The sequence below is a fragment of the Solea solea genome, chromosome 10 (genome assembly GCF_958295425.1).
Source record: "Solea solea chromosome 10, fSolSol10.1, whole genome shotgun sequence".
In the NCBI taxonomy this organism is placed as follows: domain Eukaryota; kingdom Metazoa; phylum Chordata; class Actinopteri; order Pleuronectiformes; family Soleidae; genus Solea; species Solea solea.
The window spans coordinates 20497818-20782176 of NC_081143.1; the positions used below are offsets into that span (position 1 = coordinate 20497818).

Genomic DNA, 284359 nt, shown 5'->3' on the forward strand with positions numbered 1-284359 from the left:
AATATGAATCACAACCAGCAAGTGCAGAAATGTTCTTTACTATCCTCATATTATCTGATATCCACGCTGCTGTTAATAAATGTTACCTTTGTCATATTGGTGGTGGACGTTTCAATTGTAGCTGCTTATATGGTATTCTCCATATAAGCAGCTAGCACCTGCTTCAGTGAAAGGATTCATATTTGGGAAATGCACATGGAGGTCAGAAGTAAGATGCAACAGCAATTCAGTGATAAATGTAGCTTAAGAAACTGTGAACCTGTATCCCATTAAAGTTTAAAAATACCTATTGGCTTCTCTACACCAAATCATAATCATGTTAGAACAATGTGACAGTTTTTGCATGAAGTTAATGTACATGCTGAGACTGTTCTATGGTGAAAAGGAGTTGGACACAATGAAAACCACAAACTTTCATTTCCTCTTTTTTATTAGTGTATGGATTAGATAAACAAGATAGGCCACAGCACAATGATCATGGTGTTTGTTGAAACATATATAGGTTTATGAGGAAATGAGCCATGTGTTTTGACGATGACAGGGATGTGATGGACAATTTTTATAAGATTGGTCACCCCGCTACTGTTGCCACAACCCGCAAATAATCTTTACAAACAATTTCTCCAGATTATTTTAGCCTCTGCCTTTTCATTATCGAAAACAAGAGGAAATCCGTCAGCGACAGGAAGGTTTCCCTTTTGTATAATACTGTTCCAAAATGTTGTGCCAAAAACAACCTGGAATGCGGTCAAAACAATGTAAGGGGACAAGCTGCCCGCATGGTTGATGTGTGTTTACCAGGATCTGATATTGCTGGGCAGTTGGTCATCGCAGCATCATGCAAACCACAGTGAGCAGTGGCCTTAGTTTAGAACTCTACAGGGAGTGAGCCAAGCATGACGGTATGCAGGTTGCACGGAGATAAATGCCTCTTTGGGAATACACAATGGTCAGGCATACTTAAGAGTATTACACAACAGGCTTAAAAAGATGCATGTGCCTTCCTATATATTGTTAATGAGTAATGAGTCACAGTAAAGCAGCCAAAATGTTCATAAACACAGGAAAGTGTATTGAATATAAAAGCAGTGATGGAGTCAAGGTCAATGCAATATTGTTGATCATAGGAAGCTCGTCCCGGTTATTAACAATGACAAAACAAACAGAGGTGGGTCTGTTAGTTGGACATTTTGGAGCAAGACAGCAGCAAGTAGAAGTCGGTCCCTGCAGAGCCCTTGAAGACATGAAAGAAGCTATCAGTGCTGCCAGAATCTCCTTTCAATACATAGGGGTTTTACCGAGGAAAAAACTCCACTTCACTAGCTTTGTTCCTTTGTTCGTGTTCTCAAGTGTTCCTCTGGGAACCCATTGGTGAACTGAGGGTGTTCTCGATCAAGGGTGTGACTGCAACTACACAATAACAGTCCCTATCAGGTGGATGTTTCAGGTTCAGTAGACGTATCGATCAACAGAGCACAGCGATGCAAACAGCAGGTCATGGGGGGCAAAATATGACAGTGACACGTAAACAATACAGTTCCTATGCATTGTCTGCAGGTGCCACAGCAGGAAATGATGGACATGTCTTTGTGTTTATGAGCTCATGCAGAAAAAAAAACAAAACAATGAAAAGAAAATGATGAGGTAATTGATTTAACTCAAAGTAACAATCATTAAGTCATGCCAGGTGTAAAGGGAACCACAGATAAAGGTAGTAGCATCAGAGCTTGGTAAGGTTATACAAATGTACAGCACATAACAGCGGTTTGAGTTTGTAAAATAATTACCAATGACCTTCATGACATTACCCAACAGCATTGCTCCATTCTATTTTATGTCCAGGATTACTAACTAACATACAAGCAACTCAAATAGTTGTAGTATATTAAGTGGAGTCTAGGGACATCTAGTGGTCCAAAAACATACTACACTACAGAATGAAGTGATGAGCAGGGACCAGTGGGTGGGATCAGCAATAGCAAACTATGATTAAAATAGTAATTCTGGAGGTGGTAAAGTTTACATCTCATGCTCTCTGGTCCTGTGCTTTCAGACAAAATAGGGTAAATACTATAAGCAGATTTAATTTTTTGTTTCACACATTCAGTCACTAGTTACTAGACCTATTGCCAAAACATCAACAACAGCCATCAACTGAAGTTAAATTAAAAAAATTCTGCATCATTTAAACACCTTTTCAAAACCCAGTTGGTCCACCACACGTCCATAATAAGTGGAGAAATACATAGTCTGTGAATTGCTGTATCGCTTCAGTTTCAAAATTGTCTCTTTTGTCGAGTCCCCAGTGTCCGCAATGGTCATTACATCTGACACAGGGAGAAAGATATCATTGCGCTGGCCCCAGAAAGTGAGGTGAGACACTTTGAGTGTAGTCTGAGACGGGTCCAGGTACATGATCCCCACAACCCTCCTGAAAAAATGACTGGCAGTGTACAGCATGGCACCAGCAAACAGTGCCATCCCTGTTGTGTAACTGACTACGGAAAAGGATGCAGATCCCTGGAGGTAGAGGACATATACTGGGGGCAGGATGACCACAGTGATTGCAGTTTGCAGGAGTTTCAGCCTGGAAATGGCTCTAAGGAGCGTAATGTGCGGCAGGGTGTAAATCATGGTGTACTTCTGTGAGGACAAGTCTGAGTATCTGACCAAAGCTGTAATTTTAGGCGTAAGGGATGCATGGAGGCTTTGCTGGAAGGCTGTGTGACCAGGAAGCAGCTTAACAAATGGTGTTCGTCCCACTAGTAGATGTGATCCTCTGGTATAGGACAGGACATAGGAGGTTGATCTGCACAGCAGTACTGATCTGATCTGTAGAAACACAACACCATTTCAGTCAATTGGACACAGGCCTCAGTCACACCATACATGCAAGATGTAGAAAAAGCAAAAATAATATATAGTATATATAGTACATCTGTATAAAAACCTTTATACGTGTTATCTTAATTTTATGGGTCAAACAGGATTTGCGGATGCAGATTTATTTTATTTGGGTGGAGAGGGGACAAAAATCACTCTTTTCATCCTAAAGCAGGGGTCTCCAATGTGTAACTCGCTAGCTACCTGTAGCTTGCCAAAGTTTTCAATAATGAAACATACCCCGTTTACATTTTTATCCAATCACACTCAGAGGTGTCCCGTCCCCTTCTGAAAATAAATTATTATTTGCCAAGTAGTTGTCAAACAGTTGCGCTGCTGTCAGCTTGATGAGTGTATGTGTGTCAAATCAAAGTTCAGACTGTCTATATATTATATATATTCCATTGTCATCTCACTAAATGAAAATACCCAGTATACATCATACATACAGCTGTACAGATGGACACCCTTGTGAAGTCACACAGTGACATGAGGGCAGATAACAAAATGAAAAGTGAATAAGACAAAATGCTGGTGCATTTGTGAATGCATTGTTCTGTTTTGACAAAATTGATATTTTAATTCAATAGTGTGTGAGATATACTAGAAAGAAATGCATCCAGAAATACAAAATGCACAGGGAGCTGATTTGGACACTATTTTTTGTTATGTTGATTGCAAAATGTGAGTTGTAGCACCCCATTATTTTGTAAATGTTCAGGCAAAACGAGCTTTTTCAGAGTAGCTCTCCGCCATTTTCATTTTGTCAAAATACCTCTCAGAAGAAAAAAGACCCCTGTCCTAAATGGACTGTCATTCACTCCAGGCACAGAGGCCACTAGCAGCTAGCTTATGGGTAGCTATACAACTTAACTTTCAATCTTTCTTTGACAACTTGCACAGTAAGAGTGAAAGAAAGGAAGAGGTTTACCTTGACCAGCAACATAGTGAGCAGAGAGCAGGGATAAGCGAGTAGAAACAGTCCAGACACACGAACACTTGCACTTGGCTAATTTGAGGTCCTGAGGTTCACTCCTTCCTTGACCCGGAAGTACTCAACAAGTTTAATTCTTTAATTCTTTAATTCTAATTCTCGTGGCTCTCTATGGCACACTTACAATATTCAGCTACGGTTTCACTCATTTGAAATGCCGAGTCAGCATTACTAGCTGTTGTTTTCCTGTTCTCTTTCATCGCCATGTTCGCCGTCTGTATGCGGAACCTGTGGGAAAGCAGCTGTTTGTTTCCACAGGAAAATGATATGTGACACTGCGTCCCGTCAGCTCAGCTGAGTCTCTCTTCCTCCTTTTCTCAGTGTTTTTGTTTACATTGTCGGTCAGTTATTATCATCGCTTTCCTAAGGAGAGCATGACCTTATCGAGACATTTAGTGAAGTTAGCAGGACGAGTTGTCAACGTCAGGTAAACGGACAGGCGATTTGTGAGAGCGCGCGCGCCAAGGGAAACGATGCTGCAGCTGGGGGAACAAATCACCCTGTACTCGGTCGTCTTCGTGGTGGTCCTGCTGGGCACTCGGAGCGCGGTGTGGTCAACCGTCCTCGCCGTCTCCCTATACATGTTTCTGGCCATGTTCCGGTTCCCTCAAGTACCGGCCAGTCGAGTCCAGCAGGTGCTGCACCCAGCAGGTGCGGGCAGCAAGGTGTCTGTGGTCGCTCACCGCGGTGGTGGGCACGACGCCCCGGAGAACACGATAGCTTCCATCCGGGAGGTGAGAGGAGGATCACAAATCACATCTCCGTCAATGACACGCCTGAAAAACACAGTACAGACACATTGTGTGTAACACATAGGAGGATTTATTGGCTGGAATCGCTATAATACCTGCATGTGCATAAATGTTGTTTGAAAAGTGCTCAGGAAGTGATTTGCATCCCTCATGCTTCCCAACTCTGCCACAGACACCTTCTTTTCTACTCTGTCCTTCTCTCTTGACTCTCTGTCCACTTACTTCACGGCGGGTTCGTAAGTCCTCCCCAGCCCCGTGGTTGTCTGGCCGATGTCTGACCCCGTGCTGAGAGAGCCACGATACGGGCAGCAGAAAGGAAATGGAGGAAATCAAAACACCCTGACGACCTGCTTTCTTATCATTCTCTTCTCTCCATCTTCACTGCCTCTATCTCTGCAGCCAAACAATCTTTCTATCAGACTAAAATTCAATCCTCTTTCTCTAACCCCAAAAAACTTTCCTCGATCTTCTCTAACCTCCTTGCTCCTCCACCACCCTAGCTGTCTGAAGTAAATAGTTACAAACCTGCCTCTCTTCTTCCTTTTCTTTCCAAAACTCTGGAGCGTGCTATCTTTAATCAACTCTCATCCTACCTTCACTGGAACAACCCTCTCGATCCTCTTCAGTCGGGTTTTAAGGCAGGTCACTCGACCGAAACTGCACTTCTTGCTGTCACTGAGCAACTCCACACGGCCAGGGCTGCCTCTCTCTCCTCTGTGCTCATCCTCTTGGACCTTTCTGCAGCGTTTGACACAGTTAACCACCAGATCCTTACTTCCCCCCCTTCAAGAACTTGGTGTCTCAGGCTCTGCACTTACCCTACTCTCATCCTATCTTCAAAACCAAACATACAGAGTAACCTGGAGAGGATCTGTGTCGGAACCCTGTCCTCTAGCTACTGGGGTCCCTCAGGGTTCTGTCTTGGGCCCTCTTCTCTCCACCAACTCTCTTTGTTCTGTTATTCACTCTCATGTTTTTTTTTAGCTCTTCTGTACCCAAATGTTTAAATTCACTTATTGTAAGTCACTTTGGATAAAAGCGTCTGCTAAATGACATGTAATAAAATAGAGGAAACACAACAGCAACATTGCACTAGTAAAGTGAGATGACAAGTGAATTCTACTGCAAAGGGAAATACGGTAGGTGTTTTTGCGCGCTGTGCACAGACGTATACCAGGGCCTTTAAGTGTAGGTCATGTAGAGGCACTGACAGTGTTGTAGTAATTACTCAGTACTCCTCAGGGGGGCAACAGAAGTTACAGACTGGAACTTTAAGCTGCTTTCTGTGAGAACACACCCTGGGTACCCACAAAGGTTCACAGACCTGGTCAGTCCTCACACAAATGTGAAATATTCTAAAGCTGTAACATTTTCTGACCGACAAAGTGAACTTGTTCCACAGTATGTTGTCTCTGGATGACGGAGCATTTTGACTGAAGGCAGTTTGTCTTCATGCCACCTCACAGTCCCTACTAACAGCTGCACCTGTTGTTCCAGGAGTGGACTAGCAGATTCTTTTTTGATTGATGTATTTTTATGTATTCAGCATTTGTGTGAGGTTGAGCTACAATTATTACAAACCCTAATGAAATACTTGACTTCCACCTCTCATATATGCCCGTTCTTCACCAGGCCAGTAAAAATGGGGCAACCGGCGTGGAGCTGGACCTGGAGTTCTCAGCAGATGGTGTCCCAATACTTATGCATGATGACACTGTGGACCGCACCACTGACCAGTCCGGACCACTCAGCCAGATGAGTTTCTCCGAATTGAGTAAACTGGACGCAGCTGCTAAACATCGACTCAGGTAAGAGAAGGAAATGTATTTAAGTTAAGGTTATACTAAGAATATTAATAAATGGTTTATTGTCCTGCCACCTGCCAACTGTATCAGTCAGTGATGAAGAGAAGTGGTGAAACATGTTGGTGTAGTTTTACTAAAAGGAGTTAGTGCAGTTTACGTGGTATAGCATGTTTAGTGGAACAAACAATTTGGAGGTGTGGTAGCAGGTTAAACTGGCTGAAAGGAAGGAAAGAAAGAGCAATTAACATAGTTGCACGATGTAAGTGCACATGAGACATGAGAGTGTAAGACATGTTACAGGAGTTTGAATTTGTGAGGGATATAAAAAATCGTCCTGACAGTGTCTGACAAATACTGTTATTACATAACATGTGTAATGTATATTTCAGGGTGTTCAGGACAGTTGTTGAAGACATCATTTATGATTTCTTTGTAGATGTAGGAGAAGTGCTCTTCACTAACAGTGGATATTCAACAGACAGTTATAGAGACAAGCCATATTTAAGGGAATAAGTGTATTAAAGTGTGTTTGCACACATCGGTTTGTCACCAGGGAGAAGTTTGCCGGAGAGAAGATTCCGACTCTGGAGGAGGCAGTGGAGGAGTGCATGAAACTCAAACTCACCATCTATTTTGACGTCAAAGGTCATCCAGATGAGGTGCAGCCAATAAAACCAACAAACAAATCAAAATGAGAGTTGGATTATGTGCACAATCTCTCTGTGCTACTATGTTGATTCAATTGATCTGCAGCCAGTCATCACTACATAATGAAGAGAACATGTTGTTGTGTTTGTTATGGTCCAAAGATAGTGTTTAAGTACAAAGTGACCATTATTTATCAGCAGGGGTTCAACGAGATTGTGTAAATGTTGTCGGTTTTGAAACAACTGGTCATTTAATTCATCAACTTTATAGGGGGGAAAATAGTCTAATTAGATGTATTATTTGCTAAAACTCCAAAGGAAAGACAAAGGCAAATTAATTATTAATTTTTCCTTGTGAAATTAAAACCAAAATATGATATACTATTGCTCTACCGCTCAAAACGAATGAACTAACACCAAACACTAAAATTAATCGTGGCAGCTTATCAGGCTATTCATTGAAACCTCTAAGAATGAACGGTTGGTTGCTATGAAACATGAATAAAACACTGCTAGATTGTTGCTTTTTATACCAGTGGATCACCATTACTTTGACAAGCACAGAGAGGAATATAGCATGGGTCGAACAAAGGCATGAAACAAACCAAAAGCCCCCACACATTGCACCACCACTAGATTTGTGATGGATTTGTATGTAATTTACTTACGTTTTGTGGAATAATAACAGAGACCGCAGTGCTTCTAGTTGCATTAAAACGCAGCATCACTGAATAACCACTACGTCTTGACTAAACACAGTTGTAGGTGAGTTAAGAATGCATAGCTGTTGTGATGGTTGTTGTTCCAGGCCCTGACATTCTTGAGTTCAGGGCCCGCAGCATTGCGTCTACACATGCACAGCTGTTGGTCCCGTCCCCCGCCCACGTGGTCACACAGGAACACAAACACATTGGCATGAAGTCTCACAAACACTGAACTGACCTGTAATAACCACATTTCTCTGCTCTCCTCTTAGGCAGCCGCAGCCCTTAAAAAATTGTACAAGAAACATCCTGTTCTCTACAACAGCAGCATCGTCTGCTCGTTTGAGCCTAAAGTCATCTACAGGGTAAGAGGAATATACAAAAGTCAACGAGTGATGTTAATAAATCTATATACAAAGTCATGAAAACAATCAACCATTAAATTAATTGACATTGATATTTCAGAATCCAGTAGGGGTAGGTAAAAATATCAATTTGAAACAATCCTGCTCTGATTTGATTCCTCCGTATTGTCATATGAGTATTGCAGTCCATAAGCTATTGCATGCGCAAAAACAATCAACACATTTACACATTGCATCCCTTACTCATGTTGTGCAGATTCTAGAAAATGTAAAAATGAGAAGACAAAAAGAGAGGAAACGGGATAGCTAGCTTTAGATAGTTTATGTTTTATCCTTCCCATGGTTTCATCATTAACATAAAGTGAGATGTTTCTCTATGCAGCAGCAGCCATGGATTCACTTTCTTCTTTTCTCTCCTGCCCAGATGAGACAGAGTGACCCAGATGTGGTCACAGCACTGACCCACAGGCCATGGATTCTGAGTCACTTGGGAGATGGTGCCCCACGTTTTTCGTCACTGTGGAAACACCACTGGATGATACTCATGGACGTTGTGTTGGAGTTCGGGCATCATCACGTGCTGTGGAAGCTCTGTGGCATCTCAGCATTCCTGATACAAAAGAACTCTGTATCACTGTGAGTTTCTGCAGCCGAGACCATGCACTCACATAGAGACCTAAAGCTAAATTGGCTGCAAACATTTTGACAGACCACAGTAGGACAATGGCAGGTGAAAATAATCAAAATAATGATGGCTGAGTTCCATGTAGCTTCCCAAGTTTTGGGGTGTTTACTGTTGCACTGTCCTGGTGTACATGACAAAGAACAGAGCCATTGTTAATGTGGTCAGTAACACCTGTGCTTTTCCTGCTATCATTTATCAAAATGGCTGCTGTTCAGAGGCCCCATATGTGATATGTGGGACACACTGTGGATGTATCATTTACTGAAAAAGAAAAGCCCTGATATACCCTGATTAATTTATCTTAACTCACCATTTTAAAGAATAGTAGGAGCAGTTTTTATTAGCTTTATTTAATACCACAGGATTTAAAAAATTATCTGTGAACTATGAAGTGAGTGAACTCTGATCTTACTTTATCCGAGATCGATCATTTGAGCTAATAACTGCGTAACAGTTACACATATGTAGTTGCTTTAAAATGGTCTAACTCTGTGCGTTTGCCCTGTGCTGTCCACAGGGACTACGTGCAGCACTGGGCTCAGCGAGGGGTGGAGGTTGTAGCCTGGACAGTCAACACAAAGGTGGAGAAAGACTTCTACCAGGAGGTGCTACAAGTCAACTACATCACCGACAGCCTGGTGGAGGACTGTGAACCTCATTACTGACACTCCCATGAACAAAACACACACTCGAAACAAAGACGCACATACAAACGTACATTTCTCAGCAACCTCGTGTAGAAGGAGGTAAGAGAACATACAATTATGTGTTATTTTCATGCACACGTCAAACTGTTCCAACTCGGTGCCAGACTAAATAACAAGAATGATGTTTTATTGTTATGATGAATTCACTGTAACATATTGATGCACCGGCATTTATCAGCATAATAATACATATATTTCTGTGATATCTGCCCATAATAGACCTTTATCAAATGTATTTACCAGCTCAGGAATGCAGTGATTTGTTTTCTTTGCCTTGACAGTAGTGTCTCTTTACTGTATATGCACCTTGTACTGTGTGTATTTCATACCCTACGAACATAGACTGTAAACAAAAATGGACGTAGTCTTCTGGTTTTAAAAGTGAAGTCCAGGAAGTAGGGTTTAAACCACTGGTTTAAAAAAAAAAGAAATCAGTTTTAATGGAAATCTCACTTGATTTATAACGTCAGTAAACATTTTCCAAAGGAGTTAATGGGTCTTCTTTAATAGTGCATGATATTAGGATAAATTAGGATATGATGTTCCCATTCAGAGGAAACTATACGATAAAGCACAGCACATAGGTGTACCGAGCAAAGTGGCCATTGAGAGTATAGTATCATTACCACACATTTAAGTTTTCATATTATTATTATTATGTTAATTTGTTTGTTTATAATTGTGTAATATTGGTCGTGGAGCTCACTGTCTCTGTGGAACAGGTAACAGTGACTCCAGTACATTCTTAGCTCTCACTGAATCTGACCATTTCTGTAACATACAAGCTGTTGTCAGCCATACGGAGGTGACTGTTGCCTTGCTGCAAAAAGACATAGGTCCTGACCCCTCCCACAGTCCAAAAACATGCAGAGGTCAACTGAACATTCTAAAATGACAGTAGGTGTGAATGTGAGCGTGAATGGTTGTTCCTCTGTGTGTGTTCGCTCTGTGATGGACTGGCGCCCTGTCCATCACATAGGATAAACCGATAGACAATGAATGAATAAATAAAATGCATAAGTTAATAATTCATTTCCAAGATACTGCAATTACAACTTTTGTTTTTACATAAATCCTAAGTAAAAAGGTTGGGTAAAAACAACCCAAACTCAACTGGGATCCGGTCTCTACTGCTGTAGAGGAACAATAAGCAACCAGGCGTAACTTAAACTGTAAGTAATAAGAAACCAAGTAAGTGAATGTGTGGAGTTTTTATGAAAAAAATTAACTGCAGTAGAGGCAAAAAAAATAAAGAAAAGAAAGTGTAATGAGACACTGAAGGTGACACACATGCTTGAAATACACAACACATGATACACACAAATGGTAAATAGACTGAAGCATGGTCTCGTCTGACCCAGGTTTCGCCTCTGCTGTGTTAATACAAAGCCTGGGGGTGTGGAATGTTGATGATTAGCCTCTTGGTCTGGAGACTCAGGTGATTGACCCAGATGGTGGGGAGTAGTGTTGGATATCATCCTGGATAAGCCCGTCTGAGCTGCTTCTGGTAACAACTGATCGTTACTTAGGCAAACTGTCAGCTGTCAATGATGTGATTTCACCTGAACATCACGGATGTTACTACAAGTACTCCGATCAATAATAAGCCCTCATGCACTGCATTAAATGCAGGACGTACACTTGGATGCAATGAAACGTAAAAAGAGCACTATGTGTGTGGCACTGTGAGGCCAATTAATATCAGATTACTTATTAGATTAGATTACAAATGACTTAAAAATATGTAGTGTATAATAACATTTTCAAAGTGCAGAATCATATGGAAGAAATGTCATTTGTAACGTCAAATAAAATCTAATTTATATTTAGCTCAAATTAATTATTTTTAACTCTTATTATTTATTTGTGTTTATGTTTATCTGTCTGGGTGAAAGGTGATCCCCGTCCTACAGAACCTCTTCTGAGGGGCGTGTAATGACGTCACTGAGAGGGGGTGCCCAGTTGCGTAAAATAGTGCAACCGGCGGAAATTAATAGATTCTGACACTTCAAAATAAAAGCCCTTCACGTGTTGGTAAGTAAAAAAAAACACACCCAAAATACTCTAACAGAGAACTGTGAGATTGTGTGGAGTATCTTGGCTGTTTCTAGGACTGTGCTCTTCTGACCTTTGACCTCAGGTAACTTGAGATCTGCTGGAGCTACTCGACCAGTGTGTGGCTCAAATATTGCATATATTGCATGTATTTGTACTGTGGGAGGAAACTGAAGAACCCAGAGAAAACCCACGCACATACGGGGAGAACATGCAAACCCCATGCAGAAAGGCCCTTGTTCCAACCTGATTTCAAACCTGGGTCTAGTGCTAACCACTACCACTAGTTATCAATACATTTAAAAGGTGTACAACATAAAAAGTGATGTAAATAATACCATGTGGCCCTGGTACCACATTATAATTCTAATTATTCCATAGACTTATATTCAAACTGAGTTCTTTTTTGAGCAGCAACGTCGCCCCCTGGTGACTATTCAATAAATATTGTTACTTAACCGACAAACCAGAAAACCGGGTCCAGTTTTTAGGCACGTTTTTTATTTTGATAATCCTTACCGGAAGTGCTTTTGTTAATCATGGCGAGCTTGACGCTGGCTCGTGGGATCTTCTTCGCGTCCTGATGCATAATCGCAGAGTGCTGTGTCCTTGCGTTCTGTCATAAGAGTCCAAGCATCGCCGGCAGCTCCGGACCATCAGCAGGAGAACAGAGGACAGAGTGTCCGACCAAGAGTGTGTCTGTCTCGGACACCAGGAAGCAGAGTTTACCCTCCTCTCTCTCCCGGCATGTGGAGCCGCTTTCTCCTTGGGTGACCTACACGCCACCTCTCTTCCCGTCCGTACGTCACAGCTCAACACCTGCTGGTCAAGAGGAGCGGAGGGTCAAGAAGACTCAAGTCCAACCGAGACTCTCCTGCAGGCTTCTTCAGGCCCAATGTGGAGCAGCTGACACCGGCCAACTACACCGACACTGACACGCTGAGGACACTCGAAGTCCAGTCGTGTCTGCAGCGTCAGGTGGAGACAAAGTGACAGGACAGTGTCCGTGTTTGCGTCTGCGGGATTTAAACAAAACGGACCAGAGATTTTCTTGGACTAACTGTCGTTCACATGATGTACACAATCACCAGAGGTCCCAGCAAACTTGTTACACAACGGAGGACAGGTGAGTTACGACGAGTGTGCGACCCTTCTCCACGCGCTGCGTGACGCAACGTCACGTCACGTCACGCCGCTGTCCGCGGGGCAAGCTTGACAGAGTCTCCACTTGTCGAAAAGTGGGAATAGTGGAAGCGATTTGTGTCTATTTAATTCCACTGTTGTGGGTTTTGTCTCTCAGGTCCAACACAACAGATCGAGAGCAAATTCAGCGACTTAAAGCTCAAGCCGACGACTTGGCTCGCGACGAAGTAAGTAGTGTGTGTGTGCGGGTATTCCTGTATGTGTCTCTTTGTGAGGACATTTGTGACAGCCCTAAATATGGCTTTTCAGGGTTAAGACCTGGTTTTAGGGTTAGGGTTAGGCACTTAGCTGTGATGGTTAGGGTAAGGGGCTAGTGAATGCATTATGTCAATGAATGTCCTTACAATGAATGCTTTACAAACACACATGTGTCCCAAGTCTTAACTTTCAAGTCTAAAGTTCTTGCAAGAAAAAAGTAAGTCAAGCCATATGACTTATGTCACATGTTCCACGTTTAAATCTGCTAAATAAAAGAGTCAGTCATTTTGAGTCAATCATTTGGGATACTTAAGGTTGAATGTGTTCAAACACTGACCTTGTCAGGACCAGTGGTCCTCATGGAGACCTAATTAGGGCAGAACCAACAAATCAACAAAAGTCAATGCAGTGTCTGAAAAACAATACAATCTCATGTTGTGTTAGGGTTAAATAACAACCTGATGTGTGATCCGTTCAGATAAAAACCCACTTAAATCCATTTTAACCATTCACTGACACAGCTGGTGTGGAGATGACACTCGAGGGTGTAATTCAGCATAATTTAACTGCAGCTATTTCTACTTATTCTTGCTGTTATACAGAATAAAATATGTTTTAAGCAGAAGGAAAAGGATCTATGCACAAGCAACAAGCCACCTTTGACCAGAATACAATACACTGTGGTTTTACTATAACAGAACATTAATTATCAGGTCAAAAAAAAAAAAAAATTCAAAGAAGCACTCCAAAGTTGAAATTTAAGAGTGGAAGCACGTAGGAAAAGTAAAACCAAATAAAATTTAGGTCAAGGGAACAGGATTAGAGTTTAAAACATGTTAAGAACTGTAAACAGTTTAAACAGTTTTAAGAAAAGCAAACAAGTTTTACAACAGGGCCTCTTCCTGTGAGGTGTCGAAGGGCAGTTAAAGAGCCAAACTCAACAGAATATCTCGCTGTGTACAAACACTCTTTGAACTCTAAAAACAGTCTCTTCCTCAGTGTAGTGTGCACTCCTTCACCTACAACCAGCACAACACAGGAGGCAGACTGAACACATGGCTACACTAGGAAAAACACACTCTGTCCACTCAAGTGAGACACATTGTCACTGCCCTCACACTTAGAAACTCTTGCCCCCCCCCCCCCCCCCCACACACAAGCAGACGATCTGTAATTAACCCTGTCCCGTTTCTGCAGCTCTCCGCCCCCAAAGATCGTATTCAACCGCCTCAACGGGAAGCGCTACCACAGTGCGGCCGCGCAGAGAGCCAACAGCCCCACAGAGGGATTCACTCCTGCACATGAGGAGAACGTCAGATTCGTATATGAAGGTGAGGCTCAGCGGGATCAACGGGTGGGAGGGCGATGGTGTCACAGCACTCAGAGCAGATGGAATGAAAGCCCAGGCAGACTGAAGATCATTCTCTCCAGGTTACACCCAAAAGTCAAATTTTAGTCGGACTAAGGCAGTAGTTTTCTTAATGTCATGTACACACATTTGTCCAACTAAAATCCAGCTTCTCTTAGTCGGACTAACATATCTGGATAATTCTGAACGACTGAAGCTGCTTTTCTGAGCCCACGACACAGACACAGACTAGGACCACATCAGCTGTAAAATTTTGTTTTGGAGAGTTAACCATCCACACATCTGCATTTTTTTTCGTCAAAATGCCACATGCGCCCTCCAGTGTGTGGAGGTATTACACAACAGCCAACGTTGATGGAAAGTCGTTGTTTATGTGTAAATATTGTGCAAAGACAATCACGTGAAGAACGCCACAAAAATGCAGCAGCAACATTTTCCCCAGAGCTCAACAGATGCAGCAGGCAAGAGATCCACTGCAGGCAAATAAGCCCACATTTCCAGTTCATTCCCATCATTTCTGTGGAAAGTTTCAAATTAGGAACATTTCCAAAATTCCTAAACTAACGTTTCCATGGAAAGTTTCTGGAAATTTACCAGAGATTTTCCGCCCCTTTGCAACCCTAGTTACCATGTCACTCTAAACATGTTAAAACCTTCAGAGGTTTTATTTTTCTATTTTCTCACAGCTCCTCAGTAGTGACAAACGTGGCTGAACGTGCAAACACACACAGCTGCACTAAAAGTTGTGTATATTATCATGTAAGTCATGTTTATCTCTAATGAGATGGACAAAAAAACAGAGTAAAAGAGCTGCTTTAACTAAAGTAAAAAACAACAACAATAAAAACAGTGTAAAACACTACTGTGCACCATTCAGTTTACCCAGCATGCCTCGGTGTTGGCGAACGGTGCAAATGAATGACATGTGAGGCTGAATCATGATGAAGTAGATGACTGTGTTACTGTTGGAGCGCTGCCAGCAGTGCGGCGTTCTTTTGTCACCGCAAAGTTCAGATCAGGAGAGGAGAGCTTTTTTCTTTTCTCTATACTTATTGTACGTGAAAAAGGCTCATTGTCTATGCAAACATTGCCTCCTGGCATGTTTGCATAGAATGTAACCCTCAGTATGAACACCTACACAATGTTTGTGTAATCAGTTCTTTAAATTTAAAATGCACATGTTGCACAAACTCTATGAAGTGTTTTAGGGTGCGGCTGGAAGTTTGTGAGCCTCAGCCTGGGGCTTATCTCGGGGTGAAGCAGGGGAAACAAACCTTCACCCATAGCTGATAAACACGCCACACCACTCTGCCGATGCTGCTGCTGAGAAGCAGCGGAGGATTTTCTTGGGGATGTTTCAGTTAAAAATCTTTTGGGGAAAAAAACAGTAACTACAACGTCCCATACAGACACTTTGAATTATTTAATCTAAAAACATGGCATTAAAATGCCCTAAATCACTTATTGAAAAGTCTTAAATATCTCTTTCTCTCCAACATTTAAAATGATCATCTCAAAATAATGATTAACATCTATTTATTTGAATTATTAAGTGGATGCCTCTTGTCGTAGGACTGTGCAGATTCAACAAAATGACATTTGTTGTCATGTTTTGTTTATGGTGGAATCTCATTTCAAGCAGCATTACATAAAAAGGTCTTGACTTGTGAGGAGCATGAGCCAGGGTGTCGTGAAGTAGGGATGCACCATATCACCGGCACGATGTCGACAGATATTGGATTCAAAATGTATTGCAGAATATTGTCAAACGCTCTTGGTTCACACGATTTGACTAATGATGAAAACGGCAGGCTGAGTAAGCGATTATCTATGCTACATAGAGGATAGGCAGGTCACGCCCCCTGGACGGGTCACCAGTCCATCACAGGGCCACATAGAGAGAGACAAACAACCATTCACTCTCACACCCACGGTCAATTTAGAGCGTCCAATTTACCTAATCCCCATATTGAATGTTTTTGGACGGTGGGAGGAAACCGGAGAACCCGGAGAAAAGCCACGCACACAGAACAGAACATGCAAACTCCATGCAGGAAGGCCCTTGTTCCGACTGGGTCTTGTTGCTGTGAAGGCAAGAGTGCTAACCATTGTGTGTTTTTTGTTTGTGTGCAGCGTGGCAGGAGGTGGAGCAGAAGCTGGGGGGCGGGGGCAGCGGGGAGTCAACAAACAGGCCGGGGCCCGTCCAGTACACAGAGAAGACCCCCAGTGCTGCGATGAAGAGTAAGTACCTGCGTTTTTTTTTGTTTTTTTTTTCTCTTTGAATTTGAATCTACTGTATGTAGCACACATTTTACAGAAAAAAACAACAGTCATCCTCCCTCGTCTTATCCGATCTCTCCCGTCAGTTTTACGGCCCTCTCCCTGCTCTGTCACCTCGTGAACCTTGAGCCTATAATCTCGCCCCTTTTTGTTAATGACCACAGGAGAGATGAATGGCTGCCCTCGTATGTCAGCTTTATCTGTACCTTTAATTTTTAACTCTTCTCTATAGTTTATGAGTTAATGAAACTGCGCCGCCGTCTGATTGCATTGTTTTGTCTTGGTTCACTCTCAAACCTGCCTGTGCTGGTTTCTTGTGTGGCTCTCTGATCCTAAAGGTCATCACACTCCAAATTGTCCTAGATTATCTTTAATTTTATTCCGAGGAGCCCAAAATGTCACATCCATTATATAAATACTGTTGGATTAATTACCATAAAACATTCAATTGTCCTGAATCAATCCACTTGACTGGAAGAAGCCACATTCTCAGTCATAGAACTGCACAGAACTCCTAATTCAGCTTTTCAATCCATATCAAGTCAAATTGCCACTTATTTGTTGCTAAACAACTTTTGTAAAAAAAAAAAAAAAAAACCCCATACAACAATTTTACTGTAATTATGTCTCATCATCACCCCTGTGTGTGAAATCTCTAAAGACAGGACGTGTTCTAGTGATATCAAGCGTCTTTTCAGACTGACTTTAGTTGGAAAAACACAAGCAAAGAATGACAGTTCAAGAGAGCTGGGGAACATGGCCCTAAAAGTCAGGTCCCCTATAAACGCTGTTTCCGTGTGGACGGAACACCTCACCCAGTTAAGAACTACTTTTCTTTTTTCTTTTTTCAATCTTACCCGCTCAGCCCTATCACCTTCACCTAGTCCCTCGTTTCTTAACCTAGACTTGAGTATTCATGACAAAAAATGAATAATTAATGAACAAAATGAATCAATCACAGCGAAAAGATAATGTTTGTTTGTTTGTTTTTGCCTCTGTGCAGACTTTGTGCCCATCGACCTGGACGAGTGGTGGGGTCAGCGCTTTCTTGCCAACCTGTCGTGATTGTCTGAGGCTTTAAATGTGCACAGGAAGCAGCAGAAGGAAGCAGTTCAGCAGTTGATGCTCCATCGGTGAAGGCATCACAGGAGCGAGGGAGGAGCAGAGTCCGTCCCCAGGATCTGTGGCGCGAGAGGGCAGTGCGTAATTTGGAATTAGATTTGAGGCAACAACACAGGCCTGACTGTGAACACAGCGCTGACCTGACTTTGTGCTGTGCTCTCTCTCCTACTACTGAACGACGTTTTGGATAGAAGTTATGAGATTGTGCTTGTTCAAGAATCTCCTCCTCCTCCTTCTTTCTCAAGTGTGCTCTGCTGTATGTTTGTCTTTGCTGATCTTGGAATTTAAATATACTTGAGAACAAAAATAGTAAAAAAAAAAAAAGAAAAATGGGTTTTCAAAAAATCTGTGTGGAATCATTTCTTCATTCTGATTTATACTAATTCCCGACTTGGTGATAATAGGTGGAAAAACTGCAGGTTAAAGATAAATCTTTGTACCAGATTAACAGATAGTGTGTTAACAGTTGGAGATGACGGAGCAAATTTTTTCTTTTTCCATTTTTTTTTATTTTCAGTTAAACTTTTAAAACAATACTTGACATAAAACCTTTCCTGTGTTTTCATAGTTTTAAACAAAGTAGTAAAACCGTTCCGTGTGCCAACAGCCACGCGGTCCTTTTAAAACTCTTCATAATTTAATTTGAAAATCATTTTAAGATGAAATGTTCTTAACACTGAACTAAAAACCACCGTTACCTGCAGCCACAGTGTTTTTTTAAAGTGGAACTGAGACAGCTTTTTTGCCGTTTGCTCCTCTTACAACCGTTGCCTTTGTCCTTTTGCCTCTCCTGCGGCTGGGAGCGGAGTGACCTGGCTTGGCTGTGGTGAAGGTGATGCACTGGGAGTCCAGGTAATCGACCAGCTTGGCGGCACCCAGGCGGATCCCGGCCGCCTTGAGTCGCCCTTGGAGCTGAGAGAGAACTAGAGGCTGGTACTGGAGGATCTGACTGTAGAGCGTGGAGTCTGACAGGATGAAGGCGCGCACTGCCTGGAGGCGATCCTGGTGGCGGGTCGCAGCCTGGGAGGCAGAAATGCCACCATCGCTGTCTGAGTCGCCATCGGTAGAGGGACAAAACTCTGGGTTGGACCTGATGATTGAGGCAAATTAATGAAGTTATTTCAACCAGCACAAAGTAAAACATCATTTGGCGCACGAATGCTTCTTGAACAAAGTATTTCTTAAACGTAAAAAGGAAACCTGTACTGATACAGGTCCCTGATAAGTGGTTTTCTTTAGACTACACAGCTGTTAGGTCCCAATCCTGTGTGGAAACGCTCTAAACTTCAATGTTAAACATTACTGTGAGTTCTCCATGTCATTGTATCATAATCATACCTTTCAGATTCTTCACTGGCAGCTGTTGAAGAAGTGTTGGAGCCCTGCGATGCAGACAGCGGCTCTCCCTCTTTCTCCTCCTCCTCTCCTCTGTGTTTCAGAGGGGAAACAGCAGCAGGTGCTCTGGGCTCCTTGAACGTCACAGTCTGGCTACAGGAGCCTGATTTGCTGCCAGTGGCTGCTGAACTGGTTTTAGGAGGGGGCTTTACTTGAAGAGTGCGTCTTGCTGAGGGTGCCTCACCGTCAGAGTCCGAGCTGACCACCTGATGGGTGTACTGGTGGATCTCCCTCAGTTTGAGGACCATCTGGCGCTTTGGTAAAGGCCGAACACCAAAGCTGTACAGTGGGCGAAGTAAGAAGCATTTGTGACACGTGGACAAACACACAGACGGACTGAAAGAAACGTCCGACACAAGAATCAAACCGAACAATGACAAACTGTAGATCCGTTAAAAAGACTTCAAAATCCTGAAAACATGCGCTAATCTCCAAGGAAATGTCCAAAATCTCAATATTTAACAGGAGTCTGGTGTATTTAGTGACAGCACTGCCGATCTTTAATGATCTGACCTTTTTTTGGCCATATCAATTTGTTTGTGTCCAAGAATGGATTCAGCCCAAGCCGTGTAAGCTGCCCATGCATACCTTCTTATACCTCATCTTTACCATGAGGACGGAGATGAGAGCGAAGGAACCCACCTGTTGAGTTTGTTCTTGAGCTCTGGCGTGTCCATGTCAGAGTAGTGAGGCATGGGAGTGATGGGCACCACGGAGCGACGCTTTTTATTGTGCGACGCTGCTGTTGAGACAGAACCAACACTGATGTGACGATCACTGAATGTTATTAGTCAAGAAAATAACTTGGTTTGCAACCTGTTTTCCTGAAGATTTATTCATCCACTGCACTCCCCCATATTTCCCAAAAAGGCATGAAGCCGTTGGGAATATAGACAAACCATAAAGCTATGTCATTATGAGTGTATCTTGCACTACCTCTATAGGTAGACACACTAGGTCTGCTGAAAACAAAGCACAACTTTTCCATCTATACAAAATAAATCAATGAAAATCACAGCAGTGACAAAAGCCAGAGGACCCAACATCTGACCATCTTCAGCCATTTCAATTTATCAACACAATGTTGCTCTTGCCTCCGTCTGTCTTGACATAAAACAAAACCACTTTGTGGTTTGAATGTAACAGACATTTATTTATAAGTTACGCACTACAGTTTTTAAAACAACTATAGTTTTACTGTGTTTTAAAGTAAAAACAATTAAATTAGGCTATGGTATGACTTCATACCTGGGGTTCTGAATTGAGCTGAGGGATTCACCCTCTGATTGAGAGGGAGAACCTCCTCATCTTCCTCCTCCCAGCTGTCCCATATTTTGGGGTCCATGAGGCTGTTGTTTATCTCTGGTGGTGATGGGGTGAGGGAGGGTTTCCTTTGAGCCTGTACGCTGGCTGGTGGTTGTGCGCAGTGGCTTTTAGATGCAGAGGACTGAACCACACTGCTGCAGCTCTTCCCCGATTGGATATGGTGAAAAGATGGTGCAGGCTGACAGTCGGAGGATGACGATTTGGCCGCTTCTCCTCGTCCGAGGCTGTGCTCCTGCTGACTGGACCCCCCACTGTCCTCCAGTCTCAGGCTGAAGCAGCCGGGGTCGGCTCCTGCGTAGGCGTCGAGGCCCCAAGAGTCGTTGAAAGCTATGGGAGGTTCGTCCATGAAGCTCTGCTGGAAACTGGACTCCACAACACCTGGTTCTCCACCTCCTTCACTCTCATCATGCGTGTCTCTATTTTTACACTCTCTCTCACCTTTTCCCTCCTCATCTCCTCCTCTCCTTTTGAGCTCAGCCCCTGTGTTTGTTCGACTGCTCGACTCTTCTGGGCATCGGCTGTCACTCGAGGAATTGTTGTGTTTCTGTGGACAATGAAGACCTTTGTTGTAAGACAAAGGAGAGGGTGGATCTGAAGGGTTGGATAAGGGGGAGAGATGAAAGCTCCCTAACTCTGTCTTTTCTAGGCTTTCCGATGAAGCTCTGTCCCTTCCCTGACTGATCATCCTCTGTTTATCAAGGCTACTGGTGAGTGGAGAGGTGCCAGGAAGGACAGGGGGCTGTTGGAGCTCTGTATGCAGGGGAGTGCTGCTGTAGGGCTGTGGCTGGGCGTGCTGCGGTGTATCCTGCTTTAAGGAAGCACTGAGGGGATGAGGCTTATGTTGATGTTGAGGCATTGAAGACATTTCTCTGTTCTTATTTACGCCAAAGCCGCTGGCACTTTTAGAAGAAAGGTTGGGATCCAAACCAGAGCTACAGGGAACGGTTTCTTCCAGGTTCAGCCTAGGAATGCTGCCCTCTGTTGGGCCAGTTTTGCTGGAAACTCGGGTTCCACTGCTTGAGTTGTGAAGACTGTAATGAGATGGTAGAGCGGGAGAGGAAAAAACTGAGGAGGGCGAGGAAATGCCGCCTTTAGGGAACAGCTGTGTCCTGCATGTGCTGCTTTTGGTCTGAGTGGAGCTGCTCTTGGTGCATCTTCCAGGATGCACTGGTGTGGACGGGATCAGCCAAGACACTTCTAGAGAACAGTCGACTGGACTCTGATCACAACCTAAACCTGGACGACCATCAGGAGGATCATTAGAACTAAGCTCTATACTACTGGACACTTTATTCTCCATGATGGTTTCACTAGGTTTTGATATTGACTGAGGTCTGATCTGGGTGAATGTCTGCAGCTTAGCACAAGAAGAATGTGGACTATGGGAACTAAGAACAGCAACATCCACCTCCATCTCATCACTGGAGTCAGACAGAACTATGAGCTCAGGTTCCTTCTTTTTCAGGCCTGAATCAGGAGAAGCGGGAACACAAATGCCACACGAGCCTCGGCTTTCTCGTTTCAATGACCGACATTCTTTAGGCACATCCACTTCAACAGCATCTGTTTCACCACCACCACCACCACCATAGTCCCCCACTTGAGCAGGAGACACACCTGCCACAGGCAGGTTGGATGTACTGGGAGGAGGGCTGGGTGAAAAGTCATCGACAATGCTTGGTGAGAACTGAAGCAACGTTCTGACAGGGAGTTCACCTAAAGGTTTACAGGAGGACAGTTGTTTCTGGGGTTGAGAGGTCTGTGTTTTTGATGGACCAGGTGAAATGTTCTCTTCCTCATAGACTCCAAAAGACTCTGAGAAGACGCGGTTGTAGCTGGAATCCTGGCTGGGATGTGACTCAAGTTTTGAGTTTGGATATAGGGGTGTCTTACTGATGCCTCTTTGAGATTCTGTCAGTTTTGTGAAGGAGTCTTCCTCATCAGCTAACTTTTTCTCTTCCTCCTCCTCTATGCTGTCGTTCTCCTCTACCCTCTTTCTCTGAGTGGCGGCAAAGTTGTAGATCTCCTCCAACTCCTCCTCGTTCACTTGTTCCTCACACAACTCTCTCTCGCCAGATGTAACATCACCGGTTTGACGATTATCTTCCAACACTCTCTCTTCATCTTTTCCGCCATCGGAATCTGTGCCCTCATCCTCCTCATCCTCCTCCTCATCATTCCACATGGAGCGCAGGAGCTCCATGAAGGCCTGGTCTGTTTGGTCATTGACATCCTCGCCCTGGTTTGCGTAGTCTGCCTTATCCCCTTGAGGTGGCGCCTCCTCTCCGTGGAGCTCACAAAGCTGGTGCAGCTCCTGCAAGTCAAATCTGAATGAAATGCAAAAGGAGAAGAATGAGGAATAATTGCAGAAATAAATGCATAATAAAAATCTGGGGTTAATAAAAATGGTTAAACATGAGAGGCCCCTCTTCCACAAAGAAAAACTACAGAAACAAACAACCAATTAAAGAGGAATACATGAGTGAAAAAGCTGGAAGATTAATAATACAGCTCAGCCAGAACAGGAACACACTCTAACCTGGATGCCAGCTCTTGTACATGAGGCCGCAGTGAGGATGGGATGGAGCAGTGAGCTGTGTAAAGGTACTGCAGTAGAGCAAACACTGCCTGTCCTGGGACGTCACTCATCAACACCCTCTGAGCTGCAGGCACTCCTTCCTCCTGCACCCCAAAACCACTTTCATGTACCTGACACAGAGACAACAGGTCGTGAATGACAGAGAATGACATAGGGGGCAAAATAAATGCTCAATTCAATATTTCAGATATTAGATTCAAATAAGAAAGACAGAGGTCAGCTTTATAGTGCATAAATGACTAAAACTTTCAGATCAATTGTGAACAACAATTCATTTATACCCAACTGTTCATCTCTGGTTTGTAACAGGGCTTCAGTTATGATTGCAACACACATCTCCACACACACACACACACACACACACACACACACACAGTGATGACTTTTACCATTTCTGCCAGCAGGGGGCAGCGAGCATACACCATGAAGGAATGGGCAAAGTAGACCTCTCCACTGTCAACCTGGAGCTGCACATCGCTGAGCTGAGGGTTGTTCACCATGCTGTTCAGGTCAGATGATAGTCTAGAAACGGCAACCTAGAGAGGAAACACTGGACTCAGTTCACTCTAAAGCACTTTGTGTTGCATTTTATATGTATGAAAAGTGCTATATAAATCAAGACTGATTCAATATATTTTTTGATGAAATTGTAGTATTTGAGGTCGGCCACAATCTCAAGACTTTCTTCAAGTTCTTGGTCTCATCTCGGTCAGACTTGGGATTTCCAATCATTATTTTTAATGAATTACTGCAGGTGGTTGGAAAACCTTTATCTTTATCTGTGATCATTAACATGGATAGAAGGTTAGAAATTGTCACTGATGACAGCTGTTAGGCCTCCCTGCTCCCATTTACTGTACATTAAGTAAAGTAAGGTTCACGTACACTGTGCGCACAGTTATTAATCAAGTTGTGTATTGCTGAGGATTAACTTTATTGTTGAACAAATACAGTACTCTCAGTCAATCTAAACTGTTAATAAACCTCAAACCTGAATATTCAACAAAGGAAAAGTAAGTTATGGCTTTGTCATCAGAATATCAATGTGTGCAAGATTATTAGGCAAGTATATGAAAAACTAAAGTCTTCCCATTTCACTTTATTTAATCAGAGCACTGACTGTAAATCCCACAAGTTCTCCATAGGGTTTGGGTCAAGTGAGGAAGGCTGGGGTCATGTCAATATTCTGTCATCTTTAAGTACTCTACTGTGTGTCTCGCCAGCAGCCTCTGCTTGGATGCATGTGCTGGAGCGTTGTCCTGCATAAAACATCATGGCCTTCTTGAATGATATAGACTTTATCCTGTACCACTGCTTGAAGAAATGATCTTCTAAAAACGGGCAGTAGGTGTGGAAGTTGATTTTAAGTCCATCTTCAACCCCGAAAAGTAGTTCATTCTTATTAATAGCAGCCCATACCGGTACCGCACCCCCATCTATTTGACGGCTGACTCTAAGTGGAGCTCTGTGTCCATTAGTGATCCAGGCACTGGCTCATCCAACTGGTCCATCAAGATTCACTCTCATTTCATCTGGCTGAAGTAGAATGCATTGCTGGAATATGACGGCACTGGGGGTTAATGGGTTCTTGGTAGCTTTATGTTTAATTATTCTAATGTCTTTAGCAGTTAATTTGGATCTTCTTTTCTCAACACGTTTCTTGTGACTATTTATATTTACAACAAAATGTTTGGCTGCGTGTCATTTTAAATTTTTTGACTTTTCAGAGCTTGTTAAATCTCTTTTTTGGCCCATTTTGTCTGAGGTAAAGAAGCTGCCTAATAATTATGCCCACCTTGATATACAGTGTTGTTGACTTTAGGTCACACACGTAATAATGTTTAAATCTAATCAGCATTTAAGTTCATATAGCTTGGAGTTATATAGCTAATAATTGAGCACGCAGTGTAGATGAGGAGAAGCTGTGTGTTTGTCTGAGAGCAGACGTGTTGCCACATTGTTTGTTATTAAGTTTGCTTTCCTGAACTGCAAGGAATTTATTCACATAACATCTGAAGCTAACTATCGGGCAAACACTTCACACTGTTTGAATGAGAAAGATTTGATGGCAGAGTGAAGATCCTCAATTTCTATGAAAAACAACTACAGCTTTTATGATTAATACAGGTCTTACTGATTGATGGCTGCCTCGTTTTTTATCTCCTTTATCTCCTCCTTGTGCCGTTTTTGTCAGGAAGTCACTCAGACACAGGTCAGCCTTCTCCTCCTCCTCCTCCTCCTCCTCCAGGACAAAGCCGCTGAGATGAAGGTTTGTAGACTGACTGGTGCTGCTCCGTTTGTCTAAGGAAGACAGACATAATGAAAACTTATGATCAGTTTGGTTTTTACCAAGCCTTAGATGTTTTGTACTCGTGATCAATATAAAGCAAGTACTTGATGCATTATTACAACAAAATACAAAAGAAATGCATTTTATTTGTGAAACCCATGAATGACAATATAATCTAATACATCATTAACATTTTTCTCTGACTCATTGACTCACCATGATGAAAAACTTGTACAGGTCTGTGTCCATTTTTGCATTAAACATGTTTAAATACTACACTGATATTTAATAATATGTTACCTTTAGCGTGGCCTGAGGCAGGGTATCTGCACTGTGTGAGGGTCATGCCGTCTTCTGCCAGCTCCATCAGGTCCCGTAGGGCCTGGCTGCCCACTAGGCGCTGCCCTGTCTCTGGGGTGGAGGTTGCTGTGTGAGTGGAAGATGGCAGGATGGAGGCCCTGGACCCTGTGACAGGAGTCCCTTCGCTCTCTGGTTGTAGAGACGACTCGGGCTTGTTACCAGCGCTGCAGGAGGCCTCATTAGTCTGAAGGTGGACGAGATGTTTTTATTTTCTTTATTTAACTCAGCCACTTCTTAAACAAATACTCAACACAAGTATCTTATTTTGCCCAAGATTCCTTTAGATATAATTTGTAAAGACAATTAATAGTACTTTTTTTAAACAGTCAATAAAATGCCCATTTTCCATCAATTTGATTCCTGTTACATGTCATGCATAGTTTTGTGTGTTAAACTTAACCACCATCACTAATCTGTAATGGCATCTTGTTCAGATTCACATGAGAGCACAGAGGAATCATTTTACTGGACGAAAGGGTTTATGACATGATCATCTGACTCTCTGCAACAAAATGAAACCTACACGTCCAAACCTACAGTTTCTGCTGACCGCCAGGAGCAGAACAGGCTGCAGAGAAATCCATATCCAGGTGTGTTAAAGAGGCGACTTAAAAAGTCAATACTGTAATGCTACTGTTGACATTTGTCCTGGTCATAGTGGGATAATTGAGTCTCCATGTACGGACACAGATTATGTCAATATCCAGATACCACAGACGCTGCTGTGTTTTGGTTGCACTGATTTTTGTACATGTTTTTTGAACACCTACTGTAATTGTTTTTTTAATGTGAACACTTTGCAAAATATTTCTCTTCCACAGACACTTTTAAAATTGTGCTGCGCAATTTTCGTTCCTTTGCCATGACCAAACGTCGATTAGTCTTATCTCCATTCTCCATTGAGTTCAAAAAAAGTGACGGACATAATTGTCACATGCCTCACCTTTGCCGTCTCCCAGGGTGTAATGAGCTCTCTGAGGTCTGTGGTGTAGAAATCAGACAGAGCGGTGGAGTTGCTGTTCAGCAGAGCACTTTTCTGCCAGAGGGAGGCAACACTGTTCAAACCACACAGCCTGCTCGGGCAGCGGGTCGGCGTTGGGGGAGAAGGCATCCGGTTACGTAAGAGGAGAGCAGAAACGCGTTCCTGCAGCCTCACCAGGGCCACCTCAGCATCCTGTACAAGGAGGATCGGAGGAGGACGAGGGACAACTCCCCTTTTCTTCTTTCCACGTCCTTTAGCTGCTGCAAGAGAAGAAGACAGGGGTTGATATGTTGTCCGACTCAGCGAGACTTGCTTGAGGTCTGTGAAGACACCTGAAAATGCCATGACTTGGAATAAACTGTTATGTCACATCTATAGATTTTTTCTGCACTGAAAGAAAAATTAAACAAGCTGTAGTTCTATTAAAGTTCCATTTTTTTTGCTTAGTTCACAGATAATAAACAGTTCTTGAACTCAAAGATTTTGATTTGTAATATGAACATAAACCAATGATCAATCTGAACTGAGGAACTTATAGTAAAATGCAAAATATACAACAATTAAAATAATATTAAAACAGTTTTCTTAGATAAGAATTAATGCCAACTTTGAATCAATACAGTACTTATTTTGATATGTATGTATGTATAAATGTGATGTGCCTAAGACAGTGTCAATATGAACAGAAAAAAACTGTTGTATCCTTGCATGTTCAACACTGAGACCTATAATTTTTCCACTAATATTATAACATTATTGATTAATGTTTTGATGCATACAGATGATGTAGTGATACTACAACTATACCTCCATCTGGCCTCCCCTTCAGTGCTGTGGTCACTGCAGTGTGAGAGACAGCAGGCTTGGTGTTTAATTCTCTGTGTGCCTCCTTCTCCTGTTCCAGCAGGGAGGAGGACAGAGCCAGAGCAACCATGGTGTCTTCATCCACAGGATCAGCCTTTTTCCTGGGCTTCTTCTTCACTGGGAGGCCTGGCTTCGAGGGGCCTTTCCTTTTCGTCCCTGCCGTCTGTGCACTATATGGAAAAAAACCCCACAATGGCTAGAATGAAATGTACAAGCTGGAGGACAAGTGGTGAAACATGACATGTCAACATTTTCTCTTTATTTATGAACCTGAAAATCTAACAATCAGGTCAAACACTTGGCATGCCATTGTCTTGTGGCTGGACTGAAATAGTGAGGGTGACTCACACTGTGTTGACAGTGGGGACATTTGGAGTCTCCTTCGCCTGTCTCTGCAAAGCTTGCAGCAGCACCGCTGGAGGTACGCCCATCTCCGAGGAGCAGCGCTTCAGGTGGGTGGAACGACTCTTTTGGGACTTGAATGTCTTACCACAGATGGGACAGTCAGGGACAAGAGGAGGAGGAGGAATCAGGCCACTGTTCTCACTGTCATCTAAACACCTACAAAGATGGATGACTCTCACTGTTAATGTGGCAAACAGGATACTTAGAGTGTACAAAGGCATGCGCATCCAAATTAAATAAATACTGGATGCTTGGCAGGATTGACAAAATGTGTCCACACAGGTGGACACATCAGGTGATGCTCCCAATAACTCCCAATTGAATACTGACTGGGAGACATTTCAGGCCAAAGCGCTTCTTCAGACGATCAGTTGGACCATCTCTTAAGAAATGCTTAGGCCTGACATAACACAAATACAATTGGGGAGCAGTAACTGGTGTGGAGACACTTCAACAGTCATCAAGAGCTGGTAGTAAAGAAGAGAAAAGTCACCATAAATCAAGTTAGAACGGAAGAAGCCTCTTGGATGAGATGAAACATCAGCTAAGTACTGAAGATGACAATGACCTGGATGTATGAGAACGTTCACAGATCCCATCAATCAAGCACCAATAATAGGAATAAAAATGTCCATACCTGTTGAGATGTTGTGTTCGTCCCTCAGGAGTCATATGAGACAGATCTCTGTAGCAGATCTGACAGAAGAAAAGACCTCCATCTTCCAGGTCGACCATCTCAGCCTGTGCTTCCTCCCTGTCCAGCTCCTGCTGCAGCCGCAGAGCCAGTGCCTCGTCACTGTTTATGTGGAGACCAGAGCTGCAAGGTTCTGGAGAATCTGCACAAAAAGAGCAGAGTGAACCCGATTCAAAACACATATAAAAGGGAGCTGCACAATATTAGGAAAATAATGCAATAACATTGTTGCTGGCTGAATTTTGATACATAAACAAACATGATATGGCGTCTTTCTGCTTTGGGTACCATTTGTTGACACTGAGGACAACCATGATATGACTGATTTTTCTTCATTTTTAATCAAATAAAAACCACTTCTGTGATTTTTTTGCTCCTCTATGACTGAATATCAGTAGTTTGTGGACAATAACATGAGTATATAGCCAATTTGTTTGGGAAACACTGGTCCACACTATATTTTATGGATAAAAATACCTGGTAAATAGAGAAAACTATCACCAGACTAAGTGATAGTGTTAATTGTTAGTTACAGCCATAAAAGATACATTTTGGAAAACATAAATATCTTACATTACAGAAGAGTTGCTGATAATTTGATGGCGTCTAGTGGCAAGGTTCCATGTTGTTTAAAATCTAGAACACTTGATTTACAATTATAAATCGCGTACATATTTAGGAGTTACAATACATGTCACAAAGATCACAATTGTATATTGTTACCCAAATCGTTAATTCCTCACCTTGTCTTTGTGGCTGTGGACCGTCTAGGTTCATCTGTTGTCTCGTGTCTCTGTGCGTCATCCTCGGAGGACTGGTTTTCTTGAACTGCTGCATTTTGAGGAGAACTTTGTCCTTTGCTGACAGACCTCTTTCAAATCTGGGTTCTGCTGCTGTTGTTGTTGATGAAGTGGCCGCAGCCAGAGGGCCAGCATCTCTTGAATCACCTCCTGTCTCTCCACTGGCTGCATGTTGGCCTGTTCCGGTGAAGACAGACTGGGTCCCAGTGACCTTTGAGCCAGAGTCTCCATCCTTCTTGTTTTTCTTCCTTCTCTTGTCGCCTTCACTTGTCTGAGTGGAGGGCTGATGCTCTGCACTCTTTGGCGGCCTGCTCTCACCTGGTTTCCTGCGGACTCGTTTCAGCAACTTAGAACAGAGGTCTACAAAATCCTGGTCCGAGTCATCCATTATGGTTCACTTATCCTCGCACTGGAAGGCGAAAGCGACATGTCCTCACTTGTCCAAGATGGACCAAGTCAGCTTCAGGGTCCACAAGGGGTACAACTTAAGTCCTTACTCGAAAACACAAACGATATCATTCATTTCACACGCGTGAGTTCTACTGTGATACTATTTCTTGAGAAATTAGCTTTAAACGCGTTTAGTTTGCAGAGAATATCAGGTAGTCAGCTAGCTGCTCGGTTTTGTTTTGTTTTTTTTAAAGTATTGGCTCTTCGGTTTAAGCTTCCCACATCACGGCGAGTCTGTTACTGTGGCGACTAATGGTAAAACACAACGATAACGTTATTTATCGTTCAGTTTGTGAATAAAACGGTCAGGTGTCTGACGAGGCTCGGTTTAATTTTAAAAACATCTCACTTCTTCATTTCGCGCTTCCGATCATGTGACGGCGGTTGAACCAATGCGGGGCTGTACAAAAGGACAGCAGCGTTGCACGTAAAAGGCTCGTGTTACACAAATACTACGTCTACTGTGGTCCTAGACATTCACCAAAAAGAAGAAAGCACATGAATGCATTTAAAATGAAAAATCTGTATAGAGAGACGGGGCCAGTTTGTCCAGAGATGTTAAGTAAAGCATATGCTCCCAGTGTGTTGCAGTGTTTCTGGAAAACTGGATTTTCTATGCCCGAATATGATATTGCACTTGGGAGAGTGGCCAAAAGTCGGCGTGAGAACAACTTGCCATAGTGAGCGTTTACTAATATCTAAAGTTTTTATCAGGTACACCTGCTTAAATGCTTTTCAACTTAAATATCTTATCAGCCAATCGGCTATCAGCACCTCAGTGATACCAATTAAGACGATAAGATCAAACCGAGAATCAGACTTTTGAACGTGACATAGCTCGTTGTTGCCAGATGGAATGGTCTTAGTAGTACAGAAGCTGGTTGGGATTTTCATGCACAAGTAGGGTCCAGATAATTCAGTGAGCAGCAAAAATACCTTGTTGATGCCAGAGGAGAATGATTAGACTGGTTTGAGATGATCAAAAGGCAACAGTAACTGACATTACCACTCATTATAATCAGTGAACCTAATAATGTGGCCAGTGAGTCTGTATACCCCTGTATAGTGGAAATAGCTTTAATAATTACAAGTCTGTAAGAAATAGCAAAAAGTAAATTGTAATGCAATTTCAATTTGTTCCTTATTTATCTCAATGCACATGGTTGATTTCAGCAACTATTTTAGTCCTGATTACTGCAGTGGAGAAGCTTTCCATATTACAGCATGTCATGTGAGAGAAAAACAAGATCATGTTGGTCAGAGTAATCATGTTTAAATTGTTAACTTTGTACATTTACCATTGCTCCTAGACGCAAACTTTAGTTATTGTTGTTGCATCAACATCCCTGCAAGTAACTGATAACAAAAACTTACAGAATTTACCTTTTTGTGAACTCCGAGAACCTCCGGCAAACTTGCATGCGATGTCCCACCTGGAGAGAAGACAAACTCAGCCATCTCACAACAAAAATGCTTTCATTAGAAATGTTTCTACAGTGTTTCTACCATTTGTTCTCACCCCCGTTGCAAATATTTCTTCTTACTGTTGATCAAACAGATGATTAAAGCACTGTGCAGTAGATACAAACAAACATAAACATGAGTGATGGCTCATTATTTAGTCAACAGAGTACTGGAGTTCTGTTGCACACAGTTTATTTAACAATATGGTATATAAGTAAGAAATGAGTCTTTTACCAGTTTATACAGTGATTTCATTCTCTCTTTTCCTTATATTTATAATATTTTGTTTAATAACTTGATTTACAATTGGAGAAAAAGTTAATCCCCCTAATTCAAGTTTCTGCGAGAGAGGAATGAGGGTTGTGGAACATTTCAATTTTCAGGGTGAATCTCAAACATGTCCTTCATCCCTAGATAAAACACAACTTAGTGTAAAATTTAGAGGATAGGGCATCATCCGAGATGTAGCCTACAAACAACCGGTGATCATTCCACCTCAGCTTAGGGGACTGGTCTTTTTCTCACACTCTCTTTACACTTTACAACATTTGTATGACAAAAACGTATGACAAATTCTTTTTTTTAATGTCAAAGCAACAATTTTCTACACCTGCAAGACAGATTTATTAAATTCCAGGCCACTGAGATGTAGGTTGCAGTCCTTGTGTCTTTGTTGGTGAAACCAGGTAAAGCTGTGTTTCTCTTAGTGACTGTGAGGGTTTGTGTCAGTGTCTTCATGTGTGCCTGCATACATGCCTGTGTATACACAACCTGGCGCAGTCCATTTCCTACTTTAATACAAGTGAGTGCTCTTCATACACACAAAGAGAAGGGAGCAGTCTCTGTCCCTGAACGCATCATCATCATGGAGTAATGATACAACACTAGATTACAACAGTTTGAGAACAAAAACCTGGCCCAATTCCCAGACAACTTATTTTACAGTTTCAACACAAAAATGCTTAAAGTCTTTTTCCAAAGGTACAAAATAAAAAGATATGAATATTATAATGAAATTGTACATTTTTGTTTTTTTTAAAAAAGGAAAAAAAGGGGGGGGAAATTATGCGACAGGCATGAAACATACCAATAACAAACCAAACAAAAATAAACTGATTATTGAACACATTTGGTCACAACCAAAAATATATTCTTTGTGATTTAAATTTCAATAAGAAGCCTCTTGCAAATTCCTCATCATCCTAAGGAGGAAATACCATTCCACAAACAAATTCCAATCCCTTGATGCATTGACTTTTTTTGTATTTTTCCGTGACCAAAATTTCTCTTTTCTTTTCATAACATAACATGTTTTACCAAGTAGAAAAACCGCTCTAAAACTGAAAGGAAAGGAACAAAGCTAACAGCATAACAAGTCCAAGGGAAAGGAGGAGTGGAGGATGGGTCCCTGGGAGCGAGACTGTGCTCTTCAGTTCCCAGCAGAAATGCTACAATCCCTCCACAAACTTCTCCAGAGTGTCACCTGTAGCATCCCCCAAGTCACTGTTCAGGCTCCCTCTACTGGGTGTGTTAAGCTGCGGGAGCATGGCACTCTGTTCTGGTGTCCCCAAGTGTCCCTGCTCCATGGACTGCAGTGAGCCCCCGAGTCCCGGGTGGGGGGAACCCGAGTGTGGTGGAGGCGGGTGTTGCGGTGAAGGTTGTGGCTGATTCTGGACCTGTGGTGAGGGACTGGAATGTGGTGGCTGTGGCTGCTGTTGCGAAGGCGGACAGGGGGACTGGACGGGTGCAGGGGAACGGACCTGGTTGCTGAGGGTGTTGGCAAGTGTGGACTGGCCAGCGAGGTGAGCTCCACCCTGGGGCTGTCCGGCCAGTAAATGTGTCTGGGGGCTCATTGGGTTGGGCTGGGCAGGAGAACCCATCTGCTGCTTGAGGACGGCCTGCTGCTGGGGAAGCTGTTGCTGCTGGAGCATTCGCTGATGAAGCAAAGTCTGGGTGGAATCTATCCCCATTCCAGGCTGGGACATCTGAGACATGGGCGGGAGCTGGCCCATAGGTCCTCCTGCTGCTCCTGGGGCCGTCTGCATGGCTATCTGCTGCTGCTGCTGCATACGGATCTGAGAGTATGTAGCTGCGGTACCCTGCGTCTGTGCAGGGAACTGGCCTGGATGGCCTTGTGGCATCACTCCTTGTTGTTGTTGTTGTTGTTGCTGCTGCTGTTGCTGTTGTTGCTGTTGCTGCTGTCTTAGGAGTTTCAGACGGTAGAGTTCCTGTATCTGGGTGTTTGTGTTGTGTGCCGTGTTCAGCAGCTGCGCTTGAGCCCCTAATGATGCCATGCCTTGGGCTGGAGGCTGCTGGGGATGCTGTGAGGGCATCCCCGGCCTCTGCACTGCCCCAACTGACATGGCCATGGCCTGCATTGGGGGCATGCCGGGCTGCTGTTGCTGACCTGCTTGTTGCTGCTGTGGCTGGTTGGCATGATACTTGGCTGTTCTCTGTTTGATGAAAGCAGCCATTAGCTGTGGGTTGGATTTGAGGATGTTTAGAACCTGCTGCTGCTGCTGGGGTGAGCTGGGAGACTTGAGGGTGCGTAGAAGGTCCTGCAGGGCATTGGGGGCTATAGCACCAGGTCTCTGTGGAGTTTGTGGCCGGATACCAGGCTGCTGTGGTATAAGCATCCTCTGGCCTTGCTGAGGTTGCTGCCCTGGAGGCATCATGGCTCTCTGCATGGTCATGGCCTGCTGTGGGGTCTGGCCTGGGACAAGGCCTGGCTGTTGAGTCTGAGCTGCCTGCATGGGGCCTGCAGCTCCAGGCCATTGTCCTGGAGCCATTCCAGTTGGCATGACCTGTGGACCCCGGGGCCCAGGCACCATTTGCATGGGTGGCTGCATTGGTCCAGTCATGCGCTGCTGTGGCTGCTGGGGGTTCATGGGCAAGCCGTTCATATTGACCCGGTAATTCTGTTGGTTCTGCTGGGCCTGCGCCATCATCTCGATGTGCCGTGCCATCTTGACTGCAGCAAGGGGAGGCTGCTGCTGTAGCTGCTGAGGCGGTTGGGATGGCTGAGGGAGAGGAGACTGCTGCTGGTGTAGAGGGGAGGCCTGGGGCCCAGGTTTGCCCTGGGACACTGGTGCTTGAGGCTGGCCATTGCGAGGTGCACTTGGAAAAGATGGGGACATGACGCCTGTTGAGTTGGGAGTCTGTGGCTGGTTTGAGAGAGGCTGCTGGGGGGTCTGGGGAGTGTTGGGCAGGCCATGGGAAGTGGGAGTACTGGGGGCAGCGGAGGCCGGTGGGGAAGGCAGAGGCATTGTTCTTCCTTGCATGGTCGCCATTCTCCTCCTCATTAGCTGTGCCTGCTGAAGCCTGTGCTGCAGCTGCTGCTGGCGAAGCTTGTGCTTAATATTTAGGCAGAACGGGACGGGACATTTGTTCTCCTGACAGTGCTTTGCATGGTAACAGCATAAAGCAATAAGCTGTTTGCATACGGGACAACCACCGTTGGTTTTGCGCTTGCATCCCTTGGTGTGTTGAACCACTCGCTTCATCTTCTGGCAGGAAGGCAGCGAGCAGTTGGCATTGCGACACTGACAAGCGTGGACCAGGGACTGGATGCAGCGTTGGATACTTAGCCGCCTGCTCTCTTGTGGGCTCTTGGAGGCCTCTCCACTTTGGCTGTTGCTGTCGTCATCCAGGCCGAGTCCCCACTTCACCATCTGATGCTCGTGGCCCTTAATGTTGTAACAGCTGATGCAAAGATCAAAGTCCTGAGAAAATAAAGAGAAAACAAGGTCATTTAGAGGAGTTTGAAGTAGTTTGATCATTTATCAGAAATTTAGAAAACTGCATCTTTGATCATCTCATTCCATCCCTGTTTTTCGGGACTTCCACTTAATTACTTACCAAACAATAAAATAAATAGCAGTAACTTACCTCACACACAGTGCAGTGCCAGCGTGTCTCCACATGGTGCTTACACTCGTTACAAGTGTAGACAAAGCGGTCCTGGCCCTGGTTGTGCAACTCGACCAGCATGCACATGGTGCTCCACTTGCACCTCCTGAGGGAGCTAAACTCCCAATGCTTGTCCCTGGCTAGAGTCAGGAAGGCATCACGCCCGTCCATTAGGTCACACGACAGCATAGGGTCTGGGTCAGCGATGGGCGGCAGGGTGTTCGCCATAGGAGCAGAGTGGAGGTGAATGACAAAGAACACCTTCAGCAGAAAGTGAAAAAGACACCATTGAGTAAAACAAATACAAACAGTGAAAAAAGTAAAAAAAAAGAAATCATTAGTAGCATTAGTATATTATTCATTTCAATCTTTAACTCTTGACTTACTATTCATCAAGGTTTACATTTCAATCAGTTTTGTTAAAACATTAGTTCTTGGGAGCAGGAGTAATAACATGAAATCACATTTGCCCACCTGTGCAGAAGTTTAAATACATTACATCATAAGCAATCAAAAGCAATGGATTCTGACCTCTTTGTGCTTCTCCATCGTGGCGTACAGCTTCTGGGATAAATCATTGGCTACATTCGGCATCCCAGGCTTCTTCTTACCAGCTCTGCTCAAACTGCTTTTGTTTTTGTTTGTCTTTTTGTTGTTCTTCTTTTTAGCGTTTTTGCTTTCACCTGGTGTTCCCTGAAGAAAATATGCAATGACAGAAATAAGAAAACAGCTCATTACTGGGGGGCATCGTGATTCACCAAATCCATGATTCAAATTTATTTTCAATTTTAAGGGCACTATTCTTTCCCCTCTCGCTTAGCGCAGATGGGTCTGCGATTTTTAGCCTTGTCTAGTCTAGTCTAGGATCATTAGTTTTACGTCATATACTAATTTAATTTTTTAATTCCCATTTCGATTGTCAACATGGTGTCATGAGTGATATAATGTCCATTTGCAATGTACCGCACTATGGCCTTGTCAAATTTAAATAATTTCTTAACAATATGAATGTAACCACCACCAAATAAAGTTGCATGTCTGATGCTACAAAAATGCCTATAGTGCTGGTTATCGCTTTAGCACGAGTTGAATTTTGAGGAAGTTCAGCTACAAATGAGGATGGGCGAGTTGTCTGTGTTAACGGAGTTGTTTTTGTCATTACGTCTACGTTCCTCTGATGCATGCGGAGATGTCCTGTGCTATGCTACACGCGGATAACATAGGTTACACACAGTGTGGTATTCTTGTCAACAGCGTGAACGTTGTAGACAAAATTTTAGTGGTAAGAGGAAACTGGGGTCGTGGTTAAATCCTCGATTCCACCTTTGCTTTTGAAGGTCGAGATTGTTACGTCGTTTAAATCAATATTCGGTTTAAAAACGAGATTGTGACACCCCTATTTTATTAAATAATTACATTTTCTCACTGTGTTGATGACAGACTCTCAAATCTGTCAAATACGGGTGAGGGTGTCAGTTCTTCATCTAAATGTATCCAAGTCAACTCAAAATGTGGTGAACACAATAGTCATAAATAAAGAGAATCATTCTATAAAAGAATATCTACTCTTGTACCTCATCATCAAATCCATTATGTAAATGTCTAACCTCAGGTGTTTCAGAAGTAGCTGTGTTCTCCTCTTTCTTCCTCTCTTCCTCCTCTTGCTCCAGCTCCTTGATGCTCTCCTCCAGCACGTTGGGCCAGAAGTCGCCTTCAAAATAAGGAAGCTCGTTGGCGCTGGTCAGTCGGTCCTCGGTCGCCTGTTTGAAGATGTCCTGAGAGTACGACAACATTCATTCGTGCTGTTACAAACGTATTTGTATTTCTTGTTAGTGACAGACATGTTAAGAGTGTGGTCTGATTAGAAGTGCTGCAATTCACACAAAAACAAGGATAAAACCGAGAGAGAGCTTTTTCTCCTCACCTTGTAGTCATGCAGGATCCTCTCAGCAAAGGCCTTGTCCAGCATCTTCCTGTACCACTCCTGTAGTCTCTTAGGCTTAGGGATCTTCTGATCAGGAGGATGGCAGTGGAAGATGTAGTCGTCTCCTTCACTTGGAGGGCAGGCCCAGATGTGGCCCTGGGCGTACCTGCAGAGACAGTGTAAGGATCAGGACATCTGTTTACCTAGAACTGGATCCCATCACCAAGTTCATTCCTGAGGAATTGATGTGAGGGGCTTACCCAAGCTTCTTGACATATTCTAGATAGCCAATGAGGATTTCATGGTACACTGCTGTTCGTAGAATCCGAGGTCTGAAGAAGTGAATACTGTCAAGGTATGATATGTAAACCCGTCTGCAGGCGTAGAGGGAAAAGTGGATAAAAGACACAGGTTAGATGCAAACTCAACTGCGTTTTTCATTATTGCCATACTGTATACACTGAATGTGTGAATGAGATGTATAGACCTAGTGTTGGGGAAAGGAGACTCGGAGCCATACTCCTGCACGTGCATGCCAAAGAAACAAACGTCCACGCCATCAATCTCCTCAAAGGCAAAAAGTGCTTTGGTTCTGTAGGGAAAGGTCTCATGCATTTCGCCTGTGTCCACAAACCTGTTGAAATGGACAAATGAGTATTACTCCCTCACAGCCTCTGACAGCTGGTTAAAAGCAGCAGTTTTCATCAATGTCTGATGCAACATTTACACAGTGAAATCTTTGAAAGTGTTGAGGACATTGTACTTGTTGTATTTGCATTCTTGAGTTATGGCCAAAACATGTTCCTGAGATGGTTTGTGTAACATGGCTGTCAACAGTACAGACATATTAAACAAATATCACAATGTGTGAAGGGTTACATTAAGGGTTAAATTAAGATTTAATTAACAGAAAAAGCTCATCTAACTTTAATAGAAATAAATTGTCTTGAAATTACAATTTGCACCATTAGGCCAATCAGTATTTCTTCGTAACTAGTCTTTTGAGACCTTATGCATATCAGCCATGGTGAACATCAATAAAGATTTTTTATTATTAGTGTTTTCATCATTATTAATGAGTTCTAACTCACAACATCAATCTGCTTTCACTGTCAACTGTTGACAACTAAATTTATACTTAAGATGTAGATACACTATAGATATGCAATGACAACAAAACAAGCTTTTTGGGGCATAAAGGCTCATGATTTTTTATTACCATTTCTGGCAGTGACACACAATTCTTTTTTTTAATTATCTACTTGGCCAAGACAACTCACACAAGTAGCAGATCTAGGTCTGGGATGGTTTTCCAGTTTAAACACGTCTACACATACAGTAGCGAGTAAAACAAAAACAAAAAAACAGATTCCTGTGTGTTTGAGCGGGGAGTCACACATTATTGATCTCAGAATACGGGGCGAAATTGAGGAGTACAGTAACGTCCATGCCTTTATCAACTGCAAACTCATTTTGTCAACCTGATGACATGTCGTTCTATGATTGCTGATCTCCTCACCTGGCTTTCATGCCTGGTTTGACCTCCACCATTTTGTCGGAGCTTGCCACCACTCGCACAAACACCTCTCCAGCCTCAGGGTGGTTCTGCCTTTTCAAGTATTTATTCACACGGTCCTCTATGTACATTCCCAATCGAGTCGACTGCAGCCCTACAATTAAATACAGGAGGAATGTTTCAAAACCATTATATTAAACTTTCCAGGATGACCAAAGAGCAACCAGCAGAAGCCAGAAAGTTATTAGACAAAACTGCATTATATAATAATACTATTAGACATGCAACCACTATTGTTTGCATAATATTTCCTTTATTTTAAAAGAAAATGTTAAATGAATAGGCTGCTTAGCAGCTCATTGTCATGTATATAATAAAAGACTAGGCTGCAACTAATGATTATTTTCATAATTGATTGAGTACTTGTTTGGTATATAAAATGTTGATGATGTCGAATGTCTTGTTTTGCCCACCAACCAATATTATTAAATTTTAGTGATTTCTTTGTAATATGGAGCAAAGAAACCAGAAAACATTCACTTTCAAGAAGCTGAAAAATCAGAAAGCTTCTTCTAATTATTGAAAAATCTCTCTTACTTTTTGCAGAGAACTTGTTTTCCTTCCGTGTTTTTCCACTCTTTTTCAAACAGTTGTCACAAATGAATCTAGACAGGGAGAGCAAGAGAAGTCAGACATAATGTTAACATCATATGTTTGTATTTTTTAAAAAGAAGATGTTTATCTTGGAGGGTCTTAGTTTAACATCTCACCCAGATGGCCAAATGACTTCGTAGTGTAGGACACATATCTGGTGCATTTTGCGTCCACAATCTTTACATTCAACAAACCTGAAAGAGACCACACATAAACAAAGACTTGGCATTGTGGAAGCAGTATAAAATCGAAAAGCAAGTACACCAGCCAGTTCCCTGCTCTGACATGGATGACACAAAGTGATCATGCATATAAAGCATCAACGCCAGACAATTGTTAAGTACTTATTTATCATTGTAATTCATGTTTCAGATTATTATTTGTATGATTGTTGATGTCTTCACTACTGAAACAGTAAGCAACACAAATCTCCAAATCAGTCTTCCTCCAGTGGTTACACACTTGCAAGATAGCCAATACAAGTGTGCCTTTGTTGGAAGTTAGGTAAGGATAGTAACCTGCATCTGATTTAACAATGGCACCATGAGAACGGTAATCGGTTCAAACTTAGGTTCTGTGCTTTGAGTTAGAAAAACTCTCATTGAACACACTGTTTTATGTTCCGCTCAGCAGGTGGCGTTGCTGAGTTGTCCTCGGCCTCAGTGAAACTGAAGCGATTGATCAGAGAGAAACTATGCAGACTGCACTGAATGTACAAAAACAAAGCCAGATGTGGGTGGCAGAAAATAACTTTTAAAGATGTGATTCGGCTCACAAAATTAGGAGACTGATGTAACACAACAGTTCAACAAAAACCTGCTTTGTGTTAGCTTCTCTAATTGTGGGGTTGGTGTGTACTTACGGTTCAGGGTCAAGTATGTCATTCTTCTTCCGTTCAAACTGATCTTTTGATATCATCCTGAAGTGTGCAGAGAGTAAAAGTAAAAGTCAGGGAAGAGTAAGAAATGAACACAAGCATGGGGATTCCCCTCAATTTATTGTGTGATTGGTCCTAAGGCTAATCAAAACATACAGACATGTTTACCGTCTTTGCAGAGAGACTTTTGCTGTGTTTGCTGCCATGACAAGGTTAACAGGCCCGACTGTTTTACCTCCTTTAAAGAGGTAAAACACCACCATGTCTACTTACGTTTGTGGTTGTGCAGGATCATCTCCGAGGGTCACACTCTCCCCCTGAATCTCATTGAAGCATTTCTCACAGAAATGGTACCTGTGAGAACAAACATGTAATGTTCAGCACATAGAAAACTACAAACGCAGCTAAACAAAAACGTTAATGCAGATGCTTGTGTTCTTTTTCACTGAAATGCAAGATTTATCGTTCAGACCGTTGTTTGCCTAATACAACTGTTTACAAAATAACACTTCACTTTTTGAGTTTTATAACAGAGACCAGGGAATCCCTGAGCTCCCATTGAGAGAGTAAATGGACTGCGCTGTAAGAGCCTCATGCTGTCGGTCAGGCTGTTCTGCTCTTTAAGTGCCTCTGCCGTGTGTGAAAAAATGGCTGCAGTTGCACTCTGCATGCAGCAGGGGGTGCAAGGGAACAGAGTGTAAACCGTTATCTGCCCGCTTTTGACTTGGGAGGAAAGGGAATGATGGGCAATGCTGTTGTGGCCTTCACCAAAGTGTGATATTTTCATCTGTCACACGAGACAGTAGGCAGCAAAACTGAATGCACTGACTCTCTTGGTAGACACTAAGAGAAAACCAATGAACAGTCTTGCCCTAACATCACTGCAATGCTGCTAGTAGTGTTTGATGCTTTTTTTGGTTTAGCATCTTCAGTGATTCTCTTTACAAGACTGGGATCCATTGCTGTAACCTGGCTGTTAATATATGTTGCGAGTAGCAACCATTTAGTCATAACACTCCGAGAGGCAGTGCCATTAAATCAGTTCTGTATGTGTCAGGATGACCTGGACCACAGTTTGCCTGTAGAGCTACAGGAGAACAGATCACAGGCCGTAGGGGATGGATACTATAGTACAAATAGCTGCATTTATTGTCTATCAAACGACAATAAGCAAATGTCCTTGCAAATGTGTGGTGTGTATGACATGATTTTGTAAGATTCGAATTACTACTTGCACAGTTGAGTTCATAGCCACCCCGTAGTTAGTAGCAAATAATAGCAAGTGGACGTGCACACACAAGCGCACCCATACATACCTGTTCTGGTAGCTGTAGTATGTTCCTCCAGTAGGTATTGTGCAAAGCTGCTTGCCATAGCAACAGAGGGTTTGAGGAGAGAACTCGTACTGTAGACACAAGTGAGACAACAAAGGAGGTCAAAACATTTCAAAGAAAATCTTTAAAGAAATCCTTCAGGAGTTTAGTATAAAAGGTCAGTATTTTAAGTTTAGTGCTTCAAAAAAACACACAATTACAGGGTGAAAAATAAAACATATGATCATACGTTCTGGCAGTTTTTCCAACAAAACTAGACGATTTTCAGTAACTTGGCAGCCTGCACTTCACAGCCTCTCAAACCTCCCAACATGAGACAATACAACACCTTCATGTTTTTACTGCAGTGTAAGTGTGCAATATATTTGTTATTTTAGAGTGAAATTGACATTTTTAATTTTGATTATACACATACACATACATACGTGTATATATATATATATATATATATATTCTTACAATGAATGAAAATAAAGTATCTAATCTCATTAATGGCTGACAAGGAATCAAAGCTTTTGCAGTCAGTAAAGGTAGATTTTTGAGACATCAAATGTTTTCTTTCAGTTTTTAAACTTTCCCATAGTCTGATCCCTCCACCTCACCTTCCTCCCACAGCAGTAGCCCAGGCCCTGCATGACGGGGTCAATCTCTGACTCAAACACCTCTGCCAATTTGGAGCAGTACTTGTAAACACGAGACGTCTTGCGGTTGTAGAGCCAAGCATTGTTGAACATCATCCAGACGTCATCAACATATTGCCAAGGTTCTTGGTATTGGCCGGTGTCGAGCTTTCGCTTTATTGTAGACAGATCTATCGGGTTCTTAACAATATCAAAGTAGTCCTAGAAAGAGAAGAGGGGATATTGATATTTGTACATCATACCAAAGAACTTCAACAGTGAATGTGAATTATGAAGGTCAAGGCAAGTCTATTTTATTTATATAGCCCATATCCACTGATACGTAAAAAGTAAAAATTAGGAGACAAATGTTAACGCTACTTACCGGGATACCAAGAAGCAAAGGGTCTACTGGTTGTCTAAAGGGCAGCGACTCTGGGTCCTGCCGGTAGAGCGATTCTAAAGTTGGCATCAGAGCCTGACGCAGCTCCTCGGGCTTAAAGACTGAAAAATAAGCAACAAAAAGACAAGTGTTCAATAGTAGCCATCTCTCCCATGAAACTCTCTGTCTCTTGTCCCTGTCCCACCATTTGGGGACAAAAAGCTACTTCTCCTTCACAAACACATCAGTGAGTTTCCTTATATATACACACACCTGCATTGTGGGATGTGTAAGACATTGCCCATTTCAACTGGAAATTGGAATGGCTCAACAAAACAGGTTTTCCATTTAGTCGGACTAATGCTAACTGTGTGGCACAATGACCAAGTTTTGATTACTACTTCAGTATCTTTTAAGTAGTTCATCCCGATTGGCAAGAATATTCCACAAGTAGTCAGAGAACCAATTAATTACAGTACTTAGTGCCAAGCAACTAATAATGTTGCTATACTTGTTTATTATAACAATACAGCTTTCTAGAAAGTCCTGTGAAGATCCAATGGTGATGTCAGTTGAGGAAAATGGTGCTTCTGTAGAAATTCTGGTAAATAGTGGCGCTACTACTACTGCAGTTTCTGCTAATGAGCAAGTGTGTAAGCCAACTTTTTTTTTAATTGGTTACTAAAAATTAGTCATGCCAGTTGGTCTCACAGTTGGCACAGTGTGGGTGTGTTGAACATTACTAATGACAAAACTGAGTGTGGCTTGTTTTGAGTTTGTCAGTCAAAGTTCTTCTTTTTTTATGTCTTGGCTTTAAACTCACTTTTCCTCCGTGATTGCGAGGGAGATGAGGATGTGCTGTTGGCTGCACCCTCTTCCTCTTCTTTGGGTTCTGTCTTCATTTCCGGCTTTTTCTCCTCCACTTCCATAGGCTCTGGCTTTACCTCTGGCTCCTCCTTCTTCACCAGTGTCGAAGCAGAGTCGTCCCCAGTCTACAGAGACACAGGCAGGTAACTCATTATGCCATTGTCATGTTATTAAATTTAAAACTCACGTATTTCTGTCATACATTCATGGTGTGAAAGATCTGTAAGTATGCTTCACTTTTCACTTGAGGTAAACAGTGTCTTTTCTTATCCTAATGCTATCTTGTCCACTGATGAAAAGATGGTTTGCTCCGCCCAACTCTTTAAAATTAATCAACTCTTTGGAATCGACTACTGCCAATGAGAAATAAGTTCATTGGCTCACATGCTGTTTAACAAGCACTTTCTTTAGAAGCATACGAACGCCTTTAGACTATGCAGCCTTGACCCACCTCCATCTTGGGCTCAGTTTTGCCGCCAGCGGCCTCAAACTCCTGTTGGTCGTGGTGCTTCTCTGCTTTGATCTCCTGGACAGGCAAGTCTCCAACATGCTGCGAGTGCAGGTCGGCACTAGCAGTTGAAGCTGGTGTGGGCACTCGGTTATCCAGACTGGCTCCTGGCTGAGACAGCTAAGACACAGAGGAAGGAGGCAGAGAGAGAAAGAAATAGAAATATTAGGTATGTGCAATAGCCTCACTGCTTTCTCGCATGCAAGAATGGAGCCAAGACTAAGATGAACACCTCCCATGGTTATTTTTATATCTAACGTTCAGATTGTAATGGATGCTGTAAAGGTGAATTTATGAGAGAGTATATGGATATGGATGGGATGGACTGACATATGGTAATCAGAGGGATGGGAGTTTACATGGGTGGGGGGAGTTCAGAATGCAGGGCATGCTTAGGGTCTTAGTCTCACCGGCGTAGTAGGGGGTTGAGGCGGGGGCTGCGTCTGTGCTGCTGTGGGGAGCTCCACCTGGGGTTGGGGCTGAGTGGGGCAGGGTGGGGTAGTGCCCTGGCCTGGGGCAGGGCCAGGGAGGGTGGGGGTGGAGCTGCGACTGGAGGACTGGGTGTGTGGCAGGTTAGTGGCCCCCCCAGCCGTGGAGGCAGAGGAGGCAGCAGGCGCAGGCGTGGAGTGCAAGGGGGTTTGGGAGGAGGCTAGCTGAGGGCCCAGCGAGGGGCCAAGTGCATTCATGGGGAGGTTAGCGTTCTGTTGCTGCTGCTGCTGCTGCTGTTGCTGCTGCTGTTGCTGTTGCTGGAGAGAAGGGAACACACAAAGGGCAGGTGGACACACACGCACACACACACACGCATACAAGAAGCAGACAAACACACAGTCATAAGACCAAACAGACAAACAACACCACACACAATTTGGGGATTACAGGGCACCGTGTGATTGATATGAGAACAATTTTAGAGCAATTAGTGCGTAGGATGATATGCAAAAGTTACTTGATTTAATCTCCCAGGAAGCTTGTTGTAATTAACACAACTTTGAGGCATCTTTATAAGCAAAATACAAATAAAGGACTATCTTAAAAGCTAAAAACAACTCCACTCCACTCCTCTCTTCATGTCTCACCTGAGTGACAGCAGCTTGAGCCTGGGGCTGACCCATACCAGGGCCCACAGTGACATTCATGGTGCCTGTTGCAGTAACTGCAGCAGAACCTGGAAGGAACTGGGTCTGGGTCAAAAACTGTCCCTGGTTGGCTGTCTGACCAACCATGTTGCCACCACCATGTCCGGCCATCATGCCCTGGGCTTGAGGCATTCTGGAGGGAGATAGGCCCATCTACAAGACCAAAAAAAAGGTGTTACAATGAGCATAGCCACAGAGATTCTTCCACGGGTTCACTAACAAATGACCAGTGCAAATGACAAAACATGTTCAATAAATAACGTCAGAAATTATTTTATATATAAAATCTAAATAAAATGGAGGAGCTTTCATTTTCTTTGAACTCATACAAGTCCTCTTACATGAGGTCTATTCTACAATTCTAAAATATTGACTAATATTTAGTATTGAGTTGAATCATTGAACACTGTTGACACATTTGTTGATTAATGACGGGCAACGTGAGAAGAGTAAAATCCTGGGTGATTCAGTATTGTTTTAGATCACAGATGAGTTAAATAATCCAACGGATTCTAAATTTAACAACGAAAAACCCAATTAATCCATGATCATTCGCATTTTTTTCACTAACCATTTTCTCTCATGACTTATTTTGGGTCCGTGTAAATGCATGCATGCGCTGTAGGCATACACATGTACTGTGATTGTGTGATTGAGTGCCCTTCTCACCGCTGGGACAGAGCTCATGTTCATTTGCTGTGGATGGTTCATAGGTGAAGCAGCTCGGGCTCCAATAGGTGCCTGGGAAATCTGGGCATTAGGCAGAGCCATGTGATTGAACTGGTTGATTCCTGGACAAAAGAACGGGCAACAATGTTTAACAGTGGACACACACAAACACAACACAGTAGTGTGGGAGTGGTGAACATTCGTAGTTTACCATTTCTCTTTTTTATTTTTTATATCTAAATTATCATTTATGTTTCACCAACAACACTCTTTATTCTATGCCTCGTCTCCCACTCGTCTTTTCTGGCTGCCAAATTTTTCATCAGATTACTCAGTAACTGAGCCAGTAATTACCATGGGCAAAATGTAAGACGTACCTTGTGAAACCTGCATGCGATTCATGATCTGATTTGGCATGTTTGGTAGAGGAACAGGTCCATCTATTAAAAATATGAACAAAGATACACATGAAAATGTTAACATAAATAACCACCACAAAAAAGCTGCAATTTTTATTTTATATAGTTATTCCAACTATACGTCAATGGCTAAACACAGTTGTTGGCGACATTGATAATTTTTTTTTATGCTAAAGCTGCTTGTTCAATACTATCTGGGTATTGTAAAATTAATTGAAACTGTCTTATGATACTAATGCGTACTCTGTGGCCTTGGGCCCATGGCATTGGGCTGGGCAAGTCCTGGCTGTTGGGTCCCTTGGGCAGCCAATGGTGCCTGGTTGATGATCTGCTTCTGTAGCCTAGAGCGCCTCTTCTCCTCCAGTTCCTTTTGGATTTTATAGATTTTCTCAGCCAAGAAATGATAGTACTCATCCTGTAGTGGAAGTAGATCGTTCGGTTACTAAACGTAAAATGTATTATTATTGTGTTTTGTGGCTTTGCTACAGTAAAATACGCCAATATGTTGTTATTTAAGTGTGGCCTTGATAAGATGAGTCAAGTAATTCACTCTTTAGTTAAGGACCTTTGAAAAACCTACCCGGCTGTTAGCCGACTCGTACATGTCTCCCTCCACCTTTCTGGCGTAGGCCACCAGGTTCTCCATTCTTCGGTCCTTTAAAGCTGCCGGGTCAGGGGTCGGGAATATGGCTTGAACTCTGCCACAGAGGAGGAGAAATTAGAACATCTCTGGAAATTACTACAGTTACTTCTGTTCATAATACAAAAACCAGAGGGGTTAGTAAATAAGAAAAGGAAAAAAAAAAGACTAGTTTCAAACTGCGAGATCAGGCAGGATAATGTGCTTACAGTTTGTGTACGAGGTGATTACGCAGATCCTGAGTGACATGCTCATGCCAGGCTTTCCTGGTGCCTGTGGCGGGGACAGGTGCTGCTGTGGGTGTGTTGCCCATTGATCCCACAGCTGATCCATCTGACAGCAGCTGACTGGATGTTGAAAAAGAGTTGCACAGAAGATTAAATAGGGCATAAAATTCCCCATCATTTGCAGTTTTAGTAGAATGAAATTTTGCTAAATTCATAAAACCATAGGATCCATGAATGCAAGCCACTGCTTATTGGTGGAGACTGACTTGTTAGTGTTGAGCGTGTTGGGGAGGGAGTCTGAGTGCAGATTTGTCTGGTCTGAAGTGGTCACACCCATGGCCGCACCTCCAAGAGCCATCTGGTTGCCTGTAAAACGGAACAATGTGACCAAAGAGCACTGCCTGATTTCAAAGTAAAACACAGCACATACGTTTTAATTTTGAATGGCCACCCTGTCTGAACAACAGAAAGCACATTAAAATGCCCATTTGTACAAGTTTAAATGATTCATTTTATGTCTGAACTCAGGATGGGCTTGATTTTTAAATATCTTAAATAGTTGTTGGATTATAAAATAAATGAAATAGTGAGAGTATCGTCTTAAAAAACACACAGCATAAGGTGTCACAATCTCGATTGTTAATCGAATATTTATCGAAACAACGTCACAATCTCGACCTTCAAAAGCAAAGGTGGAATCGAGGATTTAACCACACCCCCAGTGTGATGTCCTGCAGACGTGCCAGGGGGAAAACAGTGTTGTGGTTGTAGCCAATGTAGCACAACTACATGTTATCTCCTCCTGCTAACCTGAAGCTGCAGCCAACCAATAGTAACCATTGTAACTGCTAATTTGGGCGACACTTCGACCAAACATCCAACCCCCTCCCGATTCTCTGAAATCAAAAATGGCAGACCCATCTGTGCTAAAAAAGTTCGAGAATTGAAAGGTGATCTGAAAATCAAATTCAAATTGATTTACGAATTTAGAGAATTGTGACACCCCTACATGTGCATCCCTAATCTGAAGATATTATAGATTAAAGATACTAATAATTCAGTACTCATGAAGTATGTTCAAGACAAAGCAGTACATAGCATCCACAAAATGGGACTAAACCCCTATTGTGTGGCTTTACCAAGTGCATTGATGGGTCTCATCTGCTGAGAAAGCTGTTGCTGAGTCTGTGCGTTCTGTGGCCCTGCTGTCTGTCCTGGAGCCTGTTGGGCCTGCCCAGTGGCCTGACTGCTGTAGGGTAGCCCAAGAGCCGCATAGGCCCTCTGCATGGAGCTGGGGTCTATTGGGGCTGAGGTATTGATGGTGGGAGCACTGGGCTGACCCACACCAACTGAAGACATAGGGTTCTGGAGGCCTGTATTAGGTGAACTCAGCATAGCTGGAGAAAGAAAAAGAAAAACTTATCAGTCCAACACACTCCCTGCAATTGTACTGACTGTACAGTTAGCAGGTTACAGTGCTGAACATGTGGCATACTCAATTGCTACACCAGTTAGAACGAATAAACAATATGCAAATTCTGATGTTATGTGCCAAGCTCAAACAATACAAAAGAAATGTTGGTTTGGTAAAAACAGAGCAAAGAAACAGGTAAAGCAAAACACATGCATTTCAAAACAAGGACCTCTGGCAAAATGAAGTCATACCATGGCAGTGCATTTAAGGTAAGGCTAAATTATTTGAAAAGCAGTGGACTGAATAAATACATAAATCCCTCCAGGGGACAAAGCATTAGCATATTTTTCTGGGTTCCAGCATCAGTTGAGCTAAAATAGCACTCAGTTTGTGCAAAGACAAAAAACGGTGGAGGCAGAACACAGTAAAACTGTACTCTGTTTGCATTGGCAGGAGACATACAAGCTCCAGCATCATGTTCTTAAACATGGATGCCAAACGGGGACAGAGCAAAACTGGAATGCTCTAAGTGATGAAAGACGCAGCGCAGACTAGTGAAATAATTTAAAAAAACAACAAAAATGAGGGAGAAACCTTCACGCAAATCATGGAAATACTCTTGCAACTGATAAAAAGTAACACAGAGAGATGGTGAGGAGCATAAAACATAAAAGACTGTGTGTCCATGGCAACAGTTACATGGTGAGAGTGAAAAACAAAACAGAAAGACACACAGTTTTAATATAAGCAGACCGTGTTAAACTCAGCTCTGTTCTGTTCTAGCAAAGAGCCGGCAGCTAATGACTGTGCGGGACATCTCAAGCACATGCTCTCCATTTCCACCCTCTCTCCTTCCATCACACTTCTATCCCTCCTGTGTGTCAGATTACAAACCCAGCAGGACTACACTTACTAAATGAGTGCTTTTAGCCATTGGGTAGGAGAATATGCCAAGAAATAAACTGCCCGACTTGCATGAATGGCAAAATGTAAACACAATGCGCATTAGAACATCTTTGGTTTCAGGACAGTGATATGCATGTCCAATTATTGGTTGGGAAGGCTGAAGCAGCATTTCTCCTTATTATTATTATTATTATTATTATCATTATTATTATCATCATCATCCTCAGTCGCAAACATCGTCAATTTCAACACTCCAATTTTTACTTTTTCTGCAACTTTTTCAGGGTACAGGAAAAGCAGGCATGGTAGATCTTTGCACCATGCATGACTCAGCAGTCCCAACTGCATTTCTTTGGGGAATTATCTAGTTTCTACAGCTGGACTGCATGGGCTCAGGAAACAGAATGTCCTGTCAAAACTGTGATAAAGGTTGCTGTGTTTGTTGAACAAAATCAGAGGTTGAGATTTGCGCGACAGTGCACCAATGCCTCGTACTTACGCTGCTGAGTGCGCTTGTCACTGGCATTCTTAAGCGGCAGGCAGACGGGACAGTCGTGTCGCGTGCAATTTTTCCAGTGGGAGATAATCTGCCTGGACGACGCACAGTGAGCCACTAGAAAGAAAAACAGAAAGACAGAAAAAGTAAGCATCAAGAGATAAATATCATTATGCTGTCAACTTTCTATAGTAATATCAGGAATGGGCAATATTACCAGAAATCAATATAATGGTTATTAAATATAGTATTCAACATGTGAGCTGGTCTACTCATGGTAAATGACTTCACAAAAGATAGTCATGATTATCCAAAAAACCCTGTTAACTAAAACTCAAGAATGCCCTGTATCAACATGATTAAAAGGATAATAAAAGCATAAGGACATAAGCATATGCCAAGAAAGTGAGACAAAACATGAAAGAGAGCATTGAGAGAAAAGAAACATAACTGACCAAAACATAAAGATTTGGGTTTAGCATTAGAAGCACTGTCCATTCCAAGACTGCAACTTACCCTGGCAGGACTTGCCAGCCTGGCAGTGGGTCATGTGGTTAAGGACGTTCTTCATGGTGCGGCAGTGTGGCAGGGCGCAGGCCCTCACCTCCCCATTAGCCTGCTCCCGTCGCTGGCACTTGTGTGCGTGAAGCAGCAGGACCAGTTGCTGCTGGATCAGTTTGCGTTTCTCTGGGTCAGCTGTTGGTCCTGCTGAAGGCACTGCCACACCGCCACTGCCAGCCAGGGGGAGCATCGCTGCCTGCTGCTGGGGCTGCTGCTGGAGCTGCTGTATGGTTGAAAAGAAAAAGACAGACATTTCGGGTTCTCCATTTATTTTAAAACTTTATCATGAACTTCAATTTTGTTAACACGTACAGTATATCCCGGGTTCTAGTGGCAAATCAGACACTGTATATCGAACCTTTATTATTACATGAAGTAAATTCTTATCAGTTGCCCAAACTTTCAATAAAGTAGAATGTAATAAACTACTTAACTACAATTATACATTAAACAATCACAGTTCAATGCACATCAATCAATGCCAGAGTGGAAACATTTGGCAGTTTCTGAAACAATTGAATTAAAAAAAATATATAAATAAAACAGAAATAATTTATGAGCTTGTACTATAATTGTAGAATATAATCAGTCACTACTGGCAAAACTTAGCAGGTCAAGTGTCTTGATGACAGCAAAATGTTAGAATCGGAAAGCAATGTCTGATTATGCATAACAAGCACTAACCATATTTGGCACGCTGGTGACAGCAGCCCCTTTGAGCTCACTGGGGAACGGTGGCAGACTGTTGGCAAGGGCAGCCTTGTTCTGGAGCTGCTGCTGAGGGTTTAGCTGCTGGCCTGGTCCTGCGGCACTCTGACCATAGGGCTGGCTGCCAAATGGACCTCCATTGCTACCAAGGCCCATCTGCAAAACACAAACAAGTTCACAAAAATGACAATAAAACTATTTTTCACAGGAAAAGAGGTACCTTAGAACCCTAATTTTTCAAAGGCTTGACTTAACTTGTTCAAAGCAGTTGTATGTTTAAAGTCTTGATAATTCTAGATATATTCTTGAATGTAGGGGTTATGTTATGATGTCATTAAGTTTGCCTTTTTCCATCAACCCAAAAGTGTTTCTGTATTTTGAGAAGACCACATCTTACAGGATTATGATTTTCCTGTGTGATCTTAATCAGCTATATTCTGCCAAAACATGACTAATGGGCCAGCTAAAGCACAGCCACTAATTCAATGCCAATTTGTCATGACAAGACCCCCATCAGCCACAGCAGACCCACTGATGCTCTGGCACCATAACACCTCAGCATGACACCAGCTATTGGCAGTATGAACCTTTCCACCCTTCGACCATGGAAACATTTTCAACCTTTCTTTGTCTCCTTTTTCTTCTTCAACCAAGCACTTGTTTAGCTTTTTTTTTTTTTAATATTACACTTGAGAAAAACAGTTAATTTTTAGGAATGTCGAAAGAAGGCAAGGGATTAGATAATTGCATTTTACAGTACTGTGCAAACGTCTGAGGGCAGCAACAGCTCTGTTGTATGTCTGCAAAATTCTGTGACCATTTGAAAGATGTGACTCTGTTGGTCTTATATATTAATTTAACTCATACAACCAGCCACGACATTAGAAGGAGGCCACTTAAACCCGGCAGCGCGAAATAAGAAATTAAACTGAACTTCTGTAGCCTTCCCTGAATTACTCAAACCTTCCTCCTGCAGGGACTTAAACTTGGTGCCCACTTCAAGGGAGAGAGAGACTGCTGCAGAGGCGATTGTCATTAGGTCCCCTGTCTTTGACTCAGGGAGCTCTTCAAGAGAAGCTCTTCGTGAGAAGCTCTTTAATGCGCTGCTAGCACCCAGATAGCAAGAGGCATAGAGTAAGGTGCGAGGTCGGAGATGATGCCCAAATGCTCCGAGGGGAATATGTTTTTGGATAGATTTAAACTTAAACAGATTGGTACACTAACCCTCGTGTGTGCGCCCTCCCCCCACCAAACAGTTTTTCATATACCAGTCTTGTAGTATATATGAAAATAAGTACCGGTTTTCATTATGAACTGGTATACCGCCCAGCACTAGTTTGTTACATTCAAGCCAATGTCAAATGATTTCAAACACTGCTGATTAAACCCATGAGCTCCACGCCACTTTCTCTGTGTATTTTAGAGAAGCACTGTTTTGTTCTCATGTCACCCACAGGAGGTGACTTCTTTAACATCACAACTGATTTATATTTTAAAACGATGCCCAGCCATCATACAGTGATTTCGACAATACCGTCCGACAATAAACATTTATTAAAAAGGTATTTAAATTAAGGAGTTGAAATCTAAATAATACGAACATGCAACATGTATCATTTTTACCTTGTTGGAGTAGAACAAAGTTTTTTGTGTAAGGTGTAAAAAATATGTACAGAAATTACTGTGGAAAGGGAATTGACCATATTGCCCACATTCAAGAATATTAACATTACATTACATGTCATTTGGCAGACGCTTTTATCCAAAGCGACTTACAATAAGTGCATTCAACATAATAGCATACATTATTATGTGAGGTGCCAGGAGAATCCATGACTGCCATGCTTTACACACTGATCATCTTGCTACTCTGCTGGGAGACCAGACCAGACTCTGACATGCTAGGCCAAGCTGTATCCCCTCAGGCTGTTGACACCGCTCCAACAGACTAGATAAAAAAAGAGCCAGCTGATACGACCAGACACTGGCAGCCTTTCAACACAGCTGAGCAGGCGAGCGTACACACAAATACACGCTCCCTTCGCTTCACTGCTCCCATTCAACCCACCCTCCCTCCCACTCGGACACACTCCACACTTCATCTGGTAAGACAGTTGCCACCTATCACCTTGCTGCTTGGCTACCAGGCCAGACTTTTCAGTCGAGCTACAGCCTCTTTCTTCCTCACTGCACTTGTCCTCCGTCATTGTAACTAATTAAGTGGTTTACAATACCTGCCTTCCTCTACATGACTGACAGGGCAAGCAGCCGTCCAATAAGACAGAGAAAGTGAGGGGGAGTGTTCGCACAAACACTATCACAAAAGGAGCAAGAGGCATGAAGGAGTGACAAAAGCATCTCACTGACAAAGATGTCGAGAAAGAGATTTACAATCTGCGATTAAAGCACAATAGAGGAAGCCACTCACAACTATCAGGTCTTGTGGCTTTCTGCTCTTGAGCTGTTGGTGACATGATAATCACAACAGAACTGAGCTTACAACACACTCAATCACTTTCCTTCTTGACTAACTCACAGGCAGTGAAATAGATGGCTTTTTACTGATTTCCTGTGAAACCACAACAGTAGTAAGCATAGATATGAGAAGTCAACGCCTCAATTCTGTATCTCGGTTTTACACCCAATAACACACTTGGGGTCAAGTGTGGCGAAGAGAAATCTTAACAATGAGTGAGCAACTGACAGGCATGTTTATATAAATGTACTGTCTTCATTACAGTTTCAACCAATCATATAATTGAGAATAAGTGAATATTATCTGATTAGCTGAATAATCACTTCAATAATCAAAAGTCAACTGCTAAAATTGCTGTTATTTTTGCCCTCATACTGACACATGACCAGGCCGACTACTAGAAGGACTGTTGTTGACAGATGGCTCATGTTCATTTGTGTCCACTGTTATGTTTTTTCACTCATGCTCCAATAAACAAATCCTATAAATTATAAACTGTCAATTATATACAAATGACTGGATACAGGGCCTTATTCCAAATGATATGATACACTGCAGGCCCAACATCTACAGGCACAAACACTACACTGAAGACTGTTGATGGAAATGCAGCTGTAACTCACCTTGTTCATGTTGCCTGCTTGTTGGGCTGCACTGAGGGTGGCATGAGCTCCCATCTGCTGCCCTCCTTGGCTTATTGTCTCTGCCAAAGCACTAGCTGGTCCCCCTGGTCCTGTTGTGCCTCCGGGTATCTGTCCTTGATATTGCATGCCTGCTACTCCTGCTCCTCGTCCTCTCCCAGCTCCAGGTCCAAGACCACCGTTCATCACCTGCCCAGTTTGGGGCTGCCCTCCCTGTGTCAGTAGCCCAGCGTGTCCCTGGCTATTGTTAATCATGGCCTGGTTGAAGCTTGCTGTGTTCAAGCCCATTGTTGCAGTATTATTGTTGTTATTATGTCCTGCTATTCCAGTTGGTGTTCCTGCTTTTTGAGCCTGAGGGGATGGGTGGTTGTTGGGGGAGCCTTGGCCAAGGGGGCTCTTACCCAGCGGTGTGCCCAGCTGAGACCCCATACCACCTTGCTGAGGGCTAGCCGAGTTCAGTCCTGTGCCTGCAATACTGGAGGTACTACCAGCTCGAAGGAGCTCGGAGAGCTGCTTGTGCTTGGCGGCAGCATCTGGAACACCGGTGGTTCCACCACCACCAAGGCCAGCAGGGACACCACCTGGCCCGCCTGCTCCAGGACCTGTCCCACCATTTGAAGGCATCCCACTCATCAGGCTTAGATCTCCACCATTGGGGATAAGTTCGTCTGGGAGGTCATTCTCTAAATCATCCCAGGATAGTGATCCCAGATCTAAGAGAGAAAAAAAGATAGAAAAAGAAGTTTGTCACAGTCATTTCAATAATGTGTCAGTGGGTGAGGAACAGTTCCCTAAACCATGTGGTCCATGAAATTGGCGCTACACAGTGGCCCTAGACACAGTGTGATAATAAAAGTGCTGCTTCTGGTTGACAAATACAATGTGACAACGGAGACACATCCAGCAGCACTTGGGGTTCCTGCTGGGTGGTGGAGGATTATTTGTGTCACACAATTGAGAGGTGTGAGCATAATGTCGACTGCCTGTGGAGTCATGGTTTGTTAAAGAAAGTGATTGCAACAGCCAGAAAAATTGAGGTGTGCTCATCAGGGCTGTCCCCAAACACAAAAAACAACCTGTTTGACTAATCAATTGGTGGGACTTAATTAAAACTGTCTGTCTGGGTGCTGTTGTTTGTATTTGTTGTGGTTTGAACTCCATCATCATTTCTGTGAGTATTACCATTTGAATTTAGCCACACTGTGTACACCAATTGTGACCCCAATCACTGAAGTCTCTAGTGTGCCGGGAAAAAAACCATTTTGTGATTGGTTGGCCAACCGGTGTCTTTGCCAGACGTGACTGCAGAGCAAAATCAAATTGCTGGCAGACTTGGCTAGGTTCACCCAGACTAGCATCCCTTCACAGTCAACATCCATATTACATCAGTCATCTGCAGTGTTTGATTCCCGTTTGACCATTACTAGTTTTGGTGGGGTCATGTCACATTTGATTTTTAAATTTAACAGTAACAGTGCATTGAAATGTGTGCTCCCTACAATCCTCTGCATTTTAAATGCTCTTTTGTTCTAAATGTCCACAAAATTTGGAAATAGATTACATAATTGTGGCTCAATATGTACCACCAACGCAGCTGCCACAGTTTGTCTGCATGGGTCTGAATATAAGGTGGGGTCTGTAAATTCCATGCATTTTCCTTAATTTGTTGAATGACTTGAATGATAGTAGGTTAACCGTTAACAACTTAGTATAAACAGCATGTCTTTTTTTCGTAAAAATTTTAAACAGAACATTAGTGGCACGTACGTATGAGATAAAAAAAAAAAGAGAAAAAGAGAGTTTGTCATGGAGGACACTTTCACGATGTCGGTGCTAATAGATGATTGTGAAAAGTAGTGTTCCGCAAGCAGTTAGCCACACTTTCCTCTGCCCAAGTTGTGGTGCTGTGTTCCACCAAAAGGTGCAGCTCAGAGGCTGCTACAATGTTCACTGAACTATCAATAGCAGGTTCTTTCTCGTGAAAATTAGCATTTCTTTTTCTTTTCTCATCCACAATGTTAAAGACTGTGCTAAACAGTTGCTTTCATGCTGTCAGCTAGAAGTTTTTTTCGTCTTTGCCAAAGTCAGCTGCTTTGTCATCGTGTCTCGTTATGTTTGTTTTTTTTTAGCGTGATGCTTTTGGAGGAGCTTCATTAAGTTTGTAGTGCTGTATTTCGATCTGGCTAGTTAGTCAACATTGGGGCCAATATCCAATATCAATCAGATCGGGGCATCCCTAAATTACATTTTTGCTTTGGTTGATGTGCACTCTCTGCTGGTATAAGCTGAGGCCACACTGTATGCAAGGACCAGGGAAATGACAGAAGTTAGTTAATTAATCAATTCTTCATCAGTTAAATTTTTAACAGCAATATTCCTAGAGAGTTGCTTGCCATTCACCACATTTGCCTTGATACTATTTGAATAAGTTGGGTCCTGATCCTCAAGTATCGGATCGGAGTCAGTCTGGGTGTTTTTAACCCAGTGGTGATCGGCAATCATCTTCAGACGTTTCCATGTGGGGCAGACATTAATGTGGCATTTGTTTCATATTACATGTATTTCATATAACTGTCACAGTTCAACTTGTCCAGGATGTACCCAGACTTTTGCCCTATATGTCAACTGGGATTGGCGGCAGCAGCAGCCCAGCAACTCTCATGTGGAAGATGTAGCGATAGATAAAAGATGAATGGCCATATTTCAGGAGTGTCTCATTTTGATCTACTCCACTGTCTGCGCACACACACACACACACACACACACTAGGGACAGCTGACTGGTTGAGCAGTTGCACACTGTAGCAACTTGAGTTTACAACAATGACACTCCGTGTTTGTACAGAATATAAATGTAAATGCTCCAGTATCAAAACACCTTTTCAACATAAATCATTTTAGACACAGTTTAAAAACATGTACACAAACACAGGCTGGTTCAGCTAAAAAAAGAGCTGGTGATCCCCGCCTTTCTCTAGTAGCAATGCAGCAGCAGTGGTACAGATGACAGTTTATTCTTCTTTCTCTCTAAACCTCAGTCAAGAATTTTATTTTTAATAAATATAATTATATACTTTTAATAACAGTTTTCTAACAACAGTGTAATGTGCAGCTCTGTCAACAAGGCAATTTTGAGTATCAACTTAGAAATCAGTGTCAGTCAATCAATAACAAAATGATCAGGTAGATCAGGACATTACTAAGTGTGATATTTTTGCATGACAGCGCTACCCACACCTCAAAATTATGATGTTCTCAAATGTCAATACCAAAATAAGTTTTTGTTTATCCTCAAATCAAAGGCCTTAGAGCTGCAATTAATTATTTTCATAATCGATTAATTGTTTCAGCTCTTAAAGGCCTTTCACTGGTCAACAAATGATGAACATGGCTCTGGTCTTATGTTACAGGATGGGAGAGGTTAAAGCAGAGCAGGCAGAATGAGGCAGTCACTCTCCCATCTGCTGCTGCTGGATATCTTCATTGAGATTCAGTCTGGATCCTAACTTTTAATGAGGGTACTGGGCCTATGCCGAGTAAACACAGCCTTTAGGATCTGCCTTGCTACCCGCTGACTGTCCCGAGCATCGGGTAAAGCAGGTGCTCCACAATGTAGAGGCTTGCTTACCGATTAAAGAATCATCCATCATTTCCTGTCAGCCCTGTCCTTCTAGCCAGCAGTGTCATGAATGCGCATTGAGCAGAGGCAAGTACAGCCGCATGTCTTGTTCGAATTTCTGAATGGACACATACAGACACAAGTAAACAGCGTGTAACCTTGCCCCAAGGCTCCTTGGCTGGAGACCAGTAATGGAAAGCTATGTTTTGGTTAGGCAGTGCCACATGCAGTCAGGGGAACCCCAACCGAAGGGAGGGGCGGGGGTTTACAATTAATGCTCCAGCCTTATGCATGTTTTAAACTTAATTATCCACAATAACTGATTGACTGCCACAGGGCTCTGTAGTATTTCCTGTTATATCCCCCTGTGGCTCCTGTCTGAGTTAGTGGCTATAAATACCTGCAAACACAGCTCTAGCAGTGGTCCACAATGGAGACATCCATCATCTCGCCTTAGGCTTAGTGTCTGACCCTGAGGGACAGGTGCACCATGTAGCCTTTCACTTAATGTTCAGTATCACACTAGGGAGGGGATTTGGTTTAGGTGTGTGTGTGTATTAGGGCTGCCACTTTTTGATACCATGTTCAGATATCTGTTCGAACTTGAAAAGTTAAGTATTAAACTCAAACCTTTATGGCGTGTTTTCACCGGCTCGGCTCGACTCGATTCACCTTGGCGCGGTTACTTTTCGTTTCCACTAGCGATAGTACCTTGTAATCTTTTTAATACCTGCTCTGGCGAGGTTCCAAGCGAGCTTAGGCGATACTATGTGTGACGTTGACAGACTGCCGGCCACTGATTGTTCAGAGTGCCATCAGGTGCAAGACACCCGACACAAGAATCATGCTGAACAATGCTGAACTGTAGGCAAGTTAAAAAGACTAAACAATCCTAAAAATGTGGGTTAATCTCTAACAATTACCAGGGAATTTTTTTAAATCTCAATATTTAACAGAGGAGTCTGGTGTATTTAGCGACAGCACTGCTGCTCACAATCACGTTCATCATTTCAGTATAGTGACTGTGTAAGTATAGTCTGCCTGGGAGAAAATGTAATAGTTTGCTGGCATGTTCAACAAGCCAAACATTTTGACAGATGGCTGCCCAAAAACAGCACAAAATTTGTTGGATTTCCAACTAATAATACCAAAAAACTATTGTTAAAAGGACAGCATTAAAACCAAGAAAATGCATTCTATCAATAGCACAGACAAAAGCAATGAGAGACATCTAAGGAAATTACCACACCATTATCATCAAATTACCAATTAGACCATACAAGGTAGAAGAGTCAGTGAGTGAGCTACTTAATCCAGCAAAAAAGGATTGTGGGTAGTGATACATCACCCAGCTCCCTTTAAATACGCCTTTGCTCCACCTCATTTTTTCTCAGTGTTTTTCTGGTTGTCCAAAGACAGGAGCATAAATGGCTCACTTAGCGTGTGCGCCATGATCTTATGGTGTATTTCCACGTTTTTTAGAACCTGATTTGCAGAAAGTGTCGTCACTGGAAGAGTAAGAGCACGACATCCAACACAAACCGAACAATGCAGAACTGTAGATCAGTTAAAAATACTTAAATAAACTGAAGAAATGCTTTAATCTCCCACATATAGCAAGTCTAAAATCTCAACATTTAACAGGAGTCTTGTGTATTTGGCGACTGCACTGCCAAAAGCCACAATCACAATTTCATTAACTGAGTCTAGGGCTCTAGGGCTGGGCAATATGGATTAAGAATAATATCCCAGTATATACAGATATAAGTGCTCCTTCATTCTCATTCTCATCTATATCTCCAATCTTAATCATCATATATACTATATACAGCAAATCATCCTACAACTGTACTTCTGAATGCACATGACTACATTTTAACCAAAAACAGCCACTGTTCCAAGTACAACCTAGTGACTACAATGGCAAGACATCATGCACAACTAATGACGGGTGAAAGGGGAGTTTAGGAGGGTGACATATGGTCTTAAATGGAAGACAGGGAGCACGTGTTTGTTCTCTGCCTTAACAACAGAAGGAACCTCTCCAACACAAAAACATCACAGCCACCACATGCATATGGAATATGCTTCACAACGCACACAAGTATGCAAAGCACAAACACTGTGCTACACACTCCTTACACGAGGCTCTACTGCAAGAGGTAAAGGCCAAAGGTCGGGGCCATAAGGGTACAACTCCCAAAGCACCAAGCATGGCAGTAATGAAAGAGTCTAAGCCAGCTCTTTATCTACAGTAATTTACAGCTAATGATAGTGTTGCCCAGTGCTGTCCCACAGGATCTGTTTTAAGACCCAGTTGTAACTGGCAAAACCTATAAAGACCAGGCGGGGCAAGTTTAATGATTGATCACTGCAGCCATGTGGTGCCTTTGCCATACAGTGCGAGAGGTGTTATAATTTATTGTTATTGTGTCTGTCTGTTGAGAGGCTGTCCAGCTTTTTATTTCTTGTAAACAAGATAAAATAACTTGAATAAAATTAACTTGATCAAGAACATATTACTTGATAAACACAACACACATGAAGAAAATTAGCTTCGCTACAAATACGTGTTCAAACAAATATCTAATTCTGGGTTTTATACATGATCAGTTATGGGTTCTTCAGCCTTACAGTATTAGATATGGTTCAAAAAATACTTGTGATTATGTGTGAATAATGAGAATCCCATTATAATTGCAGCTACAACTACTAGGCTTAGCCACCATTGTCAAATTTGATGACTCAGACTCTAACTCAGGCAACAGGGACTTAAAACAGTTTTGCACAGTATTAATTAAATTAGTGCATGGTATGACAGTGCAAACACATTCAGTTGACTGTTGGTGGCAAGTGTGACACTGCGCTGGAGGCTGCTATCGGACGTAGGGCTAGACGATATGGACCAGAAGTTTTTTCTCTTTATTTTTTTAGCTGAATAGCGATATATATATATATATATATATCTCAACAAATGTTTTTCAGTTATGAAATAACAAAAAGACAGTTCTACGACAGTTGCCCAGTATCAACCAGTGTTGCCAACTCCTCACTAAGGAAAGTCACTATTGGCTGTCCTAGAGGTCGCAAAACGATGCCATCGCCTACTTTGCACAATTGGCCATGTATATGTAATTGTAATGGACACTGTAGGAGAGAGGAATAACTCTCTGACCAAAAATGTATGTCACTATATTTTTCAAAATGATATCTGTTTTACTGTATTTGACGGTATTTTCATGCACGACTGGGTGTTAACCTTATTTTCTAGTAATTTAGAGAATAGTTACTGCAGTAAATTGGCTTAGAATTACCTATTTTACTGCCATGAGGAATGAATATTTTATTCTTGTCGTAGGCAGTCCCCCTAGCAAACGTGTATTTGAGTGACATTTGACTTGTCTTTTGTCTTGCAGTGCCAACGTTACCTGCAGACATGGACAACGCAGATCTTAGTTTCATGCATTCTTGATATTCCAGGACATGATTGTGGCTGAGGTGGTGAAGCAAAATGCTTGTGTTGCCTTCTGCGGCTACAACTTTAACCCGACAACATTTGCAAAATATTGTTGTTTGATCGACGTCGGATTTTTTAAAGCTGAAGAACAACAGACACGGCTCCTCTTTTTGTTCTTCTATTTCATTGTCTACTCTTTCTGAATCTTCAGTTTCGGAACTTTCACTGTGTTTATCCATTTTGTTCACCGCTCAACATCTTCCGTACGCTCAACACAGACTGTGCTCTCACATGCTGCTTGTTTGGTGCAACTACTGAATAGCCCCCTCTCAAACAATGTCCCGCGGCATGACGTTCCACCACTCTGCGTTCGCAACGTTTCGTATCCTACACACTCACCAGTATTGGGGTATATATAAAAAAACATTGGTATTCAGTATGAAACGGTATACCGCCCAGCACTGGTAGAGGGGTCTGACTACTTGCTTCATATAGCAACAAAGTCTTTAACTTGGCAACACTGAAACTCTTTTCGATAAAAATGCTCCTTGATAAAATAAAATAAAGTATGTTATTGTCCTGTACAACAAAACATACACTGTATAAATAATGACGTAAATAATGTTCAGGTGCTCCTGCAGGGCTCTCTTGTCACACCCAGGGATTTTAAGAGGCAGCCCGAGGCCAAGTGGAAAGGGAACTTGGAAGCCGGAAGGTCGCCGGTTCAAGTCCCCATCAGGTCGAAAGGGCTGGGGTACCCCTGAGCAAGGTACCCAACCCTCATTGCTCCCCGGGTGCTACTCGGTGTGGCAGCCCACTGCTCCTAATTCTAGGATGAGAAAAAATTTCCCTAAGGGGATTAATAAAGTATATATTCTATTCATTCTATTCTAATGTGCCTCTCCCTCTGCAAAAATCCAGATTTTGTCTTTATATAAAAAAATATCTTTTAAAGAGTACTAAACTCAGTGAGTTTGATGTTTGCAACTGAAACTGAAACTTTACGCGACTACTGCTCAACGAGAGAGAGAAAGCAAACAAGCGAGACCAATATACTGAATGCAGAGAGCGTGAACCATATCGGAGCAGGGAATCAGACACTTAACACATTTTTCTTATCATTCCTCAGCGGTTATTGAGCATTACTAGCTCACCGGTGTCTGTGTCCGTCTCCATGTGTTTGCTACATGCACGACTTGTAGTGAGTGGGGGAGGGACGGGTTATGCTCACTGTTCAGGCTCAGGGAGAAAGTAGGAAAGAGGCAGGCCAGGCTGAAGTTGAATGTGAACCAGAGAGGGAGAGGAGAACTGGCTACTCTTAAAAACTTGATATACCATCCAGACCCAATTGGAAGTTAACAGAGCCATGTCCATTATGGATGACTTCATGGCAAGAGTTGCCTATTTTGTTTGAGATATGTTGATGTGGTGTCTGCAGTTATTGGGTGTACACTATCCAACAAAAACACCACAGATAGTACATCAAAATACAACAGGGTAAATGGCACACCTGTCAAAGCCTGAGTGGTCCACATCCACTGCAATGGTACTACAGAACTGGCATCATGGCACAGAAAGGACTACTAATTTGACTACTTAACAGCATATATCAGTCGCCACTTGCTAAAATGACAAAGCAAGTTACACAGGTGGAGGTATTTATTTAGTGGATGTCATGGCAGAGGCAGCACAACAACTGAAAAGGGTTATGGTTTTGTCGGGAGGAGAAAAAGAAATGAAAGCAGGAGAGTGATAAGAGTAAGAGGCTGGTGTGAATATTGGTTCGGCTTTCACTCACTGGGGTGAGCACAAAGAAGTAGAGTGATACCCGACCAATAACAACCTGGCACTGTTACTGTTGGACTAGTAAGCACAAAGTGTTTGCTTGCCAACTTCATCTAATGCTATTGAGGTGGCTGTGTGTCAGACCATGTTATTGAAGTCATCTATCTTCCATATAATATGCACATGACTACATCATTGCGCAAACAGCAATGTATTACAGTACAACGAGCAAAAGGTCTCACATAAAGCACTATTGTTCGCTTGTTGTTTTTTCGGGGTTAATTTTTGTTTTCTGATATCTTGACACATGATGCCATCATTTATTTAAAATGCTATAAAATAGGCTACTAAACATGATGTGGTTGTTTGTACATTTGAAGTCCTGCTTCAGAGATTGCCAGTATTGTTGGCTTGTCAACAAATGTATGCATTATCGTGGCAACAGACAAACCTATTTAAAATAAAACTCTAGGGGGACCCCAAGAGCAAATCCTACAATGTGTTACTTTAAATGCCAAAAAATTGATTTGATGGGCTAGTGCCTGTGCTGGAATATTTGATCAATGTGATTTAATTGTTAAGAGGAAAGCGAAGCAACAGATCCACAATGCAGTTCAGCAATGTGTGACGCTGACGCATTAAAAGAGAATCAGTGTTTCAGTTAACGTTTCCACTATGTATGCAAGTCCAACATCACACGCAACACAACCAGAGCAACAGAGAATGCTTTTCCTGTCTGAGGGAATGGCAGGTCTGTGACAACTTTGACTCTTTTACACGTGTCCTTTTGTTTAAAGAGCAAGTCAGTCATTAGGATCATGATGTGTTCTTTCCTTTATCCCTGAATTGCCAGGCAGGAAAATAAGCAGTTACTAAGCAGGACAACAGAGACATAGTAACACTAACCCAGGGAAGCTCATTTTAACTTCATCAGCCTTGTGTCGGATGCAAAAAAAAAAAGCCTGTTGGTTAGAGTGGTGTACAATTTGCACTCCCAGGGACCTGAGTTGCAATGTAGCTCACAGAGAAAGAGCATTATATGATTCTCTGTTTTGCATTGTTTACAAATTAAACAAATGTTTCTTGTAGCATCTGATGTAACAATTCAAATGTTTCTACCGTTATTACAGCAGAATCAAAGGTTTAACAAATTAGTGCAGTAAAATTTTTAATGTGCATAAGTCAATATGCAACTCTCTCTTAATAGATATTTTGACAATAAATTGACAGGACTTCATTTGGTGCTTCTGATAGAAAGATAGAGTGAATGTGCAAGAGGGAAGAGTGCTGCTCAAAGCTCTTCATTGAGGCAAGGACTCACAACACAAAGTTATAAGCCATGTTTCCATCATGATACAGTTCAGTGTTGGTGCAGTTGGGTAACAAAGTAACATTTCACCTTACTGAAAATTTCAAAGAACTGCAGCTATGTTAAATGGCACAGATGTGTAAAGAGGAAGTATGCAATGGTCCGACATTAGTGTGATTTTGGAGACAACTTTACAATAATTATGTAAGGGAGACCACATCATGAATGTTTTGCATGTGTCACACCAGTTTTGCTACCCTCCTGACTCTCTGCAGAACAACGTGCCAGCTTCCAACATAGGACTAATGATTACTTCTTCTTTCAGAACCAAGCACAAACTTTACAGAACAGTTGGCTTGGACAAATACATACTGTATGCTCAAATTGAGGTAAAGTACGCTGTGCTGAAAGTGAAGCAGGCTGGAGGAATAAACCCAAGCTCCACTAAAGCAGGAACTGTCAAAGAAATACGTTGCTTTTAGAATGAGGCCGTTTTAGTGGCTATTGTTTATGCTACCGTTTGTTAGTTGGGTTAAACTGCATTGCTTTTTTTAATCGTGGAGGTGGAAGCAAGACTCTAATTAAACCAGCTTTAATACACACCCAAAAGAAGTGTGCCTAACGCATAAGCATTTGAGTGTTCGGGGTAGGTCTTTGAAATGACATGCTCACCACAGAACCACAACACTGCAGCGAAACCACACCGCCTACAACCATCAAACTGAAATGATAACCCTCAACTGTGCAGCACGGTGGCCAATGGATTAAAGAACCAAGATGTAAAGCACATTAATAAATAATGCTGGTGTTTACATGTGTAGACAGTGTAGAGGCCTTTACCTTGTCCATCAGACGTTGACAGGGCAGGTGAATTCAGCTTCGGCCGCTTAGAGCTGGGAGGTCCGACGTCCAGCAGGTTTTCAGCCATAGTCGTTATCTTGTCCGACTTGTTATTTATGCTGATGCGATTATGATTTCCTTAGGACATGGAAGTCGTTCTGTCGACCCGAACCTTACCGACTAGCACATTAGCGAGTTGACAGCCTGCTAACGTTAACTAACTGGCTAATAGCTAGCTAATTGCCTGCTACTAGCTAAGTTAACTGTTAGCGTTAGCTACTCCTTGCTGCGAGAGTCTGTTTCTTTCAAAAGAGATGCAATAGCGCCCCGCTTCGCCACCGCCATTCACCCCATGATAATCCAACACCCAACACCCACATCATTATTGTTAAATGCCGCAGAATAAAATATTCCCCATGTAAAACCCGAACTTCAAAAGACAATCCGGTAACATCTGGTGTATTTCTGCACTGCGGGGGGGAGTCGTTATGTCTATATGTACAAAGTGCCCATTATGCGTGACGTAAAATTTCTTCATGCAAAAATCGCGCGAAGCACCACAAAAATACACAACTGCACAAAAACGTCGTATTTTTGCAGATCACTTCGAAAGTCACGGTCTTGTCTTCGCCTGTCCACGGTAAACAATACTGCTCCCAAACGGCGACAGGGGCTGAATCGCCGCACTCTGAAGGGGAAATCAGATATACGGAGCGTTTCTGCCCAACGACCACCGATCCAATTCCCGTTTTTTCCTCGCAAAATGTCTCCGACGCGATGTTTAGATTTCCTTTTCAGGGGAAGGACGCTCTCATACCGCAGAAATTATGTTCGATTTCTACGTTAAAGCCAGTGTTGGACCGAAATCCCAATTCCGAGCCACGACAAGATGGCGGCTGTTGATTCCTTCGATACAAAAAAGTTTTTTTTTTCTTTTCCAGATCGGCTGTGGAGGGGGAGGGGCCGCACAATCACGCCCTACGTGAAAACACCACTTCTGTTAACCACTGGGGGCGCTACTGCACTGTCACAGATCCGACCTGTACAGTCAGTGATGTGGAAATTATTACAATTTACATAAGAAATTATATATATATTTATAAGATCCTAAATATAACCAAAACAATACGTACATAATACAGTGCTAAATAAAAAAATATTTAGTCAAAACAAAATAATCAAATTCAATAATTATGGCAAGCACATTACAAAAGTAGAATTCTTATCATTGAGATTGAAGTAACTTAATTTACTGATTTCCTTTTGAATCGCATTACTGATTATTATTTTAGTGCATTCTATTTTTAGATAACACTTCTCAAATGTCTTTTTGTTTGCTGCTAAAAGGGAATAAATACAGATATCTCCATGAAGTTATTCACTTGTTTAGGTTCCAGCGAAGACTATTTTGTCATAATATGCTGAAGATTATCACTCAGTTTGCTGGCTGATCTGACTTCCATCCTCCTAACATTGAGGGAAATTCAGTCTGATCATCTGGCCGATGTGCATATACAGTTTCACAATGCACTTGAACGTTTTCTGCTTTGAGATTTATTTCTCTCATACTGGAAAGAAAAAGAGAGTAATAAAATAATAACACTCAAAAAGACACACATTGAATCCGTTTGATAATATGTGTCTCTTTTCATTGTTTTTTTCTGGCAAAATCTGACACATGCACATGTATAAAAAAAAATCATATGTGACATAAAATGACTGCATATGTACAAACACTGAGTGCTTTGTGCAAATGTGTACAGATTATGATCATGTGTTGATAAATGATACATGGGTAATGTGCACAAAACATACATAATACATTTCATCCATGAACTTAAAGCAAATACACAACAATTTAAAATCAAACAACTGTCGTCTAACTTCTGCCCCAGTGTAATTAGAAACACAGATTAATTGAATTGACTTAAAAATCTGTCAGTGACACAAGGTGGAGCTGTCACCATCAAATGAAATGACTAATTTTCTGTGATTCCTTTGACACGTGCCAATTAAACACATGGGAGACACTCAATTACTTTACTAATTGCTTATTTTCTTTCTTTTTTTTGTCATTGGAGCACAGCATGGACTTCTATGGGCACTTCTCTCCCTCTGCTAGACGTAAAACACATACACACACATCTGCCACGACACTGTGAGAAGTAGGACACATTGAAATTCAGACAACTTAAGTGATTTGAGGAATTCTGTTTTGGCTATGCATACTTTATGTGTGATATACTGTGAGTGTAGAGACAGAATTACACTGAAATGAAATTAAAGGCGGTGAGTATGGTGCAAAGTCAAGCTACAGACATAGTGTGTCCAGCAAAGAAGAAAATTGTTCATTCCCATGCAAAAAAAAGAAAGAAAAAGATCATACCTCTTCTTCTCCGACTGCATCACAGATCACAGAGCAGGCAGTGTTCACTTTCATATTTGTATTTATATGCGTGTACAGATGTGTGCTATTGGAGAGGCGGTGCAAGATGTGGATGAATATAGTGCAATAGCCAAAAAGGATAATCTTGTGATGTAATGTGTGCGTGTGTTGGGAGGGAGGGGGGCAAAAAACTTGCTTTTACAATTGATACATTATACTCTCATTTGTGTGCTGTTGTATATTAAGATTGGCCAACATGAGCACGATGACAATATTCAGATCAAGAGTAGAGCAAAATATGTGCTTGTTAAAGAATATTATTTTGTAATGTGCTTTTCCAAGGGCAGCGCCAACAGCCACATCTTTGGATTTACAGGATATATATATATATATATATATATATATATATATATATATATATATATATATATATATGTATATTTAATTCACTTCTTAAACCTTTTGGCAGCTCTTCTTTGTGTTTTCTGTCACACTCCAAACTGTTTTTTTTGCAGTTGTCTCACTTTACTAACACAACGTTGCTAATGCCTCCATCTGTCTTGACATATAACACATCACTTCCTGCGTGCAGCGCAGGAATGTCGCCAGGCAACACGAGATCGAAACACACACACAGAAGAGAGTCGTATGAAGTTGATAGACTTCATCTGTATTGTGTGATCTCGTGTGATGGTTTGAATGTAACAGACATTGGTTTATATATTAAAAATATACACACTATGTTTTTCTTTTTAAAGATGCGGTGGTGATTCACTTGCAGTTCATTAAATGATAATTGTACATCATTTTAAGGCTTTACTCCCTTTCACATACAACTCTGTGCATGTAATTCCCTTTCATATATAGCAGTGACAGCAAAAGCACAGTTTGTCAATGGTCATGTGGTTGATTGATTTCCTTTTGCAACAGTGATCTCTTATGGTTTACCAACTTGGTGTAAAAGTTAAATATTTTCTCTCTCTCTCTCACTCTCACACGCACACACACACACACACACACACACAAAGTAAAAAGGAAAAGGAGTTCTTTCAGGAGAGAAGACAAAGCATGAAGTGATAACAGAGAATTAAAGAGGTGCCAGGTATTTTGAGGGGAACACCACTGTAAAGTTCAGGCAGCCTAATGGACAAAATAAAGGAGGTTGGAAAAAGATGAATAACAGATGGAATTTTGTCCAGAAAATGCAACAAAACCTGCAACAATGAGCATGATTTCAACATAAAAACAATCATAATCTATCCTCATTATGACAAAAGCATGATTAAAAAAAACCCAAACAACTTTCTGAAAACCAAAGTACTCAAAAAAAAAAAGAATAAAGTCATAATTTTAGGCACCACAAAACAATCCGCTAGTTTAGGTTGCACTGCACCTACAGATCACTCAATTAAAGTGGCACAATTTAAGTGTATTGTTACAGTAGAGGCTCCTCTAAGTGAAGAGGCAATACAGACAATACTGAACGACTGAAAACCTCTACAATAATGGACTGACAGATGTTTGTTTTTATTCAGCAAAGAAGGCCAAGAAGGTTTTCCCACACAGTAAACTGCTGCTGCAGTTGATGCCTTAACCGAAGGCAACGCAGACCAGCCCACAATTTACCGAGAACTACACCGTGACTGTCCCTCTCAGACCTGAAATCTTTCACCCCACTGTAGATTTTAAAAGGATAAGTCTGGTGACATTCTTTATTTTTATCCCTTGAAAAGACCTACAAATAACCATGAGTCTTTATCAGTCTGTGTTGACTCCTTCATAGAACAAACCGGGGGGGGTCTGTCCCACATACACTGTCCCACTGCCGTGAATACACACTACCGGAGCAAATCCGCCGCTGAAAATAGTCCTCAACAAATACACTGCTCGCTGCCCTGTGGCCACAACGTCCACAACTTCCCAGACACATTTGTTGTGTGTTATTTCTGTCATCAACTCCATTTCCTGCTATGTTTTTATACATTATTGGTTTTGGTCTTTTCATGGAATTTCATTAGAATTTTTTATTACAAGTTTTTATCCCTTGATGGAGTTTTTAATGCAAACACAGTCCAATGCAGTGGCTCTGACCCAATGAAAAAGCACACACTGGACCAGTACTTTGGTTGAAAAGAAAAAAGGAATACATGCACAAAAGCAGAAAAGTGGATTATAGTGCAGGATTGGTTTGAGAAGTTTCCAATTTAACCAACATCAACCTACGTTGATCACAATTGCCATCTGTGTTTTCTTATTTGTTATTGTTTTTTTTGGGACAAACCTACATTTTTACAACCACCTTTCAGGCCTATGTGGGGTGAGTGTTTCTTACTGAAATGTAGAGCATAAGTTCAGGTATATTTAAAGTGCCTTACTGGTTTTTGTGAAGTGATGTCACTTTAAAAAGAAAAACATTTTTAACTCATAATTTCTTCTAAATCTATATTCCCTTATATTATTTGATTTTGCGCTTTTGATTGCACTTGTTGTGAAAGACAAGAACTCAAGAACTAAAAATCTTCAAAGCCTTCTCATGGTAATAACTACCAAATACAAGTGGTCGAGAAAACACTGTGCAAGACCTGTGCTTAACGTGTGCATTTAGCTGCTACACACAAACTAAAATCTATTCAGCCTGCTTTGTAGCATTAGACTCAAGCACAAATGAATAATGTATTAAGCCCTCATGTCAAAGCAGTCAAAGCAGAATACATAAATTAACACTGCTTCATGTGAGTCCCTCATCTTCCCTTAGTTCCCTGCTAAGCCCATCATGCTGCACTGGCACTTATATAGAATCTAAACTTATTTTCCCTTATGTAAGGTCAAGACTTTGATCAAGGTAAAACAAATGATATGGCACAACAATAATGATTTTTTTTTTTTTTAAAGAAATACTTGCATTGAAGATAAGAGCATGGAGTAAGAAACCACAGCACGTTCTGTGGCCTAAGATTGTTAAAACTTTGTTCAGCATTCATATTTGTTTGTTCACTGCTCTAGTCCTGAAGGCACTTGATAACAAAAATGAATACAAAAAAAACAAACAAAAGAAACCATCATCAACAACACCAACAAATCTTCTTTTCCCTCTTGTTTCCTGTCAGCCGGTTCCCCATAATAAACTGTGCTCAACACAGGCCGAACCTACCCCAACACTCAGGTAACATTCCCATTTGAGATGTTAGTAGCCATTTTCACAGCTGACATAGCCACGGTTGGTGTTGATATGACTCTTCTTCATCCATCTACAGAAGACACTTGCCTAATGGGAGGGACATCCTGCCCATACCTGCAATCAGGCCTGGAGAGGCAGCAGCTGAGGGAGTCAAGACAGGGGAAGGAAAGAGGAAGGGATCAGAGACGAGCATAAAACTCCTCATTGAGTTTCGTCAGCTCATTGACCTCCTCATCCTCCTCCTCCTCCTGAAGAGCGAGGGGAGCATGCTGCCCCCGGGGGGTCATTTGTGCGGCACCAGGTTCTGTGCCTTGTTCAGAGCAGGGAGTGGAGTGAAGGTCTGTGGCAGAGGACTGTCCAGGGAGGTTTGGAGCGTCCCTATATCCTTCCTCCCCCATCCCTGTGGACTTAGCTTGGACAGGCTCAGACCCTGCTCCTGATGGCCTTCCAGCACTTTGGAGTTGTAGAGGGTGTGTGGATAGAGAGAGGGAAGGAGGAGGAGATGAGGGAGGAAGAGCTGCTCCCTGGGCAACAGATCCTGTAGTCTTATTGGCTGGCAATGCCACGAATGAGGGTCCGAGGCCAATGGCCTCCTCCATGCGATCTTGACTTATAATTCCCCCACTTTTTGGGTATAAATAGGTCCTCATTTGACCTTTGCCTTTAACATTCACGGTACCTCTATAGTCAAACTCTAAACCCATAGTGCTGAGCAGAGCGTGGCTCTCCTCACTCACCTGCACCCGACACTCCACACCAGTGGAGTCCATGCGGCTGGCAATGTTTACCGTATCTCCCCAGATGTCATAGAGCAGCTTGGTGGTGCCTATCACCCCTGCCGTCAGCGGCCCATGGTTATATCCAATACGGAGCTTGAAACCAAAACCTAGCATGTTCTTGTTGAAGTCGTCCAGGACGCCCATCATCTCCAGGGCAAAGTTGAAAAGTGCCCTCAGGTGACCGTGGGGAGAGTCATCGTCGCTCTCAGCCGGCTGCCGGACATTCAGCCCCGACGCTGCCATGTACGTGGCCCCAATTGTCTTGATTTTTTCCACACTTTCGAATTCAGGTTTGCGAAGGAGCTCATCGAAGTCTCCGATGAGCTCGTTGAGGACACGGTAGCACTCTTTTCCACCTTCGTAACTCTCTTCATAGAACTCACTGAAGTTTACAATACTGGCAAAGATCACACCCACGCTGTCATGGTTCTTGGAGTAGCTCTGCGTGACCTGAAAACACAAAAAGAGAGCTATTTTAACAATTGAATGTGTGTAGTATTTAGCAAATATTTCTCTCTTGTCATTAAATTAAAAGTGGCTATGATGAGAAATGATACAATACTCAAGGTTTGCACCTTTGTATCCTTTATTAAAGAACTTAACAGAGAATATATGCATGATAAGTTTCTTATTGTTGCTTAAACAACAGTGAAAACCTTGAGCTGGTCAGCGACGTGAATGGGGATGATGTTTCCCAGTAACCACTCAGCCTGGTCTCGCATCATCTGAATCTTGGAGCGGTGTTTGTCAGCCTCCACGTTGCCATGGTAATGGAGACGGTAGCTGACCTCGAACTCGCGGTTGAGGAACCAGACCAGGAGAAGGAGCAGGAAGAAGGCCAGGACAGCCTCTGGGAGCAAAAGGTCAAGAGGTCGTGGTGGAGGGTCAGGGCCCAGTTCTGAAGCACCATCACTTGATGTGGAGATGTTCCGTCTGAGAGAGGGAACAGGCAAAGAATGAAACAGCAATCAGAGTCATGTAGGAATAAATAAATAATATGAACATGACGTCACAGGAGCAGGAGGAGATGCAGGTTTCCCCAGTGGCCTCAATAAATCAGACTAAATGTTTACAAATGTCTGACTAGATCGGAACATTTATACTATTTATTTCACTCATGTGTGGTTGCTTTCAATCAGTGACACTGGCGTGGAAGGTGGACGAGGGACAAATTTATAATCTTCCGTTTGTAAACACAGTCTTGTTATGCAAGCAAAGCAACAAACAGAACAATATACAATGCCCGGCCAAAGAAAAGTCACATACTTAAACTGTTAGTGTCTACTGTACAAGCATGTGTTACTTCACAATCAGGTTTAGCAACTGTACCAAAAAGGAGGTCAGCTGACCATATGAATGGCCAGTTTTTTTGGGGGGGCATATTCATGATGATGCCAAGAATCATCAGGTTCAAACTGTGAAAGAATGGCTCAGGGAGCACGAGGCATCATTCTCACACATGGATTGGTCGCCACAGAGTCCAGACTCTGCTGAAACTCTCCATTCATAAAGTGCAAGTGTGAGTTAAGTCCAAAAAATCAAGTAGCTAATTACAATTAACCGCCGTTATCTCATGTTTCAAATCCTATTACTTTGCAATTTTCTACAGCTTTTAGGAGCTTTTTTTTTTTTATGAACTTGACTTTTAGATTTATTTTCTTATTACAAAGCCAAAGAAGCACAATAAACCTAAGAGGTAACATGATGTCTACTTCAGAAATATTAATACAACAGCATTTGCTCTTTGCAGGAGTTCCAGTTAAGTCGCCTTCTTGTCTTCATACAGGCTGTGATTTAGGGTTGAGGACATGAATCTTAGAATCTTAGTGTGTGCCACACAACAACCACCAGCTGTTAACTGCATGCGATTAATACAATAAATAATAAAACGTGTTGTGGTCAGCCCTTAATTAATTGCAATAGCGCTGACAGCTCTCATCACTATTAATAAATAATGATTATTTATTAATAATCATTAATACACAGTGTATAAGCCTTTTAAATTTAAGAACCTGCAATAAGAAGAAGAAAAATTGCAGGAAAACTTTTGGTTTTAATAAAACTTTCCAGGCTGAGTAAATGCCACATAACTAGAGGTATAGTTATGAAAAATATAAAGGAGAGGCAGCGCTCATGTTAACCCTTTAAATGTCACTCATCCATCAACCCCCCCGTCTGTTTCCACGGAAACACTCACCCATGAACCTGCAAGCTGTTATTACCGAAACTGAAAGAGAGGAGAGCGGTGTGAGGAGAAACCGTTGGTGATGCAAACACAAAGACACACACTATATATATCATTTTAAGACTTCAGGTGGGTGGAGGTATGTCATAATGAACCACGTGAGTAAATTATTATTATATTATTCATTCATTTCTAAAAAAATAAATAAAACATATTAAGGACAAAGAGTAAAATATATTAAATGTACAAGCCAAACACAAGCCTGTTTTTGCACATTAGTATGTCTTTAAGTCCAACATTTCCTACATGCATCTAGATACGAGATAACTTTAAGTCGTACTCCAACCTGTTTGCACCCGTCTGCTTTACTAACGCAATGTTGCGGTTGCCTACAACATCTGTCTTGACGTTAAACAAATCACTTCCTGTGTGTTGCAGCTATAAACTGCAACCAGTAATCTCAATGATATGTAGTTTAAAAAAAACAGTGTCACTAATATCAGCTGCAAACCCTTTTATACAAAGCAAACAAAGGAGAAGCTGTGTTTTCGTCTGGTAATTGTCACAAATACCATTTTTAAATGGCAATGAAACCAAATCTAAGCCATGCAGGAGTGAAAAATGAAATGAAATCTGCCTTTCTTTCACATCTGGAATCAAATAACCTAACAGACAGAATCTGTTTGTCACAGGTGGGGGTTTTGAACCTAAGCATGCTCCTGCCCTTGCATTTCTATGTACTGTACATACAAACAACACGTGTTGAGTCACCTGTTCCTGTGTAAAGGGCTGTACAACAGCAGCAGCAGAGCAACTCCAGTAACAGTGGCCAGGACTGAACGCATCCAGAAACTAAGTTGACAGAAGTTACAATACTGGATGATGGCCAGGATGGTGGCGCAGCACAGGAACATGGTCACCTGGAGGGGAAAAAAAGAAAAATTCAAAGTGACTAAGAAACAAAGGGAACGATAAACAAGTGTGTTAAAGCTGTCGTGCGTTAACCTTTCAGTAAAAGTTGAGCTTCTAGCAGGCAGTGAGATCTGACTCGTATATGTATTTGTATTCAGATAAAATCTCACTTTAGACCTTGGTGCTTTGACATGTTAGTTGTAGATATGGTTAACTCAGGGTTGGAAGATTACTTTTTGCACTGCTGCTCACCAAGTCCCCCCCCCCCAGCATTGTTATTGGGGTTTTAACATCTTCAAAACGTCCACGTATTCTCCATGAGAGTACAGCTTTGATCTGTACGCCCAGGAGAGAGAACTGAGAGGGTGGATGATTGAGACGGAGCACGGTAGAAGAGAAGTCGATAGAAAAAAAAACGAGGTGATAAAATCCTTGAAAAACAAGATATCAAAACCCCGCACATCTTGCAAGCAGCCGTTGGCTCAGCGCTGTAAGGCGAGAGTCAATCTTATGGAGTTATGGTCTCGACTCAAAACAGCGTAACAAGAATACACTGCAAAGCATGGCTGCTCTCAATCTTCTCAAATGCAGGATTCATAGAAGGAGAAATGTCAACATTTCGGGTGCCAAGGTCCACAGGCAAAGCCGTCTGAAACCTCTGAGCTGTTTTCCTTCTACAGTTCCTATCAGCGCTGATGCCAGCTAATGGCTCTGCTAGATCTCTGGCTTCAGAGCCACCACGGGCAAGGTTTCAAATCGCCCAACTCCTCTCTGCTTACTTTAGCTTAGAGATATCTGTGAGGGCAAACTATTATAGCTTGGTATTAACACTGCCACAGTTAGCAGTAGTAGCCACTACAACAGCACAGTTGTACTAAGAATAGGAGTTCTAGTAGTTGTGTTCAGTTGCATTTAGTTTTATTTTGAGATATGAGGTTGTAAGAGAGATTTAAATACTGCTTCAACAACTCAACCAACAACAGCTGAGGTAAAAAAAAAAAAATATATAAATGATCAATTTTCTGATGAAAAGATGAAGGGAATATAAGTAGTGACGCTACAAACATGAAAATGTATTTTAATATTAGTATATTGAGTTTATTAAATGATTTCTACTCTGCTGGAGATGTGCTGTATTTAAATGTATAATAATACGTTCTATCATTTTCTAATAATTTATTTACAATGTCTATGTGAGGAGAGAGGGCCGCCCCTGGCTCTGAGCCTTCATGAATATTAAGTTAACCAAAAGCTGGACACAGTATATAGTATATACAGTATAGTATAACAGTATGGATGTATAACTCACAACTCTGTTATTGTTTTATTTATCTGGTTTTACTTAGATAAGACGAACACATTAAGATAAGATTGAGGAGTGAAAATATACACATGGTTTCTCACTGAATAATGTGAGACCAACAAAAAAAAGTAGCCATTGCAGGAGAAATAGATACAACGTTCAGTCAGATCAGACTCAATCTGGACTGGGCACTGTGAGCATGTGCCACAGTACTCTCTTCCCCAGCTCAAATCCAGAAATAATAGAAGAAACCAATATGCACAAAACGCACAGAATGTGGCAAAATTCAGGCCGGGTACATTTCTTTGGACTGAAGTTTACCTGGAGGGGCAGGTGGATGCTGTAGGTGAGGTGGGATAAGACCGAGACTGCTGGTAGGGACACTAACACGGCCCCGATCACATGACGGGGAACCCATCCAGAGACCACTAGGAGCAGGATACGGGTACAGTGCATCACCTCCTCCAAATAGAAGGCCATACTGCAAGAGAGGAGAGGAGAGGAAATCACACTATGTCCTCACCTCTCACTTACTTTGTCACCATGTTTATAAAAGAAAAAAAAACTTCAGCGGATTCTCATGTGTCCTAAATGAATTCACACCATTAACAAACAACTTAAGCTGCTCTATAACCAGCTGCAATGCAAAGATTTATAGTCCATTTAGGCCTGGCAATGAGAGAATATTAATTCATTTTGAAATAGTTTCCACACACCACAAAATAAATCAAAGACAGCAATTGCCAGGTAAATCTGACAAGGTATATTTAGCCAATGTGGTGTATGAGCCAACAAACACATACGATTATTATTATTATTATTATTGTTATTTTGATTTCAATGGGGAGTGCTAAACAGTGCTACACAGTGCTACATGATGGTCTATCAGTGATATCCCATATTGCACCACTGAGGCCCAGTTAAATCCAATTACAGCAGCCGATATGAACCAAACTCTTATGTGTACTGACGGCACAGGCTTAACCATTCTGCCAGGAAAAATGCATCTGTGGAAAAGTAATTATGTTTAAAGTTTGAGGCAATAAATATGTTGTTGCATAAATACGTCTGTCCGAAACCTCTCAGGTACATGGGGCTCCAACACACAGCAGCAAAACCACAAACGCAAGTCCATCTCAGGCCTCCTCACCGTATGGACAGCACCAGGGAGGCCAGCTCCAACAAGCCTGCCAGGGGAGCCAGGACCAGGGCAGCAGGAGCTGGAGGGCCCACAGTGGCTGGGCTCACGAGAGGTGGCAGGAAGCAGGCCAGGGTCAGGGCCAAGAAGACAAAACAGCTGAGGAGAACGTCCAAGAAAGAACTGAAGGTGGAGCTTGCAAATGTTTGCACCTGAGCCTGTTTTTTCACCTGGAGGGGAAGAGGGGTCATATTTTAACAGCACTTGTATGTCTACATAGTTATGCAGAAAGAAAGTTTTCATTTAAAAGACAAAAAAGCACAATGGTTTTCACACCAATACATCAAATGTATTTTGTTTTACTGAGGATGCCACCTTAGCCACACAATGTCTGTCTGGACGTTTTTGCTTAATTTAACCATAAAAGGACCAGAGAATGTCCTGTAACTGTGTCTTTGCACATTTTTTCCAGAATAATTTCCAACACGTGTTAAATTTGAGTTAAAAGCACATTTACAATAATGTTTTTTTGAGTGTTTGTCTCTCAGTGGGCAAAAACAGACCAACAAATGGAAACTATGTACAGGTGTTCTTCCAACTCTCTCTCAGATTTTGGCGAGTGGAACAACCACATTTTGGAGATTACATTGCGTCCTTGTTTTCCTATTTTCAGTGTGGCTGTAATATCTATCAAATTTGCAAAGTTTATCAACAACCCCATTAATAAAGTAAATTAGATGAAAAAAACCCTCTTTAAATTTCTTTATAACTTAATATTTCATCTGAAGCCACTGAGTTAGTATGTTATTTAGTTTTACTCCGTTTTTTTTTTTATATATCTAAATACTCAACAGTGAATTGTTTTCTTAATGTTAATTTTATCTCCTAAAAGCTGCTGTTAAAATGTACTTTTATTGTCGTCTATAAGACCTGGGTTTAAAAAAAGTCACACTGTCGACAAAGCTCGGTTTGCAGCCACCTCACAGTGGTTTGTCAGGCTTGTAGTAATACTGGGGTAACAGCAGAGGGCCATACGGCTGTGAGGTCAAAGCCCGGCCAACTGGACCTGGTCCCAGGTGTGTGAAAGTGTGGCAGCTAATGTGGCATAACATTTAAGAAAAAAGGAGGGAGATACTCAGAGAAAGCAACAAGAATCATGTCCTCATTTATTTACAAGCATGCACACAAACACTGGCTAAGAGCTTTAAATGTGTGACTATGATGTGATTTGAATCCATGTGGCGTTTTTTTCCCATTCATGTACTTAACAAACATCAGCACATGGATGGGAAAATCCTGAGCACTTCTCTTGCTTTCACACACCAGTGTGTCTGTGTGTGTGTGTGTGTGTGTGTGTGTGTGTGTGTCTCTGTGGGTGTGTGTGTGTGTGTGTGTGTACCTCTTCCTTGTAGCTGCTGCGATATGCCATTTCCAGAGGTCTCTCTAAGAAATTGAGGCTGATCTTGTTGATGGGTGGCTTGAAAAAGTAATCCTTCATCAGACTGTGAACCAGAAAAAAGACAACATGTCTGCAGGTAAATGCATGTGATTTAACTTTTGGAAATCAAACTAAAACTAAAAGATAATAACAAAATGCACAAACATTTTCATTGCAATAATTATTTTAATGAAGGTCAGGTTACTGGGAGTTTTCCTGCTAGTCTTTGAGTTTATGTGTGTGAAATTCCAAAGGTCCTTTCTTGGGTGAACCAGCTAAAGAAAGGTGATTAACACCATTCTACCCTGTGGTGTTGGTTAGGGTTACAGTTCACGCACAGCTATCCTTGCGTCAGCTGTGCGTGAACTGTGATGTCAGTTTGGAGGAGGAAGACAACGACAACACAGTGTTGAATTTAGGGCTCGGAATGAGCTTCCCCTGTTTCAAAGACCAGCGACCGCCACTGATCGGAGTGCATGCTGGAATACTGTAAGCTCCAGCACTGCAATCCTAAACATGATAGGGGGTTTAGAAAAATGAGTGGATACACACCCTGAGTAGAGAGGTTTATGTGAAATGGATGCCTGCCAAAGTAACTTTGGCGCCTTCTCGCCCTAATCCTACATGATCTGTCACGGGGCACAATCTGCCATAAACCTCAACCTTTAACTCTATGCTCACCTGTCCTCCCTGATAACATCCACAAAGTGGGCGTCGCTCTTTTCTCTGAAGTTCTTGGCACGCAGCTGGATGAGGGCGGAGTGGTCTATACCTGGACCCGCTGCCCCCGTGCCCCCAGTCATGCCTAGACTGGTGCCAGTTCCTGTGCTGGTGCTGGTCTTCTTCTCTTTCTCCTGGAGCATGTCACACAGGGAGCTCTGGCTTGCCTGCACTGGGTCTTCCAGTGGAGGACTCAGGAGACCATTGGCCGCCCTGGGGCTGTGACCCGGGATGAACTAGGGGAGAAAACAAAGAGGGAAATGAGTCAGGACATAGAGGAGGACAAGGAAAAGGACAAGGACAAGTTGAATAGTTCATTGACTACCCCTTGAGGAGTGCTTGTCAAGTGCACTTAAGCATGTGTGCTGTACCTTTGCACTACTAGTCTTGCGCTCCTCCTGGCAGCCATTCAACACAGCCACATCATCACCCTGCTCTGTTCCCACAGACAAGGCCACACTACGGGGCACACAGGGAGGCTGGAGAGGAGACGACAGTGACAGGTCACTATATTATATTTAGGATACATCCACACTACAACAACAACAACAACAACAAAACAAATTCGGCTCCAGACATGCCTGCTGTCCACACTACAATGACATTTAAGAGCCCAGAAATCAGCTGTGAACAAAAGGCTCTACTAAAACTTACTTTCTCTTTCAGTTTCACCCCATCATTGGTCTTGTAAGAGCACCCTTGTTGTTTCTTGTTAGTGACTCTTTTTGAAACTAAGCAGAGGAGAGAATCTGCCCATGTGACGTGTTCATGAATGGTCATGTGGTGCATGTTTACAGGTGTGTTACCGGTCATGATGTCACCCATAAGAATCTGAACTCCTGTTTTCGAAGTGTCCAGAATCGCAATCTGACTGGCATCTGCAAAATTTAGAGGCATGACCTGCAACCAGACTCCTATTGGACGATACCAGCTGTCAATCACAGTGGTGTCCACTCATATGTGTCATATTTTATCATCTATTTTCCCCTAAATGGGAACAAAATTTACAAAGTTGACATCATGTTCTATTAAAGAAGACCCGAAACTAGCCACTGATACCATACATGTATCATGGAAATGTTTACTGACATTGTAAATCAAGTCAGAAGTATGTTTATTTTCACATAGAGTTCTTTATGCAACAAATGAAGCCCCCAAATGGTAATTGAGTCTATTGCTACTTCTGGCTTGACTTCAGCGAGGATACTGGAAAGACCACATTCATTTGTTTTTATGCAGTCTATGGTATGGACACCGATGCAAAGCTCAAATGGTTTTCTGGACACGGATGAAAAGCTACACAAACGCACTATGATTGTCCTTATGTTGTACTGTGTGCAGTGGTAGAGCGAGCTGCCTTTCAACTCGAAGGTTGTGGGTTTGATTCCCAGCACAGCTGGTCTTGGGCAAGGCACTTAGCTGGGCTGCATGAATAGGTGAATGGCAAAAACTGTGGTGTAAAGCAGCTACAAGACCCTTTACTAAAGTTTTCAGTGTGTATGTTTCTATGTGCTCACTCATAAAAAGAACATACAAAGTGGATGTGAGTTTGACTTACATGCCCATGAAGCCACACAGAAAATAGGGACCAGTGCAACAGTAATCATCGTTTTTAACCTTTGACTTACCCCAATCCTGTCTGGTGGTTGGAGAGACAAGAGGGGCTCTGCAGCCTGTGCCCCACCAGGGATGAGGTCTGGTGTGTGTGGCTGAGGACAGGAGGACAGGCCGACCCTTCCAGTGTCTCCACCCGGCAGTCCCACCTGAGAACATTCACACTGCACATTGTGCTCCAACTTCCTCCCTGAGATCAGGTACGTCTGCAGCCCTGCAGAGAGCAAAGACAAAATGGCCTCTGCTTAGATTACATATGCAAATAAATCACATCAGTGAAATCAGTAGCTCTGCTTCATTATTCCAGCATTCCACTGTCGTCCACAGACATTTGATGGCTGCACTGAGATTTGCAATCCTTCCAAATATACAGGAGGCTTAATCATGATAAAGTTACAAGTAATGTATTTATTACAAACATTCACATGGAAACAAATCCTCTGTGTCGATTTGCAAACATTACATCTTCATACAATAAAGGAATATTTCACCGATTTGCATTTAGCTTTGTACTACTAGAATAGGGTTAGTATTTTTAATATCTTCATCTTACATCTTATATCTACATCTTATCTTCTAATATCTTCATTCTTTTTTTGTTACGTGCCCATCAGTGACACTTTGTCTGAGGCTTGAAACTGCAACGCTAATTCCACACTTTTTAGACCCACTCGTAGGGGGACGGGACCTCATTCCCAGAATGTAAACAGTGTCCGCCATCTTTGCTAACAGGAGAAAGTGTCACTGGTGGGCTCGTAACAAAGAAAAGAATGAAGATTTATCTCAAATTATCAAATGAAAACTAATTTAGTTCCCGATCCCATATCTAACTTGAAATAACAAAAATGAAATGAATTCACAAGATTTTTCGAAACATTTCAAAACTCACAGACAGCCCCTCACTCAGCAGTCCTTTGGTCTAGCGCCCTTAGTTTCTGCACACTCATGCTTACAAGTAGTTGGTAGTGCAACACTGTGTGTTTGACCAACCGTGTTTGCTCAGAGCTCTCGCTGTGTCCACACTGCCATAGGACCAACAAGGAAATACACAAACACTGGATTAAAGAGGTGGCCCATCGCCAGCCGCTATCAGCCTGACAAAACACACAGTAACCTGTGGAGCTGTCCGCTTTGATCAAACAGACTCACATTTTTGTCTGACTAGAGGCACAACTGTGGGCCATAAAGGAATGTCAAGGACTTTTTATGGGTTTACTGCGTCCAACTAATTGCTCATATATCTTACATTTCATGTCATGTGCACAATGTATTCAGAGAAGAAAACGCCTCATTTGGCATCCAGGGCTTCACTGACATCATGTGTTCCTACAAAACAACGATGATTTGCAACACTACAAAATAATTGACTGGAATATCACTTCTTTTAAACTTTTTGATGTGTGATATCCGGTCAATTGTCTGTTTTTATTCAACACAAATAGGAAAAATTAGTATAATGGCGTGTCAGCATATGTATATGTAAGTGTGTATGAAGGCATCACGTCTGATGAGGAGGTGTAAGCACCTTAAAATATGAAGACATATTATACTTATTACGTAACAAGTTTGCCTCTTATAATACAGTATATGCAAGTCCTTTCTCAGTGTGTAGTGACAAAAACGATCAACATTTTCAAGTATATGGCAGGAAAGGTTGGAGCTAGTGATACGACAGCGAGCAGGTACTGTCAGCATTTATTCTGAGATCTTTTGTCTCAGGGCCTCCTTAAAAATAGAGCCCTCCAACATGATTCAGAGAAGTCTTTATCCGTCAAATATATCACCAACACTTTCTTTACCCATTTTTATTGTGAAAGCAACAAGGCTTTTGTCTTGAAATATTTGAAGGAGGAGTAAAAGCATGACTTCAGACCATATCCTGGTATTTACTGTAGTTGAGTACAAAGGCGTATTTAAAAGTATATTTTATGGCATTTTTCAAAGCGGCAGCTCCACAGCAGACACGCAGCAGGCACACTCCCTGTGTAAACAACAGAGGTTCAGCAGAAATGCAACCCATACACACTCCACACGCACCCAGTTTGACCCCGGCTTTAGCATTTGTCCTCCTTGAGCAACACAATGGTGTTGAGCTCGAGATACAGAGTTTAAGGTACAAAAGATAACGACATCAGTAAGAAAAGTGGGGAGTTGGGGGAGGAAGAGCCCGATAACACTTTGGAGGTCACTAAGTTTAGCATGCCTCACATAACCCACATTCCTCGTCGTCTTCCATTTCGGCTTTCTAACTTTATCAACAGCCTCCTCTAAACTCTAAACTCTAAACTCTACACTCGACAACCAACAGGCCTCGAAATATGCGGACGTTTAAAGGCTTGAGAAACAGAATGTGCAGTTTCCTAACATTCCAGCGACGAAAGCGAATATGTGTACGCTCCAGTACAAAGGTTTGAGGTTTGTCAGCTTCCTTCGATGTACAATGAAGTGCCACATGCATCTTCTGTGTGATAATTCCCGCTCTAGGCAAAACAACACCATGAATCCATTTCAACTGAGCTACTGCATGTGTGTGTATGTGTGTTTGTGTGTCTTTGCATATTGATAGGACAGCACTCTAGGAAAGCAAGTGACAGCACTCTGAAGACTCAATATGGCTTTTATTGATATATTGATAGCAGCTGGTTGGAGAGGAGAGAGTTCACCTGAGCACGACTTCTATATATGACAACTGCTACTGCAACCACTACTATTACTACTAGCACCACAGCTATTACTACAACTATTAGCGTACTGCCTCGCCTTGTCTCACCTCAGGCTTGATATAGTACCTCCTCAACGTGGGCGGGGTCATCACTGCACGGCTGCATGAAACTGTCGTGACTTTGTTTTATACGTGACACACACAAACTGGTGACTAGTGACTTGTAATACAGTTATTTTCGATGTATTAAATCATTAGAATCAGTTAATTAAAAAAGATTTGTTCAGTTCTTTCTCCATGACTAGAGCACAGACTCCTATTTATTTCATTTAACAAAATTTTTTGTTTTCAATATTAGTTTTCGTTATTTTTGTTTGCTTTCGTTAACTACAATAACCTTGTTTTTTTTACCATGACAACGTTACTTATTCATGGCTATTTGGACGTGAAGAGGATTTCAACAAATGCCATTAAAACAAAATTATGTACAAAAATCTTTCTTTCTGACATTCCCACTGGCTGGTTTTCCGTGAGCTGCCAACATTTTCAACATAAGCAGCGCTGTATTAGACTAACTACATATGAGAAACTTAAGATGAGGTTGAACATTAGACCTGATGTAAAGTGAACAAGAATGAGTATATGGTCTATCATTTAATATACAAGACACAGAGGAGACATCAGACAGGTGTGTATTCATGTTCACGTAGATATTTGTGTCAGTGCAGAATAAAATCACTCCCAGTAATGACCTTAACTAAATACATACTCAACTCAAGTTTCACCCCAATTCATGAGACAGTCTGCACTTTAGCAGTTATAATCACATCACTGCTCAACCACACAAGTGCATCAAATAGCATATCAGAACCTTCTAACCCTACAAATCCAATTATGGCACAGTCTCTCGCTCTCTCTCTCTTTCTCTCTCACTCACTCACTAAAGTGGGATCTCATCCTCTCACACAGACACACATGCACTGTCATTATTTCATTACCTCTATTATGTAAGTCATATATCTATTTTCCATGTCATATAAAGAGTGTTTCTATTTGTACTGTCTCTTTACTAATGTATTGACAAGATGCACGTGATCTATATGCACAAAGTCATATGAAAGTATATATATATATTCTATATATAATATATATAAATATATTTTATATTTATATATAAATTATATATATGTATATAAATATACATATATATATATTTATTGAACATACAGTACAAAATACAAGGTCATTCTTCAGGTTTTAAATATTTTCATAAAAAACAGAACAACATAGGAACACAACACTCTCAACCCCCTGACAAAATAGGTGAATAAGAATAAATAACTATAAACTATATGAAAAGATGGATAAAGAAATGGAAGATGGAGGAATCATACTTCACTGAGCCAAAAATGGCTAGGAATGGGTCAGGTGCAATGGTCTTATGATATGTAGTCAAGAATAAGGGACCAGAAAGATGTCGGTGAAGGTTCTCAGTCATCCAGGTCATAATCTTCTTCAGTAGTTATCTGTGGGCAACTCAAGCAAGTCCAGACGGCCACAGCTACTGAAGAAGGGACCAGAAAGACAAGGTTTGGACAAGACCAAACGGGTAAGGATAGGTAGGGATGAATCTTCTGGGTAAATGTCGTGGCTTTAGAATAGTGAAATCTGTGGACCTTTAAATTGAACCAAGGAGAGTCTGGAGTTGATGGAGCTACTGTGAATTTGATCAAGAATCCGCTCCCAAACTGTTTCTGAAATGTCAATGTTAGGTTCCTGTTTCCAATGGTTTTGCAATTATTCAATAGGGACCACTATAAAAGACAGTAGTGTACTGTACAATGAAGAGACTGAGCCTCTGGAGAACTGGACTGAGCTGTAGAAAACTATGCAATATGTCATGTTTGTGCAAATGTGATCAAAACGTGCCCTGAGTTCATACACAACCGACATCCACCAAAAGGGCAAAGGATACACTTTCCAGGAAATACGAAGCTTCTGTCTGCCTCATACACACTGATCTGTTTCTCACACACACACACACATATAGCATTTTCTATGTGTATGACTCATCCTATGTAGTGCACTGCTGTGCCAATGTCTTCGCCCACATATGAGTGAGTCTGAATGAATGAATGAACAGAGGGAAGGATGGATGGAGAGGAAGCAAAGCTGACTCGTCAAATTCCACATACACATCTGAAGACCATGATCACATGTGAACACACCCCAAAATGACGTACCACACGCTCCCACCTTCCTGACACACTGACACACATACACATGGACTCAGGGTGAGATGACTGGTTAGAGAGCTAAGCGATTTTGCTGATTTAATTAAAAAAAAAAATATTTTTTCCAATTATGTGAGTGTGATTTCATTAAATTTTCAGTTTTTATTCAATATTTGAATGCATGAAAAAGTGAAGATATTCCATATTATAATTACTGAACCAGCATCAACCCTGTGTCAGATGAGCTGCACAACATAGATCTTAAATTTCGGCCTTTGGAAAAAGTGTCTACTACATACAAACCCTGACACGTCCACCACATATACATCGCTGCAGAACTGTAACAACACAAATTCAAACTCAGGGCCCTGCAGAGCCATGTTGCTCTATGAGCGTCTGGGTGGACATTTCAGATATTCTCCAGAGTGTAGATCCCAATCCGGACTTTGCAGTTCCTGACAAATGACCTGTGACCTGATGGCGGCTTCCAACCACATGATCAAAACTGACCCAGAGGTCACAAGCTTCCCTCTGATCCCACAGACAGAGCAGTGAACATGGGCATGAATATGAAAGGCAAAGGGAGGCCTTTCAACATTTACTCAAAACCAGTTCCACATCTGAATGTCTGGAGTCAACCTCATGACTGAAATAGAAAATGACATGGAAAGGACAGACAGGGACTAAACTTCCCTTTCTCTTTCTTCAAGCTTCATCTAACCTTCTCTCACATTCTTCACTTCCATCAGTCAGAAAATAAACAACCCCAGTACTAAAAATAGAGATCAGCATGTTTTTCCTTTTCTCAGATTTGGCCTTCCTGCTGTGCCCAACTCTCCCCATCTATCTCTAACCTTCATCTTTTGCTTTCTCTTTTTTGTCTCACTAAAACCTTGCATCTCCTGCCACCTCTGACTAACTCTCTTCATATCTGGCCGCTCTGTCTTATCTCTGCCGTCTCTGTTCTTTCAATGTTCAGCCATCTTCCTTCCACTTCCTCCCACCCACTACCCTCTGGTTTTCTCCCTGGTCAGTGGTAGGTCTTGACTACAGGCCTCATGACTCCATATTTGGACACGCTGATGGAGCTCAGGGATGAGCCTCTCACACGCTCTCATACGATCCTCCTTCGAAATAACCTCTCATTCCTCCCTGCCTCACATCCATCCATCCTTCCCTCCCTCCCCCCTTTCCCCTCTCTTGTGCCATCATTTCAGTCCTCCCTCTCTCTCCCTCTCTCTCTGTTTTCCCTCTACCTCATTTATCTGTCTTTTTTTGTAACTCAGACCCAGGGAAATTAGTGGAGCATCTATAAGCTGCCTGGCGAATCAGTAATCATCACATACAAATGTAACCATGGGTTTGTGGGTTTTGGTCAAAAACAATATCTTTGTCACATTAGCCCTAGAAAAAAGTCAAATATGAAAGAACTTGTTCTGAGTGGAACCAGCGACAAACTCCTGCGAGAGTGAAACACAATAAGAAACAAGGGCAATTAGTGGTAAACAGTTGTCTAAAAGTAAATAACATGACATGAACTGGAACCAGGATCCAATAACGACATGCTGATAACCAGATTTTATAATGTCAATAAATAAAATCAATCGTCTTCTGCTAATCTGTCTAATAAAGGCAAGAGGGTGAAAAAATACATGTCCCCTTTTCCAAACGTTTGCATCTGTATATCTGTGGCTTTACTCTCAGAAGGTCCGGTAAGTCTGTGTGTGTGTGTGTGTGTGTGTGTGTGTGTGTGTGTGTGTGTGTGTGACATGGAGAGCAGCGGGTTGACAAGAGCAGTGACGCACTCCAACTATCACTGCGTCACTCTCATAAACACACACGCTCACAGCTGTTAACAAGGCATTTTAGCGTCTCACTTCACACAGGCTCTGGGTTTCTCTCCGGGAGGCCGTTGCTCAATGGCAGAGGACAAGTCCTTGAACAAGAAATGACCAGCCTTGGTCCTGCCGCAAAGGGGACACTCGTGACGACTGGCGTGTCACTTTGTTTTATGCGTGTTCACACCCTCGGCCAAATATTAACTCTGTCGATATCATCATTTAGCAGTGCACCCAGCTAGCATAGCTAGTAAAGCCAATAAGGAGTTATGGTCGTGAGCAGCTACGATGTTGACGCCTTAACTATGTTAACATAATTATAGCGACCTACCTAGGTCTTATCACCAGCTCTGTAGATACCTTTGCTAACTTAACTTGTAAAGTTAATAATTAAGTCCAGCTGACTGTGATTGTTTCTCTCGTGCTTCGACTTGTACAGGATCAGATTTATGTACTGAAATAAAAATAATTTAAATGAACTTTATTGCCTCTATTTGAAAAATATCATATAACGAAAGGGAACAGTCTTGAGATGGGGCTACAATGGTCCGATCCTATAGAAATAACACAAAAACAGAGCACACATAGGACTATCAAAAGCCATGAGAAAGAAAGAAAGAAAGAAAGAACAGTGCATTTTCTATTATAGCCAGTCACACGCTGTCGGCACAGCAGGGGGTTGTGTCTTGCCCAAGGACACATTGGCATGTAGACTAGTGGAACTGGGAATTGAACCCACAACCTCTGAGTTTGAAAGACAACACGCTCCACCACTGACAAAACTGCAGGGTTTAATTTAAGTCATACAGTTGTTGCACAGAGTGATTCATTCTGCTGTATAGCATGGATTAAGGGGCAAACATGTCTAAATGCCATTTTTCCTGACAATACATCATGATGATGTCAGTTTCATATTGACTTTGTTTTAAAACAATACAGAGAATTACAAAATGATAACTACTCTCATACATTTAACAAAAGATTAAATTACACGTTTTAACTGGCGTGGAACAATAAAATATGTGATGATTAAACTGCACCCTTTGTGATTTGCTAATTGCCTTGTTACAATTAGTGATTTTGATTTGAAAACAATTAAGTGTTTAGCCCTATATGGATCAGTGGTGCTTGTCAATCAGTCTCTCGCTCGCTCTCTCTCTCTCACACACACACACACACATGCGTGCGCACGCACACACACACACACAAACCTCCCCCCGCTGCCCGAAGCTAAACTGTGGGAAATCCTTGGGAAAGGGTTATGACTAGAAAACATGCTCCTTCTTCTTTCTCCCTCCATCTCTTCTTCCCTCTAATGTCACACAGTTCTCTCTTTCCACAGATCACCAGGGACCAATGCTTTACACGCTTCTTTTTTTTCATAATGGGACTTAACTGCTTTCACTGCCGGGAAATGCAGGGATATCTGCACGTTACTGCGGGAGTGAGGTGTTACTGTAATTGATTAGTGTTTCATATAGACACTGATCAGATCAGCCACAAGATTTACTTTTTTTTTCACAGTTCTGGAATGAACTGAAAACAGGCCACAGATATTCACAGACCAGGCACAATAATAAAGACAGTAACCAGTTTTAATGTTGAGGCAGATCGGTGTGTATTTCACTTGAAACCAAAAAAGAGCTGTAGTAACTTTCAATGCATTTTTCTAAACAAATGTCTGCTACATGTTTAAATGTTTACATGCACAGTTTAATCGAGCTAAGGCCAGAGTCTGACTAAGACAAGCAACCGGACTACTTGGCTAGCCCGAATATACATGCGGAGGCTGGCCGTGTACATCTGACTCCGCCTTCATAGGTGGCGCTGTATCTCTGTATAAGCTAGTGCGTATCGAATCAGTTTCCTGTTGACCTTTACCTCACAGAAAACGATGGATTGTGCTGTGGTTCTGTATGTTTTGTACCAGCTGTGCATGTTAATGGTGATACAAATTAAATAGATCATGGCTCTTGTGGTTGCTGTGTTTTCCAAAGAAAGACGCTACCGCGGTGTATATGTCGCCTCCTTCTACTTCCTGGTCTAAGACCGGAGAGGAAATTATGAACGTCAAGTCTGACTCCAGTCCGACTAAGCATACATGCAAGAGTAATCAGACTATGAATCGTACTATCCAGGTATGTTAGTTCAACTAAGACTAGTTCGATATTAGTCGGACTTTTAAAATGCTCACATTGTCAGGGAAATGAGTTCACACAATGCAGAGAATATCCAGTTCTTTAAGGTGACAGAGCATACAATCGGTCTCCTTGTGAATTCAAAAGATTTACTGGCCTGAGTCGTATTGACTCATTCTTCTGTGTGCCAGCTTCTTTTTTGCTTTCCGCTAAAACAACTTACAGCAAATCAAATCGCAAACCAGGATATCTGTCACAAAATTCACACTTTGATAATTCCACCCAAACGTTTTGTGTCGTGTTCTTTGAAAACTTAGTATAAATTATTCATATTTACCATTCAACACGGAGACAGTCCAATGTAATGTAGTTGAAACCGATGTTCAAAATACAAAAACACACAGGGCACTAGAGACAGCCAGCTGCTGTTGCCACACTGACACACACAGCTGTCATTAAAGTGGAATTTGAAGGAGATGCCATTTTGCACACATTCACAGAAAACACAACTGCCAAGTAAACACAAGACACTCATGTGAAATATGCATGGCCCGGTGTGCTCAAACCTAAAATGTCTTGAACCACACACCCACACACAATCAAGTTTATACCTATTGTTATTATAGAGTTACGCATTAAGTACAGGCAGGTTTATTAGTAACAGTCTGGTAGGTGTGTCAGAAAGGCCTTTGTTCCCTGAAAGTAAATTACAAGGATTTTTTCCGACATTTGCTGACCAGTCATGTGCAAGACAAAGGCTGAGCTCAAAGTTTCAAAATCTTGCCCACTTCACTGCACATTTGGTGGCCTGAGCTACTGATTTCCATGTGTGTTTTCCAAACCTGTCCACACACACACACACACACACACACACACTGAGACAAACGTCAAACCAACCCACACTTGTTTGTCTTCCTCTGTTCTCCATGCTATGAATTGAAAGTTATACTATCTCTAAAAGTACTGACAGAACACAGGATTTTGATTGTATTGTCATATTCTCATTGTATTTATCCAAGCCAGCTTAACCAATGACTACATGATGATTCAATTATTATTTAAGTATTTGCGCATTTCCTTGCCAGGCCTAAAACTTTGGGTGGCAACTCAGAGTGAAGTGCAAGTCATCCTCCTGTGTGTAATAAAAATGAATGTGAGACGTGAGTGAATCCACTGTAATGAGTCACTTTTCAGTAAATCATTACATGACTTCATCTTGAGTGCAAAGAATATGTACGTGTGTGTGCGTTCAATAGAGGCAGCATCCACGTACATGTATAGACTGGAAGTAATGTGCCCAAACAGTGTTATGTAATGCTCAGCTTTCCATGAAATGCATTGTGCTATTTTTGGTAGAACTTGTGCGAGTGTGTGTGAAACAAATGTTAGACTCCAGACCAGTTAACTGGAGCTGTCTGGTTGGTCTGTGATTTTGAATAGAATGAGGTTTAAGTCAGGCAAATAATGTTTGTGGTTAGTCTTTCGGATATTAATGCAAGTCTATGCTATAAACCGTTTATGGGGTCAAATAGGAAGTGAAAATAGATTGAATAGCCAGACGTCTCCACTAGTTGCAAAAAGAAGTCAGTTTAAATGAAAATCTAAGAGAAAATGAGCCTTCTTGCCACACAATTTATTACATCAGTAAAAAATATTTCTGAGAAGTTAATGGTCTCAATTGCTTTGATGTTGATTTGGTAAATGATGTAGTATGGCAAATATAAGTGTGACTGACAGCTGGTTTTGTCCAGTAGGACCCTGGTCGCAGGTGACACCTGTAAACTTCCACTAGCAAAACGTCGCCATGGTGTTGACGGTCGTGACGTGTTGCCACTTCACTACACTCACCAGCCACTTTATAAGCAGTATGTACACAGAATACCTGCCGCCACCATTTGATTTTGACAACAACGTTAATCTCTTTCTACATCTGGGTGAAAAGACAGAGGAGGAAACGCCAAGTCTGACTCCAGTCTGAAGCGTACACATGCAGGAGTAATAGGACTATGAATCACATTATCCAGATATGTTAGTCCGACTAAGACTAGCTCGATTAAACAAACGTGTCTATATGACATTAAGAAAACCGAATTATTGTCTAAGTCTGACTAAAATCGGACTTTTAACCCACTGAATTACTGTTCCCTTTCATTTTGTCCATATCCCTAGCCAAACCCCTCTGACCTCTACCATCAACAAGGCATATTCACTAAATGGATACTGTATTCACTCTTTTTCTGACCATTCACTAAACCCTAGATGTTGTTGTGTGTGAAAATCCCAGTGAATGTGCAGTTTCTGAAATACTCTAGCCTGTCTGGCAAACTCAAACTCACTAAACACACCTTTCTTCCTATTGTCTTTCTGACAATGTCTTCACAACTCAACGGACTGCGTTGCCCCCAAGTGACTGGCTGATAAGATATGCTTTACCAAGTATATGGACAGCTGTACCTAATAAAGTGGCAGTGAGTGCACAATTATGTCTTCAAATGAGAACTGCGACAACATGTGTTTATGCACACGCCTCTAATCAGACTAGGACAGGGCTGGGCATGCTTATCAATTATGAACACACACACTCACACACACACAGGGTTGACTCAACACATTCTTTGGCAACAGGAATGACAAACTTGCAGTGAAACATGTGGCGTGGTTAAATAAAAGACTAAATGGGATGGCAGTGCAAATGCTTCAAGACTAGTGACTCAGGTGTGATTACAGGTGTATTAGGAGAGCAAGACCAAGACAGAGCACAACCGGATTACTATTTAGACTTTTCTGTAGCAGGTACTGCTTATAATTGCTGCGTTCCTCTCCTATATTTTTCGTACCATACCTTTTCTCAAGAAAATACATACTGCAATACTATAACATAATCAGCATGCACCCCCTACAAGACTATAATGTTAATAGTTCTATATCCACACGTGTAGTCGTAGTACAACAATAGAAAATCAGGTAGATCTACTCTGGAAGTTTGTTTGTGTCTTGGTGTGAAAGAGCCATTTTTTACTCCATCAATTACAGGTGAGGTGAATTTAACATTGTGGCAAGACTGTCAGACTGACAGTGGAGAGACAGTGACTGCCATGACTGTAGGATAAGACTAAATCTGTAGCAAAAATATTGCAACAAACTAAACAACAGTCTTATTGATCAACACTCATACAATCTGTTACATTTAAATGTTGTCATTTGGAAAAATGCTTTGATTCAAAGCGATTTAGAACATTTAAGGTTCCTCTTCTACCTCTTACTACCGTTGGGGAACCAAAAGTGAGAATAATCTGGTCTCAGATTACCTTGTGTGTAGGGGAGGACAGAGCAGGACGACTGTGTTGGCCACTCCCCTGTAGCCAACGAAACTTCAATGAAGCTTCTTTTTTTTTTTTTAAAAACACCTGATTAGGGGCTGATTGGTTACAGCTGTGTTGGCCACTCCCCTGTAACCAATGAAACTTCACACCTGGTGATGGTGATGACTCAATAGAAACTAGGTCAAAACAGCAGCATTCATAGGAGGTATGCAGTGGTCAAGAAGGAGCATAAGCCTGAATAGTCCAGTTCACATAATGTAGGTGCACACCCACTCTGCCTATGACATGTCCGCTTTTAGGTTGGTTTACGACCAGCCACACAGCTGTGTTCTTGATTATTTGCAGCGGTTTCACTGGAAATGAGAAGAAGGTCATTACAATAGTTGAGGTGGGGGATGACCATGGCCTGTACCAAGACTGGGTTTTCGTCTTGAGTCATGTTCAAGTAAGGACTGTTTTCTAATGTTGTACAGTGTGGAGCCACATGTCTGGACAACAGATGCAACATGGTCAGCATGAGACTATATCTTGGAGAGGTTGAGCAGAAGCATGATCCATCAGAGATCAGCACTTAGACTGAGATAAAGCTGTGTGTCAACAACATTGCAGGGGTATGAGAAACCATGTGAGCAGATGAATGCACCCAAGGAAGAAGTGTAAAAAGTAAAGAGGAGGGGCCCCAGTACTGCGCCTTGGGGGACTCCAGTGGGAAGCAGATGCGATGAGGCTGTAAAGGAGCACCCTGTGAGGTAAGATCTGAACCAGAATGGAGCAGTGTCTGAGATGACCATGTCAGACAGATAACAGGATGTATCAAAGTATCATACAAATGTATGAATCCCTATTAAAATAGTTTCATGTCTCCTTACTGTGAATGTGTATCATGCCCGGATTTCTGTTTTCACATTGAAACGTGCACTGTGACGATACTGGACAGTATTTTCTTGTCATTCTATTATCATACATATAGGGCTGCATAATTCATTTCAAAAGAATTGAAATTTAACCAAATTCTACAGTACTGCAGGAATTTAGGCCCAAAGAAAAAGTTTGGTTTGTTGAAAAAAAACTGAAAAAAGTATATCTTGATGACCATATTGTGCAGCTCTAATACACACCATGAGCCAGACTCACAGTGAGAAACACAGACCACCTACTACTACCTACTAGTGATGACAGTTAACCTTGAACCTTACAGTGACAGTACATCTGTAAATCAGGGAGGTAAAAGTAGCTCCATGATGGGTCACAGACCTGAAAACAAGCCTCCTCCAAACTTTATACAGAGCATCATAGCTCTCTCACAAATGCACTATGACAGACTGATTTGTTTTCAACCTCTGTGTCTGTCTAAGTCACACAGACTTAAATCAGTCATTTTCTTTAATATATTATCTTAATTATAAAAACACATCGCAGCTCTATGACTGAAGATCTGAAGAGGAGATGCATAATGCAGCAGAGAGAAAGGACACTTAAGCTGTGTTTTCATCATGGAACAGTCTGGTTTGGTACAGTACGGTGCAGTTTGGTTGGCGTTTTTCGACAGAACTTCCTTACATGATAGGCTTGGTACGTAGCGTGACGTTGTACCAGTGTACCCGACAACGAACAATGACATCGAACACAACACAGCAGCTAATTTCTTTCTGCTTAGTTTGTGGCTGTTTGTCTCAAAAATACACCAAACTTTGTATGAGAATAGACTGCAGGTGTTGAAGAAACACCAGTCGCAAGGGAGTCTCGGGTCTAGCTCCACCCTACATACCTTTACTCTCGTATCCCAAGGAAAGGGTACCCACAAAAGGAAATGGTTGAGCCAGTTATTTTGGTACTGCTACTAATGCAAAAGCAAACAAATGCATACCGTACTAAACCCTACCATTCCACTCAGTGGAAACACGCCATTAAACGCATGGAGCATTGATCAGCATTACAAAAACGCTGATCAGAAGATGTCAGCTGAGAATGTGGTCTCTAACCAACGTGAAACCATGTGGTTTTTGTGATCGGATCAGATCGCATTCAGTACGCATTACGACTGTTCAGACCTGTAGCTCGATACGGCCACGAGGACGGATGTTAATGGGGTCCACACTTCAAAAAAAAAACCCTGGGGTATCCAATTATTATATATTGTAGTGTTCCAGTAAGATAGTGAGTCACATGGATGTAACTCAGCCATTGCTCATTTTATTATATACACACACCAGTGTTTTATACTGTGACACGTCAACACGCTGTCTGTGAGGAAAAGTCTGAACAGTACAAGGCTGATGAGAAACGAGATAACAGACGTCCAGACAACCTGAGTCAAAGTCGGAAATGTATAAACATGATATGAATGAATGAGGGATTCTTAACTCTGTGCCTTGACCTACTAGTTTAATACACAAACTTGTGATTGCATTTCCATTACGTCTGGTACTTAGATCAGGGTCAGTGGACTTCTGCTAGTTTATTATGCTGATTTAGATGATGAATTTACTTTCCGTGACTTCCAAAGGAGAAAACAAAAGGATGTTTTCACTGTCAGGAACTTGTCAATCAATACACAAAAAAGTGATTAATCAGCCCAAGGGCATGAACTTCACACTACACCACACTGCGATGTGTTTGTTTCTACAGACAAAGAAGAATTACAATCTTGTGGTTGTTGGCCACCGCCAACTAGTCAAATTCCAGCGAAAAACTTTCAAAATATCTCGTTGAGTTCTGGATTATGGTTGAAACAATGGCAGACCTGCAAACATGTACTCAATTTATCATTCTAAAATATGCAAAAACTCTGATGACTCACAACGTGAAAACGAAACACATCTGAAGTAAATCTGACTCCCCAGGTTTTGAATTTTAAAAGCCTTTGAATTTCCATATTTCCATATCTCATTTTCACTTTTATTTTTAAATGTTAAAAATACGATTCAACATGAACAGATTTCTGTGGAAATAATTTACAGGCTTTTAAAATTCATCATCTGGTGAGACAGACTTAACATGACTGTCGCCAGCACAGAAAATGAATATAGGCAGGATTTAAAGACCAGCTAAACAAACACCAAGGGTAGAAAAGCCACCACCTGCACTCAAATATGTGCTTGTGAATAAGAGAGGATGGAGGGAATGCAAGAGTTGGGCAGGGGGGCAAGCAGCAGCCAGAGACCCAGGTGATTCAGAAGTGATCTGCATCCATACTGACACGCCGTATAAAGACATATATCACATCCACCCACAGGTATACCAGGCATGTGCATACTAGTAAGAACTGGATTCTTTTCTGCTCTGAAAGTACAACTAATGAGAAACAAGAGAAAAACAACACGCTGGAAGTGAAACTGAATGTAAGGTAACAGAGCTTTTCTTCCACAACTGATGGTCTCACCAAGGCCAATAAGAACCTATCGCAGACTGAATGAGCTCAACTGCATCGTTATTTCTAAAGGTCTCCAATGTTGCCCATCCAGACTAAAACTCAGTCCCACAATTCTTAAACTAAAACAATGTCAAGGTACTGTGGACAGCCGGCATATGGCAGTAAAGCAATGCAGAATCTATACATTTGAAAATGAAAATGCAGTAGTATGTATGTAGCTGCCACAGTGAGAGCACCAAACTCATCAGTTACCACATCAAATCCAGACAATTTACCTCTGAACAAGGTACCCAATCCCCATTGATTGGGATAATTGAGCACTCTCAATTAACCTCAGCCGCGGGGGCTACATCCAGTGTCCACCCAGTGCCGGTCCCAAGCCTGATCACATGCTAAACAGTTTGAAAACACACAGCTCACACTTAACTTCATTAATAAACTCATCTGTAATGTAATGTAATGTAATGTCTCTAGACTTCTGTGAGACTTTGTTATTTAAATTCCTCACTGCATAAATGCATAATTCACTAATTTGTCAACAAAGCTATGACTCATCCCTTCCATGTACTGCACCTTGATGGGAGACTTGTTTCATGGACCATTTAGATAAGATTGCACTTCAGACACAACCAGTACTGTGTCTTACACCATCTGGCAGATGTCATGGTTTGCTGGTTGTTGTTTAAAGGACAGGAAGGTGATGGGTGTTTAGAGACTAACAGAGAGAGAGAATGGTTGGAAGCACGTTGTCTGAGGCGACTCCATCAGTGTGCTGAGCCCTCTAGAGCAAATCCTTGTCCAAAGACAGACCAACAGCTCTAAAGCAGTGTTACACAACAGACCATATGCACAGACCTGGGTGACAGGTGAGAGTCTGAGGCATTAAATGTGATAACATAACCAGGATAATGAAAAGCAGAGGGGGGCACATGGCGTGTCAAAGGGACAAGGCAGTGAGAGCAAGGTGAAAAATGAAACTGGTGCATTAGCATTATTCAGCATTTCACTCATGTTAAAACTAAGCAAAGCAAAAGACAAGAGGAACAATCGGCATGTACGGCAGTTTCAAAACTGTCCGAACTTAAGCTTTTTCTAACTTCAGCGCAACTTCTTTTCTAATCAAATAATTGAGTGGTGATTTTGAGTTTCAGATAGAGGAGAAGAGGATGGAAAGAGATAGTGATGTTTTGTTTTATCAATGTGCATTTTACTGTACAGTACAGGCCATGGAGTGTAAAAGAAGTTAGACATGACAGTGGGTTTAGTTATAAGGTATCTACACAAAGGCTGAAATGTCACATGAAACTAGTGAAGAGTGTCCAGCAAACAACAGAACAATTCACAAACTGTGAATTGAGACACTTGTTTTTGAATGATAATTTTCTTGAAATGTGTCTATGGAGGCTCTCAGTTATCCAGGTCATCCTAACCTTGTCTTCAAGAACACTGAAGCAAGTCCAGAGGCCTACTATGTAGACTTCTGAGGAAGCTTGAAACATTTTTTTAAAGTTTTCTGTTGGTATGACCTATCCCTGGCAAACGGTTATAGTTATAATACAAATATGTATTCCCTTTAACTATTCACAAACCTGTAATACTGCAAGCTTCCCCATTAGGACTGTTACATCACTAACTATTATGATAATTATCACTGTCATGTATCTCCAGAAACCTGTCAAACCTCATTTGTCTTTGCCACAGAAACAAATATTCAAAAGGTCGCCTCTTGCTCTGAGCAGGAAACTGTGAGCCTCTGTTTCAGCGGGGAAACTCGATGCTACTCTCCCCCTTTTCTCTCCCTCAACAAAAGCTGCATGTCAATCTCTCACTCTGTTGCTGTTCACCAGTCTGTAAATAGAGAGTGATGGCACCATTTAGAGCCAAGTGTGAATGCACTCTGACATAAGGCCTGACAATAGAACAGACAGTCTCTGTTTGCAAGTGACCTAAGTTCAGGCGGCCCGCGAGGAATTCCCTGCTGGCAAGATTAGCTCCATTGATGCTGAGTATTGAGCCAGACTAAGTGTGTATGTGTTAAGACAAGCAAGCAAATCTTGGTATTTTAGTTACGGTACCCATCTCTGTTTTCTTTTTATTGTACTAAATGTAAGGTCCTATTATGTGTGCTTTTTTTTTTTTTCTTTAAAGTTCTCTCGAGTAAAGAATATGTTAACTGCATGAATTACTTAACACCACTAAAACAAATTCCTTTATTGCCACTTAGCAAACGATGTGCGGCGGGACTGAGAGTAGACTGCGGTGTCAAATTTCCACCCACATTTTCAAGCAACTGTCAATCTATTCTCTGCACCATCACACTTCTATTCTTCTAGTGATGGGAGCAATATGGTGATCAGCTGTTCAATCCAATGGAATCCATTACAATACCTGCCTCAGCACAGTAAAGCCGGTCAGCCCTCCTCTTATCAACTGTGATCTCTAGCTCCAACAACAAGCCACAAACAGAGACAGCAGGACAAACAGCCAATGGAGGTTATAGACTTAGAACTGGACGAAGAATATATGATATAATATAATATAAGGACTATATGAGACACAATCATATATCATAGCTATCCATGTAGTGTGTGTATATCCTTTCTATGCTATCCTTGTGCCAGAGCTGTCCATGAGTAGGCAAGTCCCCAGCAAGCATCTCTTAGGACAGGGGCCAGATTTGATAATGTGAAGAGATCCGGAGGTCTATGGTACATTCAGACCTTTTTTTTAAAAAGTACATACAATAAACTGTTTTGTAACAATTTAATTTTCATTGTCACAATTATCATTCCTAAATGACAATGTAACCAAATCTCAGGAGTGGAAAAAAACCTAAAAAAAAATAAATAAATAAAAACTGCCTTTCTTTCACATGATGGAGTCAAATAACATAATATGAGATGAGTGCATGAATCCGTCCGTCACAGGTGGGTTTTAAACCCAGGACTCTGGGTTCTAGGTGCAACTTTATTAGCTGATATAAAGGGGGTGACACGTGACTGAGGCCGATTTCCTGTTTGACTCCACCCCGGGCTATAAATAATACATACAAAGCCGGAGCTGCGGGCCGTACACAATCTGACCGAGGGCTGGACTTTGGACATGCCTGTCATCATAGTTGAATAGAACCTACTTTCTGTCCACTACATAATAATAAATTCATTATTCATTAAAAGTCTGACACAACTAACAGCTTAATTAGGAACCTTACAGAGCGGGTTACATACATCAGTGAGGAGAGTTCTATATCCGAGAATATCATTTTGGATTATTTACAGATCAACATAAATCATCAAAGGCAGTAGTAATTATTATATATTGACTGCTACTGAATGTTGAACGAGATCCAGCTGATATGAATCCAAACACACCGCTCTTCCTGGAGCTCTAATCTTATGTTGTTTCAACAGGACAAACTTGTCAGATAACATATTTCGATGCCGCCTCAGCATGTCGTGACCCCACACAACCCTGTGACCTTGTTTAGACAATGTAGCCCATCAACCTTTGCCCTATACACGTCTGAACAGCCTCATCGTTATCGTTTATTTGTAGCACTTGCTGCACTGTCCAGATTTTTATCACAACTTTGATGCTCAGCATGTTATCACAAACTCAGTAAACTTTCCTTTTTTTCCCTTTGATATGGTTATTAAGGTCAAATCAATGATTAGCGGAACCTGCATTTAAGACCAGTCTTTGTGACCATCTTGTGTCTTTACCGTCCAACTCCTGTAAAGTAAGGTTCAGTTCATTCAACAAACTCATAAACAAGTCAGAGGTGACCAGCTGACTTACCCTTGAGTTTCTCCACCACACTCTCCCCGGCTCTCTCCGCCACCCGCCCATCCTCCCTCTGGTAGCGGTCATCCAGGAATCGGGCAGTGGCCTCTGACAGGTGGACCTTTCCTGCCACGCCCAGCTGCTCCATCAGGTTAGCCAGATTGACATCGTTCGACCACACATCAAACTTGAAGCGTTTAATTCCCAGGATCCCACAGAGAACAGTGCCTGTGTGGACACCAACTCGCATGTTGACAGTCTCACGCGTCTCCTGACAGAACTGTTCGATGGCCTGGATCATGCCCAGACCCATCTCAACACAGCAGTAGGCGTGGTCCGGTCTGGGCTCAGGGCAACCTGCTACGCAGTAGTAGCAATCTCCCAGGGTGCTGATCTTCTCACAATGAGTTAGTTCACAGAGCCGGTCAAAACGTCCAAACAGGTCATTGAGAAGTCCCACCAAGGCTGGTGCTGACTTATTGGCAGACATTCTGGTGAAACCCACAATGTCTGCAAAGAGGATGCTCACAGGCTCCATGCGTTTCATGTTGAAGGGCCTAAATATTATCTGTCCACGGGGGATGGAGGTCTTCTTGCGTTTGTGATTGTTGTGAGGGTGATTTTTGGGGCTTGTGGTACTTTGGGCTTGTGAAGCTCCGCAGTTTCCTCCACCACCCACAGAGATGGCTGAGGCAGAACAAGCACCAGAGGAATAACGCTTGCCGGAGTTCTCCCCACCACCCTCATCGTCGCCCTGCTTCATCAGCTCGTCTGCAACTCTCCGTGGCATGACTGAGTGAATCATGCGTTCCTTCAAGGCCTTCTCCACCTCCAAGTCTTTGCCATGCATGATAGCCTGGCCCACTTTGAGGAAGGTGCTGCGGGAACGAACCTCTGACATGATAAACAGGTGGATGCCAATGACATGAGCACACAAATGGAGCAGAGCTTTGGCTGGACCAAGCCAGCGGAGTGTGTCTCCTTCCCAATCGGAGCCTGAACCCTCTGCTCCAGTATCCCTTCTGCCAGATTCATAATTGCTTTGAAGCAAGGGGAGCCATCCTAGTGCTTCAAATAAAATAGAATAGAGAAGCCCGAGCATCACTGAGGCATACAGACGGACATGGAGGACACTGTATAACAACAGCAGAACCTCCATGCACAGGGAGAAGGTGCCTACAGGGGAGATGCAGAGGGTTATAGTTTGTGGTTTATAGTTTATAGCATCTGGTGAGTGATATGAGGCATTCCCACCACCGGCCCACTCCAGCTCAGTGTAACCAGCAGTCTGTATCTGTGGAGCTAAGGTAATAGCGAAGGTGACCGCTATCAGGAGCAGGGAGGTTTGGTTGTACAGCCACGTGTAGGGCTGTGTGAATGTGAACAAAAAAAGGAGCACTAAAAAGACCAAAAAGGAGACTGTGGGTGCTAGAAAGGTCAAAGGGCTGCAGCGGGTATTATTGACCCCAAAGTACACCCCCCAGAGTACAGCTGCCACTGCAAGGTAGAACAGGACATAACGGAAACGCCTCTGTGTCTGAGGAAAACACCTCTCTTGACACGCCTCTTCCAGGATGGCTGAGTCAAATTTGGGGTCCCAGCATTGGGCTGCAGAGCGTTCAAACAACGGTGGTGCCTTCCTGTGGACCCTCAAAGCAGAGGTCACAGCTGGCCTGGACTCTGCCGAGCTGCAGCTGGAGGAAATGCTGTATTTGTGGGGGTCAGGGTTCACAGTACTCGCAGTCCCACAGCCTCCAGCTCCTCCAGCTCCACAGTTGGCAGCCCTCAGCGGCTCATGTCGATGCACGTGTGGCGCGCTGTTGTTGATTCGCACGGTCACGGCTCCGTCTCCGCTGGAGTCGCAGCTGACTTCGGTTCCACGCATCAGGAGCTGCCGGTGCTGTTGCAGAGTGGCCATATTGAGTGACGTGACGGGAAAACGAGGGGGCTGTTGAATATTAATAGTGTCTTCTGATGGCGCTCAGGCCACTACAGACGTGGGTGCGTGTGTGCACATGTGGCACGGCGAGGAGGAGAGAGGGAGAGAGGGAGAGACACAGACAGAGACAGAGAGAGAGAGAGAGAGTGCAGAGGTGCTTGCTGGAATGATCACACTGCATGAATGGTGAGCGCCGAACATACGTGACGTCTACGCACACAGCAGTCTCCACACTCACTCACACAACACGCGCCGTTCCAGTTTCTTGAGCAGTCCATTATCCGACCTCGGGTTTTGCGTCAGTACTCACATTACACGCATCCCTCTCTCCAAAGAGGCTCTGGGTTTGAGCCCGGCGTTCTCTCCAGCTGCGGTAAAAACACTGTCATCACTCTTTCTGCCCCCTGACTTGAACATCCTTCTCGGAAAAGGACTAGTTCGTGGTGATGCAACGTGTGTGTGTGCGCGCGCGCGCGCGTGTGTGTGTATGTGTGTGTGTGTAGGGGGGGGAATCAAGTCGCTCCTGACGTTACATGACTGGAAATGACCTCCTCTGGATGTGCGTGGTGTGTCGATGCTGCTGGCATCACACAGTCAAGACAGCTTCAGGGAAATACCCAGATTCTTTCTTCATCCCGAATTGTTGGCATGAGGCAGGAGGATAAAACACACACACACACACACACACACACACACGCGCGCTCAGGTCCGGGGTTTGAATGAATGAGCAGTTATTGATGCAGGCTGTCAACAGCTGGCTCCAAAAGTCACTATGTCCCTGTGTCTCCACGACGTGTTCCCTTTGTTTCAAATCCCCCCTAAAGTGCTATTAAAATATGAAAACCCCGCATCAAAACTACAAAAAGTAAAAATATATAGTCAAAAGTAATAATTTAATCACTTTGATGTAACATCGGTGTATAGCTGCTATATTGCGTGTTCTAAATTAGACTTAGTCTATCATGTAGATAAACTATTCATTCCGTTAATTATGTAAAAAGAAAAGAAAAAGTGTGTAATTTGAAATTCTGACCACTTTAACTTCCACTACATCCTTTCATGTATAACTTGGTGGGAAAGGGATTTTGCATTTCGCACCTTCACACACTCTTCTTCCATCTTTAATCCAGCGGGTCCTTGCAAATAATCCAGACTGAGTTATTTTGGAGTCCTGTCCAGTCCAGGAATGGGATCATGAAAGGCCTGACAGGCAGGCCTGTTCCCACGGATCCAGCCCCGTCCTTTCCTGGACTGCCTCTTCGGATCTCCACGGTTTATTCCCCCCTCTGCCTTCCAAAGAGGGGGTCGGCGAGGGCTGTGCGCGATCCACAGAAGCGTAATCCGAAAAGAGAAGCGCAGAAAATACCATCCACTCGCCCAGTTTAGCGAAGCTTTGCCTCTGCTGGGAGTGTCTGCAACTTGTTGCGCGCAGTTGGCAAAACATAGGCTACAGCTATGAGGAACAGCCTCGTTCGGGACAGGCTGGTCTATAAATAGTGATGATCAAAAACGCCTGCAATAACAACACCAACGGCGTGTTAACATCTAAACGCTCGTCTTCAACTCACTCTGTGAAACAACAGCAGCGCTTCATACAAATACAAACACGCGACACTTCAAAACCAAGTCGCAAAACGCGTGCAAAACATAAACAACTGTGGTGGGGGGGGAAGCCCCCTTCTCGTTTCCAAAAGCTCCCAAACTTTTTTTCCCAGGCCGTATTTCCTGCGTTTGAAGAGGAGACCCAGTTAGGAGTCTCTGGTTATTTGGAGCAGAGGCTGGATTTCCTGCCCTCGCATTCCCCCAGAGCAAAGAAGTAGAAAATCCCCAGAGCAATGCAGGAAAGCCCGCGGATATCTCCACAGTGAGATAATTAAAAGACGCCCCCCTCATAAACAGCAGTGTCTCCTTATCGCAAAGCAATTCCTCGGGTCTGGGCAGCACTAGTTTTCGCTGGCATGCATGTGTCCAACAAACACAAGGCTGCGCGCTCTGGCTGTGGTGCGTCCTCTTCCGTCCGCCGCTGGTTGCCACCCTTTCCCCTCTCACACTCAAGTCTCTCTGTCTGCTCCAGGGCTGGGGGGGGAGCAACAATAAAAGCCGAGCTGCAGCCGGAGTTCAACGGCTACTTTGTGCGTCTTCTCCGGGAGAATTCCTCTCCCTGAGCCGCCACCATCTTCGCTCTGACTGGGTCGGAAATCCTCCCCCAGCCACTTGCGGCGGTGTGGGTTGTTGGGACCAAACTGTCAAGTAAACCACACTTTGGAGAAACACTATTTCCGGTGAGTTAAGAGATTATATATAATCTCTGTGTGTGTGTGTGTGTGTGTGGTATTAAGATGAACCAATAATACCAAATAATTATTGGAACAAATGGAGGATTACAAGTGTGTCAGCGAACTACGGTGGCCTTGGTGTACCTAAAAGGATGTCTTACTTTGTTTTTATGGTATGCATCCTCTCTTCAAAATGCTGCACAAGATGGCAGCCTCCAAAAAGCAAGGCCCTTGCATAGTATAAAAACAAAAACCGTACTAAAACTATAAAAAAAACAAATTAGTTTTCAAATTAGTAGTACACACGCCTACAAATACACCTGTGAGTAGTATATTTCATTCCTGCCAATAAATCCTCATTTACATTTAAAATAATGCAACATATCAATGTTCAAAATGCATTCTTGCAGTCAAAGAGTAAAAACAAATTCCCTTGGACAGTTTTTATAGTAGAACACAATACAACGATGCACAATAGTAATGTGTATGTTATATTTTTTTTATTTGTACGCCAAATGATTTCAAACTTGTTGAAACTGGGACAAAATCAAACGAGGTACATTAATGTCGGGGGAAATATATAGATATATGAAGGGAAAATACAATAAAAGACTATAAGAATAAATATTTGGATAGAGTTGTGATTATTCAGTCTTTAAGTTCAAGCAGAAAAAAGTAAAAACAAAGAGTGTGCTTCGTTTATATTTCTAAAAACACTGTGTGTCTATGGAATTAAGTGATGAGATTATGATAAGCAGATGAATGAGAAGAAGATACATTGCTGATTCAGTGTGTGTGTGTGTGTGTGTGTGTGTGTGTGTGTGTTACTCCTTTGAAGAAGTAATAATGTTGAAACTCTAAATCCAATAAAACAAATAACCCCCCATTGAATTGTGTGTTTTTGCAGTGTGTGTGTGGTGTGGATCTTTTGTTGAAGAGCTTACAAGGGTCTGTTTGCAGAGTCGATAAAGCCACACTGATAAGTCTGTGTTAACAACACTGTGACCGAAACCTGGGAGTACTGCTGGTCACCTCGGCAAACACCGATCACACACGCTGAATATGAGCTCACATGCACATTTACGCTCGCTGTACATGCCTGAGTGTGTTTGTGTTGTGGTGTCATATTTTATTGATTGCTCTGGGAAAGTTCACTTCAGGGAAACCTGCAGGTTGTCGTGCACATATTTGATGAAATGTGGCTGAGGTCAAAGTTTTATAATATTCGGTAAAACTGCAGGTAGTGAAAAATCCATTGGATACTGCTGTATCCTCCACATGAGGGTCACTGTGCCTCAGCTGACATAGGATGATTGTTCACCAGTCCATCACAGGGCCATATAGAGACAAACAACTATTCACTCTCACACCTACAGAGTGTCCAATTTACTTAATCCCCATATTGCATGTTTTTGGACTGGAGGAAGCAGGAGAACCCAGAGAGAACCCGGAGGAAACCCAAGCACACACAGGGAGAACATGCAAACTCCATGCAGAAAGGCCCTGGTTTCGGGCGTTCTTGCTGCAAAGGCAAGAGTGCTAACTACTACATCAGCCGTGTGGCCCTTCCACAAACTATTGACGAGCAAAGCAGTTGTTCTGGGTGTAACCGAATCATTGGAGTCAGTTAATTAAAAACATTAGTTCAGTATTTCCTGCATGACCGGAGCACAGACTCTGTCTGTTACTAGACTGAAATACAGCTGAACGGTTTGTGATTTGGCTCACGATCGCAGGCTTTCAGCAGTGCTGTCGCTAAATACAGACTTCTCTGTTACAAATATTGAGATTTTAGACATTTCCTTGCCAAATGCTGGAGATTAACACATGTTTTCAGGATGTTTAAAGTCTTTTTAACTGATCCACAGTTCGACATTGTTTGGTTTGATTCTTGTCAGACGTTACGTATTTTATTCATTTATTAATTTAATAGGGAAATTGCAACGGACATTAAACTATTAATATGCCAGATTTTGGCCATCGACAAATGTACTGTTAACCTTTACAGTACATGGTTTCAACCTGAGATATGATATGATTTAGTCCATCAGCTGACAAACACAAGGACGTTTGTAAACAAATTAAGCAGCATTTCTTTGAGTCATATTCTGAATTCATAATTTATACGATTCTTCATACAGAACATCCTGAACTGTTTTGCTCAACCTTACATTGTCAAACTTATTTACCGGTCATTTTTAGATTTGTGTTGTCTCTTTCGCTCTGTGGGGCTTCTTCTCTCTATGGACTCCTTTCATATTTTTTTTAATCATATGGTCATGGAGATTTTCCACTAATAAATGCAGCTGTTATAAAGACATAAAACGTCTTTGTACCGTTCCCTGTTAAGCAGTCACTCCAATAGAATGTGCCTTCAATGCCGGAGAGAGTAGTTTCAGGCGACTACCGTTTGCGCCACCTAACGACGGTGTAGAAACTGCAGCATTTTTTTGTAAAGGGTTATTCCACCCAATCACCAACTCCATGATTTTGAAGGTTTATTAACAGCCAAATACTACGTTGTGCGGTACTACTTTCTTTATATATTTAAAGGTTTATTTCACCCAAATACTAACACTAATGTGACCCGATTTGTGTAATAATCCTCATAATTACCTAATTTTCAGGTAAAGTCAAAAATCATAAGCTATGAAATTTAGAATGACTTGGGTTTTTTTTATTTTACGTGAATGTGAAAATAATGACTTTAGCACTCCAAATGTTCATGCATTTGTTTTATTTGTTTATTTTTAAAGTGAAACAATCTACTATTGTGTTACTATTGTGTCTCTGATCTTCATTATACATTCATAGCCTACACACCTTTGTAAATTAGAAAACTCGTTTTCCCTCCGTTTTAACCAGAAAGAGCCACCAAACCTTAACCAAATATTGAATCATCTCAAATAACAATGTACAGGCTGTTCTATATCACTGTTTCAACAAATAACCAGAAACTCTGGTTTGGTAAGCACTTATTTAATTCGTTAAATGGCCGTTTTGAATTAAAACGATGAAAAATATCGTCCTACTTTATAACAAAGTAGTTTGAGTACCCTTAGAACAGCTTACATAAAGTTCCTCGTGTAATTCAAGCATTCATACCTCTTTTCACGTCGTCAATCCGGCATTAACTGCTCTGCTGGAGCAATGATAATTAAAGCGCTATATGCCGTCGTGTCCAACTGGTGGCGCTGTTAAGACAAAACGGTAACCGCCTGAAACTGCCGGTGCCTGAAACTACTGCCTCCGGCATTGCAGGCACCCTCCTTCTCAGTCACTCTGATTGAATAAAGACGCCTCCCCGTGGCTGTTTCTAGTCACTGCATGCAGGAGATATTTAACCAACAGATGTTATTTTTTTCCTCTAATGGGGCTTTTACTTTCCTTTATGAAGCTGTACACAGGCAGAGATGTACGGAAAATACAATATAATACAGTAAAGAAACAGCTGTATTTTCTTGGCTTCTGCACAGGTTGTTAGTTAAACTGAGTTGCTGATTTAAATCTGTATATTAAAAAAAAGTAATAAGATGTAATAAAATTATTTATGAATCAGATAATGAATGTTGTGAAGGTCATTTCACAGCCTACAGTTTATTTTTTCGTTTAAATTAAACGTTAAATCCACCTTTCTTGTTCTTTTAATATGGATGTCATAACATATGTCTAACATATTAGACATTTTGGAAACGTATAAACGATATAATAGAAAAAAAAATTATATTTAAGATAAATACAATTTGAATAAAGATGTGTCTATATTGAAGAAGTAACAATCCCAGCAATAATGGAGTTTTGATGAAAATACCTGTCGTACTATTCACAGAAGATAACAATAGTGGTTGAATCACTGCTGAATAAAAACACACAGAGTTCCCCTCTCTCTTCTTTTTATTGTTCCACCGCTGAAATACAGTGTGTGCCCACAGCAGATTCGACAGATTCGTCAGACTTTGCAAACGACACAGAAGACATAAGAGCATTTTTACATCTTCTGTGTTTATGTCTAAGGAAAGACACTTGAATAAATAATGTACAAACTTGAAAACAGACAAAAAACATAAAATAATACAACGACCATTCTTAGATTTCAGTAATATACTGTATCACAAGCACTCCTGTGGAAATAAAGGCTTTATTTTTATTTTTTTTTCTGAGATCAAAGAGTCTCTCAGACAACAAGAAAAAGTCAACTCTTCACACACTTTTTTTCTAAACTGTCGTCAAAAATACTCAAACTCTTTCCTTTGTTTCTTTGCACCTACACAAGTACTAGATAGCTGTCATACAGGACAGTGTACAATGTGTCGCAGATCGTTATACAGTCATAATAAAGTACGTGTCACCTTTTTCTAACATCTAAACTTACCACAAGTGTCCCACTGTGGAAATGGTCAATCTTACAGATAAAATACACATTCTTAAATACTATCTGACCCAAGTCTGCTTGCCACGTTATCTTTTCACATTTCACACTCTTTTCTCTCCCATTCTCTGTTCAGTCTCCCAACATCCACTCTTGGAAGTCACAACATGTGGGGATAACAGAAAGACCCTGTGGCTGCTGCTGCGGCTGCTGCCACCGCCGCCATCTGCCTCCTCTGTTCCTCCTCCTCCAGCTCACTGCCTCCTCCAGCGATTCTTGGGTTTCTCTTCACAACTGGGACCATCACAGGTGCCGGGGAGAGGTGGAGGGGTTGTTGGTACGGGTTTAGTTGGGGCAGGCGCGACCGTAGTCTTGCTGATGCCGCTGAGCAGAGCTGGGAGCTCGTGCGAGATGGCCTTCTCGATCTTCTCCAGCAGGCAGCCGCTGGACCAGCTGCAGTGGTAGGAGAGCTGCTTGAAGCTGGAAATGGGGTTCACGCCAAAGAAGTCCTGGTAGGCCTCCTTGTTGGGCAGATCGAACTTGCTGACGTTGGTCTTGGCCAGGATGGACTTGAAGATGTAGTATTTGTCTGGGTCATTGACAATGTCTTGGAACACCTCGTAGGGGTCGCTGAACCAGCCCAGCTTTTCGTAGTAGGTCTGGAGGTAGCGGTCCACCAGCAGGGCATGGATGCGCACACGGATGCCATGCTGGCGGATGAAAGCGATCTTGTTCTCCATCTGGTTCTCGATCACCTGCAAGAAGAAAAAGAGAAAAAAGGAACATATTAAGGAACTTAGCATACAGAGCATTCCGGCTGCTTTTCTCCATTTCTGTGTTTAAACATACAGTATATACATTGGCTATAAGAATGTGCAATAAAGAGTGTCTTACATCCTTTATTTCAGCACAACCTCGACCATCAGATGAAAAAATAAATACATTTTCACCAACTACATAAACACACCTGAGCAAAAAGTACTCCAAATTTGGAAATACGTCACAGTTCAAAGTTCAAAGTTTATGAACAAAAAGAAAAGAAAAACTCTAATATAAATGGCAATTTACCATGGGTGCACCTAAACACAGAGGGTTAAGCGAGAGAGAAACAGAGAAGCACACTCATAATAAAGCACACTCATCAATGTTTTTGTACCTGGTTGAGGTCCTCGAGCAGAGAGCTCTCCTCCTTCATGAAGAGCTCTCGGCTGGTGTCCGCAGCATAGTCTTGAGGCCAGAAGGAGCTGACGTAAACCCGAGGCGGCTCCGTTGCGTTGATTAGTGGTGCCATGCTCCAGAACAGGGCCCCGTAGACCCTCATCAGGTCCTGTGTGGTGAGACTGTCGGCCTTGTTGAGGATGAGGCGGATCTGGGACTCGCGGCCCTTCATCTGCGTGAAAAGCATTTCCAGCTCGCCACCCACGTCCAGCTTGGTGGGGTCAAACACCAGGAAGATCAGATCGGCTCGATCGATGAACCACTGGCATACCTCATTGTATGGGTAACCTAAGAGAGAGGAGGAATGTTTGTGTGTATGTGTAGTTCAGGTTTTCTCTTGTCCAATCAGCTGGCTGTCATGGGTTTAGCTTCACCCACACCGTACTCTTACTCCCAAGGGAAGGGTTCCAAAAAATGGAACGATTAGGGCCTTGTATTTTGGTAGTATACAAAAATAAATAACCGCTCCACTCGGTGGAAACACGCCAATATTCAGCACTGACTGTCCTGTCACACTGTGCTGAGGATTAGCAGAAGCTTGTGCTTGCCATTTAACAAAAGGTTCACCAAATAAAATGTATGGCAGCGTAAGTCTACGCTATCTTAAGAATATGTTTTCTACTCTATCTCACCATTATATAGCTTTTTCCCCCTGGAAATGAAAGGTTTGTGTCGCTTCGTTAACTGCTTGCTCCCTGCACCAAACTCCATAGAGAAAATCATTGATTTAACATCACTGTTGATCACACGGTTAGCTCCATCAGTAAGTATAAATGTGTTATTTTGTGATGTCTGTGTTTCAAATCCTTTGTTCAGATGTACGTAAGTGATGCACACTTTCCAAAACATGGCAACAGTAGAACAGCACCCCCTCTTGTAGACTTTACCTCTGTGAGCTAAAAACATGGACTTTGGTGCAGGAGTGTGGGCCATTTACAAACTTGTGTTTTTCGGTGGGAAAATGTTAATTAATGGCAAAATAAAGAGGCAAACATATTCTGAAGATATAAGCAGGTTTTTTATTCGATCAAATTAGCCTTTTTTAAGTGGCTAAAATCAGTTTTTGTGTCTTTGTGTCCTTGCAGGCGGACATGTTATCAATGAGAGCAAGCATTTGTTTTTAGAGCGGGTTTGCCAGTTTTAGTTTAGTTTAGTTTCTTTAGCTAGTTTTTTTTTTCTTGTAAATGCTTAGTTTTAGTTTTTGTTAGTTTCAGTGTTCATTTTGGGTTTTTGTAATATAGAGTATGCAAGATTCAAAAATCACATTTTCACTACAATTTTAGTTTGTTTTAGTTAATTTTACTAACACATCATTCAGTTTCAGTTAGTTATCGTTTTTCATTTTTATTTCAGTTAGCAAAAATGTTTTTTCAATTTTAGTTTTCATTATTTCGTTAGTTTTCGTTAACTATGATAACATTGGTTGGTACGTGATACAAGCACACTTCAAAACAGCTGAACCATCACATGGAGACACTCACCTCTTTCCTGCTGCTTCCTGTTTTCGATGATGCCGGGTGTGTCCACGAAGGTCACCCTCTCCAGCAGCTTGTGTGGCATCTCGATGCCCACCAGCCGCTCCAAGAAGCCTTGGCCAAACCTCTCCAGTGGAGAGAAAGACCGTGAGCTGTCTGCCGCCATAACAATGCCCTCTATGGTCCGAAACTTCTCGCCATGCGTTATGACGGTGTACTCAGAGGTGGTGGGCTCGGCACCTGGTGGACGCATGAGATTATTTATTTGAATAACTGTATTTATTTTCGAGAACAAAGTCATAATATTATGAGAATCAAGTCATAATAACTATTTAAGCAAAATCTCAGATGATCAGCTGCAACTACCTGCGTCAAGATGAGAAACGTGGAGCATTTCGTGAAGTTACATTTTGATTGGTTTTAATTTTAATTTCACAAATACAAGAAATAAAAGAAATACTACATGTTTTTGGCACATCAGCACCACATTATCTTTAGCATCAGCTAGTGCCACCACCAGGAGGCGCTGTTTTCAAAATGTACAGTTTTTGCATAGACATCTTCAACAATGGCCCATCATCGAGCATCGCAAGTTTGGTTGAGATTGGACCTTCCATTGCGAAGTTATACGAGTTTCATTGTGTGTTGCGAGAAATTCAAAATTTTCGCCAACTTTTCCAGCCCCGTTCTCGTACACCATGTGGCATTTTTACTAACCATAAGCATCGTAAGCTCCTGAACTTTTCCACAGTGACCACACCAAGTTTGAAGGTGATCACACAAAAGCTGTAGGACAAGTTCGTTCAAATACCATTGGTGCAAAAGGGCCAAAATCGCCTCCGATTTGGCGTGCAATCCAAGATGGCGGCCTTCCTGTAGGAGTCACAGGAAACTCGTCACTGACTTTTTTGACCTGTCCAGTCCTCTTCATGGCGCGTGTTTGATTACGTGTGGGACGCTAGAGGGCGACAAGTGCTTTTTTTTCAATTCAATTAAACTTTGTTGACTGCTTAAATGTTATGAGAACTGTGTGCGGTCGTAAAACCTCACCAAAAGGAACGGAGTAATGCAGCGTTTGGTAACGGAAACGGAGTTACTGAATTTAAAAAAACAACGCATTACATTATTAGTTACTGAATAAAGTAACGACATAATGTGTCGTTACTGTGTTTGTTTGGTACCCATGTTTATGGGTACCAGCACACATACGAACGAAATAGCAGACAAGGTGGCAAAAGCAGCAACAGGACATATTACAGATTTAGCAATAAAATTCAGCAAAACAGAAATGAACAGCATCATTTAACAAAAAGTAAAGGAGAGGATCAGATTTGGCCATACAGGATTGAACGACACATTATTTCTCATCAATAAACACAATACAGACAGATGTGATCACTGTGGGCAGGAGGAATCCATTCATCATGTTAGTGTTACAAGATATTACTTCAGTTTCTTAAAACCACAAAGTTGATTGGGAGGATATAGGATGTGTGTGTTTGTATGAATAGGTGTATGTATATGTATGCATATAAAGATGGTTGTTTTTTATGTGTTTTGTATTATGTATATCTGTATATATATACAATTATTATTTATTTTATTATTTTTACTTTTAAGTAATAGTTCAGTTACATGAACATTTCGATCCACACTCCATACCAGATGGTGGCGGTAATGCACCCAATCGTTGTTTGCCAACCGCCACACAGCACACCTTCTCGTCTTCACGCAGGTGGTTTTCAATCAGCTGATGACCGCTGATTGCTTCCTCCTCCTCCTCTTCTTATATGATCTCCCTCCAGCTAACACTTCCGTGATGTGTCTTTGAAGAGAAGCTGTACGAGCCGTGGAACGAAAAAAAAAGACGCGAAAAAAGTGTCGCTGCTTAACTACTGAAACTGTTCCGGGAGGAGAGAACTTGTGGCGGTAATGCACCAACCGCCATAAAACCTCAAAAAAGGAGGGAACTTTAAAAAAAGAAGAGGAAAGCTACCGCGGCGTGACGTCAGACGCCTAAAAGGTGGCCGCGTGCATCAGCTCCTGTATTAAGAACGCAGCAAGGCGCTCCAAGATGGCGTGTTCGACCTGGTCCAGATTGGTGGCCCGTCCAGAATGGTGAGTAACCTTTGTCAAGTTATCTTAATGGTGACTTGCTGAATTATATGATCAAAATTAGCCTTACCGCAATATATAGGCTGTGCCTCATTGTCAACCAGTAATCTGAATATTGGCAGCCGTTTTGTCTGGTTACAGCAGTTAAATGATTGGTTTAAATGGGGCTGCAACTAATTTCTATTTTCATTAACCTGTGATTTATTTTCATGGGCTACTAAAACTCAAGATACAGAATGGCATGAGATATATGTATACATTTATAATAGGAATATGACTAATATAATCCAATAATTTGAATAATTACAGGTTTAGTTTAAACAAGTAATAATTCAGTAGCCTGTATATTAATTTAGTACCTTGTGTTTGTATGTATTCATTATTATATGGTTATAATTATTCATCATGTAGTGTCATAATAACTACATCTCTGGTGTTTATAACAAACCAAACCGTTGGAAAATCGGTAGAAAATTGAGCAAGTTATGGTTATTTTAAAAAGTCCATGTACCACTACAATACGTGTTATGGGTGAGCGAGCGGACTGTGGCAAGATGGCTGCCAGTGCGGACGTTCGACTCCATTGGCCGGCAGCGCGGAAGAGACATCGAGCCTTTATATCTATGCTCAGGGCCGTTAGCAATTAGCTGGTCAGCTAGTTCTCGTCAGTCATTGCATCAAATGCATGTTGTTAGCTAGATAGCGTTAGCCCCGGGGGTTACTTCATCCTAACGCAGGGCTCTTAAGTCTCACGCACTGAGCATGGCAGTCAAGTTTTTCGGTCTTTTGTCACGTACTCCCGCCACACATTGTATTTCTCACGCTGAAAAAAAATTATAATATAAAGTTATCTAGTACGCCGGGACGAAACTGTTCTCGTACACATGTGCTTGCCCGTTTACTCCTGAGTGGTGCTCACTTTAGTTGGTACTCCATCTTGTGGCCAAAAGGATAAACCACACCTCTCTGTATGTGCTACTTTTCACCACAGAAACTGGAGCACAGATACTATTTTGTGAGCTACAATACATAAAAACTGGACATAATAACCTCTTAACATTTGAAATGAAATAACTTGTAACTTGCTATTTCTTCTCCTTACACTAGTGTAGTCATATTTCCATCATCTGTTTTTGATGTTGTTGTTTCTTTTCTTTTTGAAATAACAATGTGAAGTGCAGTTGCATATAGTCCATTTTAGTCAGGACGCTACATTTAGTTGTTATATTAAATTTTTAGATTTTACAGTACTGTGCAGAAGTCTTAGGCCACCAATCGATTTGTTGATTTAGCAATGCTATAAGGACAATAGAGGATAATTATTTCTATTTCACTTTACTGGAACACATCCAGAAAATATGTATGCAGTTTTTTGTTGTTTAAAAAAAAATAACATCCTCTACAGGTGTCAAGTATTTAGCATGGTCTACCCTTACACATGAACAATAACACAGCTCTGTTAATACTGGAGTGGAACCTTAATTAATGTTACTGGTAAATCCTGTGTTTGTCATTCATAAAAGATTGTTCCCTTGCTATGTAAATTGGGTTGCTATATCTGCAAAAGAGCAACGTAAAATATAAATGAATATAAACAGGGAGGATTATTTTTCATATATGTATACATATAAAGAGTTTTTTAAAGTGTCAGGGTCCTTGAAAAAGTTGATATTTTATCTTGAAAGTGCTTGAATTTTACTCTTAAAAAGCTGTATGAACCCTGTCATTACTCTTGAGTTTTTCACTGGAAAGACTTATTTGGTTTATTTGTTAAATGTTAAATGTTTAAAAACAGATTCAGGGTTATACATGTCTTTTATAATTGTAAACCTTTAATGTAGTCATTAAAATACAAACGTTTTTTTTTTTTTTTAAAGGAACAACCTGCTTCCTGCTCACGGAGACCTGGTCGGACCCGCCATATACAAAAGCCTGAGGCTGTCCAAAAAAAAAAGGTGAGTTCTTGAACTTAAAAGGCATTCCTTAAATCTAAATCAACTTCATCACTTGTGATTATGTTCATTTCTTTGTTTCACTGTCTTCATAGTTCAGGCTGTGTGAACCATGTCTGTACCTCATACAAACACATTCTAGAAAACCTTAACTAGATATTTTACACCTGTAACAATATGAATTTGAACATTGTCAAGGCTGGAGACTGGACTCTAACATTTTTTTGTTTTTTCCCCCAGATTGATTTTCATGAAGATCTTCAAATAGTAGGTGTCATGGTTTAATTCTGGGTGGCCGCCGTGTCCCCACTCTTTCTTGGCCGCTGTGCCTACATCTATCTGCATTCTCCAACATGGCCACGTTCTCATTCTCCTACTTTCCATCTGTCAAATAGCGCTTTTTTTCTCTCTCTCTTTTCCATCGTGGCCATTAATCTACCGTTAGCCCTAGCACGTTAAAATGGATCCTGGTGATCTACAAACACAGTACCTGGCTTTGAATGGCAGCCCTGCCATTGCCTTTGTATTGCCATACGTCCCTTAATGCAAGTAGGCCATGATCGCTAACTGTGCCCGCGCCTTCATAGCCTACTTGTGTCATTGTACGTCTGGCCTTGCGCGTATAGTCATTTTATATAGACAAACATGGGTGCCTTCCGTCGTCCATGCACAGTAAGTGAACTAACCTGTACTTTTCTTCTAGCATCAGTCAAGAGGAGCACCGACATCCCGGCATGTCCATCTTAATTAGATTGCGTTTTAGTTTAGGTAAAATTTCAAATGTTAAGTTCAGTTTTTCTTTCTGCTTGGCCGCTGTGCCATTACTATACCTGCTCTCACCTGAATCTTGACCTCTTCATGGCCACTGTGTCATGACTGTACTTGGTCTTTGTGTTATGCAGTCTATCATTTCTGATCTGTTTTTCCGTGTGTGTGTGATGTGTGTGTTGTATATGACTGAGTGTTTGAGTGTGTGTGTGTGTGTATATGACTGAGTGTTTGAGTGTGTGTGTGTGTGTATATGACTGAGTGTTTTGAGTGTGTGTGTGTGTGTATATGACTGAGTGTTTGAGTGTGTGTGTGTGTATATGACTGAGTGTTTGAGTGTGTGGTGTGTGTGTATATGACTGATGTGTTTGAGTGTGTGTGTGTATATATGACTGAGTGTTTGAGTGTGTGTGTGTGTGACGACTGAGTGTGTGAGTGTGTGTGTGTGTGTGTGGACGACTGACCTTTGGACCAAGACTAACACTCCAATTGACTTTACTACACCAGAAAGGTGAACAAAATATATGCTACAAGACTGACAAGGTGCACACCAATTAGACAACAAGCAAATTCAAATTCTTTCAAAAACAGGTAATATTTTTACCTTTCAGGTAAGTATTAAAGGCCTTTGCCACATGATCTTTGTGGGTAAATCATGTCCACTCAATTATTATAAAGTTAATTTGCATCTAAACATTTACAATGCCTGACACAATGGCATTTTTTGTTTTGCATTACAGAGTGCAAAGGCCTTTATTTACACACTGACGCATGCCAAGCTCTCTCTCTCTCTCTCTCTCTCTCTCTCTCTCTCTCTCTCTCTCTCTCTCTCTCTCTCTCTCTCTCTCTCTCTCTCTCTCTCTCCTCTCTCTCTCTCTCTCTCTCTCTCTCTCTCTCTCTCTCTCTCTCTCTCTCTCTCTCTCTCTCTCTCTCTCTCTCTCTCTCTCTCTCTCTCTCTCTCTCTCATCTCTCTCTCTCTCTCTCTCTCTCTCTCTCTCTCTCTCTCTCTCTCTCTCTCTCTCTCGTTGGATTTAGTCTCAACTTAAATGGATGATTATAAATTGATTAGTCTTGAGGCGTCTGATTTCTGCAGGAAATTCTGGTACTTTATTTGAAATGGCTTTAATTTAAAAATGTAATTTCTCAACTTGGACTGTTGACATACTGGGAAGCTGATGAATCATGTAGTAAATGCATCAAGGTTTACTGTAGCTTGTCTAAAGTTCTTTCAAAGTGCTGTAAAAATGGAATAATTGATTATGATGAGCTATACCAGGTCTTTATTCTCAACTGGTTATTGCTTTGATAAGATAACTGGTTCCTGATTTGATTATGAAGCTAAACCTTTGATTTATATGCAAGTGTAGTCACATTAGATTGTAGGTGTTATTCAGCCCATGGATTATGATATACTTTAAATCTGGCATTTGTTGGCACACTTGATATCCACTTAAGTCTTAAACTTTACGCACTGCCATCAGCCTTTGTAGTCGCTAACTGAAATCGAATTCAATATTAATGCTGACTTGTCTCACGCTGCCAAGTTTATTTCCCTCTAAGGAGTTGAACCTGTTTGTGTTCATAGTCTTTTGTGCGTCATGTTGGGAGGCCTCCCTGCAGGGATTCTTATCTTCCCCTGCAAAACTATACGTTACTCGCCTTAGGGATGCAGGCTATCCTGCATAGTTTCTTTCAAAAATTAGATTGTAGGTTGCAGGATTAGAGCGCGTTTCTTTTCTTTAGGAGGACACAAACCTGGCAGAGAGACAACTCGGATTATTTAAGTGAAAGTTTGCCAAATGTTCAAACTTTTTATCTTTCGATAAGATGACATGAAATAAAATCTTTATTCTGTTGGCTGAATTCAGACAAATCAGACAGAAGTTGGCTTCATGTTAAAGACTGTTGTGCAAGTACCCTCTTGTAGCAGAGTGAGCAGCTGCAGCTTTTTCATTTATTTTTCGTTATTTGATTTGTTTCTTGGATTGACTTGGTGTCTGGAGCTTTGTGGTTAACAGTGATCATGTAAACGTGTAACCGTTTACATGTCTTTTGCCTCTTATTGCGAAGCTGCAGCTGGTTGGATTGATAGGACCTAATGGCTTGCCCAAAGTGGGATTTTTGATAGAGCATAGGGTTAACACCTCACCATACACTAGGTATTTCACCAAACAAGTGTCTGTAGTCCGTTATTACCCATGACTTTCTTTCAAATTCACAATTTAGGCAGCTTGTAGAGTCATTAGGAAGATGCTTAATCCCAATGTCTTGGTTGGTTGCATGAGAAACTGCTATCTCTTAGATGTGTTGGCGAAGTTCCTCCTGATTTTTGTAGACTTGCCCTAAAGTTTTCTCTCTGCTTTAACGCTTGTTGAGCTATGCATTAAATGATTCCTCCAACTTGTCTCCATATCGAATTTTTTTCGCCCTGCAGCCTTCCACCACCCACTGCTGCTGTTGCATCTGCTAAAGGTAGCTGTATCCTGATTCACTGCGTCTTCATGTGTTGGGTAAGCAAGCTGTCATTAGACTATTAACAATGTAAACACCTTTGAAATGCTTGATCTAATTTACCCAAATGGTTCATCAGTTTAGGACAAGAAATCATTGAGTTTGACATTCTTGGGGTCAGTAACCTGACCTCTAAATGTTTGGGAAACCATGCAAAAGATCGCAAGCTCTCTGCATGACCCAACAGCACTGATGTTTGAGTTATTTAATTGCTCAATTTTTAAATCAGTCAAGATTTTATGAGCTGGGTCTTCTTCACACAACAGAGAACAAGGTAAATTGAGTCGACTCGTAACATGGTAAGGCATTTCGTCTTTCCCCTTCTTCTCTGTGTGTGAGGAAATCTGGCCACGGATCCTGACTGAGTGGCATACCATGGCTGTGCAGTTTCCAAAATCAGACAAGGATCCATCTGATTTTGTGACTCGCTTGTCATGATATGCATTTATCTTCCTCTGAAACAAAGGATTGGAGTGGACAGGTTTGTAGTGTAAATCACATCACATCACTTGTAGATGGTGAAGCATTTGTTTAAATTGAGATCAAGCATTTTCAGGTGTCTGCTTTGTCGATACTCTGGTGCCACGTCTTGCTAAACACACGAGAAGCTCTGAATTGTGAAACTGCTGCCTCTTGCAGATGTTACAACAGCAATGGCTGTTGAAAGGCTGCAGGAGAGAAATGAGATCTGAGGACAGGAAAGTGGATTTGATTTCATGCTTAGCAAAATGAGGGTTTCAGCAGAGGAACTTTTTGTGGCGAGGCTACAGAATCAGAAGGAACATATGTCTGGGCAACTGGGAGATTTTCAGTTTTTCATGCAGCCAACCAAGACATTGGGGTTAGCATCATCCCAAATGGCTGGCAAAGATTGCTTGTAACTGTCAGTGTAGGACAGGAAAGGCAGGTATAGGTTAGGGAGGGTATCCATCGGTGAGCTCTGACTGGATGTGAGGACCTGTCACACTTGACCAGGTGAGCTACCTGAAGATTTGTCATTTTACTTCTTTTTTTTTTTTTTCCATTCTCATGACTTATCAAATTCTTCCTTGTTGTGAAGAGATGAAGGCTGCAGCACATTCCTGGATCAGAGGACTCCATGTTGGACACCACGACCTGGAATAGTCCCGTCCTGGATGGCTGCGGTGATGACCTAGCCCAAGATGAACCGACCCTTCTACGATGAGGACTTCGCCCAAGATGAACCGACCCTTCTACGACGAGGACTTCGCCCAAGATGAACCGACCCTTCTACGACGAGAACTCCGCCCAAGATTAACTTTCCCACCTCTTTTCAAAGGGATGTCTTCAGGTACGTTCTTTTAGATGGTATGTTTAATCCATTTTTACTTAATACTAAAGTGTGCTGACTCTTATTTATTTTATTTTTTTGTTAGATGCTGGACCTTGCCAAACTGTACACATGCCTCAATGGCTGCTACGTCACTCTGCCCAACAGGACATGGTCATCGAGGTTTTCTTTTATTTTTTTTAAATGAACTTATCTGCATGACCCAACAGCATCGATGTTTGAGTTATTTAATTGCTCAATTTTTAAATCAGTCAAGATTTTATGAGCTGGGTCTTCTTCACACAACAGAGAACAAGGTAAATTGAGTCGACTCGTAACATGGTAAGGCATTTCGTCCTTCCCCTTCTTCTCTGTGTGTGAGGAAATCTGGCCATGACTGAGTGGCATACCATGGCTGTGCAGTTTCCAAAATCAGACAAGGATCCATCTGATTTTGTGACTCGGCTTGTCATGATATGCATTTATCTTCCTCCGAAACAAACGGTTGGAATGGACAGGTTTGTAGTGTAAATCACATCACTTGTAGATGGTGATGGTGTACAGACACTGCTACTTTCAGCCTGTAATGTTAGACATTGAAAACTTGTATTTATTGCCTTCTTTATATCAAGTAAAACTTTTGTTCTTAACTTTATGGTTGACTTGTATTTTTTCAGTGATTCTGTGATGAGTGTTATTTAATGTTAGTGCTTTGAACTTAAATATGTGGCATTCTTTTAAAATGAATTGCCCTGATCTGTTACTCGAGACTTGGCACCTTTTGACACTGCTCCAAGTGTTCGGTTGATCTTTACCAGAAAACTCAAACCCTATATGGATTTGTACAAGGTTTTAAAGGGAATATAATAAATTGGACTCTAAAGCAGGGAATGCTACAGTGGATGGTGATGCTGCTACTTGCCCCCATCTCATAACTTCCTTACTTCTAGCCACTAACACAATAGTTTTTTTGCGTCATTTTTTAGCTCTGCCCACTTTCATTTTTTGACGTGCATTGAATGCGAACCATAACCCGAAACTTGTATTTGAGTAATGACAATAAAGTTGAATCTCATCTCTCAAAATAGTATGTTATTCACAATTTCTGGCGAACTATGTCACAGTAGCTTGAAAACCGTTTCAAAGGTAGATTATTATTATTATTATTAGCATAAACTTTACATAAAAATGTGTGATTCAGACACCATACTCCAAATAACAAAAGAGGAGGAGGATTAGACAACGTGCTCATTCACTCAGAATGGAATAAAACCCCATTGCCTATGGCAGCCTACCTAAAGTACATATAAAAGACTTATTATAAGGCTCGAAAATTAAAAATACTTCGTATTCCACTGGAATAAAATGTCTAAATGTTGTATGTACTTTTGTTTTTATAGCTGTCGCTTGTGGATATGCTGTAAATGCTGCTGTTTGTGCAGTTATCGTGGTGAATAAACACGACAAATGAACAACTAACTTGTGGTTTATGCATCACAACCCCATTGATTTACACTTGTCATCACTGGATAGTGTTTGCATCTGTTTTTCAGACGAGTGGAGTTTTTTAGTCCGAACCTGTGTAGAGCTGTTGTGGTGTGCCATGAAGACCCAGCAGGTAGTTGATCATGGACGACTTGCCGACACTCCAGGGTCCCAGAAACAAAACCATGGGCTTGGACGTGATCTCGCCATCTGCAAGAGAAGGATTGAGGCAAAAGGGAACAAGGCTTTACAAAGGATGCTATTTGCTGAATACAATGCTCTTGATGTCCAAAATGATTGGATCACTGATTTTGAATTGGTGGATACACCAAAATCAGCATGACTGTGCTACCTTAAGGCCAAATTCTGAAGACGGCACACAAAAAAAAAACCCAAACCTTCAAGCAAAACAGATGTGAAGTTGCCCGATTTTTGTTTTTGCAAAGAATAGAACATTTTGGTTTTAATTGTAGAGTGCTAAACTCACTGATGTGTAAATGGCTGCCTTTTAAACACCCTACCACAAGATGTCCCAGAGCTCTAATACTCTGTCTGCCCTCGAGTACTGGAATAAAGCTGCTGGGAGTCTGGCCAGCACAATGTTCCCTTTAATTTTCACCAGACACAGACCTCACAATGCATCGCTCTCTCTCGTTCCTCTCGGCGATGACTTGATTTGGACTTCACTGTTCAGTCTGTATTTAACAAATGATACGAGCATCAGTATGACGTTGATCGTGTGCTTGTGTATTGATTCCCGAATGTTACTTGTTTGAAAAGAAAACTGGAGAAGTAAATGATAGTAAGTAGCGGAACGACAACAGAGCAGGAGCAGCATCTGCTGTATTTGTATTTTCTGGTTGTATTTTAGACTCGGTCGCAGTTGAGGGATTATTAATATTACATGAACAGAAACACACTTTATTTAACCCATTTCGGCTGCTTTTTCCCCCCCATTACCTTGTTCAAACGTGCAGTATATTCAGAATGTGGAATATAGAGTGTCTTATAATTTTTTTTCCAGCACGTGTAAGCAATCTGATGACTTTTTTTTTTTTTTTTCCAATTTTCACCAACTATATAAACACACCCGACCCAAAAGTACTCAAAATCGGATTGAATTTGTGAAATTTGGAAATACGTCACAGCTTTAAAGTTTACTTGGCTCGTTTTTATGAACAAAAAGTTTTGTGACCTCTGCACAATCATTGGTCCTTTATGTCACTTCTAAAAATGATCTAAAATGAATCATTACTTAAGAAGACGCATTTTTTAAAGCCTGAATATGTGACCTATAAACACACACCCCCAGGACGTCCATATAAGGAGTTGTGCATTATTCCAGCAGTGCACGCGTGAGCACTAAGGGTTAAAAACAAACAAACGGATCATTAAAGAGTTGTTTTTTCTCTCCTGTGTCTGACGTCCTATAGAGCATTTATGCCCTCTTTGCCATATTTGATCAAATTGCACATGTTTCAGCTTTAATAGGAACCCGTTACCTGTGACTTCATGTTGCCTCAGCTCGTTGTACTTGAACGCTTCCTCCATTGGTTTGATGGCTGTGTGGTAGCTGTTCAAAAGCGTCTTCATCGCAGCTAAAGAGAGAGAAAGAGGAAGAAGTGGATTGTTATAATGGGGATATAAAGCCGAGCATTCATTTAGAGGGAAGAAAGGGGATTATTAATGTTCTTGCTACCATTACTGATTACGGCAGTCGCTTTGGCAGTGTGTGATGAATTACCAGGGGCAAAAAAAGAATGTTTATTGAATTAGGCTGAGGTGAATTAAGAGACACGCTCTGCACTGCTCTGCTGCAGCACGTACTTGGCCTCACATAAATGAATCGGTCTTAGCAGAAAAGAGACAGACTTTGTACATATTTGCACTGATTAATCACCTGCCGAGGACAAACGCACACACGCACACAAATGCCTCAAGACCTCGACATCATGAAGCAATTTCCAGAACAGTTTGAGCAGAGAAGCTCTGAAAATAGCCTCAAACCTCCATTCATTCCCCTCTCAAACACATCTGTTTTTCCTTTTCATTGACAAAGCAACTGTAAACACTCATGCATTTTCATCTCAGTCTGTGACTTCAGGCATTTCCGCAGCAGCAGCAAAAAAAAAACAAAAAACACATTTAAAATGGTGAGCAGTGCAGCAGTGCATGTTTTGGGTGCACGTGTGCTCTTTGCGTTCATTGGACAGCACATTCACATTTCCTCGTGTCAGACGTTTGACGTCGATGGCGTGAAGGCGTTTCTTACCCGTGAACTCTGCTGAGGGTTCAGAAGTGGCTAGCTGAAGTGTGTTCTCGATGTGGGAGCGGTCCCTCCGTTTCGGGCCTGTTGCCTCTTCCACCTTAGGACCTGGTGAGATGATCAGAGTGTCGGTTTACGCTTATAGTGTCCTGCATTTATCTCAGACAGAAGAGAGTTAATCCTCAGAACACAGAGCATTTAGGCTGCTTTTTTCCCCCACACCTTACTATATTAAAATGCGTATACAGAGGCTATAAGAATGTGCAATATAGAGTGACTATCTTTTACATTTTCACCAACTATATTAACACACCTGAGCAAAAAGTACTCAAATTTGGAAATACGTCACATTTCAAAGTTTGTTTGGCTCGTTTTTATTTTGGGATTTCTGCACAATTATCACTACTCCCTGTCTTTTCTAAAGCCTGAATATGTGACCGATAAAAACAAGTTTGCTCACATTGTTATGGCACATACTGACAATATCATATGTGTGGAATGAACCACAGTTTTTTTGTCTATTGGTTAGTTAAACAGGGACCATGCACATTCATAAACATCTCTGAAAATGGGCCAGAGTGAGCCAAGAGGCTATTTGTCATCCCGTGGACAAAAATAAAACAATTTAACCCTTAGTGCTCAAGCAGCACGGTGCATCTGTGCCGCAGGTGCACCCAATGGTAAATTGCTGTGGGAGTAATACACAACTCCTTATATGGACGTCCTGGGGGTGTGTGTTTATAGATCACATATTCAGGCTTTAAAAAATAAATGTGTTTCTTTAGATCGTATTTTTAGTAGTGATAGAAAGTAGCAATAATTGTGTAGAAGTCACAATATAGACTTTTCCTTTTGGACGTATTTCACAAATTCAATCCAATTTGAAACATTTTGAGTACTTTTTGTTCAGGTGTGTTTATATAGTTGGATTGCCTATAGGTTGTGCTGAATAAAAGGATATAGGACAGTCTATATTGCACATTCTTATAGCCTCTGTATATACTGTATGTTTTAAAATGGTAATGGAAAAAAGCAGCCGACTGTGTTCTAAGGGTTACATTACAATGTTGTTATACAATAAAAATACAAGAATATAATGCTACGGTAATACGGAATGCACGTCTTTTCCCAAAGAGATAAAGCAATCGCCTGTTCCGGAAACCCCTTGTTATCCGATTTGCTGTTGTTCTTTCCTCTAATTTAAAAAACAACAAACAAACAACAAAAACAATTCAGGCATGGTTGATGAATGAAATGTGATGGCCCAGGTAAATGGCCTCCTTTGGTGTGAGTGACCAGACCATATGGGCCGAGTGCCGGCTCCAGCTGTTATGTCATGCTGTTGTCCGTCAATCAGTCTGTTCATTTCCTCTGCTATTTCTGTGTGTTTATTTCTGGACCAGTGGTCGTTGCTGATTGCTCCTTAGCTACACACAGTGTCATATTCGAGGTGTTCGGCATGCCTGCAAGACCGAGACAGAGAACTTTGCCGTCCCATATGAGTTACGCGCGTATCCAGTGAAACAATGATATTAATAACTTCATAAAAGAATGACTACTTTCAGATCTAGCTCCTCCTGTACCGTACAATTACTCTGGTAGCCCAAGGGAAAGGGTGCTGACGTCTGAGGCTGGTTATTTTGGTACTATTCACCAAACTGATTTTGGCATCACCCAAGTTGTGGGAAAAAGAATAGTATACAGCTTCCTTTCTTGGAAATTTGCTCATTTTTGTGATCAGTGGGTAAATATTCTTACCAAAAACTGTAGACAGGACATTGTTAAGAGAAACTTCCTGGGTGGGAGGTAAATATTGACACCATCTTCATTTTAAGACTCGGCCATCATTTTTTATAGCAGGTGTCAACACCCAGACACCAGCATACATGCTTCCTTGATTACAGGGGTGTATCCACTGTCCTGCTTCACTCAGAGCTGAGCATGAAAACAAGACTGAAGGGATTGTGGTGTCAGTGGAAATAATGTTAAGTTACCTCTGTGCTTTACTATATAAAGACGTCTGAAAATAAACCTGAGTACTCACTACAATAACAGAGCGATACCTTGACACGTCATTTCAGATGTTATTAGATACCTTTGATGTCAGACTCTAAGGACTCCTCAGGGGCAGCATGAACTTTCTCCTCCATTGCCTCCCCCTCAACATCAACAGGTTCTGGCTCCACCTCAGGACTCATAGCTGGTTCAGGCTCTGGAATAATCTCTGGCTCTGACTCTGGTTCTTTCTCTGGTTCAGAATATATCTCAGGTTCAGCATCAGATTCTATTGTGACCTCTGGTCCAGAATCTGCTACAGCAACCTCCTCCGGTTCTGCCTCAGCAGCAGCAGCCACTTCCTCCTCTTCAGCTTCATTCAATTCCTCCTCCTCAGCTTCATCCTCAGCAGCAACAGCTGCTTCTTCCTCTTCGGCTTCATCCAGTTCCTCCTCCTCCTCATCAGCAGCAGCAGCAGCTTCCCCCTCTTCGGCTTCCTCTTCCTCCTCCTCAGCAGCAGCAGCAGCAACTTCCTCTTCTTCAGCTTCATCCTCAGCAGCAGCAGCTACTTCCTCTTCTTCAGCTTCATCCAGTTCCTCCTCCTCCTCAGCTTCATCCTCAGCAGTAGCAACAACTTCCTCCTCTTCAGCTTCATCCAGTTCCTCCTCAGCTTCATCCTCAGCAGCAGCAGCAGCTTCCTCCTCAGCTTCATCCTCAGCAGCAGCAGCAGCTTTCTCCTCCTCCTCAGCAGCAGCAGCAGCTTCCTCCTCCTCCTCAGCAGCATCATCAGCTTCCTCCTCCTCCTCAGCAGCAGCAGCAGCAGCTTCCTCCTCCTCCTCCTCAGCAGCATCATCAGCTTCCTCCTCCTCAGCAGCAGCAGCAGCAGCTTCCTCTTCATCCTCTTCAGCTTCATTCAGCTCCTCCTCCTCCTCTTCCTCCTCACCAGCTGCTGCCTTTGTGTCCTCCTCTGTGTCTTCACCTTCTGGTTCCTCAACTGTCTCTTCAACTTCTTCAGCATCAGCCATCTCGTCTTCTGCAGCTCCTTCCTGAGGTTCAGTCACTCCCTCTTCTTCCTCATTAGATAATGTACCCTGTGTTTCATCTTCCTCTGCCTCAGTATTCTCCTCTGGTTCCTCTTCAGATGACACAACCTCAGTTAATTTCTCCTCCTCAGCACTTAATTCCTCCTCAGATATCACCTCTCCTTCTTCTTCTCCCTCCTCCTCTTTTACCCTCTCCTGGGAAGTGGAATCGTCCTGCTCCTCCTCAGCGGAGGCTGTTTCCTCCTTCTCCTCTACCTGCTCTGGAGTGGAGGTTGCCTCTTCTTCTTCTTCTTCTTCCACAGATGATTTGGGAGTGCAGGGCGGACACATGGCCCTCTCTGGGGCCGGGGTGTCGTTGGAGGAGCTCTGACTGGAGTGTTCCTCTGATGTGTCACACCCGCAGGAGAAGAGTTCTCCCTCTGACTGCTGGAGGTGCAGCTGCACCAGAGGCTCCTCATCGTGGATGGAAGAACCTGCCAGGAGATCTGTGAGGGTGATAGAACAGAAGACATTTCAGTTTAAATATGTTGTGACTCCCACACAGGGTGGCATCAGTTATATGTCAAGACAAGAAACAGATCTTGATGTAAAATTGTACAGAAATTGCACCCTGGATCGCTGAATGTCATTTAATTGCCAATAGTAGCCCATTGTTTTGAAATGATGAAATGATGAGATGTCAGACTGCAACACATGGAGAACTCACCCCTCCCTTACCCAAGCACATCAGGGAACTACTGTGGCCTGTGCGTATAGCAGAAAGGATTTTGTTCTTCATTTACATAAAAAAGCTGGTTAATTTGTCTGTTTTAATTGAAACATGGTGGCACATGATGGCGGCCTCCATAAAGCAAAGCCATCGCCTGTAAAAGGTTTATTCAAAGACTTAAAAAAACAAATCATTGTAATTTCAAAGCAATTATACCATTACACTGATCAGATTGCACGGTGTCACTGGTTCACACAGAGCAGGTGAAATGTTCAGCACATCCCAGATATAAGACTCACATGTCAGCCCCTTGAATGGTGACACCGTGGCATGGACTATTTGAGGCCACTGTAGAGAGGACAGTTGTGTACACGATCAGGAATAAGACAGCTGAACCGGGGATATACAGTACATATTACTAGTGTTGTGTTTATATTTAATTCAATAGACTGAAACAAATTCACTTGAATGTTTGTAGATTAAATTCTTCAATGTAGCACACTTTTTGTGCTTAGCGGTACGAGTGTGACTGATATATGATATAATATAGCCTTTATTTTACAAAACATATTAATTAATTTTATTTTATTTTTTAGTGACATAATACCTCCTAAAGGGCACAACCAAAGACTTGATTTCTTTCTGGTTTAGGTTAATAAAACACAGCAGAGCTCCGATCACATGCAGCTAAAACAGACATCAGCTGTGCTCAACGTCATTTGGACGGTGGATAACAGTCACTATGGCTTCAAAAGCTGTCATGGCTGAAGCAGGTGTGTTACACCTGTGCGCATGTACTGTACATTAATAGACAGCCTTCACAACCCCGTGGGCAGAGTGTGAGGAGCACAAGGTCATGACCTCTGTTTAATTATAACCGCCTGTGATGTGTTACGACAGAGGGACGCATGGTGGCACACAGTGATATCAGGCAGCTAAATGTAAGTGTGCGCTTCAAGTTACGCAAAGGGCTAAAGAGTGTGGCTCTTTTACTTGCCCAGCAAATGACCGTTTGTATGTTAATATGCTCACTGAGATTGTCTGCTGTCGTATGTCTTGTGCCGAGCATGAGGAGCAAAGCGAGTTTCAGAGCTAATTCACAGCTCTGCGTGAAATATGCGGCGACAAAGACAAATTGTTTTTATCAACACATTTTTAACTAAGGGAGGTATTGTTGATAAGCTTGAATTTATCTTAATTTAATTCAATTTCCAGTAGCTTTATGTGCAATTAAATTCCCAAGAAATTGCAATTGCTTCTGCCGCTTGCAGTAGCAAAACAAGAAACGCACCATCAGCTGAAGATTTATCCTTAATGCACATGTTGTGTCGCTAAACCTATTTAGCTTTAGTTTTGCATGAAACTACGAAATCATGACTACCTGGTTTCAGAACTCTTCATTATTACACCTTTGTGATTCGTTCAACAAAGTAAAACCCAAGTGTCAGATAAACCAAGATTCAATCTGGGTGGATGATGGATAGGGGGAACTGAAAGAAAGAAAGAAAGAAAGAAAGAAAGAAAGAAGCTCATGATAGATCGATAGGTAGACGATAGGTGTGTCCACACACACTCAATGAAGTATTCTGTGATTTTAGCGGGACTCCGTGTACTCTCCTGTTCCTGTACACTCCTCCATGATGGTTCCATTCTGCTATATTAAGGTCCTGAATCACATAGCAGATAAACTTTGTTCCCATCATCGTTTTGCTTGTCACTTGTGTAACAGGAGGCTTCGTTGGCTTATCACCTGCTAAAGGCATTGCCAGCATCGGCGATCGAAAGCTGCGAGGTTCTATTCCATGAGCGCGTTCCGTGTTGATTACGCCGCAAAAAGAAAATTATTAATGAAAGTTTTTGTTCTGTTATATTTTGTGCTTTGAGATCTTCCCCACTAGTAATAACGTGGTCATGGCAGACAACAATGGATTGCAATACGTTAATTCTTCACTGGCTGAAGAGTTAACGTCTTGAAATCATCAAATCATTAGAGATAAATGATTAAGTCATGCATTTGAGCACTTAATTAGACTATTTTAAAATGATTCAAACTATTTTGCTATGATTGCCATCAGATTTTGAACGGCACTGTTCTTTCATGTCTTTTAACGGGGACTAAATCTAATCTTCTCATGCATGGGAGTATATGACGAAAATGACAATTAAGGAATCTTGAATTGTTCTCTGTTGCTGTAACTGACGTACTTAAATATGAGCCAGATATTTTGTGTTCTGTGGGTATCAGTAAATCAGTGAGTTTATTTAAGGGTTTCCTGAGAAGGACAGTAAGACTGTGTGTGTTGTAACACATAGAGAAGGCCACTGGTCAAGATTCTGAGGTGAGAGAGTGAAGAAAGGTCAGAGTTTACTAGTTTGTCACTGTTTTACCTGATGATGAGGTCAATTACAGCTACACTTTGATTGATATCATACTGTAACTGTCCTATGTCTTACTCACTGCTGAAAGAGCAGACAACACTGGCTTTAAAACAATTGCCATTCACATGAATTATATAAACTCAAGGTCTTAGAAGATAAATTTAGTTCATTGGTTTCTCCCCCGGCGCTGCATGCCTTGAGATAGTTATGAAGATAAACTACAGAGATCATTTTCTGCTGGGCTGGTGCAGTGGCCAAATTGAATTAAAGCTAACAAAATTAGGAAGACAGGAAAAAAAAAGATATGCCAGTGGAGGAGGGGAAAAAATGAGACGCAATACATGTGAAGATAATATTGTGATAGTTTCTGAGACGTCAGCATCATGAAGAGGGAAAGGATTCACAACCGCGTGAAACCAAATAAGCAGAACATGCACGTCTGTTATCTGTCCACCACTTTGTGTCTGGACTTAAATATCACAACAAGCGTTGGATGAATTTCCGTTCATCCAACGGATGGTGCGCACATTCAATTCCCCCATCAGGGTAATTTCAGGACAGGATAATTCAGTTTGGGAATCCCTTAACTTTTCCTCTAGCGCCACCATCAGGTCAAACACGTTAGTTTTTTATGACTAAACGCTCATGTGCCTCAGCTACACTTTGAGCACGCCGACATGGTGAACTGGGATTTGAGCACGAGCCACGTTTCAGGTTCACAGGACAAAGATTAGGATGAAGAATTGAAACAACTATGCATCAGTCACCCGCTCATCTTCTACCACTTTATCCTCCACAAGAGGGTCGCTGGTGCCAATCCCAGCTGACATCACCAACACAGGGCCAAAGCAACCCACTGATGTATGATTGGCCAATTAGATAGTTGCTTTACCAAGCTGGTGAACAGGGCTCGAGTGTAAGGTGGTTCCTCTCTCCAGGACTCTCTGCTGTTGCTGCAGTGAAGCCCGTGTAGAGCACAGTGTCATGGGGACAGAGTGGGACAGGTGCCTGGGTGCTGGATGGTACCTCTTTGAGACGGAAATAGTCCCACAATGAGTCAGTGGGTGAAAAGAAGGAGAGATGATTCCACTCTATTTTCAGAGAGGGGGTGACGCTCCTCTCCTCCCTGTGACTGTCATGAGGCCGGGCTGCAGCTCTGCTGCACTATTGCTCACATTCCTGCAACAGCGTGCAGCTGTGCATGACACTGGATCTTTTCAGAGACCAGGAACACTGAATGGATTTGCACCGGGAGTGATGACATGCACAAGGCTCCTAGGATTTTAGACCAAATGAACGATCACATCATATGCTTACGTACATGCACATTTCCCCTTTTAAACCCTTTTTAAAAAAAAAAAATATTTTAACGTCCGATGTGTATTTAAACAATGCAAGTGATTCTGATTGAGACAAGTTCTTTTTATCGTCACACCGATTTATTTCCGTTTCATTCTTTTATTGATGCTTATATCTGTATTATGTGCATGTATCAAACATGCAGGCGTGAGTAAGTTCTGGCCTATTCATGGGGGGAGGGGGATTAAGATCTGCATTTATATCAGCACCTTCTCAAATGAATCGCGAATTCCATTTCACATCAACTTTCGCCCTCTCCAAGACTCACGTTCACGCATGTCTTTCGAGGAGCGCTCTGCCACTATTCCCAATAGCAATGACATTGAAAAGCACTTCATCATTTAGTTATGTAACTTTTTAACAAGCCCGACTGTTGGGCTACTGCAGTCTGGCCCCACATGCCGTCTGCTGAGCTCTCATGCCTGTTTTAGCTGGGACATCCCCGGCACACTGGAACAACAGATTAGCAGCTCTGCAGACGGAGCACAGAGGGAGTGATGAGGCTTTATTGAGACATCACATGCAGCTGTGGCCTAAATGTGAAGTGAAACTGTGCTCACAAACGTCTCTGTGATTGTCTTATTGTTTCAAAATGTTAGGTGAAACGTTTGTATTTATGCACGAGCAACACGTGCTTGCTCGTGTTTACACGAGAGTCTTTAAAATAAACGTGTTTAAGGGTACGGCATTGGTGGCTACAGTATCTGGTGACGATGTGAGACGGTAAAATGAGTCAGCGCAAGGGCAGACAAGGGTATTCTTGTCTCTGATTTAAGTGTCAAAAGTCAATTTCCTGAAACCATTTTGGAAACAAGCAACAGTTATTATGTCTGAACTTCAATGAGTACGTCACCGGCTGTGTCACCGAATTTCCCATGTTCCTAAAAAAACACCTCAAGTGACTGTGAAATGCCAAAAGCTCAGACAAGTGTGGTTACATGCATGCAGGAAACTGCTATGAAAGCACTGTGAAACTCTGGAGACAATGAGTGGGGAAAATGAACTGCAACCAGTTTTATAGCTTTGGCTGCAGCTCAGGGTGCGACTCTTTGTGGAGAGTCCAAGTTAATCCATCTGTGCCGCCGCTGTGATTTTGTCTCCAGGACAGAGGGAACAAGCAGCAGGCAGGACAGTTTCCATCAGCTGGTGTCATGTCACAGCTCAGGCCTTTCCATTTACACATGTGCAACCAATAACCTCACACATGTAGTATACTGCTCTGTGTATAGCTGTCTGTCAATCTGCTTCAACACTACAGCCATAAAAAGGCTACGGCACACTGAGTAAATGGCATAAGCTCAACTTCACCTGATTTACTTGAAAACTGAAGCAAAAATACCACGGCATTGGTAATAAATGCAACATAGTCATGACCTCTGGGATGTAACAACATTTGGAGCATTAATGATGTCCTACAGTCTTTGTCCTCATTCAAGCAAAGCATGATATTTAAATAGTGTCGCACTGAAAAAGACAAGTTTACTTCACTTGGTGACCACGAAATAGATCAAATCAAACTACAATTAAGAAATTGTCTTCATTCATTCGTTACCAAATGAAGTAATGCTTTTTAAGTTTGTCAATCTTTTCTTTTTTCAGTGCACACAACTGTGTTGAAATGACACATAAATGCAATTAATAATAGAGTTAGTGAATACTTCACTTGCCCTCCCGTCATAAATACCTGCAGCAGACAGGATCAGCAGAGAGAACAGGCAGCACGCAGACACCGGGGACTTCATTTCGACTGCCAGGAGCTGTTCCTTCATCCATGCGGGTTATATATACTGCTCCGGCTGAAGGTCAGAGGGCATGCCAGAGGGGGTGGGGGCACAGCAACTGCACCCATATCAGACATTGTGTGTCCCAACAACTGTGTGGTTAATGTCGAGTGCAGTCAAAACAGGCTGGATATGTTGTAGCGTTGCTGTTTTCATTATATTAAGGGATTTTAACAGGAGTTTGCAAAAGTGAACATCTGCAGTTCTTACCTTAAATTATCCATTCATTACATGACAGATAAGATTAAAAGGATTTTCCAGTATGTCTCTGCTCAATTCAGAGCTTCACTGAGCCGCTCAATATCACCACCTGCTGGACGGGATGGGTTAATGTCTTCTGCAAAATAATAAACGGCAAACAGCAGAGGTGTAATAAAAAAGTACAAATTTTTATTTATTTTTTCATCTTTACAAAGGCCTTTTTACCCAAGTTTTTTTTTATTAACAAAATATAACAGCTTCTCATCGACCTGGACTGATGGAGAAAAAAACAAACACACAAAAATATATATAAAAATGCTTGTCACCAAAAAAAGGATAACAGGACAAATAATGACAAATGAAAAAAAACAAACAGAAAAAAGCAAAAACACAATAAACAGATGTTAAATTGCGTCACAGCAAAAGGGCTTTTACGGAAGAAAAATAAATGCCATAAAACAAAAGTTCCTCGTCACTGATTCAGAAAGTACAGAACAGCAAGTGCTTCATATCGAATATCTGAAAATACCAACTACTGACAGCAGTGCTGCTACACAATTTACAGGAACGCGTGTTTTTCTGACCGACAAACTTCACCCAAACTCCCACTGCGGCCGCGCCAACTTCAGTCAGCAGAACGCCAAACCCTTTAAACAAAGCTCCACTAACAATAAGCCCCGCTCTCACTCCGTGTGGTATGAAAATACTAATCTAACCAGACATAGAACTGATGTCAGCGAGTGTCCACGCAACGCCAAAATGACAGTATCAAACTGAATGCACCAGTCATGTGATTATAAAAAAACAACATGAAAAACCCTCAGAAAAGTAAACAAATGTCAAAACAAAAGCTCACTTTAGACGAGAGGAAATGGCAATTAGTAACATGCATTCAATTGGCAACAGAACACGCGGGAGATCAAAAGACAGATACTAATCCAAACAAAAGGGAATGTTTACAGCATCAAGTCAGCATTTCAAATAGAAGACGACAGGAGAGACGCTCGGAGCAAGAGATTTCCAGTCAAATTCCCGGGATTAATACAAGCAATGTAACATGAGGTGCACAGATTTGGTGTGTTTTTAAAAAAGGAGGAGTGGAGATTGTTGGAGAGGATCTGCAGTTTCAGTCAAATTTCAGTCTCACTGAATACCGATCTTGCACTCTTTGTGGCATTTGATGCACTGAAATCACGTTGCCGATTGACGTTTGTGAACTTGGCTTCACAATTAAGGCTGCAGAACACTTTTCTTTCCAGTTTTTTTTTTAAGAGTTTGGAAAAGTGAGACCCTTTTTGTGCTGTGGTTTTACATTTTCAATATCAAGAGACGGCTCCGGGTGTTGCCATTCGTTATCAGACAAACTCCTCGACGCTCTCCCTACTTTTGCGCAATTCCAACATGTGGAAATGACAAATTACCCCCCCCCCCCAAAACAAGAACAAAAAAAACAAATCAAGTGTGGAGTTATGTGACGAGTTTCGGCCTCAGTTCACTGCTCGTCTCTGAAGCACCAGGTTGACAGAGAGCACCTTGCGAGTAGAGGCCACTACATTCTTTTGATACACGCGTGTCAAGTTTCAGAGATTCTGTAGATGTAATGTGGACACCTACCAACGGTGCATAGATAACTTTGCCTCGAGTATAAATGGCACCGACACATACTGAACACGTACTGAAGATGGGTTTGCATAAATTGCAAAAAACTAGTGCATAGTCACGGAAATCAACAAAAGCAAGACCAGAAGACTGACTGAAATCTGGAGGGAACACTGGAAGCCTTCAACGCTTCATTGGCCTCACACCAATTTTCTATATATATATATTTTTTACATGAACAATCGTATGAAATTGATTAAAAACTGACACAAAATCGTTACAAAAGCGGTCAGCGAGCCACAAACATTTGATTCTCTCCGTTTTCTTAAGATGAGCACAAACACCATCACCTGCAGAAAACCAATAACGCAGACGGGTTGAAACTTCATCAATTCATCTGAAGGCCTCCTGTTCCCGATGAACACCTGACAAACCTCCAATTTTAAAGTTGTCAATCTCAACAGGTTCACCTTCAACATTCAGTAACAATGACAGAAATAAAACAAGTTGATAAAAACATGAGCATTTGACACCAAAAATGATTAATATAAATTGTTCAGCTTATTTTTAAGGGCTTATTCATATCAGAATAGTTTCAAGTAAACCTGTTTTAGGGCTGCGATGATTAGTCGATTACTAAATTAAGTGTCAACTAATTTTAATCATCGATTAAGTTCCTTTTTTTCTGTGTCTTTGCTTCATATAACAAAGAAATTATAAGACTGAATAATTTGCTTGTATTTCGGGTTTTTACAATTACTAAACTAAATCGGGAAAATAATGGTTAGGTGCAGCCCCACCTGTTCTCCCGTGCATATCGTCAAACATAATTTGCAGTCTAGTGCTTTTCATTTACAAACTTTACATTTTTAGAAATGCCCTCGGTTGTCGTTTTGAGTCAGTTTGCCATGGCCACTCGCACAGGAATTCAAAAGTTAAGACTGAGGACGAAAAACACCGCGACACCGTGTCCCTTCTCAAAATCAAGAGTTGCTTGGCTTATTCTGTTGTTACATTCAACTCTCCACGACACTACGTCCACCAGTTTGTAGGACAAATAATACTGTCAGCGTGCCAGTGAGGATGAGCAGATCGATGAACACATAAAAACACAAATGAAGGACAGACCGAAACCGAGAGCTGTTTACATAAAGGAGACCCTCCAAGTTTTCTTTCAAGTAGTGACAGACCGGCTCAGACATTGATAAAACCGCCTCTAGAAATCCCACAGGGTCTCCTGTACACGCTGACCATCCTATGTTTCGATATTCAGAGATTTTACAGTACAAGATTGACACTGAGCTTAACCACTGGATTTAGGAGTTTGGATAATGCCAGAGACAGATTTTCTTTTAAAAAGTAGTCAAGCTCCTTGGGGGAATCTTACAGTGAGTAGGCATTTTAAGTGTTTGTGTATGTGTGTGTGTGTGTGTGTGTGTGTTCGTAGGGCAAATCAGTTCATTGAGCAGTCCTCTCCCTCTGTGTCGGTGTCCGTGTCCGAGCAGGCCGTGTCCATGGCTGCATGGGCCGGGCTTACAATGACCGCTCGTCTCTGTTCCTCCTCGGCACTGGCTCTCCTACCCTGAGTGCGTTCGATGTGCTGGATGGCCTGAGGTGAGAAAAGAGGACATTTTCGACTGTTAGACGCACGTTTCTGCCACTAGGAATCTCGCTCTCTCTATCAAAGCAACCTGGGATTATGAGCTTCAGATCCCGTCCTTCAGTGACTCTTCCTCTTGGTCTTTTTTACAAAGTCCAAAATACGCCACAACAACTATGAGTGTTTGAGTGCACAGCCAGCTGGTAAATCAGCTGAACAGGAGGTCTGCTTTGCCACACGTGATGCAAAAACAACACATCCTGTAGCCATTTCAAAGTAAATGTGTTTCTGTTCCTTTTCAAATTAATTTCTTTCAAGAAGGCTTTTATTGTGAAACATTTGCAGGACCAGCAGATGTGCAGTTTCAAATTGAGCCCTGGGATCTTATTACACATTACAGCAGAGCATTTAAAAGTTTATTATTGGACTGGTGTGTAACCTGAAGCTAAAGTGGATAAATGAATGAAACGGTCCATTACCTTCTATGTCTTTACCATTTCCATGGATTAAAAGACCGCCGGAAAGTAATACTAAAGTAATACATTTCAACGTTAAACAACAATACATAAAAGTTTAACAACAATGTACTACCTGCACAATGGTGTCCAGATTCTGCCTGGATGTGGACACAGTGCTGGTGTGGCCAGATGGGCTCATGGTCACCACGGTGACATGATGGTGGGCGTGCTGGCTTAGTGTTGGAGCTGGGACAATGACCGTGGGGTGATGGGTTGGGGCAGGGTGAGCCAGGACCTGGAGGACAAACAAAATAGCAAAATATGTCAGATAAAAATTTAAAAAAAAATAGGTTTTCTTCTCACAGATGACCAACATCATCTCTGTGTGTGTGTGTGTGTGTGTGTGTGTGTGCGCGTGCGTGTGTGTGTGTCTAACCTGTGGACTCTGTGTTTGTCTGTCAGCTGCGTGGATCTGCTGCAGCCGTAAGAGCGTCTGGCTCTGAATGAGTGCTTGCTCCTCCTCGAGCTGTTGGGTGATCACCTTCAAACGCTCTGGGTGCAGCTGGGTGTCCAGGGAGCGCACCTGAACACAAAGACACACATTAATCACACCTCAAGTACCAATTAAACACCGACGTGCACCTGCACAAGCCTATGTATTCTTTAAAAACAACAATTACTCTAATTTTAAGCAATATCTTAGCCCTATAATTTTCCCTACTGTTTACATTTCTCTTTCAATTCTTATTTGTCTTTGTCAACTGTCACTTCCGTCAAAACCTGCTGTTCAGGTAGATCCAGGATAAAGGCTGCCAGGCATCGGTTAGTGTCCTGGTGAGGTTGTCACCACCATCAGCTTCACATTGCTACGGTGACCTGTGGTCAACTTCTCATCACCTTTCGATGATGAGCATGGTCAAATAGTAAAACTTGTTTGCATTTTTTTAAGTTTCCAACTATTCTGTGTGACAACACCACTTCGCAGCCTGGAGATGTGGAGTTAAAATGATCTCCTTCTACATTCAGTTTTTATTCATTTATTTCAACCTGTGCTTCAACATGGCAAACTTTTTATTACTTTAAGATTATGAAAATGTATTTCTGGCAAAGAAGAATCTAAGTTACAAGAGGTCTATTGACATGCATATTGATACACTATGTGTCTTCATATGGCAAAACGTGCCATCACTGTCAAATCCACCACTTCCTTATCAATTTAAATGTTGCATACATATTAATGCAATAAGAATGCAAACAGAACGCGAGTCATAGAGGAACCTCCAGAAAATCCAGCTCCTGCTGTTTACTGACCTGCTCCTCCAGCTGCATACGCGCTGATCGCTCCTTGTCCAGTTGCTGCCGCAGCTCTAACATTTCCCTCCTCACCTCCTCCACCTTCTCCTCCTCTAGTGTGTCTGGAGAACCGATCCCCTCATCCTTCTCCTCTGCTCGCCTTCTCTTTGGAGATGAACCGCTGAACTCCTGCAGTGATGCAGAGTTAAATGTAAAATCACGGCTGATGACAATGGGCATATTTTCATTTTCAAAACATGGTTATAGCCACTTAATGACTAACTGTGGTACAGGCTGTTACCTGGAGGAAGCGTTTGAGCTGGTTGTTCTGTGCCAGGAGCTGTGTCTTTTCCTGCTCCAATGTGAAGATGTAGTCAGCTGTCTGCTGCAGGATGGCCGCCTGGCAGGGACAAAGACATTTCATTTCAAATCCAATCAAGAACATGTGTATAAAAGTCTTATATTCTGCCAGGCATTACACGTGTACTGCAAGTAACTTGAAATCTTTATCAAATGTTTTAACGTGAAATCTTGGCTGTCTGCTGCACCTTGCTGAGCTTCTCTCCATCTGCATGTGGCAGGAGTGTTTTGAGGGACTGGAAGCCTGCATTGATGCTCTGCATGCGCCGGCGTTCATTGCTGTTGGCGATCTCACGGCGGATTCGTCTCTCCTGGTCCTGGGCCGTCTCTGGACTGAGGGGGATGTTGGCCAGACTGAAGAATAGAGAAGGAAGATCATGATTTGTCCATGAAAGTGTTGTGCCCAATGGCTCTCCGTCATGGAAATAAGATTCAACAATAATTGTTTTAGTATAGATTATGATCATGTGTTGATTGTGTGAGGCACCAATATAGCTGGTAATTAGTCTTCTGGCCACACAACCTGAGACAAGGCCACAAATCTGGCCCAAATGGATAAAACTGATGATCAAAGAATACAATCTTAAGACTTAAAACCTTTAACCTGGTACTTTACCAGGAGTTAACCCTGACCTCTCTACATTCCTCAGGCACCCTGCCTGGTGGTCTTTGGGTTTGACTGAACTCTGTGCCCTCTCACACAACTTCCTCCTCCTATGAGGTTGGATGTTATGGTGGCAATATCTTCTTAACATATTTACTCAGGCTGGAAAATAAGTGAACCATTAAGGCAAAAAAACGATGGTCATGGGACCAAGAGGACAGACTTGAAGGACCAGATCTGCGGTGTTTACAAAAGTCTAACAAGAGGGCACAGTTCACACAGCTTTCTACAAAGGGATGCTTTTGTGGTGGAAACTGCAAGTAGTGTAACTTGATCTTAAGCTTCGTGTTTAGAGACTGCTTTAGTTGAAAACCATGAAAACAGACAAAAACCCAGCTGAAAAGAGCATAAAAACATGACCACACTTAAATTACTCTTCTTCTTGCTCAATGTAGTGCTTGGACTTCTACCTGATTTTGAGGGGTTGTGACGGTCACAGGCTGCATCTAATGATTATTTTTGTTATTGCAAAGCATAAAATTATGCGCTGCTTTCAGTCCAGATATTTAGTTTACTGTAAGAAATGTTAAATATTTAAGAATTTGAGAACACAAAATATATACATTTTATCTCAAAACTTACAAAAACAGATTAACTGACTATCAAAACATGTGGCGATTAACGTAGAAATCCCTACAGCACACAAAACAAAAGCATAAACACAAAGAGGTCAAATCAGCTGTTGTCATTTGTAGCCTCCAGGAGCTGCGGGCCTCTGACATGGCCGGAGGGGGCGCACCTGAGCGGCGGCAGCAGTGAAATGTGACTCCGCAAGAGCCGCAGGCCCCCTGGCAAGCATCGTGGAGAACAATGCTTTCCTCTGCTAGCAGCGAGCTAACACTGGTACTAACCAGCTGTCGACACAGAAGTGTCCACTGATACAACGATAAGACTGTGTGTTTCAAATAAACTCCTTAGCTCATATTCATGCGTAAATATACAGAAGTTGCGTAACCTTCACACATTACACAGTTCCAGCTATCTGGTTAGCCACGCTAGGCTAATTTTAGCATACGACGCAACCACGGCAGCTGCTCGGGAGCGTTGCTCAACGACGCAGTAACGAGCAGCGGAAGCCTCAACGTACCGCCTTTGTATAATTAAATATACAACAACGCAATGCCTCGGAGTAAACGGATAAAAATACAAATGAAATATGTAATAGAATGCGTAGTTATGTGCACAGAAGTGGGGCGGCGGGCAACACGTTCACCACCACGTGGTGTTGGTTCAGCTGGACGCAAATGTATTGATTTCACCCCCGCGATTTACATACTCATGCGCCGGATGGCTGCAAACGTGCCTCATGTGTTATTACGCGTTAACGGCTCAGTAAATAACGCCACGGACGAACGCAGCATCATTCCCCGCCGCCAGCAGTGGCAGCAGCCGCTGGCACAACAAACTGCTAATGTCTACAACCAACCAAGGTGCTGCCAAGGTATCGAGGCTAGCATGCTGAACGTAATCGGGCTGCACACAAACAGACACACGCGACAGTCCCATCAAAGAGCCGTTGGGTACAAACACACACCTGCATAGTCCTCCTATCACATCCTTTTCAATCTTCTTAAACTGCTGTAAGGACGCGATCTTCTCTGTCGGCATCATGAAATATTCCATGCTTTCTTTCACAGCCTCCTCCTCCACCTCCTTCTGGTGCTGCTGCTGTCCGTGTTTTCTCTTCTCTCTACTGCGTCCGTCCTGCTTGTTTTTGCCGCAGAGCTGTAGCTGTTCTCAGTGACGCATGTCTGAAATATCAGCTCTTAGGGAAAAAAAACGACGAATCTACAGAGCGGAGATGGAAAAATAAAAGTAAATTAAAGCTGTGTTGCTTCACACAGCTGATGGGGTTCCCTCCAATGTGTGTGTGTGTGTGTGTGTGGCCTCGTGCCTCCGCCTACTACCTTTGTGTGTGTGTGAGTGCTTCCTCCGCCTACTACAGTGTGTGTGTGTGCAGCTGATCTGTGTGAGGCGGGAAACAGCTGGTTGGAATCAGACCGTTTTCCGGAAAGCAGAACAAACAAACCAGTAAGTCACTGTGTAAATGCAGTGGAACAATCCTCACCGAGCACATGAAGGCAAAAAGCGCACATGGACACAATAAAATACCAACTATACAAATATGTAAATAAGAAACTCTAATACATATCTATACATATCTATACAGTATATATATATATATATATATATATATATATATATATATATATATATATACATATATATAGGTCCCCATTTGGGACCTATATATCGGAGGTCCCAAATGGGGGGACCCAAAAATATTGTGGAACACCACTAAACACGAGAGAATATAGTGATGTTGCTCATCAAATTAAACATCTGGGATACAAGGCCGTTATAAACCTATTTTAAATGTGAATGACTACACATCGAACTTCATACAGCAGCGCTATGTCAAACCACTCGCCACATTTCTGGATCTTAACGCTCAGAAACTTTTTTTCTGAACACACTCCACACAGCTCGCATGAAAGCAGAGGGTCCACGGATCCTGAGGATATAAGTCAAAGCACTCTACACCAAAGCACCACGGAGATAAAGCCAAAGAATAAAGACAACAGATTGTAAATTTGGCTTATACCTTTGATGTTTCTCAGTCATGTACATGTAGTCAGAGGTTTTACTTTTTAAAGTAATTTTTTATTCAAATTTGTAATTTTACTTAAGTATGTGTTTTAAATCACATCTGTTGCTGAGTAAAAATGCTGAAATAAAAAATAAATAAATACATACATACATACATACATACAAAACATGTACCAGAAACTTTGGAAGTGAATGATAAGGACAGGTGAATGATAAGGACAGGTGAATTGGTGCTAATTAAGGCCCTTGACCCATTTTGACTGATATTTTTTTGTGTTTAGATATCTTAATTTGTCAGCACTTTAATTTGTAAAGGTTTGCCTATAAAAAACAATGTGAGATTTGTGTCCCGTCGTCCTGTTTTGCACAATACAAGAAAGAACCTTGTTAAAAAAGAAGTAACTAAGTAACTTTTTAAAAAAGCTACTTTTTTATTTTAACCTGAGTGCATTTTTAGACCAGTACATCTACGTGTACTTAAGTAAAATGTTATCAAAATAGTGGCACTTTTACTTGAGTAGAGTATTTCAGTACTCTTTCCACCTCTGCATATAATTCGGGCCCAATCACCGACTGGTGCTAGGGCCCCTGAGAACCTTTGACATATTGCATTATGTCACGTTATAATAACACGATATGCAACACTTATAAACTGCTTGAAAGGAAGTGTTGATAGCTGTGTTCAGGGGAATCTAATTATTAATAAATTCAGATTAGGGCCTCATGAGAATGGGCCAGCTCTGATCTGATGTGTTACACCTATCATTTATACTCTCACCACAATGTTTCAATTCAATTCAATTCATTTTCTGCTAATCACTAAATCCACAGATGGGTTGAGATAAGAGCCCCTCCATGGTACAACAACACCTTGTGAATTTAGCATTTAGTAATGTCCAATGTGGCTCCAAGAGAGACTGTACTGAAAACGAACGATTCATTAACAAATTCAAGCTGGATCTCAGTATGGAAGGCAATGTACAGTACATGCTATAGTGCAGCAGGTGGCAGTAATGCAACATAAGGCTGAACACCAACACTCCTTGAAGTAGGATTCTGAATTACATGAGATACTATTAGGTATAACTATAACAATAATAATACATTTCTTTGAATTATGTTTTGGCATGTGCAGCAGAAAATGTGCATGTGCAGCAGAAATGAAATGGCATGTTAAGTATGTTAGTGCAGTACCTATTCAATGTGTGTTTCTTATACAAACGACATCACACTGGTGCCCTGAGTTTGAAGCCTGTAAGCCAGACACACAGCTGTTCCTTGACTTTACAGATAGATTATAGCAATCGTGAAGGGAATGGATCTTAGTTATGTATCATTAACTGATGAGACAGAGATAGAAAACAAACACACGTTAAAGCCAAATCAATTTAATGAAGGTGAATTCAAATCTGCAACAATAGGCCAAAAGGGCCGAAGGGCCGAAAGAGGAGCTAGTGTATTCTTGACTTATGACCAAAATTCAATGAGGTCTGTAACTGTAATTTATAGTGATTATGTTATTGGGGAAATTAAATGTAGAATTTAAAGACAGATTTCCAATAATTTAACAATGATTAACACTGATTTTAAAAAGAGTGTAAATAAGTTATATTATTTATGTACTTTTTAAAATCAGTACAAATAAACCTGTTGCTGTCAATGATGCCGAAGTGAGTGGAGTTGTCGCAGTGTCTTCTATTGTGTATATTGTGTCTACCTATGTTGAGTTATGGCTCAGCAGTTCCCATCAAAACCTAAATCAGAGAGATTGAGGTAAAGGTTAAAGGAGGTAGTGAGGCAACAGTACGGATGCCAACTGCAGTAAAATGGTAAAGAAGAAGTGAATGTTTGTGCCAAGTTGAGAAAATTCTCTCAAGGTGTTCCTTAAATATTATTGTCACAGTCAATGAAATGTAATGTGTCCAAATACAGCTACTGAAGCTGTAGGGGCATAAAAAGTGTCGCATCACACCCACGTCCACCTGCTGGTCCATCTGGTTTTCCTCAGTATGATACAATGGTTGTTTTCCAATGACTCCAGTGTGGTGTCTGCAAACAGTGTCTCATGCAAAGCCTCACAGAGAAACCGTGTGCTCAATGGAGTTCATCTAAATTAGGCGAAGACATGTTTTTCTTCCATGAAACCACTGCTCAGACTGGGCCACAACTTTAATTGTATTCTACATTACAAACACTTTACACTCAAGATTTCCTCGCAGCCTTAATTTGTTCAATATTCCTATTTGTTCTTCAAAATCATACTGTGCACAAAACCAAAACAGCCGGAGTTACGTTTCTTAAGAAGTTTTTATTTTTTTTGCGATGCAATAAAACTTTTTTACACTGTCATAAACAATAACAACATGATACTATGTTCAAGGAGATATATAAATATTTGGCCCTTATTCTGCAAAAAGTAACAAAGCAAAACAAATAAAAACATCCGTCTCCCTTTCTTACCACACCACTTGTTCTAGTAGGATTAACATAACTAAATAGCAAAATATATAACCGTCATCCACGCACCTTAAAATAGGATATATTATTTTTTTGGGGGAATAACACAAACTTGATAGAGGGCTACTCTTCATACAGGCGGGGCATCAGCTGTATCCTGCATCTCTGTTTGCTCATATACAAACCAAGCACTGAATGAATAACACAACACCGCCCATGAGGCTGTTGATAAACAAATGGTCAGGTGATGTGATGTAGGATATCAGGTTAAAGTATGGCAGAGTGCATCTTCATATTTAACACACAATTATTCTGATTTTTGTACTCAACGCCTGATGGGCCCAAACAGCCGATACTGCACAGGATACTGCACTTTTCCTTTGGAGAGCCATAAAAAAAATGGCCGAGAAGAAACAGGACTTGCAGGAAAAAGCATTATATTGAGAAATGAATGTTAGTATTATAAAGGAATGGTAGTGGCGTCACGCCCACCCCACGTCCTGTAAACCTTAATCGTATTGACCTAAATGTCTCTGTCATCTGAATTACAGTATGTACATGACTTGGAACGCTGTCTTTTTGACAGAGCGAAAAACCCTGAAACTCTTGATAGCGTCATTTTAGTCACTGGACAGTGATGGCCTGGTCCTCTTGGCGGCTTTTTCCTCCACAGCAAATGTGTAGTTATACTAAAAAAGACACACACACAAATCAAACAAACAAATGAAGAATTAAAGCAAAACAGTGACCCGGTTGTTGCGATGCACACTATCGAAACAACTCACTACACCATCATGGTGTCATACCACACAATTACAAGCGACATTACATTACATGTCATTTTGCAGACGCTTTTATTTCTCCTTAGTGCACACTTTCTCCTGCGCTCTGTGCAGCACTCTCTCATCGAGGCTGTATTGCGATCATGTTTCTTTTTTCAACATGATTTCCGATTGTTTAAGCTTCTTAAATGTGAATATTTCCTTCATTTCTTTGCTCTGGATAACAAAGAAATCATTAAAAGTTAATCATTTTGGTTTGTGGACAAAACAAGATAACATCATCATTTCCAGGTTTGACAAACACCAATCAACATTTTTTAAGGTTTTCTGATATTTTATGGACCAAATGATTCATGGAGAAAATAATCGACAAATTAATCGATTATGAAAAGAAAAGTTAGTTGCAGCTCTAGTATATATATGTCAGAAAGGTTCCTAAGGATGCAGGTAAAGCGTGTACAAAAAGAGAAACCCACACCCTGCCTATGTAATGATATGGATAAAGATGGACACAGATGTGGACCTACCTCATTTTCAATGTCTTGGAGAGACTTTATACGAATGTTGTTTATTTGAGAGTTCAGCAGATGATTCTACGAAAAAAATGTGGGAAAAGAAAGAAATGTCACTACATGCTTTAGGGATATCTTAATACTTGACGTGACACAAGAAATGAATGAGTTGAAATGGAAACCGTCACTTTAAAATGCATTGAAAATGTCAAACGTACCGTCCCATTCGCCTGGACGTTAAATTTTGGGTGCAGACTAAAGGGAACTCCATCGAGAGCTGCAGAGAGTCAGAGCAGGTTACAGGTGAGTGAGCTGCTTCCGTTGACAAATTCAGAAGTGTCAAAAATTGCACCTGGAGTACCTGTGATCCCATGGATACTGCTGTCAGCAGGCTTGTCCAAGTTGTCCTTGATTTGGAGGCTGTGGCGTCTCTGACTCAGTTTACTATACGGCGCGAGAGGAGGAGGGTTGCTGTGGAAACAAATAAAAGGATATTATTGACAAGCATTAAATAAATTGTCATACCTACATACACACATATATATATATATATATATATATACGTATATATATACACACATATACATGTATATATATATATATATATATAGGAGGAAGAAGAGGAAGAAGTATAAAGAGTACCTGGGTCTGAGGGGCAGAGGAACCGATGGTTGGTCTAGGGAGAGTTTGCGGATATCCAAGCTCACACTACGGGGTTTGGCCTGGGGCATGGGGTTAGAAAAACGTCCCTTTCTGCACCACAACACGTAGCCATGGATGTCCCTGAGGAGAAGGCACACTTGAGGTTACAGTCATTACTGTGCTGCTCAACGGAAATGATCTTTTAATAACTCCTTACCGGATGAAGACCCACTGTGTCGATGGGATTTATTGAAATACATTTGACAAAACAGGTGCAAGAGAAATGTTTGTACGCGTGAATGCTACCAACCCCACATATGTGTAATGCTGCAACATCATTTTGCTTTTGGCCGTCAGTTTGATATCCAACACAGCTGTGTCCACACTGCCGACCGGAACGACTCGCATGCACACGCGCTTCTTCTTCGAAACAGAGGCCTCTGAGCACACGAAACAAAAAAAAGACAGAAAATTAAAATATCCCCACGGTAAATAAGCTGTAGGTAAATCAAATAAAAACGTTCCTATGATCTGCAGCAAATATATATATGAGGAATGTGTGTGTTACAACTCGGTGTGTGCACTCACTTGCTTCGAGGTGCTCAGCGATGAAGCAGAAACCATGAGGAATAGCATCTTTGTCTGAGAGAAGCTGAATGTCTGAAACGACCATTCCACATGTCAGGTCCTAGAGAGAGAGAGAGAGAGAGAGAGAGAGAGAGTGAGAGAGAGGGATTAGAAAGGAGGAATAAGGAGGTGTAACATTTTTATTATCTTATCTTAGCTTATAGCTGTGGGGTCGATTGCCTCTTGGGAGTTGTTCTTCAAAACCTAATCATTCCAAATCATTTATTTCTACAGTGAAAAGACACAAGTAACAACGGCCAATGGTATTTTTTCTTGCACTTTTCTAGTCCCGATGTCCAGTCAAAGCCTTAGCACTGCAGTTTTGCATTTCACCCATTCACGAGCCACACAGAGCATGTGTAAATTCAAATTCACGCTCCGTACAGTCACCAGGAGAAACTTCAGGTTAAGTGTCTTGCTCAGCAGAGACTGGGATCTAACCCCAACCTTCCGGGTTGGAAGATGACCCGTTTCACCACTGATCCAGCCGCCCTAAAAGATTACCCAACCATTGTTACCTTGCTGTAACAGAGGTAATATCCAGACTTTATTGCAAAGCTGCGTGTGAAGTTTGCTGTGGATCCATCTTCTGTGATGTTGATCTGCAGAAGAAAAAACAAGGGAACAGTTAGACAGATCATGGACACTGACGCACGTTATATTAGTCTCCTTGAAACACAGCAGTTGGACAGTGTGAATGAAACTAAGTACATAACCGTTGATTAAAAGCAAACAGAGGTTATCATTATTATCATTAATCATTGTCTCAATTCTGTTATTTCATGCTATAATAGGAAACCTTTGTATTAAAACTGGCTGCACATATGCAAAACACATCATATTTCCACCTGGAGCTTTTGGAAAGGAAGTTTACACTCAGTGATGTAACATTTAAACACCAAAGGTGTTTCTAAAGGTCAAGTTTACAGCTCATCAAAACACTACATTTAAGGCTCCAGTGTGAAACTTCTGTGGACAAAACACTGCTGTTGTTGCTACCTGCCCCCCCCTGTCTCAACAAGGAGACACCAAATAATTTTTCTGACAGTTTCTTCCTCGGGGCCCACAGCAGCAGGCAGGACCACCTCCTCCGTTCAACTACCAACGGCTAGAGAGACAGGGAGCTGAAAGGTGACGTGGGGAAGCAACGGAAGATTCAAGGAACCATCCCGGCAGCAACGTTAAGGCCAGATATGTTGCTGATCAAAGAAACCACCGAGCAGGTCGTCCTCTCAGAGCTGACCACTTCTTGGGACGAAACAGACGAGATATGATGAGCTAGTGGAAGAGTGTCGCAGAAACGGGTGGCGAGCAAGGCGTGAACCTATAGAGGTGAGGTGCAGAGGATTTATTGGTCAGCGCCTACAGCAGGCTGGGCATCGAAGGCACAAGCAAGTACAAGGCCATCAAGCTGCGAGGAGAACCGTGGGTGGAGTAGTGCTATCTGGACATGAGTTGGGGCTTGATCAACCCCAGATGGGTCGCCCGGGTGAGGGTGTATGATGCTGGAAGACCCGAAAGACACCAGGAAACGTCACTGGGGACGTATCCAGATGCATCAAGACAATGTAAGTGTGAAGCTCAGCAGTTGACGTTCAAAATTGAGTTGCTGGAAGTAAAAACAGACACAGACACACACACACACACAGGGTGTCTGTGAGAGTCAGGACTGTGAGGGTTAAGAGGAAAGTGTTCTTGGTGTTTTCCGCCAAGGAGGTGGGCAGTGACATCAGACTTTCCTCAGCCTGCAGAGCTTTCTGAAAGGGCGACTCTAGGTCCATATTCCAACCATTCACTGCCGTCTCACATTACCAGCAAAGCTGTTACGCTTCCACCTTCCCTCCATCAGCTGTAAGAATGAGAGTCACACTCCGTGTGCAGCGCAGGAATGTCATCACAGACACAGAGAGAGTCGCGTCGAGCTGATAGGCTTAATTCAACTCCATTTAATGATGTCCCAGGAGGAACCACTTTGTTTACTGTATAACTGGAAAGACTGTGGGAAAAAATTCTCATACAACCCGTCCAATTTTAAGGTTGAACTTGAGATGTAAAAATCTAATCTTAAAGTGTAAACATCTCCCCTCTCTATTTTCAAAACACAACCCTTGGAACACTTTCCCTCGTCACTCCCAAAAATAATCTTTAAGTTGTTTACACCTCAGCGAAACCTTACTGCAAATACAGCCCGCTCGCATTGTTTATAGGACTTTATTATTTACGCAAAGGTTGGTTTCTGCTTCAGTGGAAACTCCAGCGAGTCTATCGGCTCATCATTCACTGATTTATTCTCACCAAACTCCTGCTGTTCATGTGGTGGCTGTCAAAATGGTTGAATGTTGAAAATGAAAATTCCAGAGGAACCAAAGACTGTAAATGGACATTTAGGTCATTGACTCAGTAGCAGGAGCAATGGCCATCTCTCCTCTTACCATAGTAAAGTCTCTGGGGCAGGTGCTGGTGTTGGAGGTCCATGCCACAGCTGTGATGGGCCGTACGCCAACATGTTCCATCAAGGACATCTAACAAGCATAAGAAATATCTATAAAATTGCTGATACACACATAAATAAAATCCCCTTCGTTTTATTCAATGAAATCCTTTTTTATACCTTTAGCCCAGTCGTGATTGTACACATATATAACAATATTGTGGTGACAGAGGTGTCTTATCAGAATTGTGGTCTGTATAGTTTTAGCCACGTGACAAAAAGTGAGGACTCACTTGGGGTAACAAATCTTAATGTGTGTGTTGTATCAAGGCTACACTGTCTGGGAGAGAAAGATCCAGTTTAGGTTAAATGGTTGCATTTTTGCTAAAACGTTCAAGGACAAAGAGATTCTGTTCAACGCAAGAACGTATTCCTAACTGCAACAGCAACTTAGTTCATGAGAAAATGACAGATAGGACCCGAAGTTCACTTTATATATGTATTTTTTTTAATATATGTACGTAAAGTATCCACATTCTGTCTGAGATAGATAATTTTAGATTATAGAGAATTCCATACTATAAAATGGAGGGTTTGTGTATAGAAAGAGTCAACTCCTACAAATATCTATCCAATCCAATCCAACTTTATTTATTTAATATATATATATATGTATATATATATATATATATATATATATATATACACATATATATATATATATATATATACATATACATATACATATATATATATATATATATATATATATATATATATATACATAATATGGGCAGCCTGTGGATAAGAATTGGGCTTATAATCGGAGGGTTGCCAGTTTGAATCCCCGTCCAGGTGTAGTGCAAATCACTACACTACAAATCAAGAAATGTAGAAATCACACGCCATCCTTCAAAACAGTCCATTAAATGTATTCCATGGTTGACTTAAACTCATTTTACATTATGTTTAGTTGTTCAATTTCCAGGTAACAAGCATCACCACAGAAGCATCTCTTCATGTTTCAGGTTCTAATAAACTGTTCCTGACCATTAACACAAATTAAATACTTACTATTTTATGTATAGTGGTGAAAAACTGAGATAAATCAGTCAAGTTAATGAATTCAGTCCAAGTAGTCCCAAGTAAAATGAAGAAGTGTGGTTGACTCAAGTTGAGACACATTTAACACATTTAATTACTACACTATTACTCAATAATGTTGAGAAATTATGCATTTCCTTGTCTATGGACTTACATATACATACATTGGAAAAACATGATGTTATTGGTAACTAACTATTCAGGTAAATACACTCTGACTGTATTTTGACAACTTAGCTTCTTCAGGAAAACTTGACACACATTTAATTCCAAAGTTAGTTATTTGTGATAAAAACTATGAATTATGAACGAGGACTGGTTTTGAGTCATTGTCTACGAACCTACACAACGAGTCGAGCTTACCTTACAATAGCTGCCACTGTTCCTATATGACAAAACCAGACGGCCTACAATTTTAGATAAAACCCTTTTGTTTTGTGAGTTAAAGGATAAACTCATACACATAAACTTACTTTGAGTCTGTGGTGTCTTCTGTCTCCCCGAGCTGTTGCGGTTTCACAGGCAAACAACTTTTGAGTCACCAGCCGGAGTCTTCCTCGTCAAAGCAGGAAGCGCTGTGAATCCATTCTGACTCCAACTCCCGTCAAATCCCGGGGCGATACGTCACAGGGTCAGACGTCATTACCAAATAAAGTGTCAGAACAGTGTCTGAACGCTAGAGGGCAGCACCACATCTGTATGGCCGACAGTTGAACAAGACTGTCAGCGTCGTCTGCCTTTGTTTACTGAGGTCAAGCTATCGGACACTCGTCTGTAGGTGGTCTAACTATCTGACACTATTATTATAACGCCCTCCCTACAAAGGCTTTTATGGTCAAAACAAAACAAAACAAACAATAACAAAACAAAACATGTAATCCAATGACTCAGGCTGATTTGTAAGGACATCCTGTTTTCAAAATAAAACATTGAGGACACCGTGTGAAAACACATCTTGAATTGGAAAAATACTTCAAATCAATGTTTTCGAAAGAACTAATAACTGGACTTCGAGCAACTGTATTAAATAGAATTTTCTAAGATTTCTGAATAAGAACAAAAAGTTGGGTTCTGCACATTGATATCTACTAGTGTAGAACCGGATGTCAGACATTTTTACTGTACAGTTTTAGAGATATTTTAAGTCCCCTATTTGCACTTTTTAAATCAATTTTGACATGTAATTAAAACAAAAATTTAGAAAAGTTCTCACCAGGACTGACTAGGTTGTGTTCAGGATATACCATACTGCAAAGTAGGCATTTTATTGTACAGTGTCCCATATTTGCATTTCTTAATTGAAAAAATGATCGATTTGGAGATGTAATAAAAAAGATCTGGACAAGTCCTTAACCTAAAGTTCTCTTTCCACATTTGAACTTGCGGTTAATTACTTAACCTAAAGTTAAAGTTAACTTTTGCAAACGGCACCCCATACGTCTGTGGGGTGAACTCATTTGACAATTGTTTGAATGCAGCGGACACTCAATTATAGTGAAAAGTTACACACTACAGCATTATGTATTACACAAATGTATTGATGGTTTTGATCCTTCCTAAGGTTTGTTCACAATATGAAAACATAACCCATATTTTCTAATGTGATATACAGTATGTGTTTAATAATATTATGTATGTGTGACAAGTCCCTGTTGGCATGGCAACATGCATCAGAGCAGACCACAGAAAGTGGTTGTAGGGGGAAGCTAGAGCAGATTGGACTATTACGTGTTGGTGATGAAGAAAATCTGTGTTAAGGTAATTAGGAGCATTTAGCTTTACTGGTTAATTAGCAAATTACAGAGTGTAATTCTCTTTCTCTGCCTCTCTCGCTCTCTCTCTCTCTTTCTCTCTCTCTCTCTCACACACACACACACGCACGCACGCACGCACGCACACACACACGAAGATATGGCCTCTTTTCTTCTCTGCAAACTGCAGCATTTCCCGCAGCCCGAGAGAGAGAGAGAGAGCAACTTAACTATAAACAGCCACGACAAGACCGGAATTTAATCATTCCTAATTTCAAAATAAAAGTACTAAAAACACAAATAAATGGTTTAATTTTTTTTAATTCGTTTTCAACATTTTTCCAGGTAATCATTTTTTTTTCTTATTTATAAGGTGATTTTAAGTCATTGTGTTTTCAAAGCCTTTAGTATATAGTATCATACACAAACAACATAATTGTATTATTGTTGTTATTATTATTATTATTATTATATTATTATTGTTATTTTTATTTGAATTTTAAGAAACAACAATGGTTTTAGGAAGAGGTCAACTTTTTCAATGCCGACCAATAGGAGTCATGCGACCTAATGTATGATGTATGATGGGATAGACAATTACTTATTTATTGTCATTAAATATATATTTATATGTATTTATCTATCTATCAATGTTATTATATAGTATAGTATACTATAGTATTATAGTATATTTTTATTATTATTTTTATTGTTATTTAATTAATAATGATGCTATTCAGCAGCTGTAAAGCCACACATATACCTGGAAAATGTTTGGAGTGCACCATCAGTAGTGTGCATCCTTACTTGTGTGATGTTTGAGCGGAAGTGCCTTCTAATCGTGTTGTGTAACTTGACAGTGGACGTCGTTGTCCGTCGGTGGGGAGCTGGAGCCGGAGCTGCAAACAGAAAAACAGGAAACAGAGAAAAGCAGCCGTTTATCAACGTTAGAGCAGCGTGGAACCTGATGGACCTGATGGAAGTGTTTTTGGGATTATCTTTCCTGTGCCGTGTTTTAGGTTCACACTTTTAATGGCCGAGCTGGTTTACGTGGCTGATACCAAAGGGATTCCTGGGCCATTTGATAACAACATTTAAACAAACGTAAACGTTATTTAACAGTGAACATTCTATCTGTTGTTTGTTTTTTAAAATCAGATTTTAATCTGGATTTTCTCTGTGGCAGGGATAAAAGTCCACTCCCCAAATAGTATATGACCGCCTACATTCCCACTTTGTTTTGAACCCTCTTTCCTTTTTGGGAGCCTGTTGTGTGTTTTTTTTTGTTTTTTGTTTGTTTTTTGTTTTTTCAGAGGAAGATTAGGCCTCCAAGCTTTTTAATGTTTTATAAACTGTGCTAAGAACAACCAGAAGCTGTAGTGCTCTACTGTACGTTTTCAACCATTTTTTCCTCAGACAATGTAAATGGTCTCTTATTCAACATTTAAACAAAGGCTGACCTGCAGCAACACTACCATTCCTTCTATTACCTTTACTGTATGCTTATATATAAACTTGCAAACGCAATAATCTATAATCTCAGGTATTGAAAGCACAGAAAGCTCTAGAAGGACATATCTCCCATTGCAGTTCCCCTCCTCCCACTTCTGTCTCACACCAAAGGTTAGGAGCCACACTGGGATTATGGAGGACCAGGCCCGCCTCATGTCGGGTCACATGGGACCAACAGGACAGTCCCGGGAGGACGTGTGTGACCCTGGCGGCATAAGGACACACCGTGACCTCGGCCAGACACAGCGGGACATTGGTGACATCCTCCAGAAGATCATGGCCATCACAGATGAGAGTCTGGAGGAGGCCCAGGCCAGGTAATAAGTATAACACAGATACCAGACCAGAACCTGACTGAAGAAAAGAACACGTCAGCACAATATCACACTTCATTACACATTATACACTAAATAGGAAATAAAAACTACCTCCAGCCCCAGTGGACCACGGACCAACATTAGACCCAAAGGTTTTCTAATCAGCACTGAACACAGAATACTGAGCTCAGGAGTAAATTATAACACGTTTAAGTAAAAACCAGTTGTTCTGTTGTACTCTGAGTGCAAACCTTCACCAAGGCCTCTTCAGTTTCCCTGAAAAGTCCTTAAAAAAGTTCACAATTGTTAAAAAAAATACCATACTTGGATTACAACCTAAACTTTTTTCAGTTATTTTAAAGACCGCTTTTCATTTTCATTTTTCAAATTGACCTATTTGGGATATTCTATTAAGAAGCACATTCAATTATGCAATGTGTGTCGGTTATATGAGTGTTTTCAGGGGACACTGTGAAGTGGACAAACTGCCAAAAATCGGAACATTTAAAAGTTCAAATGTGATGAGAAAAGAAAGAAAAACTTCCGCCACATCTTTCATAAGAGTATTCTATTCTATTCTATTCTACCAAAAACAACAACAACATACCAGTTCATGGTTTGTATTCATCACCAATGTCTCTGCCTTTCTTCCCTTTAAAAGAAAACACGCGTTAAACTGCCACAGACTGAAGCCCGTCCTCTTCGGCGTCCTGTGTGAGGTGAAAGAAACGACAGGTAAGTTGTTCACGTGTCAGAAAAAAGCCAGTGGAGAGAAGAGTTGTGCGTTAATCATGCGCTGCACTTTATTTTTTACAGTGCATTTGTGATTGTATGAGTGATCTTCTGTCTGTCAATCGACGTGTCAGATTCAGGAAGCAGAGGATAAGAGTTGTACAAGAGTGATCAAATCAATTTAATGATGTTTGACGACTTCTAAAAAGAGTCCTGTAAAGACACACCTGTGACAGAGACTGAGAGAGAGAGAGAGTGGAGACTGATGAGCAGATTTTATATTATTCCTACCAAGTTTTCCCAGCTCTCCTTCATCTACTGTTATGTGTTATTAATGCATTGTCTCTCTGTCTCCCTCTCTTGCTCTTGTGCTCAGTGTGTCACACTCTCGTACCTTCAGTTTTTTGACGGGATTGTTCTATAAGCCAACCTCTGCTGGCTGGCAAGCTGAGTTTTTTTTTTTTTTTCTGGCGATGACCTCCTCCAAATGCTCAGATGGTGAAAAGTGGCTAGAAGTACTCTACTGCTGGAGGAGCGTCATAACAACAGACACTTTTCACTGTGACATTCACGGGAGCAACAGGATCGTCTAATCTGGGTGATTAACAGTAGGAAGTAAAGATGATGTGGTGATGACGCAGCTCTGTTTATTCACCTGTGAGTTACAGAGCACTGCCAGCGCGGCCGACGCAAAGGTTTAGAACCAAGAATATCCAAATATTACTTTTCGGAACATTTTCTTGGGCAAAAGTCCCAAAGATGAATATTGTAGCACTGTAGATGTTGTAAAACAAGATGTTAATAAGGGTAAGGGTTAGTAATTATCCTTGAAGGGGACAGAGCTGCAAACATGTGTGACAAAAAGAGGAGATGGTAAATGGTCTGTATTTATATAGTGCCTTTCTCGTCTGGATGACCACTCAAAGCGGCTCTACACTACAGTTTTGCCATTCACCCATTCACACAGTACACTGTATCTATGTGTTTTTCTATCGCTCGTCTTTTACACCTATTTAACCCACTTGCCCAAGGACACGTCTACATGTAAACTAGCGGGGCAGGGAATCGAACCCACGACCCTCATGTTGAAAGACGACTCTAGGCGCATGAAATGAAACCAGGACAGAGTGAGAGACATATGGTAAAGGAAGGGTAGATTAGATGGTAGAGGCTGTAAGGATGGATTGATCATCTCCTGTTAGCCTTCATTACAAGCAGAATCAGTGCAGCACAGCCAGGAAACATAATCCCACCTTGTCTATGCTGTTAGACAGACACACATATTCTGCAGCTGTGGGAACCAGTTGTGCACCTTCAGCACATTTAAAATGACTGTACTGGCTTCTTTTGTGTGTGTGTGTGTGTGTGTGTGTGTGTGTGTGTTTGCAGGCTTACAGTAATCTGATTAATCTGCTCCATCAGCGTAATAGGAGCAGTGTTCTCTAAACATCACTGCTGTTCTGATGGATGGACATAATATGTGATCACATGGAGTGCGTGTGTGTGTGTGTGGTGTGTGTGTGATTTCCTACACTGTAATTACCAGTCAATTTACATAACTGTGTAAATTAACAACCTCTCAAATGAGCCTTCAATTTTCACCAGGTCATTAGTCACTACTTAAGAGCTGATGTTAATTAAAAGGGCTCTGTGTGTGTGCGCGTGTGTGTATTTGTATTAGGACCTTTTCTGGCACAAACACTAGTAGTCCTCATGGAGACCAAAACCTGGACATAATGAGGCAGAACAATGTTTGAGGAACTAGTTGAAGTTGACCTTATGGTTAAAGGAACACTTCACTGATTTGCATTTAGCTTTGTATTACTAAAATAAGGGGTAGTATTTTTTTAAGTATTTAAAGTATTGCTTTGAGGTTAGGGATGACACTGTAGTTTAGGCTGTTCAAATGAATGGAAATCAATGCAGTGTCCTTGGAAGAATAGCTGTGCAAACCTGTGTGTGTGTTTGTGTGTGTGCGTGCAAAGATGTATGTCAATTTGCCTGGGTTTGTTTTTATGTCGCTGCCATACAATGTGTGGGCCGATAGATATATTGATCACTACAGTAATTCCCCTGTGATCGATATGTGTGGACACGTGGTTGTTTCATTTCCAATGCTAAACCCCAGTATTTTCAGTTTAATTACTAATTATGTTGGTGGGTGAAATTGTGCCTCATGATATTTCATCTTTAATGTAACTTCAATTCTATTCTTTTCTATATTCCATGGCAAGACGTTTGACTTGGCCACATTGAGAGCGGGTTCTCAGCACTTTTCACTAGTGAGCAGCAGATTAGACACTAACCCGTAGAAGACAAAAGAAAAAGAAAGAAAAAAGTCACATCCGATGAAGCCATGACATATTCTCTCCATCTCCACAGCTCTGAACATGGGCGACATCAAGGATGAGACTCCTCCAGACCCTCAGGTCATGCGACTGGACAACATGCTGATAGCTGAGGGTGTTGCAGGTCCTGAGAAGAGCGGGGCCTCTGCAGTGGCGGCGGCGACAGCAGCAGTTTTTGCAGCAGCAGCAGCAGCAGCGGGAGGAACGCCTGACGATGAGGACGCAGAGCAGGCAGACTACAGAGAGAAGCTTGCTCAGATACGACAGATCTACCACGCTGAGCTCGACAAATACGAACAGGTCTGTGTTTTTCAGAAAAATAATCTCAGGCTGACACTCCACTCGTCACTTTGCAGATGTGTTATTTCAGTACCATATTCTTTTCCTTTAAGGGCTCAGCTATTGCAAATGTGAGTTTGCATTCTCCCTCATCCTCTCTTCACATGCAGGCATGCCGGGAATTTACCAGCCATGTGATCAACTTACTAAGGGAGCAGTCCCGTTCGCGACCCATCTCATCCAAAGAGATTGACCGAATGGTGGAAATCATCCAGCGCAAATTCAGCAGTATCCTGACGCAGTTGAAGCAGAGCACGTGTGAAGCAGTCATGATCCTTCGCGCCAGGTTTTTAGATGCCAGGTTGGTTTGCACTTTTTTATTATTACTCCTCGCTCACGTAACTGTGTTTACTTGATGGTTTCTTGCTGCAATGTACCCTGTCACGACAGGAGGAAACGTAGAAACTTCAGCAAACAGGCCGTAGAGATTTTGAATGAATATTTTTACTCCCACCTGGCAAACCCCTATCCCAGTGAGACGACCAAAGAAGAGCTGGCCAAGAAGTGCTCCATCACCGTCGCTCAGGTAGTAACATAAAAGTAACAACCTTTAATGGAAATAAACTAAACACGGTGTCGTACACAGGCATGGTCACATAACGTTTTTCCCCCTCGCTGACTCTCTCAGGTGGGCAACTGGTTTGGGAACAAGAGGATTCGCTATAAGAAGAACATTGCCAAGTACCAGGATGAAGCGAGTGTGTATTTCATGAAAGCAGCTGAGGACTCTGCAAGTGTGTCGTCCCAGGATAGTCAGCTCAACTCTCCTGTCACACCAAACTCAGGTGTGTTGCACAGCTATTCTTCCTAGGAAATTGCATTGACTTCTATTAACCAGTTAATGCCTAACCCTAACCATAACCAAACCTTACTAATGTTATATACAGTATATGCGGCCTAATTAGGACCAGGCTGCCGTCCTCCTGATGACTAGTGGTTCGTGTTTATATCAGAAAAGAGATAAGAAAACACACAACTCATTTCACGGAAATGTACCCTAACCATATCTACTACTACTACTTGCATAATCCTAACTCTAACCCATACCCCACCTTAAAGAGTTGTGTTTCAGTCAGATTAATGACTCTAATTAATTGTTCCAATTTATATCACGATGCATAAATCTGGTTCCTGTACAATTTAAGTCATAATCTATTTAAACCAGTAAATGCAGTCAGGTAGTTGCAGAAATATTCACTGAACTTCATACACGTAGGACATCTGATGGTATATTTTCCCCCATCACAGCTGACATCATGTCCCACTGTGGATGTGTCTCTTCTCTGCAGGTTGGTGATGACTGGTTGGCGTGACAGTGGGTGATGTCCCTCCTCCCATCGCCAAATGATTCTGTACTTTGTCCCTCCTTTCATCCTCGTCCAATTAATACAAACTCTGTAGACTGACCTTCAGCTGAGCTGTGAGCAAACTCTACAGTGTTCATTGAGTCTCCCTTTCACATTGTCACCACTGTTTGGACACTTTCAGATAAAACGGAACTATTGCTCTTTGTTTATCTTCATTAATAAATCAGTGATGAAGAGTTAGAGTTTGTAAATGGCCTTGAGCCACATCCTGGATTCAAGGTTTTGTCTCAGACAGTAAAACCAGTCACAACCACAGTAGCTTAGGGTCGAATATGCATGTTAAACTAGTTTTTTTAAGTTGAAGTAGAAAGTAGGTTGTTTGAATAAACACATTATCACTCTTTTACAAGAACTGTGACTGTATTTGTTTTTGTGTGAATGTAACGACACTGCTGCATATTAACAAATAATCGGACTTCTCGAGCAAAGGTAACTGGCCTAGATGCAGTCGACGTTGTTGGTTATTTTGCCATTCTTAATCACATCATACAGCATCTGTAGGACCACGTGTATTCAACCGGTATTTGCAGACAACCGTGTTTTCCTGCTGAAGTCTTCCTAACTTAACAACAAAGGCTTTACTTCTTAATCTACTGTTAAATTCCCAAGACCTGAATGAAATTGGAAAAAGGTTTAAAATCCATTTCCGAATATTTTCCTGATAAGAAACAGGACAAAGACAAAGGACAGCGATGTATTTGGAGAGTCCTTTGAACCCTGTTTGATCAGCCACTGTGTGACTTTGTGCACACACGCATACAGTTTTGCTGAAATGAAATCATTTTCTTGGAAAGCAAAAAGATAATATGAGGACAATGTCAGTATGTGTAATCTCAGTGAACAAAAACACAAATTATGCTCATTATTATTTTGTTGTACAACAAATAAGTGTTCCCGCAGTGAAACTTCTTTATACGTGACTGCATCTGTATGGACAGTGTTTAAATAGTGGTGGTGGTGGTAAATCGGGGTTAAAGGTTGAAAATGACGGTATGTAAAAGAGACAGTCAAAGAGACACACACACACACACACACACACACACACACACACACAGACAGAGACAGACAGAGTGAGAGACGTTTTATTGAGGGGGAAAAGTGAGACTGTTCACCATGGATTTATCACCTGCGGCTCTGATCCTGTGCTCACTATTATGTTCAGGTAATAAATCTGATTTATTTTTATCAATAGAAAACCATCTGCCACGTTTTGCAGGTTTTGGCAGATGTGTTGTTTCGTCCCAACAGATTCATTTTTTCCATCTTCTTTAAGTCTGTAAAAAAATTTTTTTTTGTTTTTAACCCTAAAATAATAAAAGAATGAAGCCTCTTTCATTCCCACTCTGCACCTGAACTTCTGTCCTTACACCGTGTTAGTTTTGTAGGAACAGCGAGCAAAGTTTGTCACTTCATCATCGTCTCTGTCACAAACTGCAAGAATCCGGACGAGCAAGTTAAAGGAGCATGAGTAATACTTAACTGGGGTCTGCTTTCTTTATCATAGACATGACACATGTTCTAGTGTTGCTATAAATGTGACACAAACTGGTGCCTCAGTATACAAATCAGCAGCAGTGTCGTCCATAGTTCAAGAAGAAGACTATTGTCCCAGCATTGGCAGGAGAGGACGTCCTCTTTTACAAGAAGACATGAAGACAAAAATAGAGAAAAGATTCAAAACATTATTGTTTAAACACACGCCCCTCTGTTTATACATTTAATTGAAAAAAAACTTACTACTGATGTGTGTTTGGGGGATTAAGCGGAATAAGGGGGAGAGTTTTATTAGTACAATGTTTAAACAGACGCTCCACTCTCTAAATGTCCAGAGATCAAACCAAAACTCTCTGCAAGACTTCAGTTTTTTGGGCGTTGGAATAAAACCTTTATAATTTATTTTTTACTTTATATTATATTTCAATTCTGTCTTCTTTTTTTTTGCTTTGTCATTAAATAGCACTTTTGTTCAGTCTGTGTGTTTGCTCAGGTTGTTTGCTCTGGCTCAGTGTTTGTTTACACTGTTTAATCCCATGCCTGTCTAAAGGTTCAGAGAGTTGGCTGCGTGTGTTCTTGCATGCATGTGTGTGTGTGTGTGTGTGTGTGTGTGTGTTGCTACCAGCTGTAATCTCTTTGTACAGTTTCTGGCCAGGCTCCTGTGATCTCAGTGGAGCCCCGAGCTGTGACTGTGCGTCAGGGGGAGTCTGTCAGCCTCAGGTGCCAAGTGGGCAGTGGTGCACGGCCAATCCAACTGGAGTGGAGGAGAGCCAACAGCCCAGCATTACCAGGTCAGGAGTAATAACATGTACACATAAGCGTTGCATCTTGACAACATTGCTATCTGTGAGGAGAAAATGAATTCTGTGGGGTTTTTTTTTCCTCCTGCAGACAATGCTAAGACTGGTCCCGATGGCTCTGTGCTGACATTTGTGAACAGCAAATCTGGCAACCAGGGCCAGTACACCTGTGTGGCATCCAACTCTGCAGGCCGCAGCAGTGCCACCGCTGTGCTGAGTGTTAAATGTGAGTGTGTCTTCACACTTTAGTATCTCTATCTCTAGTGTGTGTGTGTGTGTGTGTGTGAGTGTGTGTGAGTGTGTGTGACCCTTCTTGCTGTTCGGCAACAATGTAAGCCACCGCACCATCTAATGACCACCTCTCGACCGTCCATTTGGAAACCAGATTCCATTTGTGATGTGACGACTGTTTGCCACTTGGTTGAATGTATAGACAAATCCTCTCTCTCTCAGATCCTCCCAAGGTGCGGGTGACACCTGCAGGGCCCCTGCATGTCAAGATAGGAGACCCTGCGTCAGTGGCGTGTCGTGCCACAGGCAGGCCGCGTCCCAATATAAGTTGGAAACGGCAAGGCTCCACCCTTCAGCTGTTTACCACCGAATCTAATGGCGCCAACGGCATACAGGTGAACGCATGCTCCAATAATATCAAAATTCTTTCCCACGTTGTAATTGAATTCATATAAAAGGCGACAATTATAACCTTTTTCCTCAGTGGGCTGCAGTGCGTCCAGAAGATGCGGGGGTTTATATCTGCCAGGCGGAGAGCACTGAAGGGGTGGCGGATGTAAAAGTTGAGCTCATTGTTGAGGCAGGACCGGGAGTACCAGTGGCTAAAGTGAGCACTACAGAGATGACAGTGGTGGAAGGACATGCAGTCACAATGTCATGTCAGGCCAGTGGTAAGTCAAGTCAAGTCAAGGCAAGTCAAGCCAAATTTATTTCTAGAGCACATTTAAAAAACAACCAAGGTTGACCAAAGTGCTTTACAACATAAAGGTTATAAAACATTAAAATAGTGACGTGTCCGGGTTGTCTATATAAAAGTGATTTAAAATTTTCCATGGTGGGGGGCAGATTTAATTTCCATGGGTAACCATTTCCAAAGATTAGGAGCAGCTACAGAAAAGGCCCGATCGCGTCGGGAATTTGGCACATCTAACAGCAGCCACTTATTAGACCTCAGAGCTCCAAGTTCCGAGAGGTGAGATGGTGCCAAACCCTTAATAGCTTTAAAAAACAAATCAAATTTTAAAATCAATCCTCAAGCGATTAGGAAGCCAGTGGAGAGAGCGCAACACAGGTGTGAGGTGGTCTCTCTTCTTTTTTCCTGTGAAAAAGGCGAGTGACAGCGTTCTGGACCAGCTGGAGTCACTGGACAGATGACTGGTCTAAGCCAACATACAGAGAATTACAATGTTATAAAAGCATGCGAGGGAGATAGGCCTTGACCTTGGCGATGAGAGGCCAGAATACATATATATCTTTCAGTGCCGCTGTGTCCTTTTTTCATCTCCACCCTCCAGGTTCCCCACCTCCTGACATCACCTGGTCCAAGCTCAGAGCACCGCTGCCATGGAAACACTCAGTGAGTGGTGGCGTTTTGACACTGACCAGTGTGGGCCGCCAAGACTCGGGACAATACATTTGTAACGCCACCAACATACACGGCTACAGCGAGGCATACACGCAGATGGAGGTGGAGAGTAAGTGGACGGCAACACAAATACTGTTTATGCACGTTCTTTTGTCACCGCACCGGTTTAACTATTGTCTCCGTCATGCAGCTCCTCCATATGCCACCTGCATGCCTGACCAGGTGAGACTTAAGGCAGGTGAGGCCCTGCAACTGCAGTGCCTTGCCCACGGCACTCATCCCATTGAATTTGTGTGGAGTCGGGCAAGCAGGGCGAGGCTTCCCGCAGGATCAATTACCACAAAGGACGGAAAGCTGTATGTAGCCCATGTTCAAGTGAGTGACAGTGGGACATACACGTGTGTGGCCACCAACCACATTGGCTCCAGTGAGGCTGTGGCCAGAGTCAATATCAAAGGTGAGCTGTCATTTAATCGTGTTTGACCGTGGTAAAGTCCACCAAAAATAACTCATATCTAACTTTTCCCTCATTCTTTCTCTCCTCCTTTTGTCTCATTCAGCTTAATCCATTGTGTCGGATTTGTGTCTGTGCGATGCATTCCCTGCATACATGCATTCATCCCTGTTGAAATGGATAATAATACTGCAGAAAACAGAAAATGATATTTAATACAATAGAACATTTTGATGTGTGAAGGTGAAGGCTAGTTGTTGTGCATGTCGGTTAATTTTATACTTTTATATAAAATCAATACAGTTGCTGTTGTCGCTTCTCTCACACATCATCCTCTGGAAAGCTTTTCTCACCTGACTGAAATGCCTCTGCGCCCCTTTGCGTCTTCCTCCCTCGTTTACAATGCTGCACTTTCAAAATTGAAAGGAGGGCAAAACAAATAAAAGTCTGATATCATAGAACGTCTTGATTTTGCCATTGAATTGCATTCTGTGTTTGCTAAAGGAAGATTCATGGGGCGGATTTTCTTTAATGACAGACAAAACTTGCTGTTTATTTGCTTTTTACATGGGTCACAGGTTTGTTATTTTCATAAATAATTTAAACAGACAGACATCACTCAAGCCTGTATAAATAGACTTTTATTCAAGTTCTTTTTCTTTACTTTCCCCCCCAGATTGGTGACTTAAAATGACTTAAATAGGAAAAGATTATAATATACTATAAAATTATTACTTACTTTTCTTAATGTGTATTCAAAATGCATTTTTTTTTTAAATGTAAACCAGTGGGTATATATTTAACCACATGGTGGCAGTATGAAGCTTTCCGGCACTTATGTTGTCCTCAGGCCAAAGACCAAGCAATCTGAGCCCTCACACCCTTGATATGTGGAGGGACAGATGCAGAAAACAGTTTTTGTTTTTTTTGTTTTTTTAAAGCGAAAACATCTGGCTGATCATTACACCCCTCTGTGTAAACATGGACTGAACAGGCAAAGTTCAGTTTGATCATGCAATTGTGTTGCAAAACGATGCACTGACGGCTTTTCTGGCTCCATAAAAATCTAAAATATCTATGTGAGATACTGGCTCGTCGTTTGGGGGTCAACTGCTGCAGGAGAAGTTTGGAGCGAGAATGACAACATTTCCAACTGTGCTGCCAGAACCGAGGCTCTATCTGCTGTGTGCGACCGTGGGCCTCCCTCATAAAACTCCCAACCTCCACTGAGTAATGGGCTTCACTTTTTTTTTTTTAACTATTCCTTTTTTAACTATTCCATCTATCTTTACAAGCATCTTCAAAGCTGGGGAGGAAACATCTGCCCTGTGTCACCCCGCTCCACCCCCTCACTTGACAGAGCAGCCAATGGAAGATGAAATGCAAGCATGACAGAAGAAAGTCCACACACACACACACATACAATTGAAGTGATAAAGAACCACTGAGTTGGAAAAGCGACTCAGACTGTGTCAGTGACAGCAACAGGAAAATGTAATTCATCACCTCTGATCCCCTTCTTTCCATGTTTACGCCTTTGTATACATGATAACTTAATGTGAACATATGCTCTCTAATGGAGTCTGAGATAAACAGAGAGTCCAGAGGACGTTCCAGCACACACACACACACACACACACACACACACACACTGTTTGTCCATATTTCAAAAGCATTATTTTAGTTTACATTACTGCAGAGCACACAAATGTGCTACATTTACTATGGACCACACATTTCTCATGATGGCCTCAAGTAGTGAGGAAAGACCAAGGTGCTTTACACAATCAAATAAAATCTACTTAGAAAATCTACTTAAAAAAACAACAGCAACACAGTTAAACCTAGTTAAGCCGTAGTTAAACATCCATTTTCACTGTATTACAGTAATAAGTCAAACTGTTTTGGATAAGGACAAGCGTGATAGCCTTTGCAATACCAACATGGGAAAACCAAGTCATTCAGGAAGGAACCAATGAGGTGAGCACTTCCTGTGGAAGTGACAGGTGGAAAGGGGGCGCCTGTCAAGCCTGTTGCTATGGTTTCCACCGGATGAACTACTGAACTCCTGATACTGTACCTGGCGGCAGCGGTCTGTAAAATCAACACTTTCCGCAGGCAGACTTATGGGTGGATACAGAGCGGAGGTTCCTGTTCTGTGCTGGAAGCAAAACCTATCATGTCCTGCTGTTAATCTGAGCTCACAGTGTGTGTGTCAATGAAAATTCTCTGTTTGGATGGTGAACATTGTTTTGTGCAGACCCATCCGTCTGTGAAAATAACTGTTGACAGGATGGGCTATGCCCTGGCTCAAATAGGTCACACAGGAAAGAAATGTAGGGCTGCATAACACTGACAAACCATTTTTCTTGTCAAATTTAACGACATACGTTGATCGGCCACCTTATATGGTATGATAAAGCTCAACAGTTTGGTAAAACAGGAGCATTTAGTCAGCCAATCATAGGGCAGCAAGTTCAAACTGGGCATCAGAATGTGGATGAAAGGAGATTAAAGTGACTTTTAATATGGCATGGTTGTTTGTGCCAGATGGGCTGGTCTTATTACATTTTAGATGCTGATCTGCTGGGATTTTCACACACATTCATCTCGACAGTTTACAGAGAATTGTCCAAAAAAAGAGAGCATTTCCAGTCAACAGCAGTTTTCTGCAAGAAATGCCTCATTGATGCCAGAGGTCAGATTCGAATGACCAGACTGGTTCAATACAACTCGTTTTCCCAGTAAAAGTCATAATAACACAGTTACTAATTCACGTAATGTAAAGTAATGCTGAGTGACAACTGCGTTATGTTGCAATTTGTTTGTTTTTTGTTCTTTAGAAGCTATCTTATAATGATATGCACACACAGCAGGTCATGAATACAGTAAGAGATGGGAGATGTTTTGCTTTGAAACTTTGAAACTTCTGAAAATGACAGCTATTCTTGTTTCAGTGAGGTGCACTTGATTGTAGTTTGATTGCATTTACAAAAGTATGACAGTTTATAAATGTGTTGTGCAACCTTTTTCTTTTACCACAAAGTGATGGACATCAACACACAGAGTACATAACATATAACTAAGTATTGACTGATGACCTTTTGGGCAACAAGGCACAAGATAGGTGTGTGACGGATGGACACGATGCATGACTTAGAGACAGTGGCACCTTCTAAAAGACAGGGGGTGGAGGTGGCCAGAGATGCCACCTTTTTTTGCACCACACTCTAGCATTTGTGTATTATATTTGTAACTTAACTTGATATGTTTCTTCAAATTCAAAGGTGACTTTTTGAAGGCCATTATTTCACAATGAGTGGGCATTTCATTCGATATGAATGGTCTTTTACGCCCAGTGATGAGCCAGCTTCAGCAAACCTGGTGACAGAGCCATCTACAGCTCTGGCAGTGAAAGTATCAAACTCATTGAAAATATGTAGTGAAGTACAAGTGGAAGTAGGAGAGAGAGAGAGAGAAAACACTCCAGTAAAGTACAGATACAGCATTTTAGGTACAGTAATGAAGTAGTTCTACTTTGTTACTATACATCTCTGAAGGTGGCAGAGATGAAGACGCTGTAAGACGAATTTTTGTCGAGAGTGACCAGGAAGGAACAGGATAAAGAAATTTGCGGGACATTTGAGGGACAGCTCACATGGAACAATTTGGAAATAAAGTAAGGAGAGGCAAGGTTGTGATGCTGCCGGGCAGGAGGAAAAGAGGATGTTGTGAAAGAGGACACGAGGGCAGTTGGTGTAACAGAAGAGGACACAAGGGAGAGGACAAGAGGCAGGCATGCGAAGTAGACAAGAGAATGTGTGAAGATGTTTGTAATCACTTCCCTAAACTTCCAACTTTGACATTTGTGTTCTGTTTGCTGTAAAGCTGTTCGAATATAAAGACACACACTGTCACAAGTACACAAGTAGTTGACATTATTTTGACACTGTGGTTGATTTTTGCACAGGGAGCGTTGACACTTTTTTTAATTTCACTTGTTTTTGCCACGTCTGTGTTTGGCTGCATGTGCATTTTCACAACTTTCTCATCACCAGACGCCTGAACTGACGAGACAAACATTTCCTGCCGTGAAGCAAATATCGAGAGGGTTGTGAAAAATGCTGGTTTTAATCAGGTTTGTGGACCATGACAAGGTCTTGGGATATTTTTGATCACACTCAAGAGTAAAACCAGTTCTCTATAAAAAAAAACAGCACCCTGTTTCAGTTTGGTTCTTGCTGCTTTTTGCCACAGCAGCAAATCAATGTCACCTCTGCACTGGAAAGTCAGACCACATAATAATCACATGTAGTGTTAACACCTTCTTACAAGCCTGCTCTTCTTTGTTAGCAATTTTGTTTGTGGCGTCAGAAGGAAGCCTCTCGAGGTTGGCGGAAAAAAACCCGAGCGGCACTTCTGGTTAAAAATAACGCAGTATAAAACCAAGCATGCAGAGTGAAAGCCACAGATGCAACACGCTTGGTACAATGTGTGCAGCACATCACTTCTTTCCTGCTTGTCAAATCCAACAACATAGAATATTAGATTTTTGGAGTGATTAAAATAAAACAGTAAATTTTTTGTGTGACCTGCCATCAATCCTCATGGCATCATTAAGTGAAAACGTGATTTTTTCTTTTCCATCCACAGTCAGACCAGATGGAATAATGTGGGAAAGCAAGCTGCCTCCAACAAACCTGGAGACAGACACAACATCACTGTGGGAATTGAATAAATGTGAGAAAAGTGGAGAAAGATGTAATAAAACAAGAAGAAAAAAGTGATGACACCAGAGGGAAAGAGAGAGAAGTCACAATGTGTTCAGAAAGGATGTCGTGGGGGGGGGGGGGGGGGGGGGGGGGGCATTTGAGTCGGCTGTGCTCTTACAGTATATGAGAGTTGAGCAGAGTGGCTCCAAAACCACTGTGGCTCACCTCAAACTTTAGAGTGTAAACAGCAACCGTGTGTTTATAATCAATTTACTCTTTTTCCATCAGGGTAAGAGTGGTAAGTGTGTGGCTCTGGGCACGAACATTTATACATCTGTCAGTGTTATAAAGCTTTATTCCACAACATGAACAACCAAACAGAAGCAGCATGATGCAACAGCAGAGCAACTTCCGCTCACAGCGCGACATGGCAATCGATCCTTTCACCCTCAAAAATGAGTGTGATGATTCAATTTGAAAATAAATACTTTGACTTTGTACTTGACAACATCTGAGTGATATTTCATTTTTGAAATTGATTTCAAACTCTGCCATGACCCATGGGGTGGGTAATGTCCATGTGCCGCATGATTGATTGAAGAACGCAGTGAACACGCAACTTCTCCGTCTGATAAGTCAGGTTAGGCCGTGGCTTCAAGACTACAGGAAGTTGGGAAGACACTTTTCTTGTCTAATGTCTTGTTTCTCAGTGTGTGTCCGTGTGCGTCTGTTGCAGCAATAGCTGTTTACACATGGACAGACGTTGCATAAGTACAGTAGTGCGTCAGGGTGGAAATGTGGTCATGGGAGAGTGTTTCATTGGAGCAAATGAAAATGTGTCACACATGCGCATGATCATGTGAAAGTCACAGCTTGAGAAGGAACTGACATGTGACAAAAACCACTTGTTGTTTTAATGACAAATTATTATTTTTTTCATTTGACAGGCCACATTTTTTCCCAGGCACTTTGTCCTTTTAGATGACTGAGGGTCACGATGGGCAGACGCTCACTGACTGCATGTGAGGGATTCATGTCCGGCGGCTTCAGCCATGACTGCATTCACACACACACACACACACACACACACACACACACACACACGGATATACAAACTCACACATATGTATGTAGTGTACACATGTGTATGCACATACTGGCTAAACCTTTCCATACAGAAACACTGAAGTAAATGATGGCACAGCTGCAGATTCAGTCATGATCACTTTTCACAGCCTGACACACTCACAGAAACTCAGAGAGTGACGGATATGCTTCACACACACACACACACACACATAAACCAAGGTTATTATAGTTAACGAAAACTAACGAAATTAACTGATATGAAAATAAGAGTTAAAAAAAAAAAAAAAACGATAACTAACTGAAACTGAATTGTGTGTTTATAAAAGAAACTAAAATTGGAGAAAAAATGTGCTCAGTTTTAGACTTAATTTCGTACAAACCTCTGGTCTTTTATCTGTTTTATTAATTTAATTTATTTTGCTCATGTTTTTCCAGGATTGAGCTCCTGAAACACCTGGCTCACAAACAATGTGATGTGTTATCATTATTATTATTATTATTTATGTTATGTTCATGTGTGTCTTTAGTCTGTAGGCATTATTTTTTTACCTGACTGCACACTAACTGCATCCAATCCAAACAGTATTTCACACATTTTCTTGTAGACTGTTATATTTGATTCAGGGATGGTTGCTCATCTGTCCTAATACACTAAAATGGTATTATTGGGTGCTAATGAATAACTAATGAAGAATTCACGCACGAATGCACATAGAGAAATATCTGCTTTGATTAAGTTCTTTGCTTATAAAGATGCTGGTGAGGCACATGAACTTAAATACTCTCTCTTCCTCTTCCTGCTCACATGCACCAGTGGTTTGTCTCTGTCTCCACACATATGCTCATTTGTCCTTATATGTCTGGCCTTCTGTCTGCATGAATATGACACAAATCTGACTCCACGCTTAGGAAACCATGGCACAGAGTCAAGGAGAGACTGACGGGAGGAAAAGAGGTCATATCAAGTAGCATTTATCTCACTGAGTGTTTGCATGTATATGATACTTAACTCGTGCTGGAAATTTCTGATGCTGTGTGCGGCAGCCACAGTGTGTTGTTTGGGTCACTATGGCAACAGAAGCCAGTGCCTTGTTCCCTATCAGCTATTCAATATAACATGCAGCAGGAAACTGATCATTCGCACCTACAATTAAGTGTAAAATGTGGTAAGATGCTTACAACCCATTTTTACTCTTTGGCTTTTATCTGTATTTATGCTTCCTACAGTATTTTATTGTTTTATTGTTTGTTCTTAGGTCTATTAGGTCGCACATGTTTACATGTTATTTGTTTTAGTTATCTCTGATGTACAGCACTTAGTTTCAGCTGTTGTTGTGCTTTATAAATAAAGTTGGATTGGATTGGATGACAACTGGCATCATCACTCTCTCACATGTGGGAAAAAGTAAAAACCAAAATCTGCTACTCTTACATTATGCTACTTCAGCCGCAGTTGACTAATGTCTTTGGTTTGTCCTCCTCCCATCTGGATGCTGTCCTCTTCTTCACAGCTGCTGCATCGTGCATCTTTGTTTTGGGGGTTAGTGACTCCATATTTAACTTATCAGTGTTTCCAAAACCTCCAAAACACAGGAAGTCAAGTGTCAGGAACAAACTGTCTGCATTAGTGACCTTACCAAGGGAACTGGCCTAATACCTGCAATAGTAAATGAATGTTATTTATAACAAAAAGCCAAGAGTCTGACTCACTGTTTGTGGAGTTACAGGTGACGCACAACAAGCACATCACCTGTTTTATTTCCACATTGTGTAGCTGCTCCTACATCAGAGTTTGCAATAACATCTGCAATTCTGTTGCACACCCATCACTGGAATTAGGAAGTTGCAAACCACTCAGTTACACAAATGACCATTTTGTTGTCTTCATCTGAAAGTCCTTTCTTTTGCAACGTGAAACTTCATTCTCAACTTTCTTTTTCCACAGCGAAACCGCCCCTTACGTATACTTCTCACACACAGTGGGGCCCTTTGCGCTGCAGCCATTTTTACAGGTCGCTGTCAGAACATCACAGGTGTAAATTTATCAAATGAATGATGTTCAGTCACGTGCAAAGGGCTGATTTGAGGTGACTCACAGATGGACTATGAAACGTATCTGATTCAATCATTAATCCAGGTGATTGGCAACAGTGCTACCAAGTATCTGGTTCTTTGGTTCAAAAAAAGGTCAAAGGTCTGCGCCTGTATACGCAATGACCAAAAATGCAACAGTGCTGGACAAATAATTTCTCAGAAACCAAGTGAAAATAATCATGGTGTAAATGATGTTCCTCGCCTGCACTAACACTAACACTCCTGTACAAACACGGAGGCCCATTTTTCTCTGTTTATCTGTTTGAAATGAACCACCGTCTGAAAGACACTGAACTTCTAACGCAAAACTGAAACCACTATAAACTGCAGTGGTTTTTGACAGAAAAATCAACAGTGACTGAGAGGGATGGGGTTTAGTTTACAGTAAGTCGTGGCAAGTAGTGAATTATAGACCCAAACCAAAGAGACCACCAATCTGGCCAAACATATTTATATTTTTTTTTAGCATGATCACATTTCCAGGAACGGTTTGTATTTTGTTCACGTTTGATAGTAATCTGTTGATCGTGTCTGCTCAGAGCTTCAATGTCTTTAAAGATGATAAAAGTTTCCTTGCAGGACATTTTTCCTGCCTGTGAGAAAATGCTCAGAGTTGTCAGTGGGACTGGGTGAAAGGCTGAACTTTGAGGGGGAGACAGAGAAAAAGTAGGAGGAGGTGGAGAAGGAATTGGGGGGAGTAGAGGGAAACGCATATAAGATTACTTACTGGCAAAATACAAGTAAAGGAGCAGCTGTTTAGATTGAGTGTTAGTCATCGTCTCTGTTCACCCCCTCCTCTCTTTCACTGTGTCTCCTGAGAGTGTTGTGAATAGCTCCTGAAATAGAGGCCACTGGAGCGTAGAGGAAATCGTGAAAGACGGAGTGTGGACGGGGGTGGTGGTGGTGGTGGTGTGTGTGTGGAGGGGGGAAGCCTGGGTTTGTGTGTGTGTGTGTGTGTGTGTGTGTGTGCAATGTGATACGGGGCCAGTTTGAGAAACGTGTTCACATGGAAAGATATGGAGTGAGAGAAGAGAAGAAGAGAGCATGAAAGAGAGCTGTGGCGGAGGGAAGGCCACAAATAAGTGAAGGGGAGGACAGCAGGGAGAGAAAGCAATGTGAGTGAGTGAGTGAGCAAGAGAGAGAGAGAGAGAGAGAGAGAGAGGGAGGGGGAGTAAGGGGAGAGCAGGGCGTGCTCAGACTGAATCAGAGGGAGGAAGAAAGCTGGTGAAGGTTCACTATTATTTTTCCTGCCACTGCATGAATATCCTTTACAAAAAGGAATTTATCTTGTCAATGGATTTACTCTTTTAACTCTTTATCTTTGGACTCTTTTAGTGGAAATACTTAGTATAACTTTTGGTGAAGTTGTCCAAGTTAATCTTTGATTACTCCGACACCAACCACATTTACAGTTCATTCATTGTTCTGGCAAAGTCACCGTCTGTGTGGATTATTCTCTTTTGCCTTTGACATGGGGATCGGTAAGGAGCTACTCATCCTGGGTAAGTCTATGAATGAACGCACAGTGTACGTTGTCACATGTGTGTGTGTGAGTGACCAGATGATGTGGTCCAGAAAAGAGAAACACAAAGTTTAAGACGTGTAAGATGTCAGTTGATGCACTTCTGCTTTTCAAAAGACAGATGTTTATATTGATTCAGGCATTCATTTCGTCTTGTTGAATTAGTTCAACTGCTAGTATGCTCCATCACTGGCTACGCTCCATAGATTTGACAGGGGAATGAAAGCTTTATTTCTAGTTTGCATGGGTCATGGGTCATGGGTCATGGGTCATGTAAACCCTGTCAGACGCACTGAGGACCCTGTAGAACAACCTCTGTCACTGGACAGATGCTGGGTTGTCAGAGAGCAGCTCTTCTGGCTCTTAGAGCAAATCACACTCAAAGCCTGATTCACTTGGGTCAGGAAGAACCTCTTCACCGTCACCACAAACCTTCATACAGTGGTTTTCATACAGATTTCAGATCAGCATCACCTTTAGAAATGAAGCTTGGTTTGTACTGAGTTTTGTATTAACAAAAAGATGATGTTGAATAGTGTACCTAATAAAGTGGCTGGTAAGAATATTTAACACAGTTACACTAGTCAAAGGTGGACAGAGTACTGAAATACTTCTACTCAAAGGTACCACTATTTTTGATCAATTTGAATCTCCTACACCTAGGCAAAGGTGTCACACTATGTGAGCGTTATTATGGCTGAACTATATTATATATATATATATTATAAGTATGCCAGCCTTTATTTATATAGAACTTTTAAAAACACACTTAGTGTAGGATTTGATCTGTGGGGATTGTTATACCAGGAAAGCTTGTAACGTAATCAATTTGTTCTTCGAAGTTTATAAAGTGATTCTTCCTCTTTGACCGTCGAGGGCATGCCGCTCCATTAGTGATGTGACGTTGCGCTAACCGCAGAAGCGCATCATCGCCTGTGGTTTTGGGTTTTTAGGAAAAACTGTAATTTAAAACTAAGTATTTTCGTCACAATATTGTTTCCTTGACACACAGGTGATTCATATTTGCAGCAACACAAAAATGCTTTTCTTTAAAATAGGAGGACAATATATGTATATACATATATATATATATATCTATGATTATAGCATTACTATTATTATGAAGATTAGATTATAGCCATCAGAGAGGGTCCAACAAAGTAGAGTTTGTTCAACTAATCGGTAAATACTTTGCAGGAATTTTGATTGAATCAACAAGAATTGAGTTGAATTGATGAGTTGAATGACAAACATGAGACCTGACTGCACTTATTATAGCTTTTCAGGAAATGAATCAAGCCTTTACCAACACAATTTGCCTACTGTCTGTGTGGTGTGAAACACGTATTTGTGAACTGAGGCAGAAGCCAAATAAGTTTCTGTTTCTCTCAGGCCCAGATCATGTAATGCAACAGGAAGAGAGAGAGAAAGAGAGAGAGAGACGCAGGGAAACGCAACACACGGCTCACAAACACAATGTGAGACAAACGTCACATACAGCGAGGATAGTTTCTCTCACGGATAAAGCATTCTTTTTTTTTCTCCACCACTTTGCGTATACTGATGAATGAACCTCGGCAGCGCATGAAGCCGGCCCTTGTTTCTGTCTGTCTGCAGTTATCTGCTCATGAAGTGGGATTCAATCACACACACAGACACACACAGACACACTCACTGTCACTGACAAACTGTCTGGTTCTCCTGTTACTGTGAGCGCTCCAGCCTGGTCAGACAACAACAGAGGGCTCATTGTGTTCAAGGGAGGGGAAACCCATGGTTTTTTTTTATATATATATATATATATTTTTTACTCATTCCACACGCAGGAGGTGCTGATTTCTTCTGGCACTCCTGAGTCAAACAAATGTGACTGACATGTGTCTGGCAATGTGGCGCTGAAGTTGTGGGAGGAAGAAGACAAAATCACACTCAAATGTGCATATATTGGATAACCAGCCTATTCAAATGGCGGCACGTGGGCCACATGTGGCCCAAAAGCAACCTCTTAGTGGTCCAAAACAATGAGGGAAAACTACTTCTCTGGTTCTCTGGTTCCCTCAAATATTATTCACACATAATTTCCTAGAGTAGCACTGACCATGCACTGATATTTCTCTTAATTCAGAGAAACTAAGGCTGTTTCTAAGGTGTGCACCCTTTTGATTTTATGCATTTTAAAATGCACCTGGGTTAAATTTATTTTAGATTTTAAAGAGAAACGACTGAGACGTCAAAGGACATTTTATTCTGGTTCAGTTCTTTTATTTTTATGTGTTTCATACATTTGCGCTGGTTTTAAATTTTAAAAATCGGTTTGAAAGTGTCATGGAACAGCAACACTTAAGCCAACCCTGGTTGTTTTTAAACATGCTTTAGAAATAAAGTTGTCTTGACTTGACATTAGCAGTTAATTCCTAAGCCTATGACCTTAACCATCCAAATCGTAGCCCTAAATCGTAGACCTGTGCATTAAAAAGCGAATTGCTGTAAAAGTGCATGTAAAACCCACATTCACACACACAGTCTAATATGCAGAATGGTGTGAAAAGGTGGGTAACAGCAAGGTAACGCTTTGAGTTTCATGAATACTCAACTTACGCCACCATCTTGGGGGAACTTGGGCTACACAAAGGCCCCTTCTGTGCAAATGGATGAATAAAGGTTAACAAATGGAGCAGGTGGTACTTTGTCTCACTCGTCATTGTAACTATAAAATTCGATTAACTGGCCTCTTTCTTCCCCCCCCTCAGGCTTGATGTGTATGCTGGGGAAGTGTTTCTCTGACTGTCCCCGAGGATTCGGCTCAGTATTGGGCAAATGTGTTGGTAATAATCTGCCATGACCTCCTATTTTAACAATCGCTCTCCCTCCTCTGTGACTGGACTCAATCAGAGAATTTGGCATTTTAACACCGTTCATGAAAATGAAAATAATAATAATCATGAAAATCAAAAAGGTTAAAATTTTACCAAAATGAAAAGAAAACAGCTAAAAAGCCTGCAGTGCTTTCTCATCACAGTGGACAGAGGGAATAAGAGCTGAAAAGAGACTGCCATCATATTTTATTGCATATTGTCCTCTGTGCTTATGTTTTTTTGTTGTTTTTTTTAATTCAAATCTATAGATATTAATGAGTGTGATGAAGACGGATGTGGGAATAACACAATGTGCTTCAACACAAATGGCAGCTACTACTGTCAGTGCGAGTCTGGCTTCAGAGACGCTAAGGGGCAGGTGAATTTCACGGAAGATAGTGGACAGTGCCAAGGTGAGTGTGTGTGTGTGTGTGTGTGTGAGAGAGAGCGAGAGATGGTGCACTTAAGTTCTCCAGTCCTTCTCAATGCTATCATATTCCTTCAGATGTCAACGAGTGTCTCGAAGAACGTGGAATCTGTGGCCATGGGGCTTCTTGTTCTAACCAGATTGGGAGGTACTATTGCACCTGCCTGTTCGGGTTCATCAACTCAAGCAGAAGCACTAAAGGCTGCATAGGTGAGAAGAGTCTACGTTGACGTTACCACAAGGTTGTGCTTGGAATTTGCAGAGAACACAAAAATACAGGGTTTGGACTTTCCTCACCATTGCCGCAGTATGCAGGCAAGGGTTTATTGGTTTTCAAAGTGTTTAGATGGCCGTGTTTTGTTTAGAGCCTACTGAATCCTAATGCAAGAGTGTGAGTGGGCATTTCTGTGTATCCTACCTTCAGTGCAATTTTATCCCCGTGCAATAGTCAAATTCTGTGCAATAATTGCATATTTTAATTTAATTTTATTTTATTATTTGTTTCTTTATGTATCCACAGCCATTCTGTTCTGTCCTTTGTAACATGTGTGCTACTGCACAAGTGAATTTCCCCGTTGTGGGTTCAATAAAGTACAATCTAATCTAATCTAATCTTAAAAAGACAGATTCAGCTGACAGGTCTATGTACTCTGACCTTGACCACAAAACCATATCCTGCCTCCGGCTGGTTCTTATCAAACTTTACCAAGAAAGTTAGACATCAAGTCTTTTACATCTTAAATCAAGCAGCATTGGTAGACTGCCAAGACCTCACTTACAGCGATACCTGGTCTCTAATGGGCTAAAACTATATCTGTCGTAGTCAGTGTTTGTGGATGCTCATCCATCTGTTATGTCTCTGCTCATTGTCCTTTAACAGACATAGACGAATGTGAACAAGCTAACATCTGTGGAGAGAAAGGCACGTGTAAGAACACTGACGGGAGCTACCTGTGCGAGTGTCCGGAAGGATTCACCAATTACGGCAACGAAAGGACTCTATGTTCAGGTTAGTGTAGGCACACACTGTTCCGCTTCATTCACTTTTGTTTCCTCATATTAAAAAATCTATTTCCTCACACTAAGTGTCCTAAATACAGCTTCCAGTGCATTGGCTGCAGTTGGGTTGTGTTTGTTTGGCTTCCCTGTTGCCATGACTTACGGTTTCATGTTGAATGATTACGTGTGCCTCACAAGATAACAGTGAGGATCTCTGTCCAGTGCTGCTGTGTTGCTTGCTCTGTAGAAAGTATGCATACTTGTCTGCTCTCTGTACTTAATACTGTGATCAACTGTGAAAATCACATGGTTTAATGTTGTACGATGTTTTGCTCCACGTAGAACTTGACTGTGACGACTTCAGTGCTGCAAGTGGGCCAACACAGGTACGCTACGTGTTGACTTATTAGCACAACGGAAACACTGCAACAACAATCAATAAATAAACTGTATCACAAGGGTTTCAAGACGTGGCGTTGTATGAGATACTGACACATTGTTAGCTGTCTGAAATACAGACACATACTCTCATTGACAACATGGCTACCAGCAAGAACTCAAGGAAAAACAATAGTCTCACCTGGTAGCATCTATGTCTGCTTAAGTATATGATATCTGAGAAGAAATGTGCTGCCTTATCTCACTTTTAGATCGCCCTTATTGGATCTGTAAACTAAAGTTTGTAAACCTACGTCTCTGGCTTTTAGCTTGCAGGGACTCAGGGAGCTGCTGGTCGACTGCTTCACCCCTTAAAGCTACAGGTGCTCATTTCCTCTATCCCATAAGAGGCAAATTGTGACATTTTAAATCAAAGACCAACGTTTGAGTACCACAAATATAGTGCAAATTCTAATTCAATAATAGTTAGGCCCTAACTTAACACTTTTAAATGTGGTTAAATCAGCAGAACTAATCTTAATCCCAAACATAATCAATCGTAAACTGAAACGGCTATGACATACATAGATTATTCATATGGCGCCTACAAACACATTTGATCTTTATAATGAAAGCAGCACTGAATGAACACTTCCTGTCAACATAATTGTGAAATTGACGCATTTCTCTTTACAGTTTGGTGTGGGTGAGAGAGTGGATTAGAAAGTGACACAGACTTCAGTTTCCAGTCAGAAAAGACTAATGATGAGGAAAACACAAGATACAGACTTAAGATACAGACCACAAGATTGATATTCCTCTGCTAAGGAGAGGGTTAGGCAGAGTGCTCACAGGTAGAGAGACGTAGACTTAAAGTGTAGTTAGTAATTGAGTTATTGATTCTGAGTTTATTTTTGTTGAGTAAGAATTTTGTTATTTTTCAAGTTTTTTTTTTTTATTTCCTGACAAACCATTTTCCTGCTGCGGCGTTCCAAAAATAAAACCAGCAATCCAAATATCATTCCGGCTTTTTGGGTCCCTAAAATCTGGTTCTCCACAATGGCAGTGTTGTCAATGTGTGTCAGAACCTCATACAACTGCACTTCATGAAACTTTTAAACACTTTAAAACTGTCCCTCAGAACAGTATTTATTATTGCATTGTTCTCAGGGTCAGTTATAGTACAGCAACCCAGTGCTCAAGTGTTTTGCTAAACAGCGTTGTCTCTGTTTCATATATGTGAGACCACAACTGTGGCCCTGTAGGGTTTAGTATGTGAGTTGTAGTGTAGGACAAGCTGAATGGTCTCATTATTCTCTCTGTCTCTCAGTCGCTTGGAGGCTTGGCAAACATTTTATCCATGATGAGACACAGCTGTTTGTCTCTCTCTAACCCAAATGCTACATTTGATGAGAGGCTTAATGGAGATGCGCTACTGGAGGTCAGAACATCAGATGAAACACACACACACACACACACATGCACACATGTATACATGAAACGTGTACGATTGTTAATCTGTCTGCTTTATGCTGCAACAGAGAATTTTAACAGCGACTGATGCCATCCTTTCACCTGGTCATGTGGACAGCAGTGAAGGTGTGAGCGCATTGCTCAGTACACTGGAGAACTCCATCATGCTCATCGGTCCTCAACTGAAAAAGAACCTGACCAGGATGGGGACTAATGAGACAGGTAACAGTCGCAATGCGCACGTCTCTAGTAATGAGAAAAGTGTAACCTCACTGGCCTTTTCCCTAAATAAGAATGATAAATGCATGAATGTTCCTGTTTCACTGTGCAGTCTGGTATTTGCATTTGAAACGAGGCATTTTGCTTGTTCAGATGCAGAGATTGTTGTTCAGAGAGGGGACATCCGGCCCACTGGACCAATCCATTTGACCAATGACAATGCAACACTTGACACTGACTGGGAAACAGCCACGGGGACTGGAAAATATCCTGGTAACCTCTTTTTCTCTTCTCTTGCACGGTCTGCCACGTCTGCACATGAAAGACAGTCACACTTCTTATTGTTTTGTTCAGGCTTTGCTCTGGCCGCACTGTTGAGCTACAAGAACCTGAAGAGCTCAGGTGAGAGATCTTTTGAGGAGCTCAAAGGACTTGAAAAAGATGGCGTGGATCCCTCCATTCGGATCTACTCTCGAGTTGTGTCTGTCCTGGTCTCTAATCCCTCCACTCAACATCTGCGCCGCTCTGTTAACATCACACTCAGACATGTGGAGGTAGTCCCACCTGTCCCACAGTCAACAAACCTGCTTATTTTGATTGTTGCAGTCATAACAGTTACATTGGAGTTATAAATAAAACATACAGTCTGTGACATAATGTCTTGTTTTTGTTAATTAGGACACAGACGCGTCCCTCGAGGTGAGCTACATCTGTGCCTACTGGAATGAGCGAGAGGCCTGGTCCACAGATGGTTGCTATCAGCAGTCCTCCAATGCCTCGCACACTGTGTGTACTTGTGAACATCTGAGCAGCTTTGCAGTACTCATGGCCCTGTACCCCATGGAGGTAAGACACACACACACACACACACACACACACATACAGTGACCTCTATTAGGACACTGCATTGACCTCCATTTATTTGGACAGCATAACCAAAGCCGGATTTCTAACCAGTCGATGCCGAACCCTTAAACTAACCCCACATCACATCTTAATCCTAACATGGACCATTTCCTCAGAAATGAGGTTCTGCCTCATTAGGACCAGGCTTTGGCCCCTATGAAAACTGCTGGTCCTGATGAGGTCAGCGTTTATCCCAGAAAAGGTCCTATTTTGGACAAAAAAGGACACAAACAAACACAGTTTTGCACAGCTATTCCTCTGAGGGCATTGCATTGACTTCCATTCATTTGGAAAGCCCTAACCTTAATCTAACCACAATTCAAATCCTATTCAAATGACCCTACCTGAACATTTGATTATAACAACATGTGCCTCAGTAACAAAGCATTTAGTATCATTTGAACAGTCCGTTCGAATGACTGATCAGACGTTCTCACGCACATTAAATTAAATTAAACTAAAACACACTTTAAACAATTGGCCAAATGATTACAAGCTGTGTAAGAGGTATCACCTCTGGCGATGCACCTATCCTATCACTCTCAGAAATTCTGTTTCTGTTTGCAGCTGTTAGACAAATCTGCTTCCTCTCCCTCACTTATGTCATTGTAAACACACACACATCGGTGCAAAGCAAATGATAACCGCATGAGTCCAGTACCAGTAATCACACCGGGATCTGACGTGTCTTTTCTTCCGTAGCACCCGTTTGCGCTCCAGATGGTGAGCAGGATCGGGCTGATCATCTCCGTAGTGTGTCTGACACTGTGCATCCTGACGTTCAAGTTCTGCCGCTCCATACAAGGGACGCGCACCACCATCCACCTGCACCTGTGTGTCTGCCTCCTCCTGGCTGACATCATCTTTCTGGCGGGCATTTCACGAACTGAACCTGTGGTATGTTTGGAGAAGCAAATAATCACTTCAGTTACACAGAGGGCAACAACCTGACCGATGGCTTTAGTCTAAATAAGAATGTAGTTTCATTCAAGGGATCTATTCCACTAATCTTCCTGTTCTAATAATATAACACACCACTATTGGCCTATTACAGTGACATATCACTGTGGTGATCCGGAGGCACAAGACGGAAAGAAAAATATTTAAAAGTGAACAAAACCCACAAGTCGTGGAAAATGGAGCGAGATGATACTTATTCAGCAAATATACAGAAGTAAAATTGTCGGAGAGATTCATTTGAATTCGGATTTTCATACCTTTTACAACACTGTGTGTTACGCTGGAATTTCACCAGGTTCATTTTAACAATAATGCGTGTAGCCAGATATTTGTCTGCTTTGAAAAGAATTGTTTCTGTTCAGGAAAACTGTAGCTACACCATGTAAACCGGTGGTAACATTTAACAATAGTACTCACATCTACACATTTGCACTGACAATAAGTTTGTGATCAGAACATTGTGAAATTTCTAAGGATATTGCTACTTCTGCTAAAGTCAAGGATCTCTTAATGTAGTCTTTGCAAATGCTGTTACTCTCATTTCCCCTTCTCTTTTCTCTCTTATTTTATCGTTGTTCCTGCCGTTGTGTCACATCACAGGGGGGCTGCAGATTTGTTGCTGCCATGCTTCATTATTTCTTCTTGGGCGTCTTCGCCTGGATGTTGCTGGAAGGTGTGCAGCTCTACCGCATGGTGGTCCTGGTCTTCAATGCCAACATTCGTCCACTCTATCTAATAGTCATTGGCTACGGGATGCCCCTTGTCGTCGTCGTCGTTTCTGCGATCATTAGACCGAACAGCTACGGCACAGACAAGCAGTGAGTGAAAGAGATAGAGAGAGTGTGTGTGTGTCTGTGGGTGTTTCATTGCCTGCACTTGTGTTTGTGTTAACAATTACATCAGTGGATTACATAGAGCAGCTCCTATCTACAGTAGGTCTGTGACGACATGCAGAAACCCTTTCTCATGCACATGTTGTAATTTCCCCCTGAATAGCTGCTGGCTGTCCGTGGAAGATGGCCTCATCTGGAGTTTCTTTGGCCCTGTGTGCCTCATCATCATCATCAATGTCCTCTTCTTCATCATCACGGTGTGGAAGCTCGCCCAGAAGTTCACCAGCCTCAACCCGGATCTGTCCACGCTCCACAAAATTAAGTCAGTCCGTGTGGTTTTTGTGTTTCCTCTCCTGCTGTTGTAATGCGTGAAGTAATACAGTACGATACTCACACCTGCCCTGTTGCACAATCAGACAGTTCACACATACATTTTTACAGAAATGGGACAGTTTTGGGGGATAAACTCATGGAAAGAATGTGTGAGTTTTGTGAAGGGAAAAATGTGGCGAATGTTTTCATAGGACTGACTCTGCTCTCTGATGGGAATAATATTGAAGGGGCCCCCCCAACCCAGAACCTGTCCAAAGCATGCAGATGTATACTATAAATTTTCGGTTGCGGTTAGAAAACGTGAAATGTGAGCTTACCATGGAGCCAAAGCAATGTCATTTTGACAGGAAACTGCACGGATCATGTCCAAATCCACAGACATGTATAACTGGCAGCATACAGTATATACCCTACCAGGCTCTTGTCGGCTGTGTTCATAAAAAGAGAAGATGGTGGATCGGCGGCAGTGCCTGAGATACCAAAAACAGTCGGGGAAAACGCAAACAGGCGAGAATTTCAGCAGAAGCCCAGGGATCCCGAGAGACGGCAGGCTCGGGTCGCCGCCACAAAACCGCGCATAGAAGACAGAGTGATGAGAGCCAACAGGCAACAGATTCTTCTTGTGTGGAGATCACGTCATATCAGACACGGGAGCCAACGCGCACTTTCTTTCATACCTTGTTTATTTAAGTTTAAGTAGAGTATAGGATCAGAGATTTAAATTATGTCAAAAGTACTGCAGCGTTTTCCATACTTCACCACCGGGGTCATTGCAAGGGGTCAGATAGCTTCGGGTCTGTCTCTGTTTATTATTGCAGATGCTTTTCCTGCCACCACGGTGGGCAGAAACAAACCGAGTCACCTCTGTGTGTTGAAAGCAAAGAAGTCTTTCAGTTGTGCAAAGCTCAGTGGACATTTGATTATTTTCAAAACCCATGCTGTCTTTATCTTTCTTTCAAGGGGGTTTTTCCAGTTACAGAACTGACTGGCAACTGAGTCATTTGTGTGTCTGGGCTCTTGATAACCTTTCATTTTCATTCTTTATCATTCCTTTGCCCACGTGTTTCCTCTGCAGAGCATTCACAGTGACGGCTATCGCGCAGATGTGCATACTGGGACTGATGTGGGTGTTTGGGGCCTTGCTGTTTGAAAAGAGCCGAACAGCAGAAGTGGCAGCGTATATCTTTACTATTCTGAACAGCCTACAGGGAGCGCTGCTGTTCTTCATGCACTGCCTGCTGTCCAAACAGGTAGAACAAATAACTGGAGTTGATTTTCCAACACACCTTCAAAGTGCTGTATAAAGTTGTATTCAATTGTTGAAGAGCCAGTGTGTGAAATTCAGCAGAAACTGAACTAACCCTCAGCTGCAACATCTTCAGCGGTCGATATTGCTTTAAAAGAGTTGAGTAAAAGAAATGCATTGCAGTGATACGAGTTTCCAGAACTGATCTTCTACTGCCCTCTGCAGGTGAGAGATGAGTATGCCCATTTCCTCTCCTGCATCTGCACGCCACAGAAGAAGAGATACTCGGACTTGAGCAGCACCAATCCCTCCAGCAGTCAGTCACAAGTAAGCATGAAGTGATCGCATATATATATATATATATATGTATATATATATGTGTGTATATGTGTATATGTGTATATACATATAGAGTAAAGTCACAGTATGTCTTTCACCATTGCATACAAATATTGTACAGTACAGTCTCATCGTCATTTTTCAAACATGTTTTTCTGTTGTTGTTTTTTTCCAGGCTTCAAAAAGTGCGCAGCACACTGGGGAATCGCAAATATAAACAGCTCTGTCCTTTAATCATCCTCAAAGAGTAAGCTAAGTTAGCCCTTATTTGAAAGATTTGGGTCATTTAAAATAACAACAACAATAATAATAATAATAATAATAATCATAATAATAAATTCAGTCATTATTTACCTCACCTTAAAGTCAGGGTTAGCGGTTTCACCAACCTGAGGGATTGGGACAAAATTACCATGTCTTCAAGAAATAAGAAAAAAAGCAGTGACAGTGTCTCAACCAGTTTTGTCCTCGATGAATTCTTGTTTTTGTTGTTTTAATGATTTTGATGTTCAGCTGTGTTGAGTGCAAAGGCCATAGCGTAGGATTCACGTCACTTTCTGCGACCCTTTTAGCCCTGAGCGTTCAGTTTGTTGCGTCGAGTTGCAAACATATGCGTATCACTTAAATGATAGAAGAACGTATACTGATAATGACTGAATTCTTATTTCGATATTTGCTGTATTCCCATTGGTTCAAAGTAATACTGATTTAGAGCATTTATTTTCAAGTGTCTACGTTGTGCAGGCTGAACAGTAAATATGATTAAAACGCGAGCATACACTTTGCTTTATTGTTTCATACAAGTGTTTGTTGTAAATAAGATCGCGTGGGCTTCTGTTCGCTGGAGCGTCACAGAACAGAAGCCTTTCCATGTACTGTATTTAACAGTATGCTGTATTGGTAAGAAACCGATGATTCATGATGCCTATTGCCAATGAAGTTGCTCCGATTGCCTCTCGTTCCTCCTGTGGCCTTCTGTGGGGATTTTTACATCTGATATTCTTGATTTTTAAACAAAATAAGTGGATTTCTTCAAAGCACTTGTGGCTGTTTTTTTTAAGTTTTTTTTTAGAATCTAGATAGATAGATAGATAGATAGATAGATAGATACTGTATTGATCCCGAAGGAAATTCAAGTCAATTCAAATCTATCTTGGCTTCTGCCTCCTGAGCTGTGCCTTTGTCCACGAAGTTGTACATGGACAATTCACAAAAACAGACCCACCCCTCTGATAAGCGTGCAGCTTCCTGCAATCAAACGGTGTTTATGGAGTAAAATGTTCTTCTAATAACTTCAAGCCTCTGCCTTCACACACTGTCGGTCACTGTGCAGTGTTACATTCCTGAAACGAGAGCTCCCGCCGTTTTGTTGGGGGTCTAATGGGAGATGTTCGGACTTGAGTTTTATTATTTTATTGCACTTTGTCTTTGTCCAGCACATCTTCACTTACATGGTGCACCGGATAATCCCGTCCCACGTACACACGACCAGTTCACATTTGGTAATGAGACAAAGATTAGTTTTTCTATTATATACAAATTATTGGGACCTTTTAAAATAATAGAGAATTGTTTCCCCCTTTCATATTAGGAGTGTTTAGTTTGTCACTGAACTGAAGTCTGGTTTGTGAGTGTGACTGGCAACCATATTGTGACCATTGTTACTGTTTGTTCATGCATTTCAAAAAATGTATATTTATGTGAAAAAGCTACTATATGCAATATGCAGCATTTTGTGAATGTAAGATTGTGAGATTCCTATTGTCTTGAGTTTACTATACTATATGATCTAGTTTGAAGCTATTTTTCTACTTTTTTTCAAAGTTGTTGTTTGGTACTATGTTTATTTTAGGAATATGCAGCAGAAATTGTTATTAAAATGTGTTCTTGTACTTTGTTTGAAAAACGTGTGTGTGTGTGTGGTTAATCAACATTAGTCTGCAGCAGATAGCAGACATATAAATGAAAAGCACCTAAGGGATATACTGTATACTATATGAAGTAATGGATGAACAGTTCACGCATATATGACTAATACCTTCATCAAAGTTTATCACACACTCCTGTTGGTATTTCTGTGGTGAAATCAAGCATCAGTGTATAATTAATTGACTTCAGTGGACTGTGTGCTTTATAATTAATGATAAAACATAGTTATTTAAACATATTTACATTATGACACAGACTCCAGTTAAATTACAGTTTGTAGTTCAAATGAAACACATTCTATGTATATATGTATATATATATATACATATATATATATTTACATATATATATATATATATATATATATTATCCATGTATATATAAATGGTATTTTCTTTCTTCTACATCTCCATTTACAACTCCAAAAAATGTTACTGAGGTAAAAGTGTCAGACTTTTTTGTTTTGAGCAGCGACTAAATTACATTTCTAGAAAGTAAGCAACCCCAACACTACAATTTCACAATTACATTTTGTTTGTTTTGGAAATTTTTTGACACCTCGGGGTGGGGTGGGGGGGGGGTGAATCAATCCGATTCAGACAATCACAGGATAAGGGTAATCACAAAGGAGTTCATGAGTTATAACCTGCACTGCTCTCTGCAGCATGCTGCCACATATCAGGCATTTCCCCCTCTGACAACTGCTCTGGAAGCATCTGATAACTTGCCTCGGCTGCTGCTCACACTCTGGCTCAACAGGAAAAGTTAATTTGACATTTATAGGAACCCGTGGAGGAGCTTTCAGAGTCAACTGCTGCTGGTAAGTGCTTTTTTTTTTATTTCTTGGCGAATGAAAGTTTGACATTGCTGGACATGGAGTCGTCACTGTTTGGGTTTTTTTTTTTTTTACCACCAGGTCACATTATGCGTCCAATTATTGTGGTGATCGTGTGCCTCAGTGTTTTGGGTGCTGTCAAGTTGCTGTCCCTCCCCTGGCTCTGTAGCCTGTTAGTGGGCCTGGGATTGTGTATAACCTGGAGATGCTCCTGGAGGTTTATTCATGTAGCTCTAAACACTGTCAAAAGAGATTTGATGTGAGTCCTTTTTGTGTATATGCATGTGCAAGTGTGCTTCTCCTATTGAACACTGTCCTATAGTTCTGCTCCACATCAGTCTTTACCCCTCCACTTTGTTTCCTTCTCTATTTTATGTGGATTTTGTTCATAATTTAATATTTTTTATTTTTCATTCTATTCTGTCTGCACATTAATGAGACATTTCACTGCATGCTTTACTCTTGTCTCTGTGCACGTGACATATACAAATCCATAAATCCTTGAATCCTTAAAAGGTGCCTGGTCGTCATACTGCGCGTGAGGTTTTCCATGAAACGTAATCTGCGGAATAGAAGCACAATCCCAACGCTGTTTTCTCAGATTGTGACAAAGCACCCGGACAAACCAGCCTTGATCTATGAGGCTACAGGGGAGGTGAGAACATATCAAGGATTGTAAAGTCAATACTTTTACTACATCTGAAATTAACCCTTAGTGCTCATACGGCACGAGTCAGTGCCACAGGATCACCCTTGGTAAATATCAGTGGGAATAATACACAACTCCTTATAGGGACATCCTGGTGGTGTGTTTATAGGTCAGTTATAATATATCATATTTAAAAAAACAAAAACAAAAGAGTATTAAAAAAAAAACAATGCAATCAGCAGATTACAAAGGCTGTAATTTATTGTTGTCGTTTTTTAGTAGATTAAAAAAAATTGGAAACAATTCCTATCTATATGTTTTCCCACCTTATATTAAATAGGAGTTAACTTGTGTTCACTTTATTATTTGTTTTTTGTACTGTTGAAAATCGAATACAAATTGCAAACTCTGTCAGTCAAAATTGAGCCCTAATGTATTTTGTTCCAGGTTTGGAGTTTCAGGGAACTGCAGGAGCGATGCCATGCTGTGGCACACTGGGCGCTGGCTCAAGGCTGGGCTGAGGGTGATGTGGTGGCCTTGTTCATGGAGAGCCAACCTTTGGTGGTGGCTCTGTGGTTGGGTCTCGCTATGGTCGGTGTGGAGGCGGCACTCATTAACTACAACCTTCGACAACACTCACTACTGCACTGTGTCAGTGTTTCCGGAGCTCGGGCGATGGTGTTTGGGACAGAGATGGCCGAAGGTAGGAAGAGATCATGGATAAATGAGATGCTGGAGTGAATAGCCAAAAGATGGAATGATGGAATTCAGTCGTATAGTCTGAGTTTGTTGCTCAACTGAATAGAGAATGTAATCAAAGTTGAATCCACTGTCTTTGTGTTTCAACATGTCGGCTCCTCATTTGTAACACTGATCCTCTGGTCATGCTTCAGCTGTGTCAGAGGTGAGCAGCTCTCTGCAGTCCAACATGGTTTTGTTCAGCAGTGGAGAACAGCAGGATGCAATGAAGCTTCACAGCCTCCAGGATGTCCAGAACCTGGACATCCTGCTGGCCCGTTCACCCAAACATCCGACAAACTACATACTCAAGAAGGAATTTAATGGTGAGAGGCTGCAGAGTGTGTGTGTATATGGGGGTATGGCTGTGTATAGTGTTTTGATTGCAACACCTTCTTCTCCTCAGCAAGTCTTTGCCTGCTTGAATGAACTGCTGGCTACCAATGTTTACTCTCTGATCTTTGTATTAGACTTAATCCACTGGATTGTTCAAGCACGTAGACACTACGATCAAAAGAAATAATCAATTTCAGACTGATTGAGGCAACGGCAACACTGTGCTTGTAAAGATGGCTGCAAACAGGTTGGCGTTTGACAGTAAACACAAAGAAGCCCCACGATATCGCAATGAAAATGTTCATAATGAAATTGCACAGAAGTACATATTAATGATGCAAAAAATAATAACATTGACAACTGTCATTAAAACACCAAACAAGTTTATATAAATGTGTGATTTAAGGTTTCAACCGAATATCTTATCCTTTCCAATCATGAAAATGCTGCTAGAAGATACATTAAGCAGGTCGCTAATCTGCTAATTGCGTTGTATCCATTATCGCATGACTATTTTATTTACTATTAAGACATTACGTATGAGATTGAAATGTCTTTTCCAAGGGTGACCTGGCCGAGAGGTCTTAGATGTTTTAGAGAGATATTAAGGGGCCCACATGCAGGTGGCCAGTATGACACTCACTCACTCATCTTCCACCACTTTATCCTCCACATGAGGGTTTTGGGTGGCGCTGGTGCCAATCTCAATCCATCACAGGACCAACAACCAGCCACTCTCACGGTACAATTTAGAGTGTCCAATCTACCTAATCCCTTGCTGCGATGGCAAGATTTCTATCCACTACACCAACTGTGTGTCCCCCTAGTTTGACACCTCTGGGATAAACGCTGGCTCTCGCACTGCTGCTGCATAAACACAAACCCTCCCTCAGTCACGTCTGATAACAATGCTTTTAGATGGAGACAAAGACCAAACAGAGGCAGAATAATAACAAAAATGAACCAAAGTTACACAGTGCAGCTCCAAAGCATTTCTTTCTTATTGATTCCCTCCTGTTTACTGTTTTATCCCTGTTGTCACATGGCATTCCTCGGTTGTTACCCCTCAAGTCTTTGCTTGCCCAGTCTGTCTGTCTGTCACCTGGAGAAATATTGTCAGGAATGATGGGGGTGGGGGGGGGGGGGGACCTGGTGCATACCACACATGTGAAACACTGGTTAACAGGCAAAAGCATTGAAGGTAAAAAGCATTTTGAAAATTCCTTTTTTTTAAGAGTTGTTGTTGTTGCTCTCCTTGTCCAGACAGACTCTTCTACATTTACACCTCTGGCACAACAGGAATGCCAAAGGCAGCTGTGGTGGTGCACAGTCGGTGAGTGTGTCTGTTATGATTCTGCAGTGTTTATAAAAAAAAGAAACTCAAAAAAGCACTTTTCCTCACCGTTGTCAGAATTCTGGGAGTGTTCCCACACTGTTATACACTGTCATTAGGAACAGTTAACAATTTTAAAATCACGACAATATAATTACCGAATAACAAGTGCAGTTACATGTGTTTCAAGTGTCTCTTGGTGAAAACGAATGTCACTGTCTTCCGTCTGTCCTACCAGCTACTTTCGCATCACTGCCTTTGGTTTCCACTCCTTTGGCCTACGACGCGATGATGTCATTTACAACTGCCTTCCCCTGTATCATTCTGCAGGTTTGTTTCTTTGATCATAGCAGTACTATCAGACCTTAACAGTCATATTGTTGTACAGTTCAGTCACAGACTTTCCTCACTTCCCTATTTTCAAATGTTCAGATTTAATACTACGTCGTAAAAAAAAAAATAGCATAAAAGTGTCATCATTTCCCATCATCCCATTTCGTTGTTCATATCGATTCCCTATCTCTGGCTCCTTCCAAGATAGCAGGAAACTTGGGTGTCATGACTGATGACCAGTTGACCTTTACAGATCATGTTGCGTCTGTCGCCCGGTCATGTCGACCGCACCCAACTCAACAGGCTACCCAGCTCCTAGTACAGGCTCTGGTCATCTCCCGCCTTGACTACTGCAACGCCCCGCTAACAGGCCTCGCGACCTGTGCTGTGAAACCACTACAGATAGTCCAGAATGCGGCAGCGCGCCTGGTCTTCAATCAGCCTAAAGGGCACATATCACCCCTCTGTTCATTGAGCTCCACTAGCTTATGCTACCCCTCGACTACTCCATTCATCAAAGGATTGTAGTCTGGCGGTGCCAACACCCAAGGCAATCCAGACCGACCAAGCGCTACCAGAACAGGGGCGTCCCTGTCTATCTTCAAGAAGCGCTTGAAAACCCAGCTCTTCCAAGAGCATATTCTGTCCTAGCACTTACCTTACCTCCACCCCCTGCCCTGCACTCCTGCTTCTCCTTCTGCACTTGCATCAACCTCGGCACTCTGACCCTCCATCAGTCCACCGTTTCTATCGAGTTCTTTCCAAGACTTCTTCTATGTAGCTTATTCCTCTCTTGTAAGTGTCTGCTAAAATGCTTAAATGTAAATGCAAATGTATCTTAATATGCTGTTTACAGGCACGGTCATGGGTGTAGGCCAGTGTTTGCTTTTTGGTTTGACGGTTGTAGTCAGGAGGAAGTTCTCAGCCAGTCGCTTCTGGGACGATTGTGTTAAACACAACTGCACAGTAAGTACTCCCTGCTCCAGTTAACATTGATGGGGTAGAGAAAGGCCGTGTTGATGTGTCTTTCTTGTCTAGGTGATCCAGTACATAGGTGAGGTCTGCCGTTACTTGTTGGCTCAACCGGTCCGCCCGTCTGAAGCCCATCACCGGGTCCGCGTTGCCATTGGTAACGGCCTTCGTCCATCTGTGTGGGAAGAGTTTGTCCAGAGATTCAGAATTCAAACAGTCGGGGAATTTTATGGTGCTACTGAGTGCAACTGCAGCCTGATCAACATCGACGGGAAGGTGTGTTTTGTGTGTCTGTGTGTGTGAAAGGAGAACTCTTTATTATTTACTAAAACTTTCGTCATCCTGTCGTCCAACTGAACCCATTTGGTTAGGGCCAAAAAAGACACAGTTACATTTGTGTGTCATGTGGTATCGTGTCTTCACGAGGGACATCATTTCTGCATACGACCCATAGTTAGGTTCAGTTGGAGGACAGTCTCTCGTTCTCGGTTCTCTGTTTTGTTAAGTGTTTTCCCATTGGAAAACAGACTATTAAACATGACACGTATGAGTGGACCCCCGTGTAATTGACAGCTGGTATTGTTTAATTGGCGCCTGGTTGCAGGTGACGTGAATTTAAGGTTTGAAAACCTCAACATGACGATGATCAAACCATGAATCGCAAGGTTTGAAAACGGGAGTTCACTTCTTGTGGGTGATATTTTGACCAGTTGCCACTTGGTTTTTCCCATCTCTTTCTCTTTCCCTCTCTTGGCCTTTGCTTAACAAAAAGGATGTAAATGCAAATCACATCTCTCTCCACTCTCGCTTTGCAATACAAATCAATGGAGTCTTTTAAAGCCCTCATCACAAACATATTGATGGGTAGTATATTCAGTTTCAGCTAATTGTTCCTTACTGGACCTTTAACTCTGATAAACGTGTGACAGACTTTGTCTCGTCTCGTGTGCAGGTGGGGGCTTGTGGCTTCAGCAGTCGCATCCTGCCGGACTTTTACCCCATCAGATTGTTCAGGGTGCAGGAGAACGGAGAGCTGCTCAGGGATTCACAAGGGCTCTGTATACCATGTCTGCCTGGTGAGGACACACCTACCCACACATGAGCAAATGTATGTTAGGAATGTACGAAAAATCTACTCTTTTCTCTCCTTCCATCTGCGTCTCTCTGCAGGTGAGCCAGGTATGTTGGTGGGACGCATCAACCACACTGATCCACTCCGGAGATTTGATGGCTACGCTGATTTGGATTCCACCAAACAGAAAATAGCTTCAGATGTCTTCAAGAAGGGAGACTCTGCTTATGTCTCAGGCATGTTCTCCCGTCTCTTAGGAGCAGTAAGAGTGACGATACTTTTCTGTGGTCGCGTGTGTTTCTTCACGTGGTACAGCCCATACATACACTATAAGTCAGTGGAAATTTAGATTTTTAAGATGCCCAGAGGTGAAGGAGAGGCAGCGATGACAGAGTGAGAGCATGTTTCAACAGCATTCCCTGCCTTCATAGGGTACACGATTGGATCAGATCTAGTTTTTTATGACGATGATTAATGGACGTGATAAAGAAAGTATTAATGTCATAAATACAAAAACAACAACCTCCCACACAGATCTTATCAGTTCATAGTTTCCAGTTTTACTCTGAAACTCTGTTTCTTTAGAATTTACACAATACAATAAATCATCATTACAGAAGAATAAACAGTCATCCTTCTTTCGCTACAATTCCCTTCAGGGATGATGATTTGAAATGTTTCTGTATCTGTCGCTGACGTGCCTCAGGTGATGTGCTGGTGATGGATGATTATGGCTACATGTACTTCAGAGACCGCAGCGGTGACACGTTTCGATGGCGAGGGGAGAATGTTTCCACCACGGAGGTGGAAGGAATCCTCAGCGGTCTGTTGGGACACACTGACGTAGCGGTCTATGGAGTTTCTGTACCAGGTAGACATGAAACAAGGCAGAGTCAGGAGGGGTGAAAAAACAAACAGATTAACGGTTCCTGTCCTTCTGTCTGTGTGCAGGTGTGGAGGGAAAGGCTGGCATGGCAGCAATAGGCCACGCGGGAGGCCAGTTTGACCTCGATTCATTCTTGATTGCTGTACAGAAAGCTTTACCCTCCTACGCACGTCCAGTCTTCCTCCGACTCATGCCATCTGTTGACACCACAGGTGAGAAATAATGCAAGGACATACATTCATAAAAGTACTGTCGCCTTATTTTTTAACATTTGCCCTTAGGTACATTTAAAATTCAGAAGACTCGGCTACAGCGGGAAGGATACGAGCCACAAGACGCGAGTGAGAATGTGTATTTTCTGAACAGTCGTGCTGGACGTTACGAGACTGTCACTGATGAACTGTATCATGCGATCACAGACGGAAAGGTCTGTCTATGAGACGGGTTGAGAGACGGATGGGCACGGATTACTGAAGAGGACAGTATGTACACTGTCATTGAAGGAGAAATATGCTGTTGTTTTAATTCAATCACATAAACTATGTGTTGTACCAAGTGTGTATTATTCATGCCATATCCTGTAAAATACATGAAATAAAACATACTAAAGCCTGTATCAGTTAAAGTCATTTCAATAAAGGGCAAATAATAGTCATGCATAGAAGAAAATAATGAAAAACTCAGCTTTTGGCTTCAAGTGCAACTTGCAACGTATTAGCCCCTGTCATATTCATTTCATAGATTTATTTATTTAAGCAAAAGCTTATCTAGTCCCGCCCCCATTACCCACAGAATGCATATTTTCATCGTACAATACATCATTTTTCTTTTTCTTATGACATTTTGACAAAAACATGTTTCAGCATCAGGTAGCACTCAGAGATACAGTCTAGCTCTAGACAGTCAATCAGACTCCATGTATGTCTGTACTTTGTCCATAATATTCCGTTGTGAGTGACAGTCTCAACTTGTTGCCTGGCATGTTCAACGTCCCAAAAGTCACAAAATGATCCAATCAATAGAGGTCAATTCATCAGGTTAACTATTAACTTGGATGGTGTGATAGCCCGTTTGTTTTTTTTTTTTTTCCCTTTAGTCATCCCTCTCATCTGTAGCATTCGCCTCACTTTGCTTCTCCATTCTTTTCACGTACACATCCACAACATCCTCTACATCCAGTGCGGCAAGGCACACGACTTTCCACTTATCCCATCCGTCCCGAATGTAGCCAGCCATGAAGGTCCCATCTGGGCAACTAGGTTCACCAGAACCTGCACATTTTGTTGAGAACAGATAAGACATTATATGTATATTTTTCTGACATTTCCCATCCATCCATCTTCTACCGCTTTATCCTCCACATGAGAGTCATGGGGAGTGCGGTGCCAATCTCAGCTGACATAGAGCAATAGGCGAGGTCAAATCCTGGACACGTCGCCAGTCCATCACAGGGACACATATAGAGACAAACAACCATCCACACTCACACCTTCAATTTAGAGTGTCCAATTCACCTAATCCTCATATTGCATGTTTTTGGACTGTGGGAGGAAGCTGGAGAACCCAGAGAAAACCCGCGTACACAAACATGCAAACTCCCTTGTTCCGACCGGGTGACGAACCCGGGTCTTCTTCTTGCTCAAACCATCATTATGACACAGCAGTGCTTGGACCTAATGTGCTAATATCAGCATGTGTCAACAGTTACAATTCAAACATGTTTAATAATGTCTGTCGTGTTCACCATTGGTGCCAATTATCATTAAACTTTGACGAGTGGGGAGTGACTGCTTCTGTATTTGAGACTTTAGTCAAAGAACGGGGAAAAATGAACTGACCTGATGTCATTTCATAAAAACCCAAAGAATCAGCGAGCTTTGTCAATATAACCTGACAGGAACATCAATTTTTGAGACACCATTTATACTCCCAACATGTTGGTTTAAGTCCCGAACAAAGGGTCTCTTAATCGGAAATGTCTGAGCTTGTCAGTGTTCATAAATTGTAGCATTCCTCATACCCTATGAAGGTGGCATATACTGTACGAAGGTTTTATCTTCTCCCAGTCTACATAGTGTAGGTTACCCTGGTAACCGACGATGACCACATCTGTGTCAGCAGACCTTCTTTCTTAAATGTAATGAAATTTCAGGGATTCTCAAAAGAGCGGAAAGTGTAACAACAGCGCGAGAAAAGAGACGTCAAACAACACATAATATGATAGTATTTAGCATTATTTCCGGGCCTGCTTGTGTCCGTGAGTCTATCTGACTTTCTCAAGGTGTACCACATTATCCCTCAGTCCATTTATAATGTGAGAAGACATGTTGTAAAGATTGACATTTCAATTTGAAGCAGGTCTGCGTGCTTACAAACTACTTAAACTTTCACCACAGACTAAAGCATATATAAAGCATATATCCTGTGCTGACAGTATTTTTGTTGCAGGTCAAATTTCATGTAATGTGCACTGCACATATGATACGGGGATAGAAACAGTAATTTTCCACCTCGGTTTCAAGCCTGGTGCCTCTTTAAAACTCAGTCTAAATTCTGCCTGAATAAACTAATCTTAGATTAACACAAGGCGGCATCTGTTTGGGCAGGAAAATCAATGTGTACCGAGGATGAAAAAAAAAAATGCCTGAGCGCCTCCTTGTTTAAATATCGTCTTGCTGTGGTTGCAAAAAGCATGTAAATTAAAAAGTCTCAGTCAGGAGAGGGGGGCCCCCTGAGTTAAAGTCTTGTTGGAGCATTTGCTCTTCTGTCATTTGATGTCTGGTGTGTGAATGTGTGACTTGGCTTTGTGGTGGCAGGACGACTCTGACCAGAAAAGCAGCCTTCAAGCACATTTGTTAGTAATCATCTGCCCTACTCGATCACAAATGTGGTACAAACATGACGACTCAAAGTGCATGACTCACAGTCTCAAGAAGGTTCAAAGGAGTTTATTGTGCAGAAGTGAACGGCAAAGTTATTCAAAATACACTGCCTGGCCAAAATAAAAGTCGCCACCTGGATTTAACTAAGCAAATAGGTAAGGGTGCAGTTGGTCAGGTCTAGGTTCAGCAACATTATGTGCCCAAAGAATGAGGTCAGCCGACTACCTGAATATAATGAATGACCAGATTATTCCATCAATGCATTTTTTTTCTTCCCTGATGACATGGGCATATTCCAAGATGACAATGCCAGGATTCATCAGGCTCAAATTGTGTTCAGGGAGCATGAGACATCATTTTCACACATGGATTGGCCAACACAGAGTCCAGACCTTAACCCCATTGAGAATCTTTGGGATGTGCTGGAGAAGGCTTTGCTCAGTGGCTCGACTCTCGGACCAAGGCTCGGACCAAGTGTCACTGGTGGGCAAAATAAAAGAATGAAGATATTTCTTGACTCAGGGGAAACTGAGGTTGGCAAGCACAATTTTTCAAAACTACTACCCCTATTCTAGTAATACAAAGCTAAATGCAAATCGGTGAAGTATTCCTTTAATGTTACAACAATCTTCCCACAATAGACAGCACAGTTACCCGGCAGAAATGCAGTTTTTCAGTGATGTTTGAGTTTTACCGGATCCCTACCTTGTAGTCAGCTGCAGACTCAGTTAAGAGATACACAGCTGCACATTGTTTACATAAAGGCTCCAGGTCATTCAAACAGAACATAGACAGACTCATAGACGTAGGCAGTGCTCATAGCCTCCACATAAGAAGCCAGTTTGTGTCCAAATTCAGTGGTGAGTCTGTGAGATTTGTATTGGTATTATTCGTCGCATGTGCAGTTGCCAAACTCACCGTAGAAATATGGTGAGAAGGTCAGAAAATGTTCAGATTTCATCTCAAACTTGAGGTTTAGTTGACATGCCTCCACCAGATGTAGCCATGCATCACCCTGCACTGCTGCTCTGACATTTATGACTCAGTGACTTATGGTATATCTTTACATCCAGAGGCCAAATTCTTTTTTGTGCCCTTTGCTTGCTATTTTTTACCCAATCCCTCTTCACAAATCATGCAAGCAAAAATAGCATCTATTTACGTTCTGTGATATTTTGTGGTTTCTTTAGTGAGTTCAATTAAAGCATCCCTAATGCCACGTTTAAAACCGTTATATCTTTATTGTACTGTATATCGGGATCAAGTTGCTCTGGCTAATAGAAAGAGTGACAGCGTCTGCAAGCTGCTCAGTTCGGAAACAAATACAGTTGCACCTCATGTATTGAAAGCCAAGTCTGAGTTGTGTTGACTGGAGCCAGTTGTGCTGCTTTTGTACAGCACAGATCCTGAACACATGTAGAGCGGATTAGCTTTGATAAGTGAGTCATCTTTCACATGTGATCTAAAAACACATGCAGATGTATGACTATTTTCCCATGTCAGTTTAAAATATGTAACTGATCAGTGGAGAGATTAAACGTTATTTGCCATTTCATTTCAGTGTTAGATGGACAGAAACTCTCAGTATGTCACTGTGCACTTTATCCACAGAATATGAAATCCCTTCGTATCCTTCTGGGTATGTTTCTTTTACATTTACATTGAAGGTAAGGTTGGAGATCCTGGACAAAATGTTTGAGCAGGCTACAATTTGAATTCAAAAGTCCAAGAACCTTTCTTCAGACTTCCCTCAGAAGCTACACCTTCACAGCACAGGAACGCGCAATGCTGGTCCACGAAGAGCGTCGGTTTCACACGGATTCACGAGCACTGCGCAGCATCGGTAACTTTCGGTACTTTTCATGTGACGCTAACTTTTCTCGTGATGCCGAAAAACACTCTCAAAACATCACAAAGACATAACGTTAACCCAGATGTCCAGTAGAAACAGAGCTACCACATCATCTCTTCGCTGCCCTTTCTGGGCTTTCAGCACCGAAGATCACTCTGGTCTTGGGTCGCTCTGCATCAACCTTTTTCGTGGCAGTAGCTTTCCCAAAAGCGACCAACACCTGTTGCTGGCACCTTTTCTGCCATAATGTTGCTGCAACTGCCTTGTTGGATTTAGCAAGCTAGCATAGACTCTGACTAAGGGGTGCACACATGGCACGGGGGACAAGGGGACAGATGGCAGTTTGATTGATGCATCACATCATAATTCAATTATTTTGTTCGGGCCTTTCAATATGATTGGATGATGTTTTTACAGGTGTGTCCCTTCCACAGGTGACTGAAAATGCATGAATTAATTGGTTACAATCGTAACGGAATTTTAAGCAATACAGTAAAAAAGGCACCAGTCTGTACACATTTTAACTTTGGCGTAAAAATGTCAGTCAGTCAGTCATCATCTACCACTTTATCCTCAACCAGAGGGTCGCGGGGGGTGCTGTGCCAATCTCAGCTACATCGGGGGTTAGGCGGGGTACACCCTGGACAGTTCGCCAGTCCATCGCAGGGCCACATACAGATAGAGACAAACAACCATTCACTCTCACACTCACTCCTATGGTCAATTTGGAGTGTCCAATTTACCTATCCCCACATTGCATGTTTTTGGACTGTGGGAGGAAGCCGGAGTACCCGGAGAGAACCCACGCACACATGGGGAGAACATGCAAACTCCATGCAGAAAGGCCCTTGTTCCAACCGGGGCTCGAACCCGGGTCTTCTCGCTGCAAGGCGAGAGTGCTAACCACTACACCACCGTGTGGTCCGCGTAAAAATGTATTTAATTAAATTGTGAACTATTTTTTTTCTATTATTTTTTTATACCAATAAATATGTCAATTACATTGGTATCCAATTTCTCCCTGGATGTTATCTCCCTGTTAAAGTAATCACTGGTATGTAAAAACAGAATAAAGCTTTTGTATGCAAGTTTAAAGGATATGTTCCCATCAGGTCAGTCTTAACACAATAATCATCCAGTATATTCTGGGTTGATAGAGTTCATTGCTGCTGTCCATACTGGTCCTGAAATGATCTCCTCTGATCCAGATTGATAATGGTCAGTGTTGTTGCTAAAGCCGCGTCTAAGGCATCTAAGGCATCTAAGGCAAACCTGTGTCTTCTATGAAGTGTTCTTATAATAGTGTTTTGTGAACCCAAACGCCTGTAACTTCAGAAGATGCCCTTGTGATTTGAGAACATTTTGGTCAACCTTTGTAGTAAAACAAGTTTAAAAAAAACATACTTTGTGTACATTCTTAAAGATATCTACGTTGCATGATCCGCTCTGCCGATACTCTCTCCAGTCTATCTCTGCTTTCCTCAGTGTCACCTCCAATCAACCTCCGACAGCTGACAGAAACGTGTTCGTTGAAGTAAAAGTGTTCACAGCGATGCTTGCTGCAGTGCACATCTCTCATCCCTGCTGTGCAGCTCTGTCACTCGTCTGCTCAATCACAGCTGATCTGGGGATGTGCTGCTGAACATTAGTCACATCATGCTAGAAAAATTGATTTTATGGCTCGACTCTGAGGTGATGAGAATGAGATGTGCCTGTTAGAGGATGGATGGATGAACCACTCTCACTTTACCACATCATCAATTGATCTAGTCACAATCTCCCTTACATATCTCGAGAATGTCTGTGTTCATGGCGTCAATAGTGCACATTAGCTGTTATAAAGCGGGACCTTGTGATAAAGGTTGTAAATGTGTGTTTTGTGACTTGTGCTGCTTGTATTTGAGGGTGGTTTTGGGAGTGAAAGAGGCCTGGTTCCTTTTTGGGTGTAAGATCTGCACCTCCATACAAAAGAGTTAGAGGGGGACATGTGCCAACACATAAAAGGTATGCAATTAGACTTTAGTTTCAATCTGGCAGGCAGTCTTGCCAACTGCATTGTTAGCTATTGTTTGACTTCAGCGCAGCGAGCCAACACGGCACCAGCTGCAGCACAACATCGCAGCTCAGGTTTAGTTCTCGAAACAAAGGTTTTCCGGTCGTGGGTCTGGAGGATTTGCACATGCTTCAATGCCTTATTTAATGGCGTGCAGGATCTTTTAAGGTGCGTTATGTTCTTTGCTGAAGCTCAGATGAAACTGGCAAACTGTAGTATATCATCTTAATAATAGGTGAGCTGTCATCAGTTCGGCATCACACTGTTGTTCCCATGCTCTATAGTAGCCATATGTTTAAAAGGAGGAAGAGCCTCTTAATCCATTGCCAAAGTGGGATTCCACCTCATTTTGCACTTTGTATTTTGATGACCCTGCTGTGTATATAATTCCTTCATTGTTCATTTTCTGTTATGATATCTTTAAATATAAATGTGATGCATTTAATGTCATGTCTGATGGACGGAGGACGGAAGTATAATAGCAGAGCTAGTAAAACGAGAAACTTTAGGTTAAGGAATATCTCATCATGGTGAGATACCTCATGCTAGCAGTGTTTGAACAACAGGAGTCACACACTGGAGCTTTCATGACCACTCATCGGGCAAAATGGTAGTTTTTTCCACCTTTGTGTTGTTTGCTATCTTCACTGCATCATCGGAGCTTTTGTTGGTTAGCGACAAAGCCAGAGGATATTTTTTAAAAGGTCATCCTGATAAACTTTGCTACAATTCTTCCTTTTCAACATAGAGAGACAAATGTGAGGTGATGTTACAGTCTCTCCAACACACTATCATCGTCACATTCAGCCTTACTCCATTAAAGAGGGAAATATCGGTTAGAGATATTCAAAAAGAAGGTGTTACCCACTTTCTATTTTTTTTATTTTTTTTTTATTCAGTGCTATTACCAGGGTTAACAGCATAGCAGAGGATCAAATCTTCAATTTTGTTAAATACATCAGATACTTTTCTGCATCCAATAAGTTTAAAAACCCTTTAAATGAAGCAATCAGTCAAAAAAGGGCTCTTTGAGTAAACTATTCGGGAAGTCGAAGGTGGCAGCTGCAGATTTCTTCTTGTAAAGGCTGCAATAATCTCTGATGAAAAGAAATCCCCTCAGGTGACATGAAGAGGTGTATAGTTTCTTTAGCACACTTCAGTATTTGTCAGGCACCTAAACAATTTAATAACCGTGTGTTGGAATGTGAAGTCCTTTAGTCGCCCCGAGGCATACCGTATATGTTTCCTTTAAAACATGTATAACAACCATCTGAGGAGTAATGTAGGAAAACGGTGTTTATATCTCATTAACCAGCTTCCATTATGGGTGAGGTTAGGGTTTTTGCGACTTCACACAAAGCTGCCTTTCAATCGGAGTTGAAAATAAATGTCAGCACAGTTTTCTAAACTCAGTAGATAATGTCAAGGGTGTATTGATGTTCTCTAGTGTGAGAGCGCAAGATGTTTTGAGTCCAAGGCGCTGACAACTCTGTGAAAGCCGGATGCAGCAGTGCGTGGGCTGAATGTAGCTGAGCTCGGGAAGCCAAGTCGGGCTGCACGAAACATGGGGAGTCCACAGTGGAAGATAAAGAACTTTGTTACTCAAAGTTCAGAATGTTCTGTACGAGGTAATTTACCAAACATGAATCCAGAATTGTGCCAATCTCAGCTGACAGAGGGCAAAAGGCGACGTAAACCCTGAACACGTTGCCAGTCCATCACAGGGCCACACATAGAGACAAACAACCATCCACTCTCACCTGGAGAAAACCCACGCACACACACACGGGGAGAACATGCAAACTGCAGTGGTCAAGGTGTGCAATATGGTGGGCTTGGGAAAAGACAAACATCTATTAGAGTTTGTAAAGATGCTACTGTAGCTGAATGAACCGGAAACCAAATTAAACATCTGTCTGTCTATTTAACACATATATATCTGTGAAAACCCACTACATTGGCTTTTTAATCCCAATTGAGCTCAACTTGATTTTCAAGATGATGCTGCAGATACATTTATGCCCACATTTTTACACAGTGTGGTAAAGTAGGCAAGTGTCTAGTTCTCACATGTTATTTACGATGTTGCGTCCTTGCTTTTAAGATTTGCCTTGTTATGTTGCCATGGTGTGAACAAGCACTTTACATTCATCCACACTCCACACAATCCTGAGTGACAGTCTGACTTCATATTCAGGTTCAGAGTTACTTTTTTTACACTGGCAGGGTCAAAACAACCTAACCGACCACAGCTTTGTGCCTCTTGCTGTCAGTCCCATTTATCCCTGCAGCTCTGGTTCTGGTCTCTCTGTTCCAGTGTATGAGCTGATGCCAAACCTCTGCGTGATGACTGGACACTCTCATTGACCTGGATGACACTTTGACCTGCTTGTAAAACTTTGAAATCCATATGGTTTTGTTGCTAATTGCGGGAGGAAATATAGCCCCCCATTAGAGTTCAGGGACACAACTTCCACTGAAGATGTGCTTATTTACTCAACTCAGTTCAAAAGGAATGGTTCTACATATAATGGTCAGGACACCCATTAGGTGCTCTGGGTCTCTCAACGTCAGACACCCTTGCTCAGACCTTTTTATAGTGCAGCCATCTGGAAGCTCTTTTTGGAGACTTCCATGGTGGAGTTTTACTTTTAGTCAACCCAGTGATATTAAGCATGGTGTGGAGTTTGCTGTTTCCTGGCCGACCAGCAAAACCCTCTTCATGCCACTTGGATGGGCTCATCGAAATCTTCCCAGCCGCTTCACTGGCTCTGCACCACCAGAGGACAATTACAGTACATTCAGATACATGATACCCGCTGTGGTCTCTCTCCTGCTGCTGGAGCCCATCTGCTTCTAGGTTCCACATGTTGTGCATTCCGAAACTATACAGTACATAGGAGTGGTTATTTGAGCTGTTTTTTTTTTTTTTTTTATCATTTTGAACCACTGTGGTCATTCTCCTCTGACCACAACATGGTATTTTTGCCCAGCAAACTGCCAAAGTGAACTGTTTTCATTTTGTCAATGAATGTGAAGTAAACAAGCCTTTGAACAGGTTAAGATTTAATAAGTATGAAATTACTTTATTGCTTCCCATCATAGGCAAATGGTATGTGCAGCAAAAAAGACCCAGGTTTTCGACATGCTCAGAACAAAGGCCTCTCTCCGTAGAGTTTGCATGTTCTCCCTGTGTGTACCGTACCGATACGGAACCGTTTCACTCAGTGGAAATGTCAGCTGGGACTGGCTCCTGCGGAACCACGACCCTCATGTGGAGGATAAAGCGGTAGACATTGGATGTATGGTATCTTTTAACACTGCATGCTCTATTTTTTGGTTTTAGGACACAGGTGAGACAACTTCACTACATTTTAAGGCTCTTGTACAGTTGAGTAGAGCTCTTGGTTTTCTGGGTTGTGTCAGACAGGCCTGCAGCATATTGAACACATTGGACACGCCCATGGTTTTCGATTCGCTTCCTATATGGACTACAGCTGGATCTCTTCTTAAAGGGGAGGACAAGCCCGGCGAGAAATGACACGGTGTTTGCAAAATAAAATAAAACAACAGCTTAGTGTTCACTCAAACCTGGTAGAATCCGCCTGACATGGTGTATTTTGGCATAAACTGGACACAGGAAGACTGTCGCCGCGCTGCATTCAACGAGCACCGACGTTGTTCCCCTTAAACGGCAGGACAGACCTGCCCTTTAATGCCTGCCTGTTCCTCCGCCATGTATCCACTGTCGGCATAACACAACAGCGGGACACTCAGCTTCTTCATCCCCAGCGTCCTTCTCTGTCCGCCGCGTCAGCACAGAGTTCCTCTCCCTTGCCATGCCCCGGGTCACCTCGCTGCTGCCCGCCCTGGTGTTCGTTCTCCTGCCGGGCCTGTGCCGGGGATATTTCCCCGAGGAGCGCTGGAGCCCCGAGTCTCCGCTCCTCGCTCCCCGGGTCGTCATCGCCCTGGTCTGCCGCAACTCGGCGCACTCCCTGCCGCTGTTCCTCGGTGCCATCGAGCGCCTGAACTACCCGAAGGACCGCATTGCGCTGTGGTGAGTGTCGTAATAATAAAACAAGTGCGTTGTTACATTATTATTATCATCAAAACATGTCTCAACTTTTCTTATGTAAGATGACTATTCAGGGATATATGAAATCACGTCGGTGGTGCTGTTTTAGCGTCACTCTGGGCTCATGGGGACGCACTTGAGACAGTTATTCAGAAAGGAAAATCAGTGGGGTTGTGAGCAGCTGGTGCCGCTGTGATATCATCTAGAACGCTTTATATCTGCTAATAAGAAATAAATGAGCGGTCATACGAGGACACGTTAGAGCAGCGTGGCTTTTACGCACGGGCGTCTGTCAAGAACCGTGGCCACGGCAGCGGCGCATAGAGGCAGGGGGGCGTCAGCAGAGCTGTGCCCATGAAAAGTTCCATTCAGTCATAGATCTTCACTCTTTCTCTCATCGCCCCTTCAGTCCCCCCCCCCCCCCCCCCCTCTTTTTCTCCCTCCCCTCCCTCCTCAACTTCCACATCTTCGCCTTGCGCTGCAGACTCGAGAGGAAACGAAATCAGCTTTGTTGTTGTAAATGTTTCAAATTGTTGCCTCGTGGGCAGTAAACAATCTTAGATAACCCTCGTGCAACGAACTTTGTCTGTGAAGACGTCAGTTAAAAGCTTCTTAAGGTGCTTCACCGTCCTTTACCCCAGGCTGTGTGACTGTCACCCAGCCCCCATTCTTCCTCATCTCCCCTCTCCAGCACAGCACTGCTCACTTCCTCTTATTCTGCTGCAGTGTGTCCAGATGTGTTTTTATAGATGAAGTCAATCTTTCCATCTGAAGGTCACCAAACTCATTCACAGAGAGGGCTTGAGGATTGAAAAGTGGGTCCAAGTCCAAGTCAACGGCCAAACTAGTTTTTTCTGTCTCATATACCTCCTTGGAGCTTCAGCCCAGATCCTCGTCGCATTGTTTCTTTCTCCATGTAATCTTACGTTATATTCTTTAATTATGGCCAAAGCAGCTCCTTACGGTCCCTGTTTTCAGAGTCAACCTTTCATTTTGCTTAAATTTGACTCCACGTGACTCGATGAGGGCTAGCTACTAATGACTATGTCAGCAAAAGGGCAGGAGACGGCTGACATTTACAGATCAGCTATCGACATTCAGTCTGGGATTTGTGGTATCAGTAACGGGTTTGTTGTGCACCAGTAGTCTAGTTTTGATAGACATATGAATTTGTACTGTGGGCCAAATGTGGCCATGGGCCTTGAGTATGATATTGGTTCTCAAAGCGTGGGCCACAGCTACCTGATGGGCCAGGAATGTACTGCAGGTGGACCACAAGAGATCAGAAAAATAAACTATTGTCAGAATGTAAAATGAGCTGAATGAGCTGAATGTTTGAATGGCTGGTTATAATTTTATTTCTTAACAAGTGACATGGTTATGGTTAAGAAAAAAAAAGGCATCAAAGGTTCTTTTTTTTTTTAGCAGGACCTAAAATGAGACATTCAACTGTCTGTGTGTCTCTTAAAACAAACAATAGCCTTGTGTTTTTTTCCCATCTGAGCCAGAAATTCCATCTCTGTGTGTGTGTGTGTGTGTGTGTGTGTGTGTGTGTGTGTGTGTCGCTCTGACTGTGGCCATGTGGCAGCATAAGCTCCGTTTACTGTGCAGCTTTGATCGTGGATCTCCAGTATGTGTCTCTTCCCTGTGTGGAAGACCTGATAGAAAGTTTTGAAATGCATCTTGAAAGAGACATAAACTTAGCTGCTGGCTGCAGACACCTGTTGATACCTGCAGTTATCGGCATGACAAGATAAGATTGTAAAGGACTTGGCAAGCATTGACACAAAGCACTGCCTGATGGTGAGGGCTTGCTTTGCAGGGACATGCACAGGTTGCTTATTTTCATTTTTATAAATCTCCCCCCTCTCATCTCCCTCATACCTGTAGGCTCTTCTGTTGCTGGCATGCAAGTTGTTGCAAATATTTCCATAAATCAGTTTTACTTGCTATACATCTGCTCATTCACAACTTCACAACAGTCAGAGGTGTAAGGAGACGAGTCGATCACATGCAGGCGTCGGGACGGCACTACTGTGTAAAAGTGCCGCTTTAACACAGTGGGAAACGAACAGCCACAGCACGCCGGCCGTCACTCTCGACATCAGAGGGATTTTTCGCTGCATTCACTTCTGTCGTATTCACACATTCTTTGGCTCTCGCGGCCAGTCTGTGTCTCTGTCCCTTCCAGACACACACTGAGGGGTTTGTTGTGATAACACAGACAACAGGCCAATGCTTTGCCTCCTCTCTCTCTCTCTCTCTCTCTCTCTCTCTTTCTCTCTCTCTCTCTCTCTCTCTCTCTCTCTCTCTCTCTCTCTCAGCCTCTGTCTCTCTATTCTGTCAAACTCTGCTTTTAACGACAACAAGGCCTTCAGAGAGTGAAGAGCAAATGTGCGGATGCATAGTACGTAAATCAGTATAATACTGGTATCATCACAAGCCATTAGAGTCTGTCGTTTGAGTTCATCATACACTCAATGGCCCCTTATTTAAGTATTATGTGTACCTAATAAAGTGTCAGTGTTCCAAGTGATGTGCGTAACTGGGGCTAAACAATCCATAATTAAAAGCTCTTTAACAATGTTTCAATGAAGGTCAAAATTGAACTATAAGCTTTTATTCTAGGTTCCTATTAGAGCTGAAACAATTAATCGATTACTAAAATAATCGACAACTATTTTGTTAATCGAGTAATCGGTTCAAAGCTTTTTTCATGATTAAAACAAGATTTCTGATTGTTTAAGATTCTTCTTAAATGTCAGTATTTTCTTCATTTCTTTGCTCTGGATAACAAAGTGAATCATTTTGGTTTATGGACAAAACAAGACATTTGAGAACATCATTATTTCCAGATTTGACGAACACCGATCAACGTTTTCTGATATTTTATCTATACTTATTTTAACTATATATTTTATCGAGAAAATATTCAACAGATTAATGGATTATGAAAATAATCGTTAGTCGCAGCTCTATTTCCTATATTTGTACATCCGACGAGTGCCTCCCCAGTCATGAACCTCGTCACTGTAGTATAGTGTATCATCACAGCTGTATTGGGTTATGTATTATAATGCAACATTCTCGCCAATACGTGGCCCTTTTAATGTGTAGTTGAACAACAGCTGTATCTAAAGGTGAGTGCCTGTTGACCCGATCTGTCCAGGTCTTGCTCACTATCGATCTGTAAATGCAAAGGAAAGGAACATCTTCATCAAACTTGGCAGGTGACTTACGAAGGGCACCAGCTTGTGCAGTGCTGACTTTGACGCTGTTTGGGTGAGAAATGCAAGAGATATTGGCAGAGATGCGACAGATGTCTCACATGTTGGACGAGTACTGCGGCAGTTATTTATATTCACGGCGGCTCTGAAGAGCATGTGTGTGTTTTTAAAGGGCCTCACTCGCAGTGACACACCTGCGGGGAATTATCAGCCGCCTCTGCCGCCTGTGAAGGTCACTCGGTCGCGTTTGTTTCCACAGGTCACTTACAAGTGTAGGCCCTGAAAACGGCGGAGTCTTGTGTGTCTCTGCTATAGCTGTGAAGACACTGATAGGGTCCTGCTGGACCAGTCCCCTGTGCCAGTTGCCATAGCAACCAAGGTCGTAGCAAAGACCCAATGCACGTAAGTGATAAGTGAGTCTCCGACAGAGAGAGAGAGTAAACAGTTATAATAGCAGGTGCTCCTCTCGGTTTACAAGGTGTGCACTTGTCTCTTGGGAAAGTATTGTATAAAAAAACATACAACGTGATTTATTGTGTATGATGTGGGACCCCGATGGAATCTACGCACATTGATGGAAAGCTGCTCTGCTCCCGTGTGTAATATCCTTATGTGGAAAATGTGTTTAGATTTGGGCTTAAAACACAGCCGCAGGGAAGGCCTCCTTCAGAATTAGGCAACGTCGCGCACTGTGAAGTCACGGCGCTCATTTTTATTCACCTCAGCCAAGCTTTAATAAAAGCATCTGTTCAAACACATCCGGATGTCATCCTGAAATGTCCTCTATCACGAGTCAACCGGCACCATCACACTCCTCTCTCATCAGTTTAGTTTCCCACAGCAGAAGCAGCAGCAGCAGCAGCAGGCAGCTGTTTTCAGTAAACCAGAAATGTGTCTGAGAAACCTGCTGTACTCCTGCTCAGCAGCTGACAGCACAACAGTTTGGCCAGAAACCCCAAAAGAATACTAATGTTGCTGTGTAACTGGACGGGATTTGCTCCTGTTTCCACCACGGAAATACTCTATCCGATGACATGATGTCAGAGATGTGTGGTTCTCCAGGTGGCCAAGACATTACCTAAATGTGGTTTCATGGCTTATTTGTGCACTGTAGCTCAACAAAGTAGCAATCACTTCATACCAATATGTTATTTTCAACATGAACTAATAACGATCCCACAGATTCCTTTGTATTTGTTTCAAAATTGGCCTGTAACATTGAGTTTCTGTTGTTTCTGATGCAATATCACTACTACACTTTCCTAAAGTCTAAGTTGACATCTACAAATGTATTCATTAACAAATCTGCAAATTCTCATATATTAAAAGCTATAAATTACATTTGTTTCCCTCCAGAAACAATAATGGCAATAATTGATATGTATTTATAATGACGTTTGTTTTATTTTTCAGTCTAAGATAAAACAAGCATTTCAGTGCCCATCCTTTCTTTTGCCTCACTGTTTATGTAGAATCCTTTTTTTTTGTGATCATTGAATCCTGCAGAGATGAAGAAAAGCACAGGGATTGCAGCAACTGGGCAAAGGCGGGGTTTTATAACAAAGTTACAAAGAAACGTCTTTGTGAGTCTCATCTTAACATCGGGGTTCATATTTCATCACAGCTGCACTATAAAAGTCCAAAGGCTTCATACATGTATCAGCCCCTAAATCCTAAAGTGATCCTGGATTTGTCAGTTGGAATTTAACAGCTGGTTTTACCGCAGGTCATAGAGCACACTCCAATGTGATCTTATTTATTTCTGTATTTATTTATTTTAAATTAGATTTTCTCTTCCCACAGGGTGGCGACAGATCACAACACTGATAACACCACAGCCATCCTCAGAGAGTGGCTCATCAAAGTGCAGAATGACTATCACTATGTGGAGTGGAGACCTGAAGATGAACCCAGGTACTGTGTTAGTGTGTGTGTGCGTTTTAGCGTGTGTGTGTGTGTGTGCGTGCACATACCCCTTGTCAGAACCAGTACCGTCCAAAAATCCCAAAAGCATTTTAGCTGAGTCATGTTTGGGCTGTTTATTTTCTTCTTTTGGGGAGAGCAATATTTGTTACACCATTGGAGAATTATATCTTTGAAATGACTCGGCACAAATGTGTTGTTAACAGCTTCAAAGTTCATAAATGGTCTAAAATGACTGTATCGGAATAATATTGCTATCGGTAGATACTCAAGGTTTTGATATTTTTGATATACAAAACATTCCTAATAAAAAGATTTGTTTCGCATCATAAATATGTTATTATTGTGAAGTATACACCCATCCATCCATCCATATCAAAACAAGCACTTTTTCTTTGAAAGTCTGTGAAATATCATCATCTTAATTGCGATATGGTGGTGGAATATTGTGTTTGCTCACCCTCAACTGAACAGTTGTTTTTCCCACTCTTTTCCTCCGTACTGGCCCCCATTGACTAGACTTAGACGCTCATTGGAAGCTGATGTAGAATGCTTAGAAGTGTGTGTGTGTGTGAGTGAGAGAGAGAGAGCGATGGTCGCGTTATGCTCTGTGTCTGTGTTTGCTTCAGTGTCTTTGAAGATGAGTTGGGGCCTAAGCACTGGAATAACCTCCGCTATGAACATGTGATGAAACTCCGTCAGGCAGCTCTGGACATCGCCCGCGAGGTCTGGGCCGACTACCTGCTGGTCTGTTTCCCACCATTTAATTTTATATTTTTTTATAAAATATAATGTAGTACTACTTTAATACTGTAATACTTTCCTGCCCTACGTACGAATCAGAATCAGTTTACATGTGTGCTATACTGCATGGGAAGAATAGAATCTGACAACAAACAGCAGATTAAAAATAGTAAGGTGGCTGGTTCTTAACTACTTTCACGCGCTCATACATATTTTTTACATTCACGTTACCTGTTATATGCAGAATTCATATGTTATACACGTATCTGATGTGTGATTCAGGCTAAAAACTGTTAAAGGCCCACACAGTGAACAGAGACATTGGGACCTTAGCTTTTTATTTCACCAGCTTATAATTTAGTCGACAGATGTTATGGCTTAAGGAAAATTGGTCTGGTGAGAAACCTGCACAAGGTTTAAAATGTCAACAGCCGTTCTTTGGACACAGAGCTGCATTTATTCAGACATTGTTGAGCGAACAGACAGGAGCTGCTCATACTCATGATCGCTGTGGCTCAATCAATCATTTCAGAGTCCAAAAGTGTGTGATTGTGGTCAGTAATGATGGCCTCTTCCTCCAACCTGCAGGTGGCTGACTGTGACAACCTGCTCACCAACCAGGATGTCTTGTGGAAGCTGATGATGGAGAACAAGACCATTGTAGCTCCCATGATGGAGTCCAGAGCTGCATACTCCAACTTCTGGTGCGGCATGACTTCACAGGTAATACAGACGTTTCTTCCTAAATGCAATTCCTGCAAGAGGCCAGTGCCAATCCCAGCTGACATAGGGCGAAAGGCTGGGTACACCATGGACAGATTGACAAGAATAATATTATATAACAAAATAATGCTGTAGTGTAGGATTAGAAAATGAATTAATGAATACAAAGTCACATTTAAACTTAACCTGTACATACTGTATGTTGCAATATTATACAAGGGCTGAGCTGAGGACTTGAACAATGCAACCATATTTATATCGGCTGTATTTAAATCGACTGTCAAGCTCATCGGCGGAATTATAAGACGCAACTTTCATGAGATCACTTTCAGAAATACAGTATATTCCTGATTATTGATCATTTTATTATCTTTCACGAGTAAATCCAGTTTGTACATTGACCTGTTTGCTGTGTTTTAAATGTTGCTCCACTGGAGACTAGACACATTACCAATACATGGAGTTTGTGTTTTTACCTGCAGGGTTACTACAAGCGGACTCCGGCCTACATGCCAATCCGTAAGCGGGAGCGTCAGGGCTGCTTCGCTGTACCCATGGTCCACTCTACCTACCTGCTGGACCTACGGAAAGAGGCCTCCCGTCAGCTCGCGTTTTATCCACCGCACTCCGACTACACCTGGGCTCTGGATGACGTCATCGTCTTTGCCTACTCAGCTCGCATGGCAGGTGGGACGAGACTTGTTTTTATTTAATCGCCAGCTGTGTAACAGCTCTCTTACATTTCCTCTGTCTCAGATGTGCAGATGTATGTGTGCAACAAGGAGACTTATGGCTACTTCCCAGTGCCGATGCGCTCCCACGCGACCTTGCAGGATGAGGAGGAGAGCTTCTTGCACACACACCTCGAGGTTATGGGTGAGTCAAGACGTCAATACAACTTCTCTTTATGATCAGTGTTTCCCAAACTTTTCCCAACACTTTTAAAAGGTGACAAATATATGTAGTTGCCCAGTTCACAGTATAAATTGGGACAGGAGCTAATTTGTCCATAATGTTAAAGGATTTCAAATTTCTAATAATATCTCCAAGATCGTTTAGATTGTACATCAACGGCATCACGGTGACGCACAAGTCTACTTACGTCACAAATGTATAGATTTCTTTTTAAGTTGTAAGTTATGGGTTTTCCCTGTAATTTGTTATCCATTGTGTATACTCTCTCTACACCAAGCAAATGATAAACTCTGGTTGAATTTTGTCACAGCTCCTGTTGGTTCCGTGCACCACATCTCTAGAAACCTCTGTTCCGACACATCCTACATTCTCTTTGTAACCTTCCCCCCTTTTTTTCCCCTTTTGAAAGTGAAAAATCCTCCATTGGAGCACTCCAGCTTCCTGTCTCCTCCTCCCAAGCAGCCTAACAAGATCGGCTTTGATGAGGTACACAACCACACACACACACACACTCAATAACTGAAGCATGTGTGTGAGATGTGTCGCCTTTGTGTTCACCCAGGTGTTCATGATAAATCTGGTGCGGCGGTCTGACCGGCGTGACCGAATGCTAAGAACTCTGTACGAGCAGGAGCTCAGCTGTAAGGTTGTTGCTGCTGTGGATGGCAAGTACGTTTCTCATCTTGATCCCCCCCCCCCCCCCCCCAACACTGCCCAAGTCATGCGGAGTAGATTGATCTAGGGAGGCAGGGCTGAGGCAAATAACCAGGTGAACAGTAGTCGGGTGCACGTGGTGCTTTTCCGACTCCCTCAATGCATAGTTTGCATCTCATTTGGGGGAATATATAATCCTTATGTAGCCTACCCTGTAATTAGAGTGTGTCAGTCAGTCAGTCAGTCATCATCTACCGCTTTATCCTCTGCCAGAGGGTCGCGGGGGGTGCTGTGCCAATCTCAGCTACATCGGGCGATAGGCAGGGTACACCCTGGACAGTTCGCCAGTCCATCGCAGGGCCACACACAGATAGAGACAAACAACCATAGAGTGTGTCATGTTTATCATATTTGATAATGTCATCTCAACCCCACTCACTTTTGTTTCCTGTTGTCCTCCCCACAGACATACTGTACACATGCTTGCTTCATTCATAGTGAGGACCCTCATAGACATAATGCATTCCTAACCTTAACCATCACAATTAAGTGCCCAACCCTAAAACCAGGTATTAACCCCCCCCCAAAAAAAAGTCCCCATAATGTGACTGTGTAAACAGATTTAGGTCCCCACAATGTGAGGAATACCAGATTTTCTCTCTGTCTGTCTCTCTCGCTCACACACACACACACACACACACACACGTTTGTATAGCATTCATAGACATAATGCATGCCCTAGCCCCTTACCCTAACCTTAACCATCACAGCTAAGTGCCTAACCCTAACCTTTACCCTAACCCTAAAACCAGGTCTAACCCTGAAAAATACATTTTTAGGGGTGTCAGAATGTGAGGACCAGCCAAAATGTCCTCACTACCTTGGGTATACAAGGTTTTTTTGGTCCTCACAAAGATATCTAAACAAGTGCACACACACACACACACACTACAGATCGAGTTCATATAACTTATTGTTTCCACCTCTAATCTCTGTGTTCCTCCTTTCTCTCCCCCAGAGCTCTGAATGTGTCTGAGATAGATTCTATGGGAATTAAGATGCTGCCAGGGTACAAAGACCCTTATCACGGCCGACCTCTCACCAAGGGTGAACTGGGTTGTTTCCTCTCTCATTACAACATCTGGAAGGAGGTGAGATGCTCGGGAAGGTCCAGGCCTCGTGGTCTAACCTGTATGCGGTCGATAACATTTACCGCTGATAAGAACAGTAGCTTGGATTTTGCGAGCAAAGCCCAGTTTGTTTTATTTATGTTTTAATAAATGTGCCCGTCTTTTGAAGTTCAGTATGTTATTGAATACCTTTGCTGTTTCTCTTGGAGAACAGTGTTTTTTTACAGGGATGATATCCCCAATGGAAACAAACAGTACTTCTTCATTTGTACTAATTCTGATCCGATGAGTCCAAACATTACTGATGCTAGTGAAGCTTTTCCATTTGTGTGTGTGTGTGTGTGTGTGTTCAGATCGTGGACCGCGGTCTGCAGACCTCCCTGGTCATCGAGGACGACCTCCGCTTCGAGGTCTTCTTCAAACGTCGCCTCCAGACGCTGCTGCAGGAGGTGACGACACACAAGCTTGACTGGGACCTCATGTGAGTAGAGCTTCAGTGAACAGGGAGGAAAAAACATGCACAATGTCGTAAAACATGGAGGATAATCCTCCCCCTGCAGTGAAATCCGTCCGTCTGTCACACATGATATTTCAAGCATCACTGTTCAGAAGCTGAAACAAAAAACTGGCAGAAAAGATGCGTCTTACCCCCCAACCTCCAAATACTGTGCTCCAGCATTTTCATCTTCACTCTCAGACATGCCAAGTCACTAAGGGCCACTGTAATGCTGAAGTAAGGTGCTGATGTTACTCCACAGGTCAAATGACACATGCAATCCTGGGCTTAAATCGTGTTAAATTGGTAAAAAAATAGTTTGATGATCTGGTTCAGAGGTGTCAAACTGGTGGTTCGCGGACCACATGCAGCCCACCACTTAATATCAAGTTATAATAAAAACATGGCCCCGGGACCTCACCTCCTTTTAAACACAACGTGTGTGGCTGAGACACAGCTGCCAGCGAGGTGATATAGAATATAATACTAAATATGCTTTGATAGCAATTTTTAAAATTATTATTTGCATTATTATAATCTATATTATATTGAACATTACGTTAAATACATATATATATATATATGTGTTTTAACTACAGTCAAACTACATTTTCTTGTTGTTTTTTTATTTATTTTGCGTCATAAATATCAAATATAGATCATTCCCAATCAAAACAAGCACTTTTACTTTTGAAATTCTGTCAAATATCATCATGAATATCTTAACTATCTTAACTATCTTAAATATCATGATGGAATATTGTGTTTTCATTTTAACTTCTGAACCTGGTAGCTTTGATTGTGCGTCATCATTTTGTGTCCATGTTATGAAATGATCACTCCTCTCCTCGCACAGTTACATCGGACGGAAGCGCATGCAAGTGGACCATCCAGAGAAGTCTGTACCCAACATACACAATCTTGTGGAAGCCGACTACTCCTACTGGACGCTAGGCTACATGTTGTCATTACGAGGAGCTGAGAAGCTCCTCGGGGCCGATCCTCTGAGTAAGATGCTTCCTGTAGACGAGTTCCTCCCCGTCATGTACGACAAACATCCAGTGTGAGTGTAACCCGTCCGCTCCCTTCAGTTTCTCTGGATTCCTCTCACCTGTCTTATCATTGTGTCTTTGAACAAAATCATTTTTTTTGTCTTTTACTCATCAGTTCAGAGTACATGGACCACTTTGAGAACCGGGACCTGCACGCCTTCTCTGCCGAGCCTCTCCTCGTTTACCCGACCCATTACACGGGAGACTCCGGCTACATCAGTGACACCGAGACCTCGGTGGTGTGGGACAATGAAACGGTCAAAACCGACTGGGACCGAGACAAGTCCAGGAAAACTCAGGAGCAGGAGGAGCTGAGTTTTGAGGCGCAGAACTCGGATGTGCTGCAGTCGGAGCTGGAGAACTGGAGCGCCCGGGACGAGCTGTGATCATGAGGAGAGGTCATGAGGCGGAATGGGAGAGAACTCTGGTGTACAGAGATAAGGATGAGGGAGACAGAACAAAGCTGTGATTGTGTGTGTGTGTGTGTGGGGTGGGGATGGATAAGAGGGAAGGAATAAAACAGAAAGTAGGAGGTGAGGGAGAGAAAGCAGAGCAGATGGACACAAGCTTGATTGAGGACAAATGCTTTTCCTTGTCCATTTCTCTTTCCACACTTTGATCTCTCTCACAAGAGAGAAGATTAGATGCAGTGATAAATAATTCTTGAAGAGTCAGCGAGCAGCTTTTGTTTTATTTATTGCATCCAACACACATCCCTTGAGCACAGCCAGGTCCATTGATATTACTCCTATTATTTTTGATAATAGATTTACGCAGACGGGCCCCATTTAAACTAAATAAATTGCCCTTTAAGTGCTTTTACTAAACACAATGATTTTCTCAAACAGAAGTAACTGCTGGTCATATTTCACCTGCCCACTTTCATTTCACGTCGCCTTGTCTTGCCATATAAAAGCTTCCAAAATGACGTTTTTGTTGAGTTTTTTTGAAGTGATTAGAAAGGAAAGAAAACTTTTCTATCTCAGTGGTTCCCAAAGTCTATTTCTTTGTGAACTCAAAAAGTATAATTGTGCCGTATAACATGAGAAAGAAAGACAAAATAGGTGTGACCCCACTCGTTCATTTTGTGACACATTATAAAGGTCCCAAGCCCAGGTTTGGAAACCAAGGGTCAGCGTTCTTCTTCCCCTTCTTTTTATTGAGTATTAGCTCGACTTTCGTTTTAGCTCCACTTAGCTATAGTGTGTTATTTATATATATTTTTTAAAAGGTTATTAATGAACCCATCCTTATTTTTGTCACTTGTGAATGTATTAGTGTTTTTCTTTAATCATACAGCTACACTAATCCCTGTAATTGTTTTTAACCACAATACATTTTGCAGTTGTAGCCCAAACTTTACATGTTTGTCTCTCATCTGTTGAACGTGAACATGTGTCTTTCTGTTTTCCCTTTTTTCTTTTCTTCTTTGTTTTTTTACCAAAGACGAAATAAAAACTTTTATAATGAATGTTTTATTTTGCCTTTTTTTTTTTTTTTAAAAAAAACAAAAAACAAAGAAACATAATACATTTTTGTTTGAAATGGGAATACACTGGTCAATAAAAAATAATCACTACTTATAATATACTGTAATATAGTCTGCACATTGTTTTTCATTACCTCAGAATGAGCCTTTTATAGTTATAACAGGAGTTGTTTTAGTTTTTATGCTAACTGCAGACTACATACAGTAAGTTCTCCAACTTAAATGAACCTGTTGCATCTTTGAGGTCAGAGAGGATTCAAAAATAGCATTCCACTATCAAATCTTAGTGTTATCGTTTGCTAATTACTGCTCAACTCAATTGGAAGTTTTAATTTGGATCGAATAATAAAAGCAACAAGAAAGAGAAGGTGAATTTGTCGTCAGTGAATGCAAAATCTGTGCTCACACATGAGCTCACGTAAAGCCATGCTGCAAGTCATGTCTGTCGTGGCTTACTATGTGTATGTGTGTGTGTGTGTGTTTGTCTGTGTGCAGTGGCTCAGTGTGACTCAGACTAATCTTTTCAGACCCCCCCCACATCTCTATATTTACCTCACCTCTCTCTGGGATTAGCTCGGGCCTCTGCAGATCAATAGCCACTTCTCTTCAGTATAGGACCTGCTGGAGTTTACTGGGACCTGCAGGCTCGACTCGAACTGTTGTGACTCGAACCAGGAAATGTGGAGCTAAATTTAGAAGGCCTAATTGTGACATGTTTTTTTTGATATTTTGTTTCACCCGTTTGACCTACATGTTTGTTCTCGCTCCATACAATCCAATTTGTCCTCTTCATCCTCTCCTTGCTCCCTCCCTTCTCCTCTTTAAGTAATAAGATTGAGCTGGACGTTTAAAGGCCTACAGCGCACACACACACACACACACAGAGCAACCTCTGCCCCCCGAATCTCCGGCAATCTGTAATCTCCCCCAGTAGACGACAGAATGCAGCGTGAGAAAATGACAGACGGGTGATGAGGCAGCGAAAGGTGTCACTGAAATAAACTCTGAAGTGATTAAAAGAAGGACGGCAATAAAGACAAAAAACAAAAAAAAGAATGCAATGGTTTCAAAGGGAGCAGAACTCGGAGATATATTTTTCTTTACCTGCTGGAGTTAAGAAGATTTAAGGTGAGCTAAATGACATGCAGTACATTCTGCTACCAAAGCACCTACACAGATTTATAGGCTATTAAATTAGCCAATAACAAAACAAGGCAGTGTTGGTAGTTTATATCAGGTTCAATCAATCACTTTCAAAAAAAGTGAGGCAGATGATTGTGAAATAACTTCTCCCAATGTAGGATTTAAGCACTGACCTTTCCGAGTCTTATAGTAAATCCTGCTTTTTTTCCGCTCTCAGGTGAGGTCCAATGCTGCTCAATTTCAAACATATTTCTTTGACATCAGCCTTGGAAGTTTCAGTCCAGAGCTGCGGTCTCAAATAGATCTGGCACAGCTCAGAGCCCGAGAGCCAAATCTAATTTGTGAGGTTATCGCTGTCAATTCTTCGCCTGCAGCGACTGCAGCGACAGTGAAATACAAGCTGGGCAAGACAGATAAAGTACATCTCTGAGCTTTTAGGCCTGAACTTTATTTATAAATCCAAATTTTATTTTAGATGTAGTTTTTTATTTTTGTTCTGGACCATCAGCCTCCTCATGGAAAACGCTGTCTCGCCTAATTTGTGCTGGTTTAGCTGGCTCTGGCTTGGCTGCAGTGTGCTGGCATGATTACTTTTGTATCTTATCAACAAGATTGTATAAATACACATAAATGCATCAGTCAGTATTAGATAAAGGGAACATCTGCCCAAGACGTCACAGAATTAGAGATGATTGCATTTATAGGCTTTTATTTATTAAAATTGACCCCGTCGGTCGATTAACTGTATTTTTAACAGGAAGTCCTGAGTATATGTATTAAAAACACACGATGAGTTTTGGATCTGCTCTCTTGAATTTACATTGTCTGGTTTGAATATGTGGCCCATGTATACTATTTTCGATGATGTCCATGTCCAAAAAAATAGTTTAGAGCTGTCGTGCGTAACTTTTAAGTTGAACAAATGTCCGTTATATGATGCTCCACGACAGTCTCTCTGCACTCCTCAGTGAAGCAGTGTTCTTTCTCAGCAATCCTGCACTGCACACGGAGGGAAAGCGGAAGCTACCTTAGTAAAGTGAGACAGCAAGGCAGCAAGCAGCAGTCGGAATATTGGACTTAGAGATGTTCAGCAAGTTCTGCAGTCATCCGAGGAGTAGGGAAAGCCTGAGGTCATTGTTGGCCCTCTTTCGAGTACCAACGAAAAAGTTTCCTCCTTATCCTCATTCCAGACCCGGTTAAAACAAGGGCCTTTCAGCATGAAGTTTGCATGTTCTTCCCGTGTGTGCGTGGGTTTTCTCCGGGTTCTCCAGTTTCCTCATACAGTCCAAAACCATGCAGATTTGGGGAGAGTAGACGGTTGTTTGTCTGGATGGACTCGTGACCTGTCCAGGCTTTCCAACGTCTTTCGTGCTTCTGCTAGGACTGAAAACACATATTGTACTATATTCAACAGTAATACAGAATCTGATGATAGTGATAGCGATAGTTAGCATTGTTAAGGACTTTGTTAACAACCCTTTTCTCCACATACAGTGCTTCCACCCTTTCCTGTCACTGCTGCTCCTTCATCATGGTGGACTTGTTCCTGAACCGGGTTCTGGTAGAGAACAACTGGGACCAGGATGAACTCAACACAGAGCGCGAAATCATCGCAATCCTTGAAAACCGCATCCTGATGCTGTTCTTTGCGTCTGCTGAGTGTAAAAAGTGCCGGGAGTTTGTGCCGGTCTTGAATGACTTCTTCAAGAGACTGAAGGACCCGGCATACATTGAATACCCCAAACTGCTTGCACTCATCTACGTGAGGTCTCCGTCTTTCCGTCTCTTTGACGCTTTTTTGATGCAGGGATGTAACCACACTGTTTTATCCTTCATGACATGTCCATTCCCATCTCCTCTCTGCAGCTTGGACCAATCAGAGGAGCAGCAGGGCAGTGTCCTCAAAGAGATGCACAAAAGGGTTCTGTTTTTGGCCTTCGAGGATCCGTACAGGAAGTAAGTGGATGGAGGAGAAGAGTGTTTCTCAGTTTTCTAAAGCAAGATAAGGAAAGACATATATATATATAGACGACAAGATATATATATATATATATATATATATATATATATATATATATATACATATATATATATATATATATACATACATATATAGTATATATATGGGTTATATATATATATAGCCTATATACAGTGTTGGTTAGTGACGCGTTATTAGTAACGCCGTTACTTTATTCAGTAACTAATAATGTAACGAGTTGTTTTTTTTTTTTAATTCAGTAACTCCGTTTCCGTTACCAAACGCTGCGTTACTCCGTTCCTTTTGGTGAGATTTTACAACGACACACAGTTCCCATTACATTTTAGCGATCAATAAAGTTTAATTGAATTGAAAAACAAAGCACTAGCCCGCCCTCTAGCGTCCCCACACATAACGCGACAGGAAGATGACTAGACAGGTCAGGGCACGGCATGATAGCGAGCGGGGGGAAGATATGTTTCTCCCCGTGGAGGTAGTAACATTATTTTCAACTGGAGAGTAGAGGGAAAAACAACATTTCGGTAACTTGTAGACTGTGTCCCGGTTCAAAAATACTTTCTACGGCGAACAACAGCAACAGCAAACTGCTGAAGCACCTGGAGAAGCGGCATGCTTCGACAAAGTTAGCAGCTAAGGTAGCTAACGCAGCATCCGAGACCGAGAGTCACAGCAGCGAGCACACACACACACACACACACACACACACTCACTCCACCCAAGCAAGCAGCAGCGGTTGTTCGAAAGACCGACCCATAGCCAGGCACAACTTGATCAAACAATTATACGGTATGTTGAATTGTTTATTTGGATCTATTTTAGCAATGTCAGTCTATTATTCCAAGGGTCCATTGGTATAATTTTACTGATTAAAAACCCATGTTTTTCCCCCTTAGATAGGTAGTGGAAAACATGCTACCCATCTCCACAGGCAGCATGGTGCCGTGCACTATGGTAGTAATAATAATAATAATAATAGTAATAATAATAATCAACAAGGGGAACTCAATCTATCAACCTTTATTTAATGTGAGCATTGTAAAAACCGTTTACAGTAACTAAAAAATGACTTTCTCAGTAACGCATTACTTTTTGGTTCAGTTACTTTTTTACATAGTAACTAGTAATTGTAACGAGTTACCATTTTTCAGTAACTAGCACAACATAGTATACCAAATTATGAAACCTCATATCTTCATGTGTAGTAGCCACTGTGTAACAGTTTGATTTCATCCCATTCATTTCATTGTTTTTCCCCTTTTGTGTCTGTTTGTTGCTTAAACTGCTTTTATTCCAATATATGTTTTGCTGTGGTCCACTTTGTGAAGGCCGATGGGGATCCTGACAAAGAATAAAGAATAACAAATGCAAATAAACTGTTGATTTTCTCTCCTGTTCATTTTTTATAGGGAACTGCAGGCCATGTTCAAGGTGAAGGACGTCCCAACAGTAGTGGTCCTCCGTCCTGATGGCTCTGTTCTCTCTCCAAATGCCGTGGAGGACATCTGTCGCTTTGGTTGTGGCTGTTTCGGCGACTGGCAGGAGTCGGCGGGGCTCATTGAGAGAAGCTTCATGCTCAACGAGGAGTTTGACAATCTAAATCTGCGTAGTGCCACCGAGCCTGTGAGGAGACTGAAGTACAAGACAGAGGACGACAAGAGGAATAAGAAGTGGTGGAAGTTATGAGTGAAGAGAAAAGTAAGGTAAGGGGAAGAAGAGGATGGTGGAGTGTGGGATACAAAAGAGATAGGAACAAGGAGAGGAAGACCAGGAATGAAACAACTGAGCTGTAAGCTGTTTCCACTAATATTTATTCATGTAATTGATAATTAACTATGAATGAAATAGTTGTGATGACTGTTTTTAACTACTCATAGACTCATATACTGACCAAGTCAACAGTGAAGCTTAAATCATATCCGGCAGAATCAACAGACAGATTCAGAAAAACAGCAACAACTAAAGTACAGTCAATAAAACAGAGCTAAAAAAAACCAAAATACAACAAAGTTGTATACAGTAGTTCTGCAGGATGTGTGAGCAGTGACTGTTTGCTAACACTTGATCACAATGTGTGAGAGTCTTTCCTCCACCTTTTATTTTGAAGCATTTTTACTCCATGTGTAAAATAAAACAAAGAAACTACAACACAACAACATTTTCAATTTTTTTTAATAAAAATCAACAGAGCAATATTTTTGCAGTTTATATAAAAAAAAAAAATACAAAGTCAATACGTACGTAACTAGTTTGCTATTAAATTGTTATGTGTTGATTTATATTAAAAAAACAATAAATTGTCTTTGTTGCTGCCCACAAATTGTGCCAGTACTTCATAACGGATTTTCCCCCGCAGAGTTAATCAAACTGTCGCTAATGCACCTGCATTATTTACTGAATAATAAACGTCTCATTGTGGCTCACTTCATTGAGGATTATTTATACCTCTGTTCACACATATTACAGTTTATGCTTGCTCAGCTATTGCTTTCACATGCACGCACACACACACACACAGGTTTGTGCAGCTATCTTTTTAAGAACTCTCACTGAGTTCTGTTCATATGGAAACCCTAAAACAACTGTTACCTGTAACCATAACCATAACCAGATAATGCTTAGCCTTAACCTTTACCTAACAACAATTCAAATCTTAGCCTTAAACCACAGACACATACACACACACACACACACACCTCCCTCCCAGGCAGAAGAGGGGAGGTGGAGCAGACAGAGTGAACAGCCACTGCTATCAAGGTGAAGGAGACACAGTGAGTGTGATACACACTGACAGGCAGGAAACTGACTCAAGTCCAGCAAAGTACAGACCAAGTGAAAGGAACCAAAAAAAAAGGCTGTTGGAGGTTGGATCTGCTGCCTCGAGGGGAGATAATATTAGAGGTAAGCAACTGTGAGGATTATCTGACTGAACAGCCAGTGAGATTATAATAGATACAGTTCGGCGACATAGTCTTATGCCACATTAGGTTTGTTGTTGTTTTAGCGACGCTATGATGACCACGCAGTATAATTATTTCTCAATCACTTCATTAGAGCACATCCAGGAAATACAACAAACATGTGCTGTATGCAGTTTTAAAATAAGAACTTTTTTTTTAATAAAACAGCTTCTCTCAGGTGAAAGGGTCAAGTATTTAGTGTGACCTTCCCTTAAACCCTAATTAATGTAATCTGTGATGATCCGCTGTGAAAAAGGTTTATTGTGACAGGTTTATTCAAGACAAGTATTTGATTTTTCCTTCATTTTAATTTCAATTTATTTTTATTTATGTAACCCAACATCACAAACACAATTTGCCTCAAAGGGCTTTACAGTCTCTACAGCAAGTGACACCCTCTCTCCTTAGACCCTCACATCGAGTGAGGAAAAACTCCACAAAATAAAAAACCTTTTTATAGGGAAAAAAATCAGGGAGAAACTTCAGGAAGAGCCACAGAGGAGGGATCCCTCTACCAGGATTCACTGTTCACTGCAATTTCTTTTCAGATCCACTTGTAGCTTCTTAAAAACCTCAGTCGCATTCCCTGTGTCTCTTTAATCATGGTGGACCTGTTCATGGATCGAGTCCTGGTGAAGAACAACAAGGACCGGGATGAGCTGGACACAGAGCGTGAGATTGTCACACGGCTGCAGAACCGCATCCTGTTGCTCTTCTTTGCATCCGCCGACTGTGAAAGGTGCCAGACGTTTGCTCTCACGCTGAGCGACTTCTTCAAACAATTGACGGATGAATTCTATGTTGATCGCTCTGCTCAGCTGGTTCTGCTGTACATTAGGTAACACACATACACACACAGATAGATAGATAGATAGATAGGTAGATACATACATAGATGTTTGTTATAATATAATATTAAAATGGGCCAAATCTGTGATTTCAAAGTGATTTCTCTATTCATCCATCAGTTTGGACGAGTCAGAGGAAAGACTTGAGAGCCTCCTCAAAGAGCTGCCAAAGAAGTGCCTGTTCCTGGCCTGTGAGGACACCTACAGGAGGTGTGTGAGACTGGCCCATTGCATGTGTGCACAACCTGCTGATGGATGATTGTAATGTAAATATACCTAGCTGTGTTAATCCATCAACTCTATTGCAATGTGTGTGCCAATGTGTGTGTGTGTGTGTCCACAGGGAGTTGGAGGCCATGTTTAACGTGGAGGAGCTGCCAACAGTGGTGGTGCTGCGGCCCGACTGCTCCATCCTGGTCCCTAACGCAGTGGAGGAGATACTGCACCTGGGCCAGCGGTGCTACCGCAACTGGCAGGAAGCGGCAGAGCTCATCGACAGGAGCTTCATGATCAGCGACGACTTTGAGGGGAAGTCCATGCGCAGCTTCAGTGACCCCGTGAGGAGGCTGAAATACAAGGTGGAAGACGAGAAGAAGAAAAAGAAGAAGAAAAAGCAAAGGGGGTGGGGCAGTGGTGGAGAAGCGGAGAATGAAAAAGAAGAGAGAGAAGGAGGCGGAGGAGTGTCATGGTGATGGAGATGAAGAGCCAGAGGAATAAGACTGTGGAAAAGTGGTTTTGTTTGTGCATAATGTTTCTGATTTGTTTTATCTGCCATTTCTGTAACACCTGAAATTATCTCTAAAAGCAAGGAACATCTGTCTGTCTGTTTGTCTGTCTGTCTTTACAGCACTAGACACCTGGCAGGAGACTTGCTGAGGGCACCAGCATGCTCCCCGACACATCTGGGAAAGTGAGGGATGTGCAGAGAGGAATCCTCTTTTGTTTTTTGTAATCAGGCACCTACAATTAACATAACATCATTTACAATACAAAACTGTCCTTAAGTGGCATTCGAGATAATCAACTCCTCAGGAAAATGTTTACTAATGTTTCATTTCCCCATAGACTTCTATTCAAACTGAGTTATTTTGCAACCAGCAGAGTTGCCCCCTGGTGGCTATTCACTATATCCTTATTTCCAGGTTGTCATCAGCCAGTGAGCTGGAAGGCTTCACCCAATTTTTATATGGAGTCTATGGATTTCCTATTAGATGTCACTAATTCTTATACATTGGATCTTTAACTGTGATTGATCTTAATTATAAACACCTCAAAGTGTGGGTGTGTACATGCCAGTTACCAATAAAAGGTGATGTCGCATATTACCTGACAGAACAATGAATTCTGCTAGGCAGTGCTGACCTCAGCGTAGACTTTACTACCTTGACAATCTGTGAACGCTGCCAAGTGTACAGTGAAGCCAAGGTTTGGTCTGAGCCAAGTCTCAGCGTGATGGCCTGTTTTATTACACTCACTAGTCAAAGCATTTCTCCATTTTCAAAGACACATCTTCGTAATGCAGTTTCTACATTTTCTTTATTTTACGCAATAATTAGTGGCGTCCAATCACGACACGCCATGCATAATCTGAAACCAATGAATTATTCATCACCATTAAAATCATTTAGTTTTATTGAGTGTTTATGAAGTCAAGCTGCACTTTATAGACTACACAAGAAGCAATCAGGGCTATTCAGATGGATGCGAGTGAAATGATGGAAAACTGGCTTTTTCTACATAACCCGTAATTTAATGTGAGTCATCTTTCATAATAAAGACTGTGTTTAGCCATTGCACACTTCCGTGCTCATGAAAACTGTATTGATGATGCTTTTATGTAAATCAGACAGGAAGTTAATATGCAAGAACTTCCTGATGTGCTGCCAGGCTACAGTAGAAGAGACACGGTGAAACAACACGATGAAACTTTAGCTGCATTTCCACTTAACGGGAACCTGTACAGTTCAGATCAGCACTGCGCTGATTGGAACTTGATTTGATTCGTAACGTTTTTGGTCAAGCTTTATTTCAATACTTACTTGTAGCTCTCTGCTTGAAAATTGCACACTCATAATGTAATGAGTATATCTCTGAATACTACTTACAGGCATTTTTATTTTCTGATGTTTAAAACTACTCAATTCATTTTTACATCACTGTGAGTGTTCAATAATACAGTTTCTGGCTTTGTTTCAAGGTTCCAGCAGACTTCTAAAATATCCCTTTCCAAAGATGAACACAAGGTGGCGGCACTGAGCTGTATCCTGGACATTACGCAGGCCTGTATCTCTGGGAGGGATTAGAGACGCTCGGAATGATTTGAGTGTAACACAGGAAGTCCGTCGGACCACATTGTGTTGTTTTCGCTGTAATATCTACTTTTTGAAGGAGAAACATCAAAGGTAAGAGCAATTTTACAGCAGTCGTTAGGCGAAGCGATTTCTGTTGTCTTTATTCTTTGACTTATATCCTCAGAATCCGTGGAGTCTGCTTTCATGCGAGGTCTATGGTGTGTGTTCTGAATAATGTGTCGTAGCGCTAGATAGAGAAATGTGGCGAGTCAGAGTTAGATTATGTAAAAATTGATTTAGTTGTTATTTGGGCTGTGTTTGTCACATTTAAAACAGGTTGTGACGTCTTGTAGCCCAGATGCTGCTGTTTAATTTGATGTACAACATCACTCACTATATTCTTTCGTGTTTAGTGCAGTATTCTATGACATTTTTACCCAGAGCCTCTCTGGGTCCCCTAATTGGGGGACTTTCTGGCTTAAAGTAACCTGGACAGTCTTTTATAAAGTACTTGATAACGATACTTGAGTAAAAGTACAAGTACCTTACAAGAAAATGACTTTGTTAGAAGTTAAAGTCACCTTTTAGAATATTACTTCTTAAAGTCCTAAAGTAGCTGACATTTACTGTACTTAAGTATCGGCAGTCATTTTCTGATATGAAATGTACTTAAGTATTAGAAGTAAAAGTATACACAGTACAAAGTGAGCAATAGCAAGTTTGAATATGACATTTATTGTGGCTTTTAATTAACCTTCTGTCATGAATGGTGACAAATTCTCTCTGTGTGTATTAATTCAACTTGGAGATGAAATCTGCAGTTTATCTGTGTGAGCTCGCTAGCTCACCGGTTGGCCACACCGAGACCAGAGCCTCGGTGTCGGATACGGTAAACAACGAGCCGCTGGTGTGTTTTGTGTTTCAGTGTACATGGAGCCAAAATCTGCGGCTAACAGCTGGTGCAGCTAAAAACAACTAGATAACAAACAGGCATTACGTCACCAACTCAAGTTTTATTTTGTAGTAACGAGTAACGAAGATGGTTAAGGGAAATTTATCTGAGTACACATTTTATTTAGGAAATGTAGTGGAGTAAAAGTTGTAGTAAAAGTACAGATATGTGAAAATTCTACTCAAGTACAGTAACAAAGTATTTGTCCTTTGTTACATTACAACACTGCCTAGACAAAATAGCTTGAAAATAATTTTGGATATTATATTAAATTGATGTCTCCTTTTTTCACTCTGTACCTCAAAACTCTCAACTTATTGACAGTTGGCCCAAATCAAGTTCAGGAGCAATAATTCAATTACATTCAATTACATTTAGTTCAATTTTATTTGTATAGCGCCAAATCATAACATCCATTACCTCAAGGCACCGTACATAGACAAGAGCAGAGAAACCCAGCAATTCACGCAATGAGCAAACACAAGGCATCAGTTGAGAGAAAAACACTCTCTTTTCACAGGAAGAAATCTGTGACAGAACCAGACTCAAAGATGTGCGGCCACCTGCCTCGACCGGTTGGTGGTGAAAGGAAAACTGGGGGAGAGAAAGGACAAGATGGAGGTGAGGCAGAGACCAGGACCAGATACACAATTGTATCAGGTTCTAAGTTTAAACAGGACATTTATGACTGAGTCAGTGATGATATGTTTATAGAACTACAATGTCATTTATACAAGCAGCAGCAGAGATTGTTGATAAAAATTATACTGATATCAACTTAGTAATAGCATTATACTGATTGTGATGAATGATTATAATAATAATAATAGCCTTGAAACTGGATCCTGCAACCTGCAAGATGAGGAGAGAGAGAAAGAGGAAAGGAAGGAAAGACAGAAAAAGAACAAGGTTAATGACATATAATGAAGTCATATTCATACCCTGAGTGTGAGAGAGTGAGTGTGCGTGCACCACAGGAAATTCCTCTAGCAGTCTAGGTCTATATAGCAGCATAACTAGAGATGGTCCAGAATTCCCTGAGCCAGCTCTAACTTTATCAAAAAGGAAGGTTTTAAGTCTAACTTTTAATACAGAGAGAGTGTCTTCCTCCCTACCTGTCCCGAAGACCGTACTATAAAATAAGGGTCTGCAACCTGCGGCTCTAAGAGCTGCAAGTGGATCTTCAGCCCCTCTGCTGTGGCTCCCTGTAGCTTTGACAAATAAATGTTTTTTTATTATTATTATTCTGTTTTAATTTTTTTTAAATTTCAAAGTGACAACCTCTTATTGAGAGATAAATAAGTGTGTTTTAATATTTTGTCAACCAAAAATATGCATTACATCCTTTGTCTACATCAAAAGCGATATTTAAAAACCTCCCCAAACCATAGCTACATGAAGGACATGCACATTTGGAGTCCTGTCCATCTTTGCATTCACATACTACACACACACACACACAGCTTTTCTCAAGCATGAGTTGCATACAATCTAAACACTGTTTTATTCGTTTCAAAATGGGTCACTTTTTATTTGATCAATTTCCCATAAATAACGTAAGGACTCAAATAAATCCACACAATTGTTTCAAGGTAGGGCTACTGTAAAAATGCTTGTTTGTAAGAACACCAGTTTCCTTTTGTAGTTTTTAAATGTCATAGATGCAACAAACTCTAGTTTAACCTATGCTTCTTATCTCTCTCTCTCTCTCTCTCTCTACTGTATATATATAAGATATTACATGATGTCTTTCTCATTTTATGGGTCAAATAGGTTTTGCAGCTCTAGATTTATTATATATGGGTGGAGAGGGGTCAAAAATGGCATGTGTTGTGGAGGTTGCAGACCCCGGAGTTAAAAAGACACCAATATTTTGTTGCAAGCGTTGCATGAGTTGCCTCTAATAATGACTGTCAGACGCCATGTGTTTCACCAGGTGTCATCAAGGTTTGACTGGTGGAGGGTTTGGTGGTGGTGAACAATGACAGTGACATAATGACGTGAAGTGACAAGAAGTGTCTGCTCCTACAGAGGCCTCGTGTTCTTCTGTCACAGCTGCTCCAAACACAGCTCTGTCTAATACATAGTGCATATAGTAAACGCCTGCTGGCTTGTTACATGCATGTGTGCACTGTGCTGCACACACAGCAAACACCATCCATGTGAGGGGAGACATAAAAGTGTGAGACACTGCGCTAACATGTGCAACGACTCAAAGGGCTTCAGTAAAAAGCAGGAGCTGCTGTTTATCCCTCTCTATACTGCTTCTGTTTTTGCCTACACAGCAGCTTAATGCTGCTCACTGACACAAACCTTGATAATATAGTCGACCCCTCCACCCCCCTTTCTCTCTGTGTGTGTATGTGTATGTGTGTGTGTGTATTCACGCGCGCGCACAACTCCACACGTGCGCACACGGAGGCGAACACGCGTTGCGCGCTCCCGAATGCAGAACGCGCAACAAGCTGGGAAGAGAGAGAGAGAAGGACGGATGCAAGGCGAGGCTAGGAGCGGGAAACCTTATCTCTGGTTTTCTTGCACTTGTCGTTCCGCTGTTTTTTTGTTGTTGTTTTTTTACCTCAGCACAATTTTATAAAACGATTTCTTTATTTTTATTGTCTGGGTTGTTTTTTCTATCCAGATATATCCGCATTTGATTCCGGTCCTGATGTTCCGCCGCTGCTGCTGCTGCGCCTTATCACGATTCTTCAAGGATATGCACAGCGGCTGCTCTCGCGTCGACGTTATTCTACATGCAACACAAGGATGTTATTGAACAACATCGGAGGACTGTGATCTACATTGATAAGTGGTCGAGCTATTGAAGAGGAGGATACAGCAGCAGCATCATCATCGTCATCATCAGCAGCAGCAGCCTGGGTCTGTCTGTCTGTCTGCGCGCTACAATTTGCGTCTGATTCTTGTTTTCGCGTGTGATCGTGTACGTGTTTTTCCTCCCTCCATCCATCGGAGCTGTGAGGCCGATATGCGCCCGCATCCTCTCTGGGCACGAAACCCGTGGGAATTATGATACCAACGTGACGCACACACTCACTCTCTCTCTCTCTCACACACACACACACACACACACAGCGGGGAAAGACGACGCGCCTCGATAGGACGGAGGGAGGGAGGAGGAGGGAGGGTGTGAGGTCCAGCAGAGACAGTGCACGGATCACAGGAGGAGGACGCCCAGTTGTTGTTGGACACATCGCTATAATGACTTATATGGTCCAGCAGGTATAACCCGACCACCACCACCACATCCCTGCCGAATATTGACATTTTCTGTATGCGTCGGGCAGAGTGGAGGAGGCTGCAAACGAGGAGCGCAAAGTGAGCGAGGGCGCGGAGAGACGGAATGCGGGAGACGCAGTGAGTGAGGAGGAGGTGGAGGAGGAGGAGGAGGAGGGAAATCGGAGGATCGACGGTAAGATATGGATGTAGGCTATGAGGATGCACCCCGCCCCTCCCTCTCTCTCTCTCTCCCCCCCCCCCCCCCCCCCCCCCCTCCCTCCCTCTCTCTCGCTCTCTCTCTCTTACATGCACGCGCACATACATGATCAGTCTGCTGAAGACAGTCTGTACAGGTGCCTGCTCTTTGCTGCTGCCGCCAAAGGGCCATTGGATCAGTGAGGGACATAGATCTGATGAGCTGCTGTGCTGGGCCTCACACCACTGGTCTGCCATTAGAGCTGGGTCAGTGGCACATGAGTGCCAGGCATGAGTGCTGTGAAATATTCATGGGCTCCTGATCGGCTTCCTCTGGGCCTCTGAGGAGAGCAAGGAGGGAAAGTGGTATAATTCAAGGTGTCCCATCCCATGCACGCACGCACGATGGGCCACCAGTGGGGGTCCATCACCATTGGGCTCATTTGTGCTCCTCATCACAGATGCTCAGTGCAGTGTCTGTGGTGTGGTGCAATGGAAAAAATATGGAATAAACAGCTGTAGTGCACTCTTTGGAGGACTAGACATGCAGCGTTAGATAGTTGCAGGGTGCCCATGACGGGAACACGAGTGGAAGACGCCGTATAGCGAGTGAGAGTCCATTATCAATATTTCAGACGGTGAAAGAAAGGACTGGGACAGAGATGAGAAGGTGAAAGGAGATGAAGGGAGAAATAGCTCAGTGCCGGAGAGGACTCGTACTCATCTGTCAGACTGAATTCCATTATTAGCCTTATTGTTTGGGCTCAATCATTTTAAATTTCTGTGTTATATCAGCAGCAGATCGATGAAATGTTTGTGAATGCACAACTCGGTGACTCACCTGCTGTAGCTGTGTGTGTGTGTGTGTGTGTGTGTGTGCTGTTTGTGATGGAAAGGAGAAAAGAAACATGACAAGGCTTGCTTACATGAACGGATCATTTACATCATCCATTGAGGGGAAAAAAAGAGAATTGATTTGCCTAAACCACTCAGACACCCACACATACACAATAAGGATAGGATGGATTTTCTGTCATTTGACTTGTAAAATGCACCACATGTGTCTGTTTTGGGTCACTTCATACAGGTTTCTATTGTGTCTCCTTGCATCAGTCAGACACTGAGACACTCAGTCGGCCCTCTTATGCTGTGAGCGTTAACGCAGGCCGTGTCAGAGCCGAGGGCTGAATCTGATCTATCAGAGTAACATCAATACAATGACCTGAGACTGAATGTGACATGCTGTAATGTTGTACAACTGTAGCCTATAGTAACGCTTACCCTCTCATTACGGAGCGACTGATTAGATTCACTTTGAGAAATTGTGGGCAAAAATGGTTTCTCAAATCTGGCACGCAAGGTTTTGTTTGACCAGCATTCTAAAACCTAGTATGAGAAACAGCGATTAACTGCTGTGTATCGTACGGTTGTGTGTTTCTGGGATTGACAGCAGCATCACATCACAGGTCAGTGATTGACTGTAGTGATGAAGGATGGACAGTGATGACCTGTTAGATTGTCAGGTACCACGGGCTCTCTTCCTTTAATTGTCTCACGTTTGCTTAACATGCACTCAACGGCCACGTTATAAGATACAGAGGACGTTTCATTTTTATTGACTATTATTTAACCAGGAAGCCTCATAACAACAGAGGATGTTTATAATTGACACATGAAGTAGCCAGGAGAGTGGCACCTGGTGTGGATCTGCTTCAACGTTTGACATGTTTTGGCATTCAAAGAAGAAGAAGGTCCTCTGCATAGTTTGGGTCTTAGTTACCGTTGCCATTCGATTATTTTCAAACCGTTCTGGAATACTCAGACCAGACCCCCCCCCCAGTGTGAACAGATGTACCTAATGAAATGGCCCGGTGAGTGTAAATGGCTATTTTATTTTAATTAGTGCTCTAGTATTTGATTATGCTCATGCCGTTGAGTCTGCCTTGGTGATATTGACCATTTTTTGATCATCGTGTGTAATTTTCTTTATAATTTGTAAATGTATAACGGGGGTTGTAATCTCCCAGCGACAATCAAAGCATACCCTCTCCCTCACGCACGGTGCATGGCGGCTCTTCTAGCCGGAGACAACATTTCTCTCATCTCAGAGAACACCTATTGTCCGTGCAGCACTAGCCCGCTCTGCTGCCTTGCAAACAAAAGCGGCTGAATGCAGTTGGCTCTGCTCTGTCACACCTCAGTCAGTGATCGTGGAAGAAGTAGAATTACATTTTGTCACGCCTCAGGGTCACAATCCTGCTCTTTGTCCAGGAGTTTGTCTTGGTGACATGATGTTGAAATGCCTGAAATCATAGTAACTGTGTAAGCTGACACACAAATCACTATTAGTACGAAAGGGCAGCGAGGGACACGCGAATATGACAGCCAGCAGATGACATGTCGCCTCCCAGTGTTTGCTCCGATGATGCTCTGCACACTAACTGCTCAGGTCTTTTCTCACCTTTGTGGGATGGAAAGACACATTTGAACCTAAACAATAGTATGTGAGCTCAAGGTTACATCAGTGTACCTCTCTGAACAGGGGGGGGGGTTTCTTTTGCATGTAAGATGGTGCCGTTTGAAATGTATTTTCAAAGCCTCAATTCAGGTTTAATGGATGTCATTTTAACGTGACAAACCCTCTCAGATGAACCAACACATTTGGTTCCTGGTTTTGCCTCATATTACAATTTAAAAGTTCAATAAAGACAACAACAGCACCTTTTTTGCAGCGTGATTTTCTTTTTCTTATTTTGTGTTCAAAACCAATATTCCAACCTTGAGCATCCATCCATCCATGTTCTACCCCTTTATCCTCCACATGAGGGTCCTGGGGGGGAGCTGACCTAGGGCGAAAGGCAGGATACACCCTGGACAGATCGCCAGTCCATCACAGGGCCACAGAGACAAACCACTCACTCACTCACTCACTCACTCACTCACACTCACACCTACGGTCAATTTAGAGTGTCCAATTTACCTAATCCATAAATCTGCATGTTATTGGACTGTGGGAGGAAATTGGAGAACACATACCCCCCCCCCCCCCCCCCCCCCAATAAATGGCATCCAGTTGTGTCCCATCTTTTAAACGTCTGAGCTATTGACAACACATTTGGGTTGTTTCCACTTTTTTTTCTCTCTTTTTTTTGTCCGCTTATTGTGCAAAACAGAGCCGAGTGAAGACAAAGTAACAAAACAACAAGTTAAAATCACAAAAAGCAAGCATATAAAAAGACCAAATAAAATAGGACAGATGATAGATTTATAATTAAATATATGATGATAAAGTTGTGCTGTGATTAAAGACATAATATGTCTTTAATCAATAGATTAAAGACATATATAGCACTATATTGTTCTCTTTCAGAGCAGTTATTTGTTCTATTCAGATGTATTATCAGTAAGAGAGTTGAACCACAGCGTAATATTTATTTTTTTTAGATCTCCAGATCTTGGCGATAGGCAGAGAAATGAATAACCCTAACCAGCTATTTCAAATCCACAATACTCCAAATGTGTTACAAATATTGTGCTCCCATAAAAAAGAAATAAACAGGCTACAACACGACTCACTTAAAATCCTGCTGCTGCTTTTATTTACATTTTATAGCCTGTGCTTAATGAAACATGTCTGTGATTTGGATCGTGGCGGATTTCCCTTTCTTTTTTTTTTCTTTTTCCGATTAATCAAACCAGTCAGTAAGTTTATTTGACGTTAGGAAAAAAACAAAAATGAAAGTGTTCGTCTGGCTAGAAGTGGACTTTTAAATAAAACACCCAGATCATTTAGAGTCAAATAGGTGCTCTTCGCATGCTTTACAGATCCCACCCCCGTTGGCTTTGACCTAGAAATAACAGAATAAACTGGTGCACAGAAGAATAAGACAACAGCTGGATTTTGCCTGAAAAAATCCAGGCCAGTACCTTTTTTTTTTTTAACCGACAAGGAATAAAATTTAAGTTCTGTCAGCTTAAAAAATTCAATATTTTAAAGTTCACGGACTGCAGGAGGACCCAAATGCCAGCTAACCTGGAAACTGCCTGTTACTAACAAGTAGAGCTGAAACGATTAATCGATGAATCAATTATTAATCGATTACTAAATGAATCAACAACTATTTTGATAATCAATTAATCGGTTTGAAGCTGTTTTCATGATTAAAACAAAGTTTCTGATTGTTAAAGCTTCCTAAATGTGAGTATTTTCTCAATTTCTTTGCTCTCATTTTGGTTTGTGGACAAAACAAGACATTTGAGAACGTCATCGTGTCGAGGAACACTGATCAACGTTTTTAAGGTTTTCTAATATTTTATGGACCAATCGATTAATCGAGAAAATAATCGACAGATTAACCGACTATGAAAATAGTCGGTAGTTGCAGCTCTACTAACAAGCTGAAACAGGGCATATCGCCACCTTGTGCGTGTATACCGGCACAGGATCGTTGTCCAATTAAAAGACTGTGACATGGTGCATGGAAACATGGAAACATACCAAGTGCTTCGAACTACAACCATTCCCGAGTATAATATCGGCTCATTGTCCATCCGTCATCTGCAAAACGTAACCTTTGAGGATCACGGGGGAGCTTGAGCCAAACATCTGACAATGGATGAAAGAGGCAGGGTTACACCACAGGTCATAAGCCTATCACAGGGCTAAAAATACACACACACACACACACACAAAAACAACAATCCAGATTATTATTGTTCTGTGCTGCTAAAACTAATCTGCAGCAAACAACAGGGAAGAACTGAGCTTTAGTGTCACTTTCATGAGTCATTTTATCCATATGTCATTCATGCGACATTTGTCTAAAAAACACAAAATGTGGTCTTTGTTCAGGCTCTCTGACAAAAAGATCTGCAGGTAGTGATTATCTTCGGATGAATTATTTTGTTGACAAAATGTGGGAGAGCTGCGAAATGTATGGAATCATTTCCCACAGCCAAATCCGAGGTCTTTAAAAGACTTGTTTGGTCGTCTGACCATGTGACTGTGAGGGGGTTTCGTCATCTCCCGGAGGTTATTGTGCAACTGGTTCCTGTTAAACACCCTCTCATGAGAAAACATCTGGCTCGATGTGTTTGCTGATATTTGAGAGTTTTGGATGTTCTGCCAGAAGAGAACGGCTCTGGCGAGGACGACTGAACTTACAACTGTTGATTGTTAATGCGGTGTGACTCTCAGGTCTGGGAAATATTCAGCGTCCAGCTTCTAGAAAAAGAGACATTCTGTCCCTGTTTGTTAAAATGTTTTGACCAAGAGAGAACATTATACTGGAGAGATGTTTTTTTCATTTTCTCTTTCTTTATCAGAGCTATGAATAGGACTAGAGCTGCAACTATACTTATTCATTGCATAAGTGTTTATCATCTGATTTATTTCCTCTTTGTTGGTCCATAAAATGTCAGAAAATGGTGAAAAATATCAAAGACATTCATATGGAGCCTTGAAGAAACCAGATAACACTTAAATGTCCAAGAATCTGAAATCTGAGAACTATTGTGTGGTGCTTAGTCAAACAAACAACCAATTATATTATTATCTTATTACAAATGAATTAATTACACTATCAGACCAAATTTACTATCCTGTATGATAAAAAAAATCCCATCAATCTTCACAAATTAGAAGCTGAAGCATCAAGTGTTGGACATTCTAATAAGATTAATTGGTCAGCAGAGTAGATTTTCTGTCGATAGTCATAATTACAACGGGAAAAATCCAAATTCTCTGAAAGCCTTTACGTCTGCAGTCATGCCTGAAAAAACAGACTAATGTGGAACTAATGGATGTATGGCTTTATAATGTCAGTGCACAGTGTTTTAATCCTCACAGGGCCACCTCGTCTTAGATTTGGCAGTGACAGATTTCAGCTACTCCGCTTATTAATGTTGCCCAATGATCAGGCACCAACAAACAGTGATAAATGAGCGAATGCATCCATTAAAGGAGGCAGATTCTCCGAGAGGGTGCCTATAAATCGGCGAGCTTTATATTGTGATTGAGAGAGTCCGAGTGCTGAGCTCAGGATTACGATCTTCATAAATATGGGAGGAAACTTAACAATGTTTAATCAACCTTCCCGCAGCTTTGGAATAGACTCAATTCTGCAGAGTAGATAAAATACGAAAAATAAAAAAAAATGACTTCACAAATCATCTCAGTCACATGCAGTAAACACTGTAATACCTGTACATTAGCAGTGCACTCTTTCCATTATGCGAATATGATATGTAACCGTCGTGCACGAGTTTGAGTGAATTCATGTTTAACATGGTCTGAAATACATCTGCAAGCAATTTCCCTCTGTTTTCTTTGTAGCGAGCCTGCTATGTGCAGCACAGACCCCAGTGCTCTCAGGAACATCCAGCATGCAGCACAGGGCCTCATGCTGCAAACTTGGCCCTGAGCGCTGCCTGTGTTTCCTGCCTGCAACAAGCCAATGATTCACAGAGGGCGACACCTACATTCCCCCGGGGTCACCGGCTGACCAGACAAACATACGGGCTCCGAACCCCATGAATGTATTTGACGGTGTCATGAAAGTGTTGGCGCTCCGGGGGCTGTGGAGGTCGCCAGTCTGAAGCGGACTCAGAGGGCATAGTTGTATTTAAGATCGTCTCTAAATCCTTCATGCTATTCCTGCCATTGTTTTTAATCGGAAATCATTTCAACCAGTAGAGCCTGTGTTTTCACCAGGGATGGGACCATACCACTCTCTTGTGTTTTGATGCCATTATCGCAAACGTGTTATCCCCATATTTGTCACAATTCTCCAACGGTGTAACAAATATTGTTCTCACAAAAAGAAGAACTAAACACCCTAAGCATGACTTTTACTGATTTTTTTTCTTTTTTTTTTCTAGTCTGTTCATAGTGTGCTACATAGGTTTTTTGGATTGTATTGGATTTTACATTTTTATTTATCCGTTCCGATATCTGACCCAGTGATTTTTGACCAGTATCGGACCGATGCCGATACTGACCGATACCGATTCCCATCCCTAGTTGCTCTCTCTAGCTCTTGTCACTCAGTGTTTTTATATGACCTTGGATGACCTTGACCGGGACTTATACATGTAAACATGTTAGTGTGGGGAAAATGCAGGTGCTCTGCCCGTGCACCTCAGTTCTCACTCCTGGGCTTTGACCTAGAAGTAAAAAGAAGAAGTCAGCAGAGGAAGGAGTCAACAGCGAGGAGGGGCAAACACACACACACACACACACACACACACACACACACACACACACACGGTTGTGTTCTGTCAGCCAAAAGAGCTGAAATTCTTAAAGTTCAAGATTGGCACTCGACATGCTAACAACTAGCCGCCAGCCAAAGTCGTTTTGCTCTGTGACATAATAGGTCAGCTAGAACCCCCTAATACACTAATAACAAGCTGAAAGGAGGGTATATCGTCATCTCGCATAGGGAAAAAAAAAATCATACTACATTCAATAAATCAATTCCCCACTGCTGTTTGTACAGTATACCGGGACAAGAGAGTGTAGACCAATTAAAAGGCGTAGTAGTTGCAGAGTGGTGCGACTCAACTGTGCATGGAAACGTACTGACTCTCTCTCTCTCTCGCTCTCTCTCTCGCGCTCTCACACATTTCCCTCCATTAGGAACACGCCAGTGTAAGGCTGTTTTGTCACTGTGCTTCATAGTGATCCACCCTTAGGCACTGACAGCTCTCTGACCAAAAGAGGGGGAAGTTACTCTCTGTCTCACACACACACACACACACACACACACAGAGTGAATCTTTATACCTGGCACGATTACACATCAGTTTGAATGATTTCCGACAGACTGATTTTTATTGGATTTCAGCCTTCGTCTGTTTCTCGCAGCATTGTGTTGGTCAATATTTCTTTAGTCCTTTATTTATGGCTATTTATAGAGCCAAACCACATGGGATTTGTTTGTCAGACTCACAAATGACCTTTGCTATCATGATCAAGTTAGTTGGATTCATTGTTTTGTGTCTACATGAAGCCTTAGTTCTCCTGCGTCACAGATCTGTGCCACAGAGGGTGCACCCCTTGGTAAATTGCAGTGGGAATAATATGTGGGGATAGTCCTTATATGGACATCCTGAGGGTGGATGATTATGGGTCACATCTTCAGGCTTTACAAAATGTGTTTTTCCGTGTGTCCTTATATATTGTTGAGTCAAAGTTATAATTCATTTTATATCGCATATTTAAAAAAACAAAAACAAAACGGGAGTAGGGATACTTGTGCAGAAATTTGAGTACTTTTTGCTCAGGTGTGTTTATATAGCAGGTGAAAATGGAAAAAAATAATACTTAATCAACTTACATCAAACTCCAGTGCTCATGGGTTCATTTGATTAGTAGAATAGAGTTGTATGATTTTTTTTAAACGACCACGATTAGTGACATCATAATATGGCGAGAATAGGAGTGGGAATCACCAGAGATATCACGGCATTATCACAATATTGCTAAATCATATATTGCGATATACAGCTCCAGTCAGAGGGAGCACTTGTCACCATCTAGTGGACTGAAACGTCAATTGATTATTTTGTGTTAATCCATTAAAAAGATGTGTTTCAGTCAGTCAGTCATCATCTACCGCTTTATCCTCCGCCAGAGGGTCGCGGGGGGTGCTGTGCCAATCTCAGCTACATCGGGCGATAGGCGGGGTACACCCTGGACAGTTCGCCAGTCCATCGCAGGGCCACACACACATAAAAAGATGTGTTTATTATTTGTAAAATCAATGATAAGAAAGTGATACTTGGTGTCTGAAAATATCACGATATTTCCTGTGCAGAGGTCTCCTTCACATACTCCTCCCTTTGTGGAGGATGTGTGTGCCATTCTACTTTGTTTGCTTAGTAAGCTTTCACTTTAAAACACAGACTCAGGCCGGTTTGTCTGTTCAGGCTGCTGTAAAAACATAGCTGCACAAGATGGCAGCCACTATTCCCTTCCATAAAGTTAGGCTTATTTTAAGACCACAGAAACCAAACAATATGTACCTGAAAGCAATCGTACACCCACATAAACATAATTAGGGGCGGCATGTTGAATCTTCTGCTTATAAAGTTATACAATGTTACACCTCGTACACATCATTGAGGGTGGACCTCACGCACATATTAAGCAGTAGTACATGCACTGTCTCTGTGTGCACTGTATGTGCATGATTGTGTGTACATTAATGCCTCTGTGTGTGTAATTAATTTCCCTCCAGGCCCACCACTCACACACTCTCACTTAGAGACCGTGGCTCCTCCAAGTAGGACGAGCAGTGGCCCAGGGCTAGATTTTGGTCACAGGCAGAGAGTACATCGCCACCAACAGTGGGTATGGGTGTGTGGCTTTGTCAAGGCCCATCAGTGTCCTTGGTCTACTTACTCTGCATATACACTTGTGTGTAAGTGTGTGTGTGTGTGTGTGTACATATTTGTTGCCTCCTTAGGAACCTTCTCTGGCATAAACACTGAACTTGTCAGGACCAGCAGTCCTCAGGGAGACCAAAACCTAGGCTTATATCTGAGGAATTGGTTAAGTTCAGGGCTAAGATCTAAATTGTGGTCAGCAGTGGGGACATTTACATTATCACTGTGGCAAAGACGGTAAAGATAAAGGTAAAAAATAATAAACTTGCATTTCCACATTATGTGAAAGTACAAAATAGAAAGATATTAACAATAATATAAAATAGAATGTACATTATAAACAGTTACCAGAAAATATACAGTACAGGCTTGATATTTACAGTATAAACAAGGATTGAGGGTTAGGGATTAACTGGTTATGGTTAAAGTTATAGGATAACGATATGTTTCGGGCTGTCCAAATGGAAGTCAATGCAGGAAAGCTGTGTGTTTGTGTGTCTGTGTGTGTGTGTTTGTGTAAGAGAGAGAGCATGCTGCCATAAGGGTTTTGGATGACATACATGTGTGTAATTAAAAATGAAATAATGTAATAATGTAAAGGTTCTCATTCTGTGGAATCTCTATACGCATGGTTGTGTGTGAGTGTGTTTATTTTCATAATCGATTAATCTGACGATTATTTTCTCGATTGATCGAGTAATCGTTTGGTCCATAAAATGTCAGAAAAGTTTTTGTCAAACCTGGAAATGACGACGTTCTCAAATGTCTTGTTTTTGTCCACAAACCAAAATGGTTCCGTTTTTATGATTTCTTTTTTATGTAGAGAAAGAAATGAAGAAAATATTCACATTTGAGAAGTTGAAACAATCAGAAATCTTGTTGTTTTAATCATGATAAAAGCTTCAAACCGATTAATCGATTATCAAAATAGTTGACGATTAATTTAGTGATCGATTAATAATCCGGTCATTGTGTCAGCTCTAGTGTGCATGTGTGTGTGTGTGTGTGTGTGTGTGTGTGTGTGTGTGTGTGTGTGTGTGTGTGTGCGAAGGTTCTCCGTCATCCAAGTTATTGTATCTTCAAGAGTTTTGATATAGGCAACTGGAATTGCTTTAGTTAAACTGAAAATCTCTTAATCTAATCCAAGAGGCTTCTTCAGTTCAAAGAGAGTTTGTGTGTGTGTGTGTGTGAGTCTTGTTGGTTCAGTGGACTTAAAGAAGGCAGACGTCTCTCTTTTCCCTCTCTCCCTCTCTTCTCTCTCTCTGTATGTGGCTGTGTGCGTGTGTGTGTGCGTGTGCACTGAACCCTTACAAGCACCAGTATTTGAATGCATGTTTGACATTTGTTGAGAAGTGACCTAAATCTGTCTGCCATCATTACCTAACAAGATGACGGAGAGAAAAGCAAGTCACACAAATAACACATGCATGTGTACACACACACACACACACATGCTGGATTTTATGGAAACAGCAGCAGCAGCAGCAGCAGCAGATTGGAGTATACGCTAAGCAGGAGAAAACAAATGCAATGGTGTGTGCATGTTACAGTTCAGCCTCCATCCGCCCTCCTGTCTGGGGCCAAGAGTTCAGTCTATATTCGGGAGTCATATTCCTCTTACTCTCGTGCAGCTCGGCCGCCTGTGTCCCGTATGTTCCCTCGTAATACTCCACACCGCAGCATCACCCTCTGATCACCTGCGCCCTCCGTCAGTTGTTCATCCCATTACCCCTGTCCTGCTGAGAGGGAGAGTGTCTCCACTACATCATTTATTTAGGATTACTGAAAAGTGGCCAAAGCTGAGCGAAGGCCCTCCGCCCGTGTGTGGATAGAAAGATTAAGAGTCTTTTATGGGTCAGCGGCCACTCTTGCCTCTGGCTAATTACGGACTTACTTACACGCTTTCACCCACAAACACACACACACGCCCAGTGTCTCTCCCGTACTCTCTCCCCGTTTCGCACACACACATGCTGCACTGTGCTATCACCATGGTAACAGCAGATTGAGGGACTGTTCATAGTACTGATTGCCCAATTGTTATCTGTATTTCTCTCTCTCTATTATTCTGTGCCCCCACCTTGTTTGTTTTCTCTCACTGTCAGACACACACACACACACACACACACACACAAACGCCACTCTCAATCTCACACCTCCACTGCTCTCTCTCTAGGCTCTACTTACGCGGCTGGTGGTGTGACGTGCTAAATCTTCCTGTCCAGCATGGCTGTGTCACTCTGGTTCCTGGGGGTGTGTGCACTCACGATAGCTCACGTTGCCCCCTCCAGCCAAGGTAAGCATCACGGGAGTGTGTGGGGGGGGGGGAGTTATCTTAAGTGTCCTAATGAGTTCAAAGGAATAATGGATCAATAGTCTGCACCGATTTGTGACAAGAATGTGAATGGTTGTTTTTGCAGAACATGTAAAGTCATACTCGTCGTGCCCACTGCCCAGACAATGTCACCTTGGCAAATTTGGTGAAAGGCTGTGACCTAAATAAATACAGAATTACAAAAAAAGAAAAAGACGATTGAAGTGTGCAGCTCGATAAAAGCTGGACGCCATCATATCATTCAGCACTGCAGACAGTTACAGTGCACAGTCTGCATACTGATCACGTCCATGTGTGAGGCGGGGTTTAATCCCCCGGTGCAGCAGAAACCTTTTCATGTGTACACACGATACTGCAGGTGATGCGAACAACAGGATTAAGGTTGTAGTAACGTTATTCTCTCTAATGTCGCTGGTTTACATGGATTAATATGGCAGTCAGTTGGGTTTTCACACACACACACACACACACACACACAGATATGAGGATGAGTGAAATTGCTCATCCTCATTCACAAATGTAAGAAAATAAAGTCTTTAAGTGTGTTCACTGAGCACATGTGAAAAGCTTTATCCACACACACACAGACAAAAAACACACAATGCTGTGATGCACTGTGTTACATCAAGGTGTCACGGTGGAGGTGTGTGGTGTGATTTATATCGTCATCACACTCTGTTTGCACCTTGCGATGTAAGCATTCGCGCGTGTGTAGCGATGCGCACGTGAGACGCACGCACACACACGTGCACACACACACACACACACAGTGCCAGAACACATTCTGCACGTTTAGCCAAATGCTTGTCACTTATGAGGCCTAAAGCCATGGGCAAGATTTAATTAAGGCAATAACTGTAAGGTATGCGTGGCATTTGTTGTACAGCGGGTGAATTATTAATTAGTGTACCAACATAGCAGCTCGTGATGTGATTTAATCTAAAGAACAGTTTGTTTTAACTATGAAACCATGAATCCTCAGCACAGGTGTGGTCCTGAGGGAGCTTTTGAAGCTAAATTTCAGGGGTGACTCTTGAGCTCGAACAGTGTGTTTATGGAAAAATCACTACTGAATCCTCCAACTCATGCAGTGACAGAAAATATGGAAAAATGTTCTGTTTCTTTTTCCGCCGTCTGAGCAGCTATGTCTCGAGCTGCCATGCCTTTTGGGCTGCTGCGCAGGGAACTGGCATGTGAGGGTTACCCCATAGAGCTACGCTGTCCTGGAAGCGACGTGGTGATGGTGGAAACGGCCAATTATGGACGCACCGACGACAAGATCTGTGATGCGGACCCCTTCCAGATGGAGAACACGCAGTGTTACCTCCCCGACGCGTTGAAGATCATGGCCCAGAGGTGTGTATACGTGCTGGGAATCCCGTTGACCGCGCGTTGTGTTGATGTAAGAGCTTACACCGTAGAGCAAACACACACGTGTGTAGTCATGTACAGGAGGTCCTGTGCAGTTTGTACGTGCGTGCAGTTCAACCGATCAATGCCAACGTGACCATCTACGGTTTCCCCGTGTGCTCTGTGTCACGACCGAGCCAGTGTTTGTGTTGTTAGTCGTGTGTACTGCAAGTGGAGTCGTCTCTCTAGCAGAGTCTGAGTGCCTGGCTGCACCATTAGCTGTGAACTCAGCACTGTTTTCCTAGAAGAACTGATCAATATTCACTGAGGGAGAGGAGACAAATGGAGTGTCCTTTGCTTCCCCTTTCCTGTCTGTTAATTACTCCCCCTTGTTTTTTTCCTCACTCCACCTTCCCTTTGACTGATCCATCCATCCATCTATCCATCCATCCATCCGTCCGTCTATCCATCCATCCCACTCCTGCTGCAGGTGTAACAACAGGACACAATGTGTGGTGGTCGCTGGAGTCGATGTGTTTCCAGACCCTTGTCCTGGAACATACAAGTACCTGGAGATCCAATATGAATGTGTCCCTTACAGTGAGTATGCATATGCTATATATATATATGTATATATATATATATATATGTATGTACATATATATAGATATATACAGTATATAAGCATATATATGTATATTTCCATAAACTCACACATAAACTCGCATATACTGTTCACACACACACACCCACACAAACATGACATACAAATGTGTGCATGAAAAAAAAATTAACCCATTTTTCTAGCTACACTTTAGGTTTGAGGTGTTTTTTTTTACTCGTGTAACCTCTGATGTCGACCGTGAGAGATTGAAGGATAGAAAGTTGTTTTATTTTTTTCCTCAGGGAGTGTGTGTGTGTGTGTGTGTGTGTGTGTGTGTGTGTGTGTGCGTGTGCGTGTGCGTGTGTGTTGTAGGAAGTTAACTATAAGAAAGTACAGAGAAAGAGAGCAACAATTGTAGGATTTTACTATACATCATTTGTGTGCGTGTGTGTGCGGGAGTGTGTGTGGGAGTGTGTGTGTATACACTTGCGTGTGCATGCGTGTGTGTTTTCTTTTCCAGATTCACGCCACAGGAGTCGCTCTCTTTTCTCCACAGGAGCCTGATTGAGGAAAAGGAGAGCTCGGGGGAGGCGGAGGGAGGGAGGGAGGGGAGGAGAGTAGGATAGTGGAGTTTGCTGGGTCTCTTTTGTGTTTTTCTTCTTTATTTTTTTGTAAATTATGATATTTGTGGCGAGAATGAGTTCCAAAAATTCTTTATCTGTGCAATTTTTTTCTTTTCTCACTTTCTTGCTTGCTTTCTTTCTTTCTCACTTGCCTTCTCTCTTTCCTTTTTCTCTTGCTTTCTTTTCTTTACTTCCCTTCTTTCACCCTCTGACTACTCTTTCTTTCTCTCCCTCTTTTTTTCCTATGCTTGAGTAGAAGTGGACCAAAAAGGTAAAGACAATACATTGTAGCATCTTGATCTCTCCTTATCCCCGACCCCTCTCTCTTTCCTCTCCTTCTCTTCCTCTCTCCTGCCATCTCTCTCTTCCTCTTAACCTAGGATGTTGTTTCGTAGTCATGCTGGATGTTGCCCCCCTCTTTCTTTCATTTCCTACTCGGTTCTTCACCCCCCATTTTATCCATCTCTTGTTGTATGGAAACCCGCCCTTTTATCCAATTTTATCCAGGTTCCGCACCTAGTCTCTCTTCTTCTTGTCTCTCTGTGTAGTTCTCTACACTTTCGTCCTCTCTCTCTTCCGCTGGTTTCTCTGTCTCTTGATTTTCCTCCATGGTCTTTCTGCACACACCAACACAACAGTTCACACAAACATAAACATAATCTTTTTTTCATCTATTTCCTGTTCACATACAAGCTTTCTTTCTTTCTTTCTTTCTTTCTTTCTTTCTTTCTTTCCTTGCTTCTTTCTTTCTTTCTTTCTTTCTTTCTTTCTTTCTTTCTTTCTTTCTTTCTTCCTCCTCATGCTTATTTTCCCTTTTTTCTTCCCTTATAGGAAGAGCCCCTTATTTATCTTCATAGGACAAATAAGACCAAATGTGTGTGACTGTATGTCCATCTGGATTTGTGCTAACTAAGCACTGCTTCTGTGTGTGTGTGTGTGTGTGTGTGTGTGTGTGTGTGTCTGTGTGTGTGTGTGTGTGTGCATGCCTATTTGCATGCCAGTGTGAGACCGTATACATATGTGTGTGTCCATACAGTTATTGACATGTGGGTGAACTAGGCGTTGTGCTCGGTGTAACTAACCTGCCCTCTCATTCACTTCAAGGCAAAATTTAGCCCCGCCCTCTGCGTCCCTGATTCTACCTCACACTCTTTTTTCACTCTTTTTGCACTAACCCACAGACACACACACACACACAAGCACACACACAATCACACACAAAGGACATACAAACACTCTTACACACCTTCCATTGCAGTGTCCCAGTTGTATTTCTCACCACACACACACACACACACACACACACACACACTAACAGTGTGTGATGACACTTTTACCTCTCTTCTGTTGCTTGAGATCAGTGCAGGTGTTTTAAATCCCTCTCTCTCTTCTTTTTTCTTCATTCTTTTTTCTCAATCTTGCTGCACCAACTGCATCTAATTCAATCAAATTTTCATGCATCAATCCATTTTCTACCTTCACCTGCTCCACTATTATTCCACTCTGTTTTTTCCCTCACATCCCTTTCTGCTCTTCTTCTCTCGCTTTTTTTCTCTCTCTTCTTCCTGACATCCTGCTTCCCCTTCCTAAATCCCCTCTTCCAGTCTTCGTATGTCCCGGCTCACTGCTCAGTATCCAGCCGGCCTCCTCGCTCCTGGAGGCAGAGCATCAGTCAGGAGCATGGTGTAAGGACCCACTCCAGGCTGGTGACAGGCTATATGTCATGCCATGGACACCGTATCGGACCGAGGTGCTGTACGAGTACGCCTCGTGGGAGGACTACCGCCAAAATAGAATCACCACCACTTACAAGTGAGTAATGAGACTGTGTGCGCTGTATTTATTATTGCGCCAGCTGTAGATTAAATGACAAGTTACCTTTGGGTTTGGATTGAGACAAAACTATTTGACAAGGTATATTTATTTATAAGAAATCAATGTTGTTAGCTCTAGTGTATATAGCTGTTGTCTGTGTCTGTCTGAGTTGCTAATGTTGCTAAAGTGATCGTGATGTGATGTTCGCCATGCCCTACGGAAGCGCATTGCATTCATTTGAAGAAAAAAATTAATTTGAGTAATTTTTTTTTCTAATGTCTAATGATTTTTTCCTGTTCTTCGGAGTAAAAAACAAGAAGCTAATTATGAAACGATGTTTCTAGTACATTTAACTCATTTAACTTGTTTCCTTAACAAAAAAATAACCCCAATAACATCTTCATTAAGAAAGTGTAACTGTACACATGTATTTTGTATCATTGTCTGTCCTAGGTTGCCCAGCCGTGTGGACGGTACAGGCTTTGTGGTGTATGACGGTGCAGTCTTTTACAACAAGGAGCGAACGCGCAATCTGGTCAAATATGACCTGCGGACACGCATCAAGAGCGGGGAGGCAGTGGTGGTTAATGCCAACTACCACGACACCTCACCGTACCGCTGGGGAGGGAAGTCGGACATCGATCTGGCTGTGGACGAGAACGGCCTTTGGGTGATCTACTCCACTGAAGCCAATAACGGACGCATTGTGGTCAGCCAGGTGAGTGGAAATGAAAACAAATCAATGATTAGAAAGAAGGAAAAGAGAAAGGGTTTTATACACGCCCAAACATTTTTGTGTCTTCCCTATTCCCATGTCGCAGGTGAACCCGTACACCCTGCGGTTTGAGGGCACATGGGCCACTGGCTTTGATAAACGGGGGGCGAGCAATGCCTTCATGGCGTGCGGCGTGCTCTACGCCGTCCGCTCGGTTTTCCAGGACGATGAGGGACAGGCAGACGGTCGGGCTGGCAGCGACATGGTGGTCTACGCCTACGACACCAGCCGTGGACAGGAACTGCCTGTTCAGATACCATTCCCCAACCCTTACCAGTACATCTCCTCCATAGACTACAACCCCAGAGACAACCAGCTGTATGTGTGGAACAACTACTACGTGCTGAGATACCCGCTACAGTTCACTCCACCACCGCCCACTAAAGGTCTGCAGGATACGTGCAGATGTGTAATTGGACGCTAATGGTCATTTCCGAAAACTAACGATGCTTCCGTCACATCCAGGTCCACTCTCGTCGTTGATGACGACTGTACGCTCCTACACAGCGACCGTTGCTCTGACCCCAGTGCGGCCGTCAGCCTCTCACCCAATAGGCGTCATCAATCGGGGGCCCTTTGACCAGCGGCCTATCACAGCCATGGTTCCTCTCACACCACGCCCCCCACTGCGTGTACCCTTGGCTCCTGGGAGCCCCGGTCAGGTGGGCGGATGTGAGGGTCGGGTGACACGAGGGGTGCAATGGCCCCCCACCCTGAAGGGAGAGACAGTAGAGAGACCGTGCCCTAAAGGGTCACTGGGTAGGTGTGGCACGTGTGAGTGTGTGCCAGCATGTCAGCCTGTGTGCTGTGTGTGTGTGTGTGTGTAAGATCAACGTGTGTTTCTGTATCTCTGTATCTTGTTTCCCTTTTGAAATGTAGTCGGATGCCCCGTCTTTGAACTTCACATGAGAGAGGAATAAAAGAGAGGTTGTAGGGTTTAGGTGAGGTGGGTTCACCCCGCTGTGCAGCTGTCTTCCTCAGCCAGTGTTCCCTCAGAGGAGAGGCTGTTATGTTCTTATGTAAATAGGCCTCTGATGCATTTAGGATTGGCCATGGTATTTACAGGAGCATTACGTAACCCCCCCATCACATTTAGTACCAAAAAGAAGTGCAGCTTCTCTGCACAACGCTACTGCACATTCATCTGCATAAAAGATGTGTTCATTGGCAAAATAGAAGTGAATTATCATTAATGTGGTCAACATTTAAACTGATGGCATTAGTACAAGCTGGTAAAGCACTGCGCTTACTCCACTGAGTCTGAGAGTTACAGTACCAACTATTTTAGCTTTAGAGACTAGAGAAGTGAGTCGTTGGTGAAGAAAGTTAAATGAACTAATGAAGCTAAAGGTGCAAGTCTTGTTAGCAGTGCTACAAGAAGAATGAGTACTTCATTCATCAGGTGGACACAAAAATCACAACATTGATGATAATGTCGCTCTACTTTTTAGGGTTACACTACACAGTCTGTTATGCTATAACCTTATTTAATGATAATGAAATAAGTTTAAGACCTGTGTGTTTCCACACAGCTGCCGTTTACCTCAAGGGCCTCGAACTCAAATGACCCGAGGGCCACTGAGCACCTAGTGTGGCCAGCAGGGGGCCGATCATCTGTGACGATATTTCACAGAAAAATAAATTCAAAATAAAATTGTTCGTAACATATATTTGTACATATATATATGTATAAACATATATATATATATATATATATATATATATATAACTGCTGAGATATCTTGAATCTTGAATATAAGGTCAAAAGTTGCCTGGGAGAGAACAGAAATGACAAACTACCTGAGCATTATGTGAAACCTGATCTGTCCTTTTGCTTCCCTGACTGTCTGTGTGGTGCCGTCTGCCTCTGCAGGTATCGCCTCCTATCAGTGTGTGTCGTCTCCAGTGGGTTGGAGCTCTAGAGGGCCTGACCTTTCCAACTGCACCTCTCCGTGGGTCAGCCAAATCGCACAGAAGGTTGGTTTTACACACACTCACACACACACACACGCGTGCACGCTCATGCACCCTGTGCTAATGCCCTAAAGCAAGTCAGCAAGCAGTTCCCCCGTTAAATGTCAAAATATTTGACATTATAAACACCCCCGCTTTCACTCTAGATCAAGAGTGGAGAGAACGCAGCCAACATCGCCGGGGAATTGGTGAACCTGACCCGGGGGCGGATCTATGCCGGTGATGTCAGCATGTCTGTCAAGCTAATTGAACAGCTATTGGATATCCTGGACTCCCAGCTCCAGGCCTTGAGACCGGCCAATAAAGAATCTGCAGCACGCAATTACAACAAGGTAAAGTGTTCCTTTTTTGTCAATGCGGATGTGCACTTGACCTTCTCTGGAAATGAAAGCCGAAATGTCAGTGATGATGATTCAAACAGTAAATGTTTGATGCTTTTCTTTTCAGCTGCAGAAGAGGGAACGCACATGCAGAGCTTATGTTCAGGTAAAGAATGGATGGAGAGAGGGAGGGATGGATGGATGGATGATAAAACACTTTCTTCTCTTTTGCAGGCTGTCGTTCAGACAGTAGATAACCTGTTGGGCCCTGAGGCTCTGGTGTCCTGGGCTGATATGAGCAGCACTGACCAGTCACGCTCAGCGTCGCTGCTGATAGACGCGGTAGAAAAAGGAGCCTTTCTATTGGCTAACAACCTGTACGAGGGCCGCTTCAGTGACAGGGCACCAAATATCGGTACGTGCTGTTTTTCTGTTTTTCTGTTTTTCTTTTACACGTTGTGGAAACCACCTCCTCATCCACACATGTGTGCATGTCTGTTCCTAGATCTGGAGGTCTATGTGCTAAACACGGAGGCGGACATACAGGACCTGACGTTCCCACACTCCTATGACAGCGACAGCATCTTGCAGATATCTGCAGTGGCTCTGCAACAGTACAGCAACAATGGTGTGTGGCATAAGACTAAATGACATTTTGTAAATCTCAGTATTGTAGATGGGATGTGGAAAGAGACACTAGTTTATCTCCATGTATTAAAGTTATGGAACAGGATATAAATGTCATCATGTTTTCCTCCCCCTCTACCCTTTTCCTCTGTAGGCCAGGTAAAGCTGGTCCTTTCTCTCTATAAGAACTTGGGCTCCTTCTTGACAACCCAGAATTCAACTCTACGACTTGGGCTGGGGCTTGGCCAGGGCTCAGAGGTCAGACGTAAGAGCCTGGTGGTCAACTCCCATGTGATCTCTGCCTCTGTGCACAGAGGATCCAACAGAGTGTACCTCTCCGAGCCAGTCATCTTTACTCTCCGGCACCTGCAGGTCAGTTTGGAAATCCGTTTACCTCATAATTAATGCCCAGAAAAAAGCTCATTCCTGACAACTGTGCACTGACATGTGGTCATCGGGTGTATTGGTCTGTTTGTCCGTCTAGCTGGAGAACCACTTTGGCCCCAACTGCTCCTTCTGGAATGCTTCGGGGGTCTCTGGGAGCGGCAGGTGGTCAACACAGGGCTGCCGCCTGTTACACACCAACAACACACACACTACCTGTGCCTGCAACCACCTGTCCAGCTACGCTGTCCTCATGACATATCAGCAACCTGCTGTAAGTTAAATGCACGCCACAGCCACAGACAGTGGTTCTCAAAGGTTTAACACCAAGTAGCACCTGAGAGAATGTTGAGCCCTCAAAGTAACACCATTATTGACAACGTTAAAATACAGTGGTGTGAGTAGGCCGAGCAACGACAGCTTCAGACTTTTCACAGGAGGCAGATTTATTCCAAAAAAGGTAATTTGCTCTCTCATCATCCTCCTCTTCCTCACATATACTTCACATAGAGTGAAATTAGATTAAGATGGAGCAAGGTAACTCATTCTCGTCATTCATTTTCATTTTGTACACACTTGTAAAATAGTATTTATTTACGATTTACCTCCAAGTACCACCAGAGGAAGCTCATGCACCACTGGTGGTACACGTACCACAGTCTGAGAACCATGGCCCTACAACATATGAGACTTGAAAACAGCTGCATTAACATTTCACATCCATTTTTAGATATCAAAGTCCACCTATGCACGCATGTATTGTGGGACAGTTCGACTTTGCCTTCGCTGCACTCTCCAAAATACTCCAAATGTTGGTTTAGTTTAATAACGCTGGTGTGCACATGAATCCGTTCTCTTTTTTACAAATGTTTGAAATTGTATTTTATGTTACAGCAGCGTGAGTAGAGCTTTTTTTTTTCTTGTTTTCTCTGTCTCTACCTGTCACTCACGCAAACCCACAGACACAGACGCAGGGATGGGACGATACTACTTTTTTTGTGTCCGATACGATATCACAAACTGGAGTATCTACCGATACCGATATTAGTCTGATACGGTCATTTTAGACCATTATCATTTATGGACTGTGAAGCTGTGAACAACACATTGGTGCCGAGTCATTTCAAAGACATAATTCTCCAACTGTTGTTGTGACTCAGCTAACATTTGTCTGTGCATAGTGAGGCATGTGATGTATAGGATTTTGACACAGACGCATGCACACACTGACACGCACACATAAACACATCTGTACAGTCAGACTCGTGAAAACATGAATGTTGTTCTCGCAAACAGAAATCATGTCAGTGTGTATTTGCATGTCAGACAGGGAAGGAGGAAGATCTGTTGGCAAGTTGTTCAGCAGCCTAACACCTCCACATAATGCTCTCAAACCTGCGTCAACACATGTCCCCAACATTCATACATGCTCTCCCTGCAATCATATTTAAGAAAAGATTCTTTCTCTGTGTTCCAGTTTGGGGCTGGTGTAGAAGAGCTCTTGGTCTATGTGATTTCTTGGGTCGGCATCTCTGTAGCTCTGGTGTGTTTAGCCACCTGCCTCACAACCCTGTGCTGCCAGGGGGCAGCCTGGCACACGGACCACAGCACCATCCACTGCAACTTGTGGGCCAACCTGCTCATCACTGAGCTGCTCTTCCTTGCCGGGGCCAACAAGACACAATACACAGTGAGTGCACATCGTGGACTGACATGCCGCTTAGTAGTGAAAAGTATTTATTAAAAAAAAAGGCGAAAGGTGTATAATTTATTTTTTTTCTTCTCTTCCTGACTTCACATTTTCAGGTTGTGTGCTCTATTTTTGCTGGTTTGCTGCACTTCTCGCTACTCTCAGTGTTTTGCTGGTTGTGTCTGGAGGGGGTGGAGCTGTATCTGCTACAGCGGGAGGTGTTTGAAGGTCGTAACTCCAGGAGGAAGTATTTCTACCTGTGTGGCTACTCTATTCCCGGCCTGGTGGTGGCTGTGTCTGCAGCCATAGATTTCAGAGGCTACGGCTCGAAGACGGCGTAAGTTGACTTGACTTATATGTGCGAGCTTGTGTGTGTGTGTGTGTGTGTGTGTGTGGACAGTCCTTACATCTGTATATTTGTGTGCTTCTTTGTGTGTAGATGTTGGCTACGAACAGACAACTACTTCATCTGGAGTTTCCTCGGACCTGTTGCTGTCATTATAATGGTGAAAATTCATGCTAAACTTCATGTAGCCTTGGTATTTAATCATAATGGCATATTGATCCATTATTTAGGGATGGATATTTGCCTGTGTTTGATATTGTCTCCTTTTTCTTTGCCTCAGTTGAATCTTATTGTCTTGGTGATGACCTTACACAAGATGCACAGCACCGCTGCTTTGAAGCCAGACTCCAGTCGCCATGACAACCTTAGGTTAGTATGTCGATAAGAGTGCAAAGTTCATCGTGTTTTGAGAAGCGTTGGTACCGTTTATTAGCATAACATGACAGTGTAGGATTTATAAACATTAAAAATCCTGGATTAAGAAAACCAAACTTATATGTTAACATCTCTTGGTTTGTGCTGCACGGTGGAATAACACTGAATCAAACCAGATGAAAGAGAAAAACAAACTATATGTAAAAATAGACTAGATTCTGGTATGAATGATGTACCAGTATGAAATGCACAGCAGCAGTCTCGCCAATAAAAACGTATAACACCATTAAACTCTATCTCTGCATCATTTGGAGTAAGAAAACTGTCAAACCTTAGATTTGCTGTATAAATGAAAAATAAAGAACAATTAAAGTTTATTTCCCTTTTACAAAAGATAAAAGGGAAAGAAAGTGTGGGTATTGCTCATGTCTTCTCTTTTCACCGACTTTGTATTTTGCACACAAATTGAGGGCGGCACTCGGGAAGATTTCTTCTCCATGTATACTACATGATGCTTTGTGAATCAACAGTTAATTTCGATTTCTCAGTTTGTCAGAATGGAAAATGAACTGTCACTTATCTGTGTCCTCTCCAGGGCTTGGGCAGTGGGCTCCCTGACACTGCTGTTCCTGCAGAGTGTCACCTGGTCGTCAGGCCTGATGTTCCTGGCTGCTCCATCTCTCCTCCTGGCGTATCTCTTCTCCTCCCTCAACACAGCACAGGGCCTGCTCATCACCATACTACACTGCAGCCTCGCCAGGAAGGTCTGGCGCTCATTATTTTTAATAACCAAGACAAAGTGACACATACAAATTTACATACATATTCAAAGGATGTCACAGTATTCGTAAAATAGTCGAAATAATATGATGATGGAACAGCAAAGTTAAATGCATTTTTTCACAATTCAGTGGGGACCTTAAAAATAAGACATGTTAGTGTAAATCATAATTCTGACCACTTTTAGGAATGAAAGTTTAGAGGTAATAAAGCCAGGATTGCCTAATAGAGGCAAAGATGATTAAGGGTTTTAACATTTGACCTTGTCATTATGAACTGCATCAACATGTTAACCAATAATATCATGTTTGTACATTACATGCAGGGTCAGAAGGACTACGGCCGATGCCTCCGTTTCTCGCAGTGCTGTGCAACTTCCTCCTCCAGCTCTCCGGACTCGGTAAAGGGTTCTGCCCTGCGGTCCAACAGCCGCTACACCAGCAGCCAGAGTCGGAGAGCCACTGCTAACAGACAGGTACAAGACACTGGGCCTCTCCGTGTCTTCTCTCTCTGAATCAGTTCTGACCTTGTTTGCTCTCTGTGGTCCAGAGTCGCATCAGGAGGATGTGGAACGACACAGTTCGCAGGCAGACCGAATCGTCTTTTATCGCCGCAGACGTGAACAATACTCCCACTCTTAACCGAGGTGGCACTCATTTTTCTTTCGTCTTTTTGACCTCAGCTTTGTGGGTGAGGGATGTGGATTTCATTTTCTCCCTCTCCTCTTCTCTATTTTCAGCCGCTCTGGGAAATCATTTCCTTACTAATCCAGTGTTGCAGACTCATGCTGGAGCCTCTCCTTATGACACGATGCTGGCCCAGGGTTACAATCAACCCTTCACCTCCACAGGTGCTTCTTCATATTCTGTAGCTCTGTGTGTGTGTGTGTGTGTGTGCATCCTTTCTATTCTTTGCTCTTTGGTGTCCTAACTCGGACTTTATATTTGTTTTTTCAAAACTCTTGACTATTATAATTCTCCAAAGTAGTCTAAGACTTTTGCACAGTACTATTTTGTCTCATTCCTGTTTCTGTACAATTTGAGTGTTTGGAAGCCAAAGGTCACTTATTTTTGTCTCGTTGTTGTGATTTCAGTTTTTGAGTTTGAATTGTTTTTGTCATTTACGTGTCTTTGAAATTCTCCCTCTCTGTCTCTCTGTCTCTGACGTGGAGCAGTAGGAACCTTCAGAAACAAGCCGAGTATGAGCCTCTTTCTTGTGCTCTCTTGAATCATTGAGCGCCACTTCAGTTCATATAAGTGCGATGTAACTACTCATAGACCATGAAGATATAATAAACATCTCGTTCATGTCACTACAAACTGAACATTTCATGAAATAATATTCCCTCAATCATTTTGGTAAAACTACACCCTAAGTCGGCACAGGAACACTCATACATTACCTCATGTACATCCCCTCATGTATATCTTTAATAGCGTCCTCGTCCTTTTGTAACTGGTATCCTCCCATTTCTCCCAACAGAGGGAAGTGTGTCACAGAGCCAGGAGTCCTGTGGGTTGGACAGTGTGTGTCTCAATGGAGGCTACACCCCCAACACCTTCACTCTGCATGGTCTTGGGACAACGCCTGGGTCCCGAGCTGGAGTTGTTGGCAGCACTGACCTTCTGAGGGAAGGAGGCGTCGGGATAGGAGGGGATGACATCTCTCCAGGCCTCCTCACCCCCCATGGAGCTTCAGATCTGGGCAGTAGCACCGGAATGCGCCGAAACTTGTCTGACGCGGCGGCCCTCGAGAAGATGATCATCTCTGAGCTGGTGCAAAGCAACCTTAGGCCCTCGGTGCCAATGCCTGTTCCTCCCGAGCGCTACGGAAGCCTGGCGAGGCCTCATCACCACGACAGGGCAGCTGTCACTCACGCCGCCACGCTCACTCGACACACGCAGCCGCCCCAAGAGGGCTGGGCTGCCACCATGCAGCCGAGCACATGTCACAACGCACAAGAGGGCTGGGCACACGCGAGGCAACACACACAAGAGGCTGAGACGCACTCCACCGCACGCGGACAGGATCATGCCACAGCGCCACGCTTACAAGATGGCTGGTCACAGGCACGCCCTTGCGGAGAGTCGGAGTCCCGCGAGCTGCTTAAGGACGGGGACAAATTGCAGCTGCAAGGCACTCTGGGTCGCCGCGGTCTCCAGGACAGGCAGCAAACGCGTCCCCCAGATGTTCAGGCCCGGCCCTACTCCACCCTCAGCCGCACACCTGGCACTTTGTCCCGTCACCGCAGCACAGTGGAGACAAGTGGAGGGATGGACAGAGAGAGAGAAAGGGAGAGAGACTGGGATCGATACCGAGACAGGCCACTTCCCCCTCCTCCTCCCCCTCCACCCCAGGAGTCCGAGCCCTTGTACAAGGCTCTGGAAGAGCCGCTGTTGTTGAAACAGAGGGAGGCAAGTATAGAGACATGGAGAGGCGTTCAGGACAGAGAGAAGGAAGAGACTTTTCATGTAAAAAGGGACGGCATGATGGACGACTGGAGGGGAGGGGTTGAGAGAGGGCGGGACGAGCCTTTTACTTCTCAGAAGAGAGATAGGGAGATGGACAATTGGAGGGGTGGCATAGAAAGAGGGAGGGAGGAACCTCATCTGCTTGAGAAAAGAGATGGACGAATGGAGGTGTGGCGAGGAGGAGCAGAGGCCGAACAGGAGACTTTCATTACCCAGAAGAATGATTTTGCGATTGAGGGATGGAGAAGCGGGATGGACCGAGAGAAGGAAGAAACCTTGTTTTTAACAGACAGAGATGGATGGAGAGCAGGGGTTGAACGAGAGAATGAGAAACAGAAAGATAGAGTGCTGGATGTATGGAGAGGAGGGGTGGATATAGACAGGGAGGAATCTTTCCTGTTTGAGAGCAAAGATGGAGGTCTCGATGGGAGGAAAAGAGGGATAGATAGAGGATCCCTTCGGTATCATGGCGAACGAGAGGATTCAGACAGCTTTGCTTTGCCTTTGACGCCTGATCTCGACCTTGATCCTGACTCCTCACCAATCTACGCCAGAGAGTCTAACCCCTCCCCGCTCTACCCGGGGGACCGAAGCTCGCCACCAATTAGCATCTTCCCCCGAAGCTCTCCACCGACAAATATCTTCGCTCCACGAGACACCAACTCACCCCCCAACAACCTTTACTCCCGGCACTCCCCACAAGTGTACAGCCGAAGCAGCTCTCCTCCTCGCTTTTACACCCGCACCTCCCCGCCAACCCTCTCGTACCCCGACAGCAGCCCTGAAGGTCCAGAGGAGGTCAGCCCCACCGGCCCACCTCAGCGCCCTGCCCTGGAACTGCCCTACAGCCTGGGGCGGCCCCCGCTCGGACCGCGGCCCAATCACCTCCAGACCTTCTACCAGCCGCCGCCGCTGGCCTCCAACGGAGAAGCCGTGTACACCACAGAGCCCACCTCCGAGGGAGAGGATGGACAGATGCAGCGGGTGACGAGCCTGTGACTAGGGCGGTGGTGATCGGGTCATAGAAAACAAGGAGGAGACGAAAGATGTTGATAATAATAACAGCAAACAATGATGATCGTCACACTGAATGAAACGTTGATTACGAGGATAATGAGAAGGAATGAAGAAGGTAACAACCACGAGAGTGACAGTGATGGCTCCTCCCTGCTTCTATCTCCTGATCACCACGAGACTTCCCCCTTTCCATGTTTTGTTACTTTTCTATGACTGTGATCCATTTCTAACTCTCCCTGCTCCTCTTCCTCTCCCCTTTTCTCTCCTTCCTGAAACCCTGCTGTGTCTTCCCATCTCATCAGTGCTTATATCCTTATTGGCCCATAGTCTAAGTTTCTAGCGAATCATTGGCCGGGTGTTTCCCCTCCCTGTAGCAAGCAAACGGTGTGTCAAAGAAACACTTGTGTGTTGCCAAAAAATCCTTTCAAAGAACATGTGCATGACTTTATAGTGGCTTTACATGGCTACATACTGTAGGAGGAAAAGTGCTAACGTGCGAGTGTCAGCATACGTGCGAGTGTCTAGCTTGATGAGCATGCGTGTGTGAGCGTGTGTGTGTGTGTGTGTGTGTGTGTGTGTGCGCGTGCGTGTGTGTGTGTGTATGTGTGTGTGAGAGAGAGAGAGAAATAGAGAGTGTGTATATATATACATCATTCTTGTATAATTAATGTATCACAGTGAAGCATTTTATCAACATTGACTGGGGGGCTTCTTCTTACACACACACACCCCCTGCTACTGATTTTGAACTCTTGACCAATCCCATTTCACATAAAAAGCCAAAAGCTCCGCCCCCTCCTTCCTCCAACCTCCACCTGCCAGTAACTGTTGGTGATGGGACTCGTTTGCCATGGAGTTTGTCATAGCAACAGAACTCTTGACCCCAGAGCCAGAGATCATATAAAACCTCAAAACTTTTCTGCAACCCCGAGATCCTTGTACATACTGACCTCTGAAGTGTTCTGATTGTCTTGTATTGCTATTGAAGTTCAAGTAAACATGTGAAATACACGCTTTTGTCTTTCTGTTTTGTGTGGCTGTACAGAGAGCTGGAGGGTTCCCGGGGGGAAAGAATAGGAAGACAATATATGGAATAAAGAGGATTAAGCAGCAGTGTGAAAAGAAAACTATTGATGATGATGATGATGATGATGATGATGATGATGATGCACTGAAGAAGGTTCCATCAAAAAAGTCTCTCACATACTGTATGTACAGTCTCATGGGATTGGTCTAGTCAACACTTTTGCTTTGGATGCTTATTTTCCTTTGTTGTATTACTACTTGTTGTTCAGTGAAGGATTTCTATCACCACTGATGGTGAAAGAAAAGGGGCGTGTTTTAATCTTTCTAGGAGCTTTATCCTGGAGAGTCGGCAGAGTAAACAGAAATGATAGCAAAGTTAGGCTCGAGCACATACTGAATTATTACAAGATGAACTGCAGTGGTGTGTGGACTCATGTTTATGTCAAATATTATATTATTATAATTATAATAAAAAAAATCAGAAGAATGTTTTTTTTGTATTTATGTCGTGCACTTAAAGCTGCACTAATCAACACTTCTAGTTTAATAAACCGGTCAAATGACATGAAATGTGTGTAATGTGAAATGTGTCACATTGTTTTTTAAGTTGTTTTTGTTTCACTACCTGTGACTTTAGACACTGCCTGATCCCACCAAATGGCAGCTATGTGAAGTTTGTGGACCGTTTCCATAGTTACTTGAACTTCAGGTTGTACAGTGACGGCAGAGATATTATATTTTTTTTAATAAAGTGTGTAATGTTAATATTTAAGAAAAAAAGTCACAGCATGAACTGAGATTTGAAAGAAATAATTTTTTCCTTTAATGGTCAGTGCGTGTCTGGACTATTTAGTAAATCTGTTCATATTCATTATGAATCCAACTGAGAAGCAGTAGCATAGAGAATGTACTCCTCCAACACTTGTCATATTCAAGAGACACTTTCACATCAGTAACTGCTAACAAAATACTCTCCGAGGCCTCAAACCTTGGAGAGTACCCAGGACTAAATGGCACAAGTTAATAAAGCTAGTTCCACTTTTATAATTCTTTCAACAGTACCATTATATCCACTCTGTTTATGTAGAAAATATAACAGTTATGTATGTTTGTATGAAATACTTTACATTCTATATACCAAAGACTCAATTAATAATATTAATGTGCACATCAAAAAGTGCTCGTACAAACAACTGTATACATTTACAGGTATAGTGGTAGTAGTGGTGTTTTTTTTCAGTCTCGTCTCACAGGTAAGTATCACATGTCGAGGTCCGTCACAAGGACAAAGCGGTCAAGTGCTCAGGCTGCTTTTAAGTCTCTCCAGCTGCAGTGTGGGTACAGTTTTCAGCATCCTCCCTCCCTCCTTTCTCACTGTTCATATACGCAGTAGTATGTCCTTTTCTTTTGAGCCACAGGCAAAACGCTCACCATCTCTTTCCTTCACTCTGAGCGCTGAGGTATGTGGTTTGACTTCACAGGAAATGGCCTCACATCCTTCCAATCTCTCGTCTGTCTGCACCAGACTGCGGGCCACAGGTGGGTGTTGGTGCCACAGATGTCTGTGTGAGTGATGTTTAGCAGACAGAATGGTGGGGTGACAAGGCGGCGTTAAGGGTCTCAGTGGGAGACAGATCTGGACTGCAGCTTTTAAACATGGATGAGATGTGGAAGGCCTGTGAAGACACGGACACAGAGACACGGCCAACTTAAGATGAACACGTCTGAGGCGTGGACATGAACAAGAAAAATACAAGCAGACGGGGTATACTGACCACCCAGTAAGCGGTGAGGGCTCCCTGTATGTAGCCCGTTAGCACATCGGACGGGTGGTGCCGGTAATCTGAGATCCGAGTCAAACCTGTGTAGAATGCAAGCACAACCAGGAAGAACTGCAGTGCAGGTCTCAGCAGGCGAGCCCCTCGCCAAGTCCACCGTGCCTGCAGATAAAACTGCAACAAACAAATGATATTTAATGCACGGAACAGAATGCAGTCTTAACAACTCGATTTGATCAAGTGCATCTTATCAATATCATCTCCTTGCTAATTTGATGAACACTCCATATACTGGCCCTTTTTGACATGTTGGCATGGTTAAGGTGACCTGCTGTATAAAAAGTGGATGTAGTCTTCTGTCTTACCAGTTGATGCTAACCAGGTGGTAAGAATTTACAAGGGAGCGGCTCTGGTTGGAAATGAGAAAGAAGAGTTCATAGTCTCAAATCTGTCGATTTTGTACTGGACACCAGTATGCGAATGGATCTCGAAACTTCATGATGGGAGTGGAGATCCGATTCTTATTGGTGACATCACATACAGGTTGCAACTTGAGTTCAAACCAAGCAACATAATGGGGAAGAAAGGCAATTTAAGTAACTCTTGGTTGTTGGAGTATTTCAGAAACTGCTGATCTGCTGGGATTTTCACACAAAAATATATCTCTATGGTTTACAGAGACTGGTCCAAAAAAAGAGGAGGAGGAGGATGGCCAGGACTGGTTTGAGATGACTGATAGTCGACAGTCAACTCATATAATCACTCGTTACAACCAAAGCACGAAGGAGATCTCTGGACACACACCGGGTGCCACTCCTGCCACTCTGTTAGGTGGTCATTTGTACCTAATAAAGTGGCCAGTGAGTGTATACATAACTACTGAGTCATATTGTGCCTACATTCTGCTGCTGAGTCACCTCTTTCAACTTTCTTTCCCCGCTCAGTTATATATTTACAATTAATATAGTAGTAAATATTGGAATATTGACTGTAAAATGGTTTGATGGATGAGACAATTATGCCAATCATATTCTCTGTCCTTCACACAAACATGATCTAGCACCAAATCATGTATATATATATATATGTGTGTGTGTGTGTTGGTGACGGTGGTGATCGTCTCTCCTGTTTATGGCAGATCTCTTGCTCGTTGCTTAATGACTAACACATAAGTCATTCTCCTTCCAAAATGATCGTCGAGCACTATCGTGACATGAGGAAGTCATGACAGTTGGGGAGACCACTGCAGACACACACACACACACACACACACACACTGTAATATGCAGGCACTTGCATGTACAAACACAGGCTTTGATAAACACATATAAATGCAGGCTCTTACACACTAACACATTCACACAATAGAGGAGAGCAGTGAGGCGGTGAGGCGAGGTCACACTCCTCCCACAGCAGAACAAAGCTGTCTCTGTTTATCCCATTCCTCCATTCAGTCCTTCTCTCTCTCTCTCTCTTTCTCTCGTTCTCTTTCTCTCCCCATTTCGCTCTCCCTCTCCTCTTTCATGCTCAGTCTTTTTTGCAGCTAACTGGGCTGAGATGGGTCCCTGTTTCATTCTCTCTCTTTTCATAGAGAAATAGTTATTGGAAGAGAGACAGTAAATTGGGTTTGCCAGTATGTGTGTGTGTGAGAGAGAGAGGGAATATGTGTGACAGAAAGAGGAATAGACTGATAGAAATACTCACTGCTAAATAGAGCATTGTGTACATGGCGAAGGAAGCGTGGCCTGAGAAGAAGGACTTCCTGCAAAAAAATGAGCAAGTGTTGAGAAACACACAAAAGAGCAATTACATTTTTTTCACATTTTCATAAAAACATAAATTACACACACAAACACACATATGGGCAGCCCGTGGCCAAGTGGAAAGGGAACTTGACTTGTAACCGGAATGTCGCCGGTCCAATCCCCACCCGGCCAAAAAAAGGGCTGGGGTACCCCTGAGCAAGGTACCCAACTCCCAATGCTCCCCGGGCGCTACTCAGTGTGGCAGCCCACTGCTCCTAATTCTAGGATGGGTCAAATGCAGAGGAATACTTTCCCTAAGGGGATTAATAAACTTTATCAGTTTATCACACTATTGGTCCAATGCTGGTCAAAATCACTGGATCGAGGAAAAAAAAAAACAACCAAACAATACAATACATATGAATGCTCCAGTAATTACAGACTGTAAAGATGTGGGCTTCTTTAGAGGAGCAGAATATTTATTTTACAGTTGGAACATTGTGTTTTTGAAATGGACGGTTTTGAATCAGTGCAAATGTGTTGTCAAAAGCTTTAGCGATTTAAGAGATGACTGCATCGGACTAATATTGGTACTCTGCTATGGATTTTTGTTATGAGTTATTGGAGAACTGTTCTTTACTTTCTTGTATATATCTTGTATATGTTTGTGTATTTTTTCCACATGTAAATATTTTGAAATTGGGACATTAAAAGGGCCTTAAAGAAACAAAAATTGTGCTTCCCAACCTCAGTTTTCTCTGAGTCGAGAAACATCTTCATTCTTTTATTTTTTGTCCGCCATCTTTGCTAACAGTTGCGCTAACAGGAGCAAGTGTCACGACTGACGCTATCGTTGTTTTCCCCCATGTTTAGAGGAGTTATTAGAAAAACCCCGCAACAGGTAAATATTCAAAATCAATGATATCTAAAGGGAAAAATCCACTGCTGACATACAGTACCTTGCCTCTTCCTCTGACGGGTGATCAGACTGCCGGCAGCTCACTGTTGCCACGTAGCTTCCCGGCGTGCAGTTGAGTGACGCATAGGTGACGCCGCACACGGACAGGAAGTGCGGCCGCAGCCGCCCCACGCTCAGTTTGGCCATATTGGTCAGTGATTGGCCGACGCAGCAGCCAAACAGGAAGCAACCCAGCTCCTTGTACAGACGGGACACGTACAAGTTTGTGACAAAGGCCTTGGAGCTGACGCCTTGGAAACGCACCCTGTAACACTCCCCAAGGGCGATCTGGAGGTGAGCACGTACATGGAACAGCTATTGTACAGTCGTCCTCGTTCTCAGCGCGCTGTGACGCGGTGTGATCTGTGAACTAATATGTACTCACTGTGACGCCGGTGATGATGATGCCGCCAGCGATGAGTAACTCATCTGGTATGGCCTCTTGTGGCAGATAAGGATAGGTGATGCTGGGGTCCCCACACATGAAGCCTCTTCTGTAAGGACTCACTGCCTTCAGCTCACATGCAAAGAAAGGAATGGAGGCTGCAGAGAGGGAGCACGTGGAGGGAAGAGTGAAATATCAGAGGAACAGACAATAGGATTTGATATTACAAGAATCCCTAGAAGACGCACGGATATCCCTGTTTGTGGTGCGATGGGTGAGGGACATCAGAGGATGTGTTGCCTGGAGTAGAGCTTCACAGAGACGAGCCAAAGTAAGAAATAAATCACACCAAAGGAGAGTAAATTAACACATTTCAATTTGCACCAAAGGGTTACTGAGGGTTCGACAGCCAGCGTCATTGCAACTGTGAAGCCTTTGACTCGTCATGCAGCAGATTGTCTCGTATCAAGAAGAAACGAGTGGGTGGCACAAATCTGAGGCTTTAATAAAAACTGCCGTACGGGTTCCGAGGAAAGGGGAGAAGGCTGGACAAGTAGGGGTATGTAGTTTTACAGCAAAACCAGGGTGGGAACCAGAACTTTTCTCTTGAGAAGCTAACAAGTTTGACAGCTGAGAGGAATGTGAGGGTCACCACAGTGCTGCTCAACTGGGACCAAAGATGCCCAAGCAACTGGAGAAAACTCCCATGTCCTGAGAATGAAAATAGAGATAAAGCATAAACTGTGCATGTGTGTGTGTGTGTGTGTGTGTGTGTTGTTGTTGTTGAGTGGAGAGAGAGGAATTAGCTGTTTGTGACTTCAGTTCAACTATTTCCTACGAAACAAAGAGTAACTGCAGCAGCAGTCCAGAGCCAGAACCAGCCTCACACTGCCTCTGTTTGTCTCTGTGTGTGTATTTGTTACCCCGAACCACCTTTTCTGGCACAAACACTGACCTTGTCAGAACTGGTTGTTCTCATAGGGACCAAAACCTGGTCCTAATGAGGCAGAACCCAAGTTCTAAGGTTCTAAGTTCAGGCTGTAACTGCTTAGGGTAAAGTGCTTCGTTCAGGCTTCAAGGACATTTTGTGAAAGTGGGGACAGTTTGGCTCGTCCTCACGTCCTGTCACACCTTAACAAGGCTGGTTAGACGTGGAGACTTGGTTGTAGGGTCAGGGGAGTTCGGTTTAGGTTCAGGGTTTGGATCAGACATGTAGCTGTGATGCTAGAGATTATGGTAAGTTCATAAAGAATGCATGACGTCTACGAGTGTTGTACACAAATGTGTGTCTGTAGAGAGATAGGTGGAAGAGACACGACAGATATAGAGACATCTTGCAGCCGACACTCCCTCCCTCCTGCTCATGTCCAATTTGTTAACACAGACTCGCTCCCCATCCAGCTTTTTCCAATTAGCCAACATTACATAACCACCGTCCTGTTACACATAGGAAAACAGGGGAGGAGGGATCAGCAGTTGCAGTCATGACATGTGTGCGTACACACATACAGGCAGTCAGTACTCATGGATCGTGCGTTTATTTTATTTATACCAAACACAATTCCCTATGGCTCAACTCCCTGAGAACGACAGGTTGTCATGGAAACTGTAGAATTCCCCAGGCAATGCACAAACCAGCTGGCACGGTATCGGGAGCGCGCATTAGTGGAAACCCATGCATGGCCAAAGATACATGTTGATTGAGAAAGTCTCTTTCTTTCTTTCTTTCTTTCTTTCTTTCTTTCCCAACCTGTAGTAAATGTGCTGCAGGCCCACATGTCTAAGCATCGTGTTGGAATGCAGCCTCTGACTGTCTTTGTTGACCAACATAAAAAGAGATGGAAACAAAGTGGAACAGAGCTGGAAAGAACTACATTGGTGAAGTTTAGCCTCATCTCCACAGAGGAACTCGCCTAGAGTGGAAAAAGCTCATTTCCTTGTGCAGTTGGCAGATCATTCATTTCGACAGGAACCAAAAACAACACTTAGTAATCTAAAGCATTCCAGTGCAAACATGCTCCACATTGACTCTATTTGCAGCCTGTAAAGGTTTCACAAACATGGTGAAGCTTTGTTATTCTGTTGAGGAGTGAAGTTAATTACCAAGGAAGAGGCACAGGAGGTCCAAGCCGACCAGAAGTTTTCGTTTAGATAAAGCAGGTCCAGAAATGTCTAAGAGTTTCTTCCCACTGCTGTTCTCCATCCTCATCCCTGCTGCTGCTGCTGCTGCGGGCAGGCTGCTCTTGTGGTTGTCCGCTACTTTAAGATGCAGCTCCGCGTTGGAGGCGGACACACCGCCGCTCTGCGGCCCAAACCCATCCGACATGAACATGACCACTAGCTCGGAGCAAAAAAAAAAACAACAAAAAAAAACTTGTTGTCATCAGACACTGTGGGAGCGTCCTTGAACCGCTGAGCTGCAGGGAGACTGAACATATGCGCCGGCTGCCACACGATTTAATCTGTGTCCCGCTGCACACGTGCTGTCAAAGTTCTGCTCTTTTTTGTTGTCGTCATACATTTTGGCTTTCATCACAGAGTCTGCGAGGCTCGTCCCGACTCGTCGCGGGACGCAGTCACCTTGAAGGGATGCCTCAGGATGGAGAGAGAGAGAGCGAGAGAGAGAGAGAGAGAGTGAGCGCAAGCATGTTGCTAAACTCTGTCTGTGTGTGTGTGTGTGTGTGAGTGTGTGAGTGTGATGACTACAATTTGACTAACCAGCATCACCTACTGTAAATGCTTCTGGGCCACATTTCCATGATTCACTTTCTTCTCAACAAAAAGTAATTGACACAAAGAAACACAAAATTTTCCACCACACGTCAAACACAACTATAAGGTATGACTTTATCCCCGACACCGTCAGCTTTTTACTGTTTGCCCAATCACATAAGTGTCTGCTTACGGAAGCGCATTGCATTCACTTGAAAAAAGAGTAATTTATTTTTTGGTCTGTTTTTCTGAGTAATTTATTTTTTGGTCTGTTTTTCTAAGTAATTTATTTTTTGGTCTGTTTTTCGGAGTAATTAGTTCTTTGGTCTGTTTTTCGGAGTAATTAGTTCTTTGGTCTGTTTTTCGGAGTAATTAATTTTTTGGTCTGTTTTTCTGAGTATTTTTCTTTTGGTCTGTTTTTCTGAGTAATTTTTTTACATGGTTGGTTTTTCTGAGTCATTTCTGTACCTGCTAACTACATAGATAGCAGGTCTAATTTATATTGAACACTTCCCCACCAGGGGCACTCTCGAGAGGACCCGATTGTTCGAGACCGATCGGACAAAGGGCCTTTCTGCATGGAGTTCAGTGATAGCGAGCGGCGAGCGGCATCACAAACCCTGTAATGCTGTATTTCAGTCCAGTGACTGTGTCAGACGGAGTACTGAACGCATGTTTTTATTAACTGATTCTAATGATTCAGTTACACTGAAAACAACTGCTTTACAAGTCAAAACGAAGGCGGTTTCGTGCAGCTGTGCAGTGATGACTCCACCCACATTGAGTAGGTACTATTTTGTAGTGGAAAACCAACCAAAACCGTGCCGTGCCGTGCCAGAGTTTTGATCTGTTGACAATGTCTGATACCCTCGTGTCTGTCCCTCCCTTTTACAAGACATCAGGTTTCAGCGAAGACAGAATCAGGAATGCTCTTTATCGTTCATTTTCATTTCTTTAACAAACATTTCATCTCAATAATGAGTAACCCCATCATTTATTATACCAGTGTCAAACCTTAGATTCACACTTGTGCCATTCAAATGGTTTCTCATAATCTGGCAACACAAAGTAGTTCTTCCCAATAGTGTATAGCTGATCTACCCTTGGATGATTTAGGAGCCCCAGACATTTTTGGGAAACACATAAGGATGTATAGACATCGAGTGTTAGCTGTTAGGCAGCTATTCATTTCGTAATTACACTCATATTATATCATGATTATTTGAGGGTACAAGACCAATGTGATGGGAGAATATTGTTGCCTACAGAGCAAAGGATACAGAGCATTACAGTAAATAGGTTCTTGTGATCGAAGTATAAACTTTTTGGAAAATTTTGGTAACATTTACAAATTCTTCCCTCTCTTTTCACTTCTTTTCTTTGAGAGTGAAGTTGAGAGTCTGGGTAAAGGATGACACAATGTCCCGAAGGTAGTTTGACGTTTGTAATGAGTGAAAAGGAAACGTTTCGTAATCTAGCTCTAAAAAAAACAGAGAATGGAGTAGTCTGTGACTGCACTTGTTTTGTTTTTTTTTCAGAGCAAAACTGCGTGTGCAGCAGAGATGTTGCAATACACAAGTTCTCTTGCTGTAGGGGGCAGTAAACACACCACCAAAGGGGAGGCTTTCCTTTGTCTGTTCTGCTGGTTAGAATTTTTTTGTTCCCATTTAATGTGTGTGTGTGTGCGCGGGTGGATGTTTCATCATGTGAAGTGAAAATAGAGTCAGCCACTTCCCTGTAAGAAAGTCCAGCACATGATGTTTGTTTTGTCATAAAAAGGCCAGAGCTTAATCCTGACCACAGAAAATCCGTGTGTGCGTGCGCATCCGTAAACTTTTGTGGGCGTAATAAATTGTCATTAAAGTGCAAAAAAAAATCATATCATTTTCAGTTGTGTTATCAAGTGTTGTTGATAAAATGATAACATGATGAGAGCACAGCACCGAACGGACTCTTTTACTCTTCTTTTACTGACAAATGTGACAAAACAGTTGAATTAAACATTATAGAAATTACTGACAAGCAAAGTGGACTTGCCTTAAAACACGTCTTAGAATTTCATGATTTACTTTATGCTCTTCAGTCCAATTAAGGGGATTAAGATAAGAGTGAAACAACAAAAAAGATCACACACACACACACCTCACACATGCCCTGGCACTGATAAGTAATCACTATGAAGTGAAAGCATGTCCTGACATCAAATGTATGTGTGTTTGAAAATGTATAGCTTGTTTTGTGTGGTTAGTTTCACACGGGAACAAACACATTTGTGCTCTGTTTCCCCTCAGTCCTACAGGAACACATGACCTTCTTCAAACTGTCAGACTCGTTACGATAGACAGTCTCATTTTCTCTGTTTCATGCTGACTTCCCCATCTGTCTGTCACCCACCCACACACACAAACACTCCCCGCATTTTCCCAACATTTCGCAGTTGCCATTCCTTGTGATATTTAAATGAGTGAAGCATCACTGTGAATACATGTCATAAGACTTTGTGGAAAATTCTCCATGTTTGTCAAATTTTACATCTCTGCACCTGCTGTTTCCTCCACCTGAGGGTCACAGGGGTTGCTGTGCCAATCTCAGGTCACACTCAGGTCACACCCCGGACAGGTCGCCAGTCCATCGACAACCATTCATCCATCCAGTCTCACACCTACGGTCAATTTAGAGTGTCCAATTTACCCAATCCTCATATTGCATGTTTTTGGACTGTGGGAGGAACCTGGAGAACCTGGAGAAAAATCGACTTTAGTTTGCTGTTAATACAAACAAACAAAAACAAGAGTCCAAAGCTCCATCAAGGCAGCTGAGTTCTGGCTTCCCCAGAAAATGACAAACAATAAGTAACAAAAGTCATATAAAGTTTTCTTGTTCATGTTTTGGGTCAGATTGTATTTATTCAGGGCCCTACAGTCGTCTAGTTTCTTGGTTTTAAGAACATTTATAAACATCAGTCTAAACACCCACTGCGGGTTAAAGATCTCATCTGTGCCCAAACAAGTCAACACAAGAGAGCAGATTAACTGATGATACTAGACAAATTATTGCAGCACACTTCAGTGCCTCCATTTACAACCGACTCAACAACGCAACAACAAAACAACACTGTTTGTACCCAATTTATGTGGAGAAAACACACAACAACCATTCACTCTCACAACTATGGTCAATTTAGAGCAGGGACACAGCACAATTTGATCTCAAGTGGGCCGGACCAGTAACATAACAGCATATTAACCTATGAACAACAAGTACTCATTCACTAAAATGTCTTTTTTACAAAACATGAAATTTCTTGAGGAAAATAAGTGCAATTTCAACAATATTATGCCTAAATTTACCATTTACACGTGTGCATTACAACCTACAGATCGCAGTGGATCTATAAAGGCACAAACGTTTAGTCACAAGTATCTGTAAGTGAAAAATATAGTATTTCACATTGTGTTTGGATTCTAATCACAGTATGAAATTTTAACAAGTCCTGCAGGCCGGACCCAAACATACAAATCTCTCTGTCCTAAGACCCAGTTCAGGTAAACAGAAATGATCAAAAGGGGAGATGGAAGAAATCCCAGGCAAAGCCACACAGTCTGTGGTCTCATACAACTGAAGACTTGCTGTGGTGCTGCTGAAGTCAAGGCCAACGTATGTACAGCATATGTTTTACAGTTCATCCCAAAATAAGGAAACAAATGTGCTTTGCATTAAAAAAATGAGGCAACACGTCCAGTCGACCACCAAAAAAAATCCAAGTTTTTGAGAAAAATATTCTAACATAGCTAATAATAATAATAATAATGAACACATTTCACATAGTTTCAGAATCAGAGTTTATTTTGATATGGAATGATTTACAATTAACAATATAAACAGATCTATGATGCCAAATGAATCTACATAAATTAAAAAATATATAAGATCATATGGAATCCTGTGCACAGGAGCAGTGGGGTTTGCCACCACAGCCCTTGACCTCTTCTGGTTCTGGTTACAAGCCCACTTCTTTTCCTCTTAGTCTTGGTATGTTGTTCTTTCGCTGCTCGTTTCATCTCGTCTGTGCCACTCGTGTGCCCCGAGTTTCAGTGTGTTCCTCAGTATCGGAAACGGTGTCCAAGTCGCAGTCTTCTTTCCCTTTCGTTTTCCACAGCACTCATTGCCACCGGTCCACACTTGCGCAACAGCAGAGAAAGCTGCGGAAAGTCAGCGCGTCTTTTTTCTCTCTGTCTTCTTCACGCCTCCTCCTAAGCAGGTGCGGTGTGAGGAGGCGAGAGGGAAACCCATGACTTCCGCGTTTTTCCTCCCTCGGCGAAACCTCGCGCAGAGAAAGCGCAACGCAGGCGGACGACTCTGGCTATAAAAAGTCAATATGATGCGCACTGGCCCGACAGTAGCCTCAACACCCAGAGCTGTATGTGTGACACCCCGAGGACTAACCTGTGGACCTAAACCATCGAGCGACAGGAACTGCACAACTTTGTATCCGATACTCGAGTCTTTTTTGGTCGCTGAAACTTGGGAGACTTTTGCCCGAACCTCAGTCACTTTACTGCCCGTGGATGAGAGACCAGAACCGTGAGATGGACGTTGAGTCTCTCCAGAAGACAGACAGTCGACGCGGAAGCTGCCTGCACGTTTTTCTCGTTGTGTCCATCGTTTTTCTCTTTGTGGCGGTGGCGGGCTTGGCTGCCGGTGGAGTGATGTTTGCGCTGGACGTGCGCTCTAAACTCAAGCCTTTTGAAGTCTTACCTCCCACAGCTGAAAGGTTGACAGGACCCGCACCTTACCCAGAGTACAAGGTAAACAAATCACTACAGTGGTTTTGCACAAATGTATTCTCTTTTCTTTTGTCTTTTTCTGGTTCGACCCATGTCTTGTGCACACTTTAATGATCTAATCTTTTAATTTTTTGTTTTTGTTTATTTCAATAGATGCAGAAATTTGCCTTCCTGGAAGCCAAATCAGGTAAATCTACTTAAGTTTGCTATAAATACAAACACACTTTAACTCATCCTCCTTTCACTGAATTAATATGAACAACGTTATGTAACAATAAAACTAGTAACCAAAGTACGGAAGCGCATTGCATTCATTCGAAAAAAAAAAAAAAAAAAATTTAAAAAACTCCGGGGTTTTTTTTTTGGAATTTTTTTTTTCCTGTTTTTCTGTCTAATGTTTTTTTTTTTTTTCCTGTTTTTCGGAGTCATTTTTTTTCTGGGAACCTCCAACCTGCAAGTGACTCCCATATTTTCAGCAGTCTCCTGATCTTCTCTTGAGTCACCACGTAGCCAGCCTGAATGCATTTCAAATGCATCATCTTGTATCCATGGAGCATGCCATATCTGTCCAACTGATCTTGGAGAAACATTGCTATGTCTAACAGATCTGAGTGGTCTTTCCTTCTGAACAACCGTAAAGTCCTCGGGTGCCTGCGTAAAGTCGACAAACTAATGGTAATACCATCTATGTGACCTAAGGACAGGACTATCTCCCAGTGTCTTAAGCCCAGATCAAAGTAAAGCTTGATTAAACTAAAGAAGCCGTCCATGTTGTTATAAATCGAACTCTCAATAAAGTAGTGAATGCGTTTACTGTTTCAAATGCTCTCTAAACTAAAACATTTTCAGTAAATCAGAAAAAAATACATGGAAAACCAACCATGAAAAAAAAATATTCAGAAAAACCAACCATGAAAAAAATAAATAAATAAAAAATTCAGAATGAATGCAATGTGCTTCCGTACTAAAGTCATATGAAGTTTTCTTGTTAATGTTTGGGTCAGATTGTATTTATTCAGGGCCCTACAGTCGTCTAGTTTCTTGGTTTTAAGAACCTTTATGAACATCAGTCTAAACACTCTCTGCAGGTTAAAGATCTCATCTGTGTCCAAACAAGACAACACAGGAGAGCAGTTTAACTGATGAGACTAGATAATTCATTGCTGCACACTTCAGTGCCTCCATTTACAGTCAACTCAACAACGTAGAAACAAAACAACACCACTTGTACCCAATTTACATGGAGAAAAAAAAGGTGCATATAATCTGCATATACATTGCACAAAAGGCATATTACACAGTGAGAATTTCACAATCCCTGCAGCTTCAAGCAGCATTGTTTTTACGTTTGAAAGAAGTACAAACAGACAAACCTTTCAAACTGCTGACAGCCAGTTAATGAGCCATATGTAGAAGCTGCATCTAAAACTTGTCTGTGTTTGTCTCCTCCTGCAGTTGAACTCAAGAACTCCACCATGCACTGGCATCCAGTCCACTATGGTGCTGCTGTGTCCGTCGGAACCAACTTCTTGTTCGACCCGGCGCAGCAGTCGCTGAAGCCACACCAAGAAGGGACCTACTTCATGTACATGGAACTCAATGTAACCTGCACCTTCAATTGCAGCCCGGGCCTCTTAAGCGTCAGTGTGGGCGATAAACTCACCTGTAATTTGAGGCTTCCAGCTACAACAAATTCAGCACCTGTGAGCAAGAAGTGCTGGGCAGTGAGCCAGATGAATGGAAAGAAACTGGTCATGCAGATGACAGTGCATGGAGAGGCAATGAGGTACTGGAGACTGGAGTCAACGGGCTCAGGATTTGGGATGTTCCTTGTGGACTAATATGGACATTGTAGTGCGACTGTTGTCACCGAGGTGCAGATGTGTCCTGACCTGTGCTTCATACCTGTGCAGAAAAAAACCAAAAATGTTTCTTCAAGCGCATGTGGGTGAAAACGGGGCACACACAAACTTAAAGGTGTAAGACAATTTCTTCCTCTCACATACAATTTAAGGAGAAGATACAGAAAGGACTAGACACTCATTCTATGTAAATATGAATATTTGTTGCACTGCATGTGATATATTTATTCAGTAATATTTATGTGCCTTTATTTATATTCTAATACTGTTGCCATTTGTTTTCGATACAAATGTATTTTCATGGAGATGCCACTACATTAGTGCTGAAGTGCAATATGTTGTTTTTTAAGCAGCCTGCATCAGGTCAAGAGACATCACAGCTCTTGTTTTATTTATTTGAAAGACTTGGAAGCTCACAGACACGACGTGAGATCATTTCTGTTACAAAACTCCAGCTTCCAAGTTCCTCAGGGACCTCATTAAGATCTGCTGTAGGCACGGCTTTTCATCTCTTCTGGCAAACGATGAGCTACACAAAATGAACAAACAAACTGCTTTTACATGTGTATCTGTTGAGAAACTGTTTATATGTCCTATGGACAAACTACACACTGTTGAATGTATTTTTTTTTTTTTTACCATGATCCATATTAAACATGGACATATTTATGGATGCGCTGGGCACCGAGTTCATTTTCGGGAAGTGGAGAGAGTGGTTGGTAGCTGTGAAAGTGTTCGTGGCAATATATGAAATGGAATATGTTGTAAGTTTATAGGTAAAGGAAAGTTCCCTGCTGTTACGCAGCCTGTACCGGGAACTGCATGTACATCACTTCCTGTTTATTTACCATGTATGTGGTTGAGAACTAAACACGAACACCGGAAAATGACAAACACACATTAAATTAATTGACTCCAAAAATGATTCAGTGTCATTTGCCACAACCTAAATTTTTGATGACAATAGTTGGTTTTGGGGTTAGTTATTTATTTCCAAAGACACAAATGTGTCAGTGAATGTCCTTAAAACTACATAAAGACCAATAAGTGCAAGTATTTATATGCAAAATTATAATAAAAACTAATTCAACAATAAAGTTCAAACATAAACATAAGCTTTTTTTTTGCTACCAAATCGAATTAAATCCAATCTATTCTAGTATAATCTTCAGCCTTGAGGAGATTTGGCGAACGCCTTTGTTCCTACAGCTTCATTGTTTCACACACACACACACGCACACACACATATATATATATACATATATACACACATATACACATATATGTATATATGTGTATACATATACACATATATACATATACATATATATGTATATATGTGTATATGTATACACATATATACATATATGTGTGTATACATATATACATATATGTATATATGTGTGTACATATACACATATATACATATATACATATATGTGTATATGTATACACATACATACATAGATACATATACACATATATACATATATGTGTATATGTATACACATATATACATATATAGATATGTGTTAACATGGTAAACCCCTAAAATAAAGAAATAAAGGCTCTAACTGCAAAAGCTGTAACTAAAGCTCAGTATTAAAAACATGTTCTAACTAGTGTTCATATTTATTGCCGCCTTTGTTCAAACATTGCTACACATGGCATGCACTTGTGTCCTTGTGCATGTGTCTGAGAGGTGAAAAAATATTCCATATTCAAAGCATTTGATATGCAAATATCAATTATATTATACTATACCTTTAAGCTGAACATAAACACCTATATAAACACAGCAAACACAGTGAATGCTGCAGGAAATGAACATGTACTCTGTTGCTTTCATGCTTGAGCTGCAGAACAAAAAAAAAAAAAGGTCTTGTTTGTGTGTTTGTTTCACTCAGATGCACAGATGTTTATCTGCCTCTCAGGGCAGGAAATGACCCAAATCTGACAGCGGCATCTTTCCATTTACTGAAAACGTTCTCAGGGCTGATACACAGTTAGCTGTCTGTCTACCTGTCCATGCAGTTTCCTGCAATTTTATCACGTATTTTGCTTTTTGGAATTTGTACTTGACTGTCTTGACTTGTTGGACATGACTGGGTTTTTCCATTAGACACTGCTGCTGCTGCTGCTGCTGCTGCTGCTGCAGCGTCGGTGCAACTTTCCCCTGTGAACTGAGAAAAGAGCTGAGTCACCGATACCAACCTCAGAACTTCAGCACTCTTCATCCTCTCCTGAGTGCATCCTTACTCAACCACATCCTCCCCCTCTCTCTAACCCAAACTCTTAATCTAATCCACCTAAAGCCAAATCTAAAATCAAGGCTTAACCCTCAAAAAAGCTCTTTAAGTTGTCGTCACAAAGATGTTTTTTCAATCACAGCCTACTACTATCTCACACACACACACAGGTTCACGCAGCTATCCTTTTAAGGTCCCTGTATTGACTTCACTCTAACCTTAACCAATAACCGGTTAATGCCTAACCTTTGCCTTCATTTTAACCACAATTCTAAACTTTAACCAGTTCTTCAAACGAAATCAGGTTCTGCCTTTTTTCGAAAACGAACAAATAACGGAAACTAAAATTGAAAGAAAATCTTCGTGAACTGAAATGAAAATAAAGAAACGATAACTAATCGAAACTGAATTGTGTGTTCAGGAAACTGACTGAAACTAAACTAATTGTAGCGTCTTTTAAGACTTTTATTTCATACCTTTCATGCATAAGCCTTTAGGGTTTATAGGGAGTGTATTTATTTTTTTCTCTGCTGGCAATTTTGAAAGGTTGTATTTGTTGTTGGTTCGTGTAAGTGAATCAAACCTCTAGTCTTTTATTGGGTTTATTGTTTTTTTGATTATTTTTTTTTTCTTCAGATTGAGCTTCTGAGACTCCTGGCTCACAAGCAATCATTATTATTATTATTAGCATTTATCATTATTGTTATTATTATTATTTATGTTGTTATGTTCATGTGTGTCTTTAGTCTGTTGGCTATTTGATTTTGACCTGACACACATTTTGCACTGCAGTCTACTTTCTTTCAGACTGTTATATTTGATACACGGATGGTTGTTCATCTGTCCGAATACAATTTTAAAAAGGGCATCTTTTGTGCGGTTTTTATGACACAATACTTATTATGGAATGGTCGTTTGTCTCTACATGTGACCCTGTGATGAACGGGCGACCTGTGCAGGGTGTGACCCCGCCTTTCGTGACCCTCATGTGGGAGGATAAAGCGATAGAAGATGAGTGAGTGAGTGAGTAAGTGATTACTTATTTTGACCTTTTTGAATCTTGCACCTGGGAAATACCTAATAAATAAACTTAAAGTAAGCATTTACAAAATTAAGAATAAATTAAAACAAACTCATTTTAAAAACTAAATAAAAACTATCCAACACTATTGATTGGGACCAGGTTTTGGTCTCAATGAGGACTACTGGTCCTGACAAGGTCAGTGTTTATGCCAGAAAAGGTCCTAAAGACACACACAGACACACACAGACACACACTCATCTGTTATGTGACGTCTGTGAGCAGAAAAGGAATTTGTGTGATCTCCTTATCTGTCCAAGACATCTTATCAGGAACTGATGGTACCTCATGTTTAGTTTGATCAACTGTAAATTTATTAACATGAAAAAACAAAGTATGTTACATGATATCAAGTAGGATATGATCTGAATATCAGATACTTTTCTCTTTTTTCTTTCTTTCTTTCTTTTTACGATGTGTCACACCATGTTTACTGTACATTGCATATATTAGATATATATAAAAATAAAATGATCATAGCATTGTGTGTAAATGAACACAAACCCAGACACACATGTAGAGTCTGATCACACATTTCATTATTTTTTTCCTAAGGAAATATCATAAAGGCCCCCATGAAGTTGTCCGCAGGTCCTGGTCGCATTCGCTGTATATTCTCCAATGTGACAAATATTGTATCCCCACTCTGCAGGTGGAAAATCCCAGCAAGGAAGCTGTTCCACATGTTCTCCCCGGCTGATGTCTTACTTGTCGGTTTTGGTTGCCGGCAGCGGAAACTTGAGAGGAAACATGGCAGAGATGTCTGGAGTGAAACTCACGGAGAAGACAGCGTGCACTCATGTCAGCTTCAGTGCAACAAAACTAAGAATGAAAGTGACTTACCTTTTTGATCTCATCAGTTCTAACGATTGACCGTAGGCACTTGTGTTTTTCATGACTTTGTGCAGGATAAGGGAACACTCCACTGCCGCGTTCAGTTGCACTTTGGAGTACAGGTAGTAGTAACCTTCCTTCTCGACCAACAGTTGACCTTTGTCGTAGCCCATATTGTGTGTAACGGCATCACCACTGTTGTGTATCCACTGCACCACATTGTTTTCCCCGACAGGACTATTGGAGCCTTAGATAAAAAGAGATTGAAAAATTAAAAACCACGAAATAAATTCAACTATTTCGGTCGTTGACAAATTTAGGTGGCGAGTGAGCTCTGACCCATGAGATGAGCGAACGGCCTTTCCTGGATCTGTTGTGGTTGTGGTCGCACTATGGCGATCTCATTGATCTCTGATGGGATAAAAGCAGGAAAAATTGATAAATCGATTTATGTGAAAAAAATGAATACCCAAAGTAAGTTTGTGATAAGAGAGAGATATTAATGACCTTTAGATCCCACTTGACTCATTAAGTTGGCAATCTGAAACGGTAAAAAAAAGAGTCAAACAACCCACGTACTGTAGCTCAGACAGTGACAGAGTAACCAGTTAACATACTGCACACTCTTACTAACCTGCTGGCCAGATGTTTTAGGATTGGACCAGTTCAAGTAGAAATGATGAGAGTCACTGAGGGCCTGCAGTGAGAGGGAGAACAAAAATAAACCGAGAGAATAATAAACTAAATCTGTGTGTTACATGCCAACTTTCTTTCTTCGCCTCCATTTAAAAAGGACTGGAGTCATTTCTGTTATTCTTCTTTTCATCACTTCAGCTTTTTCTGTCCTCTAAGGTTTGATTTGTGTTTTTTGACAGTGGTGCACATCAGAACTCCACAACATGAACGAACCTGATGCAAAGGAACAGTATTATGAAACCGTCTTTGGAAAGTGAAGCCATAATGTGGGTTTTAGAGAGATAGCAAAGGGAAGTAGAACTAAAAACAGAGTCCATCTGACACATTTTTATCAGGGTGAAACTTAGAGAGCCGACGAGAACGCACCCACAAGAGCTGTCCACTGCTGAGTCTGGATGTGACGTGGAGAGAAATAGGGAAATTCTAGAAGAAAGGGATTTTTTCAAAATGCTCTCTCTCTCTCTTTACACAGACAAACAGACACATCATCATGCTCACCTCTGTTTTCTTGTGCAGTGTGTAGATGAAAAACCCCTGCAGAACAAGTCCCAACACGGTCAGAGCCACCAGCAGGAGGAGAAACCTTTGGCCTACTCTACCCCACAGTGGGTCCCTCTTCCTGGGCATGGAGACAAAGTTTGGATGACTGTCCACCACAAACACTTGGGGGCAGACTCCCACGTCGCCCTCTGCCATGTCAACAAATCACAACTCCACCTGGGACGCCGAGGCTAAAGGTTGAGGGCTCTGATTTGGGCAAAGAATTGACAGAAACAGGATTAGGGTTAGGTAAATCCAAAGAAGAAGGAACAGAGAGACACATTAAAGGAGTGGAGTGACAGGAGAAACTACATTAAAAAAAGAGTTTTCTGTCATCTGCTCACAATAGGAATGTGTAATGCAACCAGCACGTGGGAAACAATGCCATTTCTGCACACTGAAACTACTGCAGACACGCAAGAAGACACAGCTGTGGCAGGTCCTGTGAATCCATCTCCTGCATTTTGTCCGTGGCATTTTAAGGAAGATTACCTTGGCTTCTTGCACCTGATGCTCCTCCACAGCTCACTCAGCCTCCCAGCAGCTGAGTGTAGTTTTGAAGCTGTTTTGAAATACAACAGCAGAGAAAACAACGTCCTGAAACACAGTTTCTATTTTCTATTTTCAAATTCTGTGTTTTAGCGTTTCTCGATGCCTCACCTTCTGAAACAAATGTCCTCTGACTGCACCAAGTGGAGGTTTCTGTCCTCCCTCACCTCTTGTGTGTGCTCGCCTGCTGTCAGCTGTCACTAATATTGCTTTTTTAAGCACGCTCAAGTAAGCAGGAAATGAAGATGACATGGGGAAGAGGCAGTGTTAGAGTGAGTAGTGTGTGTTTTGTGTGTGTGTGTGCGTGTGTGGGACACTCCCCAAAACTGCTGAACATAGTTATCGTCCCTCAGCTGACACTTCCTTTTCTAGCACTTCAATTTGTCATGTTTGACTGAACGCTTCTGGTTTGTTTTCTCAGTGTATGGTAACTTTCTTTTTTTCTGTGTGTCTTCTGAGAAACTCTGAGTTGTGCATTTGGCACTTTCTTTGACTCAATTTTTCAGGGTCATATCGAACAAATATCGGACGAAAGAATTCACACCAAATGCACTATTTAATCTGCATTTTAAACTGAGCATCACTGTGACACTAAAGCAGGGCCAGCTGCTTTGTTTCCCCCTTATATAACCCCCGTTATGTGCTGAGGATTGTGGCTGATCAATTTAATTCTTTCTTTTTTTCCCTTAATACAACAAGAAGATCTTAATTACACTCATAATTTCTGCATAAGGCAACAACAATTTTGTATCTTGAACTCTCATCTGAGTGAACTTTATCTAATAAAGATTAATCAAAATATAGAGACACCATTTGGGAGTCTGTAAAGCTGATGAAGTTATATTTAAGGTACGTTTTATTCAGCAATATTAAGTTGCCTTGCATATCCTACAACCTGTGTATTATATGTACATTTATATATACTGTACTTTTACATCTTTCTGTACGGCCACAACATTAAAATAGATGACTGGTTTTTGCATGTTGTGGCTGATCTATGCAAGTGTTTGTGGCAATATTATGAGCAATATGTTGATTTTAGGAACTTGGTCATGTAACATCAGTCACAGCAGCGTGCACTGATTGAAGCCTCGTCTCTCACAGATAAGAGTGAATGAAGAAGGCAGTGAATGTGGCCACACGTTTTTGTTTTTTTTCCCCCCTCCCTTGATTACGGTCACTGCTTTGTTCAAGTGTTGCGACACAGCTTCCTTTTTTTTTTTTTTATTACAAATGATTTATCGGTATTCATTTTCTGTTTTGAGAAAAACAATGTGACTTTTCTTTTTACAGGGAAATTCCACTTTTTTGACGAGCAGACAAATTTGTGCTAATTATAGATGCTTCTTTTTCTTGTTTTATCCATGCTGTTGTTTCATCACTTCACTGAACTCATGGTCAAACTCGTGGTAATTCGAGCCTTGCGTTGGTTGTTGTAGGCGGAGGAGGAGGAGGAGGAGGCCGTTTGAAATGACAGGCTCCATATGTCGAAAACTACACAACATATATGTACACTGGCTTACTCGCCACACACACACATTAGTTCCATGGCACTACACTGACTTAAATTAATCACCTGGAGACTTACTCTTAGCATAATTCATAACTACTATTTATCCCATCCTTTTGCTGTTTCCCTAATCTAAAGCCAAACGTTACCACATCATAGTGACGTGTTTTTGTGCAGGTCCCCACAGCATGAGTAATCGCTGGACCACAAAACCATACACAGAGGCACAGATGCACTTTGAACATCGCATTCAGTGGGGGATACAAATAACAGGAAGGACAGATAGAAGTCAACCAGAGTTTTGCTGTTACTGTTACGCACACAGGTATGAATCACAAAAATGAACAGTGAAATCATCACTTTTCGTAAACTTGGCTTCCTCATTTGGCCCGCTGTTGCTTTAATGTATCTTCCACGTTATAAATTCCCATTTTACGCACATGTCCCTAAGTGAATTGCAGTTTTCGCAACAACACATCTTATATCCTTCCCATTTTCTCTGTCACAAACTGTCAGTGGGTGCATTTCATCAGCCGATTGTTATCTGTGACACGTTTGTTGTTTTCTCTGCAGTAAAAAGCAGTAGTGTGGAATAACATATTACGTGGTGGCTTAATTGTGTTTGGCTGCATCAGTTTTCAAGGTCGTGGTGTTTGCTCATGCAACTGAACAGAGCCATTGATGTTATTCCTAACATCTGTACTGTTTGTAATACGACAAGGCAACATGTCTGCTGTAAAGAAAAAAGAAAAAGGCCTAGTGGATACTAGGGATGGGATGATGGCACTTTTTTGTGTCTGATACTGATATCAAAAACTTGAGTATCTATAAATACGATATTATTCCAATACAGTCATTTTTGGCCATTTATGAACTATGAACCCGTTAACAACACATTAGTGCTGAGATTTCAAAGACATAATTCTTCACCCGTGTAACAGCCCAAACATGACTCAGCTAAAATGCATTTTTAAAATAAATATGCGATATACAGGATTTTTGGATTGTATAGATTAAAGTCAGAATTCTGAGACTGATCTTTGACTTTTGTTTTCTTTCTTTAAAACAAGAAAAATGTGTGTTTCCTACACAAATTTAATCTCAATGTCACTGTAACTCATGGATGCATTATAAGAACAGTCCTCATAGTACATCCATGGCGTATGGAAGGTGCTCTATCCAGGTGTTAGAATAGATTCCATGGTGTTATTGTATCAGGGTGATGGAGACCTGAGCTCCAAGCTGATTGGAGGGGCTTTGCTACTCTTCGCCCTGTGATTGGTCCGCAGAGTTGCCCTTGTTCCGCGTCCTCGGTCCAATCAGAGCGTCGCAAAGTTCTTGTGCGGAAGAGGGGACGGAGAACGAGATGGCTGAAGTTAGGTAGCGCTGTGTTTGGGAATAATATCTTCTCCATGGAGCTTCTCAGCAGGAAGCAGGGCAGCCGGGGTCGGCTGTTTGTACTCGCTGTTGTTTGCGGGCTGTGTTTAGGGTCCGTGCGCTGTTTTGGACCGAGTCAAGACAGCGAGTTCACGTTTATGCTACCAGCCGGAAGATCAGAGTGTTTCTTCCAAACAACAATAAAGAATGGTTCGATGGAGGTCGAATTTCAGGTAACTGCGCGCGCGCGCGCGTGTATTCTTGTGTACACGACATTTAGGGACACAGGGTCGGTGCTGACGACAGACCGTCCGTGCTCCGACTGCTGCAAGAGGTCCACGACTGATACTGCTTATTCTATGACCGATGCAGGTTTTTTTTTTTTTTTTTTTTTAAATCAGGACAGTATGATATACAGAACATGATTTGTCAAACTGGCTTCCCTAAATGTGCAGTGTTGGTGTCACTGTGTGTGTGTGTGTGTGTGTTAAAATGTGACTTCTGATAATGAAGCTGCAGAGTGCAGCAAATGGAGGACTCAGGAAACTATGGTGGCCTTTGTGTGTCAAAAAGGACGTGAAAACTCTCCACTGTCTAAGCTGTTAACGCCTTCATTATTAGTTTATGCTTTGTGTTCAAGTGGGTGGAGTTTCCTTCATCATTTTGCATAGTAATCTTATGCTTTTAAATGCAGTCTGCTTTGGTCTGCTGTACAAACATGTTGGTGCCATATGACGCCCTCTGTAAGACCACACATTGGTTACAAAACTGTAATTAGTACGTGTGTGTGTGTGTGTATATATATATATGTATGTATATACATATATATATATATATATGTATGTATATACATATATGTATGTATGTATGTGTGTATATATATATATATATATATATATATATATATATATATATATATATATATATAAATATATATATATATATACATATTTTAAAGCAATTATACACTTAAACAAACATCATGTGCCATTTAACAAGTGTTTGGTGTTTCCACCAAGTGGACCTGTTGTGTTTCCATTAGTAATGGTACCAAAATAACTGGCCCCAGCTGTTCCATTCATTGGTACACTTCTCTTTGGGTACTGGAGTTAAATGGTACCGTAAGATCGGAGCTCCTCCCACTACAGTCAGCTGATTGGGCATCAGAAAAACATCACTCCCTTGTGACTGGTGTAAATGTCCCATGAAAGTCGATGCACATACACACAAAGATTGACGTCTTGCGGAGACAAACGGCCACAGGCCAAGCAGAAAAAAAGAGCTGCTGGACCATTACCAAGTAATAGTTACAGTACAAGGTACAGTTCTCAGTCGAAGCGCAAGGCCGACCCAGGGCTTTACCATTCCAAACCGCGCTGTACTGCACCACACCGAACCGTACCATGATGGAAACCCAGCAAAAGTGACCTGTATCTGTCTGTAAAACCATGCAGGCCTGATAGATGGAGGGCAGCTGAGAATGTCACAGAGGGACCTCTCACACGTTGTTGAGTGACTGTTGGGTTCATTGTCATCTTCCTGACCAAGGCTCTTCTTGCTCAGTTACACAGCTTAGCTAGATACCATTAAGAGTCTTGGTGGTTCCAATCGTCCTCCACTTCACGGCTGTTTCGACCACAGTCTTCTTGAGAGCCTTCACAACTTTTGTCCTGGTCTCTGCCTCATCTCATTTAAATTGTGTTTGACAATGTTGTTAATGTGGAAAAACGTTGTTTTGCCACTTTGCCAAAGTGTTATAGACCGATAGCCGTTAAAAGTAGCTTTATCCATTTAACCACAATTACCTGAGCAAAAACTAAAGAAGGTCTTACCACTCTCTTAAGCCATTTGTTTGCACAGGATCATGTGTCATCGTGTAAACTCTTACTCATCTGACGTGTGTTTGTTTAGTGGGCGAGTCTTAAAGACAACATTATGGTCTCTCATGCAACAGGGTTTTAAGACCGCTTGATAATGTTTAGCCGGGTGAAAGCACACACACCATATACAGTAACTGCAGTGTGAAGTAAAAATAAAATGAAACAAGGAGAAAGTCCTGCTGCTCTGTGTGTTCAGTATGTGCTTGTGTTTCCTTCCAGGTGATTGCAGGTGCTGGTATGGATGTTGACTTCACCATCATCTCTCCAGGAGGCGTCCAGCTCATCGCTGATGCTCGACGGTCTGACGGGGTTCACCTGTGAGTGCAGCCTCCACACTTCATATGTTTCAGCCGTGTTGGATCTCTCTGTTTGACTTTGAGCTCACTCTCTGTTATTTCCAGTGTGGAGCCTACAGAGCAGGGAGACTATCAGATCTGCTTTGACAACAGCTTCAGTCGCTTCTCAGAGAAGATGGTGTTCTTCGAGATCATCATCGAGGGTCAGGCAGGAGATGTGGCTGGAGAGGATGACTTGGCGGATGTAGAGGACTCCGATGGAAACCTGCTTGAGTATAAGCTGGACGACATCCGGGTGAGATTCACGTTTATGGTTTACACGTTACTTAAAAAAAGAAAATCTACAGTTGACAGTTGATCTGTCACGTCCAGTGGGGAAAAGATACTGTATCTGCAAGCAAGAGAACAGGGTCATGTAGGAACAAACCATGGCGGCTTAAAGACAGTATAAAGACGAGTCGAGTTTTTCTGGCTTGTGTAGCGTTGTAGTAAAACCCAAATCACTCTCTGTCTGTGTTCATGAACAATTAAATCAGTGCAGCTGATGCCCTGTCTATTTGTTCCCCTTACATGTGTAATGTATTGGCAAACGTACACTTGACTCGTAGGTGCCGCTTTGATTCCTCAATCACCAAGTTAAGAAAGAGTCATGCGAAGGGGTTAGCACTTTTATTTCCACTTGCCGTACATCCAAGTTACATTTCTGTCCACATGATGTCCAAGCTTCTTTCGGATCAACAACACATAGAAATATTCCCTTGATGTTCCAGGTCGTGAATGACGATCTCTCGAATTTAACAGGAATATAACGTAACCTAACGTAACACAGGCCTGCCGGTCAAAAAAAAGCCTTTTTACACCAAACCTAGTACAGCTTCTAACGGACACGTCAACCTACACAACTGCTTGATATTTTCCAGTAACCCTAAACTAAATTAACTCAATAGTCGCTGCTACAAATACAAATTTCCAGTTTGTGCCCTCCTCCCTCTCACGCATACACGCCTAGCACCATTCAGGGTGAGGCCACTCATTATTATAATGCATTCCCTAGCCCCTTACCCTAACCTTAACCATCACAACCCTAACCCCAAAACCAGGTCTTAACTCTCTTTAAAGCCCTTTAAAGGGTTGACAGAATGTGAGCCCATATGTCCTCATATTAGGTTTATTGTTATATTGTTTTGGTCCTTATTAAGAAACCCATTCAGGAACACACACACACACCTTACCTTCTGCTTGATATTGCTCTTTTTATGGTGCTTCAGTAAGTTAGATGTTGTATATCTTTTTTTTTTTTTTTTAAATGTCCAGACTTTGTCCGGGATAATATTACGTATTATACGTACTACAACTTAAATCAGGCATGTCCAAAGTCCGGCCCGCGGCTTCAGTTTTATAATGTATTATTTATGGCGAGGGATGGACTTGGACAAAAAATTGACCTTGTACGTCGCGTGTAGCTCAGCTGGTAAGGAAACACGGTTTTGAAACCCTCTGTGACAGACATGCACTCATCTCATATTATTATATTTGACTCCAGATGTGGAAAGAAAGGCATTTTTTCTATAATAATTATGACAATTTTATAAAACAGTGCATGTCAATGTTACTGTTAAAGAAAAAAAAAAAG

General features: G+C 42.1%; 20 protein-coding genes and 2 long non-coding RNA genes across 37 annotated transcripts in view; 13 read left to right on the forward strand and 9 right to left on the reverse strand.

Annotated features, from left to right (window-relative positions):
• Positions 1–1049: 1049 nt before the first annotated feature.
• On the reverse strand, positions 1050–3925 carry tmem186 (transmembrane protein 186). The gene is made up of 2 exons (XM_058639819.1): positions 3815–3925; positions 1050–2832 (listed from the first exon to the last, which is right to left on the reverse strand). Exons 1-2 carry the CDS (start codon positions 3827–3829, stop codon positions 2182–2184), a joined length of 666 nt encoding a protein of 221 aa, XP_058495802.1. The 5' UTR covers positions 3830–3925; the 3' UTR covers positions 1050–2181.
• Positions 3926–4350: 425 nt separating this feature from the next.
• gde1 (glycerophosphodiester phosphodiesterase 1) lies at positions 4351–10030 on the forward strand. The gene is made up of 6 exons (XM_058639818.1): positions 4351–4611; positions 6262–6437; positions 6988–7093; positions 8058–8150; positions 8575–8786; positions 9353–10030. The coding sequence occupies exons 1-6, from the start codon at positions 4351–4353 to the stop codon at positions 9498–9500; spliced, it is 996 nt and encodes a 331-aa protein (XP_058495801.1). The 3' UTR covers positions 9501–10030.
• A 2146-nt stretch (positions 10031–12176) lies between these two features.
• Positions 12177–18074, forward strand: mcrip2 (MAPK regulated corepressor interacting protein 2). The gene is made up of 5 exons (XM_058639821.1): positions 12177–12723; positions 12898–12967; positions 14196–14329; positions 16501–16608; positions 17651–18074. The coding sequence occupies exons 1-5, from the start codon at positions 12669–12671 to the stop codon at positions 17710–17712; spliced, it is 429 nt and encodes a 142-aa protein (XP_058495804.1). The 5' UTR covers positions 12177–12668; the 3' UTR covers positions 17713–18074.
• A 128-nt stretch (positions 18075–18202) lies between these two features.
• Positions 18203–30337, reverse strand: slx4 (SLX4 structure-specific endonuclease subunit homolog (S. cerevisiae)). Of its 3 annotated transcripts, none has more exons than XM_058639816.1 (13): positions 29428–30337; positions 28628–28826; positions 27934–28146; positions 27529–27755; positions 26683–26978; positions 25680–25923; positions 25224–25390; positions 23479–23625; positions 23030–23199; positions 20413–22817; positions 19807–19906; positions 19108–19443; positions 18203–18859 (listed from the first exon to the last, which is right to left on the reverse strand). In XM_058639816.1, exons 1-13 carry the CDS (start codon positions 29870–29872, stop codon positions 18487–18489), a joined length of 5322 nt encoding a protein of 1773 aa, XP_058495799.1. In that variant the 5' UTR covers positions 29873–30337; the 3' UTR covers positions 18203–18486. The 3 variants fall into 3 exon arrangements, with proteins under 3 accessions (XP_058495799.1, XP_058495800.1, XP_058495798.1); XM_058639817.1 differs by having other exon boundaries at positions 19807–19903; positions 26683–26981; XM_058639815.1 differs by having other exon boundaries at positions 26683–26981.
• Positions 30338–31573: 1236 nt separating this feature from the next.
• Positions 31574–66210, reverse strand: crebbpa (CREB binding protein a). Of its 4 annotated transcripts, none has more exons than XM_058640423.1 (31): positions 65292–66210; positions 54265–54995; positions 51142–51321; positions 50413–50680; positions 49900–50013; positions 48220–48477; positions 47347–47446; positions 47063–47200; positions 46794–46911; positions 46457–46628; positions 46172–46234; positions 45795–45916; positions 45066–45278; positions 44400–44723; positions 43933–44109; positions 43438–43606; positions 42618–42736; positions 42215–42454; positions 41595–41683; positions 40552–40632; positions 40264–40320; positions 39518–39595; positions 39345–39412; positions 38751–38901; positions 37719–37865; positions 37492–37605; positions 37232–37397; positions 36915–37082; positions 35839–36000; positions 35287–35568; positions 31574–35120 (listed from the first exon to the last, which is right to left on the reverse strand). In XM_058640423.1, exons 1-31 carry the CDS (start codon positions 65377–65379, stop codon positions 32847–32849), a joined length of 7431 nt encoding a protein of 2476 aa, XP_058496406.1. In that variant the 5' UTR covers positions 65380–66210; the 3' UTR covers positions 31574–32846. The 4 variants fall into 4 exon arrangements, with proteins under 4 accessions (XP_058496406.1, XP_058496405.1, XP_058496404.1 ...); XM_058640422.1 differs by having other exon boundaries at positions 44400–44729; XM_058640421.1 differs by having other exon boundaries at positions 44400–44735.
• Positions 66211–68102: 1892 nt separating this feature from the next.
• Positions 68103–104450, reverse strand: adcy9 (adenylate cyclase 9). 2 transcript variants are annotated; one of them, XM_058640425.1, is made up of 11 exons: positions 100311–104450; positions 80959–81158; positions 79702–79809; positions 79292–79566; positions 78572–78674; positions 77185–77402; positions 76356–76515; positions 74591–74739; positions 73832–73861; positions 72291–72567; positions 68103–72084 (listed from the first exon to the last, which is right to left on the reverse strand). In XM_058640425.1, exons 1-11 carry the CDS (start codon positions 102211–102213, stop codon positions 71035–71037), a joined length of 4473 nt encoding a protein of 1490 aa, XP_058496408.1. In that variant the 5' UTR covers positions 102214–104450; the 3' UTR covers positions 68103–71034. The 2 variants fall into 2 exon arrangements, with proteins under 2 accessions (XP_058496408.1, XP_058496409.1); XM_058640426.1 differs by lacking the exon at positions 73832–73861.
• A 3936-nt stretch (positions 104451–108386) lies between these two features.
• On the reverse strand, positions 108387–133213 carry LOC131467330 (uncharacterized abhydrolase domain-containing protein DDB_G0269086-like). Its single transcript, XM_058641168.1, has 8 exons — positions 133130–133213; positions 126056–127483; positions 123967–124068; positions 123197–123292; positions 121788–121904; positions 111579–111812; positions 110036–110385; positions 108387–109634 (listed from the first exon to the last, which is right to left on the reverse strand). Exons 1-8 carry the CDS (start codon positions 133185–133187, stop codon positions 109134–109136), a joined length of 2886 nt encoding a protein of 961 aa, XP_058497151.1. The 5' UTR covers positions 133188–133213; the 3' UTR covers positions 108387–109133.
• Positions 113247–116463, forward strand: LOC131467332 (uncharacterized). The gene is made up of 3 exons (XR_009241490.1): positions 113247–113690; positions 115565–115642; positions 115880–116463. It is a non-coding gene; the product is annotated as an uncharacterized LOC131467332 (long non-coding RNA).
• On the forward strand, positions 119604–120864 carry LOC131467331 (uncharacterized). Its single transcript, XR_009241489.1, has 3 exons — positions 119604–119893; positions 119979–120230; positions 120316–120864. It is a non-coding gene; the product is annotated as an uncharacterized LOC131467331 (long non-coding RNA).
• A 381-nt stretch (positions 133214–133594) lies between the features above and the next one.
• LOC131467349 (transcription factor AP-4-like) lies at positions 133595–141315 on the reverse strand. The gene is made up of 7 exons (XM_058641199.1): positions 140936–141315; positions 138926–139091; positions 138679–138777; positions 138396–138566; positions 137521–137667; positions 137218–137379; positions 133595–136635 (listed from the first exon to the last, which is right to left on the reverse strand). Exons 1-7 carry the CDS (start codon positions 141022–141024, stop codon positions 136480–136482), a joined length of 990 nt encoding a protein of 329 aa, XP_058497182.1. The 5' UTR covers positions 141025–141315; the 3' UTR covers positions 133595–136479.
• Positions 141316–144299: 2984 nt separating this feature from the next.
• On the reverse strand, positions 144300–151177 carry mvb12a (multivesicular body subunit 12A). The gene is made up of 10 exons (XM_058639584.1): positions 151040–151177; positions 149464–149553; positions 147550–147633; positions 146993–147092; positions 146715–146844; positions 146405–146545; positions 146124–146233; positions 145981–146039; positions 145778–145843; positions 144300–145157 (listed from the first exon to the last, which is right to left on the reverse strand). The coding sequence occupies exons 2-10, from the start codon at positions 149551–149553 to the stop codon at positions 145089–145091; spliced, it is 849 nt and encodes a 282-aa protein (XP_058495567.1). The 5' UTR covers positions 151040–151177; the 3' UTR covers positions 144300–145088.
• Positions 151178–153174: 1997 nt separating this feature from the next.
• Positions 153175–159284, forward strand: LOC131467145 (pre-B-cell leukemia transcription factor 1-like). Of its 6 annotated transcripts, none has more exons than XM_058640878.1 (8): positions 153175–153706; positions 153941–154146; positions 154808–154881; positions 157261–157526; positions 157619–157866; positions 157956–158091; positions 158194–158350; positions 158855–159284. In XM_058640878.1, exons 2-8 carry the CDS (start codon positions 153962–153964, stop codon positions 158860–158862), a joined length of 1074 nt encoding a protein of 357 aa, XP_058496861.1. In that variant the 5' UTR covers positions 153175–153706; positions 153941–153961; the 3' UTR covers positions 158863–159284. The 6 variants fall into 6 exon arrangements, with proteins under 6 accessions (XP_058496861.1, XP_058496862.1, XP_058496866.1 ...); XM_058640879.1 differs by having other exon boundaries at positions 153175–153421; XM_058640883.1 differs by having other exon boundaries at positions 153175–154146; positions 157676–157866.
• Positions 159285–159952: 668 nt separating this feature from the next.
• Positions 159953–163738, forward strand: LOC131467144 (basement membrane-specific heparan sulfate proteoglycan core protein-like). Its single transcript, XM_058640876.1, has 8 exons — positions 159953–160094; positions 161071–161217; positions 161318–161452; positions 161680–161852; positions 161942–162128; positions 162753–162932; positions 163014–163280; positions 163384–163738. The coding sequence occupies exons 1-8, from the start codon at positions 160046–160048 to the stop codon at positions 163386–163388; spliced, it is 1143 nt and encodes a 380-aa protein (XP_058496859.1). The 5' UTR covers positions 159953–160045; the 3' UTR covers positions 163389–163738.
• Positions 163739–172365: 8627 nt separating this feature from the next.
• On the forward strand, positions 172366–185568 carry LOC131467472 (adhesion G protein-coupled receptor E1). Its single transcript, XM_058641408.1, has 17 exons — positions 172366–172674; positions 175445–175519; positions 175819–175962; positions 176055–176186; positions 176857–176985; positions 177318–177361; positions 178684–178794; positions 178895–179048; positions 179199–179318; positions 179400–179599; positions 179724–179891; positions 180654–180848; positions 181512–181729; positions 181908–182066; positions 183153–183327; positions 183549–183650; positions 183838–185568. The coding sequence occupies exons 1-17, from the start codon at positions 172644–172646 to the stop codon at positions 183877–183879; spliced, it is 2199 nt and encodes a 732-aa protein (XP_058497391.1). The 5' UTR covers positions 172366–172643; the 3' UTR covers positions 183880–185568.
• A 673-nt stretch (positions 185569–186241) lies between these two features.
• On the forward strand, positions 186242–193359 carry LOC131466436 (long-chain fatty acid transport protein 1-like). The gene is made up of 14 exons (XM_058639648.1): positions 186242–186411; positions 186508–186685; positions 186943–187081; positions 187523–187778; positions 187969–188139; positions 189413–189482; positions 189721–189812; positions 190672–190781; positions 190854–191063; positions 191740–191863; positions 191958–192095; positions 192566–192730; positions 192811–192957; positions 193027–193359. The coding sequence occupies exons 2-14, from the start codon at positions 186516–186518 to the stop codon at positions 193182–193184; spliced, it is 1950 nt and encodes a 649-aa protein (XP_058495631.1). The 5' UTR covers positions 186242–186411; positions 186508–186515; the 3' UTR covers positions 193185–193359.
• Positions 193360–203100: 9741 nt separating this feature from the next.
• Positions 203101–215942, forward strand: colgalt1b (collagen beta(1-O)galactosyltransferase 1b). The gene is made up of 12 exons (XM_058641475.1): positions 203101–203589; positions 208638–208748; positions 209387–209504; positions 210090–210224; positions 210707–210911; positions 210981–211100; positions 211549–211625; positions 211702–211808; positions 212812–212944; positions 213277–213404; positions 214276–214482; positions 214587–215942. Exons 1-12 carry the CDS (start codon positions 203372–203374, stop codon positions 214855–214857), a joined length of 1830 nt encoding a protein of 609 aa, XP_058497458.1. The 5' UTR covers positions 203101–203371; the 3' UTR covers positions 214858–215942.
• A 2659-nt stretch (positions 215943–218601) lies between these two features.
• Positions 218602–223726, forward strand: nxnl1 (nucleoredoxin like 1). Of its 3 annotated transcripts, none has more exons than XM_058639682.1 (4): positions 218602–218870; positions 218970–219059; positions 220512–220805; positions 222611–222743. In XM_058639682.1, the coding sequence occupies exons 1-3, from the start codon at positions 218635–218637 to the stop codon at positions 220786–220788; spliced, it is 603 nt and encodes a 200-aa protein (XP_058495665.1). In that variant the 5' UTR covers positions 218602–218634; the 3' UTR covers positions 220789–220805; positions 222611–222743. The 3 variants fall into 3 exon arrangements, with proteins under 3 accessions (XP_058495665.1, XP_058495664.1, XP_058495663.1); XM_058639681.1 differs by lacking the exons at positions 218602–218870; positions 218970–219059 and adding exons at positions 223031–223120; positions 223254–223726 and having other exon boundaries at positions 220677–220805; positions 222611–222900; XM_058639680.1 differs by lacking the exons at positions 218602–218870; positions 218970–219059 and adding exons at positions 223031–223120; positions 223254–223726 and having other exon boundaries at positions 220805–222003; positions 222611–222900.
• Positions 223727–228606: 4880 nt separating this feature from the next.
• LOC131466510 (adhesion G protein-coupled receptor L1-like) lies at positions 228607–257472 on the forward strand. 3 transcript variants are annotated; one of them, XM_058639786.1, is made up of 26 exons: positions 228607–229583; positions 241152–241271; positions 242453–242666; positions 243151–243260; positions 244144–244158; positions 245492–245699; positions 246156–246420; positions 246524–246863; positions 246943–247236; positions 248351–248454; positions 248598–248783; positions 248899–248937; positions 249006–249186; positions 249277–249399; positions 249553–249770; positions 249883–250056; positions 251260–251472; positions 251589–251809; positions 251912–251978; positions 252099–252187; positions 252789–252957; positions 253299–253448; positions 253523–253619; positions 253713–253823; positions 254145–254171; positions 254456–257472. In XM_058639786.1, exons 2-26 carry the CDS (start codon positions 241202–241204, stop codon positions 256441–256443), a joined length of 5673 nt encoding a protein of 1890 aa, XP_058495769.1. In that variant the 5' UTR covers positions 228607–229583; positions 241152–241201; the 3' UTR covers positions 256444–257472. The 3 variants fall into 3 exon arrangements, with proteins under 3 accessions (XP_058495769.1, XP_058495770.1, XP_058495772.1); XM_058639787.1 differs by having other exon boundaries at positions 254148–254171; XM_058639789.1 differs by lacking the exon at positions 244144–244158.
• A 1137-nt stretch (positions 257473–258609) lies between these two features.
• Positions 258610–264961, reverse strand: LOC131466511 (phospholipid phosphatase 3-like). Its single transcript, XM_058639790.1, has 6 exons — positions 264457–264961; positions 262354–262511; positions 261970–262256; positions 260970–261027; positions 259263–259439; positions 258610–259163 (listed from the first exon to the last, which is right to left on the reverse strand). Exons 1-6 carry the CDS (start codon positions 264683–264685, stop codon positions 259065–259067), a joined length of 1008 nt encoding a protein of 335 aa, XP_058495773.1. The 5' UTR covers positions 264686–264961; the 3' UTR covers positions 258610–259064.
• A 4208-nt stretch (positions 264962–269169) lies between these two features.
• LOC131467204 (uncharacterized) lies at positions 269170–272751 on the forward strand. The gene is made up of 3 exons (XM_058640975.1): positions 269170–269873; positions 270006–270039; positions 271308–272751. The coding sequence occupies exons 1-3, from the start codon at positions 269634–269636 to the stop codon at positions 271691–271693; spliced, it is 660 nt and encodes a 219-aa protein (XP_058496958.1). The 5' UTR covers positions 269170–269633; the 3' UTR covers positions 271694–272751.
• A 2652-nt stretch (positions 272752–275403) lies between these two features.
• LOC131466561 (tumor necrosis factor ligand superfamily member 14-like) lies at positions 275404–277884 on the reverse strand. Its single transcript, XM_058639872.1, has 8 exons — positions 277775–277884; positions 277607–277676; positions 277073–277321; positions 276513–276575; positions 276386–276419; positions 276218–276289; positions 275888–276125; positions 275404–275781 (listed from the first exon to the last, which is right to left on the reverse strand). The coding sequence occupies exons 3-8, from the start codon at positions 277268–277270 to the stop codon at positions 275595–275597; spliced, it is 792 nt and encodes a 263-aa protein (XP_058495855.1). The 5' UTR covers positions 277271–277321; positions 277607–277676; positions 277775–277884; the 3' UTR covers positions 275404–275594.
• Positions 277885–280506: 2622 nt separating this feature from the next.
• Positions 280507–284359, forward strand: part of tmed1b (transmembrane p24 trafficking protein 1b) — a 5816-nt gene continuing 1963 nt past the window's right edge. Inside the window, exons 1-3 of the mRNA XM_058639873.1 lie at positions 280507–280783; positions 282650–282747; positions 282832–283021. Coding sequence (XP_058495856.1) covers positions 280586–280783; positions 282650–282747; positions 282832–283021 — 486 coding nt within the window. The 5' untranslated portion in view covers positions 280507–280585. The remainder of the gene's footprint in view (positions 280784–282649; positions 282748–282831; positions 283022–284359) is intronic.

Bases quoted from the DNA above. Each gene is read 5' to 3' on its own strand.
- LOC131467144 (XM_058640876.1), top strand. From the start codon at position 160,046: ATGGATTTATCACCTGCGGCTCTGATCCTGTGCTCACTATTATGTTCA. The intron at 161,853-161,941 runs GTGAACGCATGC...CTTTTTCCTCAG, and splicing joins ATGGCGCCAACGGCATACAG to TGGGCTGCAGTGCGTCCAGA. The intron at 162,933-163,013 runs GTAAGTGGACGG...TCCGTCATGCAG, and splicing joins CACGCAGATGGAGGTGGAGA to CTCCTCCATATGCCACCTGC.
- LOC131467145 (XM_058640877.1), top strand. From the start codon at position 154,581: ATGTGTGTCGGTTATATGAGTGTTTTCAGGGGACACTGTGAAGTGGAC. The intron at 154,882-157,260 runs GTAAGTTGTTCA...CCATCTCCACAG, and splicing joins TGAGGTGAAAGAAACGACAG to CTCTGAACATGGGCGACATC. The intron at 157,527-157,618 runs GTCTGTGTTTTT...TTTTCCTTTAAG, and splicing joins AGCTCGACAAATACGAACAG to GGCTCAGCTATTGCAAATGT.
- colgalt1b (XM_058641475.1), top strand. From the start codon at position 203,372: ATGCCCCGGGTCACCTCGCTGCTGCCCGCCCTGGTGTTCGTTCTCCTG. The intron at 211,626-211,701 runs GTACACAACCAC...GTGTTCACCCAG, and splicing joins ACAAGATCGGCTTTGATGAG to GTGTTCATGATAAATCTGGT. The intron at 211,809-212,811 runs GTACGTTTCTCA...TCTCTCCCCCAG, and splicing joins GTTGCTGCTGTGGATGGCAA to AGCTCTGAATGTGTCTGAGA.
- mvb12a (XM_058639584.1), bottom strand. From the start codon at position 149,553: ATGTCCTTGATGGAACATGTTGGCGTACGGCCCATCACAGCTGTGGCA. The intron at 147,093-147,549 runs GTAACAATGGTT...CTCTCTCTCTAG, and splicing joins ATTACCTCTGTTACAGCAAG to GACCTGACATGTGGAATGGT. The intron at 146,234-146,404 runs GTACTCTTTATA...TTGTTTCCACAG, and splicing joins CCTCTGCCCCTCAGACCCAG to CAACCCTCCTCCTCTCGCGC.
- LOC131467472 (XM_058641408.1), top strand. From the start codon at position 172,644: ATGGGGATCGGTAAGGAGCTACTCATCCTGG. The intron at 179,600-179,723 runs GTAGTCCCACCT...TTTGTTAATTAG, and splicing joins TCACACTCAGACATGTGGAG to GACACAGACGCGTCCCTCGA. The intron at 183,328-183,548 runs GTAGAACAAATA...TGCCCTCTGCAG, and splicing joins ACTGCCTGCTGTCCAAACAG to GTGAGAGATGAGTATGCCCA.
- LOC131467204 (XM_058640975.1), top strand. From the start codon at position 269,634: ATGAGAGACCAGAACCGTGAGATGGACGTTGAGTCTCTCCAGAAGACA. The intron at 269,874-270,005 runs GTAAACAAATCA...TTATTTCAATAG, and splicing joins CACCTTACCCAGAGTACAAG to ATGCAGAAATTTGCCTTCCT. The intron at 270,040-271,307 runs GTAAATCTACTT...CTCCTCCTGCAG, and splicing joins CTTCCTGGAAGCCAAATCAG to TTGAACTCAAGAACTCCACC.
- mcrip2 (XM_058639821.1), top strand. From the start codon at position 12,669: ATGATGTACACAATCACCAGAGGTCCCAGCAAACTTGTTACACAACGG. The intron at 12,968-14,195 runs GTAAGTAGTGTG...CCGTTTCTGCAG, and splicing joins ACGACTTGGCTCGCGACGAA to CTCTCCGCCCCCAAAGATCG. The intron at 16,609-17,650 runs GTAAGTACCTGC...GCCTCTGTGCAG, and splicing joins CCCCAGTGCTGCGATGAAGA to ACTTTGTGCCCATCGACCTG.
- LOC131466510 (XM_058639786.1), top strand. From the start codon at position 241,202: ATGGCTGTGTCACTCTGGTTCCTGGGGGTGTGTGCACTCACGATAGCT. The intron at 242,667-243,150 runs GTGTGTATACGT...CTCCTGCTGCAG, and splicing joins TTGAAGATCATGGCCCAGAG to GTGTAACAACAGGACACAAT. The intron at 247,237-248,350 runs GTAGGTGTGGCA...CTGCCTCTGCAG, and splicing joins GTGCCCTAAAGGGTCACTGG to GTATCGCCTCCTATCAGTGT.
- adcy9 (XM_058640425.1), bottom strand. From the start codon at position 102,213: ATGGCCACTCTGCAACAGCACCGGCAGCTCCTGATGCGTGGAACCGAA. The intron at 74,740-76,355 runs GTAAACTTCAGT...TTTCCCCTCCAG, and splicing joins GCATCCACCTGCCCCTCCAG to GTGACCATGTTCCTGTGCTG. The intron at 72,568-73,831 runs GTGAGTGTTTCC...TCCCTCTCTCAG, and splicing joins AACAGCTTGCAGGTTCATGG to ACGGAACATCTCCACATCAA.
- LOC131467349 (XM_058641199.1), bottom strand. From the start codon at position 141,024: ATGGAATATTTCATGATGCCGACAGAGAAGATCGCGTCCTTACAGCAG. The intron at 139,092-140,935 runs GTGTGTGTTTGT...TCTATTCTTCAG, and splicing joins GTGATAGGAGGACTATGCAG to TCTGGCCAACATCCCCCTCA. The intron at 136,636-137,217 runs GTAGTACATTGT...TTCTCACCTCAG, and splicing joins ATCTGGACACCATTGTGCAG to GCCATCCAGCACATCGAACG.
- LOC131466511 (XM_058639790.1), bottom strand. From the start codon at position 264,685: ATGTTCATGTCGGATGGGTTTGGGCCGCAGAGCGGCGGTGTGTCCGCC. The intron at 259,440-260,969 runs GTGAGTATTTCT...TGTTTGTTGCAG, and splicing joins ACACAATGCTCTATTTAGCA to TTTTATCTGCAGGCACGGTG. The intron at 259,164-259,262 runs GTCAGTATACCC...GTGTCTTCACAG, and splicing joins CCCTCACCGCTTACTGGGTG to GCCTTCCACATCTCATCCAT.
- crebbpa (XM_058640421.1), bottom strand. From the start codon at position 65,379: ATGGCTGAAAACCTGCTGGACGTCGGACCTCCCAGCTCTAAGCGGCCG. The intron at 48,478-49,899 runs GTAAGTACGAGG...TTCTTTCTCCAG, and splicing joins TGACAAGCGCACTCAGCAGC to CTATGCTGAGTTCACCTAAT. The intron at 39,596-40,263 runs GTAAGTACACAC...GGTCTCTTTCAG, and splicing joins GACATACTTGACCCTGAACC to GTTTGTTGAATGTAAAGATT.
- LOC131467330 (XM_058641168.1), bottom strand. From the start codon at position 133,187: ATGAAGTCCCCGGTGTCTGCGTGCTGCCTGTTCTCTCTGCTGATCCTG. The intron at 111,813-121,787 runs GTTCGGACTAAA...TGCGTCCACCAG, and splicing joins ACCACAACAGCTCTACACAG to GTGCCGAGCCCACCACCTCT. The intron at 110,386-111,578 runs GTGAGTGTCTCC...CCTCTCTCTTAG, and splicing joins CAGGAAGCAGCAGGAAAGAG to GTTACCCATACAATGAGGTA.
- LOC131466561 (XM_058639872.1), bottom strand. From the start codon at position 277,270: ATGGCAGAGGGCGACGTGGGAGTCTGCCCCCAAGTGTTTGTGGTGGAC. The intron at 276,420-276,512 runs GTTAGTAAGAGT...TTACCGTTTCAG, and splicing joins CTAAAACATCTGGCCAGCAG to ATTGCCAACTTAATGAGTCA. The intron at 275,782-275,887 runs GTAAGTCACTTT...TTTCCTCTCAAG, and splicing joins GAACTGATGAGATCAAAAAG to TTTCCGCTGCCGGCAACCAA.
- slx4 (XM_058639815.1), bottom strand. From the start codon at position 29,872: ATGGATGACTCGGACCAGGATTTTGTAGACCTCTGTTCTAAGTTGCTG. The intron at 26,982-27,528 runs GTATAGTTGTAG...CTTCTCTTGCAG, and splicing joins GAAGGGGAGGCCAGATGGAG to CAGCTAAAGGACGTGGAAAG. The intron at 18,860-19,107 runs GTATGATTATGA...CTCAATCATCAG, and splicing joins GCCAGTGAAGAATCTGAAAG to GTCCAACCCAGAGTTTTGTC.
- gde1 (XM_058639818.1), top strand. From the start codon at position 4,351: ATGCTGCAGCTGGGGGAACAAATCACCCTGTACTCGGTCGTCTTCGTG. The intron at 7,094-8,057 runs GTGCAGCCAATA...CTCTCCTCTTAG, and splicing joins TCAAAGGTCATCCAGATGAG to GCAGCCGCAGCCCTTAAAAA. The intron at 8,151-8,574 runs GTAAGAGGAATA...TCTCCTGCCCAG, and splicing joins AGCCTAAAGTCATCTACAGG to ATGAGACAGAGTGACCCAGA.
- nxnl1 (XM_058639681.1), top strand. From the start codon at position 222,665: ATGGTGGACCTGTTCATGGATCGAGTCCTGGTGAAGAACAACAAGGAC. The intron at 222,901-223,030 runs GTAACACACATA...TTCATCCATCAG, and splicing joins CTGGTTCTGCTGTACATTAG to TTTGGACGAGTCAGAGGAAA. The intron at 223,121-223,253 runs GTGTGTGAGACT...GTGTGTCCACAG, and splicing joins TGTGAGGACACCTACAGGAG to GGAGTTGGAGGCCATGTTTA.
- LOC131466436 (XM_058639648.1), top strand. From the start codon at position 186,516: ATGCGTCCAATTATTGTGGTGATCGTGTGCCTCAGTGTTTTGGGTGCT. The intron at 186,686-186,942 runs GTGAGTCCTTTT...AATCCTTAAAAG, and splicing joins ACTGTCAAAAGAGATTTGAT to GTGCCTGGTCGTCATACTGC. The intron at 191,064-191,739 runs GTGTGTTTTGTG...TCTCGTGTGCAG, and splicing joins TGATCAACATCGACGGGAAG to GTGGGGGCTTGTGGCTTCAG.